At 40.1% G+C, this 269,062-nt stretch overlaps 1 protein-coding gene across 7 annotated transcripts; it reads right to left on the reverse strand.

Annotated features, from left to right (window-relative positions):
- Positions 1 to 1,388: 1,388 nt before the first annotated feature.
- Positions 1,389 to 205,805, reverse strand: cdc42bpb (CDC42 binding protein kinase beta (DMPK-like)). 7 transcript variants are annotated; one of them, XM_048537362.2, is made up of 39 exons: positions 205,006 to 205,805; positions 125,377 to 125,468; positions 88,230 to 88,313; positions 85,342 to 85,437; positions 84,979 to 85,127; positions 78,263 to 78,356; positions 76,800 to 77,000; positions 76,104 to 76,352; positions 74,013 to 74,092; positions 71,219 to 71,385; positions 69,045 to 69,164; positions 65,057 to 65,190; positions 60,654 to 60,896; positions 57,279 to 57,389; positions 56,259 to 56,503; positions 55,057 to 55,162; positions 50,083 to 50,207; positions 49,028 to 49,133; positions 47,830 to 47,978; positions 44,537 to 44,634; positions 44,302 to 44,381; positions 43,727 to 43,777; positions 42,975 to 42,998; positions 28,642 to 28,740; positions 25,089 to 25,163; positions 23,820 to 23,925; positions 23,407 to 23,543; positions 22,584 to 22,723; positions 18,606 to 18,687; positions 17,760 to 17,976; positions 17,587 to 17,649; positions 16,736 to 17,332; positions 11,766 to 11,863; positions 11,576 to 11,660; positions 10,245 to 10,365; positions 10,024 to 10,141; positions 8,493 to 8,601; positions 3,081 to 3,142; positions 1,389 to 2,928 (listed from the first exon to the last, which is right to left on the reverse strand). In XM_048537362.2, the coding sequence occupies exons 1-39, from the start codon at positions 205,178 to 205,180 to the stop codon at positions 2,797 to 2,799; spliced, it is 5,220 nt and encodes a 1,739-aa protein (XP_048393319.1). In that variant the 5' UTR covers positions 205,181 to 205,805; the 3' UTR covers positions 1,389 to 2,796. The 7 variants fall into 7 exon arrangements, with proteins under 7 accessions (XP_048393319.1, XP_048393318.1, XP_048393317.1 ...); XM_048537361.2 differs by having other exon boundaries at positions 1,389 to 2,925; positions 28,633 to 28,740; XM_048537360.2 differs by having other exon boundaries at positions 28,633 to 28,740.
- Between the last annotated feature and the right edge of the window lie 63,257 nt (positions 205,806 to 269,062).

Genomic DNA, 269,062 nt, shown 5'->3' on the forward strand with positions numbered 1-269,062 from the left:
TGATTCTCAACATCATTCTCCTGCCTTCTCCCTGTAACACTTGACAACCAGAAAAATACAAAGGTTTGGGGCTCAAAGACAAGGAAAAAGGCGATTTTTGAGGATATTAACATGGATTCACTGCATGTAAATTAGTATTTTTAGTACTGCAACTAGTGGAATTGTACAAAATTGTCTACTGTAAAAGGTTCCTAACAATGTTTGTCATGAAAACTTAGGCTCTGAAGTGGACAGAACATTATAGACTTGACTTTGATTTGTATTTTTAATCCCATATGGACAAAGGGGATACAGTTGTAATTTCACTTTTGAATTCAGTGTGGTATTGTATAGGATAGTCTGGAAGTTGTTTACATGCATTAAAGTCAGGTCTTCAGAATATGATGTTATTTTGTAAATTGTATTTTGTAAAGAGTACATTTGCAGCCTCTTATGAACTTGTTCAATGACTGACCACCATGGGAAACAAAAAATTAATATTAAACAGTCTCTTAAACTACATTTCACTGATGTGTCTAGTACTACCATCAGCTGGGATCATTATATACAGCTTTTGTTTTAATGAATTTGATAAATATAATGAATTTCATGTACAAAAATTCAAGTCTGTCTCTATTTGGGTTATTTGTTTGTAAATAAAAACTTAATAAACATACTTCTGGTTCCTTTTCCATTACTTCTGCAATTGGTGCCAGCAGAACAGTCTCCAACATAGCAGCAGTGATAGTGAGGAGATGGGACCGCGTAGATTTCAAATCTGGAAAAATGCATTCCTGCAAAAGTGAATGCCCTACTTTTGGTCTAAAAATGCAGAAAACCTTTACACATACCTAAAGATGAAGAAAAGTAGAATTCTGAATATTGATAGTATGCAGTCAGGACCCCCATGTTTCCAGCACAAAAAAATTCAACCTGTGTCTAAAACAACTATGTATCCATATTATCAGTTTATTAACATATGCTTTTTGTCCCTCAAATATATCAGATACATACTTAATCAGATGCCTTTTTACTGGATTTATTTCTTCAGTTCTTTAATCCTACAGGAAACTTTAGCTTTATGCTCTTCCTTTTCTTTTAGTATGCAATGCAATTAGTCTATACCCAGATATTTCACTACTTAAAAATCTTATTGTTTCTTCATTATTTACTCAAGTCGGTCTATCTTTTGTCACTTCGTTCTGATTCCTGTCCTGTTCCGGTTCAACTGACAACTTAGTTTCCATCTCCCCTGCTCCAGTGCGGGAATACCTCAAGAATCTGAAGATTTCCTTAGAGCATCATTCCTCCTGTTACTGTTAGCCGACTTAATAAGGCTGCTGAAGTAGTAGAGAACTTCAAAACTGTGTCAATGTTTCTTTGACACTTCAGGGTCTTTTGTTCATGTAAACAGACTATTAAACAGTTTGTTACCTCCCTCGTATGCTTTATTGACAAGTCAATATTCAATATTTTGTCAAAGCACAATTCCATAATTACAAAGAGTGGTTAGCTGATTTTTAACACTATCCACTTTCACAAAATAACATAAAAAAAACCTGTTTCACCAGTAGTGTTAGGCTCCACAGTGAGCCCTTTTAAGTAAATGAAAGAAGTTTGATTAGTTGCTTAACGTGGCACGTCACAATTATCCACTCAGTCAGGGATCTGGGTGACTAAAACATGCAAGCTCTTTGCAGTGATCTTGAATAGGGAAATCATACTGCATCTGTATGAATAGTAAGTTGTCACAAATACAGCACGGAAGGCACACAGGTGTGATGACAAATTGGATATACTGGCTGTGGTGTATAAGCCTTTAATGCAATATGGACACTTCAATGAGTAAGAATGTTATCATACACCGAACATGAGTTATATATACATTGACACACGTACACATTAATTGCATCCACCAGGAGCACATCATCTGGGTGCATATCAAAATGTACAAGACTACTGTGGATATCTTTTGATTTTCAACCAGTACAACATGTTTTGATGGTATGTATTTTCATGCAAAAACTGAATTTGAAAATGATCAAATTAATGTAGCTTTCTTGTATCCCAGAGTCCACTGCCTTATATTTATACTACCTCTTAATCAGCAATAAGGACAATCATAATTTGTCAAATCTTACAATAATTGTATATTGGAGAATGCAGCAGGTCCAAGTCTGGTGCTTCCCAGCATTAATATTTCTGCGTTGGGCCCATAGACATTGATAAACATAGATATGTTCTTTCACTACAATACAGCACAAAGAAAGGACATCTACTTCAAAAGTTAAAAACAGTAATACAAAAAGCAACTAAAATTCTTATTCACAGTATTATTTACTAGTGTCATGTATACCCTGAAGAAAACATTTTTTTCTTTTTTAATATATAAACTAAGATACAGGAACAGTACATGGACAATTTTATTTCACCATTTACCAACTATATCAGAAATTTGGAAGGAAAGTTTGGTGTGAAAGAATGTGTGGGCTTCACAATCCCAAAATCATCTGGCTGTTAAAGGCGGCAACTTAACAACAACACTGCACAAAACCGTAATCACCAAAGAATACGAGTAACACAGTCATTGTATTGGGCTGATAGTCAAAATAAGCTGGAAATGCTCATAAAGGAGCCTGAATATATAATTTAATGTGCAATCAGCAAGGATTAACAGAAGGAAGTATTCTCCATTCTTGGCACTTTCTTGGAACAATTCAGCAAAACTCCATTTTTCAAGAGGAAAAGAATCCATGAAACGGAGAATCCTATTGTTGTGTGGCTTTATGATCTGTAAAGTGTTACTGGAGGCAAAAGTCACGCATCACAAGTGGAATGGTCCAAACCATCCAGTGTAATTTGGTTCCTGTGAGGAGAGTTTGGACTCGGTGGGCTACTTGGATTAGAGCTGTTTGAAGGAGTCGAATGTCTTGTTGAATCAGAATCCTGCTGATATATGTATATAAATAAATTTAAAAACAGTAAGCATATTAGTTTGTTTGTTGCTAATCCATAAGAAAGTATAATCAGGCACTGAAATATTTTCATTAAGTTATCAATTTAAATGAACTATGCCTGAACAACTGTAACCCAATACTTACCTCTCTCTCAAAATCTTGATCAGGATCAGAAATATTACGTGCCGTCATAACACCTTCCCCACCTGAATAAAAAGAAACGTCTACATCATATGCCAAAGTACTTTTGTCGTATTTAAAGACTAGTACAAGTATTTCTAGATATCATATTTAAGCAGCATTCAAGATTCATTCCTGGCAACTGCAGAGAATTAATGGATTCAACTATTTAAAATAGAGATAGAAAATATCCAAATGGAATTACCTAATAAATAGCAGCCAACATAGCTCCAAACTTTTTCGGACTAACCAATGTCAGACGAGTATATTTCAAATTGGCAGCAATATTCTACACAATGTAGAGAGTCTAGAATTCAAAGCGCTTCGCCAAAAAGATAAGTCAGTGGATAATGAGAAGAAGATATTGGAAAGTAACAGTAACTGATGAAAAGTGGCAGAAAACATTTGAGGATAGTGAGGTTAACTGGGGCCTAATGGTATACATAGAATGTACAATGTCTGTCCTGAAATCCATTCTGCAGCTAGTATCAATAAGTGACCAACATTCTCATTGCTTCTGAGAACTTATGGTCTCACGTGTACCATTAGGAAAACCACCTTGTTTCTACATCTGCAACATCAGCTGACTTTAGCCCCAAGCAGCTCACCTGCTGCCGAAATCAAAGAACAAAGAAAATCACAGCACTGGAACAGACCCTTTGGCCCTCCAAGCCTGCGCCGATCGAGATCCTCTGTCTAAACCTGTCATCTATTTTCTAAGGGTCTGTATCTCTTTGCTCCCTGCCCATCCATGTAGCTGTCCAGATACATCTAAAAAGACACTAACGTTTCTGCGTCTACTACCTCCGCTGGCAACGCATTCCAGGCACCCACCATCCTCTGTGTAAAGAACTTTCCATGCGTATCTCCCTTAAACATTCCTCCTGTCACTTTGAACTCATGACCCCCAGTAACTGAGTCCCCCACTCTGGGGAAAAAGCTGCTTGCTATCCACCTTGTCTATACCCCTCATGATTTTGTAGACCTCAGTCAGGACCCCCTCAATCTCCGTCTTTCTAACGAAAATAATCCTAATCTACTCAATTTTTCTTCATGGCTAGCACCCTCCATACCAGGCAACATCCTGGGTGAACCTCCTCTGCACCCTCTCCAAAGCATCCACATCCTTTTTGCAATGTGGTGACCAGAACTGTATGCAGCGCTCTAACTGTGGCTGAACCAAAGTCTTACACAACTGTAATATGACCTGCCAACTCTTGTACTCAATACCCCGTCCGATGAAGGAAAGCAAGCCATATGCCTTGTTGACCACCCTATTGACCTGCGTTGCCACCTTCAGGGAACAATGAACCTGAACACCCAGATCTCTGTACATCAATTTTCCCCAGGACTTTTCCATTTACTGTATAGTTCGCTCTTGAATTAGATCTTCCAAAATGCATCACCTCACATTTGCCTGGATTGAACTCCATCTGCCATTTACTTGCCGACTCTCCAATCTATCGAGATCCTGCTGTAATCTCTGACAGTCCCCTTCACTATCTGCTACTCCACCAATCTTCGTGTCATCTGAAAACTTGCTAATCAGACCACCTGTACCTTGTTCCAGATCATTTATGTATATCCCTGTGGAACTTCACTGGTCACAAGTCTTCAATTTGAGAACCCCCTTTCCACTACTATTCTCTGTCTCCTGCTGCCTAGCCAGTTTTTCACCCATCTAGCTAGCACCCCATGAGACTTCACTTTCTCCATCAGCCTGCCATGGGAAACCTTATCAAATGCTTTACTGCAGTCCATGTATATGACATATACAGCTTTTCCCTCAATCAACTATGTCACGTCCTCAAAGAATTCTATTAAGTTGGTAAGACATGACGTTCCCTTCACAAAACCATGTTGTCTATCACTGATAAGCCCATTTTCTTCCAAATGGGAATAGATCCTATTCCTCAGTATCTTTTCCAGCAGCTTCCCTACCACTGGCGTCAGGCTCACGGGTCAATAATTACCTGGATTATCCCTGCTACCCTTCTTAAGAAAGGGGACAACATTAGCAGTTCTCCAGGCCTCCGGGACCTCACCCATGTTTAAGGATGCTGCAAAGATATCTGTTAAGACCCTGGCTATTTCCTCTCTTGCATCCCTCAACAACCTGGGATAGATCCCATCCGGTCCTGGGGACTGGTCCACCTTAATGCCGTTTAGGATACCCAACACTTCCTCCCTTCTTATGCCGACTTGACCTAACGTAATCAAAAATCTTTCCTTGACCTCAACATCCGTCATGTCTCTCTCCATGGTGAATACCGATGCAAAGTACTCGTTAAGAATGTCACCTATTTTCTCTGACTCAACGCATAACTTCCCTTCTTTGCCCTTAAGTGGGCCAATCCATTCTCTAGTTACCCTTTTGCTCTTTATATATGAATAAAAGGTTTGGGATTTTCCTTCACCATGTTTGCTAATCCTCATTCGTGCCACAGCTACCTCCAGATTCAACTATTCCAACACACTCCTGGTTGGTCTCCTACATTCTACACACTAAACTTGAGGTCATCCAAAAGTCTGCTCTCTGTCCCTCAACCTGTTTTAAATGCCTTTCTTCCCTTTGTCAGCTAACCTGCAAAGGCTTTCTGTCAAGAAGTGTTTTGACTTTAAAATTTTCACCCTGGTTTTCAAAGCTCTCCATGGCTTTGTGCTTCTCCTTCCCTGAAATCCGATATCTGCTCTTCTATAATTCTGGCCTCTTGAGCTTTCTCAGTTGCAGTAGCTCCAGTATTGGTGGCTGAGCCTTCAGTTGCCTAGCCTCCAAGGTTTAGAATTCCCTTCCTATACCACTTTGCCCCTTTAAGGTACTGCTGAAATCTACCCCCAACCAAGCTTTTGCTTATCTCCTTACCTGATCAGTGTTATACTTGGGACTTTTGCCCCACTAAAAGTTCGACATCTAAAGATGTCGTTTTGGAAATAAATGTTAATGCTAATTACTTAGATGCAGAGCTAGGTAGAGCTATCGAAGCACCCATCTTGGCAGACACTTGTATCTCGCATTTGAGAGAGATGGTGGCATTCTCTCTGTTATGGGTCCTCTCTTTTATTGACAAAGATTTGTTAAATTAACTATTTGGCTTCAAACATTAATGAATGTGTCGTCAATCTCAAATCCTTATTGTGGTAACACCTTCTAAAACTTTGACCAGATAGCCTCCAGTTGCACTCATTGGAAAGGTTTAGAGTACATAGGTGAGAAATTTGTTATTCACAGCTTTGAACACATGAGCACAACTTTGGTCAGGCCACACCTGGATACTGACTGTTTCAAACTTCATATCAAGGGAAGGATATTCTTTTATCAGAGGAATGTACTAGATGGTTCACCAAATTGATTCCAGAAATAAGAGTCAATGGAAAAGCCTGTAACTGGGAGCACTGCGAATCCTTGAATTCTTGCCCCTTGAAAGGTGTGGACATTCAGAGTCCAGGTTGATAAAAATAGGACTTTTTCCCCTCTTAAATTAAAGGGAATAATGATGAGATGGGTAAGTGGAGAGGAGGTCAACGATGAGGCATGATGTTACTCAACGGCAGAGAAGGCTCAAGGGTTATATGAACGATTGCAGCTCCTATTTTCAGTCCTTGTTTGAATTCGGTGTTCTTCTCCACAACAGATACAAACGCACTTAATCTAGTACAAACGGGTAGAATTCATTTTTAAAAAATCCAGAACAAAAAAAATTTAAAAATTGCTCTTTAACAGTCCTTTTGAGCGAATAAGCTGGAATTTATTAATATCCTACCTGCTTTCTTCAGCTGCCAAGGAAGAGGTTTCCCTATCATGGTTAACCTAGTACATTAGCAAAAGCTACAAACTATTCTCTGGTCACCAGCTCCATCTCTCTTTTCAGCATCTGTTTGAGGTTGAGCTGAAAAGCTTGCCATCTTGCTTTAAGATGACACACACATGCCATCAGATAGATCCACTTCCTGTCGTTGTCAAATTATTCTCCTGCCTTAGCTCATCTGTTGCTGAAATCCTCATCCATATCTTTATTACCTCTACACTTGATTATTTTAATGCATTGCTGGCTGACCTGCCATCATAAATCTTTCCATACACTTCAGGTCAAACAAAACACTTTGATCTAAATCCTAAAATCACACAAACAACATTCAACTATTAAGCAGCTTGTTGTCCAGCAGTGACTTCCAATTTTGTTTTCGTGGCTTTCAAATTCTCTTCCTTATTCAGAAATTCCTTCATGACCTTATCCTTGTATCCAACTCTTGTAACCTTATTTAGCTCAATAACCTTCAGAGATATCTGCACCCAGTATTTTAACTGAACTACCACTGGCAATTGTACTTTCAAATGTAAGAAGATTCACAGTTTGGAATTCTCTATGTAAACTACTTCTTCACATCTGATTGAGGGGACCTGATTGAGGTCTACAAAATCATGAGGAGTATAGACAGGGTGGATAGCAAAAAGCTTTTTCCCCAGAGTGGTGGATTCAATTACTAGGGGGTCATGAGTTCAAAGTGAGAGGAGGAAAGTTTAAGGGAGATATGCGTGGAAAGTTCTTTACACAGAGGGTGGTGGGTGCCTGGAACACATTGCCAGCGGAGGTGGTAGATGCAGACACGTTAGCGTCTTTTAAGATACATTTGGACAGATACATGGATGGGCAGGGAGCAAATGGACACAGACCATCTGAAAATAGATGACAGGTTAGGTAGAGGATCTTGATCGGCGCAGGCTTGGAGGGCCGAAGGGCCTGTTCCTGTGCTGTAGGTTTCTTTGCTCTTTGTTCTTTCTTTCTCTTCTTCTTCGAGGCTCCTTGAGACTTTGTATCTGCCCTAATTTCCTCGTGTGGCTCAAACTCTATACGATAGTGGTCCCGAAAAATGCCTTGGGATACTTGATTACATTAATGTGGAGGTGCCGGTGTCAGACTGGCGAGGACAAAGTTAGAAATCACACCACACGAGGTTTAGTCCAACAGGTTTATTTGAAAACACCAGCTGTTGGGCTATAACGTAGTGTCGTATGATTTCTGACTTAGTGCATTAAGGCAATTATATAAATACAACACTCTTGAACAACAACAAATTGTTTCCTATACATTATAATGAATACTCGTCCCCATACACAAATGAGTCAGTGGTTAAAGCTAGGCAAGTGTCTTTTTTGAAAAAGCAAAAAGGTACACAACTTACTATCTAGCTATAAACCAATAATTTGTTATTTTACTTTTATTACAAAATATATTTCCTTTTTTTAAAAATTAGCAAACCTATGAGTGATAGAGAACATTCAAGCATTAAAAAAACTTTCTTGATCACGCAACACCCATGTACAATTCAAGACTGTCAAAATAAAGGATCACAATTATAGAAGACAAGTGTTATTACCTGATGCTGTACGTGTAAGGTACTGTTTGCTTCGTTGTTGTCTTGAAGGATTAGATTGGGAAGCACGTTTCTCTCTCAACTGCTCATCCTGTGATACTGGTGACACGCTCTATCACAAGAAATGAAAGATGACATTTTAATCTGTTTTTTTTTAAAAAGTGCTCAATAAAGCTATAAACATTGAGTTGAAGATGTTCTGTTTTGAAAATATAATCAGCTGCATTTTGGGATAGGTATTCCTACCCTGGCTGAAGAGGATGGACAGGGAGAGGAAAGCACAGGAGAACTTTGCAGTGAAAAATGATCATTCTGGAGATAGATTTCAGCTGAGAGTGGGTTAATGAGATAAATGTGTTCAAAGTTAGCAGAGATGATGTCAGGACATGGAGTCAAGAGGATGAGGGGGAAGGAAACTGATTGTGCTTACGTTGACAAAAGGAAACAGACTAGTTAATTATCTCAGAAAAATATGCATCCAAGAAACTATTGTGCTATTTTCTGATGCCCACAAACATTTGAAAAAAAAACTTTTAGATTTCCGAAATTAAAATCTGACTACCAAAATATTCATAGACATTGATACCAAAGTTTAACTTTCACAGTAGCTATTTTAGAGCGATAAACATTCACAAGCAACAGATGCTTGCTTGCTGTCTGTAAAAGGTTTAACACTTCTAAATCCGTAAAATATTTTATGCAGTGAACACATTGACAGGTTGGTACAGAACTGTGAAGTAGCTCAAAAAGAACTGACAAACTATAGCATCGCTTATTGGATCTTTTAACTGTAATTGCTACTTTCTGTATGACCGCAAGAGATGTTCGCACAAGCATTTTTTTCTGCGGTTACTCTGGTAGTAAGTACTCAGCCTACACACAAAACATTTTAAATGGTGCCTGTATGTTTCTTGATTTAGAAGCTACATTTCCATTGCAGCGTGAAACTCTCATTGAAGAGATGCTCTCTAATTAAAAGGAATAAGGTACATAGGATGCAAGTTGAAAGAAAATTGTAAGTACAAACAGTATATAATTCAGTTTAAATTCTGTGATGTTGTTTATTGATAAAGTTGGAGATCATTCTGAACATTTCATATTCAACTACACTTAGAAATGTGTTTGAGGCTCAAGGCTAATCTCAACTTCTCAGTTTTTCACTTGTGTTGTAAAAGTAAGGATTAAACAAATAATTACAGTAGTTTAGCTAATTTAAAAGATAATTTGGGCACAATATTCATTGACCTTGTTACACAGATTCCTAAGATAACTTTGTATTCTAACAAAGATTATGCAGATTAGGTAGATTGGATAGGTTATACTGCCCATAGTGTCCAAGCCAGGTGGATTAGCCATGGGAGATGGTTCTGGGTGGGATGCTCTTTGGAAGGTCACTGTGGACTCAACGGGCCAAATGGCCTGCTTTAGATTATAAGGATTCTGTTTCAAAATGGAATATAACATTTCAGTCGGACAAAAATATGGAAAATTGGACAAAAATATGGCACTTTTAGTGTCCGTTTTCTATACTTACCAGTGGGAGATCCATAAGTACTTGCATGCCATCTCCTGGCCCCATGTGAGCTACATGGTTAAAGTTTGTTGGATTTGATATCAGTTTTGACCGCATCTCAGGATCTCTCAGCATTTCCCTGGTGTGAAAATATACGTTAGACAGAGGTTTTGGAATTACTCAAATATGGTTCAACACCTTTTAAATTACACATTTAACACAGCCAAATATAGGTATCCTACCGTCTTTGTTGTAACCTTTCCTCTTCTGGTATCTTAAAAGCAAAACGCTTTTTGCTGCGGGTTCTGAGCATCTGTTTTCTGCTGTTGTCTGAAGTGTCTGGCACGCTCAAATTATCTCCCTCTGCAAACAGTGTGTGAAATGAATGCATATTAGAAGGTCGATTGCATCAGATAATAAAAAGGATAAGTCAACAAGATGTTAAAAAAGGAAAATTAAGGGGACGTGCAAATTAAGTCTTGCAGTCTCTGCTTATAATGTGAATATTATAAGCTTTGCAAAAATTCTACTGTTCATAAGCACAAGAGATTGATAACTCAAATATAAGATAACTAGATGGTCTTTTGCATGAATGAAGAAATATCTGTGATCTAATCAACTGGAGAAAGTAAACCATGATGCCATTGAGATACTCATATGGATTGCATAAAGTCTTTCTCCCAGTTGTCTTCAGTTTTAAAGATAGGACATGAGGCTAGAATATTGCATCAAACGTCATTGGTACTGCCCAGAGTTTTGCCCATGTAACCTTGCAGGTGCAATCTAGTGAATACTGTCAGACTACTCTGACCTTGTCTTCACTCAATATTCTCAAACGGTTTTCCAATCAGCGATCACAGCACAGCACAGCACTTTGGAGTGGTTGCTTAATCCAGGAATATCGAATGTAACATTCCACACCCTTGTCTCACCCCAAATCAGCATAGACCATAAAGTGAACTGGAACCTTTTTGTTCTATGTAGCTTAGTGCAATTACGTTGGCTTCTTTAAGATTTCATTCACGTTTTAAAGTGTACTGTTTGAGAAAACCAGCACACCACAAAGCACAGAGTATTAAGTGCTACTTCAAATGTGACTTTTCTGACTTTCAAACTTGAGATAAACTCTCTGACAATCAATGTTGGTAATTCTCAAGTCAACAAAATTGGAATAAAAATGAACTCATGCTGGCACAATAAGTATAATGTAATGCCCTTCTTGTACAGCAATGGATTTTTTAAAAAAACAACAATTGAAATTAAAAACAAACAGGCAATACGACTTTAAATCTCCTTATACCTAAAAACACTAAGACCTCCAAGTTGAAATCTCAGACTAAAATTATTCTTTATTGAATCGTGTCTTTGGTATTAGTTAGATCTTGCTAAAGAAAATGAAATTATAGGATATATGTAGAAGTTTTTGGGACCAATTGCACTATGACATCCAAAAGTTAGAAATGAGGACAAGATGGCAAATCTTCCAAACATAGCCTCAAAGCAAATGTCTACTTCTCCAACATAATGTTTGACAAGGATTCAAATATATGCATATAAAATTAATGAAACAAACCAGAGTAGTTATTCTTGAAATATATTAACCGTGGAGGTTCCGAGTTGAGCTGGTTTAGTGAACCTTCAGCATTTAATGGTCTGATCTGGTTTAAAAAGAAAACTCAATTTGAAAACTGTATCATGTAAGATATACAATTGTTAAAAACAGATGTTTGCATCAAACAGGACTCCACGACCATCTACAGTACCTTCCGAAGTGGAATTGTTTGGACCCATTCCGTTGTGTTCACATCAAAGACGTCCACACCATACTCACTGTATACCGTTAGATATGAAGAACTGTAACCTAGCATACAAGTAAAAACAAACCAGATAGTTAAATTCAGTAAAAGTTATGGGTCTGGAGCTTTCATTAAGTTGTGTTGGTAAAACCAACGCAGTTTGCACAAACTATTGGAAAAAAAAGGAGTTACAAGTTCAAATTACGTCCAATGCCAATCCAGCTTCCTCAGCCTTCACAACACTACTCTTTAAAAAAGTGTCTGCTGGGAGCTGAAAAACTGGCTACACCCAAATTGAATAAATATATGGTAGTTTCCCAAATCCTTCAAAGGGACTCTTAAAATGAAGCTCTTTTTTGTTCTACAGACACCAGACATCAATATACACATTTAAGTTTTTCAGTCTCCTACAAAACTATCTATTGCACACAAATCACCTTGCAAACAGCTCTGTATATTTTCTTTTAAGGTCACTGTCAATTATTTAAAACTAGGCTGCTCACCATTGTGGGCCCACCTTTCTAATATTTTTTGTGATTAATCATCTTCAGTTATATTAATAAAACTGCACCAAGCCTCCACTTTTAAATTTGTCAAGGAATATTTTTAATGCAAAATTTTAAGAAGTTCTAAAACTACCCTATTGGGCTCGTTTACGGAGGATTATGCATTTTGGCCATATACAAGTATGATGAAAATGAAACTTGAGCAAAACAAGTACACTTCCCACAGTCTGGAGAACAATTTGTATCCAAACCACCAATTCAACCTAAAGTGGAAACTGTTAACTCTGATATTCAAAACTGCGTTCATCAACAGCTTCTGTAAAAAAGTCAATTCTCTTCATTCCTTTGCAATGTGCTCCCCTTCTTTCCTTATAGGGATATGGTTCTGCAGACACCATGAACTTCAGTACATAGCTTTCAATGAATGCTCTTCAAAACAGTCCACATACCAACAACAAATTGCACGTAACTACAGACACAGAGCACCTTAAATGAAAATAAAAGCACATTAAACTTCACACTAATGCAAACCGGCATTAGAAAAGCAAGTCAAGCCACATTTGAGTGGTTGAGCAAAGCTTTGTTAAGGTCATCTGTTTTGTGATATATTTTGAAGAATCATTTGAGAAAATCCTGCATTAGAAGATGCTAATTTCAGGTGATCAATGCAGAGACATTATAGGGATCAGAGTCAGAGCAATGGAAACCAGAATCAGATTTGAGATACTGTAATTGCTCATACCACCCTATGATCAATAAATGAAGACTTTCTGGGTCAATGAAATAAAAAAAAAATTCTGAAAAGAATTTGTAAAAGCATTTTCATGAGATACTGAAATACAACAAATATAGTGCCTGTGTCATAAAATTCTCAGATTAATTCAACTTTAAGTTTATTACAAAATAAATTTTCAGTATATTTCAGATATTCACAACTCTGAAAATTTTCCTCATGTGTCTTCTTAATGCTTCTTCCAATCACCTTAAATCTGTGCTTCCTGTTACAATGATTTTTATTTAATTTTAGTTTTACACCTCATCCCTCAGCCTTCTCTGAACTAAGGGAAACAAAGCCAGCCTACCTAATCAATCTTCATACCTGCAACTTGCAAGCCCTGGCAACATTCTTGCTAATCTCCTCTGAGTCATTCTACAGCAATTACATCCTCTACGTAATGTGGTAACCAGAACGGTATAGAAAACTCCGGCTGTGGCCGAACCAGTGTCTTGTATTGTGTCAGCATTACATTTCTGCTTTTGTATTCAATATCCCAGCCAATGAAAGAAAACATCCATCTACTTTCATTACCACTTTACCTATCAATTCTTCTACCTTTGGGCACCTGTGGTCACGCACCAAGGTCTCTCATGAACTTCCTTTGCAAGATCTCATCTCTCTTCCTGCCTACGTCATTAATCCAAATATGGATCACAACCTCTGGCTGCTCAACCTCTCTCTTTAAAATATCCTGCACCACCCAGCCATTCATGTATTCTGTGCCCAATGGTCTTGGTCAGGAAATCTCAGCCACAAGCACCTCAGGCTTATAGGGTATCATATGGCTAACAAAGGCCTAGATTTAGTGGCAGCATTGATAAAAGAAGTCCCAAAATTCTCAGCCATTAGTGCTCTGAAATCTGATTCACACCAACCAAACCATAAACCCTATCAGAATGAAGGGGTATGACACTGCACAAACCACTCTGACAATCAAAACTGGATCCATGGTCATTACTAGACTCTTAATTTGAGATATTTGTTGAATATAAGTTCCACAATCTGCCATGGTGGGATCCGAATCCATATCCCCAGAACATTACCTGGGTCTCTGGATTAATCGTCTAGTGATAATATCACTGGGTCATTGCCTTACCAATCTCCCGCATTCAAACACGGCCATACAGTTCCAATGCTGATTCCCTAAAATGGACAGTGATCTCTTAATTTCAGTTTAGAGATAACCCAGTATCATCCTCCTTGGCTTATAAAAATAGGACCTTTTGGTAATGAGGATAGTAGAAGATGGTTTCAAGATACCACTTTTCACAACATGCCTGTAAGCGAAATCTTAAAAATGGAACCAGGGAGGAGAACTACCCTCCCAATTTCTGGGAACATCATGAGGAAAATCTTTACAGGGCAGTCAAACTAAGTGGTAAAAAATAATCACAGACTAGAATTAGAACTTAAATTTAGAACTAAAACATTGACCAAGAAATCTGCACAGGTTTGCTAATTGCGTGGATATAGATTTAATGCTTTTGCTTGTTTGTAAGAAGGGATCCAAAGTTAACTGGATGATGTGACTCGATTCTTCCTGCTCAGTTCTTATCTTGTGAAATAAAGTAGTTCATCCAATGCATACCTGTCTTGACTCCCTAAAGTGACTTTAGTTTATCAATGAAAGCTTGAAGTTCATATGAATCCTGCACAGATCAAATGGTCCTATTCTTAAACAAAGCTGCATTATTTTATTATTAGATGGCAGTTTAGGTATAGTCACGGCAAATGTCTGGTACTGCTAAATCTGACAGCATGTCGAAGACAAGATTTCAATCTTTTTCGCCTTTCAAAATAAAAGTTTAAGAGATTTTTTTTGAAATCCTTTCCAGTTTATCTCTTATTCCAACAATGAATGCTGACGGTATCACGGGAAAATTATTTTGAAAGTGAAGAAACCAGGCTAGGTGCACAACAGTCTATCATAATTACAGAACAGGTTAATGCTTGTATTTAAAAAAAAACTTTTGAGCGGTTGAAGGCCACAACCAGGTCTGTTCTACCTAAGAAACTGGAGAAAAATGTATTTTCAATAATTTGGTGGGTAAATGTAACCTTGGTATATTCTGATGTAGGAAGATTGGGTAAACTTAAGCTCAATTTTTGGTCTAAATTAACTCATCTCACTCAGTGTGGTCACAGGGCTCAAAATGAACTTCATAGCTATCTTCCTCCCACTAAAGGGCCAGAGCAATAGGTGATATTAACCACAATTTCTACGATGTTCGTTATCCAGTGATCTTTGTTGCAAAGTATAGATGTGAGATTTTGAGGAGGACAGGATAAAACTGATCTACTAACCCACCATTCTGATTTTGAACTATATTGCTGGTCCTCCATTGTTGTCGGATCAAAATCCTGAAACAACTCCTTCACATGTGAGTGTAGCAATACCACATGATATACAATGGCCCAGGAAAGTGGCTCACTACAATGTCCTTAATAGAAATTAGTAAAAGACAATAAATGCTGACAGTGTTATTGGTATCATTGTCCATAAAGGAATAAAAATAAACTAGTTAAGTACTTATGCATTATTCTAACAATGTGGAATAAACGTACACTCCAAAGATAGATCGATAGATATATAAAAAGTATAAGCAGTAGAAATATGCATAAATGGGCATTTAACTTTATATACCCAGATATAAATTTTTCAAATGTATACTAATCTGTGAGCGGTGATAAGAATTCTTCCTTGATTATAGCTCAGATTGCTGTTTGATACTTGCATAAGTATTCCATTTCAAATAATTATTCAGCTAACTGAAAGGCTTGATTCAATTTTTTTTAAAAAACAGATCACACATTAAATATTCATTCATTGTAAAATATTTGAAAATATCACACACCTTGATCTGCAAGGCATTTAAAAATATAAACTGAAAAACTTCTTGAAATATAAATTTCACAAGTGGTAATTAATTGAATACTCAAATGTACAATCCAAGGATGGTAGATAATAAAATGTGAGGCTGGATGAACACAACAGGCCCAGCAGCATCTCAGGAGCACAAAAGCTGACGTTTCGGGCCTAGACCCTTCATCAGAGCTTCTCTTCAGGGCTTCTGTGCTCCTAAGCTGCTGCTTGGCCTGCTGTGTTCATCCAGCTCTATACTTTGTTATCTCAGATTCTCCAGCATCTGCAGTTTCCTTTATCTCTCATTCCTTGTGCACCTTCTCTGCAGCCATAACATTATCTTCCTCGCTCTACCCTATTACCCTAATGCATTTTGTATGGTATGATATGCCTGTACTGCATGCAAAACAAAACCTTTCACTGTACTTCTGTACATGTGACCATAATAAATCAAATTGAAACAAAAGCAAAGAAAAAGCTCTGATGAAGGGTCTAGGCCCGAAACGTCAGCTTTTGTGCTCCTGAGATGCTGCTGGGCCTGCTGTATTCATCCAGCCTCACATTTTATTATCTTGGATTCTCCAGCATCTGCAGTTCCCATTATCACTAATCCAAGGATGGTGAAATGTTTAGCAGCATTTTTGGAACTACTGTAGTAGTAATACTTTTAAGGGATTCTTACAATTGGCATATGAACTCGAATGAGAAAAAAAATTTTGATAAACAGAAAAATGCACATAAAACGTATCACAACTGCAGCTCATGCACAAAGCAGAAATTGTGTACATACCGCAGGCAACAGGAACTGCAGGCCACATCAGCTCTTGCATTCGTGATCTTCTCCCTTGCAAGTCCACATATACACCAACATGGCTAAAGCAGAGCAAGTACTCTTTACTGCTAAGCTGCATAGCACAGAGAGCATCAAAAGGTTGCTGTGAGAGAAATGCAAGTGATGAATCCACTGGATTTACAAGATTAACCGAAGGTCCATCTCCCTGGATGTTAAGCAGTGAAAATCCAGAAGGGTAGCCAACACAAAGTTTTTCTTCAAAGACTGCCATCCATTGCACATTCCCTAGGGCCTGAATTTCATTGACTTTCTTGTAATAAGGTTTAGTTCGGCTAATTTCATAGCACAGGATTTGCCGTTTCACTGCCACAAAAAGAGCGCTCACAATACCCTGCCGCATGGATCCAGAAGCCATGCTCTGGCAGCCTTTTGTTTCAGTGAGTTTAATATCAAAGGTGGTGTCAGGTCCATCAAAAGCAGCCCATGGATAAAAATGAACGTGTCGGTTTCGGCCACAAATAAGGACAATGAGATTTTCTTTGGGAATGAGCTCAATCTGGTAGACTTTTTTACAGTCAGCTGCTCGAACAATCACTGTAATTAGAGAAGATATAGCACGCACATTACAAACTTTCCTACACTGAAATATAAAAAGATGTAATTAAGGTAGATTTTGACCACTTATTAAATCTTCAACACTTTCGCATTGAGTAGAGTGAGCCAAGTTTATAACAAATAAGTCAGTTATAGATATTTTTCAAAATTATAATTACAGTTCAGTTGCAGCAAGTGAATTGAACACTCCCGAAAATCCAAACTAAAACAAGTAATGATATTTAGTAGCTTACTATCTCGTGTTAACTCGACTGCATATAGTCCTTCCTCTGTACCCAGAGCTATACGCTCACGATCTATGAAAATCAAAAAAATTGAGATTTGATTTTACAGAAGTAAACAGGAAAGATTAGCACAAATGTTTATATTCCCTTCATCCAACAAAGAAAACATCAGCTAGTCTTACCGATAACAACAGCAGATAAACTTGTTTTAATGAAAGGCAGTGTACTATCATATGCTTCCTGTGGAATATATACAACTCTGTTCCTAAGTTTATTTTTTTGTAGGATATTCTGCAATCCTTCTAGGATTCCAACCCATTTCCTTTTCTCACTTTCACTTTCTGTCAGGATTAGTAATGAACAGGTCTTTGAAGGTGAGGAGAGCAGCAAAGTTGTCACCTGCAGAATAGAAGTCAACATAACTGTATTTGTGATAATTATACCAATGAAGTTATCATCATTTTTGAACAAATTAAATTAGGGTGATTTTGTATTCATTCACAATTATACAAAATACTACATTTTCAGTCATGGCTTTTAATAGTTCCTATAATATTTCTTATGTATTGGAACAATGTGCTACTAAACTTCATCCAAAAATTCTCATTAACAATGGATGTTAGAAAATGGAGTCACATTTTGATCTTGCAAAAAAAAATTCCATCATTACAACAGCACAAAAATTACATTGACTAACTCAATGATACACTTCAGACATTTCTGACTGAGCTTGCCAGTTTAGGGGTAATACAGAATGAGTCACCAATCACTTGATATAGGAATCTCAGAGACACCATGTGAAAGAGATTTTCATCCCTATCATCTGGGTTGGATTTCAGCCCAAATTCCATTGCTCCTAAGTCACAATATGAAATCAGTACACAGATTAAGGGCTTACAGATATTACGGAAATGTTAATACATATTTCATGTACTCCCATTAGAGCATATTTCCATACGGACAATGGGAGGGAAGATAATCAATGACATGAATAACTAAAATTAAATTATTGTTAGGTTGATACTAACCTTGAAAATACATGGAATATCCTTCCGGGTAGCATGAATGACATCAGATGCAAACACTGAACTCACAGAAAAGGCTTCATCTCTGCAAATAAACAAGTTTAATAATGATAATCATAACATAATGAATAAAACAAAACCAAATCAAAACGAACAGGTTGACAGCATCCATTGGCATTTATTGCCCAATCCTAATTGTGGTGAAGAATGTAGTAGAAGCTCATTCTTGAACCACAGCAGCTCATGGGGTGTAGAGTCACCCAGTACTTGACCCAGTGGCAGTGGAGGAAAAATGATATTGTTCCAAGTCAGGATACTGCATAACTTGGAGAGAAACTTGCAGGTCATGGTGTTCTCATGTACTTGCTGACCTTGTCCTTCTAAGTAGTAAAGACTGAGGATTTGGAAGATAGAATCAAAGGAGGCTTGGTGAGTTACTGCATGGCATTTTGTAGACAGTACACACTGCAAGGTACATATCAAAGCCAGTGAACACTATTCCATCACACTACTCCTAAATTATGCCTTGTAGATAGTGGTCAGGTGTTTGGGTGACAGGTGGCGAGTTAGTTGCTGCAGAATTCCTAGCCTTTGACCTGGTCTTGTATGAACAGCATTTATATGGATAGTCTTGTTCAGTTTCCAGACAATGGTGCCTGATAGGATGTCAATAGTGGAGGACTCAGTGATGATAATGCAATTGAACATCAGGAGTTGATGGCTGGATTCTCTCATTTGGAGATGGTAACTGCCTTGTTCTTGTCTGGCATGATTCATCATGTTAAGGAAAAGCAGACGAGCTTTGCAAAAGGGGCACTCTTTTTCTACCAGCTTTCCAAACCTCTCCTGTTTAGTTCAATCATAAGCAGCTCTGGCTGTTTATTAGGCCTCTGACATCACAACATAGTTGGTAGAAATGCAGTAGTTGGATATCGTGTGGATCAGGAACAAATCCTTTTTATGAATAATCTTTGTATTGTCTTTGCATGATCCCATCATTATTAGTTGTAAAATACTTGAAATCTATTCCCAAAATCAAAGCTGCATCTAATTTTCTGATTCATAAAAACTATGAAATAAGAGACCACAGGAGCTCAGTAGATCATCCCTATCATACGGGTCAGATTTCAGCCCAAATTCCATTGCTCCTCAGTCACAATATGAATTCAGTACACAGGCTTCCAAATATTACCGATCTACTTTTACTTTGGTGAAAGAATTGTGAAAATCTTAAAGAACTGATGCACTTTAGGAAGGAATTCAAACTGAAAGAACTGTAGATGCTGTAAGTCGAAAGTAAAAATAAGAAACTGCTGGAAAAACTCAGCAAATCAGGCAGCATCTGTGAACAGAAATCAGAGTTAGTATTTCGGGTCCAGTGACCCTTCCTCAGAACGTTAGCTCTGATTTCTCTTCACAGATGCTACCTGACCTGCTAATCTTAATCCAGCATTTTCTGTTTTTGTTGGGCTTGAAGTTGTTTGATGAAAGATTTACAATAAATTTGACAAAAGAAAACTAAAAGAAACAGAGAAATCTGTACTGAGGTATTTATTAATTTAGATTGCACACAAGACTAAATTCATAGAATGTAGTGGGGAATGTAAATGAAGGCTATTGAGAGGAATCCTGCATACCAAGTTAAGCTTGAGACGAGACTGATTAAGACATTTGTAAATAATTTGTTGAATAACTTCAATGAAGTTACCCTTGCAAAAAAAACACAACTAAATGCCAGGAGCCAAGACCTAGAATGGCAATAGCAGGTTTCAAGAGCAATAGTTGATCATCCCCAGGCAAGGTATGTTAAACAGGGATTGCAGTGATTAGAGGTCAGCTTTAGCACAAATTATATTTCCTACCATATAAACTTTATTGCCTATATATTATAGACGAAATAGATCATTTTAGTTTGTATACAACTAGCCGATTCAACTTAAATATCCCTTATTAAAAACTGGAGAAATGAGAGAAAAACAGCTCATGTGAGATCCCAATACTCAAGTTACACAATGAGGATTTCATGGTCAGGCCATGCGAGTCACATTATTATATGTCTAGACATTGAACAGTAAAGGAAAAGCATTTGACTTACGCCTATAACATGCTTACTAGTGCAAACCTAATACTGGTGTAGATCTAAAGATTTTGGTATCCAGATTTGGAAGCAATAGAAAGCTACAACTGATGAGTCATTCTTGGATCCTTCCAATTAAAAAGGCCAGAACAAACCTTTATGGTATATTACATAACTATTCAGTAATCACACACAAATTATTGCTTGGATAAGACTCAAATGAAGCTTACTCAGAACTTCATAGAACATAGAACAGTACAGCACAGAACAGGCCCTTCAGCCCACGATGTTGTGACGACCATTGATCCTCATGTATGCACCCTCAAATTTCTGTGACCACATGCATGTCCAGCAGTCTCTTGAATGTCCCCAATGACCTTGCTTCCACAACTGCTGCTGGCAACGCATTCCATGCTCTCACAGCTCTGTGTAAAGAACCCGCCTCTGACATCCCCTCTCTATACTTTCCTCCAACCAGCTTAAAACTATGACCCCCTGTGTTAGCCTTTTCTGCCCTGGGAAATAGTCTCTGGCTGTCAACTCTATCTATGCCTCTCATTATCTTGTATACCTCAATTAGGTCCCCTCTCCTCCTCCTTTTCTCCAATGAAAAAAGTCCGAGCTCAGTCAACCTCTCTTCATAAGATAAGCCCTCCAGTCCAGGCAGCATCCTGGTAAACCTCCTCTGAACCCTCTCCAAAGCTTCCACATCGTTCCTATAATAGGGCGACCAGAACTGGACGCAGTATTCCAAGTGCGGTCTAACCAAAGTTTTATAGATCTGCAACAAGATCTCACGACTCTTAAACTCAATCCCCCTGCTAATGAAAGCCAAAACACCATATGCTTTCTTAACAACCCTGTCCACTTGGGTGGCCATTTTAAGGGATCTATGTATCTGCACACCAAGATCCCTCTGTTCCTCCACACTGCCAAGAATCCTATCCTTAATCCTGTACTCAGCTTTCAAATTCGACCTTCCAAAATGCATCACCTCGCATTTATCCAGGTTGAACTCCATCTGCCACTTCTCAGCCCATTTCTGCATCCTGTCAATGTCCCGCTGCAGCCTACAACAGCCCTCTATACTGTCAACGACACCTCCAACCTTTGTGTCGTCTGCAAACTTGCTGACCCATCCTTCAATCCCCTCATCCAAGTCATTAATAAAAATTACAAACAGTAGAGGCCCAAGGACAGAGCCCTGTGGAACACCACTCACCACTGACTTCCAGGCAGAATATTTTCCTTCTACTACCACTCGCTATCTTCTGTTGACCAGCCAATTCTGTATCCAGACAGCTAAGTTCCCCTGTATCCCATTCCTCCTGACCTTCTCAATGAGCCTACCATGGGAAACCTTATCAAATGCCTTGCTGAAGTCCACATACACCACATCCACAGCGTGACCCTCATCAACTTTTCTAGTCACATCCTCAAAGAACTCGATAAGGTTTGTGAGGCATGACCTGCCCCTCACAAAGCAGTGTTGACTGCATTTAATCAAGCCATGCTCTTCCAGATGGTCATAAATCCTATCCCTCAGAATCCTTTCTAACACCTTGCAGACGACAGATGTGAGACTTACTGGTCTGTAATTGCCAGGGATTTCCCTATTTCCTTTCTTGAAGGGAGGAATTACATTTGCCTCTCTCCAGTACTCAGGTACGACTCCAGTGGAGAGCGAGGATGCAAAGATCTTCGCAAGTGGCAAAGCAATTGCATTTCTCGTTTCCCAAAGCAGCCGAGGACAAATCTGGTCTGGGCCTGGCGACTTGTCAATCTTAATGTTTGACATTAAACTTCATTTGATCAAAAGAAGGGAGGAATTAAAATATTAATATTATGCATTTTATCAACTAACATTTGACTATTTGTATTAAATTTGAAAAAAAAAACCTTACCTCAAATCCAATACCAGGCTCGCAACAACTCCAGGCTGCATAGATTTGCCTTCAGCTACGTCATATAGAAAAAGCTTACAATCACAAACCACTGCATATGCTCTTTGCCAGCCTTTCTTCACTCCTGTGGGCTTGGGAACCTCAAGAAAGCAAATAAATAAATAGAATTGAAGATTATTTAATCATAACTAAAGTTTAACAAGAGCTTTTGCATAAGGTCCTTTGTCAATTTTATTTTTAATTTTTGCACTGTTGGGCATGTTTCCGAATTCTGTTTTATAGTTTTGCTCTTCTTAATTTGCTCTATTATTCAGGTTCAAAAACTGCAATTTTCAAAATACTCAATATTACTGTTCCAGAATTACAATCTCCCAAAGCACTTCAATGTCAGATCAAACCAGAATAATTACAACCAGGACTGGAACACATTGGTTATCTTTCACACCTAATAATCACGTGCATGATGGAGACTGACATAATGGTTGAACAATGTATAGAACATAGAACAAAACAGTGCAGAACAGGCTCTTCGGCCCTCGACGTTGCGCCGATCTGTGAACTAATCTAAGCCCACCCCCCTACACTATCCTGTCATCATCCATATGCTTATCCAAGGACTGTTTAAATGCCCCTAATGTGGCTGAGTTAACTACATTTGCAGGCAGGGCGTTCCATGCCCTTATTATCTAAATGCTTGCCACTTTCAGTGCATTGTTAATTCTATTAACGTGCTAAAACTAAACACACACTAAATGAGCATGTATAACAATACACGAAACGTTTGAATAAAATGTGGAATTTATGGCTAAGACTATTCCCATACCTTTACGTAGCCTTTGTAAGCTGTACCAATTCCCCTCTGAACATCAATTCCAAGTGGCCTCTTTGCTTGCTCAGATGGAAGTGGGCATACTTGAGGTGCACTGTCCTTGCACAATACGTGGCATATAAATGAGCATACTATGGAATAGGAAAAATTATTTTGATGGATGCATAATAAATAGATTAGGTTTTAGTTAAATACTAATTACGTTTGAAATCTAAACAGATATTCAGATATTGTAAAATAACTGCACAATTTTTCATTCAACTGCGTTATTAACATTTTGTTGACGTTAAAAATATAGGTGCAAAATTAGTTTCACAAGTTAATTTTACATATTTTTACCTCATATCAAAAGTTAAATTCCAAGAATGTCAAAGTGTTAGAATAGATAATGATGATGTGTCACTCACCATCGCAGGCATATCCCTGTCGCACTAAACCCACCATTAGAGACGTACAATGGCTACACTGTGTAGGGCTTGAGAAATTTCTGATACTGACCTGATGGGCTTTAGGCTGAGGAATTAAAGAGAAAAGTACAAAGGGTAACATGATAAATTGACATAGCGATTCCTTATAATAAACAACTTTAAAATGACTCATTCACAGAATGAAATGTCCCTGGCTAGGCCAACATTTATTGCCCATCCTTAATTGTCCAAAGGGCAGTTTAAAGTCAACCACACTGGGTCTGGAGTCTCAACTTTATCAAAGTGACTCTTGAGGCACAGTGCTAGTGCGGCATCTGAGTTCAAGTTCAACTACCCCAGAGGTGTGTAATAACATCTGAATATGTTGATTAGAAAATATATTCACATCTTTGTGTGAAATGATTAAAAAATTGAATTTTCAGTTCAATTTGCTTCAGGATCAAGATCCTCTTTGGAGCTTGATGGCCAAAGGAAAGTACATTCATAATGTGACCAAACAAGTTGAAGATGAATTTACAAATCCTTTCAAACAGGCTAGTGATGGACTGCAAAAATGGGAGAGATGTTTGGTCATCCGTGTGATGAAAATAATTGGATTTTTGACAGCACCGTGGCTCAGTGGTTAGCACTGCTGCCTCACTGCGCCAGGGACCTGGGTCAGATTCCATTCTCAGGCTACAGTCTGTGTGGAGTTTGCACATTCTTCCCACATCTGCATGGGTTTCCTTCAGGTGTTCCGGTTTCCTCTAAAGATGTGCAAGGTGGGTGGACTGGCTATGTTAAATTGCCTATAGTGCCCAGGGAAGTGTAGGTTTGGTACCTTAGCCAAGGGAAACATAGGCTCAGGGGATGGGCATGGTGGGATGCTCTTTCGAGGGTTGGTGTGGACTTGTTGAATGGCCTCTTTTCACACAGTAGCGATTCTATGGATCAACTACTATTGTTATCTAGAACTCTAGGCTACAACGTGCACGTAAAATGTAACTTGAGTTCTATGGGGTTAGAGGGGCAGTTGGCACAGATTGGTGCCAACAGCACTGGGTTCAATTCCCATTCCCAACTGGGTGGATTTGGTACGTGCCTCCTTGGCCTACGCATGGAGGTGGTTGTGGTTTGACTTTTCATTTGGGCAGAGATCTTAAGAAGTGAATTTTCACTCAAATTTCATCAACATAAACACATGGAGATGACGGCTGGACGTCTGGTCTAACACCTTTACTAACAAATGCAAAAGTAAACCAAGTATACCTTAGGCAAAGGTGTAGGCTGAACAAATATAGGAGATGTAGCAGCAGGAACAGTTTGCTGGGGTGTTAGTGGCTCCTGAAATTTATAAAACACAAACATTGAGTTTACTACAAGCCATTCTCATTACATCACAATAAAATCAACTTTCCTGAGGGGTGATCATTTTTTTACTAGTCAAATAACGCAAGATCTTATCTATCCAATGTAAAGTTATATAGAATATAGAATATAGAAGAATACAGCACAGTACAGGCCCTTCGGCCCACAATGTTGTGCTGACCTATTATCCTACTAAGATCCAACTACCCTGCACACCCTACATTATACTATCATCCATGTGCCTATCCAAGAGAAGTTTAAAAGTCCCTAATATATCTGACTCCACTACCATCACCAGCAGCGCATTCCACGCGCACACCACTGTGTAAAGAACCCACCTCTGACATCTCTCCTAACCCTTCCTCCAATCACCTTAAAATTATGTCCTCCTTTAATAGTCATTTCCACTGCTAGAATTAAGTTATGTCACTTTCATCATACAGTACACCTGTTCAAGAAAAATCTGTGCAATGTGAAATGTCCATGACAGACTTTCTAAGCATGAAAGACACATGCAATACTAAAATCTGTTTTAGTATCAAGAAATCGCAATTTCAATTCCCAATCCCTTTCATAGGTTTTCAAATTCCCTTTTGAAAATTACTTCATCTGCTTTCACTACCCTTTCAGGCAGTGCATTCTAGATCACAATTGTTATACATGATATCAGAAAATCAGTTTAGGCAGCTTTGAAAATTGCATTTTTGAAGCTGTAATCCACAGCACATTACAATACTCATACACAGTGCCAAGTAAATAGGATGTTTAATTCTCAAAGACACTGGAGGAACAATAATATTAAAATCCAATCAAGTAGCTTGTTTCAAGATTCAAATATTCTAGCACTATCCATAATATATCATATGATGTCAGGTTTCTTAAATTAAAGTTTTAACTTGTTACAAATGATAACTATTCAACCTCTCTGTTACTTAAGCCTTCTAGAGCAAAAAAAAATGCATTGCATGCCAAAAATGTGAATTGCTAGTCAAGACACATCCCAAATTTCATGTATGGAAACACTCAATAATTCTAGTAATATATTAAAAATCATATGTTTGTAATCACAGACAATTGTCCCCATCATAAACTCTGAAGTCCATAATGATATTGGAACCCATTCATGCTCCATTACTTTTACCTGCCAGGGGAGGCACTACAAGCACAATAAAAACATGACAAGTTTACAATTAAAATTAGACCCCATGGTTTGAAGAAGGAGTAAGGTTGAGTAGGGTCTAGTGGTCCAGAATCTACAGGAAGTAAGAGTAATCTATGCTGGAAGTAAGGGCACAGAGCACACATCAATTTACTTTCTTTCTACCATTCCTCAACTACTTTCCTAATATCACAGGTTCAGTGGGCAGAAACACTGCCTTGTGTAGCAACATGTTTTTTGGTTTAATTTGATTCCCAAATTGTGTTAATTTAGCCAGGTAGCATTTGGGGTGCCATACAGTCAGGAAAGAACAAATAGCAACAGGTCCTGTTTACTTCTCGATTGTCTTTGACGAAAGGTATCTTTATCCTGTTATTTGGGAAGAGTCACATACTCATATTGCCTGGAATCTGACATGTCCATGCCGACCACCTTTCCCAAAGTAACTTAGTCTCAAACCTGCCCACATTTGGCCCATATCCCTCTAAACCTTTCCCATTCGTGCACCTATCCAAATGTCTTTTAAATGTTGTAGCTGTATCTGCATCTACCACTTCCTCTGGCAGTTCATTCCACATCAGAGCCACCCTGTATGGAAAAAGGTGCCCTTCGGGCCCTTTTAAACCTGTCTCTTTAAAAATATGCCCCCTAGTTTTGAACTCCTCCACCCTAGGGAAAAGACACTTGCCACTAACCTTATCTATGCCCCTCATGATTTTATAAACTCCTAAGGTCACCCCTCAACCTCCTACACTCCAGTGAAAAAGGTCTCAGCCTATCCAGCTTCTCCTTAAGTATTATTTTCTCCATAGTAAAGCAGTCCACAAACTAAGGATCATAAATGGTAAATAGATGAAACTGAACATAAGGCTCAGAAAAGGGGGGGGGGGGGGGGGGCAGAAGAAACATTAAATTGGGGTGGGAAAGGAATGAGAAATACTATGCTTAATCTATTGCCTTATCCGAATTTTCAAAGAAAAACTCTGACAGAAAGGGTTTCTATCGCTTTGCTGAGGAGAGAGGCATGTTGCTGAAGCTTTTCATCTTACATTCACCAGTGCAAATTGTGTCTGTACTGACTGAATTTATGAACTTACCAACTCATACAGTTAAGTTCATTTCCTGTGAGATCCACCTCTAAGTGCTAACATTTCCATCAGAAACATGATTTTGAGCCATAGCCTCCTGCTCCATGAAAATTTCTAATACATTCCCACCCTTTTTACTACCTTTGAAACTATACCTGAATGAAACTACTTCTTTATCAATGTAAAAATGGTCCATCCCACACTCAAATGCACTTTTGAGATACAGCAGTCCAATGTAGTGTTAGTTGAAAATCTTCTAATGACGGCTAGTACAAATTGGCCTTTATTGGTCAGAAACAAAAGTGCAAGGCCATCCTGTAGAACAATGGCTAAACTGATTAGATCATTGTTTGCTGCACATTGTGCAAACTTGCAAATGAGACAATGGCTACAATTTTTGAACGTAAAAGTGGCCAGCTTAACTCAAATTACCCACGAAACTTCAAAATAGCCAGCAAGTTTGAACAAGTTAAGCAAGCCATTTTACATTGCTTCTAATGTTGGAAGTGATATTTCCACTAATATGTTGGTGCCATCAATCCAAAAGGACATTCTGCCTATCGCACTACCAAGCAACACTGAATTTCAGCACCAGTGTGATTTTAAAACATGTAAATCATCTGAAACAATGTTTAGTGGATCAATTCATCAATGCATTCAGCTGCTCAGAATTGTCAAGAGTACAGACCATACTTAGCTGACCCATGCTTACAAAATCCAAAGCAAAATTTCTACTGTTAAATGTGGTTCTGCGATTGGGTATCATTTGCTGAACAATCCTGAGTGCAGTAATAACTACGCTAACAAGCAATATTTGATAATCAGTCATACTCATAACAAAGCTCATTTAGGATTAATAGAAGTGAAACATATTTATATAAAACATACTTATTTTCTCTAAACAAAAACAGATGTATTCAAGCTTTGTGCCTTCATAAACTACCTAGCATAGAGAGCTTATCGTTTTTGTTGCTTTCTCCATCACAATGTCTCTGCCAGAGTCAACGTGCAACGTATCAGCACCGTTTATACCCTACAGTTCAAACTGTTATGATAATGTGAAATTTGGCATTGCAATATTTGTTCCAATTAGTGCAAAACAAGAGTTTTGGAAAAACGTGCTTTTCTTTTCCCCCAGTAGTTTCAAATTCTGTAAAACCAAGCTGCCAAAGGCACTTAAATCAGCAACATCACTTACAATACTTACGTCCCTCCGCTCTAAATTGCTAGAAACTGATGGTGATGGAGAATGGGATGATGGTTCTGGTTTTGGGCCCACCAAATCAGACTCACTAATGGAACCACTCTGTTGAAAATAAGAAACAATTTCGAATAAAAATTTGCATGAGAATCACAACAAATTAATACTTTAAACATTTTCAACTGAAATAAAAGTTTGATCCTAACAAAATTTAAGTAAGTTTCAAGTTAGATTGTTTTTCAGTCCATCAATCAGATACTTGGGTTTAAATGGCAATCAAATAATTCTTGCTTTTCAAACTATGTCAATATGACTATAATAATTTTGGTTGCTGGCAAATCATGAAGCATGTTATGAAATACTTAACATCCTTATGAGCTAAACTATTAGTACAGTATCACTACAGGAAACTTTCAAATTAAACATTGTGTAAAACACTTGAGTCCGGCATGATAGCTATCTTGTCTACTATTTAAAAAAGAGATTTACACTTCTGCTTTCACGGCCACAGAGTATCCTGTACCAATGAAGGATTTTAGAATTCTTGTAATGTGGCAAACAGATGCCAAATTGAACAAAATAATTAAATAAACGACAATATAATCTGTTTTCTATGTTGGTCAGCCAACAAAATAAACTCCCTGGCTCTGCTGCAAACAATAATGAGCAGTATTATGTCACTGCGAGGTGGTTTAATGTCTCATCAGAAAGACTAGTCAGAGAACTATCCAGCAATGCCTCAATGCTGCACAGAAATGTCAACATTTTGTATCAGTATAGAATCTTTAATGCAATAAAAAAATCCCAAGCATCTCACGTGAGCATTATAAAATAAAATAGGGCACCAAAGCCACTTAAGGCATTAATAGGACCAATAACCAACCGTTTTGTCAAAGAGGTAGCTTTAAGGAGTGTCTTGAAAAACAAAGCAAGGAAGAGGTCCAGACAGGTGACAAAGAAGAAATCCCAGAACTGAAGGCCCAGACAACTGCAGGCATGGTCACCAATTAAAGGCAGGAATGCCCAAGCGAAAAGAACTAGGTGGATGTAGATATGACAGAAGTCGTGGAACAGTATTTTAGAGATAGGAAAGTGAATGTTAAAAATCAAGACACTGCTTGACTGTGAATTAATGTTGGTTAGCAAAAACAGGGGTGACAAGTGAGCAGGACTTAGTGTAAATTACGTCACGGGTAGCAGTATTTTGGATTGCTCCAAGTTTACAGAGGAGGGAAATTGGGAGACCAGCATTGGAATAGACAAGTCTAAAGTTAGCAAAAATATGAAGTTTCAGCGGTAGTTGGGCTGAAACAAAGACACAGTCATGCAATGTTACAAAAGTAGAAACAAGTGGTCTCAGAGATGGTGTCAATGCGTGGTCAGATGTTGAACTGGAGATATAACCTTAGAATGTTGCCAGAAAGAGGGAAAGATTGGTTAGTTAGGGTTAGAAGTTTGGAGCAGGGACCTAAAATAATGTTTCCAGTCTTCTCAATATTGAAGTGAAGGAAACAACTGCACATGGAGTACTCAATGTCAAATAGCAATCCGATAATTTAGCAACAATAGATGAATCAAGAGATGTGGTGGTGAGGTAGAACTAGGTATCACAAGTTTACATGTTAGGACTAATATTGTGCTTTTAGTTGATGTCTCTGAAGGGCATTGTACATACTGGAAATAAGTTACAAAGACAAATCTTTTGGAGACAGTAAAGGTTACAGTGGGATGTTCATTTGATATGTTTCCCTGTCTATGATTAGATGGGCAAGAATGGAACCAGCTGAGAACAGTCCAATGTCGACGGACCAGAGCAGAAAGGCATTTTAGGAAAATAGTGCAATTAACCATGTCAAAAGCTGCCAACAGGATGAGGAAAATGTAGAGGGCTTGTCAACTTGTGGCAATCATGTAAGATGCCATTGGGATCTTCAACAGGAGCCACTTTAGTGTTATAAATGGGTTAGAAACACAACTGGAGGGATTCAAACATGAAGTTTGTGAAAGATGGGCATGGGTTGGCAGCAATGTGAAGATTCTAGAGAGCAAAGGGATGTTGGAAATAGGGTGATTTTTGCAAGGATGTTTCTACAAATTTTTTTTTGAAAAAGCTGACGACTGCAAATTTAAAAGGTGATCATGATGGTGAAGAAGGAAAGCTCGGTGGGCAGCAGTTCAGTAGGAAAGAGTTGAAGGAACAGAGCACATGAAAACACTGTAAAAGTGGCCCAACCACAGCTAACGCACAAAATTAAGGATAGTATCAGACCCAAAGAGGAGTCATCATAATTTGTTAGAGAAAGGTAACAAGTATGGGGGCTGAGAACCGTTTAGATTTCAGCAAAGGAGGATCAAGAGGTTGATTAAGAGAACAAAAATAGGTAATGACTTGCAAGGAGCATAAAAGTAGACTGCAAGCATTTCTGTTAGTCTGCAAATAGAAAAAGATTAGTGAAGACAAATATTGGTCCCTGTATCTTAAATGGGATAAATTATCATGAAGAATAAGAAACGACAGAACAACTAACCAGCTACTTTACTTCTGACTTCACAGAAGAATACATGAATAACTTCCCAGGAATGTTAGAGAAGTAAGGATATATTACAAAAGAGAATTTGCAGGAAATTGGTTTCAGTTTAAAATAACTAGTGCAGGAGGAATTAACAAGATTAAAATCTTATAAATCACTAGGGCTAGATAATGAAAACCCCAAGGTACTCAAAGAGGTAGCCACAAATAGTGGATGCATTAGACCATAACATATAGGAACAGAATTAGGCCATTCAGTCCCTCGAGTCTGCACCACCATTCAAAATGGCTGGTGTGTTTCTCAACCCCATTCTCTTGCCTTCTTCCTGTAATCTTTGATCCCCTTATTAAACAAGAACCTATTTCTGACTTAAATACACTCAATGTCTTGGTCTCCATAACCTTCTGTGGCAATGAGCTCACAGTGACACCATCCTCCAGGTGAAGAAATTCCTCCTTGTCTCAGTTCTAAAGGGTCATCCCTTCACCCTGAGGATCTGCCCCTGGGGGTCTAGTCTCTTCTACTAGAGGAAACATCTTCTCCACATCTACTTTATCCAAGCCTCTCAGTATTCCACAAGTTTCAACAAGAACCTCCTCGTCCTTCTAAATCATCGAGTATGAATTCAGAGTCCTCAACCGCTCCTCATATAACAAGCCCTTCATGCCCAGGGTCATCCTTATAAACCTCCACTGGCCCCCATCCAAACCAGCACATCTTCCCCTAGATAAAGGGCCCAAAACTGCTCACAATATTCCAAATGCAGTTTGACCGAAGTTTAATACAGCCTTAGCAGTACAGCTCTGTGGTTCTTTTCTAATCCTCTTGAAATGAATAACATTGCATTTACCTTCCTAACTGCCAAATGAATCTGATATGTTAAGATTAAGGGAATCCTGAAATAGGAGTCCCAAGTCCCTTTGCACTTCAGATTTCTAAAGGTTTTGCTCATTTGAAAAACAGTCTCTGCCACTATTCTCCCTCTTAAAATGTATAACCTCACACTTTGCCACATTGTATTCTAACTGCCACTTCTTTGCCCAATCGCCTAGCATGTCCAAGACAGTCTGCAGCTTCGCTGCTTTTTCAACATTACACTATCTGTCCATCCAACTATCTTTGTGTCATTAGCTATCAACTTCCGGAATTCTGTACATTCTTGAACAGTTGTGGCAGACTGGCAGGCAGCAAATGTAACCGTGATAATGGGAACTCCAGATGCTAGAGAATCCAAGATAATAAAATGTGAGGCTGGATGAACACAGCAGGCCAAGCAGCATCTTAGGAGCACAAAAACTGATGTTTCGGGCCTAGAAGGGCTTGTGAGCTTTTGTGCTCCTGAGATGCTGCTTGGCCTGCTGTGTTCATCCAGCCTCACATTTTATTATCTAGCAAATGTAACCCACTATTTAAGGAGGGGGAAATGAGAAACACAAGAATTAGACCAGTTAGCCTACATCATAGTAGGGAAAATGCTGAAGATTGTTATAAAGGACACTTAGAAAATACCAATCAAATTACATCATGTAAACCTGGATTTGTGAAATAGAAATCACGTCAGGATAAAAACTGTCTTTTTTGAGTTTATAACTAGGACAGACAAGGGAAAACCTGTATTTTTGAATTTTTATAATGCCTTTGTTAAAGTCCAGCATATGAGTCTGTGTGCAAAATTACTGTCATGGATTGAGCGCTGATCAGCAGGCAAGGAAATTAAGTAGGAAAAGATAGGTCATTTTCAGATTGAAAGACGGTGACGAGTGGGATGCCACAGCATCAGGACTTGAGCATATTATTCACAATACATACATATAAACTATTTGGACGAAGGAACCAAATGTAATATTTATATAAACCAGGAAACAAAACAGAATTTGCTGGAAAAGATCAGCAGGCCTGGCAGCATTTGTGAAGGAGAAAACAAAGTTAACATTTCGGGTCTGGTGACCCTTCCTCAGAACTGATGGTGGTTGGGAAAACATCAGTTTATATGCAGAATATAGGGAGGTGGGTGGCATCGGGAGTAAAACAATAAGGTAGAGCCCGAAGAGAAAGACAGTTGGCCAGACAAAGGAGCTGCTAACAATCAGGCTGGGAGGGTGAGTGGTTGTCATTGGGGGCCATTCGTGACTAATTACAGGTAGTGTGCAATGGCAGGCTCTGTGATAACAAGGCCTGGTTTATACGCTTGGGGGCTGAGGCATGGGAGAGTTTAAGCCCTAAAATTACTGAACTCAATTACTGAACGAGTTGCTGTGGCATGCTGTGTCACTCATCGCGTGAAAAAAAAAGCTGCCAGTTCTTTGGCAATTGTTTTATTTAAAATTAAACTAGATTTTCAGAACGCATTGTGATATTGAAAATAGTCTTAAACTCTGTGACCTTCATTTATTGCAAGGTATTACACAAAACAATTCTCCATTGTTTAGTACAGATTAGATATTATAGGAACAGGTTCAGCAAATTTTTGTACAGAATTAGTGTAGGATTTATAACATTAAACTCACTAACTTTCAAAAGGGAAAGCTGAAAGTTATAGAGCTGTAATTTGCAGTACTGCAATCAGAATTTCATAGGACTATGAGTCCAGTAGCTTCACAGAAGTAATGAGTTCGGCAGCACATGAACGATGTCTGCATGACTTTGTTTACACGTCTTGGCCTTGTGCACTACCTCTTGCACACAAGTGGAGCCTACTCCTGAAAGCCATATAATTTCGAGCTCAGAAATTATGATTTTTTTTACCCCATTCTCAATTTTATAAATAGCTTATTAAATCTCTTGTGCTTACTTTGCAGAAGTTGATGTCACAATAGGCTGAACATTTATGGAACTATACTTCCATAAACCTATCATGAAACGAAAGCAGCTGTGAACAACGTGTACACACAATCAACAATTTAACAAAATATACTAAGAATTCTGCAGACGTCTTTCCTCTTTGGTTAGTCCAACAATGTGTTATAAAACACAGACTTCACAATGTTGCTTCCTTTATTTGGCCTCAAAATTCACACATATCTGTCCTGAATTCCAAGTGCCACCAGGCACGTGCATACTCGTGTGGATTACTGCAAAGTTGCCACAGCACTGAATTTAATGTCAACTGTAAATTTAAACATGAGGTGCATTTTTTGTTAAATCGATGTTTTATAGGATGGAATAAACAAACACCATCACTAGAATATTGCCAGAACTAAATATTTAATTTTTATGTATTTCATTTTTAAATCTTCCTTTTCAATATCCATTTGGTTACAATATTGGATATTAGGAACAGGAAATTAGAGCTGCGTGTGATAAGGGAATATCACTGACCATGGGTGATTTTAATCAGCAAATAAATTGGGCAAATCAAATTACCCACAATGCTGTACAGGAGGAATTCCTGGAGTGTATATGGATAGATTTCTTGATCAATATGTAGAGGTACCAATTAGAAAACAAGCCATCTTAGGCTGAAGGGAATCACTGCCAATCTATTGGTGCAAGACTCCTCGGGAAAGAGCAACCATAGCACGATAATTTTTTTTTAAACAAGATGGACAGTGAGATTGTTGATTCGAAAAGCAGTGTGCTGAACCTTAATAAAGGAATCTACAAGGATATGAGGCAGGAGTCGGCCTTGATAGATTGGAGTGTGTTACTTAAAAAGGATGACAGTGAATAGGCAATGGTGAATATTCAAGGAACCCATGGGGGAGCTGCAACAATTATTTTCTCCTGTCTCTGGCAAAAGCAATGTTAGTAAGAGGGCTAATCTATGGCTTACAAAAGGAAAGAAGCGATGGCATTCGAACCAAGGAAGAAGCATACAGATTGGTCAAGAAAAATAATAAACATGCAGATTGGGAGCAGTTTAGAATTCAGCAAAAAAGCAAGGGATTGGTTAAGAAGGGGAAAGTAGAGTACAAAAGTAAGCTTGCCATGAACATAAAGACTGGCGCTAAGAGCTTCTACAAGTATGTGAAGTAAAAGATTGGTAAAGACAAATGTAGGTCCCCTACAGACAGAAACGGGAGAATGTATAATAAGGGACAAAGAAATGGCTGAGAAATTGAATACATGCTTTGGTTCTGTCTTCACAAAAGAGGACATAAATTAGATACCACAATTGTTGGAGGAGGCAAGATTTAGAGAGGGAAGAGCTGAGGGATAAGAGTGTTATTAGCCAAGTGGTACTGGGAAAATTGGTGGGATTGAAGGCCACGGCCTGATAATCTACATCCCAGAGTACTTAAAGAAACTGATCTAGACATAGTGAATGCATTGGTGGTCATCTTCCAGGATTCAAGAGACTCTGGAACAGTCCCGGTAGATTGGAGGGTGACTAACGTCACTCCAATTGTCAAAAAAAAAAGGGAGGTAGAGAGAAGACAGAGAATTATAGACAAGTGAGCCTAACATCAGCAGTAGGGAAAATTCTTAATCCATTGTCAAGGATTTTATAGCAAAACATTTAGACAGCAGTGGCAGGATCAGACAGAGTCAGCATGGATTTATGAAGGGGAAATCATATTCAACAAATCTGTTGGAATCCTATGAAGATGTAACTAGTTGACGAGGAGGAGTCAATTGTACAGTATATTTGGGCATTTGACAAAGTCCCACATAAGAGATTAATGTGCAAGATTAAAGCATAAGATTAAAGGGCATGGCATTGTGGCAGGTGTATTGAGATGGATAGGAAACTGGTGGGTAGAGAGGAAACAAAGGAATTAATAGGTCCTTTTCAAATTGGCAGGCAGCAACTAGTGAAGTGCTGGGCCTCCAGCTATTCACAATATTAATAATTTGATTGAGGGAACAAATGTAACACCTCCAAGTTTGCAGATGCTATCAAGTTGGATGGGAGGGCGAACTGTGACGAGGATGCAGAGATCCTTCAGCATGATCCTGACAGGTTGGGTGAGTGGGCAAATCAATGGCAGATGCAGTACAATTTAGATAAATGTGAGGTTATTCACTTCAAAAGCAAAAACAAGAAGGCAGATTACTACCTGAATGGCTGTAAATTGGGAGAGGCGAGTGTGCATTGGGGCCTGAGTGTCCTCATGCACCAGTCGCTGAAGGTAAGCAGAGATACCTAGGTGTCAAGCTGGGTGAATACAGCAGGCCAAGCAAAGTTGGAGGAGCAGGAAGGCTGATGTTTCGGGCCTGGATCCTTGTCAAGAAAAGTGCTGCTTGGCCTGCTGTGTTCATCCAGCTCTACACCTTGGTGGCTCAGATTCTCCAGCATCTACAGTTCCTACTATCGCTGAAGGTAAGCATGCGGGTGCAGCAGGCAGTGAAGAAGGCAAATGGTACATTGGCCTTCATTGCGAGAGGCTTGAGTACAGGAGCAGTTGTACAGCGCCTTGGTGAGACCACACCTGGAATATTGTACGCAGTTTTGGTCTCCTTTTCTGAGGAAGTATACCTTTGCTTGAGGGAGTGCAGCAAAGGTTTACAAGGCTGATTCTGGGGATGGTGGGTCTGACATATGAGAGATTAAGTAGGTTGGGATTGTTTTCGTTGAGTTCAGGCAAATGGGTGGGGGTTCTAGAGACTTAAAAAATTCTAACAGGGCCCGTCAAGGTAGATGCAGAGAGGATGTTCCCGATGGTGGGGGTGTCCAGAACATGCGGATCCAGGGTAGACGATTTAGGATGGAAATGGAGGAGACATTTCTTCACACAGAGTGGTGAGCCTGTGGAATTCATTACCACAGGAAGTACTGATGCAAAAACATTGATGTATTCAAGAGGCAACTAGATATAGCACAGGGCTATGGGATCAAAGGCTATGGAGAGAAAGCAGGATTAGGCTATTGAGTTGAATGATCAGCCATGATCGTGAAGAACAGTGGACCAAGCTTGAAGGACTGAATGGCCTCCTCCTGTACCTATGTTTCTATACTAAAGACTATTACAGGTCTCTGTCAATTGTCAGTTGAATTTGCAGCATTGCAGAGTTTTATAATTGTAGGCTGTAACCCTGAAGTAATTCCTTGGTGTGTCAACTGCTTTAAAGTAACAAGTAGTTAGCTTTCACAGACTTGCTGCAGATTATTCCATTTATGTATATGCCCATTGTTTTATACTGCAATGTTTCTGGTGTTTTGGGGCTTGAGAAATTCTTTGAAAAGCACCAGGATAACAAGTGCCTCTAGTGATCAGTCTGGGTAGGTGAGAAATAAGAAATAATTTCCTTTTGCAGAGAAGTCACCATAAAAGTGGTTCTGAAACATTTGAGAGAGAGTAATTCGATTGGAACTACTTTTGTTTTATGGTACTATTCAAAATGTCAGATCTACTGTACAAATAAATTCGTAAATGTTTTAAGATACTTCAGAGTCTTGGATTGGCACACGGAGGGAAGTAAAATGCAGAGTATACAGGGCAGATTGATCTTAGTAGGATAATAGGTCAGCACAACATCATGGGCTGAAGGGCCGATACTCTACTATGTTCTATCTTAGAACCTTGAAAAAAATTCATATAATCGACATGAACAAGATCTATTTAAAAAAGACATGACAAAATAGCAGTGAAGAGAAAACTACAGGTACACAACCAAATCTGGCAATGTTGGAACTGAGGCTATGTTGGATTTTAAATTCCGCCAGATTTTGGGTCAGGCACTTTCGGGTCTTGGTTGATTTGGGCCAGATTTGGAGGAATCAGGGTTGAATGGAGTATGGAATAGACTGATGGTGGAATGTGACACCTCAATAAATTGTCCAGGTAAGTTGAGTACATTTTTTTTTAAATGATGTGTAGCACATTCTAAAAATGCCCCTTTAATAGAGGGCTGATTCATACACAGCTGCTTTGATAGGGTGTATATGCGTAGCTAATGCAAAATGTCTAGCAATAATACAAACTTCCTCAAAACTGAGGAAATAGAGATTTCATTAAAAATAACTGGAAAATGTGCTTAAACAATAGCATGTTCAGCCCATGTACTGAAAATTGCCAAAGATAGAACATCGACATTATTCCTTTTTATTGGTTCTTTTGCACCACCCATCATTCCTGGGCACCGAAACTGATTGCAAAGGGGGAATAAATAATCAAAGGCAATTCTGCTTCAATCTCCAATTCTAATGCAGTTTGTTGTTAACAAGTGAGAATGTTGCACTGTCAAAGCTACTGGTTTTTGAATGAAACATGCAATCAAACAGCTGACCTCTCCAGTGGATCTAAAAGATCTCATGACACTACTTCAAGATCCTGCAGGTGAGTAGCTGGAGTCCTATCCTCAATAAGCATCACTAAGTATAGATTAGTTGGTCATGACCACATTGCTGTTTTGAGATTTTACCGTGTGCAAATTAGCGATCATATTTCCTACATAACAAGAGTGATATATTTCAAAAGGACTTGATTGGTTGTGTGCTCCTAAGATGCTGCTTGTCCTGCTGTGTTCATCCAGCTCCACACTTCGTTATCACTGGTCGTAAAGCCTTTGAAATACCCTGAGATCATGTACAGATGATATAAATGAAGGTTGCAAATTTAACTTTGGTCAATGTTGCTCTTTTGAAAAAGTCTTTTTAATAAACAACGTAACCTAACATTTAAACCAATATGAAGAGAATACTTCCAGAATTTGTTTATGTTACATTTACAATGATGCCAGAAAGAAAGAAAGGCTTGTAATTACGTAGCATTTTTTTTTACATCACGTCAAAGCATTTTTTAGCAATGGAATACTTTTGAGGTGCAAACATTGTTGTATTGATGAATATCTTACAAGTCTTAAGAGGTACTTGCACATAAGATTTAAGCTGATACTCCACAACAGCAGTGAGGGACTTGCTGCACTGATTCGGGATCAAACATTCAGAACAGACATTAAATTGAGGCCCTGGTCATTTACACTCTCTTGGTGTAGCAAAGTCACTTACTCAACTTCTTCCTACGCTTAAAATAATTAATTTCTTTCACATCAAAACACACTTACAGTTTTGGCAGTAGTACACAAACAAACAGTTTTGATACAATTTTAATTTTTCCAAATATGCAAGCAAGCTGGCAGGACAAATTACCTCACACATTCCATGTGCAGTTTGCTCTATGCAAAATTGCAGACATGTAAATGAATTCAAGATAACACTAAGAAGCAATTGTTCAACTATCAAAGAACATAATTAGATGGAGCTCATGATATCTCATCAAGTCAACTGCTCCTAGGCTGCACAATACAATCAACATTATCATTCTTCTCTTGTCTCCTTCTGAGTGTCTGATCGCCTCTCAGCATGTCCTTCACTGGCACGGTGCAAACAGGACAGCTGCTTCTAAATGCCAGACAATGCCAAACAGGTTTAAGAAATAAAAGGATAGTGCAGTTTGACTTAACCAAAATTCTGTCTCCTTACTACACAAGAGCAATTAATTTCCTTGCACAATAATTAATGCTTTATCCGGCCTGAGAAAGAGGACTGAGGGGAACCATAAGCACGTAGTAAGTCATGGCAAACTAGACCCCATTCATCGGCAGATCTTTGCTTCAGCATGTGAGACATGTTTCGTACAAACTAAATGTCACTACAGCATTACTGCCAAAAGCTACTTTCAGACTTGCTGAACATCTGATCTTGAACTATCAATGTCTCGTTTCATGAGAATTGCTATACTAAATGTATGCTACAGTGTCCAATAAAATCTACAATTCTATCTATAATGACGTTCCCATAGCATCAGCTCAGGGTTGTTATGGGATAGTTATCTACAACTGGCAGACTACTATGGAAACATACATGCATAACAATGATTTCAGAATGCTTCAGCTGCAAAGCCAACTTAGCCATGACAACATTTTAGTCAAATAGTGAGCCATATGCTGAAGCAAAGATCTGCCAATAGATACTTTTCGTCAGTTTTTGTGAAAGAAAAATGATTAGTATACTAGAACTTCAAGAGTCGGGGCCAGAGGTGAGTGTAGAGCCCATCATTTAGGAAAAGGTGCTAGGGAAGCTGAAAGGTCTGAAAAAAAAAAACAACCACGCTAGATGCACTGCACCCCAGGGTTCTGAAGGAGACAGGTGAAGAGACTGTGAAGACATTGCTGGTGATCTTTCAGGAATCACTGGAGTCAGGAAGGGTCCTGGAAAACTGGAAAATAGCTAACGTAACGCCCCACTTTAATGATGCAGGCAGGCAGATGGGAAATTATAGGCTGGTTAGTCTGACCTCAGTCATTGTTAAATTTGTAGAGTCCATTATTAAGATTGCAGACTACTTGTAAGTGCATGATAAAATAAGGTTGAGTCAGCATGGCTTCTTCAAGGTGAGGTCATACCCGACAATTCGGTTAGAATTTTGGAGGCAGTAATGAATTTTGGAGGCAGTTCGACTAAGGAAAGCCAGTGAACGTAATCAATTTGGATTTCCAGAAGGCCTCTGACAAAGTGCCACACAGGATGCTGCTAAATAAGCTAAATGCCCAAGATTTTAGGGCAAGTAACCAGCATGGACAGAAGATTGGCTGACTGGCAGAAGGCAAAGAGTAGGGAGGAAGGGGTCTTCTTGAGGATGGAAACTGCTTACGAGTGGAGTTCTCCAGGAATCAGTGTTGGGATCACAACATACGTTAATGATCTGAACAAAGGAATTCAGAGTATTACTGCTAGGTTTGCAGGTAACACAAACAAAGGTGGAGGGACTGGTAGTGTTAAAGAAATGTGGAGGCTGAAGGAGGACTTGGAGAGTACGCAAGTAGGCAAAGAAACGGCAGTTGGAATACAACACGGAAAGTGTGAGGTTATGCACCTTGGTAGAGACGTAGCCTATTTTCTAAATGGGAAAAGGCTTTGGAAATCTGATGTTAAAAGGACTGAGAAGTTCTAGCTGAAGATTCTCCTAAGATCAAGATGTAGGTTCAGTTGGCAGTTAGGGAAGCAAATGCAATGTTAATATTGATTTTGAGAGGACTACAATACAAGGGAAGAGGTGTACTGCAGGGGCTGCATAAGACTCTGATCATACCATATATGGAATATTGAGAGCAGTTTTGGCCACATATCTTGGGAAGAATGTGCTGGTCTTGGTGAGGTCTAGGGAGGTTTATAAGAATGATCCTGGGAATAAAGGGCCAATCATATGAGGAGCAGTTGAGGATTCTGCGTCTGTACATGGAGTTTAGAAGGACGAGGAGAATCACATCAGAACTTACACTGAAAACTGAGAGGCCAGGATAGAGTACATATGGAGAAACCGTTTCCACTAGGAGAGTCAAGAACCTGAGGGGGCAGCCTCAGAATAAAGGGGTAACCCTTTAAAATTGAGATAAGGAGGAATTTCTTCAGCTAGGGAGTGAATGTATGGAACACTTACTGCAGAAGGCTGTGGTGGCCAAGTCATTCAGCATATTTGAGAGAGAGACACAGGTAGGTTCTTGATTAGTATGGGGATCAAGGGTTCCAGAAAAAGATAAGAAAATGGAGTTGACAAACATTTCAGCCATGATTGAATGGCGGTGGAGACTTGATGGACTCAATGGCCTAATTCTGCTCTGAAATCCTATGGCCTTATGTCGCTTGTTGAGTCATCTACAAAATATTGAGCAATGCTGCAAGTACAGAACCACATGCAAAACTGCATATGCACAATGGCCTGACTGAGTCGACACCAGCTACAGTCAGTAAAATCATAACAGGTGATGTTCCTTATCCTTACATTATCATCTTCCCTGTTTGCATTTTGCTGCTGACTCGTACTGAGGATGATATTAAAGATGGAGGCAGCTCTGGTACAATACCTAATTAGGGTTGAAATCTAAATCTGAACATCATGCATCAAATCTTTTGCTTTATTAATCTGATGTTTACGCAGGCAAACTATCAGCAATGGTCTGTGAATTTAAGATGCTCACATGCATAAAAATCATGGAAAACAATGATCAAGAACAGAAACGTAGAATGATTTTTTTTCCTTAGCTTAGCACATGGAGACCCCGACTGCACCTTCATTTTCCATGTTTTTGAGCCACATCTATGCACAGCAGGGATGGAGCATTGTCCTTTGAGGTTTTGAATAGCTTAGGTGGCTCATTGTGGGATTTAAACACTCGGCCCATCTTTTAAACTAGCATTACTTTACTACCATGCAAATAAACGCAAGATATTATTTAATAAACTGAACAAAACTGGATTCCAGATAAGAAACAACTATCTAATGTTTAAATTCATTCACCATAATTTATTTCATTATTCATTTCACAATTTAAAATCTACACCAAATATGCCTACTTATTCTAAGCTGCTTATTGGAAATTTGCAATTTTGAAGTTAATGAAATTACAGCAAAAATACTCACTCTAAATTTTGAACATTAAAACCAATGTAATTATGTTTTCAAAATAAATGAGAGAGAAAAGATAGATACATTCAGGCAGCATAACTCTGGAGGAACACATTTCATTAAAGCCCAGCACGTAACTGTAGCATCAAACATATATCTACTTTTATTATTCACATTTTAAAACATTTTATATTTTAAATCACTCATGGCTTGTACAACATGGCCACAGATATACAACTAATTACCCATGTGAATCATTACATTATTGTTTTATCTTGCTCTATGCTGTGTCCTACTGGATTTTAGCTTTTTTAAAAATATTTTTAGACTAGTTCATTAAGAAGGACATTTTTTGATATCTCAGTCATCACTTTTGATTGAAGCAACACGTTCTAATGATACAGTAGATTCATCCTTAGGGGCTTTAACAGAAGGGAGCATTCCTTCAATCATAACTTCTTAAACTTTCACCTACAAATAAAGAATGGATGCTCCAAGGTACTGTAAAATATTTCCTTACATGTTTGTTCTTTATAAAGCAGGGCTTGATGGAAGATATCAAGTTTGAAAAAGGTAGGCAGCAAAAGAAGAATCATTGAGACAGTAGGTTAAAACAATATTTTAGACAGGATTGAACGGCACATCACCTAATTTCTGTAATTCCGAACACTCTAGGACACTGACTAAATTTCAAAATGGTTACAATTTTAAGCTTGGGAGTTCAAATAAGTACCTGTAAAGCCCTTATTGGAATCAGAAAACAAGAACTGATGGTCAAATATAAGAAAAGTCTGATGTTTTATCCAGTACAGATCAAAACACTACCTGAACCTTTGCTTAAGATAGTTAATAATTTTATTGATTCCACCAATTGAAACCATCAAGTATAATGACGAAGAAGCACTTCAGTGAATTGATCCAATTTTATTTGAACTCCGCCTGTGGTTAATTGGCATTGCAATTAAAGAAACATTTACAAAAATGCCAACCTAAATATTTAGTAGACTGTTGAATTGCATCATAATATGGACAAAGGAGGGTTATATTTTTACCAAGTACAATTGCTATCATTACTGCAGCTTGAAGTCATTGTAAAATGTGGTGATTTGAGTACTATGAAATCAAGCAATTTTCAAACATTAGCAATAGTAATAGTAGTTTCATGTAAAGCTACAGCAGAATTAGCTAACAAGGAATAAGGAAGCACAACGAGTTTAGAGGGTCAGATTATGTAAGTGATAAGTAAGGGTGACGAAGCACACACAAACTTACTTCTTCCCAAAACGCTAGGAGAGATGATGTAGACGAGGAAGAAACAGAGCCCTTTGTGCAACAGATATGAGAAAAATACACTTAGTCAATTCCCTTTTGCAAATTCAGAAGTAGAATAGGAAACAATCTCCCACAAAGAGATTGCTGCACCTGGGTATAGCCAACTTTGTTTGCAGGGACACCTTGATTTTGTTAAAAAGATCAAGATGTCTGGAATCAGAATGTCACAAGTGTACAATGAGCTATATTTTTCAGTTGTAAAGATGATTAGGGATTACCAGCTTGAAAAAAATGGAATATGGATTGAATCAACTGGTCACAAAAATGAGCATTATAGTTTGTCTGGATATCTAACTGGCATTTCCTTTTATCTTTCCAGCATCTGATTTTTATGTAAAAACCATGGCAATTTGCTTTAAAAGACTGGAAATCATATTCCATATGGATGTCAACTTTGTGTAAATCTGTTTTTCTGTCTTTTCTTACTCTAGATGGTTATAATTTCCTCCAAGCTCAAATAAAATTTACAAACATGCACATTGAAACACTTCCCGAGTTCGATAATCATCACTTACTTTAAATCCCAAGTCATGTGGAATCGGAGAGGTGTTAAAGTAATCAAAAATAGAATCCTGAAAGTCTGGAAGTTTGAGACCTAACAAACAAAAGGAGAAGCATAAGCACGAAACTTAAATTCCTTCAAAAACACAAAACCTAACCATACAGATTTTACTGATCTGTTTTGAAAAATTATTTAAACTGCAATTACAGTTCATTATAAAAATACTCCAAACTGTAGAGGTCACTAACCTTTTTCTGTTCTGGTTTTGCTTTCTTCTAATTCTTTCTTTAAATTCTGTATCTCTTCTACAAATTTTTGATTCTTGCCATCTGCCTCCTTCAGTTTACTAAAAATCAAATTTTCAGAATGGAGATGGAATGCAGAATACCAAGATGAAATAAAAAAAACATACATAGTTCAAAATTTGCCAAAGATTTTAAACACAATATTTTTAAACATTTTCCAGTTACCAAAATCAGGAGGATTCACAGGTTTTCACTTAAGTAACACCCAATTGCATTCCTGAGACATCCCTATATACTGCATGTGAAAAGAATGATTACTTTAAGGCCGTACAGTATTGTTCGATGTGACTTGCTAGAGGTGTACAAAATGCTGAGAGGGATAGAGAGAGTGGATAGTCAAAGACTTTTCCCCAGGGTGGAAATTACTATTACGAGGAGGTATAATTTTAAGGTGACTGGAGGAAGGTGTGGGGAGATGTCAGAGGTAGATTCTTTCCTCAGAGTGGTGGGCATGTGGAATGTGCTGCCTACAGCGGTAGTGGAGTCAGATACTTTAGAGACTTTTAAGTGACTCTTGGATAGGCATTTGGAGGACAGTAAAACGTAGGGTATGCATTATAGTTTGATCTTAGTCGGATAATAGGTTGGCACAACATCGTGGGCAGAAGGGCCTAGACTGTTCTAGTGCAATTGCAGCAGTCGATTTTAATACAGCAAGCATATACAAGCAGCCAGTCACGCAAATTACTCAAAGATAGTGCTGGTTCAGGGAAATCCAAGTTTCTGTTTAATATTTAATTTGAAAATGACAGTACATCTGTCAGTCCAGCCCTTGCACTGCAGCAAGCTGAAATCATAATCTCCTTTGTGGAAACAGTAGTCCAAATGTAGAACTCCCTCCTACAGTTCATTGTTCAGACAAACTGCACATATAAAATGAAAGAAGTCCAACCAACTTAACGTGTATCTTGGCTATTTACTTTCCAATTGGTCAAGTTTAATTAACTTACTTATGGGCTTGAAGTAGTCATTTGCATCTTTTAAAAGAAACACACTAAAAGTAATATATATGCCAAACTTCTCCTTGAGCGCTCACTGGCATTTATCTTAATAAGGTCTGCTTATTTAAATCATTTCCACTTTCTCACTCACTCTGTAAATCTAATACCCCCACGTTCAAAAATCCTAAAATATACTCAATTGTATAGCGAGTTTTGAGAAGATTTGTAGCTCAGGTTGAGGTTCTGGATGTGAGTTTGCTCGCATAGTATAGCATTTTCCAGACCCCAGAGTAGAAAATTGCAATAACTGATAACTTGGAAATTAATATAAAACCTCCTCCTAAATAATCAATTCATCTTGGGAATATATTTCCTCATTTTAGTCTTTGCAAGTAAGGGAAACAGCTTATCGTGATCTACCCTATGAAGTCCTCTAAGATTTGTACACAGCCTTGGTTAACTGTTAGGCGTGTTCTATGCTCTTTAAAAGAAAGGGTGTAAAATTCACGAAGTGCATGTTAGTATTCACCATGAGAAATTACCCTTGTGAACAGAGACAATGGGCTGGGCCTTTTAGAGTGATATATTTTTCACACCTCAACAGAAAAGTCAGGCGTCAGCTGCCCATCTGAAACCTGGCTGTCCCATCATGATAAACAGCCTTAAACTAGAAGCTGCCTTAACTGTTTCAGAATGAGACTTCTACCACATCCGAGAGCAAGTCCCACCCTGAAGACTGCTGAACAATCTGATTTAATAAAACAAGGAACTGTAGACGCTGGGGGTACAAAATAAAAACTGCCAATTTTGACGAAGAGTCACAGGATTCAAAATATCAATCCTGCTTTTTTCAAAAAGATGCTGCCAGACCTGCTGAGTGCCACTTGCAGTTTCTATTTTTGTTGCTGAACAATTTGACTGACCAGCTGGACAGTTGTCTCAGCAGTGCTAGGATTGAGCAATGGTCACTGATGAGATTACAGGTAGTTATTGGTTAAAGTGACTGATGGAACCCAGACTGATTAAGTAAGTTCGGAATTTTGGACCGGTCTGGCTGGGAGACCAGGATGGGAGGGTTGAAAGGGGTGGAGGTTTCAATCATGGGGCAGAACATGTCTCTGACCTGTGCAGGGGATGCCTCGAAGGAGGCCCTTTCTGTTCAACAATGGCCTGTGCATTGAAATTTGCTGAGCCAATTGCCCTGCCTCTGCTTGTCCTGATGGAAGTAAAACAGTGGTAGAGGTAGCATGAGGCACTTAAATATCCCAACAGGCTTCATGACAGGTGCAATATCTGATGTTTTTCCTTTTAAAATACTGGAGAAGGGTCAAGTTCAGCCCGTCGCGCAACACTAGGTGTGAAAGTGTGACAAACTGGCCATCGTAATTCCAAATTGGAACAGAGAATCACAAAGCCCAATCTAACCTCATCAATTTGGATGCTTCTCTTGGCCCTGCGATTCCCTCCACTTGAAAACCTTAAACATTTTTCTCTTAAAAATGCAAATCCCTGCCATAATGTTCTCAACATATCAAATGTAAAGAAGTTTATTCACGCTTCTTTTCTCAAATACAAGTGACAAATCTCCAACAAAACTATAAATTGCTGAAAAAAACTCAGGAGTGGCAGCGCGAAAGCAGATCTAACGTTTCAGGTCCAGTAACCCTTCTTCAGATCAGACAAATCTCCAACTGAATATTCCCAATTACTGATTCTTCAGCAAATTTCATTTGGCTAATTACCTCAGCAAATAGTTTCAAAATCCTAAACATCTTAGATTTTCTCTAAACACCCTGGTTTAGTGGAAAATAATTCAAGTATTTTAGTTTATTTTGATAACTAATTTCTCATATCTAGTATCATCCTGATCAAAGCCTGTTATATGCACTCTGGAACTTCAATTTCCTTTCCATAATAAGCACACAGCACTTAACCATGATCCAACCACTGCCTTGTAAAAATCTTAGAATGCTTAGGATGGATGTTGACAGTTAATTTAGAGTCTAGAACTAGGTAACAAAAGGAAATTATTGGAATGCTCTACCTCCCCATTCTAAATTACTTAATATGTAAGCATTTACCTGGAAGTCTAGTTCTAGCAAACAGTTATAGGAACTGTGCCAACTAATCCTTCAGATTTATGGAAACTAGATTACTGAATGGGCCAAAGAGGACAGCTGTGGAGGCCTATTCAATTATGAGCAATACCATATGAAATGAACAGCAAAGCAGTATTGCTGAATAGATTTAACAAAAATCCAGTACCAGTCACAAGTTTGATAATGAACATCATACCTCTCAAATGCCATATTAGTAGCTTTCACTCTGCTTAGCTCTTCTTGTACCAGTTGCTTAGCACGTATTTCTGCCTCAAGAGCTGACTGCAGCTCTAACCTCGCTGACATATCCAATTTTGCACTGCGTCTGACTTTCCACAGAGGATCCTGGAAGAATATAATCAGACACATGAAATTAACATTAACAGATTGTCTGAAAAAGTCAAAAACCTGGCAGAGTTAGCAGCCCTGAAAATATGAGGTGGCTGAATTAATGAAACTTTGAAATACTCTATGTTAATAATATCTAACATCATTAATTGCCATTAAGAGTTTGGATTCTCATACTAATAAATGCTTGGAAATACAGAGCTTAACCATTGATTGCTTAAAGACTAGAAGTTGAAACTTTTTGCCTTGCACGCATCAAAACTAGAACTAGGGTAAATGGTTAATTGTTCTTGTTGCAGTATCTTGCCAATTACAGCCCAACCAATCAGCAGCTTCTCATTTTGTCTAAAACTTCTCTTTTTTTCTAGCCTGTTCCTAGTGTCCTAGTTCTGATGAGCGCAAGATGAAAATCTTCAATTTCTAGTCTCCATTTGGCAATGCTTAAGATACTCACATTCAGTAAATTCTAAAACATGATTGTGGCACCACTACTCACTTCTCAAACACAATTAGAATGAAAGATATAGATGCACATGCACGCACACACATGACAGATTAATATACAGTGCATTAAGAGTCAGGTTGCTCAACAATTAGATGCTAATTGTAACAGTACTACAGTGGGGAGGCAGTGGCATAACAGAAATGGTACTAAACTCGTATGTATGTAGAATCAAAATGATGGTGCATTTAACTATAATAACATACTATCTTTACCAAGAACATTTAATACTACTCCGTATTTGTAGTGTTATACGAAGTTAGAGATGTTCCGGTTAAATTTACTAAGTGTAGCATATAGCTCTATACTGATGCTTCAGAAATTGCTTCGCGAATGTGTTGATTAAGCAGGCCGTGAAATTAATTGTTAATTGACATAGAAAAGTAGAGTTGTTACTTCATTGTGAGAGGTTATTCATCACCCATAAATGTAAATGAATGTTTCTAATGCAAATTACAGCCATTAATTTGTTGCAAAAAACAGAGGTGGAAATTTGTATCGGCCAAGCTGAATTAAACAATATAAATGACTATTACAATCATACCAGTGTTCTTGAACCTAGACTAGAATTCCGCAGCGATTCAAGTTCTTCTGTCATTTTGGATGCCAGAGCCTGTAGGTATCCTCTTGCATCTTTCTCATCACTCACCCTAACAACGTAAAATAAAAGTATCCTTAATTACCCATGTGTTATTTTACACTAATAGCATTACACTGGAGGGGCAGTGGCATAACACAAATGATACTAGACTCATGATTCAGGACAACGTTCTGCAGTAAGAAATCCCACGAAAATTCAACAAATTTCTCTGGAACTAAAAGGTAGTCTAATGGCAACCACACAACTGTTGATCACCATCAAAAAAAACCCCTTTGACCCCCTAACCCTGTTAGGGAAGGTAAGTTGCAGTTCTGTACTTAGGTCTGCCTATATGTGTGACTGCAGACCCACAGTACTGCGGCTGACTCTTAACTGCCCTCTGGCCAATTAGGGATGGGTAATAATAGCTGTGGCCACATCTCATGAGGAAATAAAAAAATCTTTTGCAATCTTGTATTATGGTCTTTACTACATAAATATACGCTTGTTTTGTACAGTTTTACAAATAGTCATTTGATTTAGAAGTTTCAAAATTGCTGTATATTTTATTCTGAAAAGCATCCAAACAGCAGATGATAAATTGTTTTGTTAAATATGAGAACTTTCGAAAAAACACTACTTGAAGTAATTTTAATATTTTACTTCCACAAATCATTCATACATTGGACTCAACCTCTAACACCTTCGACTTTCTTGTCCAAAATCTGACCTAGCTAGGCTTTGAAAATATTGAATGAACTGGTGGAAAATGTTCTTTGGAAATTCAAAAATAGTTAAGGATTGGCTGGGGAGCTATTTCTAAAATATTTGAAAACACAAAATGCTAATAAGCGTCAGTCTTTTGTACACAGACAGATAAATCATTCCCTGTGATATAATTCATTTGTAATAAATAGATAACACAAGATAACCTAGAGGCACTGGAGAAACCACAATCATAGAAATGACTACAACATTAGCAGTGAGACTATCCTACTTTAAGGAATCTGAAGACATACCATTGTATAATCTCTGCAATCTGAGCTTCCCAGTGAGCCACTGATTCTTTTCTAGCTGCAAGGTCCTGTAATTCATCTTCAAGTCGTCTGTTCTGTGTTGTAAGCTTATCCACAAATGTACACATCTGAAAATCAAAAGCTAAAATTTCTAAATTGGGAATAAACAAATATTTCCAAGTGGATCATTTGTGAATACTTCAAATAGAATGTTTTATTTCAATGCTAATTTATGAAAACATTCTTTAAAACCTAGTTAATGTTTAAGTAAATAGGAGCTCAAACACAATTTGATTAAACATCTAACAATACCATAAGAAGCAGGAACAGGAGTAGGCTGATCAGCCCCTCAAACCTACTCCACCATTCAGTAGGATCACAGCTGATCCAACATTCTTCATGTCCATTTTCCTGCATTTCCCCCACAACACTTGATTCTGGACTGATCAAAAATTTATCTATCTCAGCCTTAAATACACACAGGGACTCTGCCCTCAGCTCTCCGTGGCATGCGACTCCAAAGACTCTCAACACTTAGAAGAAATTCCTCCTCATCTCAGTCTTAAATTTGCAACTCTTCATTTTGAGACTACGCCCTCTGGTCCTAGACTCCCATGGAGGGGAAACATCCTCTCAGTATTTACTCTGTGAGCCCCTTCAGAATCCTACATTTCAATGAGACCACCCGTCATTCTTCTAAACACCAGTGGAGAGAGTTCAACCTGTTTAGCCTTTGCATGTAAGGCAATCCCCTCATACCAGGGGTCATACTCATGAGCCTTCTCTCAAATGTCGCCAATGAAATCACAGCCTTAGTAAAAATGAAAAAAAAAACTGCTGTAAATCAGAAACAAAAACAGAAATTGCTGGAAAAGCTCTGCAGGTCTGACAGCAACTATGGAGAGAAATCAGAGTTAACGTTTCGAGTCACATGATCCTTCCTTAAACGAGGGAACGAAAACTGCTCACTGTACTCCAGATGTGGTCTCATCAGAACTACGTATAGTTGCAATAAGATTTCCATATCTCTCATACTCCAACCTCCTTGAAATAAGGGACAATATTACATTGGCCATCCTGATGACATGCTGCACCTGTATGTTAACTTGCTTTGTTTTATGCACAAGTACCCTCAAATCCCCTCTGCAATTTTTATTCATTTAAATAATATTATTCTTTTATTATCCCTTTCAAAATGAACGACTTCACATTTTTCCACGTTATACTTCATTTGCCCACATTTTGTCAACTTACTTGACCTATCAATACCTCTTGTAAACTGTTGGTATCCGTCTTGTAACCTGCCTTTCCACCTATTTTTGTTTCGTCTACAAATTTGGTTACAGTACCTTCACTTCTTTCCTTCAAGTTATAAATATGTATTGTAAACATCTGCACAGCATTGCTCCCTGTGAAAGCCCACTAGTCACAGGCCAGCAATCTGAAAAAAAAACACCTTATCTCCACTTGCTGTTTCCTGCCCATTAGCAATCCTCTATCCATGCCCATATGCTAGCTCTAACACTGTGGGTTCTCATCTTATGGTTTAACCTTCTGTGAGGCACCTTGTTGAATGTTTTCTAGAAGCCAAAATAGAACACATCTGGAAAAGCTCAGCAGATCTGACTGCATCTGTGGAGGGAATCAGAGTTAAAATTTCGGGTCAAGTGACCCTTCCTCAGAACCGACGGTACTTAGGAAACCAATCGGTTTATATGCAGAAGACAGGGTGGGGGGAGGGGGTAAGGTCTTAAGCAATAGGTGGGGATAGAGCCCAAAGAGAGAGAAGAGCAATTCGGCAGACAAAGGAACAGATAACAATGAGGCTAGGAGGGTGAATAGCTATTAACAGAGACTGTTGGTGGTAACAACGGAGGTGTGTAATAGCAGACTGAGATATCAAGGCCTCGTTGTGGGGGTAGGAGTACCGACATTGGACAGCTCAGGACCTAAAGTTATTTAACTTGATATCAAGTTTGGAAGGCTGCAGAATCCCCAAGTAGAAAATGAGGAGTTGTTCTTCCAGCTTGTGCTGAGCTTCACTGTAACAGTGCAGCAAGCATGAGACAGAGATGCTAGCCAGGGAACACAGCCATATGTTAAAGCCGCAGGCAACTCAAAGTTCAGGGTCTTTTCTGTCTACAGAATGCAAGTGCTCTGTGAAGTGGTCACCCAGGCTGTCCTTCATTTCCCCTATGCAGAGACCACATTGTCAGAAGCAAATGCAGGAGACTAGATTGTGTGAAGTGCAACTAAACTGCTGCTTCACCTGGAAGGTGTGTTTGGGCCCTTGGATACTGAAGGAGGAAGGAGGTAAACAGGAATTACACCTTCTGCAATTGCAGTGGGAGACCCCACGAGGCTATGAGCAAGGTGATGGGAGTGAAAGAGGAGTGGACCAGGGTGTCCTGGAAGGAACGGTCCTTGCAGAAGGCTGACAACGGTGGGGAGAAGAATTATTTCTGGTGGTGGTGGAAATGACAGCTTATGATCCTCTGGATATGGTTGCTAGTGAGATCGTAGGTAAGGACATGGGGTCCCTACCACTTGTAAAAGGACAGAGTGGGTGAAGGTTGAAGTGCAGAAGATGGGTCAGACTGGTTGAGGGTCCTGTCAACAACAGTGATGTGCAATCCCCGGTTGTGGAAGAAGGTGGACTTTCCAGAGGCTCTCTAATCAAAGCTGGCATCGTCCGAACAAGTACATTGGAGATGGAAAATCTGGGAAAATGGATTAGAGTCTTTACATGAAACAGGGTGTGAGGATGTACAGTCCAGGTAAGTGTGGGTATTGGTAGGTTCACAGTGGATGTTGGTGGCCACAGTCTATCTCCAGAAATGGAAACAGAAGGGAAGGAAAGAGTCAGATGTATCAGGTGAAGGAAAGAGCAGGATGGAAATTGGAAGCAATTTTTGTAACAATTCCACTGTTTCCCTTCTATCCACTGCGGTTATTAGCTCATATGAGTTACAACAAATCAGGCAATATTTTTTGATAACACAGACAAATGTCTCATTCCATCCTTGACAAAAGTGTCAGCTTGAGCACTTACCAGCAGATAATGTGGAATAACAATCTGTGCTGTTAGGGCTCTATGTTCATCCAGCTCTACACCTGGTTATCTCTGATGTTCTTGTTGAAAGCCTATGACCATTAAGTGCTGGGCTCCGCTGTTTTCACCAAACAGCTGAAGAGTCAGCCACCTCAAATATTGGGTGCAATATAGTTCCTGGATGGGACTTCCCCTATTGGTTGCTGAGCCAGTGTAGATCCAGTGTTAACAAAGTGTGAAGCTGAATGAACACAGCAGGCCAAGCAGCATCTCAGGAGCACGGTGCTCCTGAGATGCTGCTTGGCCTGCAGTGCCCATCCAGCTTCACACTTTGTTATCTTGGATTCTCCAGCATCTGCATTTCCCATTATTTCTAGATCCAGTATTGTTGCCGCACATAGGCACAATACTATTTAAATGCAACAAGGCACCTAACTGGCTAGTTACAGTTGTTATCTCAAAATTATATTCCCAGTAGATGCAAATCCAACCTTGAGGACAGCTGGTCAACAACTCTCCATTGCTGGCAATGCCACCGGGAGCAGTGGCTACAGCACATAATGCTTTCAGGCCTTTACTAGAATATTGCTGGATCAATGGAGACAGATGAGCAGGATGGGGATTGTACGATGATGATTAGAATTGATGGAATCAAATCCAAGGTCAGGAAGATGATTTCAAACAACCAGCCACACCGCTCCTAATTTCCCGATGCCGAGTACCTTAATCAGAAACCTGCACAAATTCCCTTTTGCCCAAGTTCCACTAACTTTCCATTAAATTTCAAGTGGCTCATTGGTGAGACTAATTGACACTACACTGCCAGTGAGCAAAATTTTAATTGTCAGGGTCTTGCTTCTCAACACTAAATTAGGGACACTGTCCCTAATACCACAGGTCAGATGTGGGAATTCCTATTCAATCTTCCCTGCTCCCTCCTCCATTCATCCTCCGTCCAGTGGATTTCAATAAGCATTTTCCATTGATGCAACAGACTTGCTGAGTATTTCAGTATTTTTTTTTGTTTTTAAAAGTTCAGGTCCAATTTTTGCTGTGGCCAAGATGAAGAACCTTGTTTTTTTTAAAAATATCTAATAATTACTCTAAATAGATAATTGATAGAAACATTTTTAATCCATTACAAAAATTTTCAGCTAAACACAGCCAACACCAGAAAGTGTTAGCATATTTTGGGGCAAAGCTGCAACTATTTGTTTAATAGAATGAATCTTCCAGTTATTAAAGATAATCTATAACATAGTATATATCATATATACCATAAACAGAATAATATTTACTTTATCCAGGATTTAGGGCCTCTACCAAATGCACACAAAACAAAAATTCAACTGATCCTATTTAGATTAGATTGCCTCTTGAATAATTCATTTGCATAAACCCTATCCTTGGTGCTGCCATAACTTTTTGTTAAGCTGTAGCTACAAATCCAGATGTCATCAACTGACTCTACCAGGCAATGAAACTGAGTAAGCAACAATAGGCAAGTGTCAGAGAAATCTATGAAATCACTGCTACTTTTTGATATACTTTATTTCAAAACAACAAATTACCAGTCTTACCCAAAATGAATTCCCATCGAAATGTGGTCATAAGCATGTATACATTCAATAACACTTGACTTCAAAAATAAATTAATGGAGTATTTCATACAATTTGTATGAACGTTTGCATTAATGTTTCAAATCAGCTTGAGATAAATAAATTGAATAAACACCTTTGACTGAACCCTCTGAAGTTGTCAATAAATGCTCTATGTTTTTGCAGTAAAACACAAGGCAGAAAGCTATAGTTCACAATTTTTCTCAATATACCTCAACATTGCAAATTAATTAATGCAAATGTCAACTCCACAGAATTAATGGATGTAGAATAATATTATGTAAAATAAATATCAAGTGACTTACTCGATCATTCTCAACTGAAAATTTCTTGTTCTCTTCAATCAGCATGTTTCGCTCACATTCATATTTCTTTTTTAGTTCACCTAGAGTCTCCTCCATTTCATTGTGCCTGTAAACATAATAAATACAAATAGATTCAGAGATAGTAGGAACTGCAGATGCTGGAGAATCTGAGATAGCAAGGTGAAGAGCTGAATGAACAAATCAGGTCTAGGCCTGAAATGTCAGCCTTCGTGCTCCTCTGATGCTGCTTGGCCTGTTATGTACAAATAGATTCAGCACTTTTCTTTCAAATTCACATTGGTCATTTTTAAAAAATAAAAATCAATATCCACCTACGTCGATTATCTGTGAAAAGGTTGTTACGCCTAAAATTTAAACCAAGGGCAAAATTTTTAAGTGAAGTTTCTTATGTCTCCAAACTACATGCAGAAGTTCAGAGAAAGGATAAACAAAACATTCACAATTTGACTATCTACTCTAATGTACATTTTTATATATGCTGAGCATAACAGTTAAATAAAGCTTACAGTTAAAAATGAGGAACAAGCTGCAACGTAATCTTTTTAAAATCGTAAAAGCAGTGTCCTTAATACTTGCACTGCTATCAAATAATTGAGCTGCTCCCAAATACAAAGGATTAAAAAAGAAGTATATCTGAAGCCAGTATGGTGAGTTTAACCTAAAACATTTGCAGACCTAATGTCTACTATCTTGTATTATATTAATTTGGTTTTAGTGAAGAGTTAACAGGCTGCATTTTTTTCCCTCACTATGAATCTAACAATATAGCAGCAACCATCATGAGTAAAATGAAGTCATGATTAACCACAAAACATTTAAGCATTTATTAAGGTGAGAACATGGTTTCAGGTCAGTTCTTTTCTCATTATTGGACTTCCTTATTACGCTGAAGTCCTACCGCTCCCGAGTATGGATTTCTCTTCCTTACTGTGAGAAAGCATCTGATTTGTGCTCGTCCATCATGACATAAGACATTGAGAAAATTATTCATGACTCACCGTTTCACTGTACAACACTAAAAGATCAATGTTAATAAGGCAGTTTTCTATGTGGGCTTTTCTCCAAAAAGATATTTCTCAAACTTTACTTGCTTCGCAGTGCTCTTGAAAACAATGCATCTAAATTTAAAGTAGGTAGTTCTTAGTAATTAAGTACGATTGTGCCTTCCTTTGGTTAATTACCTGTCTCTCTTGGCTTTCTCCAATTTGTCCTTTAATATCATGACATCCTTTTGCAGGGCTAAATGCTGAGCATCTGAATCATGGAGCTCCTTTTTAAGGTTCTTAATTTCAGTGCTGTGTGCAGCTTCACATCTCACCAGTTCCTCTTCATAGAAAAGCAGTTTCTTCTCCAGCTCCGCTTTTACCTTGGAGAGTTCTTGTTGGTGCTGCAAGCTGGATCCAGCAGCCCGACCACCTTGCTTCAGCTAAGCACATACAAAGAAAATTGTGGAAACTAGTTTAAGATACAAGAAAGCCTCTCTCTTGGAGTCTAATCACTAACACAAGTCCTCTGGCCAAGGAAGTTGGAATATTAATCTCAACCCAGTATCCCAATGCTATTTTCTTGCTTAGATGTCAGCCTATTTATTTAGGCAATATGAAAACTGAATTAAGTGATGACAAATTGTCTGTAATGAAAACCGAAAGAACTGCAGATGCTGTAAATCAGGAACAAAAACAAGGTTGCTGGATAAGCCAGTAGGGCTGGCAGCATCTGTGAAGGAAAAAACAGAGTTAACGTTTTGGGTTCGGTGACCCTTCCTCAGAACTGGGGAAGGGTCATCGGACCCAAAACGTTAACTCTTTCTTCCTTCACAGATGTTGTCAGGTCTGCTGGCTTATCCAGCAAATTTGTTTTTGTTGTTGCCTTTAATGAATCTTGGGAGTGTGGCCTGTCTTACGATTGCCTTCTAATGCATCAATACTTTTCCTTTAATAGAAACACAATATATTCCTTAAATAAAAGCAAAATATTGCAGATACCGGCGATCTGAAATAAAAATAAAATGTACTGCAGAAAGTCAGCAGATCTGGCAGCTTCCATGGAAAGAAACAAAGTTAAAACTGAAGCTGATTTGGCTCTTAAGAAGATTAAAAAAAATAACTTTCTTTCTCCATAGATGCTGCCAGACCCGATGCGTTTCTCCATCACTTTACATTTTTACTTAATTGCTTAAAATTGTTTCGATGTGTTCCAACCTTCAACGTTTCCAATTCACTTTCCAGTTGTTTGGAATAAGTCTCACTGTGTTCTCGAAGCTTTCGTTCCTTTGATGCTTCAGCCATTGAGTCTTCCAACTTGGCTTCCAACTAGGGAGAAAAGAAAATACTCTGCAAACCTGTACAAGTATATGACATTTATCACCAGTGAAGAAATCATTTTGGTGCAAATTCAAATTGATTATTTGCTGCAAATGTCAGAAACAAAATCATCTTTTTGTTTGTTCAATCATGGGATATGGCCATTGCTGACTGGGTTAACATTCATTGCCCATGTATAATTGCCCTTGAGAACTTGGCAGTGAGCTTCAATAAGTGGCATATCAAATATTCAAAAATTAATCATTCATTTTAAGGAGGCCAGGTTCAACAGTTCTCAATGAGACAGCAGCAGGCAGCACAACTGGATTAAGGAAGAAAAAAGTCTGATCTGGATACCTTACCCTGCTGGATGTGGGCTAGGGAAGAATTAGGTTCAACTGTAGTTTCTTTCCACCTTCTTGTAAATTAACCCAAAAAAATCTTAAAGTGTGTCAATAAATAAGCTTAAATACATGTAAATAATCACTCTAGCGATTCATCAGGCTATTTTTTTTTTGGGGGGGGGGGCGGGGGGGGGGGAGAGTGGAGCAGGATGTGCACAAACCAGTAAGGGAGTGTCAGGAGAAATGATCCATTTGGTGAGAAGAGGGGAAAGGATAGGAAAGGAAAAGAATACGTTTGATATTGTGTTCATGTCAGCATATTCCACAGAACTGCACTGCATTTAACAACATCAAATATTGTTAGTTCATACACCCCATAAAAAGAGGATAAATTGCAAGGTGCTATGTATGTTACCAAAAGAAACACACCACTTATCTTTTACAAATACATTTGTCAAAACATCATTGCTCTAATGTATGGAAAACTAAATTTAGATCTATACTGAATAATTAAAACCACATAGCTGGTACTTCTTCCATTGGTAGCTCATTTTTTTCCTCTTTTCCTCGATAAGGTAAAATAATGGTTGCATTATTTACTATTCATAGTCTACTGCTGGCAAATACATTGCACAAGTATTCTGACTTGCACACTCCCCCAAAATAGTGCTTATAACACTAAATCTCAGATCTACCACCAAACAGGTGAAAAACATTGAGACTGAAAACTGCTGTGTCATTTTTATGCTAAGATTAGCACTGTAGAATTATGATGCAAGATTTACTTCCTCAAGCTGAAACAATTATGATGCATAGCAATTTATTAGGAAATGTTATCTTTACAGATTACGAGTGATTGATGTAAATCCATTTTCAGTGTTGAACATATGAGTATTTAAATACAGTGTCTGTAACAGCATGCTGCCACGTATATCTGGCTTACATAAAGGTTATGCTATGATCATTTTCCTTGCAAACGCAGAAAATTGTGGGGAATAATAAAACATTGAAATTATGTAAACTAGACTTATTCTTTCCTGATTCCTCCCAATGATGATGCATCAACACAAATTTTTCAGAAACCCTTTTTTTGTACTTGAGAATATTGACCTGGCGAGATGTAGGTCAAAGTTGAATTGTCGTTTAGTCAACATATGATCTGACTTTCTATTTACAATTATTATCAAAATTAGAATCTAAGGGACGGACAATGATGTGGAGGAAATCATTAAATACTAGAAGATACTTACCAACTGTTGTTCTTGACATCATAAAATTAAGATAGAAAATTGGGAAAAACAGACAAATGTGATCAAGGAACTAGAACTGGCCACTCAGCCCTTTGACCTTCCTCCACTATGTGAGAAGATCTGTTCTTAACCTAACTGTACATTCCTGCATTTCCTGACAAAAACTGCAAACTCTTGGCAATCAAGAATTTATCTATTCTGCCTTCTATTTAAAGATTCTGCAGCCAGAAGGGAATTCCAAAGAAGCACAACCTTAAAAAATGTTTCTTCCTTTGTTTCAAATAAGCAACCCCTTATTTTTAATCTATGACATCTACCTTTATCAACATCCTTTCAGCATACACCCAGTCAAGTCTCTCAGGATCTTGTGTTTTAATTAAGTCACCACTGACTCCTCCAAACCCCAAAGGGTACAGGCGTAGTCTTACTGGCCTTTCCTCATTAGGCAATCTGCTCATTCCAGGAATTAGACTGATAAATCTTGTTTGAATTGCTTCCAATGCAAGATTTCTTCAGCAAAATATTCAACATTGTCAACTGAACCGGAATTGGGAAGCCTATGATTTTTTTCCTGAAGTTTCCAACACAGACAGGTACAAATGTTGAGTTGGGCGATTCAAAGCTTTCCTCCAGCAACGTAACTAAAATAAAACTTGCTTACTATCATCTTTAGACCTTACTACTCATCAGTAGAAGTCCACATATGGAAACAGCTTAGAATTTATTTTTATATGAGTACTCTAACCTGGCAGGTACAGACAAAAGGAAGAAAAATGTAACATGGATACAGTATGGTAATTATGAAGCAACTGTTGACTAGAAAGGAAAGTTAGTAAGGAGTTGCATAAATGACTGAGAAACTGAGTAGATCTCTGCCTTTCTTTCTAATTTTACCTAGCCAAATATCTCCAGTGCATTCATATATTAGTTACACTGTTATGAGTGTTTTGATTTGACACTGAAACAATGTAGATTTCTTTCAGAATGAAGAAACTTACATTAGATGTTCTGAATATTTGGCAAAAGCCAAAAGCAAGTATTAAAATGGTCAAACACTTGAGGAAAACTCATCTGAGAAGTTGGAAGATAATAAATTTGAAATGACAATAAGTAGCATGGTCAATTCTATTGCTTTCATTATTTCTCAACTATTATTCCTTTTGCATTTTTATATCTTTTGCTGCTCTTTCCTAACACTCTAACTCAGCGCTTCCGAACATTTTCCCTCATGATCCCATTTGGAAAACCGAAGTGACTGTCCTGAAAACAAAGCAAATTGGTCATTAGCTTGTCAACCTGCACCAGATTGGCTACTCTGGGTACTTGGTCAATAAGCTCTGTCCCAATGTTTAGCACTTCTCAACCACTGTCCTAGGCCCTGCTCCACTCTCAGCCACCACTACTGGTTCAGGAGTCACAACCTCCAAATTGTGCCAGTTGACTCCACTGGGGATTCAGACCCCTCAGTTTGGAAAAAAAACCTTGCTTTAACTGTTTTGTCAATGCTTTTGTTTCTTTCTCATATTTGTTTTCGATTAAAGATCAACAAATAGTTTTAGCAAATGCTAAGTTAATTTATAAAAAATACTACTTACTATGGAACAATTAATGCTTTTCCAAACATTTAAGAATTGATGTAAAATGTGACTACGAACACCTTAAGTTAGTTGGTAACTTACCTCCTTTCTGGTCCTCTCTGCTTTTCGGATATCTTGACGCATCGTGTCAATTTTCTGCATTGCTACTTCCAACTCTTCCTCTTTGTCACGGAGATTTCGGGACAATTTCTGTTTCTGTGAGCGCAACTCTGCCATCCGTTCATTAAGTTCGGAGAACTCCTGCATTGCAATTTTCCTCTGCTGATGTGCATCCTTCAATTCCTTTGTTTGTGACTTTTGTCTTTCAAGAGTTTCAACAAGTTGCTACAAAATTTAAGGGTTAGAAAAACGTGAACACAAAAATTAAATTTGCAGAATTTAAGCATTTACTACAACTTTAGCTGTATTATACTACAAGTACCAATTTCAAATTGAACTATAATGTTACCTGCACAAAGTTCAGTGACAATGGAGCCCATCATACTTTAGTCCCAAGCGTAGTTAATTTTGAACATTAGAAGAAGGATAAGCAACACCCCTCGTGGTATTTTAAAACTTGAGAAAGTGTAAACAATGCCTTTAAAATTTGGCTTGACAAATTTAGAGCTGTACCATAGTACATCTGTGTGAAGGTTACATGGTGTGAGCCTACTTACTAGAGGTGGTCCTATACCATTGTTCTTTAGGATACGCAGAAGTCATTAAACTGAAATTGCATGACAGAAAGGAAAGACGCTAAAAACATAAACCTATTTGCATTTAAAAAATATCATCGGTTAGTATTAAAGTAAATGTGACTGGTATCTGTAGGAAACACTGGCATTCACAGAAGTGCACTATGTAATTTTCAAACATCAGGCTATCACTTGTTGCAAAAATAATGCTGAGGGACACAGACGACTAAAACTCAAAAATCCAAATGCTCTTACTGCACTGTTCCATTATCAGCTTTACCAACAAGGCAATTCACTCCTTTATCACCACTGAAACAGGAAAAAAAAACCTTCCACCTTGAATTAGCATCAAGGAATTTTATTCTGCAAGGATTAACTGGTTAAGATTGTAATAAACTAAGTATCAGTCGTCATTCATTTCTCAGGAATTATTTGACCTGAGTCATGGATGGTAGCATAAACAGAACTACAGTTTGCTTACACAGCTGAGATTAGAGAATCAGTTAAGTTTCCACTTTTGAACATAAATGTACACATGGTTGCTAGACAGTACTAAGTGGTAATTTCTCCTACAGTTGAATAAGCCAGCAATACGTCCCGGAGGCCGGGACGTTAGATGCCTTCAAGGCAGAGATCGATAAATTCTTAATCTCACAAGGAATCAAGGGCTATGGAGAGAAGTGCAGGGAAGTGGAGTTGAAATGGCTGATTTAAATGGCTGAGTGGACTCGATGGGCCGAATGGCCTTACTTCCACTCCTATGTCTTGTGGTCTAATACCATTGGTCAAATTACCACTTAGGTGAGAAACTATGATCGATTTAAGTGTAAACTGTGCCCAAAGCTAGGATTCAATCTTCAGAACGTAATAAATAACTAATAAGATGCAGCTTTAATATAAGCACTGTCTAGGTTTTTGTTTATTCTTTGTAAGAATGATACATGATAGGCTCATTTCCAGTCCAATGCAATTCGACTCAGAATCCCGGATGTCAATCTCAGTTCAACAATTTATGATCAAAATTACACAGTATGCAGGATTAGAAAGAATGCTGATCCCCAAAAATGCTTGAAGAAGGGCCTGACAGTTTTGTCCCCTCCTACGTCAGGAGGTTCAATTGAGTAGTTGAGTGTCTTTTCCATTCGAATAAATTTGGAACTTACATTATAAAGTCAATTTATGATATTGCAATGTCAGTAAAAGTAATATGCAACGAGATCACAATACTTCTAACCACACCATGCAGATTTATTAAAAATACAGTTAAAAACAAAATGAAAACCTAACTAACCTGGTAATAACAACATTTACATAGACAAGATGATACATTATATAAGCAGGAATTAGGCCCTGCTCTGCCATTCAACAGGCTCATAATTTAAATTTTATATCTTTCTGCTAAAACCTTGATTTCCTTGGAGCTCAAGTGTAGAATATTCTGAATGGAGAAGAGAATTGCAAAGATTCACCATCTGAGTAAAGAAACCCGCAAAATCTTAAATATTCCACCTCATGCTGAGGCAACAATCTCAATTTCTACACTCAACAGCCAAGGGAATTAAAACAACCTCTCTATAACCTATCAAGCCCTCCAAGTAATTTTATACATACTAATGAAATCATTTTTCATCCTTCAGAATTTTCCACTTACAGTCCATCTGCTAGCTTCTTGATCTAACACTGGAGCTTTCTCTATCTCATACCTTTTATATCCTGGTCACAGCTTAAATTCCCGATCTCCGTATTGTCAATGGACTTGGATATATTGATCTTGGTTTCCTTGGCCAATTTATATCAATGATTTGAACAACGCCCCAGTACTGATGCCTGTGATAACCCACTACTTTTGATGTTCATACTGAGTATTAAGCAGATTTATTCCTACCATTTTCTGTTCATTAACCAATCCTTAATCCATTCTAACATATCCTCAATCCCATCAGCCCTCATGTTTTCTCACATATGGTTTGCTAACTTATCAAATGCCTTCTGAAAACACAAGAGTCAGTCTCACGGTTTCCCTTTATCTATATTACTAATTAAATCATTTAAAAAAACTACTAAAGTTGTCAAATATTTTATCTTTTATAAAAGTTGCATTGATTCTGCCTATCCTTGATACAGTTCTTCCAAGTATCCTGTTTTCATGTCCTTAGAAAGAGAAATTGGCATTTGCCGTACTACATATTTCAGATTAACTGGCCAATACTTCAATGCTTTCACATTGCAAAGTTTTCTGCTTCCCTGCGATAGTATGCTGGCAATATGTCCCTGTTATTCCCCATGTCATCACAGAAGTTAAACATTTTATGAAAATATGCAAAATCCCCAGTTTAGCTGTCTTTTACGCTCAGGTTGACAGAAAACACAGACCAGCTTTCTCCATTTAAAAAGACTACGACTTGTAACAAAAACAGATTCTAGCTGCAGGTAAACAACAACTGTAACCTGGTGACATATAACTCCACTAGCTTAAATAAACTGACCTCCTTATAAACTCCCCGCTGCACACGTACAATAAAACATTAAAACACAGGGTATAATGGGTTGAGGGCAAGACGGAGCTAGGCAGGTCAGCAGTCTCTGGCCACAGAGTTTGCTGAGCAGATCCATTAGGTTTTCAGGACTTGCTGCTCCTGGAAATTTTCTCTCAAGGTACTTCCACTTCTCTACAGGAGGCACAAGGTGGCTGGTTCATACTTAAAGTCTCTAAAGTCTCTAATTTATTGGTGAAAAACCACAGCTTACAGAATCTGATGGCGGGGGGGGGGGGGGGGGGGGGGGCATGGAAGTAAATACAAATTTTTTATGCTTCAGCTTTTTCAGAAATCTGCATAGAAAACAACTCCTCTATTCTCTTCAGAAGTCTGATAGTTTCTGATGAAATATTCACACCCAAAAGGTGTTCAGCTACATGACAACCAAAGATGTCAGCAAGCAGAGACCTTTGCCATTGAAAACTGGTCACCATTTCACAAACCAATTAGCTACATGCTGCCAGCTGAATTTACCTTCATTAATACCCCTGGGTTTATCTAAAGTATCTTCTGCAATAAATAGCAGTGACAATGAGTGTTGGTAACCTGTTTTTAAAAACTGCAGCAGTCCTTGACTTTTAAAACAGAGTATTTTTCCCATTTCAGTCCACAATCAAAATTATGCAGTGTGATTGCAGTTTCTCTCCATGATACTTATCCATACCTTGAATGCTAAATTTGTGATCTAAAAACATGGATTAAGTACATGTTTCACTATTATCTTCAAAAGCAAATAAGACAGCCTAGTTTAGCATTGTGCCAGACGATGTTATTTTGCGTAAATGATGGCTTCCAATCAGAACACATCATATGCATTGTTCTCCTGCGGTTACATGTTGCATAAAACTAAACATTCCCATGTACTTCATATATACCTCCTTAAGTAGATACAGTGGGAAGCAGACGCCTTGAGAAACATTAATAAGCCTCAGATTGTTTTGTATAATGTATTTTCCAGGAACCAGCAAAGACATTAAGCAATGGCATGATATAAGGCTTTAGATTTGAAGATTATGTCTTTTACTAATCCATGCTAATTAACTAGCTGCATATTGCAAATAACTTTATTTAAAAATGATGTTTTAGGGATTTGCACTGTTTCTGTTGGATTATGGGACTATTTTAAAACATCACTAATGTTGCTTTCATGACTGTCCTTATTGAGATATTGATACACCAATAATGATTTTACAAGACACTTCAGATAATAATAGCCCCTGTTAATCAATGCCAACTAAGATTTGTTTGTAATAATCAAAATTTAATTGTGTACCTTGTGATTTTCTTCCTTTTCTTGTTTAAGTGCTTTAACCTGTTTTTCTAGTGCTTTTACTTTGTTTGTACTTTCCTCAAAATCTTGGCGGAGAGACACTGCATTTTCAAGTTGATGTTCTAACCGATCAGATTCTAAAATGAGGTATAAAAAGAAAATGGAACCATCCTCAACTATAATTTGCATTTAGATTGGCAGTTAAAACAGCATTTAAGTCTTTTGGAACATTTTTGTCTGCTTATGTCATCTTAAAACTTTCATAAGAACATATGACAAATTAACATCTTTCACTCCCAAAATATGGAACATAAATAGAAAAGCATTTTTATAAGCAACAAATAGTTTCTTTCAAACAATTACCTTATTTATATCATAATACTGTGATTTCAACCCCAAAGAATCAATGTTATTGCTGTACCAGAGTTTACCAGGATGGATGCAACTTCAAAATACTGATTATGTTTAAACAAAAAGCACCACCGCAGAATCCTATGAACTTTAATGAAGCGCATCTCAGTGCTATTTTGTTTTTTATACAGTTACAGATAAATTCAGAGACCAGTGAATGAAAAAGGAGTGCACATACAAACAATAGTGCTCAAAGAGCCAAATAACACATGTGATTCTCCTATAAAACTGGATGTCAAAGGGATAACTCAATGAACCATGATCCAAATGTGGAGAATGCTCAAATACGTTTTAAGCATCTTTAATGCACCAGCACTTTGAAGTACTCATCTGGGGACATATAACTGACAAAACATCCAAAAGCAACTTCTTGAATTTCAAATAATTCAGAAACTTAATCTAAAATATAGACTACGTTCATTCCAGAAGGTCTTGGATACACTGATGTTCCTCTCAGAGTAAGGATAAGGAATAGAATGGGAATTAGTAAGCAGACTTTTGAAATGATGGATTTATTAGGCTTTGGATATCACGTGGGACAATACAGGCGATCAAAGGCAGTGGTAAAAAGCACAGAACACAGAATTGTCTCTATGCAGACTTTGAATGAGATCACATGCCGAATCTCGACTACTCCATTTCACTATGAATTAAAGAAAGCAGTTTAAAACATGGCCATTATATATTATCCAACAAACATTAACAATTAAACAATGTCTATGATGTGAATAGGCTTATTCTCTGAAGGACATACTTCACTACCAGTTCACAAGTAAGCTATATTCATCTAGTTAAAGATCTTTTTGATAATTTTTAACTACTAATAAAACATGTGATTACTGATCTGAGCATATTTCAAGCTTCCAAGCAATGGTAAGTCAAGCTCTAGTTAATGAGAACTGTTTGGTTATATTAAGAAGTGGCTGAGGAATGTTTTATCTATAGTTTGCTGCATTAGCTGTCTCTGTTTAGACTGAGAGATAATGGAAACTGCAGATGCTAAAGAATCCGAGATAACTAAGTGTGGAGCTGGATGAGCACAGCAGGCCAAGTAGCATCTTAGGAGCACAAAAGTTTACGTTTCAGGCCTAGGCCCTTCATCAGAAAACCCGAAAGGTCAGCTTTTGTGCTCCTAAGATGCTGCTTGGCCTGCTGTGTTCATACAACTCCACACTTTGTTATCTCTGTTTAGACTGAGTTGAGTTTAGCTTGTTGGTTACAAGGAATATCTCAAAATATAGAATCATGTCACATGATCTTTATTTCATTGCAAATCAATCAAGTAAAATATACTAGCTTCAATTCATAGTAAAATATCTTTTGTCCTCTGGTACTGGTTGTTTATTCATAGGATTAACAACATTAATCATTTTCAAAACAAAATACATACTTGTTACCCAGAAAGCAGTTATTTCTATAAATGCAAAATTTGAGATCCAATGGGAATACGAGATGCAAATACATATTAACCAGGTACAACATATAAACATGTAGCAGGAGTAAGCCATATTGTCCCCGTTAAACCTTTGCCATTTAAAAATATGACAGCTGATCGGATTTTAACTTCATATCTATATTCCAACCCTCCCCAGATGTCCTTTCATATTCTTAACAAGAATCTATCCACCACTGCCTTAAAAATAATCAAATACTCTCTTTCTACTACTTTTCAAGGAACAGTTCGACAGACAGACAGACACCCCAAGACCAAAACTAAAATTACCTGTTTTAAATGGGCTACTCCTGATTTTTAAACAGAGATCCTTATTTCTAGATTTTCCCATAAGAGATACCAACCTCTCCACATAAATCCTGTGAAGATCCCTCAATCTTATATGCATCTATCATATCACCTTTCCTAAGCTAAACTAGAGGTGGTACAAGCCTAGCCTGTTCAAACACTTCCTCACAGGACAATCCATTCATTCTACATATTAGTCTGGTAAACTTTCTCTGAACTGCTTTCTTAATTAATCCTTCCTTAAATAAGTACCACAGTATTCCAAGTGTGGCTTCAACAATGCCATAAAAAATTGCAGCATTGCTCTCCACTTCAGTAATCAATGCCCCTCGCAATTAGCTTTATAAATTATTTGCTGTATCTGCATACTAGCCTTTTATGATTCCTACCAAAACCGTCTGCATTTCAGAGGTCTGCAATCTCTCACTCTTCTGTATTACATTTTTCCTTGCTAATATGGACTATCAATTTTTAAACCACAGTATACTCCCATTTTGTCAAATCCCAGCTCTATTAATTTTCTTAGCTTCCTTGCATGCTCTCAACTTACTTTCCCACCCATCTTCACATCCTCAGCAAAAGTACTAACAATGTTATTGATATAAACTGTAAACAGTTGAGTTCCCAGCACAAATTCCTTGCCACCATTTGTTGTATATTGCCAATGAGAAAAAGGACTCATTTATGCCTAATCTCTGCTTCACATGAGCCAGCCAATCTTCTATGCCAATGTATTAATCCCTACACAGCTTTTATTTTCTGTAATAATCTTTGAAGCGATATCTTATCAAATGCCCTGTGCAAATCTAAGTACAATATTTCCTCTAGTTCTCCTTTATGCACAAAATGTGCTACCTCCTCAAAGAACTCCAATAAATTTGTTAAACACATTCTCCCGTTCACAATACAACATTGCCTCTGCCTGATTATCCTCATTGTTAACAATTTCCCTACTGCAACTTCTTTCATTATAGTGTCTAATAATTTCCTGTGACAGTTTCTCCACTACTTGTTTCCACCTCCCCACCACCCCCAAATTTACATTTACTATCCATCAAGCCAAATCAAGGGAGTTCCAGAATGTTAAAACCAATGAATCACTTGCTACTTCTTTTAAGACTGTCAGATAAAATCCATCAGAACCTGACTACCTAACAGCCCCCAGTTCTAACAACTTATTCAGTCTCACTTCTCCAGTGATTGCAATGTTTGAGTTCCTCCCTCCCTTCAGATCTAATGGTATTACAACAGAGTAAAGGCAACTACCAAGACACTCCAAGAACATGTCCAACCAGAACTGGCAGCCCTCCTCTAGGGGAGGCTACATAATAATTTGCTTAGAATTGCCAGTACCTAATTGAAAACCTTTGAGAGGGTCAAGGTAATGATGGATGACTTATGGAAGTGGCTGAGACGAAAGATCAGGAGAACTGCAATTTTTCAAGAGAACCAGCAATGTTGAAAACCATGTTGATGATCAAGGACTAGAAAAGCAATAACGAATAACTTGCAGGTCACTACTATCCTCCATCAATGAAGAAACATATTGTGAAACCAAATAAAAATTGAAAGAACTGCAGGTGCTGTAAATCAGGAACAAAAATAAAGTTGCTGGAAAAGCTCAGCAGGTCTGACAGCATCTGTGAAGGAGAAAACAGAGTTAACGTTTTGGGTCCGGTGGCCTTTCCACAGAACTGATTGTGGAAAACGTCAGTTTATATTGTGAAACCTGATAGGTTAAACAAAACCACCTTTACTAGGAAGAGAGGTATAACGAATAAACCTACGAAAAATGTTCAATATGACAGACAGAAGTCAAAATATGATAAATGAATGTACCTGCTAACTTTTTTCTCAGTTTGTCCATTTCCTCATTTAACTTCTTGATTTCCTTATCTCTGCTGATAGTTCCCATTCCACGTGCTGAACTATGAAGTGACTGTGCTGCCTGAGTGGATTCTAAAGCAAAAGTATGTTAAGCTTAACTTAAGAATGATAAATGAAGGAGACCTGCAAATCAGTACAACAAAACGTTCAAATTTTATAGTACTTGAACAATTAAGTGTTCCAAGGTACTTCACAAGATCATTATAAAGCAATGTACGGACTGAGTCATATTACATTAGATGACTAGTCAAAGCTTAGTCCAAGAGAAAGGTTTAAAGGCATGTCTTAGAGGAAAGTGAGATAGATAATTGGGGTGGTGTTTGGAACCTTGACAACTGAATACATTGTTACCAATGAAGGAGCCATTAAAACCAGGGTGGCACATGAAACCAGAATTAGAGTGCAAATAACTTGGGTGGGTTGGGAAGGGAAAAGGAAACTTAGTGGTTTTGGATCTAAGGATCGGGAGCATGAAGTCACAGAGGGATTTGAAAACAAGATATTGCTTGACCAGAAGCCAATGCAGGACAGCTAAAATAGGAAAATAGAGGAATGAGACCCGGTAGAAGTTAAAGCAGAATTCTGGAATACCTCAAGTGTTTAGAAGGTAAAATATGAGAGACCACCTATGATAGAATAGTTGAGATTCGAGGCAAAAGTGATGAATAAAGGTCAAAGTAGCAGATGAGCTGAAACAAGGGCAAAGTTGGGCAATGCTATAGAGGTAGAAATAGGTAGTTTTAGTGATGGCACAAAAATGAGGTCAGAAGTTCAAGTGTGACACTGAGGTTGCAAACAGACTGTCTTAATTATAGATGTTACTAAGGTAAGAGTTGGAGTTGTAGCTAGGGAACAGAATTTAGAGCAGGGTTCGAAAACAAAGTCAGTTACTAGGAACAGAAGTAAAACAAATAAATCAGCAAAAAGTTGGATATGCCTGAGAGAAGCCAAAATATGATAAATGAATGTACCTGCTAACTTTTTCTGTTTGTCCACTTCCTCATTTAAATACTGGACTGAGATGAATCTTACCAAAAATCAGCTCATTGACATTTCTGGTAATTTTCATTAAGGTCTTTCTTCGTGAACCCTAGCAAGTTTTCTTATGCTATCTTCCCAAAGTTGCTTCATTTCCAGTGTATAGCACACCACTTGTCACATTCCCCCACTCACCACTACCAGGTCATCCCAGGATTCCTGGTGCTGGTGCCATCTTTAAAACCCAGCCATGCACTGCTTGTGTCATTTGCCCCACACATGTCAGACAGAGGGAAACTGGCACTCCACTTTTCTGATGGACATTTGGGGTTCCTGGTGAACAGGGTGGGGGGGATCTTGCCAATTGATCATGCCATGACATGTTGATGGCTGGTGGAAACCAAAGAAGCAAATGGTGAGGTGAGTCCCAAGGCTATCGCTCTAATTTTCACATCTGGAACTGTCATCAAGTCTATCCAATAGATGGGATAGTGGTAAATGCAAATCAATGAGGCGAGATGACAGTCATGAGGATAGTGGTGCATGCTAATGCAAGCAAATAGACCTCTTGCTGCTCACTAGGGAGAATACCATGTCAGCCATTCAGCACTTAATTGGGAAAAAAGGACTCTTTCCTCACTCTCCTCACCGCCAATCTCAATTTCCCAATTTTCTCACCAATTTAGGGCGGCACGGTGGCTCAGTGGTTAGCACTGCAGCCGCACAGCACCAGGGAACTGGGTTCGATTCCAGCCTTGGGCGACTGTCTGTGCGGAGTTTGCACATTCTCCCCGGTTTGTGTGGGTTTCCTCCCCCAGTCCAAAAACATGCAGGCTAGGTGGATTGGCCATGCTAAATTGCCCGTAGTATTCATGGGTGTGTGGGATATATCAAGGGGCGATGTGGACTTGTTGGGCCCAAGGGCCTGTTTCCACACTGTAGGGAATCTAATCGAATCTAATCAATGCCCACATAACTCAGTGCCTCAAAATATTCTGCCTCTAGTCTATTATAGTTTTCTATTTTTAGATCTATCATTGGTTTTGAATTCTGATGAATACCCAAAACCACTAAGTCTCCTTTTCCCTTCATAGATGTCAACTAATCTGCTGTGCACTTCTTCAGGATTTCCCCATTATTTGAATTACCTTGCAGTTTCCTGGTAAGTTCTAATTTTTCCTGTTCAAGTCTGCGGATTCGCCTCTCGTAAGCTTCTATTTGCAAACTGTTTTCCAAGTCTAGTCGTACATCTGTGTCCCCATCAATTGAATCTGATCGCATAACTTGTCGCAAAGAAGCTCTGTCTGACAAAGGACTGAAACAGCAAATCACATTACTCGCTACTGCATTCTAAACATCAGATAGCTAGCTTATAAAGCATTAATTGTTAATTCAATGAATGTAGCCATGCAATCGCAGGAGCTCATGTGAATAAATTCTTTTCCCAAACTCAGTGTCCTAAGGGTCTTTAAGTCAGAAATGCAGTCACTGTTGCCATGTAAAGAAACTTACCAGGCGATTTTTGTGCTTCAATATTCCACAAAGAGCAGTGAAATAAATTGCCAGATTACCTATTTTACTGATACTAGTTACTGAATGCATGCTACTCAAGACACTTTGCAAATGCTCCCACTCTTTTTAGAATAGTGTAAAATGACTTTTTTTAAAAACACACAACTAAGGAGGCAGACAGAACAATGGTTAATGCCTCAAATGAAGATCTCAGGTAGCACAGTGGCTCAGAGGTTGGCACCTCGGCCTCACCACGCTAGGGAGCAGGGTTTAATTTTACCCGTAGACAACTACTGGTGTGCAATTTGTCTGTCTGGGTTTCCTCTGGATGCTCCAGTTTCCTCTCACTATCAAAGAAGTGCAGGCTAGGTGGATTAGCCATGCGAAATGCAGGGTTAAAGGGATACAGTGAGGAGGTAGGCATGGGTGGGATGCTCTTCAGAGGTTTGCTTCAGACTGGATGGGCCGAATGGCCCGCTTCCACACTGTAGGGATTCTATGATTCGATGAAAAACTTAATTCCCAAAGGCAAATCACTCACTCATTGCTGCACTTAAACTGCAGCCTAGGTTACGTGCTCAAATCTCTGGGATAGAGGTTGAACAAATGACTTTTCAGAGAAAGAATGCTTTTGCCATGCCAAAGTCAACATGTTTGGTCATATCACCATACTGATCATGTGGTGAAATCGACAATTTTCAAGTCTAATGACCTGGAGAACTTAAATTTAAAAACAACATCACTTAATTATTATGCAGCTTTCTGCTAAGTCTGATAAAAATACTCAATTGCATCCAACAATATGCATTTTACATTTATTTGACAATAACAGCCCTGTAAATTATTGCATGTATTGATGGGTTGAATATAGCTGACTTTTTTAAATTTAGCCATATGGTTGGTTCTAATTTTAAGTCAAAGATTAAATATATTATGGAATTAAATTTGTGTTAAATTGTACAGGACACACACAATTTAACAGATTAAGTGAGTGAACAGCTGAACCAAGTGGATTATGACGACCCAGGTTCGATCCCTGTCCTGTGGTTATAAGCTGATCACAGCTGTGCTTTTAAGAAAATCTGCAATTGTCTTCAGAACCTTTGGGCTAAGAAGAAATCAACAAGATTTCTGCACCTAGAGTTCTAAAAGTCAGTCATACAGCATAGAATCAGATCCTTTGGTCCAACTTGTCGATGCCGATCAGATATCCTAAACTGACCTAGTCCAACTGGCCAGCATTTGATCCCTATCCCTCTAAACTGTTTCTATTCATACACCCATCCAAATGCCTATTAAATGTTACATCTGCATCCACCTCCACCATTTCCTTTGGTAACCTGTTCTATACACACATCACTTTCTGTGAAAAAGTTACCTCTCAGGTCCTTTATAAATATTTCCATTAAACTATTTTTCTTTCCTTTTCTCACCTCAAACTATGCCCTCTAGTTTTGGACTCCTCTACCCTGGATGAAAGACCTTGTTTATTCATCCTATCCACGCCAGTCATGATTTTAACCTCTATGAAGTCACCCTTCAACCTCCGTAGGACCACGGTTAAAAAGTCCTAGTCTATTCAGCCTCTCCCTATAACTCAAACCCTTGTAAAATTTTCCTGCACCCTCTCAAATTTAGTAACATCTATCCTATAGAAGGGCGACCAGAACTGCACACAGTGTTCAAAAAGCGGCCTCACCAATTTGCTGGACATCCGCAACATGACATCACACTCCTGTACTCAGTGCTCTGACCAATGAAAGCAAACTCGCCAAACATCTTTTTTGTCTTGTAATCTCAGCTCAAAATATTTCATGGATGTCACAGAAGGATAGAGTCATGCTCATAAATCATGTCCCATTTTGGACAAATAGGTCCCACATCAATTCTGACCACAAAGTAGAAATGCTTCCAATACTCAATTTGGAATCATTAAAAGATCAGTTTCGTTCAAGAGAAAATTAATTTCATCCATAGTAATCAAGGAAAACAAAATATTCCTTCCAACAAAAACATCAGCTTGTACCATTTAAAGTTAGTATCAAGCCTGTGCAATGATTTGCACAGCTTTTTTTTATTATTCAGGAGATGTGGACTTTGCTGGCTGGGACAGTATTAATTGCACATCACAAATATACCTGAGGGGGTGACGGTGAGCTGTCTTCGTGAAATTCATTTAGTATGGTGAATCTATGGAGCTGTTAGGGACTTCCAAGATTTTACACTAGGACACTTTAAATAAGTGTGGTCTGTTTTAATTAAAGAGCACACGGTGATATTTTAGATGGGGAACAAAGCAAGGATCTTTGAGTTGTTTTCTGGTTAGTAATTACAGATATGATCCACCTGTTACAATAGTAAATTTTCTTTACTATATGCACTTAAACAAAATAGAAGCAGAATTAAAATTAAGTGCTTGAATTGCTCTACCTGCTGGTGGTAAATGTGAAGCCTACAAATGGCAGATGCAGTCCAGAAAAAGCAGTATGCGTGGCTGGAGGCACCAACTCCTAAGATAAAGAAAAGCACAAGGAAAAATGAAGATTTTTAAATCAATAAATTGTAATAATGTTGTCTGAACACTGGTTATAAAAAAGTGCAATTAAAATATAAAAAAGATAAAAGAAACATATTACCAGTATTAAAATCATTACAATGGTATGAGTACTTCTTCAGGGCAGCATACTTACTCTGGGGTCAATTTAAGCATCGATTGGTCACATTACTCCAGCTACAGCAAAACAAAAATTGGCTAGATCCATTTAAATATACTCCTTATTCTCAAAGATTTGTAACCCCCGGTCTAATTTAAAGCTAGTGCCAATCAGGATTCACTTGCCGAGCCAGCAAATTACATTTAAGTTCTGAACAGATTCTCTCCCAAGACAAATCAGATTTGAAAATCCTGTTCATTAGATGCTTCTCTGGCAGAAAAGGAAAAACAGGAATTTGGGCCCATTATATTGGCAGGTTTAAAAGAAAGGCTGAATTTTCGATTACTGAAAACATGAAAACACAAAACCACTGCTGGTCCATCTCCTTTGGAAATTTTAAGAAATATTTCATTGGATTAAGGTGATTGAGGTAGAAAAGAGTGAAGCGGATCTACATCTTGCTTTATTACTAGTGACCACACAATGTGGATCTCTAACCCAGTATTTCAGTTCAATTACTTCTGGCTGTGCTTGGAAGTGCTTCCATTCCTCCTTCCAAGATCACTGACACAAATTTAAAATTGAGATCTTCCATGGGTAAAAATTTTAATGCTACCTCATGACTGAGGAATGGATAAGAGAAAAAGAAACATATGCTGTACAAATTGACAAAGATGTACGTGTACAGTTGATTTCACATGGGCGGCATGGAGGCTCAATTTGGCGGCACGATGGTTCGGTGGTTAGCACTGCTGCCTTGCAGCGTCAGGGACCCGGCTTTGATTCCACCCTCAGGCAACTGGCTGTGTGGAGTCTGCATGTTCTTCCTGAGTCTGCGTGGGTTTCCTCCGTGTGCTCCGGTCTCCGTCCACAGTCCAAAGATGTGTCGGGTAGGTGGACTGACCATACTAAACTGCCACAGTGTCCAGGGATGTTTAGGTTAGGCAGGTTAGGCATGGAAAATACTGGGCTAGGGGAATGGGTCTGGGTGGGATGCTCTTCAGAGAGTCGGTGTGGACTTATTGAGCTGAATGGCCTGTTTCCATTCTGTAGGGATTCTATGATTCTATATTGCATATATTACTTTAGATTTATACTATGCAGCTTAGAGATATAATCAAAAACCTGGAAAATGTACTTTTAAAATGAAAATGGCCTTTCAAGTAACCTTCATTTTGTAAGTCCTATTCTAAAATTAATGTTTAATGCTGTGCAAATTTGTTTCAAAGTTGTACTTTTGGCCAATTGAAAAAAGCAAGCAGAAATTATTTCAGGTAAACATTAGGTCTATGTACAATAATTATATAGCTATACCAAGATATTTAACTTTTACAGTAATCATTCTAAACTTTTGAGTTTCCACTTATTCAAATGCCATTAGTTGGATCGCGTTTTAAGTAACTGAGTGTATTAAGTGTTTTACAGCTGAATACAAATTTTTTGAGAAAAGCCAATCGAAAAACCAGATGTCTAGTAATAAAAATAGTCTATACTTCCAGATGGTGGCAGGTTTTAATAATAATGTAGCCTGACAACAACATTAACATACAATGTTTGTAGTGAATTTTGACAAGGCTTGGCTAGATCATGAAATGAAAAATCTAGCCACAGCTATATCTGTAACTTTCCAGACTCTTCCTGCTGTTTGAATTTTACAAGTAAAACAAAATTTGGAAAGTAAGAGGAAGGAGGGCAGAAATGCTGTTACAAAAAGGGATTTCTCCAAAATAACACACAAGTGCTGTAAAGAACCAAATCTAGGTTCCATCTATAGACAAAAGGTAAGAACAGCTGCTAAACTACAATTATTTTGGGCTGTTACATGTCAGAACCTATTTTAGCAATTGGTTAAAATTAAAGTACTAACTGGATTTTTGAGAACATCATCATCTACATCAAAGTTTGAAGTGTCTGTTGGACTGCTGACTTCAGGAATATAAGGTGCTTCAATATTTCTGATGTTATCCCAATCAATCCCTTTGAAAAAGGAATGTTTTTTGAAATCTGCCATTCCATTTTTTCCAATGCGATGTTCTCTACTGCAGATTAATTGCTGTATCAAATCCTTGGCTTCATCAGACACATCAGTGATGTGAGATGGAAACTGGAATCGTTCCTATCAAACAAGATGCAGAATAGATGTTATTGACAATAACACCCAAGCAAAAACAGCTTAGTAAAAGTCTTTTCCAAATACAAAATATGATGTGTTCTATCCGTACTGACAGAACACCTGAAAATGAAATTAGCTCAGATGCGAAGTTTAATATTTTCCTTGGAGTATGGACTTCTTTTTCAAAATTAGAAAACTAGCTGAATGTAATCAGAATGAGATCACAAGATCCAATGAGCAATCCCTAATGGCATGCTAAACGTTTTACAAATCAGAATTTAAATTAAAACATATTGTAACCATTTGAAAAGCTTATCATAATCCACTGCAGGATCCAATGTCAAATTGCAGAATCATTCTTCTACTGTGAATGTTGTGGTTCTGCGCAAATAGTTTATTAATTACACACAATTTTAAAAATGCCTGCCTTTAAAAAAAAATGGTTCTTACTTGGTGATTCATAATTTTCCCATACGTTTCTACCAGTGATTCTGCATAAAATGGTGTTTCGCCAACAAGCATTTCATACATGCATACACCAAGAGACCACCAATCGCATTCTGGTCCATACTTTCCCATTCCATCCTCCATTGCTTGCAAGATTTCTGGAGAGATGTAGTCAGGAGTACCAACTGCCACAGAAGATTGTACCTAAGCAACAGAAACAGGAAATCATCAGAAGCCACATAATTGGTGCACACTTTGCTCTAAAAAACAAAACACAGACAACAACATGTTATTCGTTTAAAGATGCACATCCAGGCATTTCATACAAAGAGACAACTGATGTATAAAGTTTTCTCAAACATTATAAAACGAAATGCATTGGCTCTTAGCTGTTACTGCAGAATCTTTGAGATTTCACTAGGGTTGTGAGTACAGTCAGCTAGACCAAATTTGTTATCAGCCACTAATTACCCTCAAGATGGATGTCATAAACCACATTCTCGAATGTCTTTGATTCATGGGTTTCACATATATCATCTACCATTAGTAGATGTTATTCCAAAACTTGGAACAACAACATATTTCCTAGTTAGGATGGCTAATAGCTTGGAGGGGAATGTTGCGGTGGTAGTTTCTACAAATGATGCTCCCTTTGCTCTTCTTCTAGAAGTCACTGGTGAAGGAGGCTTAAAAATTTCTTTTAAGATTGTTCTTTCAGATTGTTGCAGCAATGCATTCAGTACACTGGTGCTGGACATAATGATTCGAGTGGTGACATTTTGCGCAATTGTGAAGTAGTATTACCTAACTAAAATAAGATACGATTACAGAATCTGTCTCCCTCCTTCACCCAATTTAAAACGTCACCTTATCAAAACCTCACTTTCCACCCCTAGCATTTTCTGTTTTTAATTAAAATCTCAATCATCTTACTTTCTCCAGAGTTACTGCTTTTAATTAGAAAAAAGGAGAAACTTATTAACACTGCTGTTTGGCAGATATCAGTTACAGGAAGTTATGTTTATAACTAGACAGAACAAATTAGGTTTTAAGATGACTTCAACCGGACACCGAAAGAAATAAACAGATTATGACAAAAATATGACAAAAAATTGGTTATAAGGTTTGAGCAGATTTGTAGCTCGGGTTGTGGATGTTGTGGTGGTTTGCTCGCTGAGCTGGTTTGTTAGCTTGCAGAGTTACCAGCAGGGTAACAAAACATCTGCAAACTAATGAACCAGCTCGGCGAGCAAACCAACCACAAAATTGGGTATAACCAAAACTTTGCAGTAGTTTTCCTTGAGAATAGCAGATTATTGACTGCACTCTACACCAATAGAGTAGGCACTGTAAAACATTGCATGTTCTATAATATAAACTATTTCCTGAATGTTTCTATGATATACTGCAGACACTGTAGCTATTCAAATATACACCTAGAACATTTTTCCAGAAACAGTACTCACAGTGCCATCATTCATTAACTTCAGGCAGGAACCAAAGTCAGCAAGACGTATATGTCCATTCATGTCCAGCAAAACATTATCAGGCTTTATGTCCCTGTTTAAGAAAGAGGAACATTACCAAAATGGGGAGATTCAGGGAAACAAAGCGCAAATATTTATACTGATTATTCATCTTCATGTTGCTTCACTACTTGCATTAAAAAAAACTTGACTGATATTTAAAAGGAAAGAATATTGTTAATATTGCAGCTAAACAAAATCAGTGAACGAGGAAAGAATGAACTCCATTAATAATGTTTACATAGGTTACAAAGGACTATGTCACAGTCAAGCGAGTCTGTTGTATTACATTTTTTTAATATAAAGGGGTCCTGAAACTGATCTCTCTTCTACACAGTAATGGTCTTACGGCGACACTGTACTGAAGAGTGGACAACACTATCAAGGAAGGCTGAATTAAAGGAATGAGCTTCCTTTGTTTTCAGTTACATATTCTCCATGTAGACTTCCTTAGCCTGTATTATTGGAAGACAGTGTATCCTCAGTCGCAATGGATAAACTACAGAGGCAATATTAGACCCTAATGTTTTTACACAGCTCCAGGTTAAGAAAATCAACGATAGTTTCATGACTTGCTTTATATTCCAGATTTACTTATTGAATTTAAATTCAAACAGTTGCTGTGGTACTATTGTAACCCATGCCCCAGAGGCCTGAGGCATCAAGTATTAGTCCAGTGACATTAGCACTACAAATGCCTCCTGTTTTGCCATCAACACAACTGATGCTAAAACAATGGATTCCATCACTCATGTCAATTTCAAGTTACCGTGCCATTCTTCTCAAATCTGCTTTGAACTGTGACTCTTTGCATTGTGTGCCATTGAAATTTAGGGTATTATTCTTTGTATTTTTTAAAATATACCAGATTACTGCATGCATCTTTTAAACAGAAAATGTTTTCCTATTAGAAAACGTCATTAGAAGCAAGCAAGCATATTGGCAAATATCACTACCATCCTGTTACAGTACTTCAAAGGTCTAAGTAGCTCCACATCCAAGAGTAACCATATCTCTGGTTGGATAGCATGTTATCAATTTAACATTTCTTTTTCCGGTTTATGAAATGTGGTGTAAACTCAGCACTTGTTCAACTCCAAATCTCCTTGCTTTTCTGAACTGCTGCAATCTGTTTAGAATTGGTCAACCCCACAATATCAGTACAATCAAGGTACTTAGAAATTTAGTTAAATTCAACATTCTAAGAAATAGGACAAAAAGGCGCTGATGTAGTCTCAATCTTTACATGATTTGGCCCCTTAATGGAGTACTTGAACCAAAGTTTTACGTATTTCAGTGAATGGAACGTACAAGTTAAATATTTGCAATTTTAATAGGATTTAATTCAACATCACCCTTTTCAATATCCTGTCTACAATTTCATTATTTGTTGAAGTTCCTTGTCTATTTTTTCCTTATAACTCATGAAAAAGGAGTTGCAACAATATGGACTTTCATGGTTTTCATTTTCAAACATTACAGGCTTAAAAAAATGCAGAAAATACAGCTAACGATATATCTGCTAGCTCTATTTGGATGGTAGAGAGACAGGCCTAGATGTGTAAAGACTCAAAATACCACTTTGCAAACAGGAAATTTGTGAGCAAGTTCTAGCTTCAGAGAGAAACAGGAGAGGGAGCAAAAATTTTGAAAGGACTCTGCATAACTGACTGCTTTGTAGAAACCTCGATTCTTCAAAATTAGCATACCATCATTTTTAACTTTAAATTGTATGAAGAAATCCGGCTAAGAATTCCATGCACAGAACTCCAAATAGGCAGCTCAGAGGGGAGTTTAAACCAGGGAAGACAAGAAGACAAATGTATACAGAATCCAAATTTTGTTCTGTTTTGTGAAGTTAAGCAGTATGTAAGTGCCAAAACTATAGAAATGGTATCTGAGAGCGAGCAAGAGAGCACGAGAGCAAGAGAGAATAAAAGAGAGAGAGACAGGAGTAAGTGGGCGGGGGGGGGGGGGGGGGAGTTAAAGGTAGGTGGATGAGAAGGGAGGGATCTAGGGATTTTGTGATCTTTGACTGAGAGAAGGTCACCTTAATCAGAAAGTTTCTTATAGTCACTAGACCACCAGCAAGTACACAAATAGATCACGTCATTCACACTCCCAAAGCTGAACTATCTTTGCCATGATTAAAATGTCATAATTAGAACTATATTTCTCTCTTGTTCATGTAAAGCTACTTTATTTGAAGTAGACAAAGAAACCAAAAATGTTAACAGCTTTAAACAATGGTTCCTAATTGTGCAATAGATTGCTTTTTCAAAAACAGTAATTGAACTTTTCAAAAAATTGTAATTAGAGAGATGGAAGTGTGCAAATCATGATTCCATGGAGAAAGTTTGACAAAACTTCTAACTTCAAATTGTGTAGTTCTGAGTGCCATTAAGTATAAGGGTTACAGTACTGTTGCTATTGAAATTAAGCTGATATTTGGCGATCAAATAATGGAGCACCGTCAGGTATTGACACTGAAAATTAAATTTAATTTTAAATCTCTTCAACTCAATGTTGGAAAGTAGCTAGACAAAGTCAGAATTATAAAAACTATCAATATATGCATTGTAGGAAGTTCATGACTATACAGACACATATGTTCTTCATATCTGCAACCTTGATGTGTGGCTTTTTAGCAAAAGCGGATTGAATTGTTTCTGATCGCCTGAAATTGAAATAAAGCTCCAATTACAAATATAACATTACAAGGTGGCAATTTAAATTTACTGGAAGTTACTTTTAAAAACTACGTGCTCAAATAGTAGCAAAACAAAATATGAGAACGCTTTTCTCAATTAAAAAATGATTAATTTTCACCAGATCATTTGGCAACTTATGAAACCCATTAGCACAGTCTTCTATTAATTTTATAAACAAACATTTCATTCTTTTCTCATTCTGGCTTCTCTTTTGGAACCCCAGCTGCACATTTCACTTTTTCTGTATGGTCTGTTCAGTTCTAGCTTTATACTTGTCTTGTAAAGCATTGCCTATGTAGGTTTATACAGGGTCCAACAGCATGAGTGTTTTAAACACATACCAAAATTCTTTACACATCAATTTAAGTCCTACGGAAACCCAGCACATAACTATTGCAACTTTTATTTTATTCATCTGTGGGATTGGCTGTCCAGCACTTCTTGCCCATCCCCACTTGCCCTTGAGAAATGTCTTCTTGAACCGCTGCAGTCCACCTGCTGCAGGTTGACTCACAAAAACGTTAGGGAAGGAATTCCAGGATTGTGACCCAGGCAGTTACGGAACTGTGATATATTTCCAAGTCAGGATGGTGAGTGGCTTGGAGGGGAACTTGCAGGTGGCGGTGTTCCAATACGTCCGCTACCCTTGATGGGAGTGGTCATGGGTTTGGAAGGTGATGTCTGAGGATCTTTGGTGAATTTCTACTGTGCATCTTGTAGATCGTATACACTGCTGCTACTGGGTGTGTGGGTGCAGTGCCAAGCAAGAAGGCTGCTTTGTTCTGGATGGTGTCGGGCTTCATTAGTGTTGTTGGAGTTGCACATATGCAGGTAAGTGGAGAGCATTCAATCACACTCCTGACTGGTGCCTTGTAGATGGTGGACAGGCTTTGAGACAGGTGGTGAGTTACTCACCGCCGTATTTCTAGCTTCTGGCCTGCTCTTGTAGCCACTGTGTTTACATGATGAGTCCAGTTGGGTTTCTGGTCAATGAGAACAACCAGGATGTTTATAGTGGAGGATTCCACGATAGTAACACCATTGAATGTCAAGGGGTTGCAGTGAGATTGCCTCTTATTGGTGATGGTCATAGCCTGGCATTCGTGTAGCGTGAAAGTCACTTGACACTTGTCAGCCCAAGCCTGGATATTGTCCAGATCTTGTTGCATTTGAACAGTGACTGCTTCAGCATCTGAGGAGTCGCAAACGGGCGGCAAGTTGGCTCTGTGGTTACAGTGCTGCCTCACAATGCCAGGGCCCCCGGTTCAATTCCACCCTTGGGCAACTGTCTGTGTGGAGTTGGAACATTCTCGCTGTATCTGCGTGGGTTTCCTCCGGGTGCTCTGGTTTCCTCCCACTGTCCAAAGATGTGCAGGCTAGGTGGATCGGCCATGCTAAATTGCCCGTAGTGACCAGGGTTGCATTAATGAGATGGAGTAAACATAAGAACTGCCAGGTGAAAGGGAAAGGGTAGGAGAATGGGTCTAGGTGGGTGCTCTCGGAGGGGTGGTGTGGAATTGTTGGGCTGAATAGCCTGTTTCTATGATCATAGAGCCATAGCAATTCTATGCTTTTACGAAATGGTGCTTAACATTGCACAATCATCGGTGAACATCCCCACTTCTGACCTTATGATAGAGGGAAAGTCATCGATGAAGCAGCTGGAGACTGTTGGACTGAACACTACCCTGAGGAGCTCCTGCAGAGATGTTCTGGAGCTGAGACAATTGACCTACAACAACAACGACCATCTTTCTATGTATGAGGCATGAGTCCAATCAGCGGAAAGTTTGTCCCCTGATACCCACTGATTCCAGTGTTGCTATGGCTCCTGGATGCCACACTTAGTCGAATGTAGCCTTGATGTCAAAGGTTATCACACTCACCTCATCTCTGGAATTTAGCTCTTTTGACCATGTTTGAACCAAGGCTGTAATGAGGTCAGGAGTGACCCAGGCAGAACCCATACTGGGCGTCACTCAGCAGGTTTGTGCCAAGGTGCTTCTTGATGGCACTGTTGACGATGCCTTCCATCACTTAACTGATGATCAAGAGTAGACTAATGGGGAGGTAATTGGCCGAGTTGGATTTGTCATGTTTTGTGCACACGGCATACTTGGGCAATTTTCCAGATTGTCAGGTAGATACTAGTGTTGTAACTGTACTGGAACAGCTTGGCATCTTAGTAATGTTTTGTTTTGTTCTGTGCTCATATTCGTTCTTCCTTTTTGTTCTTTTCTCCACTCAAACTTATTACATTTCTAACTTCTCAGAATTCTGGTAAGAGGCCACACACTAGAAATTTTAACCTGCTTTTCTCACAACAGATGCTGTCAGACCTGCTGCGCATTTCCAGCATTTTCTGATTTCATGTAGGTTGTATTCAACCGTACGATGATCATTTGGATTGTTTCAAAAGCCCCAAATTTGGCTTCATAAACAGCAAAATAGCTTGGATAACAGCCTACTGTTCAAAAATATTTCAAGAGAAATATTTATGACGACCAGTGGATATGAAGGGTACAATGCAAATACAAAACTGCCCTTTGCAGGTGCCAGTCTACTATATGAGTTAAGAGTAGGAATAGGTCATTCAGTTCCTCTAGTCTGCTTTGCCTTTCAATAGAAAGCAGCTGATCTAAACGTGACCTCAATTCCACTTTTCCACCCACCCTGGATAACATTAGATTCTTGAATCTCAAGGGAGTCTTTTCACCCCTGCATTAAAAAGTATTAGACAACTCTATCTTGGGAACTCCACTTGGGAAGCATGTACCAAAAACTTGAAAAGGAACATTTCTCATCTCTAATCTTAAATGGCAGGCTCCTTTTCTTTTTCTGAAAAAAAAAAATTGTGTCAACTGGTTCTAGTCTCTCCCAAAAGGATGCTTTCAGCATCTACCCAGTCAAGTCATTGCCATATCCAGTGTCTCTAGTGGTTTCTTGATATCACATGAAGTGAACTAAATTGGTTGAAGACTGGCATTTGTGATGCTGTGAACTTCAAGTAGAGGTCGAAGTTGATCATCCACTCAGCAATTCTGGCTGAAGATGGATGCAAATGCTTCAGCATTGTTTTTTTTTAGAAACTAATGTGCTCACTTTACCCCTCCTCCTCCACTAATGAAAATGGGGATACTTGTGGAGCCTCCGCTTCCTGTTAGCGGTTTAATTGTCCACTACCACTCACTGGATGTAGCGAGATTACAGATTTTAGATCTGAGCCAGTGACTGTGGGATCATTTCATTCTGATGCTTCCACGCTGCTTCTGCTATTTGACATGCAGGGAGTCCTGTACTGTGTCTTCAACATTCGACACCTAATTTTTAAGGTATGCCTGATGTTGCTCCTGGGATGCTCACTTGCACACTTCATTTAATCAGAGTTGATTTCCTGGCTTGATGGAAATGGTGAAATGGATGATATGCCAGAGAGGCTAAGGATAACCTAGGGCCCATGTCCAAAGGTGCTCTTAAATTTCTCATATCAGTGAAACCTGGATCAAAACTAAACATTTTGATCTCCAAAGATTCAGCAGTTGCCAATAGTTCACCCAAATAGGTGGCTACTATTCATGTATGAACATTGCTATTGAGTGTGAGCATCAATTTATTACAACCACAGCAATGAAAAGGACTACGCAATTCCCTCCATTCCCACCAGTTTTGATGAGCTCCAACAAGGATGCATATGCATCCTTTGTGCATGAGCAATCTTTGGTTAGCTGAGATGCCCTGATATTAAATTGCTTGCTGACGTTCACCATTATGGCTCCAAAGTTAACAGTCAATTGGATGACTTGATGGCAAGTGCATAGCACCTGTGCTATCATACCTAGGAAGCAGGGTGGGAGAGAAAAGGCAGAAGTAGGACATAATGTGATGGCAAGAAAAAAAGACATCAGCCAATGTTATTGGATACATAGAAAAAAAATATACAAATACCTGTGCACATAATGCAGCTGGTGAATGGAGTCGATAGCTAACACCATTTCTGCGATGTAAAATTTGGACATTTCTTCTGGAAGTCGGTCTTCAAACTTGCTGAGCAACGTCAGTAGATCCCCACCCACATAGTAGTCCATGACTAAATACTAAAAATACACAAAAATGCACTTAATATGACACTATGAATACTATGTTGAGCTTTATACATATTTGGTTAAAAAGAAGACAATCAGTAAACAAAATGATTATTACTGACCAGAATCCTGCAGTTTAACAATTTAAGACAGATGTTCTTTTCAAAGGAAACTGTATGCCATCCTTATTGTTTCGTTAATGTATTTCAAGCAGAAGTAGACTTACCAAGTAGTTGTCATCTTGGAAGGCATAGTGTAAGGTAGTAATCCACTGGCAATCACCATTCACCAGAACATTCCTTTCTTCTCGAAAGCAAGCGGTCTTTACAAAAAGGAAGTCTTTTATAAGTTTGACTGTATATATTTAGTGAAGTTGCATTATTTCCTGCATTAATTCCAAGTTTAAACTTACATGCAGACAATTCAAGTGGACTACTGGTCTGACCAGGAAATCAATTCGTCTGATAACTAAAAGGAATTAATAAACTGAAGAAAAGCTAGCTCACAATTAAAGTTTCACAATTTAAAAATTATTTTGAAACTGAAACATTCCATTCCGAGTCACTGTTAAGATTTCACATAGACTGCCCTTCTTTCCATTCTGACTATAATTGAGGTTACTTGTTAGCTAATGATATGGTTTACTTAGTACTAATCACCGGCTCCTGTGGCACACTAATACTGTCCCTACTTCTGACCAAGGTTCAAGTCCCACGTGCTCCAAAGGCAAGTAATAACATGTTTAAAAGGGTTGATTAGAAAATATTTACCACGAATCATCAGTCTGGCAGCAAACATTTATTGACATTTAGGTGTGGATTCAAAACTAAAAACAATGGCTGCATTATACCACTAATATCAGGTGTCAACAGGAAATTGTTGCTTTCAGTATTAGGAGTAATGTTTTAGAATTGTAGCATACTTAAAACACTGCTACTGGTTCATTTACAAAGACTTTAATTGTAAAGAAAGACAACCACAAATCTGCCTGAAATATACTGAGCAAATAGTTTTAAGGTAGAGATGTCGTACATTTTCAAATGAAATCCAAATAAACTGAGCAAATGAAGTGAGTTTAGGGGAAAAAAATCAATTCTGTGGCATCATGTGTTTACAAGCTGTAAATCCCTCTCCAGTTCTGTTCTTTTTTCTGACTGCAAAGAGGAAAGACTGAGGGCATACAAGCAAATCAGAAAGGGAAAAAATAGTGATCAAATTAATTCAGAAAAATTAGAGTTTGGACAACAGTAAATATTTTGCTGTAGTAACGATTTTCAACATCACTGGTAAACTAAAGTTTCAACCACACTGGAAGCTTGAATGGAGGCGAACTCTACATAGTGGAATTTAAATTTGTATTAAATTATCAAACATCTGCAAATATAGAGGGGTGTTATTCAAACAGGATTGAGTAATCTTCCAGCCAGAGCAGAAAATGACTGGGACATAGTGGCACATATCCCTGATTAGCTTTTTGTCATCCTTTTCTTAGATCAGCTAAACAATCACTATGGTAGATTTGGAATTATAGGTCACTGAGTATTCATTTTAAAATATAATCCATTATAATGGCCAGAAAGGCAGGTAGGTGATTGTAGATTAAAGTATTGCACTACCTAAGTGATTTGTTCAAAGAACGGTGGCTCAGTGGTTAGCACTGCAGCCTCACAGCGCCAGGGACCCAGGTTCGATTCCAGCCTCGGGTAACTGCCTGTGTGGAGTTTGCACATTCTCCCTGTGTCTGCGTGGGTTTCCTCCGGGTGCTCCGGTTTCCTCCCACAGTCCAAAGATGTGCAGCCTAGGTGGATCGGCCATGCTAAATTTCCCTTAGTGTTCAGGGGTGTGTGGGTTATAGGGGGTCTGGGTGGGATGCTCCAAGGGGCGGTGTGGACTTGTTGGGCTGAAGGGCCTGTTCCACACTGTAGGGAATCTAATCTAATCTAAACACTGCACTTCCAACAGGTTTAATGTAAAGAACTGTGAATGCAGATCAAAAAATAATACCTTTAACCAAGCTGTTTTCACTCTGTAGTTTCTAAAACTTCTGAGTAGAAGATGCCTTGAAGTAACTGTCAAATTTCATTTCAAAAACAAGTAGGTAAATCTTTACGCTGTCAGTATTTCCTTTCCTTGAAAGGACCCCTAATGTGAATGTAACTCGATGGCAAGTCAAATCCAGTCTATCAGCAAAGTCATGATGTTTCCTTTTCAATACATCAGCACAATTGTAGTAAGAAGAAAAAAAGCAGTAAAATTTCTTCCTTACTGCCACTTATAGACATCCCTTTAATGTCAGATATCAAAATGTATACGCTGGCCCCTCACAAGCAGTGTATATAATTGATATTTTAGTTATAAAAATTCATCTTGTGAGCAAAATCCTTCTAGCTTAAATCAACCTTCTACACAAATGTTGGCTTGCAAGGATTGGGTAGTTCAGTTGGCTGGATGGCTAGTTTGTGATGCAAACAATGCATGCCCAACTTGCATACTGGTTAAGATCACCACGACAGCCAGCTTCTCAACCTCGCCACTCACCTGAGATAAAGGAACCTTGGATTAAAGTCACCACCAGTTATCTCTCTCAGGCTAGAAGTAGCCTATGGTTCTCTGGGATTACGACGAATCGCAACAACCACGTTAATTTTTTATTACGACGAATCGCAACAACCACATTAATTTTTTTTTTTACGCTGATGTTTCAGATACTCAAGGTTTATCCAATTTCAGGTGTGTTTGAAAATAATAGTTAGAATTTGCAATTACAAACCAGCTTAAGCATAAACTGTCAAAACATTTATTTTGAAAGGCCGCTACGCTGAGCAAGTGAATGTGTTGCAACAGTACTCATTTTGACAGAGTCTTGAAAATTATTTCCCAACTAAATTTCTCTTTTTAGAAAGCAAAAGAAGCTTTTTAAAAAAAAAATCAGAAAGGACACAGTTAGTTGTGGAATCATATCATGTCACGATCATAAGATTCAACCGTGAGGTCTGTGCCATGGCACATTTTCTCCGGAACTCAAAGCATCAATGCATTTGTATGGTGATCAATCCCAAAATGGAAATTTCGGATTATTAGCACACACTGAAATCTATATCAAACTGAGCTTACCTCAGCACGTTTCAGCATCTCCCACTTATTAAGTATTTTCATAGCATAAACACGTTCAGTGTTTTTCATCTTCACAACTGCCACCTGTAAGGGACAAAAATCTGAAATCTCAATCTCAGTTTATAAATCATTAGTCAAGTCAAACCTAACAAAGGACAGATTCCATATATAATTTAATTATTTGTTCTGTAAGCAAGTCATTGTCATACACTTTTCCAAAAAATTTAACACATTTTTATTAATTTTACTGAATCAAAGTGTACAGCAGAGAAGGCAGCAACCTGGGATATCATGATATTGCATCAACTCTTTCAAACAGCAAGTCAGAATTGCCTGGTTCTTTACCTAGATGACAGTAATTTTGTTTTGAGTCCTGAAGAAGGGTAATACCTGAAATGCTGATTGCTCCTTGCCTCCATATGCTGCCTGGCCTGCTGTGTTCTTCCGGCCTCCTGTCTGTCTACCTTGGATCCTGCATCTGCAGTTTTTTTTGTCTCAACATTTTTTTCCTCTCATTCAGTGTTTATCCAACAGCCTTTTGAAACTCACAGGTGAATCTATTTCCATTACTCTATCAGGCAGAGTGTTCCAAATCAAAATTATTTGTGAGAAAATATAATTCCTTGTATGGCCCTGGTTCTTCTTCCAATCTCCATAAATCTGTACCATCTGGTTGTTGACCTTTCAGCCATGAAGTCAACTCAATAATATTTGTCCAAAGTTGATATTTTATTCAATAAGTTAGATTTTGCATGAAGATGCATATTATAGCCAAGAAGCAAAATGTATTTTTCATCAGCTTAGCGCAATTTCTGCCGAGCTGCTTTTCCAAACTATATGCAGAATTTGAAAATTTGAAAAGCTTTATGCACAAATCTTCTGTGTAAAACTGGCAGGTCATAAAGACTATAAACTGGAATTCATTTAAAATTAAAATCAGCAAAGAATCAAATTGAATCTTCAGGTAATTAGAAGTTTTTAAATCATTATCAGTTCTTTGGTTGAAGTAGTAAACGTAAACATTTTAATGACTAACAACTGCAACTGAGAGGAGGAAAAAAGGCCACCTCGTTTTGCTGTACTCCAGTAACTGCACTGAAGTAATTTAAAATGCCAGAGACAGCACCAGGTGAAGCAAAATCAGAGTCCATAAATTTTAAGATAGTTATGGGTAAGGATAAAACTGGTCCTCAGGTGAAAGTGTTAAATTTGGGTAAGGCCAATTTCAGTAGCATTAGGCAGGAACTGGAAAAATTGGGTTGGGAGCAGCTGTTTGAGGGTAAATCCATATCTGGCATGTGGGAAGTCTTTTAAAAACCAGTTGATAGTAGTTCAGGACCAGCATTTTCCTGTGAGAATGGCAAAATTCAGGAACTCCGGATGATAGGAAACAGTGTAAGTTTAGAGAAATAAATAAGGAAGCATATGAAAGGTTTAGGCAACTGAAATCAGACAAAACCCTTGAGGAAAACTAAGGAAACAGGGAATAACTTAAACAAGGAATTAGGAGGACTAAAAATAGCCATGAAATGCACTTGGTAAATGAGATTTAGGATAATCCCAAGGCATTTTATATACCTATTAGGAGCAAGGAGGTAGCTAGGGAACAGTTATGTCCATTAAAGGAAGGAACTTACACATGAAGCCACAGGAAGTGAGTGAGGTCCTTAACCAGTATTTTGCACCGGTATTCACCAACATGATGATCGTGGTAATGATAGTATTTGGCAGTGGCATGTCTATATTCTACAGCATGTCGATAGTCAGGTGGTGGTGGGGCTGGGTGTTTTGAAAAAAACATTAAGGTAGTTAAGTTGTCAGGGCCTGATAGAATCTATCCTAGAATACTGAGGGAGGCAAGGAACGAGATTACTCGGGCCTTGACAGAGATCTCTGTAACCTCTTTAGCCACAGACGAGGTCCCAGAATACTGGAGAATAGCCAATATTGTTCATTTACTTAAAATGTACAACAGGGAAAATCCAGAAAATAATAGACTGACAAGCCTTACATTAGTGTTGGGGAAATTAGTGAAGATTCTTCGTGAAATGATTCACTCATTTTTGGAAAAGAATGAACTTACTAGAAATTGTCAGCATGGCTTTGTGCTGGACAGGTCTTATCTCTCAAATCTGATTTGCGTTTTCTGAGGAAATGACAAATATAATTGATATGGGTAGAGCAGTGGATATAGTTTACCTGCACCTTACTACAGCATTTGGCAAGATCCCTTATGGTAGGTTGGTCCAGAAGATTAAGTCATGTGGGATTCATGGTGAGTTAAGATGGATACAAAATTGGCTTGGTCGTAGAGGACGGAGCATTTTTGTGGAGGACTATTATTCTGACTGGAAATCTGTGACCAGTGGTGTTCTACAAGGATTAGTGCCAAGATCTCCGTTGTTTGGAATATGTGATAAACAAATGGCAGCTGAAAACGTATGTAGTCTGTTTAATTAAGTTTGCCGAATTCATGAAAATTGGTGGAGTTGAGGTTAGTGAGGAACTTTGTCAAAGGACACAGCAGAATATAGGTCAGTTGGAAAATTTGGCAGAGCAATGGCAGGTGGAGTTTAATCCAGACAAGTGTGAGGTGGTGCTTTCTGGGAAACCAATTATAGGAAGGTATGCAGTAAATGGCAGGACTCTTGATGTAGAGAAGGATCTTGGGCTGCAAGTCAATAGGTCCCTGAAAGCTGCAACATAAGTGGATAAGGTAATAAAAAAAGGCATATGGCATGTTTACCTGCATTGGTTGGGGCACTGGGTATAAAAGTTGGCAAGTTAAGCTGCAGCTGGGCCGATGGAACAAAGAGCAGCAGATGGAGTGTAATTTAGATAAATGCCATGTTTCATTTTGGTACAACAAAGATTGGCAGGGCTTTCAGAGTTGAGGTGGGGCCCTGGGGAGTGTTGTCAAACAGAGAAGCTAGGGGTACAAGTACATAATTCCTTGAAAGTGGCACCACAGATAGACAAGTTAGTGACAAAGGAAATTGGCACACTTGCCTTCAATGGTCATTGCATTGAGTATAGGAGTTAGGACATCATGTTGTAATTGTCCAAGACACTTGCGAGGCTAAGTTTACAGTACTGTATACAATTCTAATTGTCCAGCTATGGGAAGGATGCTGTTAAACTGGAAAGGGTGCAGAAAAGATTGACAAGGATGTTACCACGATCGGAGCATTTCAGTTATCAGGAGACACTGGACAGGCTTGCATTTTTTTCACTTGGAGCAGAGGAGACCAAGGAGTGACCTCACAGAGGTTTATAAAATCATTGATAAGGTGAATAGCCAAGGTCTTTTCCCCAGGTCAGGGGAGTCTAAAACTAGAGGAATAAGTTTAAAGTGCGATGAGAAAGATTTAAAACAGACCTCAGAAGCAACTTTTTCATACAAAGGGTGCTGTATATACAGAAGTGATAGAGGCAAGTACAATTACAATATTTAAAAGACATTTGGACAGCTACAAGAATAGGATACCTTCAGAGGGATATGGGCAAATGCAGGCAAATTTAACTAGTTCAGTTCAGGAAACCTGGTCAACATGGATAAGTTGGACCAAAAGGGGCTATTTTTGTGCTGTATTACTCTATGACATGTTTCCTCAGGGTGCAAGTGTTAAACACAAGGGGGCACAGGATGAAAGTTTGAGGTGAAAAGTTCAAAGGAAATATGCAAGGCAATTTATTTACACAGATGGTGGTAGGTACCTGGAGTACACTGGCTGAAGAGGTGGGAGAAGCAGATACAATAGCAATGTTTAAGAGGCACTCAGACAGACGCATGGACAGGCAGGGAATCAAGGAAGATGGACCCATGTACAAGCAAGAGCGATTAGTTTAGAATGGCATCAGGGTCAGTACTGACATGGTGTCTGAAGAGCCTATTCCTATGCTGTACTGTTTTATGTTCTAGTCATTCCGCGAGTACTGCTATATACTAGTGACAATGACCTCTCAACTACTGCATCTCATGTACCAACTTGTTTTGTGTTGTCATTTTAAAGGTTAAACAGAGATAAAAAGACCATTCCAGTCATCAGATACTAAGTTTGTTATGGAATTCAAGTTGTGTCAGTACCAGTTGAAAGAAACAGAACATGGTGAAAACATTAATTCAGTCACTAATCAATGGCCCTGATCGCACATTAAATGCATCGAGTTTTATGAAGAAGAGTATCTGTTGTCTTATTATGAGCAATGCCTCAGAAGATCTACTTAATATTTTGTAACTATTTCATAACATTGCTAAGAATTATAACAGGTCATGTTTTGGTCATTAATTCCTATTCCAATATTTCCAAATTAAACAGGGACATCTACTTTAAATGGGCTGACATTTCTCTGTAGTGTTATTATTCTCTGCAAATTATTCTCAAATCAGAATAATGTAAAAGTTAAATAATTACTATGAATTTTATTCTTCACTAAAAATGAGGCTTCTAACCCTGAACCAAAGAGCTGGAACAAACTGGTTACAGTGATAAAAGACCTGTGGCAGAGAACTGGCCAGCAAGTATCACCACACAGCATTATAAAAATCAATTTCTGCTCTCATTGTAGTGTACAGTGCTGTTCAACATCCCTCCTGCAAGTGAACTCTTCCCTAAAGGTGCTGGAAGCCCAAAATCCCACAAACACCTCCTCCATTCACTGCCTCAGAACGGTTATTATTACTCTCAACTAACTTTTTACTTTTGTTGTAATATCTTTCATTCTTCTGGTTTCAGAATACAGCTCCCAAATGAAATCTCTATCGACTTCTAAACTGCTGAATTGGTTAAATATCCAATTTATTCAACCACATTTAATTGTGGCATGATCAGGCAAATCAGAAAAAAATGAAAACCAACTACTCATGACTGTAATTTCTTTGAATATTCACTATTCTAATTCTTCCTGGGTCCCTCATATTTCACCAAGCCAGTTTCATCTGCTCACGTTCATTTGAATGTTCCAGCAATTGAGTCATGACTTGAATGATGAGGTTTATCCCGAAGAAAGAGAGGGAACAAAGCAAAAGGCAAAGGGAAGGGCAAACCATTATGGCCCAGTAAACCTCATGAATTCACCACACAAAGATAATGCCTAATCAAGAATTAAGAGTGAAGCACAACGGATCACTTGCGAGAAAGCATTTCAAGCACAATGATACTTTGGATTATAAGCCCTCAACAAATCATCTTAAGACTGATATAACAAGGTTTATAGGTGGATGAAACACAGCAGGCCAAGCAGCAGAGGCGCAGGAAAGCTGACGTTTTGGTTCGAGACCCTGCTTCAGAAAAAAATCCTTCTTCAAAAAATCTTGAGGCTGGTGATGTTATTTAGCATTGATGAACAACTGGTTAAAGGGTTGATGTAATGGGGAGGTTTCCTGATTTCTGGGCACAAAGACCAGTTCAGGGCGGGGATGGAAATGGGACCAGTACAAACTGGATGGGTTATACTTGGGGTAGGACCAGAGGTGTTGCCCTACAGGAATATTTGCTAGAGGGTCGGGGAGAATTTAAAGTTAAATTGGCAGGGGTGGGAGCTTGTGTCGGGGAAAGGGAAATCGAGTTCATGAGCAAAAGACAGAAGAGAATAGGGGAAGTGAAAGGCAAAGGAATCAGAGGCCAGAATTAAAGAAAGCCAAAAGTAAAACAAAGTGGTGGTATTGGGAGAAGGAATATTAAGACGACAACCCTTTAGGCTTTGCGCCACAGTGCAGAGTGTTATATGCACTTACATGTATAATAACCTTGACTTTAAACTACTTTACTTTCTCCCATACTCCAACTCCACATATATTTCTAAAATAGGAATACTATCTCTCCAAGTCTTTTGTGAACCCTGATTCTCCTTTACCTTATCTGCCAAAGCCACCTCATGTCCCGTTATAGTGCTCCTTATTTTTCTTTCAAAATGTACTTCGGCACCCTCTATACTCTTCAAGGAATCCACACAATTTCAGGTGTATATACATACCATATGCCTCCTTTCTCTTGACTTGATCCTCAAGAACTCCAGTCATCCAGGGTTTCCTACTCCTGCCAGCCTTACACCGAGGTGGTAGACATGCTTGCTGAGCTAATGAGTTTGGCTGCAAATGTTTTGTCAGCCTGTTAGGTAACATCGTCAGTGCGTCTCCGGTGACGCATCCGTGTTCTGTCCTGCTGCTTGTTACTTATGTGCCTCGGTTTGCTGGGTGGTTGGTAATGCTTCTGGTTCTGTTTCTCAGTAAATTAGACCCTTTGTACAAATCAAACATGTTTGTTGATGGAGTTGCGGTTGGAATTCCCTGGTGTCTCTCCGTTTGGCTTGTGCAATTATGGATGTGTTGTCTCAGTCAAATTCATGTCCCTCATTGTCCATGCGTAGTGAGACAAGCGAGAATTGGTAGAGTCTCTTGATGGCAAGTTGGTGTTAGTGTATCCATGTTGTCAATTTTCTTCCAGTTTGGCCTATGTAGCATTTCTTACAGTCCTTGCATGGTATATTGTATATTACACCGGTTTTGGGTGTGGGATCCTTTACGCTCGTCAGTAGCTGTCGTGGGGTGGTTGTTGGTTTGCTCTGATACCTAGGGGTCCGAGTAGTCTAGTGGTAATTTCTGACACGTCCTTGATGTACAGTAGGGCGATTAGGGAGCTAGTCATGTTGTGATCCTGTTGTGGTCTGTCTCGGAGGTAACAGCAGATTGCGCTTTTTGGGTATCCATTCCTTTTGAAGGCCGCTGCAATGCATTGTGGCTTATTTGAATAGTGTCCTGATGCAGCTCAGTTTGTGGGAGTTCAGGTGGTTGCCAGTGTGATGGAGTATCTGATCTGTATGCATGGTCTTTCTACATACACTAGTCCCCATTGTTTTTGCATTCTACCATTAGGTCCGGGAAGGGTAGTCAGTTGTTGGTCTCCTCTTTCATGAATTTTATCCTGGTATGGATGTTGTTTGTGTGTTGGCGCGTATCTTCTAGTTTAGTGTGTGTGTTTAATAGTCATGAAGGTGTGATCCACATATCGGATCCAAAGTTTGCTTTGTGTAGTGGGGAGCACTGTCCATTCTAACCTTTGCATTACTGCTTCTGCATTAATCTGGATACTGGGGACCCACTGGTGTTCCATTGATTTGCCTGTATATGCTGTTGTTGAAGGTGAAAGTGAAGGTGAAGTGGCACAGATCTAGTGTTTTCATGATGGTGTCTTTATTGATATTTTTGGCATCCTGGGTTGTCTGCCTATTCATCCAGTACTGTGGCAATTGTTTTTTTAGCTAGTTCGACGTTTGTGAATGTAAATAGTGCTGTTACGTCAAAAAATATCATCTCATCCTCTTCTATCCTGGTGTCCTTGACGATGTCAAGGAATTCTTGTGATGAGTGGATGGAATGGATAGTCAACACTAAGTATTTCAATTTCTGTTTAGTCCTTTGGCAAGTTGATGTGTTGTTGTGCCTGGTAGTGAGATGATGGGTCTGAGGGGGAACCCCAGTTTGTGTACCTTAGAGTCTGTGAAATCGGAGTTTGTTGAATCCAACACACTGATTATATAGCATGTCTACCACCTCATCCACAACCCTAGCTACAAATCTTCTCAAAAGACTTACCCTTCACTCTACCAGGAACGTGCTGGCCCTGAACCTTCATTAACTCACTTTTGAAAGCCTCCCACATACTAATCATCCCTTTGCCTGCCAACAGCTTTCCTTCATCAACTTTTGAAAGGTCCTGTCTAACCATCAAAATTGGTCTTGGTCCAATTTAGAACACTAACTTGTCTTCCATTGTGAAAGTTGATGACAATTACCTATATAGTTCCTGCGCCATTTCTTTGTCCCCCATTGCTACTTCTCCAGCTTTATATTCCAGCAGTCTAATAACTACTCATGCCCTTCTCTCATCTTTTAGGATTCTAAACAAACTCTTGCAACCTTACCAGCTAGCTTCCTCTCAAATTTTATCTTCTTTCCTCCTATTGCTTTAGTTATCCACTGCTGGTTTCCCGAATCCTCTGATTTCCCACTAAATCTTCATGCTTCTTATTTTGCTCTAATGTGGTCCCTAACTTCCCGCATCAGCTATGGTTGCCTCACCCTGCCGATACAATGCTGCTTCTTCCTTGGGATGAATTTTTTGCCAAGCATGCCAAATTACCCCTAGAAACTCCTGCCACTATTGCTGCTCCACCTTCTCTGCTAGTCTCCCCTTTCAATCAACTCTGGCCAGTCTTTTGTCAGATCTTTGTAGTTACCTTTACTCAATTCTAATACTATAACATCTGATTCAAGCATCTCCCTCTCAAGATTATGGTCATTGACAACTAGGGGTTCTTTCATCTTAAGTACTCTAACTAAGTCTCTTTCATTACACATCAAATTCAGTATTGCCTCTTCCCTAGTAGGATCCACCACAAGCTGCTCCAAAAAAAACATCTTGCAGACGTTTCACAAACTTCTTTGCTTGAGATCAAAGACCAATCTGATTTACCCAGTCCATTTGCATATTGATGTTTTTTATGATTATTCCAATACTGCCTTTCTTCTATGCCTTTTGTATTGCCAGATTTATTTTCTTCCCAAATACTACTAGGAAGCCTGTACATATCTCCTACCAGTCATTTTTCCATTGCAATTCCTCAAATCTACCCACACAGAGCATTCAATCACACTCTTGACTTGTACCTTGTAGATGGTGGACAGGCTTTGAAGAGTCAGGAGGTGAGTTACTCTCCATAGTATTCTTAGATTTGAGCCTGCTCTGGTAGCCACTGTGTTTATATGATGAGTCCAGTTGAGTTTCTGGTCAATGATAACACCCAGGATGTTTATAGTGGGGGATTCCGTGATGGCAACACCACTGAATGTCAAGGGGTTGTGGATAGATTGTCTCTTATTGGTGATGGTCATAGCCTGGCATTTGTGTGGCATGAATGTCACTTGCCACTTGTCAGCCCAAGCTTGGATATTGTCCAGATTTTGTTGCATTTGAACACTGACTGCTTCAGCATCTGCGGAGTCGCAAATGGTGCTAAACATTGTGCAATCATCGGTGAACATCCCCACTTCTGACCTCATGATAGATGGAAGGTCATTGATGAAGTAGTGAAGATGGTTGGGCTGAGGACACCACTCTGAGGAACCAATGCAGAGATGTCCTGGAGCTGAGACAATTGACCTCCAACAACCACGACCATCTTCCTATGTATCACGTATGATTCCAACCATCGGAGAGTTCGTCCTCTGATACCCATTGGTTCCAGTTTTGCTATGGCTCCTTGATGCCAAACTCAGTTGAATGCAGCCTTGATGTCAAGGGCTATCACACTCACCTCACCTTTGGAATTTCGCTCTTTTGTCCACAGAACATAGAGCAATACAGCGCAGAACAGGCCCTTTGGCCCTCTATGTTGCACCGACCTGTGAACTAATCTAAGCCCCTCCAACTACACTATCCCATCATTATCCATATGTTTATCCAAGGACTGTTTAAATGCCCCTAATGTGGCTGTGTTCACTATATTGGCAGGCAGGGCGTCCCACGCCCTTACCACTCTCTGAGTAAAGAACCTGCCTCTGACATCTGTCATAAATCTATCAGCCCTCAATTTGTAGCTATGCCCCCTTGTACAAGCTGAAGTCATCACCCTCGGAAAAAGACTCTCACTGTCCACCCTATCTAATCCTCTGATCATCTTGTGTGTCTCTATTAAATCCCCTCTTAGCCTCCTTCTCTCCAGTGAGAACAGACCCAAGTCCCTCAGCCCTTCTTCATATGGCCTGCGCTCCAGACCAGGCAACATCCTGGTAAATTTCCTCTGCACCTTTTCCAATGCTTCCATATCCTTCTTGAAATGGGGTGACCAGAACTGCACGCAATATTCCAAATGAGGCTGCATGTTTGAACCAAGGCTGTAATGAGATCACGAGCTGAGTGGCCCTGCCAGAACCCAAACTAGGTGTCACTGAGCAGGTTATTGCTGATCAGGTACTGCTTGATAGCACTGTTAATGACACCTTTCATCACTTTACTGATGATCGAAAGTAGACTGATGGGGCAGTAATTGGCCAGGTTGGATTGGTCCTGCTTTTTGTGTACAGGACATTCTTGAGCGATTCTCTGCATTGCCGGGCAGATACCAGTGTTGTAACTGAACTGGAACAGCTTGGCTAAGGAAGCAGAAAGTTCTGGAGCACAAGTCTTAAGCACTAGTGCCCGAATATTGTCGGGACCCATAGCCTTTGCAGTATTCAATGTCTCCAACCGTTTCTTGATATCACATGGAGTGAATCAAATTGGCTGAAGGCTAGTGTCTGTAACGCTGGGGACCACTGGAGGAGTCCAAGATGGACCATTCAGTTAGCACTTCTGGCTGAAGATTGCTGCGGATGCTTCAGCTTTATCTTTGGCACTGGTTTGCTGGGCTCTTCCATCATTGAAGATGGGGATATTTGTGGAGCCTCCTACAGTGAGTTGCTTAACCGTCCACCGCCATTGACAACTGGATGTGGCAGGACTACAGAGCTTAGATCTGATCTGTTGGCTGTGGATTTGCTTAGCTCTATCACTTGCTGCTTTCACTGTTTGAAACTCTTCCCCACCCTATTGCATTTCGTGCTATCGATTTGCAGTTGTACAGGATGTTGCTGAGGCCACACTTGGAAGTATCGTGTTCAATTTTGGTCACCTTGCTGGAGGAAGGATGTTTTAAAACCAGAAAGCGTGCAAAAGAAATTTACAAGGATCTTGTCAGGAATCAAGGAACTGAGTCATTAGGGGAGGTTGGACAAGTTAAGACTGTTTTCTTTACAGCATAGGAGATTGAGGTGGGATCTCAAAATATGTAAGATTAGAAGTGTGGATAGGGTAAATGCACTCAGTCTATTTTCCCCAATTGAAGGACTAGAGGGTATTAGTTTATGGTAAGAGGAGAAAAATACATGGAAATGTGAAGAGCAACTTTTTTTAAACACTTAATGTGGAACACATATGGAATGAGCTGCCAACGGTGTGTTGAGGCGGGTACATTAACAACATTTAAAAGGCATTTGGACGAATACATGGCAAGGAACGGTTTAGAAGGATATGGGCCAAATGCAGAGAAATGGAGTTAGCATGAACGGACAATTTGATTGGTATGGATCAGTTTGGACCAAAGAGCCTGTCTCCACGCTGGAGGACTCTGATTTAATTTAATTTTAATTTTAATAACAAGGCAATCCTGCACCTTCTGCTAATCTGCCTGTCCTTTTGCTAGGTTGCGTATCTTTAAATATTTAGTCCTCAGCCACGATCCTGCTCCCACTTGCAATGTTTGAGATTTTATTTTTCATTTGATGGATGTGGTTGTTGTTGACTGGCCAGCATTTCCTACCCATCCCTAGGTGCCCTTGAGAAGGTGGTGCTGAGCTGTCTTATTGAAACACTGCAATCCACCTGCTGTAGGTTCACCCAAAATGGCATTAGGGAGTGAATTCCAGGATTTTGGCTCAATGAAGTGGAGGAACAGCAATATATTTCCAAGTCAGTATGGTGAGTGGCTCGTTTGGGGCGGGGGGGGGGGGGGAGTTGCTTGGACGTGGTGGTGTTCCCATATGTTCACTGCCCTTGTCCTTCTAGATGGAAGCGTTGTGGGTTTGGAACGTGCTGTCTGAAGTTCTTTGGTGAATTTCTGCAGTGCATCTTGTAGATCATACACACTGCTGCTACTGAGCAGTGGTGGAGGGACTGGATGCTTGTGGATGTAGTCCCAATCAAGCAGGCTGCTTTGTCCTGGATGGTGGCAAGCTTCAGTGTTGTCGGAGCTGCACTCATCCAGGCAAGCGGGGAGTATTCCGTCACACTCCTGGCTTGTGCCTTGTAGGTGGCGAAGGCTTTCTGGAGTCAGGAGGTGAGTTACTCACAGTATTTCTAGCTTCTGGCCTGCTCTTGTAGCCAGTGTGTTTATGTGATGAGTCATAGAATGGATCATAAAATCAGAGAATCCCTACAGTGTGGAAACAGGCCCTTCAGCCCAACAAGTCCACAGCGACTCTTGGAGCATCCCACCCAGACCCATCTCCCTATAACCCACCTAATCTACACATCCCTGAACACTATGAGCAATTTCGCATGGCCAATCCACCTAGCCTACATATCTTTGGACTGTGGGAGGAAGCTGGAGCATCCGGAGGAAACCTATGCAGACACGGGGAGAATGTACAAACTCCACACAGACGATTGCCTAAGGGTGGAATCGAGCCTGGGTCCCTGGCACTGAGACACAGCAGTGCTAACCACTGAGCCACCTTGCCACCCATTTCCAACTCCTCAGATGCTGAAGCAGTCGGAGTTCAAATGCAACAAGATCTGGACAATATCCAGGCTTGGGCTGACAAGTGGGAAGTGACATTTACGCTTAACTAGTCTGTGAGACAGTTCTCCCAATTTTGGTACTAGCCCCCAGACATTAATGAGGGCGACTTCTCAGGGTCGACATGGTTGTTTCTGTTGTTGTCTTTCCCGATGCCTAGTGATCGCTCGGTTTCATTTCTGAGACTTTGTAGCATTTCAGAGGGCAATTCAAAGTCTGGAGTCATACGAGGGCTAGACCAGGTGAGGATGGCAGATTTCCTTCACTGAAGGACATTAGGTGAACCAGATGGGTTATTCAGACAATTGGCAATAATTTCATGGTGATAGGTACATTCTTAATTCCAGACATTTAAAAAAAATATTCAATTCAAATTCCACCACCTGCCGTACCGGGATTTGAACCCAGGTCCCCAGAACATTGACTATTAAACCAGAAACCTAGCCGATGATAATACCACTAGGCCAGTGCCTACCCACAATATTCTACCTGCCAATTTAAATTCTGCACACTTCAAACTCATTTAACCTGTTTCATAAACTGCTATAACTAGCAAATGAATGGTAAAAGGAGGCATAGGGTCAATTATGGACTAAAAAGGAGTTTACACCTGCAGGCTGGAGGGGTGGTGGGGGTATTAAATGAATACTTTGCAACTGTCTTTACCAAGAAGGTACATGCATGTCAGACCATTGCGATATAGGAGGAATCTAAAAGGATTCAAAACTGATGAGGAAGTACTGTTAGACAGGTGTTGGAAGTTAAAGTTTACAAGGCAATGCAAGCAGATTAAATGCATCGAAGATATCAAAGGAAGTAGGAAAATGCAGACAGGCTCACAGGATATTATCTTCCAATCATATTTCCACGCTAGAAAATGGAATAATTGCAAGCATCACAATTCCATTCAAAAGATATTGAAAGGATAAGCCCAGTAATTACAGACTCATCAGTTTAACTTTAGTGATGGGGAAGTTAATAGTAACAGTTATTTGGGATTAGACTCTCACTTGGAGAAAGGTAGGGCGATAAGGTAAGGTTGTTGATGTGATATACACGGGTGTCCAGAAGGTGTTCAATACAGTGCTACATTGAAAACGTGAGAGAACATTTACAGCCCATGGATTAAAAGGGATTGTAGCAATGTGGGTACGAAAGTGACTGAAGGATAGTAAATTCAATAGCGGTCAATGATTATTTTTCAGGCTGGAAGAAGGTCTGTAGTGCAGTTCCTGTGTGGTTTGTCTTAGGTGCCTTGCTTTTCATGATTATATATTAATGATCCGGATCTTGGTGCGTAGGGGATAATTTCAAAGTTTGGGGATAACATCGAGCTTGAAAGCATTGCAAACTGTGGGGCAGACAATGTACAACTTCTAAAAGAACTTCAAGTTGGAGGAATGAGTAGCCAAGTAGCAGATGAAGTTCAATGCAGAGAAGTGACAAATTTAAGGAAGAATGAACACGGAGAGGCAATAAAAAAGGTTATAATTCTGAAAGGATGTAGGAGCAGAGGGACTTACGAATGCACATGCATAGATCATTGAAGATGGAAAGGCAGGTGGGGAGAACAATTAAAGCATTGTGTTCTCAGCATTATTAATAGGGGAATGGAGTACAAGGGAGAAGGTGGTTATGCTGAATTTGTATAAGATAACTATTCATCAACCAGAGTGTTCTCAACAACTCTGGACGCCAGACGTAGGAAGGATACGAGCACACTCTAGTAAAAGCATAGAAGAGATTTTCAAGAATGTTTCCAGCGATGATAACCTTCAGTTATGAAGATGGATTGAAGGGCTGGATACTATTTTGTTTGGACAGAAGGGAGCTGCTTTCTTTAACTGCTACAGTCCACATGCAGTAGGTTGTCCTTCAGGGGGGAGATTCCAGGATTTTGGCCTAACCACAGAGAAGGATGCTCTTAAGGATGGCAATGTATTTCCAAGTCAGTATAGTGAGTGACTTGGAGGGGAACTGGCAGATGGTGGTGTTCCCATGCAAACAGAAGTTATGACAAATGTTTAAAATCATGAGGGCTGCATAGAATGGAAAGGAAGTAATTGTTTCTGTTTGTAAAAAAAAATCAAGAATGAGAATGCACAAATTTCAAGTGATTTACAAATGGAAGCAAATGTGGTATGAGGAAAAACACCTTTCTCACACAATGAGTAGTTCATGCTTGGAACTGCAGTGGAGGCAAATTCATTTTGGATATCAAGTGGGCTTTAGATGGTGAAAGTAAAACGTGTGTCAGGGAAAGGGAAAAAGACAAAAGAATGGCACTAAGGCACAATGCTCATTTGGAAAGCTAGTGTAAACAATGGCCTCCTTCTGCGACATAACACTTACAACTCTATTACTAACATTATTTATTTTGGTTCCCATACTAACTTCTTGTCATTTTAAAAAGGGGCAGACACTTCCACCGCACCCCCCTCCCAATAGCTAGAGCTTTAAGAAGTAGTCCAAGTTAACAGATCTGAACGTAAAATCGTCATTTTAAATTGGCTGAATTTGTTTCCAAGCCTCAAGAGTTAAAGTTAGAAATAAACGGCAATTTGCGCTGCCACAAACCATTCTTTTTCTACAGGCCGCTAGATGACACATTAATTATAATGGCAGGTAAGTAGCAGAGAATGTACAAAATGTTGGTATGGTAAAGTTATGTTATTCTGATGCTATGACACCTAACTTAGTTTTCGGTAGCTAGTTGGCAATCCAGATGAGACGATGTGCATGCTTTTTTCAGTCCATTAAAAATAGGAGGCACTAACACCAGGCATGTGATCTCCATGCTCATGCCTGCATGGGCAGTGCACAAGTACTTTAGCTGTGTTGTATGACTTTTTTTTTGAAGTTTATTTCAGGAACAATTTGCAAATCGGATTAATAATTGCATACTTCTTTGGCTACTGCTTACTGATTACCTGCTAAAACAGTTGATATTTGACACATTTATCCCCGTAACCAGTCTGGAGAAACTGTCCTTTATGGCTAATTTATTCCATGTGAGGAGGGCTCTTGTGGTGCAGTGGTAGTGTCACTGTCTCTGGGCTGGAAGGTCAGATTCGAGTCCCACCTGCTCCAAAGATCTGTCAATGTATTTGAACAAGTTCTGCCTGCTGGAGGGGTGGTGACTAGAAGTGAACACAGATGCATTTCAACCAGTACTTTGCACAACTGCAGCATGACTTTTCTACCTCTGTTTTAGAAACTGCTTGAGGTAAAGGCCAAACATTTCATTACTGTTTTATCCCCAGCTGTTGACTAGCTTTTAACATTTTCGTACATGGACCACTAAATCTTTTTGGCTCTCCATTGTCAGTTTAATTCAAGCAAAAGGTATAGAGAAATATAAAGGACCATTCCTTAGACAAGACTTAAGGACTAAACCCTTTGGTCCTTTAAGCCAGTTCTGCTATTCAATAAGATCATGGCTGACATGTTGTGGTTTCACCTACACTTCCCTGTCCACCCTAATAACCTTCAATTCTCTGGTCTATGAAAAATCTACTCAAATCAGCCTTAAACTGATTTAAACAGCCTCCACTGCAACTTAGCAAAGAGAATTCCACATACTAACAACTTTTTGAAGGAAAAGTAACCTGCCATTATAATTCATCATTAAAGGCAGATGGTGGCACAGCGGTTCGCACTGCTGCCTCACAGCGCCAGGGACCCAAGTTTGATTCGGTCTTTGGGCAATTTTGTGGAGTTTGAACTTTCACCCAGTTGGTCTGGTTTCATTCCGCAGTCACAAAAATGTGGGGATAAGGTGGATTGGCCATGTTAAGTTGTCCATTGTGTCCAGAGATATGCAAGCTAGGTGGATTAGCCATGAGAAATACAGAGGTACAGGGACAGGATGGGGAATTGGGAGGGGGATGATACTCTTTGGAAAGTCGATGTGGACTTCTTGGGCCAAATGGCCTGTTTACATGCTGGAATTCCACGATGCTAGGATTCTAAAGGGCAACCATGTATTCTTAAACTATATTCCTTAGCTTTAGTCTCCCCCTGAAAATGAAACATCCCACTGACATTCATCATATCCAGCCCCTTCAACCTTTCTCATATTTCAATAAGGTCACCTCCCATTCTTTTAAATTCCAGTGAATACAGGCCTAATCCGTTCACTCCATCTCATAACATAAGCACTTCATTCAAAGAATGAGTTGAGAAGGCCTTCTCCAAAGTGCTTCCAAAGCAATTAAACTTTTGATCCCAAATCAGGAGACCAGTGTACACCATACCCCCAGATGCAGTATCGCCAATGCCCTGGACAGCTGCAGTAAAATTTCTCAATTCATATTCCAACACTTCTGGAACAAATGACTAGATTGCACTTGCGTTTCTAAACACTTGCTGTAGGTGCATACTGATTGACTTAGATACCTGCACCAATGAGTCATACAATCTCTCAATTTAAAAAGTACTTTCTTTTCTAATATATCTCTTAATTTAAAATCCAGTGATAAATAGTTAGATGCACACTTAAATCTTTGGAAATTCATTTGTAATTCCATTATGGATTATGCATTTAATGTATTTTTATTCCAAAATCTGTGTCTTAGAGAGCTCATGTTACACAATGGCTTGCATGAAAACAGCTTCTAAAAGCTGCATTGTTGATTATGAGAGAGAGAAGTAGAGAATTACAACAGACCATAGGTAGCAGAGAACTATACTGCCATTGTGTAAAACAATATGTACACAGAAGACCTCAAGGGCAGATTCCTTAAAGCAATTTCCGCAAAGGAAGCACATGGATCTTAAAAACCATTTAATCAACTTGTGACTCAATCAGTGGTCAGTCAAGCCAATACTGCCCCAAAACTCGTTTGGTGAACAGGAAGGAACAACCAAGCAGTTTCAGACACTCAATTCCCTCTTTTGTTGACAGCAGCTGGCAGGATTTAGGAAGCCAGTCTGATAGAAAGAACTTTGTGCCCACAGGAAGTGTGCGTCTAGGGGTGTTCCTTTTGTACACAGAAACAGTCAACTGCTTGAATTATTGTAAGAACATAACCTCAGAAAGAACTACTGTACACATCATCAACATGCTTTTGCCAAAGTCAAATGTGTACACAGCTGACACATACTGGGTTACTCGTCATTCACCACTATCAGCTTAGTTCCATACACGGTCACACCTCATTAGTTAGACAAGGCATAGAGCAGTTCAATTTCCTCAACTATGTGATTTCATCCTGAGTTTCATAAATTGTGAATAGAATTCACCCTGAAGCTTGTCCAAAGTAGGAAAGAACTTGCATTTATGTCGTTTCTCTTATGCCTTCAGGACTACCCAAAAGGTTCAATTATCTTGAAAAGGTAGTCGCTCGTCATATGGGCAAACATAACACTCAATTTGTGCACAGCAATGTCTTGCAAATGGAAGCTAGATAAATGACCAATTAACCCATTTTGGTGAGATGATATTTAGGCCCTCTTGCAGTGCAGTGTTAGTGCCCCTACCTTGGACTGGGAGACCTCGGTTCAAGTCCCACATGCTCCAGAACATTAAAGTGTTTTATGTCTTATCTAGCTAACAAGGTACGACCACATATAGAACTAGGTTGATATCAGTGAATGATGAACAGATTGATTTGAAGCAAAAAAATACAAACATTTGGGCAGAACAGGTTTGAACTCCCTCGCTTCTTTTTGGATGAGTAACATGGGAGATTTTACATCTTTCTGAACAGGCAAATTGCAAATTTACCATCTTTCTGAAAACTGCGACCTCCGTCAGTGCATTTGCACTCTCCAGCCAGATGGATATTTGATATATGACTAACCTACAGAATTATAAAAGAGCAAATATTCATGACCAAACAAAGATGTACTTCAAAAACTTTTTACGTAAAAATGTTTTACTTCCATTTGAAATTTCTTCTGCGTCTATATCAACAATAATAGCTTCTACTGTTTGTTATTTATATAAATGATTTGGATGAGAATGTTGAAGGCATAGTTAGTAAGTTTGCAGATGACAAAAATTGGTGGCATAGAAAAACTTCTTCATTGATCAAATGGGTCAATGGGCTTAAAAACAGCAGGTGGAGTTCAATCCGGATAAATGTGAAATACTGCATTTTGGTAAAACAAACAAGGGACCTAGGGGTTCAGGCACATCATTCTTTGAGGCTTGTGTCACATACAGACAAGATGGTTAGAAAGTCTTTTGGCACACTTGCCTTCATTCCTCAGTCCTTTGATTTATAGGAGTTGGGACCTGATGTTAAAGTTGCATAGGACATTGGTGAGACCTTGTCTGGAATACTGTGTCCAGTTCTGCTCAACCAGATATAGGACGGGTATTATAAAACTGGAGGGGATTCAGAAGAGATTTACTAGAATATTGACGGGTATGGAAGGTTTCAGTTATAAATAAAAGCTGGATAGGCTGGGACGTTTTTTTCCACTGGAGCATAGGAGGTTGAGAGGTGACCTGATAGAAGTTTATAAAATAATGAGAGGTATAGATAGAGTTGATGGCAGTTGTCTTTTCCCCTAATATGGGAATAACAAACTAGGTGGCACACTTTTAAAAGGTGAGAGGAGAGAAGTGTTTAAAAAAAGGCTTTTTTTCCCTTCACACAAAGTGGTTCGCATATGGAATTAACTTCCTGAGAAAGTGGCAGTTGTGGGTATAGTTACAACATCTAAAAGATATTTGGATGGATATATAAATAAGAAAGGTTTGGAGGGATATGGACCGGGCGCAGGAAGGTGGGACTAGTTTATTTGGAATTATGTTCAGCATGGACTGGTTGGACCGAAGCGTCATAGAGCACAGAAATAGACCCTGTGCATTAGCTAATCATCATTTCATTACTCAAGTTAATCCAAATCTCAAACAAAAATGTACATATGTGTCTTTGCGTCCTCAGGAGGTCCCAGGGTATTTTTCAAAGGATAAATTAGTCATGAAGGCAATCGCTGTCTGTAAGCGAATATAGCACATATTTTGCATATGACAACATCCTACAAATACCAAATGACTAAATAGACCAAAAAAGTAGTTGTTGGGTAATATGTAATTTAGGTTTTGCTAAACGAAAGGGCGCATTTGTTGAAGCTTTTTATCATGCACTTATTGGGACAATTCATAAGAATACCAATTCAAGGGAAAATCAACATTTAGCGGGAGAGTACCAACTGGTTAGCAAGTGAACTCTGATCGGCAGATGTATTGTCAAAGAGAACATACACGTTACTACTGATTGACAGTTAACAGTTAGGCTTTGTTTATATTTTAAACAAACCAAGTTGTCTTGGGTTGGTCAGGGTATTGTCCCGAGAAATGAACAGTGAATAGACCGTCACCAATTTTGTTCAGCTCAAACAGGTACAACACTTGAATATGTTCTATCTACAAAGAATGTAGTTCTGGGTATTACCATATATAGCATCCAGTACACACAAGTGCAATTCTTCACGCATTCACTATTATCCAATAAATGCTGTCCAATTGCAGAATTGAATCTCATGTTACACACTGCAAGTTTTGCTTGCGGGGCAGGCCACATTGGTTTAGCACAGTAAGTGCCTTTGTTTGTTGCAAGCAGCCCAAGGGAAATTAGGTTTGATGCAGCCCAAAGACTAGTGGGTTGTAAGGCCTAATTACCTAGCATCACACTGGCACTAAAATTCATAGATCACATTACTTAATCGTTTAATAGACAGAGCCTCATTTTGGTTTGATAAAAGCATCCTGCTGGTGCTAAAAACCGCGGTGCAATAGTGCAAACTATTATTTATTACCTATTTACCCATTAGTTAACTTTGAGATAATTTACCTTTACTCTGAAGGTAGATGTGGCACTTTTCAGGAATAAGATTGACTGCCTTACAGCATTGCATGAGTTTTTACGATACATAGCAAGAAATTAAGCTGGACCTGGTGCAGAATACGATTATGAGAATTCTCCGAAGTGTTCAGTTAATTTGTATTGTATTAATGTTTTTCTTCTCCCCTGTGGGCCCCAAATTAAACAAGCTTTCAACTGGACTTACAAGATACACTTTTGTATCACACCGTGCACGCAATGCTAATCTAATTAGCTGAACATGTTAAAATTTTCATTCTGGAATAACCCGCTTTTATAGTGTCTGGAATAATTCTGGCTATTACTTTTCAGCCTACACTATAAATATTTTTGTCTTGCATACAGTACCTCACTACCCCCATCAATTTCCAACAGGTCTCTCAAAAGCTAGCTTGCCAGGTTTGAAGCTGATAAACAGTTTAAGAGACCCAGTGAACAAGGCTAGCAGAATCAGAAGCATGAGATAGCATCATCAAAGCAGTGCTAGACTCACATCAGCTTGAACGGATAGCATCCCTTCTCTGATCAACCCTCCCCTTTGCAGACTAGCTGTGTGTCAGAACAATTCGTGACAGCTCTGAATTAATCATCGTTGGGTTATTGACATGATTTCCATTACAAAATTCCAGGATCCTAAACCACAAATCTTCCTTTGAATTTGTAAAAGCAATATTACTCAGGCAACATTTCTCACTGTGCTGGTGTAAACCACAAAATGCATTTCAGGAAACCACATTTGGTTACCATTTCCCTTCACTGAAAATATCCTCTTCCTGACAGCATCCTGTAAGTATTCTCACCCTCTGCAGTGAATAATAATCTGTTTAGCCTTAAGTCCAGAGGTTCTTTAACTAACGCTGAAGACTTACACACCTAAAGGATACAAATAAAATATTAGTACATTTAGAAAAAGTTTTCTAGTGTATACCTATTCAACACAACAGTTAAGAGTTCCTAAAAACAAATTAATTAGAAATTCTAATTTCCAATTCAACAAGATTTGGGTCAATTAGATCTGCATTCACATTCTTCTAAATTTCCATGAGTAATAACACATGAAAGCAAGTTTCAATCAATCCTTCTATGATCCAAAGATTGTCAGCACAATATCAAACAGAAGTGTAGCTTTACATTGATGACTTAAATAATAGCAGATGTCATTACCCTAAACATAGGTTGATATCACCTTAATTAAGACTCAAATTAAATGCTTAAAGCAAAAACTAAAAATGTTTCAAATGGCAATGAAAAAGAAAGCATATTAATTATATGATCCAACTCTTTGGATGCAATAATCCTAAGGTGTAGGTTCAAACATTCACCTGTAATTTTCTCTCTCTTAAATGCATTTCATACATTATCACAAAAAGTTGAATGTGGACAAAGGCTTTCGCCACATGCAAATTTGGATTTTCCTGCTAAGATTATAGTTTTGTTAAAAAAGGTCAGAAAGTCATTTGGAACAATGAATTAAAGACAAATTTCAAGAAAGCATGCGATTTAAGTTAAACGCCTAGATCTGATACCAGGGAGGTTACATACTGAATGCTCATAATGCTGAGTTTTATGACAACACAGGAACAGATCAGAGACTAGAATCAGGTTTCTGTTTAGATGACCAGTTTCACATCAGCAGAAGGCCCAGTTAGTTTGTTTGAATCTCCAGTGTTTTTTAGCAGTAGAAATCTCCAAGAGATAACTAAGAGTAAGTCCAGGCTGTTTGGACTGAAAATAATTCTCTCGACCATCAAAACTGGAACGTGTCTGTTCGGTCAGGGTTCATAAAGTTAAAATAAGAATTATTTTCCACTGAGGCCGTACAGTATAAATATTTTAAAGTAGGTGTTTGCAAAAGGGGTCAATTGTTGTTGCACCCTTTATGTTAAGATCTTCCTAAATTTTTGCAGATATAGTCTTTTTTGTGGAATAAACTTGAATTCTTTTTGTTAAAAAAATTGGCAGCCACGTGAGATTATGTTCAGTAACCAAGGTACAAAAACTAAATTTATTATTTGTCAAACTAAGTTTCATTCCAGGATCCAAACTGCTTAATAATGCCATCAGCTGGGGGCATAACATTTTCTAATGTCTTCATTCTTCTCACCTAATCCCGTCTTCTATAACCTCCAACTTAAATCAGAAGTCCTTCCTTCAATAAGGCCTCTTATATCATTTCCTATCCTCCCTCCCTAACAACCTACGTTGATTCCATGTTCCAAACAGAGTTAGAGTCATATGGCATGGAAACAGACCTTTCGGTCCAGCTAGTCCACGCTGATCATGTTCCCAAACTAAACTAGTCCCAATTGCCCATACTTGGCTCAAATCCCTGTAAACCTTTCTTTTTCATGTACTTAACCAAACCTCTGTTAGAATATTCTATCTGTACCTGCATCCATCGCTTCCTCCTGCAGTTCATTTCACGTATGAACCACACTCTAAAAATGTTACTCTTGTCCTTTTTAAATCTTTTCCTCTCACCTTAAAAATATGTCCCCTATTTTTTGACTCTCCCAACCTAGGGAAAATACCTTGCTATTCACCTTATCTATGCCCCTTTTGATTTTATAAACCTCTATAAAGATCACTCCTCGACCTCCAAAGCTCCAATGAAAAGTCCCAGCCTATCCAGCCTACAATTGTAACTCCAACTCTCTAATCCTGGCAACATCCTAGTATATCTTTTCTGAGCCCTCTCCAATTTGATAACATCCTTCCTATAGCAGGGCAACCAGAACTACACATCAGACTTCGGAAGAGGCCGCATCAATACCCTGTACAACCTCAACATGACATCCCAACAATTAGACTATGGATTTGTATCCATCCATCACATTTCTGTGACTATTTGAACTTTTATGTTGGACACAAGTTTCCACTCAACTCCTCTTCCTCAAAACCAATCAGCACATCCCACGATTCCCTTCTTCAACATGTGTTTTTCTAGCTTTTCCCTACGCTAGTCATCTGAACAAATACTTATGGCAGCGAATTCTGAATTTGAGAGTGAATTTATTAAATTCACGGTCTGGGGTCTAGTCTCCCTTGAAATGAAAACATTGTTCCTATTTCTATCTATCACATGCATCATCATTGGTCTGATTCAGGTCACTTGTCAGTCTCATACTCACAAAAAAGTCCATGCCCTTTCAGCCTGTTAAAACAAAGTATTCTCGAAAATTTTTTTGAACCTTCTTCATGCCTCAAATTTCCCCTTCCTGGTAAGGGAAAATATTTGATAATAAAATGTGAGGCTGGATGAACACAGCAGGCCCAGCAGCACAAAAGCTGACGTTTCGAGCCTAGACCCTTCATCAGAGAGGGGGATGGGGTGAGGGTTCTGGAATAAATAGGGAGAGAGGGGGAGGCAGACCGAAGATGGACAGAAAAGAAGATAGGTGGAGAGGACAGTATAGGTGGGGAGGTAGGGACGGGGAATAGGTCAGTCCAGGGAAGAAGGACAGGTCAAGGAGGTGGGATGAGGTTAGTAGGTAGGAGATGGAGGTGTGGCTTGGGGTGGGAGGAAGGGATGGGTGAGAGGAAAAACAGGTTAGGGAGGCAGAGACAGGCTGGACTGGTTTTAGGATGCAGTGGGTGGAGGGGAAGAGCTGGGCTGGTTGTGTGGTGCAGTGGGGGGAGGGGACGAACTGGGCTGGTTTTGGGATGCAGTGGGGCAAGGGGAGATTTTGAAGCTGGTAAAGTCCACATTGATACCATTGGGCTGCAGGGTTCCCAAGCGGAATATGAGTTGCTGTTCCTGCAACCTTCGGGTGGCATCATTGTGGCACTGCAGGAGACACATGATGGACATGTCATCCAAAGAATGGGAGGGGGAGTGGAAATGGTTCACGACTGGGAGGTGCAGTTGTTTATTGATAATCGAGCAGAGGTGTTCTGCAAAGCGGTCCCCAAACCTCCGCTTGGTTTCCCCAATGTAGAGGAAGCCACAACGGGTACAATGGATACAGAATACCACATTGGCAGATGTGCAGGTGAACCTCTGCTTAATATGGAAAGTCATCTTGGGGCCTGGGATAGGGGTGAGGGAGGTGGTGCGGGGGCAAGTGTAGCATTTCCTGCGGTTACAGTGGAAGGTGCCGGGTGTGGTGGGGTTGGAGGGCAGTGTGGAGCGAACAAGGGAGTCACGGAGAGAGTGGTCTCTCCGGAAAGCAGACAAGGGTGGGGATGGAAAAATGTCTTGGGTGGTGGGGTTGGATTGTAGATGGCGGGAGTGTCGGAGGATGATGCGTTGTATCCGGAGGTTGGTGGGGTGGTGTGTGAGAACGAGGGGGATCCTCTTTGGGCGGTTGTGGCGGGGGCGGGGTGTGAGGGATGTATTGCGGGAGACGCGGTCAAGGGCGATCTCGGCCACTGTGGGGGCGGGGGGGGGGGGGAGTTGCGGTCCTCGAACAACTTGGACATCTGGGATGTGCGGGAGTGAACTGCCACATCGTGGGAGCAGATGCGGTGGAGGCGGAGGAATTGGGAATAGGGGATGGAATTTTTGCAGGAGGGTGGGTGGGAGGTGGTGTATTTTAGGTAGCTGTGGGAGTCGGTGAGCTTGAAATGGACATCAGTTACAAGCTGGTTGCTACACTTACCCCACACCTCCTCCCTCACCCCTATCCCAGGCCCCAAGATGACTTTCCATATTAAACAGAGGTTCACCTGCACATCTGCCAATGTGGTATACTGTATCCATTGTACCCGTTGTGGCTTCCTCTACATTGGGGAAACCAAGCGGAGGTTTGGGGGCCGCTTTGCAGAACACCTCCGCTCGATTATCAATAAACAACTGCACCTCCCAGTCGCAAACCATGTCTACTTCCCCTCCCATTCTTTAGACGACATGTCCATCATGGGCCTCCTGCAGTGCCACAATGATGCCACCCGAAGGTTGCAGGAACAGCAACTCACATTCCGCTTGGGAACCCTGCAGCCCAATGGTATCAATGTGGACTTCACCAGCTTCAAAATCTCCCCTTCCCCCACCGCATCCCAAAACCAGCCCAGTTTGTTCCCTCCCCCCACTGCACCACACAACCAGCCCAGCTCTTCCCCTCCCCCCACTGCATCCCAAAACCAGTTCAGCCTGTCTCTGCTTCCCTAACCTGTTCTTCCTCTCACCCATCCCTTCCTCCCACTTCAAGCCGCACCTCCACTTCCCACCTACTAACTTCATCGCGCCTCCTTGACCTGTCCGTCCCCCCCGGACTGACCAATCCCCTCCCCACCTATACTCTCCTTTCCACCTATCTTCTCCTCTATCCATCTTCGGTCCGCCTCCCCCTCTCTCCCCATTTATCCCAGTTCCCTCTCCCCATCCGCCTCTCTGAAGAAGGGTCTAGGCCCGAAATGTCAGCTTTTGTGCTCCTGAGATGCTGCTTGGCCTGCTGTGTTCATCCAACTTCACACTTTGTTATCTAGTATTCCATCACACTCCTGACTTGTGGATTCTAGATGGTGGACAGGTTTTGAGGAATCATGAGGAGAGTTACTCATTGTAATATTCCTAACTTCTGATCTGGTCTTGTAGCCAATGTATTTAAATGGTGAGTCCGATTGAGTTTCTAGTCAATGGTAAGCCCCAGAATGCTGACAGTGGTGGAATCCAATGATGGTAACACCAATGAATGTCAAGGGATGGTGGTTAGATTATCTGTTATTGGAGACAATCTTTGCCTGGCACTTGAGTGTTGCGACAGGCCCTTAAAGAACAAGAAAACGCAGGAAACAATTTAGTAAATAAGTATCAGTGACAATGGGAACTGCAGATGCTGGAGAATCCAAGGTAATAAAATGTGAGGCTGGATGAACACAGCAGGCCCAGCAGCATCTCAGGAGCACAAAAGCTGACCCTCTGCATCCCAAAACCAGTCCAACCTGTCTCTGCCTCCCTAACCTGTTCTTCCTCTCACCCATCCCTTCCTCCCACCCTAAGCCACACCTCCATCTCCCACCTACTAACCTCATCCCACCTCCTTGACCTGACCTTCTTCCCTGAACTGACCTATCCCCTTCCTACCTCCCCATCTATACTCTCCTCTCCACCTATCTTCTTTTCTCTCCATCTTCGGTCTGCCTCCCCCTCTCTCCCTATTTATTCCAGAACCCTCACCCCATCCCCCTCTCTGAAGGAGGGTCTAGGCCCGAAACGTCAGCTTTTGTGCTCCTGAGATGCTGCTGGGCCTGCTGTGTTCATCCAGCCTCACATTTTATTATCTTGGATTCTCCAGCATCTGCAGTTCCCATTATCACTGATACAAGGGGAAATATTTGAGCAAGTTATCACCTCATCAATGAGATGCTGGATCAGACAGTCTACTGCGGACATGCTCAAAATGGGATTATCAGCTTGACAACTCTACAGCTCTACTTACGCCAATATGGAAACAATTAGAGGAAAGGTCTGGGGGCAAGAGGATGACTCTGAAGGTCTCTTCCCTGCTACCTTCAATGTCCTACCACCACGTCCTACTGTCTCAAGAGGCAAAATAAAGAGGGCTACCTTCTTGCTGTTGCATGGCCTAGAAAGTGTGACTTGAAAAAAGTCATTTGCACCAAGAAGCTGGATGAAGCTCGCCAACCAGCTCCTAACATGCTGATTTGCTTTCTTGGCAGTGGGTTCGGCTGGTCAGTCAGTATCTATCATGCCAGCCACCACACTTAGCCTGAACAAGGGAATATCTCTAGCAACAGAAGAGATGAGTGGGCATAAACAGTGATTGGTATAATGTATTTTTAAATTACTTCAAAAGATTGTGGAGACTCAATTTGTACTGGATGTTTTTTGAATTGAATTTTTTCCGTCTTTAGCCCTGGTGTGGCAGACATACAGCAAACTGTGATATAAACATTAATGCAATCTGATTGAAACTCTAACCCAAAATGCTAAACAAGTCTCTCTGTCTGTACTCCTGGGAAGAATTCATGGAATTTTTTGCTCAAGGACAGTTAGGATGGGCAATATGGCAACTGCCATATTCCAATAATGATATTTTTAAAAAAGTTTAAAACAACTCAATGTAAAAATGTCTAAGATTAAAGGATGGTAAAATCCTACCAACCCTGGAAAATCACATTTGTAACCTGTTGTTTTCATCCAGCTCTATGCTTTGTTATCTGTAATATGTAAAAGTTGTCAGGCTAGAAATTTTCAATGATGTCAGCAAGAATATTTTTTAAAAAATCACAATTTTTTCCTACAAAACCGCTTTCCATATCCATTACAAAATGGTGGCCTCCCTCAGCTCACATTCATTGTTAAAGGAAAATTATTAACTAAATACCTAGCAATAAATTATAAACCTACACAGTAATCTCAACATTTAAATCATTTTATAAAGTCAAATTTATATTAAAATATGATTTACTCAAGATTATATGAACTCCTTGATTATCTTGCAGACATACAAATCAATACCAAGGCTCCATTAGCTTGCATATGGCTATTATTATATTACAAGGAGTAGGCAAAGGAACACTATCATTTAATCAAAATTGAAAACAAATCTTAAATTGGGTGGAAATTTCAGATGTAACTAGAAATTCAATACAATGTACTTAAATTTGTACATTATACCAGGCCAAAAGGTTATTGGAGTCAAATGAGACAGCTCAGAAGTTATTGAATAAGTTAGACGAAATAAGACTAAATTTAATGCAGTCAAATGTAAATGCTGCATGTAAAACAGAAAAACAAGGTGTCACTCAATCCATGGTGTTGAAAAGCTAAGGATTAAGCAAAGAGACATAGGAATCTGAGTAAACCTGATACTAAACATGACCATTTAATTCAGAACAGTAATAATAGAAAATACTGCAGCCAGCTTTCGTTGCTGGGTAACAAGAAAGACATTGCAGAGAACAGTTACAAGCAGATTCTTAGTGTCAGATGTCTAAGTAATTAAGAAACTTGAAAAGAAACGTGGGCTCCTGAGACAACTAGGAAGTAGTGTCAGAGTGGTGATGTTAGGTCTATAAGATTAAGAGAATGAAAACAAATATTTAAATTAGAACAGTAAAATAAGAGTAAGATGAGTAAAAGCTAATTTTAGGGCCACGAGAAAATGCTTTTTGGGACAAAGTAAGCGAATTTAGCAGCTGGCTTAATAGACAAATACAGGAAAACAAAAAGCTATAATTATTTCAGAAACAACTGGATGCTAACAAGGGGTTCACTTTAGGGTCTGTCTGGAATTATCTTCTCCATCAGTAATTGTCTAGTGATTTTAAGATCAGAGGCACAGAATGCTTTCCTTCTGTGCTTCAACCATTCTCCCACTGATGCTCTTGAGTCAATAAGGACTGCAGATGCTGGCAGCCAGGGTCTATAGGTGAGAGGCTAGAAAAGTACAGTAGATCAGACAGCATCACTGGAGGCCTTCATCTGCAATGTTGACTTTCCTGCTCCTCTGATGCTGTCTGACTTGCAGTGCTTTTCTAGCCTCTCCCCTGTAGATATGATGGCAGTGTTAAAAATTCTAGAGAAGAGGGTGAAACTGTTCTCGCTGGCAAGAACCAGAGGATGTCAATTTAAGATGATTAACCAAAGGACCAAATGTGAAAATTTTTAAAAAAAAATATATCAAGTGGTTCAGAATGCACTACTCATGGATGTGGTGGAAGAGGATACAGCTGTGGCTTTCAAAACAGAAATGGGTAAGTCCTAGAACAGAGATTTTGCAGGCTATGGGTAACAGATAGGATTGCGGAACTAGAAGAGTTATTGCCACAAAAGAGACTGCATAGGCACCAATGGGAATCTATAGGTGAGAGGCTGAAAAAACAGATCAGACAGCATCAGAGGAGCCCTTCATTCGAAATGTTGACTTTCTTGATCCTCTGACGCTGTCTGACTTGCTGTGCTTTTCCAGCCTCTCACCTATAGACTCCCATTAACAAGAACAGTTTTACCCTCTTCTCTAGAATTTTTAAACACTGCCATATCTCCCATAAACCTCCTTTTCCCTAAGGAGAGCAGCAAGGTTCACGGATCCATCCATGGACTGAAGTTCCTTATTCCTGAAAACATCCTTCTTACATTGTTTCTGCACCCGCTCCAATACCTAGACACCTTGCATACGGTGCAGTGTTATGGACCAGGCCAAATCCTTCGAAATATAGGAAGATAGCCTAAATCCTAGCTTTTGCTTATTTTAAAAGGAAAGTTCTGGGCATTGCATTCCAGATGCAAATAGTTTGGTCAAACAACCAGTCTTGAAGCGAAACATACTTTATTCATACACTTTAGTTAAAATACAACTAAGGCAAGAAATTGAAATAATTAACTCTCTTGGAAAATTTTGAATAATTGATTATTTAAATACTAAACAGTAACGGATCTAATATGGTAAGATCCAATAAACATACCCTTGGCAAAGGCAAATTCAGTAAATCGATTGTCTCGCATACAATTCTAGCAGCAGGAAAAAAATCCTCAGCTTTTAGCTTTAACATGGGGAGAGGTGGAAAATAAAAACAGCTTCCACATCCAGCTTTGAGACCCCAGCAGCAACTGCTATCGAAGGCTGAAACTAAAAAAAAAACAAGAAAATCCCCACCAATTCAGGCTGCTTCTGTTGTCCCGGCTTTAGGAAAAACCCCAAAGCCTCTCAAGCTGTTCACTTTATTGACTTTGAAGTAGACTGCTCATCACCTCTGTCGCAATCTTTCTTCATATAAAAAAAAGGACAAATATATCTCTTAAAGCCATTGTATCGAAGTAGCAGTGCCTAGTACTGAATCAGTTTTTTTAAAAATAGAAGATCCATCACAATGTCTTTGGTTTTGTCGTTTAGCCCTCTTTTAGTAAACTCCAAGTGTAGAAATACATTGAGCTAAATTCAAAAGTCAGTGTTCTTCCTTGTCAAAATTTTAAGTTTCATAAAAATGACATTTATCAATGAGCACATGCTGAACTACTTTAAGTGGATTAGTTTATCCTTCTCACATAGCATTTTGAAAATTAATTGTTTATCTACCTAAATAACCACTTTCTTAAACTAAGTTCTTATTTCTTTCCCCCCTCAGTAGTACAGTATTACTAGATCAGTGACAATTCAGGAAGAGTGCACCCAGGCTGTATTCAGCATTTTAGGTCAGGGCCTGGCTTTCTTCCCCATCTGCGTGTTTGGAAGGTTATATTACGTTTGAATCCACTGTAACCCTTGCAGCCCCTAACCCAATGCAGCAGTGAGTCACACAGCTCTTCCAGCATATCTCGTGCAAATGACATCTGTATATCCGCTTGCTGTCACTTACTCACATCCTACTCAACATAGGAAGTCTTCACCACACCCAGTTATACTGTAGAAAAGAAACTGTGTGTACATTCTCTTCCAAAAGATTCATTCCATTCTTTTCCTTCTGCTTTCCTTCACTCCAACTATAAGTTTTTTCTTTTGGATTTCCTTATTTGATATTTATATGTCACCTCATCTCTATTCTTCCTTTTTGCCTCACTTTCCTAGGTGGCTTACTTTCCTCTCAGTTTATAAAGCCTTCAGTTTTGCATCTTGAATTCTATTAAATATTATACTACATTCTCATATATAGTTATTCTATCTAGATGTTCTAGCTCTTCCTTTTACAGGTTACTAAAGTCTCTACGAAAACCATGACAAAGTCTTCAACTTAGTATCACCAACATCCTCTCATTTACTTTCAAATCAAGTCAGCTACACTTTTCCTTGTAACAAACTCTCTTAAATCCATGAGTACTCATTTACCTGCCAGTTGTTTGCCACAACTGATCCCACTTATTAATTTTTTCAGTTTTCTAAATCTGTATAATTTAGCTCTAGGATTTTTATTTTAAATTTCCTTATTCGTCCAAGAGTGTGCACTTTTGTTCTGTCACTTTATTTACATCACTAATGGGCTGATTTCATACATTCCCCTGTCTATTTTTTTTTTAAAACAATATTTGTCCACTGTTTCATCTGGAGTTTTCCTTTCAATTTATCTGGACTTGTACCATTTAAAGTGGCTGTTCCCAGTCTCTACCTTTAATTACTTCCTTTACTTTCCTAGTTTCTATACTTAGTTTTGCAATAGTGAAATTGAGATGTTTCTATCTCCATATGCCACCTACTTGGCCCACCCCTAATTGCAAATCCAGATCCAACACAAACCCCTTCTTTCCAATGACAGTATTCATTTAGAATGCAGCCCTGGCACATTATACAAATCCAATTCCTTCTGTGGAACTTTCATTACACTTAACCCAGTTAATCTCTAAATAATTGAAGTCAATGCCATATCATGGAGTTTCTCTTTTAAATTCAGAGAGTACTGTTGGTAAGGCTACCATTTGTTGCCCATTGCCAGCTGTGCTAAAGAAGGGGATGCGTACTGCCTTCTTGAATTTTTGTGGCCTGTGGGGTGTAGGTACATCCATAGTGCCATTGGTGAAGTAGTTGATACAGCAACACTAAAGGAATGGTGATATAGTTCCAAGTCAGCATGGCGTACAACTTGTGAGGGAACATGCAGATATTTTCTTCATGCATTTGCATACCAAATCCTTCTCAGTAGAGGTTAAGGATTTCATAAGTGCTTTTGAAGGAAGCTTGATGAAATGCTACGGTGCATTTTACAGAAGGTACATACTGCTGTGATGGTATGCCAATGCTGGAGGGAGTGAATGTTTAAGGTGGTGAATGGTGTGTCATGAGCATTGCTCCTTTTAAAAGGTATGCCGTTGCACTGGCAGTCCACATGCATCAATGGGCATGCCAACACGTCATCAACACATTCACAAACAGCAGCTAGAGAAATTAATTGGAACAAAGGCCATGGCCATGGTTTTCTTTCCTAGATGGAACTGAATTTCTTGAACGTTGGTGGAACAATTGAATAGAATTCCATCACATTCCTGATTTCAACAAGTATATAAAAAGGAAAAGAATAGCTAAGAAAGCCTTGTCCTCTTGGAAGATGAGACTATGAAATGAACATTGAGAAACCATGACATGGCAAGGACTTTGAACATGCATTTTCTATATCTTCATATTTGAAGATGCAAAAATCATTTCAAGAATAGTAGAACAACAGACAACAAGACAGAGTTAAATTAATCCTGACCTATAGAAAAATAGTACTGATAGGATTAAAGCCTGAAAAGTCCTGTGGATTCAAAGACCAAATACTATGGTCTTAAAAGAAGCGGTGCAGAGACACTGGGATGTATTGGTTGTAACTTTCCAAAGTTCCCTAAATTTTGGAAGAACTCCAGCTTATTGGAAGACCCCCAAATGTAACAACTCCATTCTAGAAAGGAGGGAGGCAGAAAGCATAAAATTATAGGTCCGTTAGCTTGACATCTGTCATTAGGAAAATGGTAGAAACCATTGTGATGAAGCCAGAGTCAACAAGGTTTTGAAGAAAGAGAAACAGGTTTTAAAATGCTGACTGGCATTCTCTAAGGATGCAACAAATCATTCGGCAGGTATAAAACGTTTGGATTTCTAAAGGAATATAAGGTGCCACATGAATGTTGTTGTACGACAGTCCATGCTGAACGTGTCGAGTGTGATACACCTTCATGGGTAGAAGGCTGCCTAACAAAGAATCAGGATAAATGGATCACTGTCAGACTGATAACTGTAAAGAATTCAGATCATGTTGGGGGAAATCAAATATTTATATTAAATTTGATTTTTATTAACCTGAATGAAGGAATGCCTGTATTGCAGTCAAATTTGTGACAACACAAAGATAAAAAAGCAGGGCTGTGAGAAGGATTCAAGTAGTCTGCGATGGAATATAGGTAGGTTACATAAGTGGTCAAAAAGTTAACAGATGAAATATAATGCTGAAAAAAGTCAGTTTGTCCACTTTGGCAGTAAGTTTTGAAAAGAGCAGAGTATTATTAAAATGCAGACTACAGAATGCTGCAGTACAGAGGGATGAGTATTCTTGAATGCAAATCGCAGAATTTAGAATACAGGTATAAAAAGTAATTAAGGTGGCAAATGGAACATTACAAGAGGGTTGGAGTATAGAAGTAGGAGCTTCTTGCTGCTCCTGTACAGTACATTAGTGAAAACAAACTTACAGGATCAAAATCAGTTTTGGTCTATTTATATAAGGGAGGATATACTCAGATTGAAAACAATTCAGAGATAGTTCACTAGGCTGAATCAAGGGTGAAGGAGCTTAGAATTTAGAAGAATGAGGGGTGATGGAATTGAAATATTTAATTCAGATGCAGTTTGACAAGGTAGATGCTTAATGGATGTTTCTCCTCATGGGAGAATCTAAAACTAAAACTGAGGGCACAGTTACAAAATAAGAGATCTCCCATTTAAGACATAGGGGAGGAGGAGTCTGAGGGTCACCAACCCTTGGACCTCTCTTTGACATAGTATAGAATGAGTCACTGAATATATTCAATGCTGATTACCACCTATCACAGACCACTTACGTAGAGAAATCAGTACTCTTATCTGTTGAACACCATCTGGAGGAAATGGCAAGGCTGACAACAGCACAGAATGCATCTGGTTGGGGGATCTGAATGTTCATTATATGGGCTTTGCAGCACCACTACTGACTGAGTTGGTCAAGCATTAAAGCATGTGGCTGCCAGACAGGTGGTAGGGAAGAAACCAAGAGGAAAAAAATCTACTTTATCTTGTCCTCACCAATCTACCTGTTAACCATAACAATGTTGGTGGGAGTGACATAAACACGAGATGAAATCCGGTTTTCACACTGACAATATACTCCATATTGTTGTTAGCCATTACACCATACTGCATTGCCTAAATCTGATCAGATCTAGCCTGGGTGGTGCTGAGGTTCAAGAGCAGCAGTGAAACTGTATTCATAGTATATAACTTCATGGTTTGGTGTATCTTCAATATTACCATCAGATCAGGGGATCAAGCTTGATTCAAAGAAAATAAGGAAGACATGCTAGAAACAGCACTGAGCATAACCCAAAAAGGAGGTGGAGCCACAACAGAAGACTTTGTGTATGCCAAAGCAGCATGCAAAAGGGCCGAGCAGTTCTAAAGTAAAGTTCGGATCCAAGACCTGTAGTCCTGCCAAATCAAGTGCAATGGTGGATACTTCAACTAACAGGACGATGCAGTTCCATGTATAGCTCTATCCTCAACAATGGAGGAACATAGCACATCATGCAAAACATAAAAATAAAGTGTTGGAAAAACTCAGGTCTGGCAGCATCTGGGGAGAGAAAGCAACGTTTCAGATCCAGTGACCCTTCATCAGAACATGCAACACGCATCCATCTTTAACCAAAAGTGATAATTCATTTCAGCCTTTACCTGAAGTCCCCAGAACCCCACACACAAATATTCAACCGAATCAATTCACTCCCTGTGATATCAAGAAACGGCTGAAAGCGCAGGACACACAAAGGCTATGGCCCATTACAACATGTCAGCAATAACATTGAATCACACACCAAAACGAGCAGTGCACTTAGTAAAGCTGTTCTAGTACAGCTAGCATCCACAATGCACAAAATTGCTTAGCTAAATGCTGTCTCCAAGTGGGACAAATCCAACCCTGCCAATTATCAGCCTATTGATCCACTCTTGATCATCCTCAAAAGTTAGAAGGGGTATATTTATAATAACACTGTTCCATCAGTAAACAAGATGAAACTTATTCAAATTTAGAAAGAATGTTAGTTTCGTACGTCAATTTTTTTTTTTCTGTAAACACTTTTATATAAGCAATTTTAGACCAAAGCAATTTTGATTAAGCAATAACTGGTGTTCAACAAATTTTACACCCTTAAAATATTTAATGCCTTGCAAAGATCCCGAATTAGAATTTTAGAAAAAGAATGGCCCACAATTTCAACTTAGAATGTCACCAGTCCTCTAGATTGTTGGTGAAGTACACTTGTACTTCCAACAGGATGGTATCAAGATATGCAGTTTTTTAAGGAACATTTTCAAATATAGATACAATACTTATATCAGAGATAGTAGGAACTGCAGATGCTGGAGAATCTGAGATAACAAGGCGTAGAGTTGGATGAACACAGCAGGCCAAGTAGCATCAGGGGAGCAAGAAGGCTGACGTTTCTTCAGAAGAAGGGTCTAGGCCCGAAACGTCAGCCTTCCTACTCCTCTGATGCTGCTTGGCCAGCTGTGTTCATCCAACTCTACACCTTGTTATCTACGATATTTATATAGCAGGTCCGGGGTAACCCATTCTGCCCTTCAATAAGATCATGATTGATCTGTGGCCTAACTCCACATGCTTGCCTTGGGCCCAATATCCCTTGACATCTTTGCTTAACAAAAATGTCTCAGACATGTAACAATTGAATTAGCGCTGACTGCGATTTGAGGAAGTGTGTTCCAAACCTTTTAGCCTGTGGCACTGCTTTCCAACATCTCTCCTGAATGACCTGACCTTCATTCTTAGACTATTCACCCATCTTTTTAGAATCTTCAAATACCCTGGTCTATCTTTTTAGGTCTGAAATGGATAGCTTCACACTTGTTTATAATAAAAGCCTTCTACCACAGTTTTACCCATTCATCTAATCAATAGCCTGTTGTAATTTTACACAGTCATCATTCTACAGGGTGTATCGTGAAAATCAAATATTCTTAAAACTGTTTAGTATTATGAACTAACATGTGAGTGAAGTGACTGATTTTACCATGAGACGCTTTGTATAGCGACTGCTTCTTGTCAAATTTGGTTGAGTGCCAGTGTGATCGTGATTGAATTTACCACGCACAAGTACTTGTATTAACACACTATTACTTTAAATCCTTTAAGGGTTTTTGTTGGCAAACAATCATATATTGTTTTAGTTTCTTTTTAATGAATATGCACTGATAGGCTAACATTTTTTCCACATATCCTGCCCAGCTGCTTCAAGTCCAGCACACAAAAAAAGCTTAGCATGATACATACAACCATCACACAAAAAAGTAAAGTCAATGGATTTTCTTAAAAACGTTCGAGGGATGTCAGTTTCACTGTCCTGGGCAACATTTATTGTCCATTCTAACTGCATTTAAGATGTGGTGGAGATTGAGTTTCTGAACTGCTGCACTCCATGTAGTGTAAGCATATATTAGCAAATTAAATCCATTATATTACTCACTGCAATGACAGAAAAAATATTCAGTGAAACAGTCGATCTGTCCCTTGTCATAACAATGCCTATTAAGGAAATGTCTAACAAATTGTGGAATGCAATTCTGTTGGTTGTCAGACAAGCTTTTATTTCTCCACCTCTTTTCAGGAAATGGGAATGACATTAAAAGGATGCTGAACTTAAGCCAGTTCTACTAGGAAATGGTTCTTGTCCAATTTAACAACAAATAAATTAGAAGCGAAAAGTCATACAAAGACAGACCAATCTTCCAGCTGGCTGTACGATTTCATTAAATTTTAAAATGCTGAAGTTTTAAAAACTTTGATTTTGACAATTATAACCGTAAATTAGACTTGAAAACCTATTCATTTCCTGTTTGGCCAAACTAATTTTACACGGTTAATACAACTGTCAATGGTATAAATGTAGTTCTTTTTGAAATCAATGAATGTTGGGCATATTGATCACCATGGAGGCAAGAGTAGGACACGTGTAGGTTTATTATGCAGGAAAGTAGCTTATATAGACTTCTTCAAACTGAATTTGGCCACGCAATATTGCCATCAAGTAGCTCTTGTAGATTGACAAACTTTTTGAGAATGGTGCTAAGGGCTTGCAGCTAAAGAGTGATCATGCATACCAATGAACAGTTAAATATTCAAATCAACATAGAGAGCATATTTTGACGATACAAGCCAAAATTCCTGACTGTATAAAATATTCAAATGAAAAGTTAACATTGTGGTATGTTTTACATTCAATGACATAAGTTAGTGACATATTATTGTATTAAAGGAGGTGACTTGTAAAACATACTGGAATTTCAAGAAACATTTCACTGTTGTAAGACATTAGTTGTTTGACTGCTCACCTCACCAAATGCTCCTCTACCGATGACTTTCAACATTTCAAAGTCATCTCGGTGTAGCCGCAGCTCCTTTACAGTCGAGGTGAATGGTTTTGCTGTAAAGTTCAAAAATGATGGAATTAGAAAGGTCACATGCATTGCAAATTTGTTTGAGAATATGAATTTTAGTGAAAATTTGGCAAGTTCAGAATCACTGAATTATTACAGCACAGGAAGCCTCCAATTGGTCCATTCAGAGCTAGCTTTATGAATACCATGAGACAATGACATTCTCCCACGTACTCCCTGTAAATCTGCACATTGTTTGGATTAAATCTACCTCCATCATATTTTTAAGCAGGGCATTTCAACCATTAACTGCTGGTTGCGTGGAAAAATGTTTTCCTTCATGGCACTTTAGTTTCTTTTACTAATTACTTTAAACCTATCTTCTCTTAATCTCTATCCTTTCATGAGTAACAACACTTTTTGCATACAGTGTCCACACCTCTCTTGATTTTGAATACTTCTGTCAAAGCTCCTTTCAGGCATCCCTTCTGAGGAAAACAGTTCAACTTTCTCCAATCTCGGTTCATAAATTAAATTCCCTATCCTTGGGACCAACCTCTCATATTTCTTCTGCATTCTCCAATTCCTTCACAACCTTCATAAAATGCAACACCCAGAACTGTATGCAATTGCCCAGCGAATATGAATCAGTGTTTTATACAATTTCAACATAACTTCCTTGCTCTCGTACACTCCGCATTGAAATTCATCCGCCACCTATCCACACATTCCATCAACTTGTACGTGCCCTTTCAATGTTCTATGTCATCTTCCCCTCAATTTGGGTATCTAATTTACATATCACATGCAATTTTTGAAATGGTGCAAAGCCTTAAATCATTAAAATTACATTAAATGAAAAATGTCCAGAATTGCAGCATTCCAAGTGCTATACTCTGCAAAACAAAGCTGTTTTGATATTTTGAACATCAATAGGTCAGATGATTTGTTTATAGATCACTTGTAGTTTATCCACCATGCAGCTTTTAGACCCACACATCCAGTGTTTTTTTCAACTGTGGACAGGGCTCATAATCCCTAGAATAAATGTTCACAAACTATTAATATTAATAAAAGAGCTACTAATCTGCTCATAAAACTGCCAATAAAAGAAAGCACCATCACATTCAACGCCATGTAAACAACCCTGCTAAAGTGACATACATCAGTAGAATTCACTACTCATAATAACAGTCCATTGTACAACTTTATAAGAATCACAGAATCCCTAGAGTGTGGAAACAGGCCCTTTGGCCCGAACAAGTCCACACTGACCCTCACAGCATCCCACCCATACCTATCCCTCTATAACCCACCTAATCTACACATACATGAACAGTATGGGTAATTTTGCATGGCTAAACCACCTAGCCTGCACATCTTTGGATTGTGGGAGGAAACCCGAGCACCCAAAAGGAAACCCACGCAGACTCAGGGAGAATGTACAAACTCCACACAGACAGTCACCCGAGGGTGGAATCGAACCCGAGTTCCTGGCACTGAAAGGCGACAGTGCTAACCAATGAGCCAGAGGTCAAAAATAATAGTGTCTGTGAAGGTGCATTTCTTCATTATTTTTCTCAAGGCTCAGCAAATGGACTTTAAACTAAAGCAGACAGTTAATCATCTAGTTTGAAGATTCAACAGAGGTCTGAACTTTAAAACAAAGCAAAAATGCATAGGGTCCAGTCAAAAACTATACCTTGATCTCAACACGGTTGATTTCAGAAGCATGCTTTATCTTCAGGATAAAGTTCCCTACCTCGGCAATTGCACAAATGCTGAACAACTTATTCATCACATCTTTTCTGATGCAAGTTTCATTACTAATCACTGCATGAGAAACATGTTTGACTTATCAGACAGTATCACTCTACGACATTTGAAGGTACTAAGACCTTAACTTACCTGTCAAAAGTAATTCAACCCCAGATGAGGCATTCCCAATGGCTTACAACTCCTCTGAGGTACAATCCTAACAAAAGCTCCTGAGTGGATGGTATGGGGGTGGTGTCTACAATGTCCACCCACCAATAGATGAGCCAAGGGCAGGAACCTTGTACGCAAACTTGCTACTAGCACCTTAACTGCAGGGTAGGAACTCAGAACCAGTGCCATTCATTATTTTTAAATACCCAGTGCCTCCATCCACACAAAGACACAGGCATGAAGATCTACAACAATGTTTCTTAGACTAAAAATAGGAAAGCATTTCCAGAATTTAGCATTATAAAATTTAAAATGTAATATTTATGACTGGACCAAGAGTCAACAGATACATAAAGCATAAGAAAAAGGAGAAGGCAGCCATTTGGTCCCTCAAGGTTATTTCATGATGAAATATAACCACAGCTGATCTATGTTTCACATTCCCATCTGTCCCCAATAACTTGAGCGAATGCATTAGAAGAGACTCAATTTACCTTTTTCTTAAAACTACTTCATAGCCCTACTTCTATGTGAGGTAGAGTTCCAAAGTGACAAAACTCAGATTTTACTAATCCTCATTTCCATCCCAAACAGGCAATCCCTAATTTATACACAGTTCTGGACTTGCCTGCAAAAGGAAATAGCCTTTCCACATACACCTTGTCATGACCTTTCATGATCTTATACACGACAATCAGATCACTCCTCACTCAAACTCCAGTACATACAAGCAAGGCCAACATATCTTTATAACCAAAGAACTACAATGAAAAGACAAATGATCTAATTTAAACTGGAGAAATATTCCAAATCCAATTTTGTACCAGATCTTCTATTAGGATAGAACACTGATCACAATAAGTATTCTTTATAATGAAAATGATAGACATAGCAATGGAACATGAGCTTGTGGTTAAAATTCCTCCAAATGTGTGTATCAGTAAAACTGGCCACTTTATAGACATCGTGAGTATGAGGTTCCAGCTTTCATTATGTGTGGCATTACTTTGGTGCAAAGTAAGTTATGCATTCAAACGGATTAAGCAACTCAAAACTAGGCATCCAAAACAAACTGCAGGCTTTCAGCAGGCAAAAAGTATACTCAATAAACAGCACAAATCCAAAACTGTCCAATCACTCTACTCTTTATCAGCAGAGAAGTGATGGAAAGGATTGTCAATAGTGCTCTCAAGTGGCACTTGCAGAGAACTAACCTGCTCACTCATGCTCATTGCAGGTATCATCAGGGCCACTCAGCTCCTGTCCCAGCCATTACAGAGCTGTCGCACCCTAAGTCCAAACATGGACAAAAGAGCTGAACGCCAGAAGAGATGTGACAGTAACTGCATTAATGCAGTATTCGACAGTGTGACATTAAGGAAGTTAGCAATACTGGAATCAATGAGAATCAGGCAGATAGTGAGGCTGGTTGAAGTCATACAAAGACAGACACTTGTGGATGTTGGAGGTAAATCACCTCAGCCTCACAACATCACTGCAGCATTTCCTCAGTATAGCGCCCTAGGCTCAACCTTCTTCAGCCTGCTACAAAGACCTTCCCTTTATCAAAAGGATTAGAAACAGCACTGCTTGCCGGTAACTGCAAAATGTTCAGTACTATTTGTCTTTCCTCAGACACGGAGCCAGTCCATGCCCATATTCAGCAAGATCTGGATGACATCCAAACTTAGGTTGATAAGTGGCAACTAATATTCATGCCACACAACTAGACAATGACCATGTAGGAGGCTCTCCCTGGATGCTGTGTGATCCACTGCAATTTCCACCACTTTGTTTTCAGTTGGCAATAACCATCTTCAACAACAGTGGGTATAATCATTGCTCCTTGACATTCCATAACATTTCTATCCCTGAAATCAGCCACTATTAACATTCTTGAAAAATACCATTGACGAGAAACTGAACTGGACCTGCCTGTAAATAATGTAGCTTCTAAAGCACGTCAGACACTGAAAATTCTGCAGTGACTAATTCAACTGCTGTCTCTCCAAGGCTTAACACGACACCAGGTTATAGCCCAACAGGTTTATTTGAAACCACAAACTTTCAGAGTGCAGCCCCTTCGTCAGTCAAGTGTCTTCACCTTATGAAGGGGCTGCAGTCCAAAAGTTTGTGATTTTAAATAAACTAGTTCAATTTTAAATGAACCAGTTCAATTTACCATTTTACTGTTCTATTATTGCTGTCTATTTGGAATTAAACTCTTCCGAATTATCCAGGGTAGACTATTTACTAAATGCAATTTGTTTAAAATCCTCCAAATGACATTTATTTTGTATCATACTCATTAAAATATAGCTGTGTTCGAACTAAATATGAACATACAGACAACATGAAAGGATTTAAATTTAATGCTATGAATCTGGAGTTGTGCGACTGCTGACTTTGTCCAACACCGGCTCTGGCATGGCCACATCATCTCTAAGACTTGTCCAACATCTATGCGGCACAAGTCAGGAATGTCATGGAATACTCTACCAGCCTGGTAGACTGGAGGTCCGAGAATACTCGAAGTTCTACATTTCTTCAGGACAAATTAAATCTGGTTAAATGATGCACCATCACAACTTTCAACATTCACTCTCTCCCACAGTGATGCCTGATGACAGCAGTGAATACTAGGTTAAAGCATTCAATCAACTCCTTCAATAGCATATTCCAAACCCATGATCTCTAACATCTAGAAGGACAAGAGTAGCATCTACACTGAACACCACCACCTGTGAATTCCCCTTCAAGTCACACACCATTCTGACTTTGAAGAATGATGAAATAGTTCCGTGTTAATCGGTAAAAATTCTAAAAACTCCCTTCCTCAGAACATTACAGATGCTCTTAGTGACTGTGGACTGAGATGGTTTGAGGGTGAAGCTTAACACAACCTTCTCTTGGACAAAAACAAAATTGCTGGAGAAGCTCAGCAGGTTTAGCAGCATCTGTGAAGGAAAAAACAGTTCACATTTCGGGTCTGGTGACCCTTACAAAATCCACAGTTCTTCCGGTTCTCTTAGACAAGTAGGAATGGACAATAAGTGTGTGCCTAGACAGCCCCATAAACAAACTTCTTAAAAATGTAGGGCGGGGAAAGACAGCAAGAGGAGAAACAGGAAAGGGTAAGAGAAAGATTCAGAATAGTGGCACTCTCACAAACCACACCGTAAATTGTTTCAAAGATTCATTAAGAACCATGGGAGTTTGCTCACTCTGCTGGGTCTACCCTGGATAATTAGGAAGAGTTTTAATTCCAAATAGACAGCAATAATAGAACAGTGAAATGGTAAATTTATGCTTTACGAAATTATAAGTAGGCTGTGTACGCTAAGTGTAATGATTGTTCACAAACAAACATTAATCCTCAATAAGCAGCAATACTGCAGTTTGTGCACTCCTGAGAGGCAGCATCGACTTCCGATTCCAAAGGCACTGGTACCTATTGTTTATTCGGCTATTTACTAAAATAAATTTGTTTAAAATCCTCCAACTGACATTTATTTTGTATCATACGCATTAAAATATAGCTGTGTTCCAACTAAATATGAACAAACAGGCAGCATGAAAGGATTTAAAATTAATGCTATGAAGTAGTTTGGAAGGATTGTGGGTATTTTTTTAACAAAAAAAAGAGTCAATGAAAGCAGTTTAGAACTTTGTTTTAAAAATAAAATCATTTCTTGGTAACAAGGCATGGAGCTGGATGAACCACAGTAGGCCAAGCAGCATCTCAGGTGCAGGAAAGCTGATGTTTCAGGCCTAGGCCCTTCTCCAGCATCTGCAGTTCCTATTATCTCTGATATCATTTCTTGGTACTCGCTTCTTGTGATAATTGCTTGTCTACTGAGGCTCCAAGCCTGGGTGTATGACTATTAGGTTGGGCTGCAGTACCTGTTGAAGATGGCTTGGAAAACTGTATTCAAAAATGTCTACACTTTTTAAAACATGCTAATGGAACAGGAACTGCTTTGTGTAATAAAAAAATTATATGCAAAATAGATGTATTAATGGAGTATAAAATTTATATAAGTAAATGTCAAATGCGTTTTGTAATATACATAAATGCAGTTGCTATTGCATCAATGACTAGAAAACATACAGCAAGTTGTTGTACGAAATCCTCAACATATAAACAATTGTACAACATCAAATTAATGCCTCAGTTGCTAACATTGGCAATATTAATTTATCTTCAGAGCAAACATAGCTAAAGGGGTAAGGCAGATGCAGAAATATCCATGCAATGTTTATCACAAAACTTTGCAGCAGTTGAAAATGTAAAACATTGACAAATCTTCAACACCAGTTATCCCTAAAAAAAGGTGCCCTTCTCCTGACTGTACTCCACCACAAAACAGTTCCCCGCTAGATACAACAATCTACTTCTAAAGATGGACTTAGAAGGTGCCAGAAGTATTATATAACAGCAGTGAGTCAGAGAAATGTTTGAGGGGAAGAGATTATAGCGTCTGATCCTCGAAAATTACATATATTCACCCAATTGCACTTAGCATCTTGTAAAGGTGTCAGAAAATTACTTCATAGTCAATGTTCAACTGAAATTGCAATTGTTACTCAACACTGCTAGATTAGTTATGACATTAATTGACAATGGCATCATAAAGAGATGACGTACACTCAAAAGACATGCTTCAGTAAAATTAGTATTCAGAACACAAAAGGTGAGAGCATCAAATTTAATCCTGTATTAATAAAGATTCCATGGCTACCGTTAAAGGGTCAGAATAGTTGTTCAGTACACTTAAAACTCGGATACACCTCATTCAACAAGGCTTAACATGTTCAAAGATTTTGCAGCAGAAATATCATGTAAAAGTCAAAGGTCACATCAATTCTCTGATTCCATGTTCACTACATCAATGCAAACTGCAGTGGAGGAACGTACAACTGGCAGCAGTTTTAGAATTTCTGCATTTAACTGGTCATGAGAAACTGACGTCAATTTTGCATAGTAACAAATGCTGGCATCAACAGTTTCTGAGTGATACAACAGCAAATTCAAGATCAAAGTTTTCAGCAAAACACATCTTTGCCTTTAAGTTATGGAGTAAACAACACAAATAGCTGTAACCAAACAACTACATATTTTTAAAAAAAGCTTGATGCAGGAAATGTACCAACTGCCTAGTAATTACAGAGCCAGGCCTATTTGAAGACAGGTCGTTGAGTGCCAAACCAGAATTTAAAAATGCCATATTTTGGTTGTTATTTCTGTAAGTAAACAACAGACCAACAAAAACACATTATCAATATTGTACATTTAAAACTGCCAAACAAATAAAAAAATTAAACAAGTGTCACTGCAAGAAGGGAAGAGTGAATTAATAGATGTGCAAAATGACAAATACAGGGAGGAAAGTTTGTAGGAAGTTCCATTGTGGCAAATAGCACACGTTCATGAAATTTAAACCTTTGAAACTTAAGCCTTTGAAGACACCGACTTTCTGGACGCAAGGTGATTGGTAGATCTTATTTATCTTACTGACCATTTTAATCTTAGCTGCACTCCTACCACTTTCAGGGGGATCTTAAAAATGCTGAATTATTTAATGATTTTCCACACTAACAAAATAAGTTTTTGAAGTCAAACTGTATACTTACTGGCCTTGGTGAAATATAGAACAGCTTCTAATTTCCAGTTAAAACTTTAAATATATAATTTAGTTTGATCATTCCTGACAGTTTGAACACAGCACTTGGAAGTTCAGATCACGTATAAGCTGTACTCAGATAGACATGGGGAATTTAGTAGAGTCCCTCCTTCCACTTTCAATGGTGAAAGTAATGTTTTTGCTATTTGTTTCTAGATAAACAGATTAACAATGTATCTCAAATATTAATGCACAGACGTCAAAGAAACACGGTACACGGGCATCACATCAAAGTAAGAATTTTGATACACTTCAATCTGGCGCAAATCTCTCCACGAAATCCGTATGCAGGTTTGCCAAATTGCCAATCTTGCATCTCCTCCACACTAATATGGGTAAAATAATTTGATACATCAGTTTTAAAATTTGGAACTTCAATTTAGCACATTGAAGTTCCAAAATAGTTGCAAAGAATTACCTCCTTTACAAGGAAGAAACAGCAGCAATCTGTGACTTGTTCAATTATTTTGCCCCCCTCCTGTCTTTGATGTAGATACAGGGTAATAAGTCAACAAAGTGAATCAACAGAAGTAAAATTTCATAAAATACAAACTTTATAAAATATAAATACAAAATTCATTTTATGCCAATTTTTGAGCAGTTAACACCAGGTCAGCTTCATTTAATTATGTCATTACCATGTTGGTCACTAGTCCATGTTTCCTAGTACCAGCCACATATAGATTGTTCTTATCTCATTTTTGTACCCAGAGCTAATCATCACAACCAGTTGTTTTCACATCATTAAGTCTTAGGATGCCTAAAAATGTTAAGCACTGACTTTGGAAGTGAGACAATACAAATAATCCATTTATTCTATAAAATGGCAAAGAATGTTGGTTTCAATCAAAAATGAACAAAATGTTCACTGATAATCTATGGCTAAATATTCCAGCCTGGTGTACTAACTTTCCTAAGTTATCCAGCACAACTAACGATTTCTTCTAACAGATGGAAATGTTTGACATACAGTATGGAAGCAACTCATTTTTGTGGGCCGGCAACTTGTAAGAATGTAGTTGCAATGAAACGAGTCTAAAAATTCCACACCCTTCGCAACAGAAAACAGCTTGACCTCCATTTACAGCTGTATTAAAATTGTAACCCGCTGCCTCCAATGTTTGCTTATGACGAGCTAGCCACATGCTTTCTTCAGTTCTGCTTTAGTGCAGGAGACTAAATTCATTTATTTCGATTACAGATTCTCTGTACAAGTGCAAATTCGCCCTTGTCAACAGTGATAACGACAGCAGTTTCATTTTCACAAAACGCTAATGCAAATTGTAATTTCCCTCGAAATTCACGTTCACTGTATGCTGTTAATGTAGGTGAGCAATTTGCACGCAAGCTAGCATTTACACAAGTTATGACTTTTATGATAAACCATATAGCAAATCTCACTCAAGGTCAAAACTGGCATTACATTACTCCCAGTGGAACTTGTACAGATTAAATACACTTTGAAGTAAATATACAAATAGCTCAATCCTAAAAGTCCTCAGCACCTCATCACACAACAAAATGTTTTGAGACAGAGGGCATGACCCACTTCAAAAATTTAAAAATCTGTACAATGTAAATGTAACAAAATGGGCTGTACCCTTATACCAGACAGTTGAGAACAAGATTGCATATTGCACTTCAAGCATCACACAGACACCTGTTGGACCTTGCTACAACTGGCTGCTTACACGTTTGCTGACAAAACAAGTCATTACTGTTCAAAAGTAATAAACTTTAGACTGCCATGAGGAAATGAAGTGCCAATCTTTCTAAAAAACAGACATTTCCAAATCAAATAGTTCTTAAAGAGCACATTCTGGAGTTAATTGGAGAGCAGGCTATACTTGGCCTGGTATCGTTCAAAGTGATAGGATTAATTAATAACCTCATTGTGAAGGTGACTCCAGGCAGCAGGAGCAATCCAATGACTTAGCTTTACAATCGGTTTGAGAAGAAGGCTAATGCATGACTAATATTTTAAACTTAATTAAAAGGAATAATTAGGTCATGAAAAGAGAGCTAGTTAAAGCAAACTGTCAAATTAAGTTAAAAGATGGGTCAATGGTGTTACAATGACAAGTATTTAAGAGAACATTTCAGAATACACATAGTTAAATGAGAAAGAAAGATTATAAAGGGAGGGCTGGCTATGTGCATTTACTAAAAATATTAGTATCTGATCTTTGATACCATAAGACCCTATAAAGAGTAGGTACAGAAGCAGCCTACAGCTATTCAGTCCATCAAGAATGCTTGGCCCTTCACTAAGATCTTGACTGATCTGATAACCCTCAACTCCACTTTCTTGTCTTTTCCCCACAATCCTCAACTGAAAATCTGTTTAAATCTTGAATATACTTAACAACTCAGCCTGCACAGTCCTCTATCAAGAATTCCACAGATTCACTACACTCAAGAAATTCCGCTTCATCTTAAAGGGGGGCCCAATATTCTGAGATTATGCCCTCAGGCTTCAGAATCTCCAGCATGCACCTGGTCAAGTGCATTCAGAATTTTACAAGTTTCAATGAGGTCACCTCTAATCTTTTGAAACTCCAACGAGTATAAGTTACTCAGCCTCGTAAGAAAATCCTTTCATATGCGGGATCAACCTAATGAATCTATTCTGGACTGTTTGCAATACAGGCAATCCCTGGATTGTGAACAGGTTCCATTCTACACAAGTCAGAACACAATGCAGAGTAAAAGAAAAGCGCAGTTCCTAAATTTAAGAAATGTTACATGTCAGATCTTTAAAATTACACCCTGTACAAGATCACATTTGTAAGTACAAACATTGGTAAACTGGACATTCATAAACTGAGGATCATAACTATTCACATTATCCCAGGTGCCAGTATCAAAGGTAGTATCAAATTTAAGGAAAAAACATTAAATTGCTTAAAGAAGTTTAAATTGCTTTGCATGTTAGAAGATTAAACCAAATAGAAAAACAGCAAATAATAACTAGAAAAACGACAAATTAGATAAACAAAAACAAACTAGAAATAAAAATAAACTTAGTGCAAGTTTCTGTAGATATTTTATGAAAAGAATTAATAAAATGGATATTCTTTTCTATAGAAAAGTCTGTGGAATTAATAATCCAGTAGCAACAAGAATAGAAAATAAGATGTTTTAGAGCCATGCGTTTTAGGTATTCTGGTGGACCACTTGTAAAAACATGCGTTGGATGTTAGTTCTTTCTTAGCTTTGGGAAGCAAACTGCAAGCAAATATTGTAGGGCAATAAAATGTGTTTCCTAGCACTTTGGGGCACACCTTTAGAAAGAAAAGCGTTTATAACCGTTTATGATATCAGAACCAAGTGACACATTAGAACATAATGAGGAATTAAGTTAACCAAAAATAGGTGTGTTAATTACACAAAAAGGCCAAATGTTTCTTTTGCAACTCTTGAGGAAGCACTTTGTGGTGTCAGACTGGACGTATCTGCAAAGGTACATTCATCATTTGATCCATATCAGTGCCAACTAGTACAGTAACCCCTTCATGAAGAATAGTTAGATAATTTCTGAAACATCCTTATATGGATAGAATGGAGGCGGCATTTCATGCAATAACTTCAGGTCCAATGAAAAGTAATTTTGCTGCACACTCCCAAAATAGTGCAAGTACAAAGGGAGAGTGAATAGAGTCAAGACACTTTGATTAAAAAGGATGACAGTCAGTCATGAAACTCATTACTTATGACTTGTATGAAATAAGGTAGAATTAATACCATGCAAGAGGATGAGGTTATTCAGCCCATGTAAGTGAGCGTCATGACTTAGCATTATTCTACTCCCCTTTCCCTATAACATTGCACATTATTTCTATTTAAATAACCATATAAAGCCCTTCTGAAGGCCTGCACCACATCTCCTCAGAACCATTCTTGTCAACCCCTTCTACATTTCTTCCCCCCACTGCTTCCTTCACAGCATGGTACCCAGAACTGTACACAATAATGCAGCATCTTACTGTTCAGCAATAACCTGGCTCCTCTTGTACTCTATGCCACTATTAATAAATCCTGGTCACCAAGTGCTTTATTAACCATTCACTCTTCCTGTCCTACAACCTTTAACAACTTATGCACATACACACCCAGGTATACCAACTCTTGCACACTTTTATAGAGCACTGTTTTATTCAGTCCCTCCATGCCTCTTCTACCAAAATACATTGCCTCACTCTTCTGCATCAAACTTCCATCTTAAGGATCAGCCTGCTTCACCAGCGTATCTTACATCTTTACCAAAACCTACCTGTATATGTATGCTACATAATCTAATTCACAACTTACTTTCCAATCTATATGTCATTAGGGCATTTGATCATACATTCTGGCCCAACCCCCAGGTGACTGATAACAGATTGTAAATAGGGTGCAAGACTGATCTATGGTATTCCATTCATTAGATTGAAACTGAGCCATTTATACACATTTCCCACTTTCTGCAAGCTAGCCAATCCTCTATTCATGCCGAAACGCGATCATCTTCTATCTTAAGCTCTCATTTTGTACCTTGAATTTTTCGGAATTTAAGTGATCCATTTCTATAGGTCCCTCTTTGCGTATAATGCTGTCAGTTCATCCAAGAACACTAATAAATTAGTCAAATATGATTACCCTTTCACAAAATCATGTCATAGGGTATTCATTAGAAATCTGGATTCAGAATCAAAAAGATGTTTTGGAGATAAAGTTAATTAATTTGTGTCGATATCTGGATCATCCAAGCAGGTCACGATTGGGGAATAACTTGTAGAGGTTTTTCTTTAAAAATTGGTTTTGGGCTGTGCAATTTCTCACATAGATTGAAGCTAGTTTTGATAGAAACAGAGAGAGGGGCGCAGGGAAGCAAGAGCAGATGGGATAATGGGAAGATGAGTATCGCAGGACAGAACCCATGAAACAAAGAGCAAGAACAAGAACACATGTGAGAGAGGTCACAAGTGTGCTCAAGAGCACCAGCGTGCTGGAGGGCGTAAGAGCAAGCACTAGAGACAACACAAGAGCAAGCAAGAGAGAACGAGAGCAAGAGATAGCAAGATTGAACAAAGTGAGAGCAAGAACGAAAGTGAGCGAGAGAGAACAAGGACGACAGAGGACAACCAAGGAAGAACAGTACAGCACAGGAACAGACCTTTTGGCCCACCAAGCCTGCGCCAACACATGATGCCTTGTAAATTAAAAGCCTTTTGACTCCACACAGTTTGCATTCCTCTATCCTCTATCTATTCATGTAATTTGTTAACACCCTGTGTAAAAATAATTTACCTCTCATTTCTCCTTTAAATTTTCCCCCTTTTACATTAAATCCACACCCCCAAGTGAGTGACGTTTCTATCTTGGGGAAAAATATACTCCATTTTATCCATGCCTCTCAATTTTGTAAACTCCTATTAGGTTGTCTCTCAGCTTCAGATGTCAAGTGAAAATGCACCAAATTTGCCCAAACAAAATCAGAATTGCTGTAAAAGCTCAGCAGGTCTGGGCAAATTTGTCGAGAGAAACCAGAGTTAACATGAGTCCAGTGACCCTTCCCCAGAACCCCAGTTTGACCAATCTCTCCTCATAAATAATACACTCTGAACCTGACAATGGTAAGCCTTTTCAGACGGATGATGTCTGGTTTGGAAGGTACCCATGAGTGAGAGCTGGGGACAGAGGTAGAGACTGCATGTGTGTGTGCGTGCAAACACGGAGGTTGGGGGGTGGGGGGTGGTGGTGAGAAGAGACAGGATACTGTGAAGCCTAACCTGGACCTGGAGAGTCAATAATCTTGTGGAAGCTGAAGCAAATTTGCCACCGTAAATAACAGACTGATTGTGTACGTATTTTGTGCTGTCAACACCTTGAGAGCTCAAATATCCCAAATAGGAGCTGAGGTACGCCATTTGACTTGTCACCACTGCTTCATCATTCAACAGTGTCCTCACTTCTATCTGCTTGTTGCCAACTTCATGTTCACATCTACCCCAATTATTACAGGGTTATACTACTGCTTGGCTCAACAAGATCAGTACAATTAGTTATTAGCTCATAATATACACTAACAAGCCCATTAAGAATACCTCCCTCTTAGATTTAAAAGCAAGCATTCCCAGTTCCTTTGCCTACATCGTATCTATTTAGATAATGCTACCTTCCAAAACACTGCTCCTGACACAGCCTCCTTCTTACATAACCATTGTTTCTCAGCCACTGCGGTTGACAGGGCCCTCAACAACATCCAACCTATTGTCCAGGCTTCCGCCCTTGCCACTGCCTGTCACTCTCAACAGTGAGATCCGGTCCCCCTTGTCCCCACTTCTCATCCCAGTGGCCTCTGCATTCAAAGGATCATTCTCCACCATTTCAGACAACTGCAGCAGAACATCACCACCAGACACATATTCCCCTCACTCCCCTGACTGTATTTCACAGGAATCGTTCCTTCCAGGACACACTAGTGCATTTCTTGACCACCAACACCACCCCTCCTTCCCATGGCATCTTTCTATGTAACTGCAGAAGGTGCAACACCTACCCCTGCATTTCCTCCCTGTGCACAATCCAAGGGTTTAAACAGTCTTCCCAGGTGAAGCAGTATTTCATCTGTACCTCCTCCAATCTCATGGAATATATTTTCTGCCCCCAAAGAGGCCTAGTCTACACCAGAGAAACCAGATGCAGACTGGCCGACCGCTTTACGGAAAATCTCTGGTCCTTGGGTAAGCATGATCCCAACCTTCCCATAATCGGGCATTTTAACACAGTATCCTGTTCACATGACCACTTGCCTGTCCTCAGCATGCTGCTAAGCTCCATGAATCTCAGTACCAACTGGAAGAACAGCACATCATCTTAGGACTAGGTACTTCATAATCTATTGCACTTAATATTTAGTTCAACACCTTCACTCCCATTCCTTCCCTTACTTTGAGCTTTACTTGTCACATCCTCTATCGCTATGTCCTCTCTCCCCTTCCCCTACGCCAGCGAGGCTGTCTGCTCTTTTCAGTCAGGCAGTTAGACACACCATTGCCCTGTCATTCTCACATAACACTGTCCCTCCACACTTCAGGTAGCTCTGATGAAGTCATCAAGACTCGAAATGCTAGCTTGCTTTCTCTCCATGGATGCTGCCTGACCTACTGATCTCCAGCATTTGTTGTTTTCACTAGCTGAATTCCAATTGCTAAACATGAAAAATCCACTAATTTTTGGATCTCAACTTTTTTCTCTCTCAGCATTCCCACCCAGATTGATGAATTTTATTTCCATTTCAGCCACAGCAAAAAGGTAGTCAAACATTTTTCTTCAAATTCTGCTTATTTTCACATGTAATATGGAAAATGATATCTCATGTAAGCTTTGTATAAATAGTGATTCTAAACCTTGCACAATTGAGACTCTTATCCAGGGTTAACAGGAGGTAAATGAATAAACTGACTAACACCTCTTTATAAAGGGTTCCACTTTTTCATTTTCCAAGATCCAGCTTTGCAATTCCTCAAAAGCAGCTCTGACTCAGGCTGTCCTAATAACTGCTCTCCCAAGATCAAATTCCGCAGGACTCAAGTGTCTAACTAGCAGCACAATTTCAGCTTTTATTAAATAGTAACTTCACCAAGTAACTACTGAATTTTTGTCAGCTCCAACCTTTGAGTTCCATCAAGCCAATCTGGCTTGTGGGCTTCTTTCACCACACTGTGTTGCACTGAACTATCAATGGTTTTCAGGGATTGTCCTTCCCCAAATACTTGGAAGTCCACGATCAACAGCATTGGCTTTGTGGAGCCATTTTGTCTACTTCTGCACTTTCTCAGCACCAAACTCGTCTGAGGAAATACACCGTCCCCAGGCCTCCTACCCTCCCTCGACCTCTTCATCTCCAACTGCAGTCGAGACATTAACCGTCTCAACCTCTCCACCCCTTGCACCCACTCCAATCTCTTGCCCGCAGAACGGGCAGCCCTCTGCTCCCTCCACTCCAATCCCAACCTCACCATCGAATCCGCAGGGACAAGGTGGGGGGCGCGGTTGTAGTATGGCACACTGACCTCTACATCGCTGAGGCCAAACGCCAACTCTCCAGTACCACCTCCTACTGCCCCCTGGATCACGACCCCACCCGAGCACCAAACCATCATCTCCCAAACCATTCACAACCTCATCACCTCAGGTGATCTCCCACCCACAGCCTCCAACCCTATGGCTCCCCAACCCCGCACTGCCCGCTTCCATCTCCTTCCCAAAATCCATTAACCTGCCTGCCCTGGTCGACCCATTATCTCCGCCTGCTCCTGCCCCACCAAACCTATCTCCACCTATCTGGACTCCATTTTATCCCCCTTGGTCCAGGAGCTCCCCACCCACGTCTGTGACACCACCCACGTCCTTCACATCCTCCAGAACTTCCAATTCCCTGGTCTCCAACACCACATTTTCACCATGGACGTCCAGTCCCTATACACCTGTATTCCTCATGCAAATGGCCTCAAGGCTCTCCGCTTCTTCCTGTCCCGCAGGCCCGACCAGTCCCCCTCCACCAACACCCTCCTCCACCTAGCCAAACTCGTCCTCACCCTCAACAACTTCTCTTTCGATTCCTCCCACTTCCTACAGACCAACGGGGTGGCCATGGATACCCGCATGGGCCCCAACTATGCCTGCCTCTTTGTAGGTTACGTGGAACAGTCCCTCTTCCGCACCTACACTGGCCCTAAACCCCACCTCTTCCTCCGTTACATTGATGACTGTATCGGCGCCGCCTCTTGCTCCCAAGAGGAGCTCGAACAGTTCATCCACTTCACCAACACCTTCCACCCCAACCTCAAGCTCACCGGGGCCATCTCCAACACATCCCTCACCTTCCTGGACCTCTGTCTCCATCTCAGGTAACCAGCTAGAATCTGATGTCCATTTCAAGCCCACTGACTCCCACAACTACCTACAATACACCTCCTCCCACCCCATCCTCCTGCAAAAATTCCACCCCCTATACCCAATTCCTTTGCCTCCGCCACATGTGCTCCCAGGATGAGGCATTCCACTCCCACACATTCCAGATGTCCCCCCCCCCCGCAGTGGTCAAGAACGCCGTCGACCATGTCTCCTGCATTTCCCGCAACACATCCCTCACACCCCGCCCCCCGCAATAATTGCCCTAAGAGAATCCCCCTCGTCCTCACATACCATCCCACCAAACTCCGGATGCAACACATCATCCTCCGACACTTCCGCCATCTACAGTCCAACCCTACCACGCTAGACATTTTTTCATCCCCACCCTTGTCTGCCTTCCGGAGAGACCAATCTCTCCACGGCTCCTTGTCCGCACCACACTCCCCTCCAACCCCACCACACCCGGCACCTTCCCCTGCAACCGCAGGAAGTGCTACACCTGACCCCACACCTTCTCCCTCACCCCCATCCCAGGTCCCAAGATGACTTTCCATTTCAAGCAGACGTTCACCTGCACATCTGCCAATGTGGTATACTGGATCCACTGTACCCGGTGTGGCCTCCTCTACATTGGGGAAACCAAGCGGAGGCTTGGGGACCACTTTGCAGAACACCTCCGCTCGACTGCACCTCCCAGTCGCAAACCATTTTAACTCCCCCTCCCATTCCTTAGACGACATGTCCATTCCGGGCCTCCTGCAGTGCCATAATGTTGCCACCTGAAGGTTGCAGGAACAGCAACTCATATTCCGCTTGGGAACCCTGCAGCCCAATGGTATCAATGTGGACTTCACAAGCTTCAAAAGTTCCTCTTCCCCCACTGCATCCCAAAACCAGCCCAGCTCGTCCCCTACCCCCACTGCATCCCAAAACCAGCCGAGCTCGTCCCCGCCTCCCTAGCCTGTTCTTCCTCTCACCTATCCCCTCCTCCCACCTCAAGCCGCACCTCCATTTCCTACCTACTAACCTTATCCCGCCTCCCTGACCTGTCCATCCTCCCCGGACTGACCTATCCCCTCCCTACCTCCCCACCTATGCTCTCCTCTCCATCTATCTTCTCCTCTATCCATCTTCGGTCCGCCTCCCCCTCTCTCCCTATTTATTTCAGAACCATCTCCCCATCCCCCCTCTCTGATGAAGGGTCTAGGCCCGAAATGTCAGCTTTTGTGCTCCAAAGATGCTGCTTGGCCTGCTGTGTTCATCCAGCTTCACACTTTGTTATCTATTATTGAGGAAATACATTCCCAGATAAATCAAAACCAAGAGAACCGTAAACTCCACTCATCACTAGGATATCCTTGGCTGCTTTAGGATGTCTTTAATCTGACCTTAAGCGTTAAAGGTACTGTTTTAAACTAATTTACTCCAACTCCCCCTGGATCACCAATATCGCAAACTTTGCAGACATATATCCAGAAAAGTAAGCCGCTGTTGCTTTGATAGTTCCTTCTCTATGTTGATTGTATTAAATAAACATGGGTAAGCTTCTGACTTCACCTGATGAAGGAGCAGCACTCCCAAAGTTGAGATTTCAAATAGACCTGTTGGACCATAACTTGGTGTCATATGAATTCTGACCTTGTCCCCTCCAGTCCAACACCAGTACCTCTACCTCGACATCACAATTTGTCATTTATTTTAGGTATTCTGGTAACCACTAAAGCCCAGCAATTTTAATTACATCACCTTCCTAGTTGCTAACTTCATTAAGCAGTGTGGCTATCCCTCAAAGGGCGCTGCATCTCAAGATGCAAAAATTGCATTTATGCAATTTTTAACTGTTAAATTTTAATTCCTAAAATAAAAATTAGATACTAACACATTTGAACCATGAACAAGCTATTTTGCAACAATATCTATTCAAAATGCATATGCATCAGAAAATATAGGGATACTTAAGCAGTCAGTTGGGAAATGTTATTTCAGAAAATTTGGATTTTTAAAATATCTGAAAAATATGCATACGTTTAGGCTTTGGCATGACCTTAGTGATCACCAGATATCACACTGCATGCCATCAATCATCATTGATCGATATCATTGAGGATTTATTGGACCTTATTTCTACCATATCAACACACAACAATGGCTTTTGGGCTGTTTATTTAATATTAAAATCTTTACAAAACAAATTATAACCATCTGTTTATTCCTTTAAGTAAAAATATTCTTATTCCCTGGCATTCTCAGAGTTGTACAGTTGCATGAAATTAACACAGCTGATGCCTTTGAGAGGTGGAGTTGCTGAAATACGCAAGATTGACATGCACCAACTTTACAAGCTTTGTCCTATTGTCCCTGGATAAATGGTGCGGAAAGAGGAGGCTGAGCAAGGAATGAAGGATGTGCATTAGAAATATCCAAAAGAAACAAAAACTATAGCATGATTGTTCAAAATTTGAAGTATATGCATTTTTTGAGATAAAATCCGAAAGCATTTCTCATCCTTATAGGAAAGATACAGATTGCAGTATATTTTGCGTTTACATTTACTTTGAATATTGAAACAAAAATTGGTACTTAAACTTCAAAGCACTTCAATAATGCCAGTAAATTCTTCAAAAGGGGATCAAAATAAAGCAGATGGTCAATGAATCCACAAAAGTGAATTAACATTAACAGAGAAGCTTCATAAATCTCATCAGCACTGGTCAAGTTTTCAATGCATCTTTTATTGTTAGAGAAAACTCAATAGGATTACCATTGGGAGTGGAGGAGGGGAAACGAGGGAGTGGGAAAGAGGTGGGAGTAGGTGGCCAGCAAAAAAGGAAGAGAATCAGCCTTCAGTACTAAGGTATTAATGTACTCAGAGCCTATGCAGCCAGCAGAAAAGGGGCAGTTGATGAAAATGAAAGATTTAGGACTGCCAAACCAACAACGACAGAAGATTCTGCACTTGGGCCAATTAGAGAATGAGAACAAAAAGATGAAACTCTTGGCACTTGCTTGCAATGATTTTAGTGACCTGAAAGACACCTACAAAATCTCACTGACTGACCCAAGGTGAAGTGCTGCCTACACGCATTTTGAAACCTTCAAGTAACTCTACATCTGTAGTATTTGATGGATGAGGAAATTCTGGGGTTTGATATTTAAGTAAATCTTCAAGGTTTACAGGAAGATGTGGATAAACAAGGTGGAATGATACAACCAAGAACTTCAAATGACTTAATAAAAAACCTAAAGCAAGCGGAGTGGCATTAAGTAAATACAATATTTTTGTCCCTGCCAAATTATATTCCACGTTGATGAGAAAAGGACAACATACTAAGCAACTTACATTGCTAAAGCAAATCTTCATTTTCCAGTGAAGTTGCATTGTTCCAAAAATAAGGTGGAATTATTATAAACATTGTTGTAGGCTAGAGGAGCTTACAAATAGGAAGCATGATGGAACTCATACACAAAAGGTAACAATTTTTAAGACTACAATATTAACCTTATTCTATAGATATAAACATCAGATGTTAAATCCTAAATTATTCTTGGTATAAGTCAAACCTGGAAACAAAGTAATGTAAAGCATGTCGACAGCAGCTCATCTACCACATGTAAGGCAACTAGTTTTTTCAAGTACTATTGTTAACAAGTTACCCTGTAAGTAACATTCTGTGGTTACATAAATATGTTCTATATTTGTTGTTAGATCTGCCTATAGCTCATTTGTTTCTGGTGCTCAATGGTGCATTAAAATTGAAAGACTAAATATGACAGTGTGACATGGATAAATTTGAACTAGCCATTTTTGCAAGAAGCATTGAAAAGCAATATCACATTTAGATGAAGACAGATTGCAGAACTTTGGTTTTTCTGGTCCAGAAGCCACAAAGCCACTATGCAGGTACATAAAGTGATTCGGACGACAAGTTGAATCTGACCGTTTGTTGCATGGTTAATGGAATACAAGACGGGCAAAGTATTACTGCAGCTGTATAGCATGTCGGTGGAGCCACATCTGAAGTACTGGTGCACAGCTTTGGTCACGATATTTAAAGACACAATTACTTTAGAAGCAGTTCAGAGTGGTTTGTTCAACTCATTCCTGGAATGAAGGCTGATACAACGAAGGAAGATTGAAAAGGATATGCCTATATCCATTGGGGTTTACAGAATGAGAGAAATGATCCTCTTGCAACATAAGATCTGGTGGCGACTGGACTGGGTAGATTCCAAGAGAATATTTCCTCGTATAGGGAGGCTAAAACTATGGCCATTAAGTACTATGCATTGTGTAGAGACAAAAGGTTAATTAAGAAAAATGTCATAATGGGGGGGGGGGGGGGAAAAAGAGATGGCAGGCTTATTCACTGATGTTTAGAAGAATGGGGGGGGGGCATGGAATTTCTCAGAAGAGTAAAAAATTCTAACAGAACCGGACAGTTAATACAGAAAGGACTTCCGGTGACCTGGGACAACAGAACGTGGGGGTTACAGTCTAAGAATAAGGGTAATCCATTTAGGCTGGATTTAGGGTGAGGGACTTCCGTTAAACTGAGAGATTAGAGAACCAGGGAATCCTCAACTTCAAGAAAAGCAGATGCTCCAAACAATTCAGGGAAATTGAGAGAAACACAGTTTTAACTGCTGGGGTCACAAATTTATAACTGTTGAAGAAGTTGCTGCTTCATCTCAGCATGCTGGAATTTTCTTCCACGGCCAACTCTTCCACAAGAAAGCAGGAACAAGGTACTGAGTCAGACGGTCAGGTGTGAGCAGACACAAAGGATTGAATGGCCTACTCTTTTAAAGCTGTAAACAGAATGTAAAGTCTCCTCAAAACCATCCACATCAGAAACTACTAGCATTCATTAAGCTCATACGACTCTTTTGAAACTAAAAAGTAAATTTCCTTGACACTTTGGAACTCAATGGTGTCTCACTCAACCCTTTTAAAATAAACATAACGTTCCCTCAATTGAGTCAACTTCAAACACTCCTGGGATAGTGGTTAAAATACAGAGTAAAGTTTCCTCTACAGGTTTGAACTTAAAGTTAAGACCCCTCAGTTCCGCCCCCAAAAACCCCAGGACAGGGACAACAGGAGGTTAAAATACTAGCTTCCTTAGTTCACTTAGGGAGACCAAAATGATAAATGGGAGGGGAAAAGAAAAATTGTCTTGTTGCTAGTCTCGTAACCTGTCTATATCTTTCAGCCCACATCCTTCTCTCAGCTTACTTTGTCAACATTTAAAGCTAGGTTGAAAAGGTAACATTGAATGGTGTGGTTAACATTCTACATATGGACATTCAAAGGGTATTTGATGAAGTACCAAAGATTAGATTTGTCAACACAATTAAATCCATTAATGCAAAGGAAAAATACAAAATTTGGTAAGTCAGAAAGCAAGCAATAGCAGTAACTGGAATCTTCCCCCATCCAGCTGGAAGGAAAATACAGTTACGTTCCTCAAGGGCAGATATTGAAACTACTGTTGAAGTTTAGGACATAAACTGGGGAAATGGCAAGATTTGTAGCAAATGAAATTTAAAGCAGGAAAAGGTAAAGTGAAGGAATACAAGCTAAAGAACAAAATCAAAATGATGAAAAGACCAGGAGGTGCAAGTACACAAATCTTTTAAGGGGTAAGGTCAAATCTATAAAGGATGTTTAGAAAAAGCACATGGGATCATGGACTTTATCAAAATAGAGGCATCAAGTGCAAAAATAAACAAGTTATCAAAATGTTAAAAAATTGTTGACTGGACTTTGGCTACGCATACGCTGACCACAATGCTTTAGGAAGGAATTTGGACAGAATACAGAAAGGATCTGGTACAATAGTACCGGGGTGAGGGACTTCCATTAAACTGAGAGATTAGAGAACCAGGGAATCCTCAACTTCAAGAAAAGCAGATGCTCCAAACAATTCAGGGAAATTGAGAGAAACACAGTTTTAACTGCTGGGGTCACAAATTTATAACTGTTGAAAGAAAACAGGGGATAGGGACAGGAGTTCCAAAGAGTCAAGGAAATTTACTTTTTAGTTTCAAAAGAGTCGTATGAGCTTAATGACACACACGAGAATTCCTAGAAGCATGGCATTTCAACCGGAGCTCCATCAACAAACACATGGGCTCCAAATCAATCTACCATCCTCTGAGAAAAAGAACAGGAAATGACATCACCAACACAGGAAATGACATCACCAACCCAAGGAAACCTAAACAGATAAATAGAAAGCGGGACATAACACCAGCGCTTCATCGGAGGCTCACTGATGTTACCTAGCGTGGTGACGAAACGTCTGAAAACTAACCTTCCAATTCAGCGAGTAAACTCACATTCATAATGCATAACTGTCTGAACAGAATTGATCAGAAGGGAGTCTTATAGTTCAGTAATACAGTTTGAGGAAAAGACAAAGGTTCAACAATTAAGCTGTATTTAAAACGATTGATATTAACTTATCACTACACAGCATATTATAAAGACTCAAGTTGAAAGTAAAGTTTTCAGACAACAATCTAAGGAGAGACATTACTAACTTTTGTTGGTGCAGGATGGATCGAAGTGCTTTTTCTCTACACTATGATTCTACAACATTTGTGCATTAAATTGTTTGATTTCTTTAGTACATAATATTCTGAATGACAGGTTTAGTCATGAGTCTTTTACAAGCCCAGGCATCACACTTTTGAAACGCAACGATCCAAAGTAGTTTTTTTTTAAATGAATAGAAAAGGCCAAAGTGTTTTTTTTTAAATTTTCATATTAACCATGCATTTCAAAACATTCTTATTAAAAGATTGTAGGGAATTTCACTGTGTCTTGACTTGTTTACATATTTTAACCATTTTCTTCAACATTGGTTTGTACACCAGAATCGTGAACATTGAATGGATTACATTTTGAGCAATTAATTGTATTCTATATGAGCAAACTAAAAAAAGAGGCACAGCTGGGATTTATTCTTTCAAGGTGTGTTTAAAAAGTAACATTTGAAGCAACAGTCTGAGAGAAACTTTAATTTCAGGGTGTGTCTTGTAAAGGGAATCCAACAAGGAAAATAACTGCAACATAAGAATTGAATGTGGATAAAGAATCAACAATCCATTCCAGTGTTACTTACAAATGATAAAGAGAGAGAGAGAAATGTGAAAATGTCTTTAGGACTATAAAAACTCCAATGATGACAATACTTAAGACAACTTCTACTGCTTTCTTCTTCATAGGTTGACAAAGTTCACAGACTTAAAAAAAAATTGACACTAATCACATTAGGACGACGATCAGGTATGCCTTAAAGAAGGGGAGGGAGATAGACAGACGGAGACCCTAAGACGGAATGATTTGAGTTTGAAGGCCAAGACAGCTGATAGCAATGGTGGAGCAACTAAAGCCGAACACGTGGAGAGCAAAGATCTTTGAGGGCGGTATAGATAGATAAATCTGAAATCAGAGGGGTGGGACCATTGTATGACTTAAAAACAAGGGTTAAAATAAAAAGAATTGAGGCATTGCAAGATTAAGAATCCATGTAAATTAGTGAGTCCAGGAGTGATAGGTGAATGGAACACTGTGCAAGTCAGTGGCAAAGGGTCATGACTAGGAGGTAATAAAGGCATAGATAAGAGCTACAACAGATAATATTGCAAGCTTGAAGTAGGTGGTCTTGGTGGAATGCTTATTGACTTGGAAGCTCAGCTCAGGATTGAATTTTTTGTTTAAATTCATTCACAAGATGTAGCAGTTGGCCCATTTCTAACTGCTCGTAAGGGAGTTAAGAGTCAACCACATTACTGTGGGTCCACAGTCACATATAAGCCAGACTAAGGATGGAAGTTTCCTTCCCTATGGGCAGTGAACTAGATGGTTGATTCCTACAACTGACAATGGATTCATAATCATTAGACTCTCAATTCCAGTTTTTATTGAATTCAAATTCCATTATCTGCTGTGGTAGGATTCAAACTTCGGTCCCCAGAACATTACCTGGGTCTCTGCATTAACAGTCCAGCAATAAACCAACAGGCCCAATGTAGAAGCAAATTACTGCAGATGCTGGAATCTGTATTCAAAACAAGAAAATGCTAGAGATCACAGCGGTCAAGCAGCATCCATAGAGAGACAGACATTCTCACACTCTGATCACTTAATCCAAACCATCAATATCTTTTCCCCCTTCAGCACTCCAAGACCTCTCCCCTGATTGCATAAATGCTGTCCTCTTCACACTTCACTTCAGCCCTAATGAAGAGTCATCTAGACCCGAAACTTTAGCTTGCTTTCTCTCCCTGAATGCTGCCTGACACAGTGATCTCCAGCATTTTTTTTTGTTTTCAATACCACTTGGCCATCACCTACCACAACATACGACACAAAAGGGTGTACTCATCCAGAGTACGCCTCAGACAATTGCTGAGAAGCAGAATGGAGATGCTGGCTAGGGAGCATGGTTTGCAGCAGGCATCTAAGACCATGGCTTCAAATATTTTAAAATGTTTATTTCAAAGAAATTTCAACTTATCCAGTACTGGATGTTGCATTGACAGTGTGGCAATGTTCTGAGATTAAATCAGTCTACTTGTAACCTTGGTGTTACCTCAGATGCTACCCTTCGCTTCAGCTGCCTTTCAAATTTGACTACTTTTCTTCCTAGCATTGCCAGTTTTGTTTTTCCCATGGATTCTTTTTCAGATCTTCATCTGCTTCGAAGCTAACTTAAACTCTCTCTGACCACACCAGCAAGCCTCCCTAGAAGGATACTGATCCCTGTCCTGCTAAGATGTAACCCATTCTCCTTGCACAGGTCTCATCTATGCCAAATCCATTGCTAATGTGTCTGAAACTTAAATCCCTCCCTCCTGAGCCATTTCTCCAGTTCACCACTCATTTGCTCTGTTCTCTTATTTCTGTACTCACTTTCATGTGGCAGTCAGAGACCTAGAAAATCCTACATTTTAACCTCAAACCTAGTTCTCCAAAATCTTTTATGGACTTCATCCCATTTTCTAATTATATTATTAGTATGATGTTTGCCACAAGTTCTTGCTATTCACAGCCACGATATGAGCATCCTGCAGCAACTTATCCTGGACCCTGGCACGGCCAATCCTGGAATCATGTCTATGGCCACAGAAATGTCTGTCTATTTCTCAAACTAGTAAATCCTGTATCATTATTGGACTAGCACTCTCTTCCTCCCTCCTTTGCAGCTAAACCCCCATGTGGTGTCAAAGACTTGGTTCTAAGTGCAATCCCTTGAGGAAACCCAAGCCCATACCAAAACAGAAAATCCATGAGCTGGGTGAATTTATGCAACTCTTGCTTAGCTGCCCGGTCCTCTCACATTGGATGTCAGACAATGAATTGCCCTTCTGCCTGCAGTCTCTTCACTAGAAATATGAAGACCTCCCTGTTGCATTATTCATCTAAAATTTCCGACTTGTGGATATGCAATCGAGGCTCCAACTATCACTGGAGTTCCAAAACCTGCGGCTCAAATTTTTGGAACTTGTGGAATTTCCTGCACATGTAGTCATTTAGCAGGAAACGTCTACAACTTCCCATGCCATGGGTTGCACATTCCACAAAGCTAAGGTTTCCTGCCATGCTTTTAATATACATATTGTTGAATATAAAATGGAAGTTAGAAAATAGAACCACTTACCAAACAGCTCCTTCATCTGTGCTAGTCGCTTTTTATTCCTGACACCCTGTACTCAACTCTGTCACTTCTCCGTTCCGGCTGGATGCTTTTAATGCCCCGTTCAGCACTCTCTCCTTCCTGCTGCTCTCCAATTAGCTAATTACATATGCACTTTCTCCCACTTTTTTTAAAGAAATCTTCAAACTCCATTCTGTTTTACCAGCTCTTACTGCTTTCACTAACTTTGTTCTGCTTTATGGATGTTCGCTCCCATTTTAAAAAGAGAAACCATACCAGTTTGCACCAAAGTTTTAAAAGAGTACTGTAGATGCACGAAATCCGAAACAGAGAAAAAGTAGTGGAAAAACTAGTCGATATGGCAGTATGTGCAGGGAATGAAAACAGAATTAACATAGCAAGTTTTGAGAAGATTTGTAGCTCAGGTTGAGGTTCTGGAAGTGAGTTTGCTCACTGAGCTGGAAGGTTCGTTTTCAGACATTTCGTCACTATTCTAGGTATCATCAGGTGAGCCTCCAGTGAAGCGCTTGTGTTATGTCCCACTTTCTATTTATCTGTTTAGGTTTCCTTGGGTTGGTGATGCCATTTCCTGTTCTTTTTCTCAGAGGGTGGTAGATGGGCTCCAAATCAATGTGTTTGTTGATGATTGGAATGCCATGCTTGTCAGACAGACAGTCGCACCAACATTAAGCAAGAAAAAGGAAGGAAACACACTCAATACACAAGAAAGGAAAGCACTAAAAGGACTCAAAAAAGATAAAAACATCATTATCCTACCTGCAGACAAAGGACGCTTGACAGTCATTTTAAACCGAACAGACTACATTGAGAAAGCAAACGCACTGCTTGCAGATACCAACACTTACCAACAGGTGGCAATAGACCCGAACCCACAACTGGAGAACTGAATCACAGCCTTATTCAAAAACTTCAAAAATCTGGGAGAACTAAACAAGAGAGACTTCCAAAAAAATGAAACCAGATGAATCCAACACACCACGCTTCTACAGACTACCGAAAATTCACAAACCAGGAGCCCCCGTCAGACCCATAGTCTCACTATCTGGAACACTAACATACAGATTAGCCAAGGAACTACACCAAAGACTAAAACACCTAGTAGAAGACTCACGCCACTCCATTCACTCCACCCAAGAATTCCTGAACACCAAAGACACAAAGATAGAAGTGGGTGAAATAATGGGCTCCTTTGACATAACAGCCCTGTTCACATCCATCAACATCAACCTGGCCAAAGAAACACTGACTACACTATTAGAAGAACCAAAGACACATACACCATACACCACCAACCTCATCAGCAAGGACAACATCATCAAGCTAGTGGACCTATGCCTCACCACCCACTTCACTTTCAATAATAAAACCTACAGACAAACCAACGGTACACCCATGGGATCTCCGATATCAGGGTTCTTAGCAGAGGTAGTAATGTAGAGACTCGAACAAACAGCTCTGCCAATCATCCAAACTTTGGGTCCGCTACGTGGATGACACCTTTGTCATCACTAAACAAAACAAATTAGACAAAACCTTCAAGACCATCAATAATACCCTTACTGGCATAACATTCACAAAAGAGGAGGAAAAGAACAAACTGCCATTCCTAGATGTCACAGTAGAGCGAACAGTCAGTGGGGAACTTCAAACCAGCATCTACAGGAAAACAACACATACGGACCACATATTGAACTACAGGAGCAACCATCCCAACACCCACAAATGAAGCTGCATTAGAACATTATTTCAATGAGCCACCACACACTGCAGCACAGAGGAACTATGAAGAGCAGAAGAAAATCACCTATACAGCATATTCAAAAAAAACGGGTACCCAATGAACACAGTCCGCCGATTTCTCAGCAACGAACCCAAACAAACAGGCAAACCAGGCCCAGAAACCATAACCACTCTCCCCTACATCAAAGACATTTCAGAAATGACTGCCAAACTACTCAGACCTCTTGGCATCACGGTAGCCCACAAACCCACCAACACACTAAAACAGCAACTAATGAACTTAAAAGACCCTATACAGACAACGAGCAAAACGAAGATCATTTACAAAATACCTTGCAAGAACTGTGACAAACACTACATTGGACAGACAGGCAGAAAGCTAGCCACCAGGATACATGAACATCAACTAGCCACAAAAAGACATGACCCACTATCACTAGTATCCTTACATACAGATGAGGAAGGGACACCACTTTGATTGGGACAACACATCCATCCTAGGACAAGCCAAACAGAGACATGCACAAGAATTCCTAGAAGCATGGCATTCCAACCAGAACTCCATCAACAAACACATTGATTTGGAGCCCAACTACCACCCTCTGAGAAAAAGAACAGCAAGTGACATCACCAACTCAAGGAAACCTAAACAGGTAAATAGAAAGCGGGACATAACACCAGCGCTTCACCAAAGGCTCACTGATGATGTTACCTAGAATGGTGACGAAACGTCTGAGAACGAACCTTCCAGCTCAGCGAGCAAACTCACAGAATTAACATTTCAGATTAGTCTCTGATGAAAGGTTAGAGCTGAAATGCTCACTATGTTTCTCTCCACAATTGCTGACAGGTCTTTTCAGGGTTTCCAACATTTTCTCCTTTAATTGAATCAAAGTCAAATAAATGCAGTTTCGGAGACTCAAACGAACTTCAAACTAAAACAACACAAAGTATCCCTGTATAATAAAATGTGAGGCTGGATGAACACAGCAGGCCAAGCAGCATCTCAGGAGCACAAAAGCTGACGTTTCGGGCCAAAGTATCCCTGTACCCAGTTTTAACAAATCACATCCTAGCACAATACCATTCAGTGCATCAAGTTCACAGCAGCTCTTTCAAACAATAATCCACTTGGTTCATTCAATTGAATTGTTTTCTCTGTCCACTTATCCAATTCCACTTTGAAACTGACTACTGCATCACAATGAACTGTCCAGCTGAAATCTGAAAACCTCGCTCCTTTAAAAAGTTTTTCCATTTGTCATACCTGAAAAGCACAGGATGTTAGGTCCAGGAAACTAAGAAAAATAATCTTCCATGTTCTAGACTGTGCAATTTCAGTCTCTGTGACAATACCCCATTCAAGGTACACTTATAAAACTTTGCAGGGAGGCTATCGATACAAAAATTCAAAGTCGGTCAGTGCATCAAAGCAGCAGCCTTCTACGTTTCATCCTTAAAGTCACTAAATTCTTTATGCTTGGAATTGTGATAATTTTGAAATTCTTCAAATAACTAACACCAGGGGAACAGTAATCAAGTCAATTTCTAATATTTCTCATACCCTTCTGTTTACATTAGTAATGATTTGGGTATGAAAGTGAAGGTGTTATGTTTGAAGAACCAATCAACACAATGAATACCAAGACTGTAGAACGGAGATGCCTAGGGGCTCAGTTACTAGTTCAATGAAAGCTATGTCACAGGTAGATGAAGTGATAAAGGCAGCATCTGGCACCCTTGCTTTCATTACTCAAAACACAGAGGATAGGAATAGGAACATCATGTTGCTGCTGTAGAGGACATTGGTGAGACTAGTTTGGAGTAGAGAGTACAGTTCTGGTCACCCTGCGATGAAAAGGGCATTATTAAATCTGAGGGGGTGCAGAAAAGTTTTACAGGGAAGTTGCTGGCACAGGGGGGTTTGGGTTACGAGGAAGGTGGTGGATAAACTGGGACTTTTTCCACTGGACCATAGGAGTTTGAGGGGTCACCTTGTTGAGATTTATAAAATCATGACAGGTATGGAAAAGGCAAATAGCAAAAGGTCTTTTCACCAGGGCTGGGAAGTTCAAAACTAGAGGGCATAAATCTTCAAGGTGAGAAGAAGATTTAAAAGGGACCTGAAGGGCACCGTTTTTCCACACAGAGGATAGTTCACATGTGGAAAGAACTGCCAGATGAAGTGGCATATGCAGGTACAGTTACAACAGTTGAACAGATACACTATTAGGACAGGTTTAGAGGGATATGGGCCAAATACAGGCAAGTTGGACTAGTTTAGTTTGGGAAATATGGTTGGCATGGACAGGTTGGACCAAAGGGTCTGTTTTCCATGCTGTATGGTCAGTTACAGGTTGCAGTTCCAGAACATTTGTTTCCTCTCAAAATTTAAATCAGCCATGAATTCAATCAAATTCCTATCTTAGAAAACTAGAATGGACTCTAGATCCTTTTGAAACTGGAAATAGTGACTCATTGAAATCAAACAAGAATAATGAAATAAGAATTAATAAGAATTAATAAATCTTGATCTTACACACACACACACACACACACACACCACAAACTATGCTTTAACTATTTAATGAGTTTCAACTCATTTTGTTAAATTATTAAACAAACTAAGCTATTTCCAGAACCTCATTTGAATCTAACTAAAACTTTGAGCTAGGCTAAACAATTCAAACCTGGCAGTGGAAGCACCAAGCCACGCCTACATTGCAAACTTTATCCATTTCACAATGCATGGTTTATTTTGTACTGAGTCACACAGTACACAACTGCCTTCATTTTTGAGTGTAATAAAGACAACAGTATTTAGTATAGTGAACACTGCACATAGACTAGCAGTTAATTTTCCTTTACAAATAGTTTTATGTTAGCCAACAGACCCTGTGTCTTTCATGCAAATAATCATAATTTATGATCAAAGTACCTAAAAGATTAAACAAATAAAAGTTCAAAGCTTTGATGTTGCTTAGGATTTATATGCATGCTGGCACAGCATCAAATTACACAGCTGTCAGCTTTGGTCTTGTTTATTACAGGACAATAATAAAGTGTCATACAACTTGGCAACAGATAAGTATTACTTGCATTCCAAATTAAAATTGCACTTGTGAAAAATTATTCTAATTTGAGTTACAGCAACAAAGAATCTTGAATCTTTGAAAATACCATACATTCTGAATGCTGTAATCACAATGAGCTGAGATGCTTTTAACAGGAGGATCGAAAGCAGCAACTTTTAATAAGGACAGTGTAAATTGTCTTGCATATGGATCTCAAAAGGATAATTACTGATGGCAACATAAGCACCATTCACCGGATATCACGTGAACCTGGGCTGAGAGCAACTAAAGATTTTGAAGAACAGACCCAAGACCAGGTCCTCCCAATAATCTCTGTAATAATGTACACACTATCCTTGCAACAACTATTCTTTGTTTATTTCAACAGACTCTTCTAGTTAGACCAGAAGCTGGCCTCATCCACAATAGGCCAATCTTGCCCTGAAGAAACATATCTTTAGAACATATTGGTGCCTACCATAAATTGGACTGGCAATACAAGTACAGCCTTCTTCATAAAGTCAACACATGCACTTAAAATGAAATTATCTACTTACAATTGAAGCATGTGACAATGTGAGCAAAGACTTAGTAAAATAATTTCACATTGCAATTAAAATAGGTTTTACACACTATTGTATCGTACAGTTGTAAAAAAAAGACACAAACATGTCAAAGATTTGTTTTAAAGTGGAGATCCCATTGCAGCTGAATTTTAAAGGCATCCAAAATATAATTTCAGAAGAGGCACCCAATGTGAAAATCTCATGAATTTTAACAAATAGGTTAACATTTCATTCGAGAACTACATTAATGCTTCTTACATGAAAACCAATGTGAAACCAACTAAGCTAGAATATCTGAATTTTACCAAAAGGCAAAGATGTAAAAAAGATATATAAAAAAGCATAAAAAATGTGGAGATGCTGGTGTTAGACTGGGGTGGACAGTCAGAAGTCACAGGACACCAGGTTATAGGCCAACAGGTTTATTGAAAATCACGCAAGCTTTTGGAACGCGACCTCTAACACCAAGTCCATCAGACAAAGTGGCTGCACTCCAAAAGCTTGAGATTTCAGATAAACTGGTTGGACTATAACCTGGTATCATGTGACGTTTGACTTGGGGGTGAAAAAAAAGGGAGCCGTTCACAATGTTATTCTGAATGGCTTTCCTCATCTGTAACAAATCATTCCAGCTGTCACATTCACAGCAGCAAACTGTTTACTAACTGCATCCAATACATACACCACTCTATTGACAAATCCTTTCCAAATGCTGATCACTCAAGCAGACAACTTCTTGATGATATTCCTAAAATCAGTAGTGAAGCATTTGATTTTGATTGCACAACTCCTTATCCTACTTACAATTTTAAGTAAAATTCAGGATTTACCCTTTTACTATCTTGAATGACACTTCTTTCTAGGATGAAATATACAACCCTCTCTCGTCCTTCCTTGTGAGTCACAGCCCTGTCAGCAATGAGCAACCTTGCAATGCCCAGCCAGGAGCTGCTTTTCAGACATCAATTAGGCAATGCTGCAGGTGCAGCAAAAGTGAAACTAAAAATGGCAAATTCAGACAAAAACAAGAACATTCATTCCTTGGATTAGTCCCTTTAAAGCAAAGCTGATCTTCCTAACTCTGGGTATCCTTTGATAAAAATCTATCCATCTTCATCTTTGATCCAGATTCCACAGTCTTTAAGAAACAAGTCCCAGGTTTGCAGTAGCATTTGCACGGGAGGAGAAAAAGCTTCTGAAATTGACTCCCAAAGTTTCAGCACTAATTTTAAGGTTATGCCACCATTGGCCTGTTAGGAGCAACAGTTTCTGTATCTGTAGAGGGTAGGGTGTGTATGGAATGAGCTACCAGAGGAGGTAGTGGAGGCTGGTACAATCTTTAAGGCTCTACATCTCTATTACCTTATAACCCTTATCAATTTAAACACCTTTGATAGGTATCTCTCAACCTTCTAAATTAAACGGAGTACAAATTATGCTTGTGTATCTTCTGATTTTAACCTTTTAAAATTTACTTATTCTGTTCTATCCTGTTCAAGGCTATTTTTCTGTAGATTCAGCATCAAACTGAGTAAGAATTCCAGACGGAATCTGACCACAACTCTATACAACTGAAGCATCACTTCCTTGCTCAGGTATTCCAACCCCACTGGAAATTAGAGTTCAATATTCCACTAACGTTACTGAAACACAATTTTAATGATTAGTACACACCTGCAACTACACCCCTTGCTCGTCCACTGATTAGTATTTACACTGGGCTATGTGGAAACTGTCTTAAACTTCCTGCCCGAATAGGATTGGGTGGGAAACATTTGTAAATGTGTAAGAATTCTGTAATTCTGTAAAGGGGTGAAACCTCTGTAAAGGTATGAAACTTCTGTTTCTACTGAAGTGGCCAGGTCAGTGACCTTTGTTCAAGCCAGACACTTCGGCGGCTTGAAATCGCATCCTGTCATTATCAGACACTTTGTGAACGATCAATGCTGTATCCTGTTCTCTTTATGTTCCAAATGTAATAATTGTTTTATGCATCAGCCAATTCATAGAGTATAAAAAGCGGGGACTGTCTGTCGTTCGGGGAGAATCGCTTATGGAACTCAGCGTTCTGTGCCGGGTTGAGTACTGCGATCTTCCACAGCTTGTACTTGCCTAATACTAAAGGATTGTGTTTTTGCAGCCAGGTCAGTGTCTTGCTATTGCATCAGAGGGCCTCCAAAAAATGAACTTAACAATTAGTACCCACCTGCAACTACAGCCCTTGCTCGTCCACAGATCAGTATTTTGCCAGCAATGATAAGAACAGAAAAATCATAGATCCACACCACACAGCACATTAAAGACGACCAATAATCCACCATTGCTTCCTCAAAATATACAGACTGTCCCCACATTGCAAGTATCCACAACTGTGAAGAAATAGATTTGGCTACAATCTAAAGTTACCAAAGCCCACTTTCAAAGTCAAAGATTTCAGTGGATCCACCAAAATCGCAACACTGCTTCTGAATCCTACACGGAATCCTCAACTACAGTGAATCGCGGAGTGAAAATAAGATTGGAGATAAAAGAACAACTAGCAAGTTGGGCACAGTTAAAAAGGGATGGGAGAAAATTGCAAATACTAGACAAAATTAGAAACAGAAAAAATAAAAATATATAGGTGTTCACACCTGAAACAGAAAAGTTGTGCTAATACTTCTGGTGAAACTTTAGTCAATAGAATTTAATAGAAAAACAAGCTCTCTAACGGAGCTCAATAAAACAAAGAGGCAAGTTTCTACATGTTTTTCATTCATAATGTGCACATAGCTTGCTGGGCCATCTATTCGTGCCCATTTCTAGATGCCACTGAGGTGGTGGTGAGCTGTCTTCTTGAATCAATGCAGTCCATTTGCTGTAAGTAAACCCACAACTTTGACAGGAAGGGAGTGCAGGATTTTGACACAAACAAACACTGAAGGAACAGAATGTATATCTATGTCAGAAAGGTGAGTGCTTAGATGGGAACTTGGCATATGGTGCTGTTTCCACAGATATGCTGCCGTTGTTCTTTTAAAATTGGTAGTGGTGGTTCGTATGGAAAGTGCTAAGAAGCCTTGGGGAATTTCTGCAGTGCATCCTGTAAAAAGAGTGCACACTGCTGTGACTGAGTCGTGCTGGTAGAGGGTGTTAATCTTCAGGATAAGGTGCCAACCAAACAGGCTTTGTCCTGCATGATACAAGTTCCAACTGTTGTTGGAACAGCATTCATCCAGGCAAGTGGGGAGCACTTCATCACATTCTGACTCGTTCCTTGTAGATGGTGGACAGGCTTTGGAAGTCAGGTGGTGAGCTACTCACAAACCTCTGACTAGTTCATGCAGCCACAGTTTTCATATGTGGCTACTCCAGTTCAGTTCTGATCAATCATAATAGCCAAAATGTGGACTAAAAATGATGCCATTGAAATGTTAAGGAACAACAGTTAGATTCTCTCTTGTTAGAGATATTTATTGCCCATCTCAAGTGGAGCAGATGTCATTAGCGACTCATCAGTCCAGATCTTGCTGCAGTCATACACAGGCTGCTTCAGTATCTGAGTTGTCATCAGTGGTGTTGAATATTCAGCAAATATCTTCACTTCTAATCTATTGATGGAGAAAAGGTCACTGATACAGCAGCTGAAGATTACTGCATCCAAGACACTACAGAAACATCGCTGCTGCCTATAGGCCTCTTGCGGCACTCTGATCAAATTCAAGTCCCTCCTGTTTCAGGTGGTGTGTAATTACATCTCTGAAGAAGTTGATTAGAATACAATCGACCCTGAGGAGTTCATGCAGAGATGACATGAAGCCAAGTTGACTGATCGTCATCAACTCCACGATCACCTTCCTTTGACACAGGCATGGCTCCAACCAACAAAGATCATCCACCACCAATGTGCATTGACCCCAGTTTTACTAGGGTCCTTGATGCCATATTTGTTCAAATGTAGCCTTGATGCCAAGAGCAGTCACTCCTAGCCTTCCTCAAGATTTCTGATCCTTTGGCCATGTCTGAACCAAGCCTACAACAAGGTCAGGATCCAAGTGGCCCGGGTGGAACCCAAGCATAATGTCAGTTAACAGATTTACTTTACTGATGATCAAGAGTAGAATGATGGAGCGGTAATTGGCTGGGTTGAATTTGTCCTGCTTTGCACAGAGCAATTGTTAGGTAGATGCCAGTATTGCAGCTGGCTCTGAAGCATGTCTCCAGTACTATTGCTGGTATGTTGGCATGGCCCATAGCCTTTACATTATACAGTACCAGACATTTTTTGAAAGCATTTGGAGAGAATCAAATTAGCTGGCAACTGGCATCTGTGATTCTGAAAACCTCTGAGTCAGATCTTCTAAATTTCTGGCCAAAGATAGCTACAAATTCTTCAGCCTCATGATTTGCACTCACGTGATGGGCTCTTCCATCGTTGAGAATGGGAATATCTGTGGACCCTCCTTTTCCAGCAAGTTAAATTATCCATCACAATTCATGACTAAATTTGGCAGGGCCATAGAGTTTAGATCTGATCTGTGGAATTACTGAGCTCTAATCAGTTGCTACTTGTGTTGTTTGCATGCAAGCAGTCCTGTTTAGCAGCTTCACCAGGTTGACACCTCACTTTTAGGTGTGCCTGGTGCTTGTACCGTACAAAGTAGTCTGTGCCAGCACAGAAATTTCCATGCAATGAAAGCCAGCCCTGTTCAGCCAGGAGAAAACATAATGAGTTGCTTCTTACACTTCTTTCACTGAAAATATGCAGAACCGACGCTTGATACAAGTTGCTGCTTGCCACAGTTCACTTAAATAAAAACTGATTGCACCTCCATATTTTGAACAGTGTGGTTTAAATTTCTGTAACAGTTTAGAGCTGTAGCCACATCATAGGAGTAGTTTTCCAAATCCATAGCCGGTGAGGAACCACTCCTGTAGGCAATATAAACCAAGCAAGTCATGGCTTCAGTGTAAGTTTCCCATTTGCACTGTCTGGGTCCACCAACGTCTGAACTAAAACAGACGTTGCTGGAAAAGCTCAGCAGGGCAGCATGTGTAAAGAAAGAATGTTAATGTTAATGAAAGAGTTAATGTTTTGGGTCCGGTGACCCTTCCTCAGACCCGAAACGTTAACTCTGATTTTCTTTCTTCACAAATGCTGCTGGACCTGCTGAGCTTTTCCAGCAACTTCCGTTCTTGCTCCTGATTTACAACATCCGCAGTTCTCACAGGTTTTATTTAGCTACTCACCAACAACCGAGACGTGTGTCTGGGTTGAAACACCTAGGTTTAAAAAGTTTATTATAAAATACAGTTTTCACATTGCCCGAGATACACCAACAGGCTGCAATCATTCAGATACCACACTTGCAGCTTTGGCATAAACAGCATGAATAATATTTCCAGGAGCAGTAATCACAATCTATTCTTCCTTCCACATTTGTACTGTGCTTCACAATTCTTGGCAGGAATTCTGACACTGGCTCCTTCAGAAATGCACAGCATTCCTGAAATCACAGTTCCCTGCAATGCAGGGCAGTCAGGCATGGGGGTAATGACATCAAACTACGCACCATTTCAGAGTCGCTCTTTCCTGCGTTCCGAAAATCAACTACCCAGCAGCACAGCTAGTCCGACAGCCGCTGCAAGAGGGTAACTATGTTCACCAAGTGTTGCGACAGTGTACCAGGTGGTTAGAATGTCTGCTCAGTGATGGAGTGCTCAGGATGCAGATGTCAGATCAAGACCTCTGGTCAATCCAATGAATATGGGTCAGATCTGGAATGGACTTAATTTGGGCTGCAGATCTGTAAGCAAACCTGCAATGCTTTTCCAAATGCAATCTGTATCATGCTAGGCAGTTAACATTAATTTGAGGTCCTGGCATTGCCAAATACTGTATGCCTCTGCTAATTCAAATCTCAAAGGCTTAAAATGATTCCACTTTTAGGTGAAGTTTAATTTAGACTTTCACTCAAATTTTGCAAACTTGAATACAATATATGTTATAAACTGAAAAAAATACACAGACCATTAAGTACCAAATGAATAATGTTCAGCATTTTAAATATAATTTATTAGTAAGCATATCCAAGCGCTAAAACCACATTAAATCAGGCATAAAAGAGAGTACTGGAACACTTCAGTAAATTCAGAGGCACCTACCAAGAGAGAACAGTTAATGTTGAGCTGAACGTGACTCCGTCAGAACTAAAAGGAGGTGGAAATGTACTATTGTGGGATTGGGTAAATGAAAGGGAAGTTAGGGGATGGATTAGAGTGCATAAAGAATAAATGACAATGCTGTGCAACAAAAGGCAAAAGGAGCGGGTCATTGTTGTCACAAAGCAGCAAAACGCATGCCCAGAGTGAGCATGAATGGCAGAATAGAACACCTCTACCCAAAAGCAAAAAAGATGAAACACAAGATTCAGACAGGAAACTGGCAAAAGAGAAGAAACAAAAAATTGGAAACAGTTCATGCTCCATAACAGTTGATTTTAAATGTTATTTGGTTAGTCTGAAATACTGCAAATTACCTTAACTGAGGATGGTGGTGCTGTTTCTCAAGCTTGCTCAAGCTGCTGTTTTATGACTTTAGTAACCCCGCAACCTCTGAAACTGAAGGTTACGGGAAACCTCACTCATGCTTAAGATGTAGGGCAAAGCAAATTTATGAGGTGAGCAAGCATTCCTTAAAAATAAATTATCAGCTTGTCTTAACTTGAACAAGACAACAAGAATCTTTCATGCTTTTAGAATTTGTATTGTGACAATTTAACTAGAAATGTTTTTGAACTGTGCAACTGTTATAAGTAAACATATAAACAAGAACTCAGTAATTTAGTCCCCAAAGAACAAACTACCATAAGAAAGTGGCAAACTACAGTTTCGCCCTGTAATTCATTATTCAGCAGCAAGACCAATCACAACGTGAAGACAGTCAAATTGAGTTGTGAAGTGGATGTTGGTTATTTCCTTTGAAAACCTATCGACAATTAAGTAGTATGAATGAACACCAACCCTCACCTCTGGCAGAGACTTTGCTCACGCTACTGTATGTAGCACTGGTGAGTGCAAGTACCCAATAAATAAATCAGTTTAAACATGACCCCATGCTCATTATAGAAAGCTGCCACACACTAAACAACCATTTTTCTATCCTAGCTGAGCTTATGTAACGATTAACCAAATCAAAATGAGCAACATTAAGCTATTATTTTATAGAATTTCATGTTAGTTTGGCTAATTTAAAGCCATTTTGCTTAAATATGTTTTTCTTGATATGTTTGAAGCCCAACACAAAACTAATTTCGCCTGTGAATCAATGATCACTTTTACCATTATTCTTCTGATCAAAAGGAAAAAAAACATACGCACTCTTTAGATATCTGAAAAATAAAAAACTCTTAAAGAAGCTGGAAGAAATTCCTGAGCTTGTGAACTAAATTCTGCTAACCAGCGCAGGCATTATTTTGGAAGTATTCATAAATTCTAATCCAAGTCTCATTAAATTTGCTTGCAACTTAGCAAATGTATCCAATATGAATTAAGTGAAAGAGAGGCATAACTAAGATAGATAACATGGAATTAATGTTAGAAGTAATCTGGACAAGATCCAGATCTTGTCTGGGGCCAGAGACAAAAAGATCACCAGCACTTCGGATGACTCTCGGGCTGAAGCAACCTCAGCAGAACGGTCTACAGTCTAGGCTGTAGTTTCCAGTACAATTATTTTAAGAAAGATGGAGCTCAGATTAGTTTTTTAATCTGACACTTGGGTCAAATATCTGCCTGTGAACAGTTCTAGCAGTTTATAAAATATGTTTTCATCATATCTGTATCAGGCTTTCTCCTACAAGCTCTGTCAGGTACCTGGGCCTCCACATTGGAATTTGACTTGTTTATCTGGATTTGTTTCACTCACCTAGTTCCTTTACGTTCAACTTTACAAACCTTCCTTCAGTAGCCACAGTCAGCTTCACACTAAGCTGTACACACGACACCAGTCAATGATTACAACATGGAATAAGGCCATTTGGCACCTTCAGTCACTCCAGTGTCTGCAAGATCAATTTAGCCAGCCCCATTACTCTACTTTTTCTTAACAGCTCTGTGAATGTTTCTTCTTTAGGTGCTTATCCAATTGCTTCCATCACAGTGCATAGTGAAATTCTAGCCATTTGCTAGACTGAAAATATATTTTCCTCATACTACATTTGGTTCATTTATAAATAACTTTAAATTGGTACATTCTGGTTTTTCACCCCTTAACTGCTCCCTCAATGAACACATTTTTTTCTTCAAGGAGAAAATCCCCAAGCTTCTCTAATCTACACATATAAATAGAGCCCATTATTTCTGGAATGATTCTCATTCATTATTTCTGCATTTTCCAAACCCTTTGTATCTTGGCTGAAGTGTGGTGCCCAGAATTCGACACTGTACTGCATCTATGGTAGAACCAGAGTTTTATAAAGGGTCGTAACTTCCTCACTTTTATACTCCGTGTCTGTACTTATAAACTGAACAGGAACAAAACTAAGATAACAAAAAGTGTGAAGCTGGATGAACACAGCAGGCCAAGCAGCATCTTAGGAGCACAAAAGCTGTCGTTTGGGTCTAGGCCTGAAACGTCAGCTTTTGTGGTCTTAAGATGCTGCCTGGCCTGCTGTGTTCATCCAGCTTCACATTTTGTTATCTCAGATTCTCCAGCATCTGCAGTTCCCAATATCTCAGCAACAAAACTAAGGCCTGCAATACGGTGTGAGACTAACACTTGTCATTTAATCTGTCCTGACTTAAACCCCAAAGACCTTACTTTGGCCCTTGCTCCACCTATCTGTTGCTCAAAATCTGATACATCTAAATTCCCCCAGTTCTGACGTAAGGTTATCAACCTAAAATGGTGATTCTGTTTCAATCTCCACTGATTCTTTCTGGCCTTAGTATTTTCAACATTTTCTGTATTTAATTCCAGATTTCCAATTTCTACAGAATTTTGCTCTTCAGGAAGAAAAATCTGGCTCAAGCAAATTAATAGGGTCCAATGGATCATGTTTCAGTTAAAGAGGAGATTAGCTCCGGAAAAGGACAAAGAGCAATCTAGAACAAAAATATTTAAGGGGTCAATTTCATGAGGTATCAAATAAATATATTATGGACAAGTTGTTATGAAAGATAAGTAAGCAAAACTGAAACAGATCAACCTTTTGCTTTTAAAGATTTGTATTGAGTACAGTCCAGGTAAATTCTCACTCAGATGAAGAGAGGGCAAAGAAAGCCAGAGTTCCCTGGATGATTAAATATATTGACAGCAAGACAAAGACATAATCAGGTTGATCACACAAATTAGGGGCAAGTTGAATATTAAAAAATTAGGAGGGGAAATGAAAAAGGAAAAGGGAAAGGGAAAACAAGATTAAAAAGAAGAGATAACACAGTGTGAAGCTGGATGAACACAGCGGGCCAAGCAGCATCAGAAGAGCAGGAAAGCTTGACGTTTCGGGTCGGGACCCTTCTTCAGAAATGGGGGAGGGGAAGGGGATTCTGAAATAAATAGGGAGACGGGGGGGGGCAGACAGAAGATTGATAAAAGGAGAAAATGGGGTGAGAGGAGGCATACAGGTCAAAGAGGCAGGGTTAGAGCTAGTGAAGGTAAATGTTGGTGGGGAGTTGCGGGGAGAAATAGGTCAGTCCAGGGAGAATGGACAGGTCAGGGGGGCAGGATGAGGTTAGTGGGTAGGGGATGGAGGTGGGAGGAATGGTTCGGGAGGCAGGGACTAGCTGGGCTGGTTTTGGCATGTGATTGGGGGAGGGGAGATTTTGAAGCTGGTAAAATCCACACTGCAGCCCAAGGGTATCAGAGTTCCCAAGCGAAATATGAGATGCTGTTCTTGCATCTTTCGGATGGCGTCATTGTGGCAATGCAGGAGGCCCAGGATGGACATGTCGTCCGAAGAGTTGAGGGGGGTCGATTTGAAATGGTTTGCGACTGGGAGGTGTAGTTGTTTGTTGAAAACTGAGCATAGGTGTTCCTCAAAGCAGTCCCCAAGCCTCCGTTTGGTTTCCCCGATGTAAAAGGAGACCACAACAGGAACAGCGAATACAGTATATAACATTGACAGATGTGCAGGTGAACATCTGTTTGATGTGAAAGGTCTGTCTAGGGCCTGGGATCGGGGCTAGGTGGGGAGGTACAGGGGAAAGTGTAGCACTTGCTTCGGTTGCAGGGAAAAGTGCCGGGGGTGGTGGGGCTGGAGGGGAGTGCGGAGCGGACAAGGGAGTCCCGGAGAGAGTGGTCCCTCCGGAAAGCAGATAAAGGGTGGGGAGGGAAAAATGTCTTTGGTGGTAGGGTCAGATTGCAGATGCTGGAAATGTCGTAGGGTGATGCACTGGACTTGGAAGTTGGTCCTCTTCGTCCTCATTTACCACCCGACCAACCTCGAAATCCAACACATCATCCTCTGATATTTCCACCATCTGCTATCCAAAACCACCAAAGACATTTTTCCCTCGCCGCCCTTACATGCTTTCCGAAGGGACTACTCTCTCAGTGACTCCCTTGTCCACTCCACGTTCTCCTCCAGCCCCACCACCCCCGGCACTTTTCCCTGCAACCGAAGAAAATGCTACACCTGCCCCTATACCTCCCCGCCTAGCCCCGATCCAAGGCCCGAGGAAGACTTTTCACATCAATCAGATCTTTATCTGCACATCTGTCAATGTTATATACCTTATCCGTTGTTCCTGTTGTGGCCTCCTCTACATCGGGGAAACCAAACAGAGGCTTGGGGACTGCTTTGAGGAACACCTACGCTCTGTTCGCAACAAACAACTACACCTCCCAGTCACAAACCATTTCAAATCCACGCCCCCCAACTCTTCGGACGATATGTCCATCCTGGGCCTCCTGCATTGCTACAATGACGCCACCCAGAAGACGCAGGAACAGCATCTCATATTTCGCTTGGGAACTCTGCAGCCCAAAGGAATCAATGTGGATTTTACAAGCTTCAATATCTCCCCTCCCCGACCAATGCCAAAACCAGCCCAGCTAGTCCCCGCCTACCTAACCGTTCCTCCCACCTCAAGCCCCACCCCCCATCCCCTACCCACTAACCTCATCTTGCCCCCTGACCCATCCGTCCTCCCTGGACTGACCTATCCCCCCCAGTTCCCCACCTACATTCACCTTCACTGGCTCTAACCCCGCCTCTTTGACCTGTCTGTCTCTTCTCAACCTACCTTTTCTCCGCCACTCCCCCCCACCTCCATATCCCTATTCATTTCAGAATCCCCTTCCCCGCCCCCATTTCTGAAGAAGGGTCCTGACCCGAAATGTCAAGCTTTCCTGCTCCTCTGATGCTGCTTGGCCTGCTGTGTTCATCCAGCTTCACACTGTGTATCGCAGATTCTCCAACACCGGCAGTTCTTACTATCTGTTACAAGAAAAGAATTTTGGTTTAATTTCCTAAGGGGGAGTTTTGTATGGGGAGGAAATAGATGGACTTTAAGTCATCCAATAATGTTCCACAATCTATAATTATTGATACACAATGTAATCTTTGCAGACGTTTAGACAAATCTTCAGGAGGAAGGTGTGTATTAATTTCAGAACATTGCAGTATTTAGATGGCATTCATTTAGAACCTCATTTTCTGTACCTCAGCCTACAACAAGGGATAGAATTTTATGGTAGTCTGTTACTCCAGACACACGACAAAGAGCATACTATGTTGTTGCTTTCATTATATTGGATGTTAACTTGGCAAGTCAAAAGATAGTAATTGAGTGTACAAAAATGAGTACCATGCTATCCAGTTGGATATCATTATCATATGCATGCCTAAAATTATGCCATTTGAATGAAGACTGAAAAAAGTTTGATTTTATACTTGTTAGTTCACTTACTAAACAAAATCAAGATTAAAGATTGCAGAGTACAATATACAACACTTGGCAGGTGGGACAGTTATAAACTGAAATTCACTGCAATGACTCAACATGAAAATTCCTATTTTGATTACACCAGATTTCGTAAGAAAAGACCATATCAACTATGCTCATTTACTGAAAACAAACCTTCAGCTTTACATTAAAAATAAAAATATTAGATAATATTCCATGCAATGTGCTGTACAATAAATTACTGAATGGTGAAGTCTGCAAAATCAAATTTATTGAAAAAGAATTAAAGTCTGAAGCAAATTATTTCCTGCACGCCTCTGAGGAATCCACAAATAGACAGAAAATTTCCTCAAAAGTACTTCGGTTGAGACTAATTTCAATACCAAGACATCCAACACACAGACCCTCCTTTTACAGAGTACCCAATGTCCCATCTTTAATCACTGCCTCTTTTTAAAATGTTGCCTCCCAATCACATCATTAGACACTGAAAATGTTTCAAATAACACACACACAAAGACAAAAATAAAAAAGTACAAACAGGAGCATAAAAATACATACTCGAAGAAATAAGCCAAATTTATGCACTTGCATGTGGCACTACTTAATAGCATGAGTCTTTATCCCAGGTCATAACCATTTATCACAGGTGTGCTTAATTTTAAGTATTAAGCAGTGAAATTTACAAAACATTTCCAAAAATACCTACAGAATTCAACAAACCTGATCATAATCTGATGCAGAAGACAACATCCCTAAGGTCAGTCATCTCGGTACCCAACAACACCAAGTCAACATGGACTGGCATATTAGTTTAAAGGCAAATTAAAATTGGCCAGTAAACGCTCACATCCCAGATACAATAAAGAGCCAACGTGGTGGAGAAACATGGGACCACATATACACTTATCAGCAACAGCCACATTCTATAGACAAAGCCAACAGATCTAACAATCAATGGATCCAAACAAAGTTCTGCAGCACTGCTACATCAGTCGTGATGAGTGGAGAACAATTTAACAATTAATCAGAGGAAGAAGTTCCACGAACATACCCATTGTAATAATGACAGACCAAACAGATAAATGTTACAAAACAAGACTGAAGCTTACACAGCCAGCTTCAGCCAGAAGTGCTGAGTCGATAATCCATCTGACCCACCACCTGAACTCCCCACAAGGACTTGCCAATTCAGTTTACTCCACATCTTGTCAAGAAACAGTTAATTGCCCTGGCTAAAGTACTGAAAGGCTTGTGCTCCGGAACTAGACAGCCCTTCAATCAAGTTACTCCAGTACAATTATAAAACTGATGCTTATCCACCCTTTATTGTGAAAAGCTGTTCAATAAATGTGATTTACAAAAAAAGCAAAATAAATTCAATCCAGTTAATTGTTATTACATCATGCCAGCCTTAATAATCAAGTGATGCGAAACTGCTGTCAAAACTGTATTTGCTCAACAACAATCCACTACGCAATGCCCAGTTTGGATTCTTCCAGGGCCAGACCTCAAATTATCCATGTTTGGAACATGACTAAGTTGAATTCCAGAGATGAGGCACAAGTAACTGCTCTTAGTTCCAATCTGACAGAGTGTGGCGCAAAGAAGCCCTAGCAACATTGAAGTGCATGGGAATCAGGGGGAATTCTCCACTGTTTGGAAGACACATTTAGCATAAATGTTAATGGTAACTAAGTCCAATTATCTCAACTTGGGGATATCAACTGCAGAAGTTCTTCATGGTTGCATCTTTGGCCCAACAAATGTAGCTTCAATGATTTTCCACTATACTAAGATTGTAAGTGTGAATATTCGCTGATAAAACATGGCCTTGCCTTGGGGGTAATACAGCAAAGATTCACCCAAATAGGTTCCTGGGAATGACAACATTGTCTTATGATAACAGACTGAGTAAACTGGGTCTGTACTCTCTGCAGATTAACAAAATGAGAAAAGATCTCATCAAAACAAAGAAGGACACTGAGGAGCTTGACACGACAAGTAGTTCCTTATAGCGGTTTCCCCTTTTATGGGCTGAGCCAGAAGTTAAGTGTTGAAGATTTTAACTACTGACTGATAGGCCAGGCTTAAGGGTCCATCTAATCTGCTCCAGATCCTCCTACTTATGTTCTTCTTGCACATTGTTGACGTGCATGATTCCGCAGATAATGAAGCAATTTGTGTTCATACACAAGATCTAGACAACATTCAGACTTGGTTGAAAAGTAACAAGAAGCATTCACTCAAGACAAGTACCAGGTAGTGACCATTTTAGCAAGACAGACTCGAGTCACTGACAGTAGACATTTAAAGGCACCAGCAGTGTCGGATTCGCCACCACGGGCATCTTGGTAGCCACGACTGACCAGAAGAAGTGGATCAGCCATAAAAATAATATGGCCTGTGAGAGGAATTTTACATAGGCTAATTCAACTCCACACTGTCCAAAGCCTGTGCACTATCTACAAAATACAAGTGAAGAACTTGACAGCAGGAGTGTGTTCCATACACAAGATGAATTACAGCAACTTGCTAATGCTTCTTCCACCCATGATTATGAGATATAGAAGAACGAGGGCAAGAGCTGCATTGGAACATGGTCAACTGCAAATTCCCCTGCAAGTCGCACATTTGGGATTTGGGAATATACTGTAATGCACTGCCAAAAGCCTGAAGCTGCCCTACAGAATGTATATCTGCTTATTGGGAAATTTTTGCAGTTTAGTCTCTTTGGTAAAAATAAGGTGAAAAATAAATTCACTTTTCTTCTCCTACATTTTACCGTATGGTACTTATTGTTCAAGGATTAAAATTAAGGTCAGTGAGTAGCAACCAAGTGATACCAAACTTCAGAATCTCATTTTTCAAAGATCGCTGCTCAAAAATATCTACCTGGATGGTCAACCAGGACATAATGATTCTTAAATAAAACCAAAAGAACTGCAGATGCTGTAAATCAGGAACAAAAAGAAATTTCCTGGAAAAGATCAGCAGGTCTGGCAGCATCCATGAAGGAAAAAGACAGAGTCAATGTTTTGGGTCAGGTGACCCTTCCTCTGAACTGATGGGGGCTGGGAAAATGTCAGCTTATATACAGAAAATACTTGGTGAAACACCAGGAGTGACAGTGAAATTAAAGCCAGTAGGCAAGAGAGATTGGAATGAAAATCCCAGACAGAGGGGCAGAACTTCAAGGTGGGCATGCCTGAAAGAGATGTGGCAATGAGTTAAATACTAAATGTGATCATCAGATACCATTTCCACCACCTCCAGTGAGATGTCACCACTAGACATATTCCCCTCCCCTCCCCTCCCTTGTTTGCCTTCCACAGGGGCCGTTTCCTCCGGGACACCCTGGTCCACACTTCCTTCACCCGCAACACCTCCCCACAGCCCTACAGCACCTTCCCTTGTAACCAGCAAAGGTGCAACACCTGCCCATTTACCTCCTCCTTCCCCAGTATCCAAGGGCCCAAATATACTTTCCAGATGAAGCAACACTTCACCAGCACTTCCCAGAATCTAGTCTACTGCATTCGCTGCTCACAATGTGGCCTCCTCTACATTGGGGAAATGAAGTGCAGACTTGGTGACCGCTTCACACAACACCTACGTTCTGCTCACAAAAAGACACCCTGAGCTACCCTGTTGCATGCCCCTTCAATGCACCTCCCTGCTCCTAGGCCAACACCTGTCTCTGGCCTGCTGAGGTTCGAGTAAAGCCCTACGCAGGCTGGAGAAACAACACCTCATTTTCCATTTGGGGACCCTACAGCCCTCCGTACTCAATATGGAGTCCAATAATTTTAGGGCCTAAACTCTCCCATGTCCCAGCCCCTCACCCCACACACCAGGCCTTGTTACCACAGAGCCTGCCATTACAAACCCCCTGTTACTGGTCACCAACAGTCCCCATTAAAAACTGTTCACCCTCTCAGCCTGATCGTTAGCAATTCCTTTGTCTGCCCTTCTGTCTCTCTCTCTTTGGACTCTACCCTCTTGTTTACTCCCTAGCCCACCTACCTCCCCATTTTTTTGCATATAAACTGATGTCTTCCCAGCCACCATTAGTTCTGAGGAAGCGTTACCAGACCCAAAACATTAACTGTTTTCTTTCACAGATGCTACCAGAACTGAACTTTTCCAGCATATTTGTTTTTGTTCACAGTAATTCGTAGTTGTGTTTACCAGTGTCAAACTATCCGTGCACAGCTACTAGCTTCATCAAACTCACATGATTAAAATAGCATTTGGGCAAGGTACTGGAAGCTTATCTGGCATGCCTTACTGAATTGGAAAGACTCTTATTTTGTTAGCCATTCTTCATCACACAGCTTAAATCACCAAACTGACCTTTGTTCTGAATCTTCTGGATTAACAAAATGGAGAAAGTGAATCCACCTGTAGCACATTGACTTTAATGGTTAATGAATTATACAAGGTTTCAAATGAACAGCATAAAAATAATTTTAATAGGCCAACATTGATCCATTCTCAGGAACTGCCAATGCATGCTAGAATCTACGTGGCACTGGATAAAACTGGTGCTAAACAAGTTATCTAGTTCTCAAACAATATGCAGTTCTATTGATCGGTCAATTGAGCTAGGATATTATATCAGAACACTACAGAAAATTGTATTGCTACTTCACGTTCATTCAACAGGTTTCTCAACCTATTATAAATCTGAAGGAATGAGATACTAAAGTTAAGATACAAAACTCTGCCTTACATCTCCCTCCTTCCACCTTTCTCTCACCAAAATAAAGCTTAAAATAAAAGATAAACCAAAATGCTAAAATGAAAAGGAGAATGATTAATACCAGAAACAGTTATTGCTTTGAAGGATTGCTCAGGTTCCACAAAAAATGTTCACCTCCACCCTTTCTTGGGGGTCAGCAAACAAACAATTCAAGCAACTGTCTCTAAACTTTTCATAGATTTCCACTACAGAACAAATTTCTCTTCTTGTAATTTTCAATTGCCACAGTTGATCCCCAAAAGAAATCAATCTGAAATGGAAATAACTTCAGTACCATTTGTAACTCAATATTACTATTGCTCAATTTGCTTGTGAATACTAAGTACATAAATGTCAAGACTCAAATAATGAAAAACAACCAAAATGGAACACAATCTCACCCTATTGTTGCAATGTACTGGTACTACAGTACTGGCAACATCTGAACAGTAAGCCTCATCTACTGCCACTCACTCACTCGCTTTGGAGTCAGGGTAGAGGAAGTTATGATTAAGAACTCTGGACATACACATTTAATCCTAGCGTGACACTGCCTTCCAGCTTTGATTGCTACAATACTTATATCACCTAAAAAAGTTCAGTCATTTTATTGTCTTCTCAGTTTGTAATAGAAAATCAGTTTAAAATAAAGCACTAAAAGATGACTTCACAAAATTAACAAAGCAAAACTAACAAAGCATGACCAAATTGCATACTGATGAGGCATTAGAACGGTTGCTGCATTACACTGAACTATTGTATCTTTTTAACATAATTCTAAAGTAATAGAGCCGTTAATTCCAGGTTTCCCATCTAACGACTGCAGTGCAGCATTACCTTTGACATAATTTTCTATGGAGTCAAATTGCACTGTTTTTCTACTTCGTTCCTTGTACATGACAAAGCAGTGTGTTTTTGGGCTTCTTTTAGGAACTTTGACACTTCCAGGAAATTTGACAAATATTCTGACACAAAAACACTCACTCACTTGAAAAACAATTTGCTTCATTTGAAAAGAAACTATTCACTAATGAGCAGAGTTGATTTTCAAATTTTTATCATAACTGTTCACCCATTAATTTTTGAAACAGCTTCAAAGGGAAGATTAAATAACTGTTCATTAATGTATCTATTAATTTATACTATAATACACAAAAAATCCAGAAAATCCACATGCCAGCAATCCTTTAATTATATATGCTATATTCATAAATCTATCACCAAGTATGCAAAGCAAGACTTAAACATAGCAAACAAGGGTGAAAGTAGATATTAAAGCTAAAATTTAAGGAGTTACTTTTCACATGGCACTCCCTTCCTTTAAAAATTCCCACTCCTACTTTAAAAATAGGATTCCAAGTCTATGACAAGCTTATTTACAATACTGCAACTGAATATTTTACAATATTTATTTGAAAGGTAAAGTCAAAATAAAAAAAGCAAAGCAAATGCATTTTTAAAATTGATTGGAGGAACGAAAAGTTTACCAATTCTAGATGAGATTAACTCAAATCTGCAACGTTTTGCCTGATCTCAAAAACCCACAGCTGACCCAAATCCATAAGGTGATGTATACTGACCCGCATCAGAAATGACAAATCAAAGTAAGTGTACGAGTTAAGATGGAACCATGATTCTTGCCAACTTAAAACAGGGACTTAAAATGGAGTCAGATTCATAGTCAAACAATCCCAAACTAAACTAGTCCAACCTGCCTGCTCCTGGCCCATAGCCCACCAAAAACTTTTCCTATTCATATATCCATCCAAATGTCTTTTAAATGTTATAATTTTACCCACACCCACCACTTCCTCAGGAAATTCATTCCACACATGAACCACCTTCTAAAAAAAATTTGCCTTGTGTTTTTTTAAACCTCTCTCTTCTCACCTTAAAAATGTGCTCCCTAGTCTTGAAATTCCTCACCTTAGGGAAAGGCAACTACCATCAACTCTGTCTATGCATCCCATTATTTTATGAACTTCTATCAATTCACCTCTCAACCTCCTATGCTCCAGAAAGAAAAAAGTCCCAGCCTTTCCTTATAACTCAAACTTTTTATACCCAGCAACATCCTGGCCAATCTCTTCTGAACCCCCAACTTGATCATATCCTTCTTATAGCTGGGGAACGAGAACTGGACATGGTATTCCAGAAGAGGCCTCACCAATATCCTGTACAACCTCAACATAATGTCCCAATTCCTATGCTCAAAAGACTAAGCAATGAAAGAGAGCTGTGCCAAATGACTTTTTAAACCATCCTGTCCACGTGTGATAGATACTTTAGAGAATTATATAGCTGCACCCCTAGGTACCACTGTTCTGCTAAACACTACCCAGGCCCTACCATTAATTGTATAAGCCCTACCCTTGTTTATTGTACCAAAATGCAATACCTTGCATTTATCCAGTTTCAACTCCATCTGCCAGTTTTCAGCCCCAATGGCCTATTTCATCAAAATCTCTTTCTAATCTCAGGATACCTTCTTCACTGTCTACAATGCCAATGCTGGTGTTGTCTGCAAAATTAACCATACCTTCTATATTCTCATAGAAATCATTTACATAAATGACAAACAAAAATAAGGACACAAAACCTATACCTGTGGAACACCAATGGTCACAGGTCTCCAGTCCAAAAAGCAACCCTCCACCACTACTCTGACTCCTACTATGAAGCCAATTATGTATCCAAATGGCGAGCTCACTCTGAATCCCACAGAACCTAACTTTACTAAATAGTCTACCATGCGGAACTTATGAAAAGGCTTTACCAGAAGTCCAAATAAACAACTACTCTGCCATCAACCACCTTTATAGTAAATTCCTCAAAAAAACGCAAATTTGAGAGAGAGACTTTAAAGCCAAGACTCACAATAAAATCATTGTTGGTAAGTTCCCATTCCATATGTGGATCAAATACAGGCTGAAACAACTATTTTACTCAAGTGTGGTTATATAAATGAATTATCTTTTGTGTATAATTTAAGGTTTTTTTTGCTTAGTTTGTATTTGCTTTCTTAAAAAAAAAGCAGTCAACTTAGCTGTCAAGACAGGCAGTGACATGAATGCAGGCAAACAGAACTGGACATTTTATCTTTGGCACAAAGAATAATCATTGAAAAAGATCAATTTAGTTGCTATTACTTTTACTCTGCAGAAAAAAAAAGAAACTTTTTGCAATTATAAATATTTAGCTTTTTGTTTTACAGTTACATAAACACGATCCTCAAACTCTATCAACTAAAGAAATGATAAGGCTGGCTTACTGACCTTATTTTGAAATTGTGTCCTCTAGTTCTAGACTGCCCAACCAGAGGAAACATCATCTAGGAGATACCAAGAACTGCAGATGCTAGAGTCAGAATCACAGTATGGAGTTGGAGGAACACAGATCAGGCAGCAGAGGAGGAGAGTCAATCAGACCCTTCATCAGACTCTCCTGCTCTCCTGATGCTGTCTGACTTGCTGCGTTCTTCCAGCTCCACACTGGACTGATACTTGCATCTATCTTGTCCATCCCGATTAGATCACCTCCCATTCTTTAAAACTCTAGACAGCACAAGGCCCAGTTTCCCCATTTCTCTTCACAGGATTGCCTCATCTTCCCTGTCAGAAGTCGAAGGAAACGCATTGTGCTCCTTCTATTGCAATAATATTCTTTCCAGTGTGAGGAGACCAAAACTGCAAACATTACTCCAGTGCAGGCTAACTAAGCTCCTGTATAATGGAAGCAAGTCTTCACTACTCCAGTACTTAAATCCTGCGATAAAAGCTAACATGTGTTGAGCCTTCCTCCCACCTGCATGCTAGCCTTCAGTGAGAAGAACACCAAGATCCATTTGTCCATCTACATCTTCTAATTTATCACTGTAAAAAATGATACTACATGCTTTTTCTTTTAAGTGTACAAGGGTGGAGATAGCAGCTAGAGAAGTGGTATGCTCCTCCTGTCAAATGTGGGATATCAAGTAGCAGTTCTGGTGTCCCCTACAACTACATCTGCAGGAAGTGTGACCAGCTGTAGCTCCTCACAGACCACGTGGTTCAGTTGGAGATGCAGTTGGTCACACTGCGGTGCATGCAAGGGGCAGAGAGCGTAATAGACACTGGCTTTAGGGAGGTGGCTATACCATAGGGCCAAGCAGATAGATGGGTGACTGCCACGAGGGGCAGGCAGGCAGTGCAGGGGTCTCCTGTGGATATTACCCTCAAACAGGTATATCGTTTTGGATAATGTTGGAGGAGATGGTACAAGCCAGGCATCACAGCTAGTTCTGCTGTAGAGCAGGGTCGGGCAAAGTTCAGGCAAGCGATAGTACTAGGTAACTTGATAGTCAAGGGCACAGACAGGCGTTTCTGTGATTGTGAGCAAGGCTGCGTGATGGTGTATTGCTTCCCTGGTGCCAGGGTCCCGGATGTCTGAGAGAATCAACAACATCCTGAAACGGGAGGAGAAAAACAGACAGAAGACATTGTCATGGGTAGGAAGATGGATGAGGTCCCATGAGGATAATCTAGGGATTTGGGTAGCGAGCTTAAAAAAAAAGGACTAACAGAGTAGTAATCTCAGAATTACTACCCATGCCACAGGCAAGTGAGTCTAAGAACAAAGACAGAGTGCATCTGAACATGTGGCTACACAGTTGATGTAAGAGGGGAGGCTTTAGATAAATGTATCTTTGGAATGTCTAGGAACATGGGACCTGTACAAAGAAGGATTCCTTAAGATTTCAAGTAGTCATGGACAGGGACAAGAGTGGCCCTTGGGTGAGTGTGTGTAATTAGGCAAGAACTGGGAAAATGGATTGGGAGCAGTTATTTCAGGGTAAATCTATGTCTGGCATGCGGGAGGTTGATTAAAGTGCACAACATGAATATCCCTGCAAAACTAAAAGTTAGGAATGGCAGAATCCAGGAGCCATGGATGACAAGGGAAATTGTAAACCTAGTCAAAAGGAAAAAGGAAGCATATGATAGGTCTAAACAGCCACAAACTGACAAAGCCTTTGGGGAGTATAGAGAAGTTAGGAAGGAACTCAAACGCAGGATTAGGAAGGCTAAAAGGGGCCATGATAATGTCTTTAGCAAACAGGGTCAAGGAGAATCCCAAGGCATTTTATGCTTATATTAAAAGAAAGAGGGTAGCAAGAGAAAGAGCAGGCCCCTTCAAAGACAAAGGAGGGAAATTATGCAGGCAGTCACAGGAAGTGGGAGAGATCCCGAACAAGTACTTTGTATCAGTATTCACCGAGGAAAAGGACATGACTATGTGGAGGTCAGGAACCAGTGTATGAATACTCTAGGGAATGTCAATGTATTAAGAGAGGAAGTTTTGGGTATCCTAAATTGCATTAAGGTAGACATGTCCGCAGGGCCAGATGGGACCTATCCCAGGTTACTGCATTAGGTAACGGAAGAAATAGTTGGGGCATTAGCAGATAACTTCATATCCTCTTTAAACTCAGGCAAGGTTCCAGAGGACTGGAGATTAGCCAATGTTGTTCCCTTGTTTAAGAAAGGAAGCAGGGATAATCTAGGAAGTTATAGACCAGAAGTCTGACATCTGTGGTGGGGAAGCTCTTGGAGAAGATACTGAGGGACAGAACATATGCACATCTGGAAGAAAATGGACTAGTTAACCACAGGCAGCATAGTTTTGTACAGGGAAGGTCATTTTAACTAATTGGAGTGAATTTTTTGAAGAGGTGACAATTGATGAGGGAAGAGCAGTATGCAGTTTATATAAGCTTCAGTCAGGCATCTGACAAAATCCCACATGACAGATTAGTACAAAAACTAAAATCACGTGGGGTTTGGGGTCAGCTGGCGAGATGGATACAAAACTTGGCTTGGTCAGAGAAGACAGAGGCATCGGAAGGGTGTTTTTCAGAATAGAGACCAATAATTAATGGCATTCCACAAGGATCAGTCTTGGGTCCTCTGTTGTTTGTAGTATATACAAGTGATCTGGAAGAAATTGTGGGTGGTCTGACTAGCAAGTTTGCAGATGATGCAAAGATTAGAGGAGTTGCTGACAGTGTCAATAATTGCGAAAGGATATAACAGGAGACAGACTGGCAACTTGGACACAGAAATGGAGGATGGAGTTTAATCCAGACAAATGTGAGGTGATGCATTTTAGAGGATCAAATTTAGGTGTGAATTATTTTGTAAATGGCAGAACCTTTAGGAACATTAACATACAGATGGATCTGGATGTGCAGGTCCAGTTTCCTAAAAGTGGCAACACAGTTGGCCAACGTCATTAAGGCACTTGGCATGTTTGCTTTCAGTCAAGGTATGGTATACAAGAATTAGCAAACTATGCTGCAGCTATATAAAACCCTTTTTAAGCCACAGTTGGAGTACTGTGTGTAGCTTTGGTCACCACATTCCCAGAAGAACATGAAAGCTTTGGAGAGAGTGCACAGAAGGTTGACTAGGACGGTGTCTGGTCTTAGAGTACAAAAGCTAGCATTTCGGGCCTAGACCCTTCATCAGAGAGGGGGATGGGGAGAAGGAACAGGAATAAATAGGGAGAGAGGGGGAGGCGGACCAAAGATGGAGAGAAAAGAGATAGGTAGAGAGGACAGTGTAGGTGAGGAGGTAGGGAGGGGATAGGTCAGTTCAGGGAAGACGGACAGGTCGGGGGGGGGGAGGGGAGGAGATGAGGTGGTAGGTAGGAAATGGAGGTGCAGCTTGAGGTGGGAGGAAGGGATGGGTGAGAGGAAGAACAGGTTAGGGAAGTGGAGAAAGGCTGGGCTGGTTTTGGGATGCAGTGGGGAGGGGACGAGCTGGGCTGGTTTTGTGATGCAGTAGGGGGAGGGGAAGAGGCTTGGGGACCGCTTTGCAGAACACATCCGCTCGGTTCGCAACAAGCCACCTCCCAGTCACGAACCATTTTAACTCCCCCACCCATTCCTCAGACAACATGTCCATCATGGGCCTCCTGCAGTGCCACAATGATGCCACCCAAAGATTGCAGGAACAACTCATATTCCGCTTGGGAACCCTGCAGCCCAATGGTATCAATGTGGACTTCACAAGCTTCAAAATCTCCCCTTCCACCACTGCATCCCAAAACCAGCCCAGCCTGTGTCCATTTCCCTAACCTGTTCTTCCTCTCACCCATCCCTTCCTCCCACCTCAAGCCGCACCTCCATTTCCTACCTACCACCTCATCCCGCCTCCTTGACCTGTCCGTCTTCCCTGGACTGACCTATCCCCTCCCTACCTCCTCACCTATACTCTCCTCTCTACCTATCTTCTTTTCTCTCCATCTTCGGTCCGCCTCCCCCTCTCTCCCCCTATTTATTCCAGTTCCCTCTCCGATGAATGGTCTAGGCCCGAAACGTCAGCTTTTGTGCTCCTAAGATGTTGCTTGGCCTGCTGTGTTCATCCAGCTCCACACTTTGTTATCTTGGATTCTCCAGCATCTACAGTTCCCATTATCGCTGTCTGGTCTTGACAGCATTGGCTATGATGAAGGTTAAAAAAGTTAGGACTGTATTCACTGGTAAGACAGCAGCTGAGAGGAGACCTAATAGAGGTCTACAAAATTATGAGGGGCATTGATAGGGTGGATAATCAGAGGCTTTTTCCCCCCAGAGTTGAAGTTTCCATTACAAGAGGGTGCAAGTTCAATGTGAGAGGGGAAAAGTTTAAGAGATGTGTAAGGAAAATTTTTCACACAGAGAGCAGCAAGAGCTTGGAATGCACTGCCAGTGGTGGTGGTGGAAGCAAGCACATTGTTGACATTTAAGAGGCATCTGGGTGGTTACATGAATAGGGAGGGAAATAAGGGATACAGCCTGAATAAGGGCAGAATGTTTATTTTTCTTTAAGTTTAGTCAGGCATGATGATTGGCACTGGCTTGGAAGGCTAAAGGGCCTGTTCCTGTGCTGTAGTTCCCTTTTGTTCTTTACTTGTTCTTATACCTGTACCTCTTACCAAAGTAGATAACTTCACATTTTCTGAAGTTCAGAAGACAAGTCACATCAGGCTTGAAAAATTAACTATTTCTCTCCCTACAAATGCTGCAAGACGTATGGAGTTTTTCTGGCTTTATTTTCAGATTTCAGCATCCAAAGTATTTTGCATTCATCCTAACTTCATATTTTCCACACTATATTCTATCTGCATGTCCTTGCCTATTCATCAGTCTTTCAAATCTTTGAAACTGGTTTACGTCTTCCTTACAACGTGCACTTCCATCTTGCTCTGTGTCATCCATAAACTTTGAATGATGCAATGATTTGAATTGGGACCAAATGTAATATATTGTGAACGGCTAAAAGTTGTTTACTCCTATTCTTTTCTGCCAATTCCATGTGCTTTACCAAAAGCGTTCTGAAAATCCAACTGTACCGATCCCAATGTCAATTTTTAGTAATATCCTCAAAAAACTCCACTGATGACATCAAATTGCAATTATTACCCAAGTCTGCATTTATTAAATCCTTTATAAGAAATTCCAACATTTTTCCTCAACTAATGCAAGGCTTACATGTCTGTAGTTTCCGTGTTTGCTCTGTTCTTCTCTTCTTAAATAGGGCGTCACTTGCTACTTTCCAATCTTTAGAAACCATTTCACATTCCATAGAATTTTGGAAGATCATCATTAACAAATCTACCAACCTTTCCAACAATCGAGGATGTTGAACATCAGGTCCAAGAAACTTGTGAACTTTCAGTCCCATTAATATCTCTAACACACCTTCTTATAAAGACTAATTTTCTTAAATCTGTATATGGGCTGGGTAAACCTAACTGGTGCAAATGCTGGGCTGGATGAATTTGGTTGTTAGTGACCAGTCAGGGAATGAAAGATTACAGGAGAAACGTGGGACCAGCCATGATCTGATTGAACGATAGGGCAAGCTTAAGGGCCCAAACAACCTAATCACCTACTTTATTGTGAATGTAACATATGCTCTGATAAAGTGTCCCTGAACCATCTTTCTGACGTTATTCTGCATTCATTTAAACTTTTTCTTTCAAACATCAAATTAACAAATAATTAAACAGCCCCGATGGGGTACTGCAACAAAAATTTAAAATAGTTAATGGAACCTAATAAAAGGTAAACACAAACCTACTGAATAAAAATAACTACCCAGATGCATCCCAGCCACCATAGCACTCACTTGTCTCAAGTCCTCTATCAGCAAATGGATATCACACAAGGAGCCCAATGGACAGCCAAGTACACGTGTAAACACAAAAGCAGGGCAGACAAATTAAGACCCCTTGCATGGTCCACTGCCTGGATTTGTTAACTGCCACTTGGGTTATGTCCAGGAGCAGGCCAACAAGATGCTTAGTTGATGATCACTTTCATTTCAAATGCCTTTTACTTTTGCTTTCCACTTTTCTTCTTCTTGTTACCAGCTTTACTTCTTTCCAATTTGAGCTAACATTCAGGTACCAATCACCAATTAGCTAGTTTCAAACCCTCCCAACACCATTTGCAATTCTCCTTGTGAGGATATTTGCCCCGACTCTCACTGAAGTACAATCGTGTCAAGCCTTTACAGGTGTTGCCAGCCCCAGAACTCATCCCAATGCTTCAAATCTGATACTGTCCATCCTACACGAAGTCCCAGTTATGATTCCAGTCAATTAATCCTAAACTCACTGGTCCATAGGATTGGGAGTAATTACTGTTTTAAGATTACTGCTCTTTTCAGGTCCTGCTTTTCAATCTTGGTCCGAATTCCCTAAAATATGCATTCATGATCTCATCCCTCTTCCTATCTATTTTCATCGTACCCACATGCACCATTAACTCTAGCTGTTTACTTTCCTTCAAGCACTCTATGACATCCATAACAGTAGCACCGGGAAGCCAACACACCATCCTGGAATCTTGCTTATTGTCACAAAAAAAATCCACTGGATCAGCTAAGGAAACCCCAGTTACTATTGCACTTCCACTCTTAGGCCTCTCCTCTTCTATACTGGAGTATCCATAAGACCATAAAAAGGTCATTAAACTCATCAAATCTACTCCAAAACGGTTGATCTAATGATTCTCAACCTTCTTACCTTTTCCCCATAACCCGGAATTCTCCTACTGATTAAAAATCTGTCTACCTCTGTCTTGAATATAATAAAACCATCTGCGGTAAAGCATTCCACAAATTTACAACCTTCTGAGAAGAGAGAGATTGTGCCCTCTGGTTCTAGATTGTGTCACAAGAGAAAACAAGTACTCCAATTCTAAGCTGTACCCATCATGGCCTCCTCTACATTGGGGAAACCAAGCGGAGGCTTGGGGGCCGCTTTGCACAACACCTACGCTCGGTTTTCAATAAACAACTGCAACTCCCAGTTACGAACCATTTCAACTCCCCCTCCCATTCCTTAGACGACATGTCCATCCTGGGCCTCCTGCATTGCCACAACTATGCCACCCGAAGGTTGCAGGAACAGCAACTCATTCCGCTTGGGAACCCTGCAGCCCAATGGTATCAATGTGGATTTCACAAGCTTCAAAATCTCCCCTCCCCCCTGCTGCCACCCAAAACCAGCCCAGCTCAACCCCACCTCCCTAACCTGTTCTTCCTCTCACATATCCCCCTCCTCCCAACTCAAGCTGCACCTCCATTTCCTTCCTACTAACGTCATCCTGACCCCTTGACCTGTCCGTCCTCCCCGGACTGACCTCTAATTGGCTCCATCCCCACCCCTAACTTGCCTGTCTCCTCTCCACCTCTCTTTTCCTCTACCCGTCTTCGATCTGCCTCCCCATCTCTCCCTATTTATTTCAGAACCCTCTCTCCCTCCCCCTTTTCTGATGAAGGGTCTCGGCCCGAAACATCAGCTTTTGTGCTCCTGAGATGCTGTTTGGCCTGCTGTGTTCATCCAGCCCCACACTTTGTTATTCCACATCTAAAGCTGACAGGATACCCAATAATCTTGTACTTTGATAGGGAAGCCTCTCATTCTTATAAACTCCCACAGGTTGGCCCAAGCTACTCAACCTATTCTCCCCATATGACAGGCACTCCATAGCCGAGACCAGCCTGGTGAAGCTTCACTGGGCTGCCTCCAATTCTAGCATACGTCTCTTTAGATACTGTGAACAATATTCCATCTTTGGTCTGACTAAAGCCACGTATTGGCCACAAAAATAAAAAGTCTTGCCAAAACAATTTCCTTTAAAAGGAAGGCCACAATTCCATTGGCCTCCCCATCACCTGCTGAGCCAGGATGCTCATTCGTGATTAATCAATTATTTTGTGATTAATGCAAGGGGACTCAAATCCCTCCGTGCTGTGGCTTTCCACAGTCTTTCTCCATTTAAATAATATTCATCGCCTCTATTCTTCAAGCTAAGGAACATAACATGGAGCAGCACGGTGGCTCAGTAGTTATCACTGCTTCCTCACAGGACCAGGGTCCTGGGTTCGATTCCACCCTTGGGCGACTGTGTGTGGAGCTTGCACATTCTCACCACGTCTGCATGGGTTTCCTCCAGGTGTTCCGGTTTCCTCCCACAATCCAACGAGGTGCAGGGTTAGTGGTTTGGCCATAAATTGCCCAGAGTGTTCAGGGACGAGTGGGTTATAGGGGGATGGGTCTGGGTGGGATGCTGTGATGGTCAACGTGGACTTGTTGGGCCGAAGCTCCTGATTCCACACTAAGGATTCTATGAAATAACCTCATATTTTAAACATGTTATATTCCATCTCCCAAGTTTTTGCCACTCACTTAACCTGCCTGGTTACCCTCTGTAAACTGTGCCATCTCACCACTTATTTCCTTTTGTCATCTGCAAATTTGGCTGTGGCACATTCACTTTTCTCATCCGAGTCATCAATATAATGTTGTCAATAGCCGTGATACAGGCACTGATCCTCGTGGCACTCTGTTAGTTACACCGTCATCTTGAAAATGCCGGCTGCCTTCTATTAGTTAGTCAATCAAATGCCTTCTGAGAATCCAAATATATTTTACCCACTGCTTCCTCTTCATCTATTCTATTTGGTACTTCTTCAAAGAATTCTACTCAATCTGTTCAGCATAATTTCCCCTTTGTGAAGCCAAGGTGACTCTACTTGATCACAATGTATTTCTAAATGCTCTGCTATTAGATCTTTCACAATTCAGCTTAACATTTTTCCAATAACAGATGTCAAGCGAACTGGCCTACAGTTCTGTTTGTCTCCTTTCCTTTGTAAATAAAGATATTTCATTGGCAGTTTTTCAACCCTCCAGGACTTTTCCAGAATCCAAGGATTCTTACAAAATTAATACTAATGCATTTATTGCCTCTGTAGCAATTTTTAAACATCCGAGATGCAGCCTATTAGATTAAGGATTCTTAAGTCTTAGGCCCTATTAGTTTCCCAGCACATTTTCTCTCGTGATCATTATTGTATTTATTTCCCCTCCTCCTTTTGTCACTTGATTATTCAGTAATTTTCAAATGTTAGCGGCATCTTCCACTGTCAAGGCTGATGCAAAGTATTTATTCAACTCCTCTGCCATTTCCTCATTCCCATTATTATTTCTGCACCATAAAAGGGGCCTACATTAACTTTGGCTGGTCTCTTCCTTTTCATATATTTAAAATTCTTGCTGTCCATTTTGATATTACTTGCAAGTTTACGTTCAAAACTTTTCTCCAAATTATTTTTTGCTGGTCTTTTGTTGGTTTTTGGATCTTTCCCAATCCTCTGGCTCACCACTAAGATCCCCAACTCAAACAGCAACTACAGTGAGTGTTACGCATGGGTGAGAGAGAGAGAGCTAGGTGGTTAACATATTTAGGGAGATTGGTGTAAAACAGAAAACTGATCATCATGCAAGTTAGATTCCAGTCATGTCTGCACTACATGCCTGGTTTTCAAGCCTGCCTGGCAATCATACATTCCATTCCTGCCTGTATGTTCCTACCTGTAGTATGACCACCCCACCTAAATGAGTTATACACCCTGTTCTCAGTCTCATGGATTCACAGAACTCATTTTAGCCATCACTCAACTTCTGTAACTTACAGCCCAAGCGTCTGCAGTGACACTTCCTGCACCGTGAATTTGCACATCTCACAGGATGTGCTTTCCACTTGGCCAAGCTGACATTCTAAACATTAACTTTAAAAACTACTATAATTAGAGTCCATAGAATAAATTTCTTGTAACCAGCTTCTTCCCCTGCAGCAAACTAAGTGCCAATTACTGGCGGGAGCTCCTGCCCCTCATCATTGAACTCCTCCACTTACCAAACTCCTACTTACATTCATCGTACTGAACGCTGCTTTTGGCACAAAAAAAAAGCAGGCAAGACAACATAATTTTGATTTTTTTTGTCGTAATGAACTTGTTTGGACATGTTGAGGTGTGGTTTGTAATTTATATAGTGATTCCAGTGTGGTCCAGAAACATTTAATAATAATCAGATTCTAACAAAAGACCCCACAGTGAAACCCTTTGCATAGAAAAACCATACAACTTTCAATGCTTGTGTTTTTTTTAAAAAAGGCTCATTCCAGAAAAAAAAGTACAGAAAAACAATATACACACCCTTATCCTTGCTTAGACTTTTCCCAAAGAGGTGTGGTGTTTGTGGGTAGTAAATTATATTTATTGTCAAATGCCAGTAAACTAACATTGTTTTTTTGCCAATACACACCCAGTTCACAGAAAACTTCCTTAGCAGTTAAGTTTCAAATTAAAAGGTCAGTGAAAGTCAAGTTCCTGCTTCGGGCAATGTTCAGATAGATGATGTTTTTCACAAAGCACGTGACTTTCACCCAGCCAATCTCAAATTACTTAGCTGTAGGATGTTTATTCTAAGACAGCTGTTTCTGCTGTAATAAATGTGAAACCATATTCTGCGATCAAGAATAAACTTAGCCAAGCTTTAAATATATGCTTAACTTATAAAGAAAATTAGTACATTACTGATTTAATGCATAAGAGATTCAACCTATACTGATTAGTAGCTTCCTAGTCACTGAACATGAACCCATTCTTGAGTTATCAAGTAAATGTTTTCCTGTTTAGGTAATGCACAGTTAGACTACAAATTAGTAATGGTTAAATTACACTTTAAAATGTATTGCTACTCACAGAAAACTGAAGGCAAGTCACCTAGTTTTTGTCAGATCTTGACTGAGGTGAAAACAACACCTGACCGATACCTAGCACAATTAAGTTACAAGATAGAAGATGTTGCTAAAGAATATAATCATCACCTGAAAAACATATCACAGTATTAAGCAATTCAGAAGTGTGAAATAATTTAAATCTTCATCCAATTTTCTGAATTTATCTTATTCTTTTAGTACCTTACATAAATAAGCGATTCAAAACAACAAATGGTTATCAAGTCTGATATCATCATATTTGGAACGAATATACCCAAACTAATTCTGCAGCAATTTGAAAAGGAAAGGGTCAGCTATAAGCAGTTTCCTAAAGGCTTCATGAACAAACTGGTGTTAAGTAAAAAGGGACTCCGAAGAAGAGGCCTATTTCTTAAATTTCTTTGCAAACACTTAAGAACAGCAACAATTTTATCATTGCAAAGCCATTAACTACTAGTTGGGTAATCACAGCTTCCTTTACATTGGAACTTTAAAACAAACAAAACCTTAATTCAATTTGAAATTTATACCCTCAATATTTCACTGTAATTATTAATAAAAATTGATGGGATTAACTATTCAAGAGAATAAGCTTAACATTTCACAAGAAAACTTTCAGGAATACATTACCTGGAGTCGTAATGTCACCAAAACGTTCACATTTGAAGGTTTCACAAAAGCTTCAAAGTTGTGAACAAAGAACTCAGATCACAAGCAAGCTGTTATAAGCGGAGAGGGGGGGAAACAAAGGGTCATGGAGTTGCACAGCACAGATCTGACCCTTCAGTCCAGACAATCTGGATATCCTAAACTAATCTAGTGCCATTTGCCAGCATTTGGCCCATACCCCTCTAAATCCTTCCTATTCACATACCTATCCAGATGTCTTTGCAATACTACAATTGTTCCAGCTTCCACCACCTCGTCTGCTGTTTAGTCCATACGCGCATCACTATCTCCATGAAAAGGTTGCCCTGAGGTTGCTTTTAAATCTTACCCCTCTCACCTTCAACCTATGCTATCTAGTTTTGGACTCCCGCATTCCAGGGAAAAGATCTTGCCTATTCACCCTTTCCATGCCCCTCATGACTTTATAAACCTCTGCAAGGTCACCCCTCAGCCTATTTTCCCCTGATGTTCCATGGAAAATAGCCTGACAGCCTTTCCCCACAGTTCAAACCTATCAACTCTGGAAACGTCCTTGTAAATCTTTTCTGAACCGTTTCAACATCTTTCCTACAGCAGGGAGACCAGAAATGAACGCAATATTCCAACTGTGGCCTAACCAATGTCCTGTACAGCCACAACCCCTCTGCCCAATGTACTGATGCATTAAGACAAGGGTATCAAATGCCTTATTCACTATCCTGTCTACCTGCAACAACTATTTCTAGGAACTATGAACCTGTACTCCAAGGTCTCTTTGTTCAGCAACACTGTCCAGGGCCTACTATTAGATGTATAAGTCCTGCCTTGATTTATCTTACCAAAATACAACACCTGATATTTATCCAAATTAAAATCCATCTTCCACTCCTCGGCCCATCAGATCAAGGCCCCTTTCTACTCGAGATGGAAAAATGGTGTTGAAAACTCCAATATTCTGTAGAGATAACCTTCAAAACTATTACTAAATATGAAAAGTGACTTCATGAAATATCGATCTGACAACATTAATGCAAAAGTAACATACTACAGATGCTGGAAATTTGATGTAAAATAAATTGATAGTAATGTTCAGGTCAGTCAGCAGCTCTGGAAAATAAACAGTTGTCACAAATCAATGGCCTTAGATCAATGCTGATATAAAGTTTACAAAAATGTTAAATCAGTTGCTCTCTCCACAAACGCTGCCTGACCTAAATATCTCCAGCGTTTTCTGCTCTTATTCTGAAGTAGGAAAGTAGATAACTCTTGGCATTATTAGATTCTCAAGTCATGGAAACAAAGAGAGACTGAAGAAGTACTTAAAAATAGACCAAATTCGCTGATGCCTTGAGATATCTAAACTAATAGTTTGTAGTATGTTATCATGTAAACTAATCACTGGAATGTAATAAAATTTGTTAGGATGGTTACTCATAGCTTGAGGCAATTCTGTACAGCAAAAAAACTACTAAACTCACTAATTACTACATAGGAGAAGCATTATAAATTAACACAAAATAAGTCGGTGACGCACGTTTTCTTGACTTTTGGTTTGTTTTCAAATTCACTGATAAACATAAGTGACAACTTACTGCATTGAATCCACTTTATTATTACTGTATACAAGCAACATGAACAAAACTGAGTGAGAGTTTAAGAGAAGATTCTTGTTGTCAGATGTCAAACATCACTGCAGATGCTCCTCGGTGATAGCTTCAAGTACTGTCAAACATCCCTCAAATCAGAAGGTCAGGCTTGGAGCTATTCATTGTTCAGCTTCTCCAATAACAAACTTCGAACAGTTTACATCAGGGACTGGAAAACATCCAGGCTTCAGCTGGCAAGTGGCAGATACCCTATAACAGCGATACAAGGCTCCATTTTGGATCCTTAGGCCCTCGACACAAAGCTTCAAGGCCCAATTCAGCCATGAAATACTCACCAGTCACCTGGATGGGAGCAGCCACGACACAGTCTAACATGCTGAACTCAATGTCCACCTTCTCAATTACTGGCTACAGGATGCAATATAGTGAATTCACCAAAGTTACTTTGAATGCCTCAGTCTCCTTTCTCACCTTAACTGTGAAAGGCAATAGCAAGGTTATGTAAAAATTGTTGCATCAATGCTCTCCAAATCACAGAGGAGACATGGGTTTTACTGATTAGGCCAGCATTTACTGCCCTGTCATAATGTGCCAGACAGCAGTTGAGAGTCAACCATAAATCTGTGGGTTTGAAGACACATGACACAGACCGGGGAGGATAAACCTGGGCCAGGCAGGATATACCCAAGGTTACTATGGGAAGCGAGGGAAGAGATTGCTGCCCTTTGGCAATGATCTTTGGGTTCTCACTGTCCAATGGAGTAGTACCAGATGACTGGAGGGTGGCAAGTGCCATTCCCTTGTTCAAGAAAGGGAATAGGGGTAATCCTGGAAATTACAGACTGGTCAGTCTTACCTCTGTGGTGAGTAAATTATTGGAGAGGATTCCAAGAGATAATATTTATGATTATTTGTAAAAGCACAGTTTGATTAGAAATAGACAGCATGGCTTTGAGGGGGGCAGGTCATGCCTCACAAGCCTTATGGAATTCTTTGAGGATGTGAAAAAAAACACATGCTGAAGGTAGAGCAGTGGATGTGATGTATATAGATTTTAGCAGAGCATTTGATAAGGTTCCCCACGGTAAGCTCATTCAGAAAGTAAGGAGGCATGGGGTTCAGGGTAATTTGGCTGTCTGGATACAAACTGGCTGTCTAATAGAAGACAGGGGGTGGAGTAGATGGAAAGTTCTCAGCCTGAAGCTCGGAGACCAGTGGTGTTCCGAAGGGATCTGTTCTGGGATCTCTGCTCTTTGTGATTTTTATAAGTGACTTGCATGAGGAAGTGGAAGGGTGGGTTAGTAAGTTTTCTGATAACACGAAGGTCAGTGGAGTTGTAAATAGTTTGGAGGGCTGTTATAGGTTGCAACCAGACATTGACAGGATGCAGAGGTGGGCAAAGAAATGGTTGATGGAAATCAACCCAGAAAAGTGTGAAATGATTCATTTGGAAAGTCAAATTTGAAAGTAGAATACAGGGTTAATGGCAGGATTCTCAGCAGTATGGAGAAACAGTCCACATCCATAGATTCCTCAAGTTGCCACCTAAGTTGATAGGGTTGTTAAGTTGGTCTGTTGGCTTCATTGGCAGGGGGATGGAGTTTAAGAGCCATGAGGTTATGCTGCAGCTCTAAAAAATCCTGGTTAGACCACACTTGGAATACTGCATTCATTTCAGGTCATCTCATTAAAGGAAGGATGTGGAAGCCTTACAAAGGGTGCAGAGGGGATTTACCAGCATGCTGCTTGGAGTGGAGGGCAGGTCTTATGAGGAAAGGTTGAGCACGCTAGGGCTTTTGTCACTGGAGCGAAGAAGAATGAGAGGTAACTTGATAGAGGTGTACAAGATAACGAGAGGCACAGATAGAGTGGATAGTCAGAGACTTTTTCCCAGGGTGGAAAAGACTGTTTCAAGGGGGCATAATTTGAAGGTGATTGGAGGAAGGTATAGGGGAGTTGTCAGAGGTAGGTTCTTCAGAGTGTGGTGGGTGTGTGGAATGTGCTGCCAGCAGTTGAAGTGGAGTAAGATACTTTAGAGACTTTTAAGGGACTCTTGGATAGACACATGGAGAATGGTAATGTAGGGTATGCAGGGTAGATTGGTCTTAGAAGGATAACAGGTCGGCACGACAGCGTGGACCAAAGGCCCGTGTCTGTGCTGTACTGTTCTATGTTGTTCCATAGTAGTTACTATTTTTTTTAAAAAATGCATTAGTGGCTTAAAATGAGTGATGGTTACTAGGTCGCCTTAACACTAGTTTTTTATTAAATTCCAGAACTTTTATCAACAATAAATGATTTGTGAACATAGGACGTATAGTTAGGAAGTTTGCAGATGACACCAAAATTCGTGGTGTAATGGATAGCAAAGGTTCTCTCAGAGTACAAAGGGACCTTGATCAGATGGGCCAAGTAGTGGCAGATGGAGTTTAATTTAGATAAATGTGAGGTGCTGCATTTTTCAAAGGCAAATCGGGGCAGACCTTATACACTTAATGATAAAAGGTCCCAGGGAGCGCAGCTGAACAAAGAGACCTTGGAGTGCAGGCTCATAGTTCCTTGCAAGTGGAGTCACAGATAGACAAGATAGTGAGGTGGTGGTTGGTACGCTTGCCTTTATTCATCACTGCATTGAACATAGGAGTTGGGAGGTCATATTGCATCTATACAAGACATTGGTTAGACCAATTTTGGAATACAGCGTTCAATTCTGGTCTCCCCTGCTATAAAGGAGAATGTTGTGAAACTTGAAAGGCTTCAGAAAAGATTTACAAGAATGTTGTCAGGGTTGGAGGTTTGAGCCATAGGGGGATGCCGAATAAGCTAGGCTATTTTTTTCCCTGGAGCACTGAAGGGTGAGCAGTGACCTTATAGAAGTTGAGAAAATCAGGAGGGGCATGGAAAGGGTGAATAGCCAAGATCTTTTACCCAGGGCAGGGGAGTCTAAAACTAGGGGACATAGGTTTAAGGTGAGAAGGGAAAGATTTTAAAAAAAGGGACCCAAGGGGCAATCATTTTCACAAACAGTGCTGTGTGCATGGAACAAGCTGACAGAGAAGGTGGTGTAGGCGGTGAAGGTGGTGTAATTACAACATTTAAAAGGCATCTGGATGGATACATGAATAGGAAGATTTTAAGAGCAATAGACTAAAAGCTAGCAAATGGGGCTCGATTAATTTAGGATATCTGATTAAAGCAGAAGAGTTTGACCTAAGCAATTGTTTCCATGCTGTACAGCTCTATGACCCTTAGACTTGAAATTTCTCCAAGTGCCCTGGAAGGATTGAACTTAGCCTAGGGTTCGGGATTCCTATTGCAGTGATATTACCACTATACCACCACATACATTCACTCGTTGTATCACTAATTTGTAAATACTCTAGAATCCTCTACCTGAAACCATTTCCAGCCAAGCAGTAGAAGGGCTATAGTAGATAAATTAGAAGGTTCACAATCAATACATGCAGTCAGCCCCGCCACAAGAACAATGTTAATCTATAAAATTAGTAAAAGATGCAAAACAATTTGACCCATCTTCACCAATCTCAGGTCACAGATAGATCTACTCATGACAATATTAGAGAGAGTACCTACCAAAAAGCCCGAATCAAAATCCAGGTCTTCACACAGAAAACAGCCTCCATCATTTCCTATCACTGAAACAGATCTACCAGTTCAAAATTGGGCATGTGACTTTGTAGGTCATCAGCAGGAGAACTGTACTCAAGTCCCACCATAGCCCTCATGTCATCACTACCATCAAACAAAGGGAGCAAACTGTTTAATAAGGGGTACAGGAGAATATGACAGGTGCATCATTAGACACAAAAATGATGTGCTAACCTAATGAAGTTCAGTACAGGTCCATACCCAAGCTAAGCATCAGAAGCAACACAGGCAGAGCAAAATAATTAATCAGATCCAAGTTTAGCAGTTTGACCATATTGGGTGATCAGTGGTACAGGGCAATTAAATAACTATCCAGAAGTAGCAGCTCCAGAAATACCCCCATCCTAGACGGTGAGGAGGCCTGACAAGTCAGTGCAAATAAATAAGACATGAAGCATTCATAGCCACCCTCAGCCAGATGTTCTCAGTGAATAATTCATCTTGGCCTCAAATTGGAGATCTCTGAAATTAAAGGTACCAGTTATGATTGTCAAATTGCCTAAGGCATCGAACACAGCTAAGACAATGACCCTTGGGTCTAGGCCTGAAACACCAGCTTTTGTGCTCCTAAGATGCTGCTTGGTCTGCTGTGTTCATCCAGCTCCACACTTTGTTATCTCGGATTCTCCAGCATCTGCAGTTCCCGTTATTTCTGACCCTTACAATATACTAGCGACAGGATGGAAGACTTGAGATCCAGAACTCATCATACAATTGACTAAGCCACTTCAGCCGCTATTAGACTAGAATCTGAGAGATAGTATGGAATTCTATACGTTCTGCCCACAGAAAAACAAAAAAAAATCCAATGAATGATAACTGGCCCACCAGTTTACTCAATCAAATTAATGAAAGATGTCATTCCGGTCAAAAAATGGTAATCTACTCACTGAAGTTCAGTCTGTGCTCTAACAAGACCTTTTCACTTTTTGATGTGTTTTTTTCCTCCAAGTACATTTTGATGTTTCATTTGGAGCTGGTGGTTTTGGTCACAGCCTTTGCTCCTTCTGTAAGGACACAGTTGGCCAGCTTCTCAGGTGGTAACAGCAAGCACACAGCAGCCTGGATCTTCAGGGAGCTGACGGTGCTGCGTTTGTTGTAATGGGCCAAATGAGAATTTCCTCTACAATGCGTTCAAAAATACCACTGATGAATGAATTCATGATGCCATTTGGAGAGCATGCCGGTTTCAGGATAAACCTGCTTCATCACTTTAAAGATGTAAATGGTGTAACTTTCTCCTCCTCCTACCACTTATTGGTGATGCCTTCTTCATTGTTTTCTTACTACTCTTTGTCCTTTCTTTACGTCTTTTACCTACAGGACCGTTAAATTCCAGAACCAGCATAAGAGTGATTACACTTGATATCAAGGCAGCATTTGACTGAATCATGGCATCAAAGTGGCCTAGCAAAATCCAAGATGATGGAAATAAAGGAAAAACTCCATAAGATCATAGGGAACGGGAACGGGAAGGTCTGCTTTCCTGCCCTTTCCCATAACTATTGATTCCCCTACACAAGCAGCACAGGAGTTCTGCCTTGCTAAATTAAGACTAACTCGAATTCAGAGAAACAGGGAGATGGCAAAAGAGGTGATCAGTCCCTCCGTTTCTCTCACTGGTGAGTACTTCTGCTGTTTAATATATAACATCTTAGGAAATTTCAGTCATAAGGTGAAAGAACAATATTAAGGTACTCTTACAGCATACAGAACTAGAAGTCAGGCAGCATGCAAATCTAACAAGCATCAGCTGAGCAGAGCAACGGACAAAACTTTCACTGGAGCAGCCCAGCAGTACTTTCACTCAACTCACCACCATGTCATAAACAACACAAAAAAGAAAGATTACTGTAATTAGTAGAAACTAATCATCTCAGCTACAGATCAGCAACGCAGGAGTTCAAGGTCTTAGGTGCAACCATCTTCAGCTGTTTCAATGTCTCACCTTCTTCCTAAAGGAGAAAAGTGGAGATGTTTGCTGATGATTCCAGTGTTTGGAACTTACATAATTACACGCCACATAAGTGGCGATGATCATCTCAGACAAGAGATATTCAAAAAATCTTTTCTTGACATTCAATGGCATTATTCACCATAAATCCTCCATTAATGTCCTGAGGATTACCCGAGTGATCAGAAATTGAACTGGACCAGCCACATAAATATTGCAAGAGAAGGACAGAGCCTGGGAAGTCTGGGGCAAGCAACACATCTCAGACTAACTTTTCCTAAGTATATCCACAATGTACACGTACTGTGGAAGACTCCTTACAGCAGTTCCAATGATATACAAAGCAACCTGTTTGATTGGCTACCCAAACATTTTAACTGTTCGCTTTGTGTACCAACACGATGCACTGCAGCTATGCAGCGAATCTTTCAAACGTACCTTTGAAATCTGTGACCTACAGTAGACGCGTGGGACTGCCACCAAGTTCTCTCCAGTCACATCATCCTGACTTGAAATTGTACAGAACATTACTTCACTGAGTCTGGGTCTAAATCTCCATCAGCAGCATACTACATGGGCTGCATAAAATCAAGAAACCACCTCATCCTCTCAACAGCAATTGCAGAGGGATAATAAATGCTAACCTTGCCAATGGCACTCACATCATAAGAATGACTAAACAAAAACTAGAGCAGAAATCATACATGTACTCACAGCCAATGCCACAGTGATAAAATGCCAAAGATGTGTTTGTGCTCTTAACAGCGTAAATTTGATGCAATTTAGCAGCCTTTGATCTTTAGGAATAATGTGTAATCTTTCTTTTCAATGATACGAAATAAACATTAATGGCTTTAAATGCTAAAGCAAGTATGATGCTGGATTGCCTACAGACTTCCTACTTTGAGTAGATAGAGTGCAAATTTTAACTAAAAACAGAAATTCGGATGCAGTAAATCAGCAACAAAAACAGAAGTTGCTGGAAAAGCTCAGCAGGTCTGGCTGCAGCTATGAGAAAAAACAAAGTTAATCCTTCCTCAGAACTCAGCTGCTGCCAGACCTGCTGAGCTTTTGCAACAACTTCTGTTTTTGTGCAAATTTTAACTGACAGTTCAGTAGTTTTATACAAGACTGTCAACCATAAACAAAATAACACTTTCTGCAACATATTATAAAATGCAATTAAGTTATTTTCTAAGTATTTGAAGGCACAGCAACTTTAAAATTAAATATTCATCATACCAATTCCTTCCAGAAAAGCTGGGCCCAAGTGAAAACCGAATATTTAATCTAACAATTATCTTTTACCAACAGCCATTCACTTCATAGTTTCACTGAAGTCCTATAAAGGTAAACTACAGTTATAAAGCAACATGCATTTCTTACTTTCTGCACATTTCTTCAAAAACTGAACCACTGTGCATTGCAAAATAAAATCTAATTAGTTATTGGCTCAATTACAAATAGAACCATTAGACTTGGTATAATTTGACAGGTCAATGGAACTGAACCATTTCATGTGAATTTATTTATAAAAATTGCATGTTGTAACAATGGGTTTCAGTTACAATTGAAAAACAAACAATTGGTCACAATCGTGTGGAGGCAAAGGCCTAATTGTGCCAACTCATTTAAAAGGTGCTTGAAGCAGTATGAAGTGACTACAGAAAGGCAAACGCACTTTGAATTTCATTGAGACCATGGAATATGAAAGAAACTACATGTGTAATATTTTTCTCATCTGACTTTGACATATTGTGTCTCCTTCTGTTCCCTACAGATTGGGAACTAATATCAATATGCTGGAAAAACTTCCAAAATTACATTGCACCTCGAATCTTGGTTCAGCAGGAAGTTATTTACAGCAGACTATGAAAATCTGAAAACCAAAGGAGAAACTTCTGACACATCAACCAGAGCTGTTCATGCTTGGCCTTTCTCCAAAGGTAGAATATTTCATTTTCAAAATACAGATTAGAGGGAATATATTTTATACTTTAAAAAAGAAATTATTTACATTTAGTTTGAACAGGTTATCTGATTATGAATAGCAACAAAGGGCCTACTGGCTAACCATAAAAACACATGCTATACACAAGGTGTAGAGCTGGATGAAGACAACAGGCCAAGCAGCAAAGCTGACATTTCGGGCCTCGACCCTTCTTCAGAAAATGAATGGTCTCTTTTCTGAAGAAGGGTCTAGGCCCAAAATGTCAGCTTTCCTGCTCCTCTGATGCTGCTTGGCCTGCTGTGTTCATCCAGCCCTACACCTTGTTATCTCAGATTCTCCAGCATCTGCAGTTCCTACTATCTCTGCTATACACAATTCAGGATTTATTTTTGCATGGAAAGTACTGCCCTCCAATTGCCAAAACATGCCATAGGTATGGATTCTTCCCTATCTTAAAATAAGAAATGTCAAATCCCTGAGCAAACACAGCATTCTAGTTACAGCACGTAACTTGCTAGTTGGCTGGGATTAATTGGAGTAACAGACTGACACGGTCTCCAGGAGCCTCGCTTCATTACCTCAGGGAATCACAAAAAGGAGGTTTTTTACCTCTGAAATTAGCCTCAGGTTTTCCTGTTTTATTTGTTTCTCTCAGGCTTTTGCATGGTTGGAGTGGGGGGGGGGGGGAGAAATAATGTATGTGACTGCACATGTCTGGATAAGTGACTTCTTAGTCTTTTCCCTTCTTTTTCATATGTTGCTCATTGGCTGCTGCAAATCGAAAATTTAGGTAAAAGAGAACCATTTAGCTGTAATTAAAAGACATGAGAAGATTTTCAAATCAAAAGTTGTTCATAACTTCCAAATGTAAATAAATCTCTGGTTTTGTTAATGTTCAGGCCAAATAACAAGGAGCAGCACATTTAACAACTGTGTTTTGATTGTCACCATCTCATGTACTCTTCAGGCCCCAATCGTGCTGTGATGCAATTCCTTAAAAATATTCCTTGAGAGAGATAAAGAAATAAAAACATGAACATATCTATATTTAGGGTTAAGGGACCTCACTGTGGTCATTTTTTGAGCTGGAAATAGACAGTAAAGGGACCTACTCCAGAGTTTATGACAGAAATTTCACTATGTACTCATTCAGGTACAGATTTACCAAATTAGGTGATCTGTATTACAAAAACAAATTTGAAAATTGAGACAGCAAATGCACTGCAGACATGCATGCACATATAACGGTGCTCAAAGAAAATCAAAAGTAAACAAGTCTCAATATCAGATCCTATTTTAAAATATCCTTAAAAATACAAATATTTGCATTAAACATGGTACACCTCCTCTCCAATATGTCCAATACCAAGACTATTTTACATAAATTTATACACCATTTCACAATGTTTGCAGTTCTGCTATTATCGAATTTTTAAAAATCCTTTTAACAAGTAGCAGCTGCATTTTTCCATGACTTTGTAATAATGGCAACTAAATAGTCTAATCAATTCTGAAGCCAAATTTTCAACCATCACTAATCTAAGGCACATAGCACTCATCTAATATTTCAAAACTATGCTGGTGGGTGTCATATTAAAAGATTAATTTGAAATTATGTTTGTTGCGAGTTCTGTTTAACTCAAGAATTGCTGTGACTATTTTTTTAAAAAAGTTAGATTGTGTTTATTTTGCGAAACAATTACAACATAAAATTGAGAACAATGGAACAGATGAGAGCCAGACAAAACCCCATTAGTGTCACAAAAACATTTTAACGATAAATAACTCCATTACTTAATTTCAGAACTTCATCAGTTGGTGTTCTAGTAAGAAAACCAAAATAAACAACTGATGAATAACTATTCCACTCCAAATAAGATCAAGATCAAGATCACTAGCACTGTACAAAAGTGTAAGTGATCTACAATGTAAATAGCACTGATATTAAACAGTAACTGTTGGCAATAAAAAGATCTTCATTCACTTATCATTTGAAACAGACTCTTTGCCAAAAAGAAATTCAGCAAACTCTCGTCTTTGACTGCAAACAATCTGCATATAAAACTACAGAAATTAACAGTATAGAAGACCATACAGTTCATTATGATTGTGGTGACTCTTTATTAGATCTATTCAGAAGTAATCCGATTGAGTTGGGCTCAATCTTCCACTACTTCAAATATGTAGCCAGTTTTACCTTGCAGCATTTGATACTGTAAAATCTCTTCATAAAGAAATTGCTCCTAAATGCCATCATTATTTAATGTGATAATTGTAATTCATTTACAACACATTGCTAAATCCCTATCCAAGGAGATAATGTGTTACTCATAAGAGCATAAGAAATAGGTGAGGCACATTGTATTGACTGAAGCAGGTTCAAGTACCATGTAATCATGGTGATCATCAGCTTTTAGGCACGGAAACTGCTAACGACAGTACAAAGCCGCTACAAAACCTCGAAGCGTTTTTAAAACAATATCATAAAATCTCATACGAGCTGCCTCAGTGAAGAGAGCTCCAGCATCTCAAATGCTTCTTCATTGTTTATGAAACCTCCCAGCTTTTGTTTTCAGTAAACGTCAATGTTGCAGCTAGACTGTACTAAAGTTCAAATCACCTACGTGTATCAAAAAGAAAAACGTGGACTCTGTTTGCTCGTGAAGGTACAACGCTTCCTAACCTGGTCTAGTCAAGCAATTCATTGTCAACAAATCTTCAATGGTAAATCTCTTTGCATCCTCCCCATTCACACTATCAAGTTAGAAATCCCACACATGCACACAGTACTTCCGTTGAAGTTACAGTAGTGCTCCAGGAGGCGCCCTGGGGGATTCCACTATATTTCTTGTCCAAACAACTTGCACAAACACTCTTAAGAAGCACGTTTCTGAAGGGATTCTGAAAATAAATACAGTGCATCCAACATATTTCCTTTATTAGACATAGTAACTTACTTTAAAACATTTATCTTCAAGTAAACATTAAGAATATCTTAATTGAATTGTAAAGCATAATGGATAAATAAGTCTTGGTGTATGGGGGGGGCAGTAACTCATGACCTTTTTTCTTTCACTCATGGGACATGGGCATCACTGGTTGGCCAGCATTTGTTACCGCTCCACAGTTGCCCTGAAGGCGATATTCTTGAACTGCTGCATTCTACATACTGTAGGTTAACCCACCACACCATCAGGAAGGGAATTCCAGGAATTTGACCCAGCGACATTGGAGGAACAGTGATACATTTCCAAGTCAGAGGGGTACGAGGAGATTGGCCACGTGGCCTATATCGCCTTTAGCCCACACACTGGTAAACTGGTGGCCTGGAGAACTTGCAGGTGTTGGTGCTCCCATGTACCTATTGCCTTTGTCCTTTAAGATGAAAGTGGTCAGAAGTTTGGAAGGTGTTGTCTAAATGGTTTTTGGTGAAGCTCTGCAGTGCATCTAGCAGACAACAGCAGCGTTGTGTACAAAGCATCAATAGTGGCTAGGGATTATCACTAGCCTACTGATCGAGAAATTTGGCTAATATTAAGGGCCTGGGTCCAAATCCCACCAGGGCAGATGGTGGGATTCAAATTCAATTTTTTTTAAAAATCTGGATTAAGAATCGACAGATGACCACAATTGCCAGAAAAACACATCTGATTCATTAATATATAATAAAATGTGAAGCTGGATGAACACAGCAGGCCAAGCAGCATCTCAGGAGCACAAAAGCTGACGTTATAGGCCTAGACCCTTCATCAGAGAGGGGGATGGGGAGAGGGAACTGGAATAAATAGGGAGAGAGCGGGAGGCGGACCGAAGATGGAGAGTAAAGAAGATAGGTGGAGACGGGGATAGGTGGGGAGGTAGGGAGGGGATAGGTCAGTCCAGGGAAGACGGTCAGGTCAAGGAGGTGGGATGAGGTTAGTAGGTAGATGGGGGTGCGGCTTGGGGTGGAGGAAGGGATGAGTGAGAGGAAGAACCGGTTAGGGAGGCAGAGACAGGTTGGACTGGTTTTGGGATGCAGTGGGTGGGTGGAAGAGCTGGGCTGGTTGTGTGGTGCAGTGGGGGGAGGGGACGAACTGGGCTGGTTTAGGGATGCAGTAGGGGAAGGGGAGATTTTGAAACTGGTGAAGTCCACATTGATACCATTAGGCTGCAGGGTTCCCAGGCGGAATATGAGTTGCTGTTCCTGCAAACTTCGGGTGGCATCATTGTGGCACTGCAGGAGGCCTATGATGGACATGTCATCTAAAGAATGGGAGGGGGAGTGGAAATGGGTTGCGGAAATGGGTTGCGACTGGGAGGTGCAGTTGTTTGTTGCGAACTGAGCGGTGGTGTTCTGCAAAGCGGTCTCCAAGCCTCCGCTTGGTTTCCCCAATGTAGAGGAAGCCGCACCGGGTACAATGGATGCAGTATACCACATTGGCAGATGTGCAGGTGAACCTCTGCTTAATGTGGAATGTCATCTTGGGGCCTGGGACAGGGGTGAGGGAGGAGGTGTGGGGGCAAGTGTAGCATTTCCTGCGGTTGCAGGGGAAGGTGCCGGGTGTGGTGGGGTTAGAGGGCAGTGTGGAGCGAACAAGGGAGTCACGGAGAGAGTGGTCTCTCCGGAAAGCAGACAGGGGTCGGGATGGAAAAATGTCTTGGGTGGTGGGGTCGGATTGTAAATGGCGAAAGTGTCGGAGGATGATGCGTTGTATCCGGAGGTTGGTAGGGTGGTGTGTGAGAACGAGGGGGATCCTCTTAGGGCGGTTGTGGCGGGGGCGGGGTGTGAGGGATGTGTTACGGGAGATGCGGTCAAGGGCGGAAGCCCAGTTCGTCCCCTCCCCCCACTGCACCACACAACCAGCCCAGCTCTTCGCCCCCATCCACTGCATCCCAAAACCAGTCCAACCTGTCTCTGCCTCCCCAACCGGTTCTTCCTCTCACCCATCCCTTCCTCCCACCCCAAGCCACACCCCCATCTACCTACTAACCTCATCCCACCTCCTTGACCAGTCCATCTTCCCTGGACTGACCCATCCCCTCCCTACCTCCCCACCTATACTCTCTCCACCTATCTTCTTTACTCTCCATCTTCGGTCCGCCTCCCCCTCTCTCCTTATTTATTCCAGTTCCCTCTCCCCATCCCCCTCTCTGATGAAGGGTCCAGGCCCGAAACGTCAGTTTTTGTGCTCCTGAGATGCTGCTTGGCCTGCTGTGTTCATCCAGCCTCACATTTTATTATCTTGGAATTCTCCAGCATCTGCAGTTGCCATTATCTCTGATTCATTAATGTTCTTCAGGGAAGAAATTCTGCTATCCTCACCTGGTCTGGCAGATGTGTGACTCTCAGCTGCCCTCTGAAATGACTTAGTAAGCCAGCTGTATCAATCACTACAAAACTACTCATGGTCCATACTATAACATTTCATACCAAATGAAATGAAAAAAATTCAAAAATCACATTCACTCCTCATAAATCAGTGTATACAGTTACATAAAATAAAACAAAGAACTGCAGGTGCTGGAGGTATGAAAGTGCTGGGAATACTCAGCAGGACTGCCAGTCACTGGGCTCAAAATGTTAACTCTGTTTTCTTCCAGATGCTGCCAAACCCACTGAGTTCTGCCATCAATTTCTGATTCTCTTGTATAAAATTATGTTTTGACAAATTCTCATCCCTATAAAACAACTGACAAATGATGTATTTCATGCACACAATCAAGTAGGAACCCCCCAAAAGACAGACTTTGAAAAGGTCCATAAAGAGGCATGTAGTCAGATACGAGGCTTGTCCCAACATTGTTTTGTCAGTGAGTTATAAATGAAAGGGTAAGACCCTTTCTGCAGTCCCTGCAAGATTTTGTACAAGTACCTGTAAAAGGTATTCAGATAGGATTGGTGAGATCATTCTAGCTTTTTGTCTAAATTTGCTTTTTGACAAAAAAACTTATTCTATTAAGTAGTAATGTTTTATGCTCAAGCACATACAAATGTTCAATTTTAGTTGGTTCATACTCCTTTGATTTATTTTATAAAAAGGCATAAATACTCAAAAGTCTAGTTTTTAAAAAGGTGCAGCTTGGAGTCTGGTAGATTTTGTAGTTGTAAACAATATAAACAAATATTTTAAATAATTAAGACATGGTGAGAGGGGGCTATTTTGGCACAGTGATTGTGCCCCTACCCCAGGGAACAAAGGCCTGGGCTCCCACCTGCTCCAGAATATGTCATAACATGTCTAAATTGGTTGACTGAAAGAGGTGGCGAAGGTTCCTTACAAGCAAAACAATCTGCATGATTAATTAATAACATAGGAAAACAGATAAAGCACAAGGAAAAAAAAAGTCCAGAAATTAAGTATTATGTACCAAAACTGTTGTCACTGTCAAAATCTTGACTACCTTCAAGTTCAATAAAATCTCATACTGTAAATACATTGGAAAATTCGTGGACTTCTCAGAGATCACATCCCTATGACGACTAAAATACAAAGTTTCATTCACAATAAAAAATTAACTGATTCACACATGCACACACACACAGTGTATTTCGGATTATTGAAATTTAAAACTGTTCAGAAATTCTTCATTGAACATAGTCCAGTTACGTTAAAGCAGTGTGCACGAAATTAGCAGCATAGATTGCAATAAGACTCCAAACAATCATATATTGCTAGCACCACCCAATGATGTCAGATATCAAATACTATAGATACCTTCCTAGAAAAGGAACTGTGCAAGCTGCCAATCTGTTACCTTTTACCATGTGCCTCTTTTTAAGCTTTGTTAAAAGTGAACTTCAACAGATGCAATGGCTCACCATTCAGTTGTGAATTTTATTAATGACAAAGTAGACTGGGAATTGAGTCCTCTTAGCTTGTGAGCATAAGAGTGGTTATTTAATTATCAACTATTACCACTTCCCTGCAAACATATCATGCATGATCAAATATCTATAAGTTACATAATAAAATTTATTAGCTGTAGAGACGTGCGTCTTTTATTCCAATCACATGCTCACTTACTGACAGGATCGTGAAACCTGCATACAATGAAGTACTCGTAAATAAAAGGTCAAACAGACTGCAACAGCAGCAATGGACTAAACTGGTACTAACCCTTTTAGGTTATAAAAAAGCTATTCAGAAAGTGAAGCAGATGTGTGCCTGAACATGTGGAATCATTAAAACGTATTTTATTTGTCTCCTTTTTAAAAAGCTTTTTTTAAGACGTATTCAAAACATACAAACAAAACATTAAAATCGGAGTTATTCATTTAGAATTTTGATTAAACCCTACACATTCATTGTAACTGTTCATCTTTTGATTTTAAGGAGCAATATCAGCGAGATTTCGCTCAGCCAGTTCCACAGAAGTAAACAAACAGCTGTTTCTTGAATCTAGACTCAGCTCCAAGCACGATACCAATGCAAACAAGATCATTTAAGGATATGCTTACCCCATTCCAGGAATTCTGCAATGTATTTTTCCCGTCGTATAGGCGAGCTGCAACATTCGTTGTAAAGGCATATTAAAATATCCAACAAAGTCTCCACACTCATTGAACTTGCATTCATCTGAGGTCCGTTCAGGAGCAACTGCTCCAACTTCTTCAGGCGAACCTTCGCTGACATTTTATTCTCTCAAGTTTTGTTTTAACTCTCAAAATTATCGTCCTCAAACGGCGGCCGGTGAGCAGCGTCCAGTTACCCAAAAGAGATCAAAGCAGTGATTTATTTCACATTTAAAAAGGCAGGAACTGACATTTTCACGGTTTAAGTTAAAAGGGAAAAAAAACGAATACTGCGCTCAGGCCCAGCTGGTCATAATATTTTCTTCTTTATCGGCGACCACCTCCCTATAACAGAACAAGAAAGAGATCTCTCCTTCCCTCTGTAAAATCCAAGTAAAGCCTTTAGTTGAGCTGAAGCCCAGCCCCAGAAAGAGGGCTCGTCTCCTCAAGTGCGTTGTTCATCTCCCGTTTTTCCTGGCTCCGCCGAAGCTCCTGCGCGTCTTGTCGTCAGTGTGGAGCCGGCGGCGCTCATCCCGGGCTCCTACCCGGCTGTTGGCCCCGCTCTCCGGCTCGCCGCCGCTAGCCCGCTCGTATACCCGAGCTGGAGGAATATGGCCGAGAAACGGTTCGTCTCGTCTCTTACTCGGCCCGGTCACAGCTCAACCTTAAACGGCCCGGTCCGGCCCGACCACACTCACTGATCCCGACACCACAAAGCCGCCCACCGGAAACGCGGCGACGTCACCTGATTGACAGCCCCACCCCATAGCAACCGGGAGGAATCCGGAGCGCGAGTTTCAGGGCCGGGAATGGGGGAACGTATCCCTGGAGATCTGGAGATGGGAATGAGAATAAACTCCTGGATATCTGGGAATAGCAATGTATCCTCGGAGATCCAGAGCTGGGAATAAGAATAAACTGCTGTACATTTGGGAAAAACAATGTATCCTTGGAGATGCAGAGCTGAGAATGAGAATAAACTCCTGGATATCTGGGAATAGAAATGTATCCTTCGAGATCCGGAGCTGGGAATAAAAATAAACTCTAGGATACCTAGGAATAGGAATGTATCCTTGGAGATCCAGAGCTGGGAATGAGAATAACTTCTGGGGTCCTGGCAAAATGAATGTATCCTTGGAGATCCGCAGCTGGAAATGAGAATAACTCCTGGATATCTGGGAATAAAAATGTTTCCTTGGAGATCCAGATCTGGGAGTGAAAATAACTCTTGGATATCAGGGAATAGGAATGTATTTTTGGAGATCCGAAGCTGGGAAAGAAAATAAACTCCTGGAGATCCGGGAACAGGATTTTTTTTCTGGAGATTTAAAGCTAGGAATAAAAATGTCACCGAAGATTTGGAGATGTGTAACTGGGGAACTGGGAATGTGTGAGAGAGACCCGGAGCTGGAAATTGCTTCGGGAGATCTTGGACAAGGAAAGTGTCCCTGGAAACCTAAGAATGGAAAACACAAACAGAAGTTGCTGGAAAAGCTCAGCAAGTCGGGCAGCATACGTGGAAAGAAATTAGAGTTAATCTTTCGACACCACTGACCCTTCCTCGGAATGAGAATATATAGCCGGAGATCAGGGTATGTGTCCCGAGCTGGGCATGTGAATATGCCCCTGGAAATCCGGGAATGTGAATGTCTCCCTGGAGATCCGAGAATAGGATTGTGTTCTGGCGATCCAGAGCAGGGAATTCTCTAGGAAGATCTAGGACCGGGAATGTGTCTCTGGAGATTTACGAATGAAAATGGAAATATGTCCCTGGAATCTGAGAATGGGAATGTGTCCGGGATATCGGAAAATGGGAAGGTGTCTTGGAACCGGGAATAACAATGTCTCCCTGAAGATCCGGAGCCGGGGATGAGAATGTGCCCCGGGATATGTGGGAATAGGATCAGGAATATGTCCCGGGAGATCCGGAGCCAGGAATGGGACGGGTTCACGGGCGATCTGGGGACGCAAATAGGAATGTGACCCTGGAGATCCAGGAATGGGAGTGTCCCGTGAGATCCGGGAATGGAAATATGCGCCGAGAGATCCGGGAATAGGGCTGGGAATGTGTCCGGGAGATCCAGAGCCGAGAATGGGAATGCTTCACGGGGTTTTGGGGCCGCGAGTGGGAATATGTCCAGAAATGGGAGTGTCCCGGGACATCCGGGCTGAGAATGAGATTGTGCCATGGGAGGCCTGGGAATAGGATGTGTCCCGGAAGATCCGGGGCCGGGAATATTTTCTGAGAGATGGAGCGCTTCAGTCTCTGGAGTGATTACTGCACGTTGAGGACAAGGAAACAACGCTCGACAAATACGAACTTGCCTGTTCCGAAATGAGTGTACTTTGCTTTTCTGCCCCGCCCTCAGTATCTGCGCGGAATTATCCAAATACCTGTAATTTAGGAAAATCGCTTCCTTCTTTAAATGTTTACGCCTATATAAAGTCATCAACTTCAAATGTTAACTGTTGCTCTCTCTATCGATACTCTCTAATGTGTAGAGTATTCCCAGCATTATGACTGTAAATTATAAACACGATACATCCTAATAAATGTATGTGATCTAGAGCCATTACTCAGTTCTTACAGTAATTACAACATTGTTCATCGAAACACATTTTCTTGGAAACATGCACCTGAGGCTCTGTGCTAAACCTCCTTGTCTGAAAGGATAAACAGTTTGCTACAAATCTATTCCTTCATTAATCTCTAGAAAGGGAATAGTGGCAAATTGGATCCAAGGTTAGAACAGTGGTTTGAAGTGAATGGTCAGAGCATGTGTTTTGACTAGAATGCTGATTTCAGTGGAGCTCCACTAGTACTTGGTCTTTGGCTTTTCAGGTGACAGTGAGTAAGAGAGCTGTGACATGGAAGCTATCAACGGACTGGTCAAGTGAATAGAAACATGGCAAATTAAACAAATCCAAAGTGTGAGCTCTTGCATTAATAAAAGGGAAGCGTAGATGATTACCTTCCAATCACAGTCTCCTCTCAAAATTTCTAATATTAGAACACCTCCTCCCAACTACTGTCCTTGTTCCCAAGGATTCCAAGATATTTTCTCCTGCCACTTGTAGCTCCTGTTGCTTATTGGTCCAAACATCCACTTAGCCACTAAATTTAAAACAATGAAAGAGCTGCGGATGCTGTAAATCAGAAACAGAAACAGAAATTGCTGGAAAACTTTAACAGAAATCTGAGGAAGGATCACTCAACCCGAAACGTGAGCTCTGATTTCTCTCCACAGATGCTGCCAGAGCAGCTGAGCTTTTCCAGCAATTTCTGTTTTTGTAATCATTTAGCAAGCTGCTGGGCAGGGAACAACAGAAAAATGTCAACAAGATAATTGCTTAGCAGGTCTGGTAGGATCTGTGAAGTGAAATCAGAGGTAATGTTTTGGGTTGAGTGACCCTTCAGAAATCTGAGGAAGGGTCACTTGACCTGAAACATGAACACTGATTTCTCTCCACAGTTGCTGCCAGAGCTGCTGAGCTTTTCCTGCAGTTTTTGTAACCATTTAGCCAACTGCCAGGTAGGGAACAACAGAAAAATGTTAACAAGATAATTGGCATGCTTGCCTTCATTACTCAGTCCTTTGAGTATAAGAGTTGGGAAGTCATGTGGTATTTGCGTAGGACATTGGTGAGGCATCTTCTGGAGTCTTGTGCCCAGTTCAGGTCACCCAGTTATATGAAGGATAATATTAGGCCGAGAGGATTCAGAAGAGATATACCAGGATATTGCTGGGTTTGGATGGTTTGAGTTATGAAGAAAGGCTGGATAGGCTGGGCCTTTATTAGTTGAAGTGCAGAAGGAGGTTGAGAGGTGACCTTACAGAAGTCAATAAAATAATGAGGGGTATAAATAGAGTCAGTTTCAAGACTAGCGGGCACACTTTTAAAGGTGAGAGGAGAGACATTTAAAAAATACTTAAGGGGCAATTTTTTTACATAGAGGATAGTTCGCTTGTGGAATGAACCTCTTGAAGAAGTAGTGAATGTGGGTACGATTGCAACATTTAAAAGACATTTGAATAAGTACGTGAGTAAGAAAGGTTTGGAGAGATGTGAGCCAGGAACAGGCAGGTGGAACTAGTTTAGCTTGGGATTATGTTCAGCATGAACTGGTTGGACAAAATTGTCTGTTTCCATGCTGAATGACTCTGTGACTCTTGAAGTTCAACCAGATATGGGGTCTTCAGCTTTACCTGTCAATCAGTACATATTTCCAGCTAAATTGTCCCAGTTCATGACTTTGCTTATACTATCAAGCCATACTAATATTTAAACCAATACTTACAAATCATGTGCACTAATACATTGTGTCATGGGAAGATGGTGAAATTATTTACTAATTATTTACTAAACAAAATCAACCACAGAAATTCATTTCACTCATCCCTTGCACCCTACTAATGTCAACCACAAAACATACATACATCATGCCATTTTATAATTCCATGAGGTTTGGTCCAGAAGGAATTTGAGGAAGTGGTATGAGATGTATGTGTTAAAATTTCTGACTATACAAAAGATATGCAGGAAAGTAAACTGTGTATAGGACACAGGAAGGTTACAGAAAGCTACTGATAGGTTAAGTGAGTGGACAAAGATATGGTAAATGGAGTATAATGTGGGAGATTGTGATAATGTCCATTTTGATAGGAGGAAAAAAAAACATTTGATTTAAATGATGAGAGATTTCAAAGCTCCGAGCTACGGAGCAATCTGAGTGTCTTCATGATGAAATTGCAAAATGTTAGCATGCAAGTACAGCAAGTAATTACGAAAACTAACGTTATCATTAATTCCTGGGAGAATTGACTACAAAGTCTGGAACATACGAACCACTGTCTGTGTAAAATCATTGCCCGTGTCTTTTTAAAATCTTTCTCCTCTGACCTTAAGAATATGCTCCCTAGTCATGAAATCCCCAATCCCCAGGCAAAAACATCTGCCATTCACCTTACCTAAAGCCCTCATAATTTTATAAAATTCTACAAGGTCACCACTCAATCTCCTATGCTCCGGTGACAAAAGTCCCAGCATATCCAGTCTGTCCGTATAATGCAAACCCTCCATTCACTGCAACATAATAAAGTGTGAAGCTGGATGAACACAGCAGGCCAAGCAGCATCTCAGGAGCACAACATTCACTGCAACATCCTGGTAAATCTTTTCTGAACCTTCAATAGCTTAATAATATCCTTCTTATAACAGGGCGAGCAGGACTGTGGTCCAGAAGACGCCTCACCAATGTCTTGTACAACCTCAATATGACGTCCCATCTCCTATACTCAAAGATCTGAGCAATGAAGGCAAGCATTCTAAATGTCTTATTCACCACCCCGTCAACATCTGATGTAAACTTCAATGAGTTATGTACATGATCCCCGAGGTTTTTCTCTTCTACAGCACTATCCAAGGCCCAATTCTTAATTATATAAATCCTACCCTTGTTTGTTTTACCAAAATGCAATACATCGCATTTATCCAAATTAAACTCCATCTGCCACTCCTCAGCCCATTGACCCAATTGATCAAGATTCCTTTGTAATCTTATATATCTGTCTTCACTGTCCACTATACCACCAATTTTGGTGGTGTATGCAATCTTACCTTCCGTATTCTCATCTAAATAATTTACATAAATGACAAATAAAAGTGGACCTCGCACCAATCTTGTGGAATACCATTGGCATCAGGCCTCCGGTTCGAAAACCAACCCTTCACCACCTAACTGCTGTCCATTTCAAGCCCACCGACTCACACAGCTACCTAGAATACACCTCCTCCCACCCACCCTCCTGCAAAAATTCCATCCCCTATTCCCAATTCCTCCGCCTCCGCCGCATCTGCTCCCACGATAAGACATTCCACTCCCGCACATCCCAGATGTCCAAGTTCTTTAAGGACCGCAACTTTCCGCCCACAGTGATCGAGAACGCCCTTGACCGCGTCTCCCGTATTTCCCGCAACACATCCTTCACACCCCGCCCCCGCCACAACCGCCCTAAGAGGATCCCCCTCGTTCTCACACACCACCCTACCAACCTCCGGATACAACGCATCATCCTCCGACACTTCCGCCATTTACAATCCGACCCCACCACCCAAGACATTTTTCCATCCCCTCCCCGTCTGCTTTCCGGAGAGACCACTCTCTCCGTGACTCCATTGTTCGCTCCACACTGCCCTCCAACCCCACCACACCCGGCACCTTCCCCTGCAACCGCAGGAAATGCTACACTTGTCCCCACACCTCCTCCCTCACCCCTATCCCAGGCCCCAAGATGACATTCCACATTAAGCAGAGGTTCACCTGCGCATCTGCCAATGTGGTATACTGCATCCATTGTACCTGGTGCGGCTTCCTCTACATTGGGGAAACCAAGCGGAGGCTTGGAGACCGCTTTGCAGAACACCTCCGCTCAGTTCGCAACAAACAACTGCACCTCCCAGTCGCAAACCATTTCCACTCCCCCTCCCATTCTCTAGATGACATGTCCACCATGGGCCTCCTGCACTGCCACAATGATGCCACCCGAAGGTTGCAGGAACAGCAACTCATATTCCGCCTGGGAACCCTGCAGCCATATGGTATCAATGTGGACTTCACCAGTTTCAAAATCTCCCCTTCCCCTACTGCATCCCTAAACCAGCCTAGTTCGTCCCCTCCCACCACCACACCACACAACCAGCCCAGCTCTTCCCCCCCATCCACTGCATCCCAAAACCAGTCCAACCTGTCTCTGCCTCCCTAACCGGTTCTTCCTCTCACCCATCCCTTCCTCCCACACCAAGCCGCACCCCCAGCTACCTACTAACCTCATCCCACCTCCTTGACCTGTCCGTCTTCCCTGGACTGACCTATCCCCTCCCTACCTCCCCACCTATACTCTCTCCACCTATCTTCTTTACTCTCCATCTTCGGTCCGCCTCCCCCTCTCTCCCTATTTATTCCAGCTCCCTCTCCCCATCCCCCTCTCTGATGAAGGGTCTAGGCCCAAAACGTCAGCTTTTGTGCTCCTGAGATGCTGCTTGGCCTGCTGTGTTCAACCAGCCTCTCATTTTATTATCTTGGAATTTTCCAGCATCTGCAGTTCCCATTATCTCTCCCCTTCACCACCACCCTCTCTTTCTGTGAAGTCAATTTTGTACACAGTTGGCAAGCTCTCCCTGATTCCCATGTGATCTTACTTTATGATTGAGTCTACCATAGGCAATCTTGTCAAAGGCTTTACTAAAGTCCAAGTAAACAATGTCTACAGTTATGCCCTCATCAGTCTTCTTGGTTTCTTCCTCAAAAAACTCAATCAAGTTTGTGAGACACGATTTCCCTCACACAAAACCATCGTCACTATCCCTAATCAATCCTTACCTCTCCACATGCATATAAATCCTATCCTTCAGAATCACCTCCAACAACTTTCCCACCACCGAAATCAGACTCACAGGTCTATAGCGCATAGGCTTCTCCTTACATTCCTTCTTAACAAAGGCACGAGATTAGCAACCTCAAGTCATTCAACACCTCAGTTGTCGTTGTAGATGACACAAGTATTTCTGCAAGGGGCCCTCAACTTCTTCCCTAATTTCCCAAAATCTACTGGGATATGCCAGATCAGGTCCCACAGATTTATCCACCTTTATATTTTCTAAGACTTCCAGCACTTCCTCTTGTATAATATGAGCGGTTTTCAAAACATTAATATTTGTTTCCTTGAGTTCTCTATTCTCCATTTCTTTTTCCACAGTAAAAACTGATGCAAAATATTCATTTAATATCTTTCACATATATATATCGGCCAAGGCTATCTCATATCCTTTCTTTGCCTTCCTGAAATCCCTCTTAAGAATGCTTCTACACTCTTTATACTGTTAATGAAATTAATTTGAACCCAGTTGCCTATATCTAATATATGATTCATTTTTATTCTTGCCTACAGCCTCAATATCTTTTTTCTTCCATTGTTCCCTAATTTGACCAACTTTACCTTTCACTCTAATTGGAATGTATTGAGTCTGAACTCCATTTTCACACCTTTGAAAGCCTCCCACTTATCAGAAATCCCTTTACCTGTGATGGTCTGCCTCTGCTCCAATTTCTTGTGTTTGGATGAATCATGAGCAGCAAAGTCACTAATGATGTCATCAAAAAATATGCTATGAAGTTTATCATTCTCTGAGCACATAATACTTAGTGCAGACAGCTTTTCTTGAGGCATTGTTGTCTGTAGTTGGTGGACTTAAGTTACAAAAACTACTATTCTTCTGAGCACTTTGTCATCATTAGACTCAAAATGAGCTTCAATATTACTTTCACATTATTGATTCGTATCTTGTGTGATAACCCGATACAGATCTTGATAACTGTCCTTGATTTAAATCATTTTCCTTGACATTAGCTTGGAAGTGCTTTATTTCTCCAATGAGGATAGCATCAACAGCATCAACAGCATCAGGATAATTTTTCAACAGAAGATTTATACTTTCATGTAACTGTTTTACCAAGGCATCTTTACTGAAAATTTAATAAAATTGTAACATTTTCACATTATCACTCATTCTTCTTGCTGATTTCATTTCAAAAATAAACAATTTCACTCTAAATTTGTCTCTTACAGAAAGGATGCCATCAGCACAAAGCAAATTTACAGATTTGATAGGGAAGGAGTTTCTTCAGATCTTCAAGTAACTGTAAAGTAACAATGTTGGGAATTGGTGTGTTTTGTTTTACAAAGAACAAAGAACAAGGAAAATTACAGCACAGGAACAGGCGCTTTGGCCCTCCAAGCTTGCACTGATCCAGATCTTCTATTTAAATCTGTTGCCTATTTTCCAAGGATCTGTATCCCTCTGCTTCCTGTCCATTAACGTATCTGTCTAGATACATCTTAAATGATGCTATTGTGCCTGCCGCTACCACCTCCGCTGGCAATGCATTCCAGGTACCCACTGCCCTCTGCGTAAAGAACTTTCCACTCATATCACACTTAAACTTTTTCCCTCTCACCTTGAAATCATGACCCCTAGTAATTAAGTCCCCCACTCTGGGAAAAAGCTTCTTGCTATCCATCCTGTCTATACCTCTCATGATTTTGTAGACCTCAATCAGATCCACCCTCAACCACCGTCTTTCTAATGTAAATAATCCTAATCTACTCAACCTCACTTCATAGCTAGCACCCTCCATTCCAGGCAACATCCTGGTGAACCTCCTCTGCACCCTCTACAAAGCATCCACATCCTTTTGGTAATGTGGCGACCAGAACTGTATGTAGTATTCCAAATGTGGTCGAACCAAAGTCTTATACAACTGTAACATGGCCTGCCAACTCTTGTACTCAATACCCCATCTGATGAATGAAAGCTTGACCACTCTATCCACCTGCGTTGCCACCTTTAGGGTACTATGGACTTGAACACCCAGATCTCTCTGTACATTAATTTTCCCCAGGGCTTTCCATTTACCACGTAGTTCGCCCTTAAATTGGATCTTCAAAAACGCACCACCTCGCATTTGCCTGGTTTGAACTCCATTTGCCATTTCTCTGTCCAACTCTCCAATCTATCTATATTCTACTACATTCTCCAACAGTCCCCTTCACTATCTGTTACTCCACCAACCTTAGCGTCATCTGCAATCTTGCTATTCATACCATCTATACTTTTCTCCAGATCATTTATGTAGATCATAAACAACAGTGGTCCCAACACAGATCCCTGTGGAACACCACTGGTCACAGTTCTCCATTTTGAGAAACTCTCTTCCACTACAACTCTCTGTCTCCTGTTACATAGCCAGTTTTCTAAACATTTAGCTAGTATACGCTGGACCCCATGCGACTTCACTTGCTCCATCAGCCTACCCTGGGGAACCTTATCAAACATGTTTTTATATCTTTCAAGCTGCATTATGTAGATAGCATGCTTTATTATATGTTTACTTATTTTGTCATAACTTCAGTTTCATTTTTAAAACAAAGTAAGTACTTAAGTTTCAGCACAAACTATTATGAGAAATTATAAAACACAGAAGCGAAAGACCATAAGAATTAGGAGCAGAAATTAGGCCATTTGGTTCATTGGGTCTTCTCTGCTTTCAGTTGTGGTTGATAAGTTTCTCAACCCTATTCTCCTGCTTTCTCCCTGTAACCTTTGATCCCCTTGACAATCAAGAACCTACCCATCTCTGTCTTAAATATCAGGCAAGATTTCATTCTGGGATCTGACTTATCCATTAGTAACAAAGCTGAAATCATAACAAATTCCAATCATAATAAAAAATAGCGTACCATTAGTTTTCTTTATTACACTCTATACCATCATACAAATATTTTGTGATTCATGCACCAGAACACCTAAACCCTGCAGCTCAGAATTCTGCACTTGTTCTCCATTTAAGTAGTGCTCTGCTTTTCCATTCTTATCACCAAAGTGAACAACTTCACATTTATCCAAATTTATTCTCCGTGTGCCAGATTTTTTCCCACCCACTCAATCTATCCATACTCATCTGCAACTTCCTAATGCCTTCTTCTCTGATGCTGCCTGGCCCCCTGTGCTCCTCCAGCTCCAATCTGTGTTATCTCTACTTTTATACTCCATTGCCTTTGAAATAAAGACCACCATTCCATTTGTCTTCTTTATTACCCGCTGAACTTGGATGCTAGCTTTATGTGTCTTATGGATGAGGATGTTTTATTCTATTCTATGGCTTTCTGTAGTCTTCCTTCATTTAAATAATAATAAATCCACTTAAATTTTCTGCATCCCTCTGCAAAGTCTTTGTGTCATGCTCACCATTTGCCTTCCCATCTACTTTTGTATCATCCACAAACTTAGCTATAGTACATTCATTTTTTTTCATCCAAATCATCAGGATATATTGCCAGTAATCATAAACCCAATACTAACCCTGATTGCACACTACTAATCACAGGTTGACATCCTGATCCTTTGGTCAACTCCTGTCATCTATTAATCAGCCAACTTTCTATTCATGCTAATATACTGCTGTGAACTCTTGTTAGTGGACTGATGTGTGGTATCTCATCAAATGCTTCCTGAAATCCAAATACTGTACAAAAACTGCTTCTTGTTTATCTGCCCAGCTTGAGACCACACCAAATAATTCAATTCAATTTGTCAATTTCTCCTTTGTGAAGCCATACTGACTCTGCTCATATTATGTATCCCTAAATGCTTTGCTGCTACATCCTTTATAATAGAGACACTAATATTTTTCCAGTAGTAGACATTAAGCTAACCAGCCCATGTTTCCTGTTTTTTTGTCTCCTTCCCTTTTTACATAAAGTTATTACATGAGCAGTTTTCAATTCCTTTAAGACTTTTCGAAAATCTAAATTTACAAAGCCATGTTGAGGTTTTACGGGACATTAGTGAGGCCTCTTCTGGAATACTGTGTCCAATTATAGGAAGGATATTACTAAGCAGGAGTGGGTTCAGAAGAAATTTACCAGGATGTTGCCAGGAAGGTATAAGTTATAAACAAAGGCTGGGTAGACTGGGACTATGTCCACTGGTGCGTAGGAGATTGAGAGGTGACCTTAAAGAAGTTTATAAAATCATGAGGAGTACAGATAGGGTTAATGGTAGGTGTCTTCTCCCTAGGACAGGGGATTTCAAAACTAGGGGGCACATTTTTAAGATGAGAGGAGAGAGATTTAAAAAAGATGTGGGAGTAATTTTTTTACACAGAGTTGTTCGTGCATGGAATGAACTTCCTGAGCAAATGGTGGATGTAGGCACAATTACACCATTTAAAAGAAACTTTGGTGAGTACATGATGAATAGGAACAATTTGGAGGGATATGGGCCAAGAGCAGGCAGATGGAACTAGATTAGTTTGGGTGAATGTCAGCATGGGCTGGTTGGACCAAAGTGTCTGCTTTTGTGCTGCATGACTCTACGATTCCTGAAAGATTGTAGTGCACCCACTATCTTTGTAACAACTTCCTTCAATATCCCATGCTGCATTCCATCAGGTCTAGGGGACCTATTAGTTTTCAGCTCTTGCACATTTTTCTCTAGTGATAGTTATTGTGTTTCTTCCCTCGCCTCCATTTACCCCTTGATTATTTCATAATTTTGAAATATTATTAACGACTTCTACTGTGAAGAGTAATGCAAAGTATTTATTCAACTCCTCTGCCATTTCCTGTTTCCACATTATTAATTCTCCAGCCTCCTTCTCTAAGGGGTTTATGTTTGACTTTGATTTAAATATACATTTGTACATATTTAAATTCCTATACATTGAAGGAAGTTCTTGCATCCATCTTAATATTACTAACAAGTTTACTCTCAAATGAGAGCTTACTCTCAGGGTTCTTCCATTTGTTTGGATGTCTTCTGTTGATTCTTAGAACTTTTCCAGTCTTCTGGATTACAACTAACCTTTGTCATGTGCACTTTTTTCTTTCAATGTGATGCTATCCTTAACTTTCCCAGATAACTGTGGTTGAGTTCTCCCCTTCCTAGATTCCTTCTTCCTCACTAGAATATATCTTTGCCATGAGCCATGAGCTATTTTCTTCAACATCTACATTGTTTCTCAACTGTCTTTGCTGCCAAATTCCTTTCTGTGTCTTCTCCAGCCAGGCTCTGCACTCATTTCTTTGTAATTGTCCTTGTTTCAGCTTAGCACATTTGCTCCTGACCTAAATTCCTTCCTCCAAAAGAATGCTAAATTCTAATATATTACCGTCACAGTTTCCAAGGGCATCTTTTACTCTGACATCATTTATTAAACAAGCTGCATTACACATCACCAGAAACAAAATAGCCTGGTCCCTGATTGGATCCAAAAAAATACTGCTCTGGAAAACTGTCCCAAATACACTGAATGAATTCTTCCTAATGGCTACCTCTGCCGATCTATTTCAATCTACATGAAGATTACAGTTACCCATGATTGAGGTACTGCCTTTGTTACAAACCCTCAATGTCTTCTGATTTATTCTTTGTCCCAATACATAGCTACTGTTAGGAAGCTATATACTATTGCTACCAATATCATCTTTCTCTTTTTCTTTCTTTCCTCCACCCATACGGATTATGTATTTTCTTATTCAATATCATTTCTTGCTACTTATTCCATCCTGCACCAACATTTCTCCACCACCATCCCCACCTTCCGGTCTGTCCTTTCTGAAAGACACATACCTTGAATATTTAGTTCCCTGATTTGTAACCTTGTCACCATGTTGTAATCTATGGCTATAAGATAATACCTGTATATATGCCATTAATTCATTTATTTTGTTTTGTCTATAATGTGCAATTCCTGACTTTAGGGAGTTTTGAAAAATCGACACCAGTGCATCTATTAGCTCATCAGCAACTTCTTTTAAAACTCAAGGATGAAAGTTCTTAGGACCCAAAGATTTGGCAGCCCCCAAAATTAGTTTCATTATTCATTTTAGCATCACTTCCCTCATGATTGTAATTTCACTAATTTCCTCTCTCTTTCTTTGACCTTGCAATTTACAGCTATTACTGCCATGAGTTTTTTGTATCCTCCATAATGGAGATAGACAAAGTATGTGTTCATGTCATCTAGCATTTCCCTCTTACTTACTATTACCCCGCTATTCTCACTCTCAAAAAGACTAACCCTCAAGTTATTTTCTCTTTTCTTTTGAAATATCTATAAAAACTTCAGTTGTCTGTTCTTATATAAAGAGCTACCTTCCTCTAGTTCTCTAATTTCTTCCTCCTGATTGACCTTTCTCTTATTCTCTGCTGTTTATTATATTCTGTCCAATTATCTGAGCTGTCACTCATCTTTGTGCAATTATACGTTTTTTAATTTAAGTTTGATGCTTTGCCCAACTTCTTTAGTTAACCTCAAGTTGTGAATCCTTCCTTTAGAATTTTTCCCTAGTTGTTTTGAGTATTCTGAAGTATCTTCTTACATTTCTACCACTGTGTTTCTGTTGATCTATTCCTTATTTGAGTTCACTTAAGCTAGCTCATCTCTCATACAAACATGATTGTTCTCATTTAGATTTAAAATACTAGTCTTATTATCAGTCTTCCCCTTTCAAACTAGCTTATAAAATTCAATCATTTTCTATTTGCTGCTACCTGGGAGTGCAAGTCAAATATAACCTGATGTCTGGTTCCAGATTGTGCTGCTTGAAGAAACTATCACAAAAGCACTCTATGAACTCTTCATCCAGGCTCCTCCTATCAAACTGATTTCTCAACTCTATACATAAATGAAAGTCACCCATGGTTATCACCACCACTTTAGCACATATTTCTTCTTGAATACTTATTTCCAGATTGTGGTCATTGTTAGTGAGCCTTTAGACCATGAGCACCAGTGACTTAATTTCTGTCATGTCCATTCAAAATGATTCTGCGTCCTGATTTCCTGAGCCGAGGTATTCTCTAACTCTTGCTCAAGGTTCAGAGGAGATGTGAAGAAAAATCTTTTCACACAGAGGGCAGTGGGAATCTCATAGACGCACAGAGTCATACAGCATAGAAACAGGCTCTTCAGTTCATCATGTCTATGCTGACCAACAAACACCAACCTACACTAATTCCATTTACCTGCTCTTGCTCCATAGACTACTATACCCTGGTATTTTAAGTGCTCATCCAGAGGTTCTTAAATCTTGCTGGAGTATCTGCCTCCACCACCCTCTTAGGCAACATATGCCATATTTCTATCGACCTCTGGGTGAAAAGCGTCTTTTTCAGATCTCCTCTAAACCACATGCTCCTCACCTTAAGCTTGTGCTTTCTAATCTTATTTTTTCACTTTCATTTTCTTTATTCATTCGCAGGATGGGGGCATTGCTGGCTGGGCAACATTTATTACCCATCCCTAGTTGCCCAGAGGGCATTTAAGAGTCAACCACATTGTTGTGGGACTGGAGTCACATGTAGGCCAGACCAGGTAAGGATGGTAGTTTCCTTCCCTAAAGGACATTAGTGAACCAGATGGGCTTTTCTGGCAATCGACAATGGATTCATGGTCATTATTAGGCTGTTAATTCCAGGTATTTAATGAATTCAAATTCCACCATCCGCCATGGCAGGATTCAAACCCAGGTCCCCAGGGCACTATCTGGATCTCTGGATTAACAGCCCAACAATAATACCACTAGGACATTGCCTCCGCCACATCTGCCACGGGGAAATATTCCCACGATCTGCTCTGTCTATTCCTCTCACAATTTTGTATACTTCAATCAAAGGAACCCCACAGACTCCTCTGCTCCAAGGAAAACAAATCCAGCCTAGCCAGTCGCTTCCCATAACTGTAACTTTTCATCCCAGGCAACATTCTGGCAAATTTCCTCTGCACCCTCTCAGTACAATCACATCCTTCCAAAAGTGTGGAACCCATTGGATCTGGAACTTACTGTCTGTAAGACAGTCTGTAAGAGTAATCAAGACAGAAACCTCATAACATTTATGAAGTATTTACCTGAGCACTTGCAATGAAAAGGCAATCACGGCCATGCGCCAAGTGCTGGAAAATGGGATTAGGTGGTTGTTTTTGACAGGTGCTGACGCAATTTGCTGAAGGGCTTTTTTCTGTACCATAGATCTCTGTCATTTTATTACTCCAAATGCTGCCCTTGAATACAGAGCATCTAATTCACCATACCTAGCTTTTAATTTTTCTCAAATGTCATACACCCCTCAATATTCGTGTTCCAATCCTTATCATATTACAGCAATGTCTCTGTTGTGGCTATCAGATCACATTTATTCACTTTATCTAAGCAAAGATGTTCCGGCATTGGAGGGAACCCAGAGAAGGTTCACTAGGTTGTGCCTGGGTATGGACGGATTTTTATTTTGGAGAGCCTGAGTAGGTTGGGTTAGTATGCATTTGAGCTTAGAAGCAGGAGGCCTGATTGAAAAAGCAAGATATGTAGGAGCTTGATGAAGTAGATGTGGAGAAGTTGTTTCCTTTTGTGGAAAAATCTAGGGCAAAAGGCCAAATCCCAGATTTAGGGGGAGCCCAGTTAAGACAGAGTTGACGAGGAATTTCTTCTTTCACCGGGTGTTGAATCTGTGAAGTTCTGAATCTGTGAACAGAGGGTTGTCAAGATTAAGATATTGAGTATATTCAAGCTTGAGATAAACAGATTTTAAATGGTAAGGGAATCAGGTTTTGTGAAAAGTGGAATTGAGGATTTTGGGGCACTGTGTACCATTCTGGTCAAATTGCTATAATGAAATTGGAAAGGGTTCAGAAAAGATTCAGAGAAGAAAAGACCTTGCTGGGACTGGAGGGTTCGAATTATAGGGAGAGGCTGAATAGGCTGGGAATTTTTTTCACTGGAGCATAGACAATTGAGGAGTGACCTTATAGAGGTTTATAAAATCATCAGGGGATGAGATGAATAGCAAAGGTCTTTCCCCTGGTCAGGCAGGGCGTGGAGGGGGGCGAAGGAGAAGAGGGGAGCTCTAAACCAGGGGGTATATTTTTAAGGTGAGTGGAGAAAGATTTAAAAGCAACCTGAGGAGCAAACTTTTCCGCTCAGAGGATGATTTGTCTGTGGAATGAAATGCCGGAAGAAGTTGTAGATGCAGATACAGTTACAATTTTTAAGAGATATTTGGAAAAGCACATGAATAGGAAAGGTTTACGGGGATGTGGGGTAAATGCAGGCAGGTGGAACTAGTTTAGTTTGGGAAACTTGGTCAGAATAGGCAATTTAGACCTAAGGGTCTCTATCCATGATGTATGATTTTGTGACTCAATGACTCTATAATCAGATCAGCCTTGATCCCATTGAATAATGGAGCAGACGCATAAAGCTGATTGGCTTATTTCTGCACCTATGTGCTATGGTCTTATGTCTTATTTACTTCAATCTCAAGGGCAACTAGAGATGGGCAATAATTGCTGGTCCAGCCAGCAACACCCACATTCTCTGAATAAATCAAAAAAATCTGTACGATCAATGTGTTTACTTTGAAATGCAAAGCAGTTCAGAATAAGATCTTTAGTTTTGTACTTTTGCTGTCTTTGTGACATTGCATCTTTATTGTTGGTATATTCCTAGGATTTCTTTTATCTATGCCCTTTCCTGCCATTCTCATACATGTGTGTCCCATATTCCTATTTTCCACCCTTATCTTTGTCTTTACAGTTTGAAATACCACATCTTTTCACACTTGACCCCTAGCTACCATAATTAAGGTTGAAACCTTGTTACCTCGCCAATTGTGTAGCTCGCAAGACAATTGGTCCTAACATGGTTCAGGTGTAGACTGACCCAATGGTACAGCCCTCACATTCCACAGTACTGGTTCCACCGGCCCATGAATTAGAATCAGTTTTTCCCACACTAGTCTTGAGCCACATACTTGTCTAATTTTATGTAGCCTATATCAATCTGCAAGTGGTTTGGGAAATAATACAGAATCTATAATTTTGAGGTAATGGGAACTGCGGATGCTGGAGAATCCAAGATAACAAAGTGTGGGGCTGGATGAACACAGCAGGTCAAGCAGCATCTTAGGAACACAAAAGCTGACGTTTCGGGCCTACTGCTTGGCCTGCTGTGTTCATCCAGCCCCACACTTTGCTATCTATAATTTTGAGGTTCTTCTTTTTAATTTTTGCCTAGCTCCTCATACACGCTTTGCAGAACCTCTTTCCAAGCTCTGCCTATATTGTTGGTACTTACATGGACCACAACCATTGGATCCTGCCCCTTGCACTGCAAGTTCCTTTCCACCCAGCACCTGCTGGGAACATGGCTACTTGGATACCTGTTCTTTGCTGCAGAGAACAAGGAAGGAAAATGTATAAATTTAAATGCTTCTTCCATTTCGTAAACACTGATCTGCGCAATTGCTCATCTATTGTAAAAGTTTTCAAATATGATGATGTGGGAGGCGATGACCTAGTGGTATTATTGCTGGACTGTTAATCCAGAGACCCAGATAACATTCTGGGGACCTGGGTTCAAATCCTGCCATGGCAAATGGTGGAATTTGAATTCAACAAAAATGTATGAAATTAAAAATCTAATGATGACCAAGAATCCATTGGTGATTGTCATTAAAAAAAACCCCACCTGGTTCACTAATGTCCTTTAGGGAAGGAAACTGCCATCCTTACCTGGTCTCAGCTACATGTGGCTCTAATCCCACAGCAATGTGGTTGACTCTTAACTGCCCTCCAGGAAATTGGGAATGGGCAATAAATTTCTGCCTGGTCAGCAACACCCTCATCCCATTAATGAATAAAAACAAATCATAAACTTCTTTAATTTGAACATATTTCATAAAGCAATACAAACATTCAAGATATATGTTTTAGTTATATTAATTTCATTGTTCAGACTTTGTCTCCATGTGTGTGAAAATATGAACTGTTTGTATTTCTTTTCTCATTGTCTTTTCTGTTAGAATGATCCACATTTTTCCTGGTAAAGCTGTGGGCTATTTATAGTTAAACATAACTTAGGGCCTCTGCATGCCATACTGTGCTAACAATGCTGTTCTATTAATTCAAACCAAGGAATACCTCCAACAGCAAATAGACAGATTCCTTCTTGCTTGGAAAAGGTTTGGTTTGACAATCAGCATCAGGAAAATAAATGCCATGTCTCAGGATTTTGTCATGCCACCATCCAATAGCATTGACAATGTGTTGATGGAGGATGTTGATAGTTTCATGTGTCCAGGTTCTATATATGCATCGCAAAAAACTGCAGCTATTATAGTCAAGAGGAAGATAGTGTCGAACAACCTGGCTGAGAATACGAAGTTGTGAGTCAACCAAGACTGCATTATTGGTGCATACCTGTAGAATTGGGAGATTTGGACAATATGCCTTAAGCAAAAGAAAATACTAAGCAGTTGTCATCTTCTCTTTTCAGACGTATCCTCTGCATTTCTTGGCAGGACTAGGGGATCAGCTCAGAGGTCTTGAGTATTTTAGTTCCAGCAGTATACACTCACGATGTTTGTGCTGGTTTGACCACATTGACCAATTGGATGGCAGATGTATGTATCAAAAGGCCTTCTTTATGGTGAAGAGGTTACTGGGCCATTACTTTTTGGGCGTCTATGCATCTGCTGCAAGGGCACTTACAAGGAAGATATGAAAATGACAGATATTGATCCTGACAACTGTGACAGAATGATATAAACTATGGAATATTGATCTTTGAGTATCATTGGCTGATTTAATGATGGTGGGTTAACAATGACTGACTTGGCCTCAGAATAAGGGGCAGACCACTTACGACTGAGGTGAGAAAGAATTTCTTCACTCAGATGGTGCCGAAATGTTCGATTTCTCTATCTCTCAGCCTCCATCTTTGATTATGTTCAAGTCAAAAAGTGAGAGATTTCAAAATATTAAAGATTCCATGATGGGATAGTGTTGGAAAATGATGTTGAGACAGAAGGATTTCCATGGACTGAAATGGTTTTAAAAGGGACATTATATGTGACTTAAAATGGCCATAAGAGTTACCTGACCCACAAAGGTTGGCCAGGTTTCATAAAAGCAGTGTGAATTAGATCAAAGATAATCTGAGAAAAAATTAATATCTTACCCAAGGGCAACAATTCCTCTAGCCATCAACTTGCCACTTCTTCAAGAGGGATAGAAAGATCCTCATGAGAATCTTTATATGTTGGAGATGGAACATTGCCTGCAATTATCAAGCCTGACAAAATATAACATCAGGAAACATTGAATACACAGCCCAGCAGCTATTTAAAGAAGCAGAGTGGAGGAAATGGAACTCAGGATGCAGAACTGAACATTAGCAATGTCCACGTGATTATGGACTTACTCACAGAATAATTATTTCTACAACCTTCTCACCATAATTGTTAAACTGACTGAACTCTAATTGGCAGCTGAACAATCTCACTCTTTCTCTCTAGCAGGAGCAAAAGTGCCAGTGACAGTGCAGGGTGGAAAAAAAAATCAAAGAGACAATAAGTTAAAGACAACTGCAAATTCACTCCTGATTATTATCCAAGAAGCCAACTAACCAACCATGGTTTCAGGTTAAAACCTTCCACCACAAGAGGGCATGATGGTAACTTCAAAGTCCCAGGCTAATATTTTGGGGACGTGGGTTTGAATCACTCCATGGCAGACGGTGATATGGTTAGGGTTAAATATTTACCATGTAACCATTGTTGTGAAAACCCATCCAGTTCACTAACACCCTTCAGAGACGAAGTCACCCTTATCTGGTCTGGTCTACATGTGACTCCAGACCTGCAGAAATAATGATAACACAATTGCCCTCTCGATAGCCTAACCAGTTCAGGGGCAATTACGTTTGCCAAGCTAATGCTGGCCTCATCCCAGTTAAAGAGAAAGAAATTAAGGACATCTAGAAGGTTCTAAACTGTATCAGAGATAATGGGAACTGCAGATGCTGGAGAATTCCAAGATAATAATATGTGAGGCTGGATGAACACAGCAGGCCAAGCAGCATCTCAGGAGCACAAAAGCTGACATTATAGGCCTAGACCCTTCATCAGAGAGGGGGATGGGGAGAGGGAACTGGAATAAATAGGGAGAGAGGGGGAGGCGGACCGAAGATGGAGAGTAAAGAAGATAGGTGGAGACGGGGATAGGTGGGGAGGTAGGGAGGGGATAGGTCAGTCCAGGGAAGACGGACAGGTCAAGGAGGTGAGATGAGATTAGTAGGTAGATGGGGGTGCGGCTTGGGGTGGGAGGAAGGGATGGGTGAGAGGAAGAACCGGTTAGGGAGGCAGAGACAGGTTGGACTGGTATTGGGATGCAGTGGGTGGGGGGAAAGAGCTGGGCTGGTTGTGTGGTGCAGTGGGGGGAGGGGACGACCTGGGCTGGTTTAGGGATGCAGTAGGGGAAAGGGAGATTTTGAAACTGGTGAAGTCCACATTGATACCATTAGGCTGCAGGGTTCCCAGGCGGAATATGAGTTGCTGTTCCTGCAACCTTCGGGTGGCATCATTGTGGCAGTGCAGGAGGCCCATGATGGACATGTCTAAACTGTACATTGTTTGACCTTCCTTTGCATATGTGTGTGTCCACAGAGGACATATGCTTGATGTTGCATGTTACTTATTTTTCTCAGAGTTAGCAAGTTAATTGCACTTACTTTCACTCATGAGGATTTTGTAATTGGCTCCTTATTGGCTGAAGTGAAACCAGATAATTTAATTGGAGCAAGGTATTGTTGAATGCTTCGAATTAAGCTAACCCTTTTGTTGTGACCAATTGAGATGGTTGAAGAGAGGGGAACTGGTTCACCTCTCCTTACCTGGTTGTATGAAATGGCAGGTGGTTATTGATTGTCCTGACTTCTGGCGATACATTGAAAGTCATTGACAGAAACAAAAACTATACATTTGAGAAAATGGATCAGAAAAAAAGATAATTAGTCCTGCCCTTTCTCAGCTCACTTTCTTTGCCTGTGGCAAATGCAGCAGAGAATGTCATACCAGCGTGAGGTTCCTGAGTCATACCAGGCAATGCCTAACACAGAGTTGACTACCACTTGACAAACTGACTTCTTACAAGAAGGAAGGTCACCATCACTTGTCCGAGTCACTATAGCTTTGCTCACGGATTATTATTTCTACAATCTTCTCCACCATAAATGTTAAACTGACTGAACTCTAATTGCCAGCTTTATAAAAACATAGAACAGCAACTGGTGATTTGGTGCTCCAGCTTGGTCTGCTATTCACGACCAAGGCTGATCTTCTAGCTCACTGCCATCTCATAGAGTCATAGGTGTAGAGTTATACAACATGGAAACAGACACCGGCCCAACGCATCCACACTGACCAGACATCTCAATCTGACATAGCCCCCTTTGCAAGCATTTGGCCCATATCTCTCTAAACCCTCCCTTTTCATGTACACATCCCGATGCCTTTTAAATGTTGTAATTGTACCAGCCCCCACCACTTCCCCTAGCAGCTTATTCCATGCACATACCACTCTCTGTATGAAAAAGTTACTCCTCAGGGCCTTTTTAAATCTCTCCCTTCTCACCTTGAATCTGTTCCCTCCAGGAAAAAAATTCTTTGGATATTCACCCTACCCATGCCCCACATGATTTAATAAATCTCTATGAAGACACCCTTCAGCCTCTGACACTCCAGGGAGAAAAGCCCCAGCCTACTCAGCCTCTCCCTAAAGCTCAAACCCTTCAATCCTGGCAACATCCTTATAAATCTTTTCTGCACCCTCTCAAATTTAACATCTTTACTCTAGAAGGATGACCAGAATTGTCCACAGTATTTGAAAATCATTAGCAACAAATGCTGGCATTGCCAACAATAATCACATCTCATAAACAAGTAAAGGAAAAGAACATTTTTGGACAAAGGGAGATTGATAAACAAAGTAGTTACAGGCTAATCAGTTTAATGCTCATGCACTTGAAGATTTTAGAAACAATCAAACCACATCACAATGTTAAATGAAATAGTGTTTTTGAGTAAGAAGTTGATCATTATACTGCAAACAGAAGTGCTTAGATAGCAAATTTTGGAACCCTTTTCAGCTCTCATTTCCCAATCTGTTGTCTAGTTAAAAATAATCTAATTTAGTGATCATATCAAAATAGATACAGAAACTTTGGTGCTAGATAAGATGGGAGGAAACTTGGGTTCTGTGGCAATGTTTTGTAACAAGATCTACTGCACCAGTTATACAATAAAATGTCACTAACTTTAAAAATGTAATCTAGAGCAGGACCCACTTTGTAGACCAAAAGTTAACAGTAGCACTATTTTTAAATTGCTTAAGTGTTCTCAAACATTTTGAGGCTAACAAAGTGCAGACTCTATACAGTAAAAATTTAGAAGCTTTGAATATATCTTCTGCTGAGACAATGACAATATCCACTTTGATGTAACCATGTCCTAATTTGACATGTCAAACTTAACATCTTTGGGCAATTCTTTAACATTGCACTGTATCAAATGAAGCAAACTAATTCACGTGAATCATTACTTATCAAGGATCTTATTCCACATAATGTTATTTTGAAATGCATATCACATTCCAAAAGTACAGGTTTCCAAATGTAAAATTTCTTATTTGTATTACATATGTAGTATCATCACTTACTAGGCTCTGAAATTCAAACTTATGGAATATTTTTAAAATGGCCACTAAAGCAGCAAATGGCCACTGTGGGTCATCCGACTTCTCTTGTGGATTCAAAGTACTCCACTGTGTCAAGAGGGAGTGAAGGGAATGTTCCAACTGATGTCAGTCAGATGGGCATTAACATCAAATTGAGTGGGTTACAGTCATCCAAACACTATGGCCTGAATGGTCTCAAACTTTGAATGTGTTAAGTACCAAGTCTAGATGTGTAATCAATAGAATTACCTGTCTCATTTGGAAAATGACTTTAAATTTCTAAAATGCTACGTATTGAGACTGGTGTAATTTCTGTTTGCTTTTGAAATCATCAGAAACCATTTGCAGATCGAATTCCACCAGAAAGCCAGTGATCTAACTGCAAATAATTTAACAGCTACAATAATTAACAAGGTGGACAAGGATTCTCCTAATTTGTTTCAAGCATCAAATTCAATAAGGGGATTCAGCTTGTAATGTGCGAGACAAGGAGTATAAATCAGAATCTAAATTAATAAGAATTTATACCAGTTTGCTGCCATTACATGTAATTAGACTTTGCAAAAAATCTTGATTGTGGGAACACTGCATGTAATATGATGGTTTAAATTTAGGTTAAGCATGTGAGAATAAATAACATTCTTGTGTTATACTCATAGAAGCTTCCTACTTAAGTTATTCAATTTGAATTTACACTCAAGTGTAAGAAATGATATAACTTTTACATTACCAAATGTCCTACTCATGGGAAAGGGCGCACATGTCTGTGACAGTTGGGAAGCATAACAAAGAACAAAACATAGAAACAGGCCCTTTGGCCTACCAAGCCTGCATCAACACATAATGCTTTCTTAACTAAGAATCTTTTGCCTCTACATGATTCATATCCCTCTATTTCCTACCTAGTCATGTACCTGTCGAGATGCCTCTTTAACATTGCTATTGTATCTGTTTCTACCATCTCCTCTGGCAGCACATTCCAGGCACTTCTCGCATCTCCTTTAAACTTTCCCCTTTTCACGTTAAACCTGTCTCCCCTAGTCATGATGTGCAGGTTCCAGTGTTGGACTGGGGTGGAGAAAGTCTGAAGTCACAAGGTACCAGGGTAAAATCCAACAGGTTTATTTGAAATTGCAAGCTTTCGGAGTGCTGTTCCTTCATCAGGCAACTTCACATCCTTCTGGTAGTGGGGACACCAGAAAAGTACTGATCCTTATTCCTAAATGGCTTAAAACTTACAGAATTATGGCCACTGTTCTCGAAATACTCCCCAAGGAAATTTTGATCACTTGGAAGAGCTCTTTCTCCAAAACCTGGTATAATATGGTGCTTTCCCGAGTTGGACTATTTACATAGTGCTTCAACAACCCCTTCTAGAGGCACTGAACAAATTTCCGACCATCCAAGCCTCTGGTACTAAGGGGATCCCAATCAATAAAGGGGAAGTTAAGATCACCCAGCACAATAACCCTACCATTTCTACATTCTTCCATAATCTATCCATGTATCTGTTCCTCAGTCACCTCTTGGCTGTTGAGAGGCCTGTAGTACAATCCCATTGCAGTGATTGCACCCTTCCTGTTCTGGAAGTCTACCCATAATGCCTTGTTGGATGAGCCCTCGAAGGTGTCCTCCTTTAGTACAGCTGTGATATTCTCGCCTATTAGTAATGCATCTCCCCTACCTCTTTTACTTCCTTCTCTATCTCACCTGAAATATCTACATTTTACAAGATGATGAGAGGCATAGATAGATTGGATAGTCAGAGACTCTTGCCCAGGGCAGAAATGACTATTACGATGGGGCATAACTTTAAGGTGATTAGAGGAAGATATAAGGGAGATGTCAGAGGTAGGTTCTTCACACAGAAATAGATGAGCATGTGGAATGCACTGCCAGCAGTGGTATTGGAGTCAGACACTTTAGAGACTTTTAAGCAACTCTTGGATAGGCACATGAAGGATGGTGAAATGTAGGGTATGCAGGGTAGTTTGACCTTAGTAGGATAATAGGTCAGCACAACATCGTGGACTGAAGGGCCTGCACTGTGCTGTACTGGTCTATGTTTTATGTTCTACGTAAATCCTGGAACGTTAAGCTGCTGTTCTTGTCCCTCTCTCAACCAAGTGACTGGCATTTCTATAACATCTTAACTATATGTATTAATCCAGCTCTCAGTTCATCTGCTTTACCTGCTTACTCCTCACATTAAAACATGCACACTTCAGACTGATAGTTCTTCAGCGTTCAATAACCTCTCCTGGTCTGTTCTTCCTCTTAGTCCTACTGGCTTTAGTTTCTAACTCCTCAGAGGTTTACTTGCTGATCTACTGCCACACTAGTTTAAACGCTCTGAGTGGCACTAACCATCTTGCCTGCTAGGGTATTCGTGCCCCTCCAGTTTAGGTGCAACTTGTCATTCTTGTATAGGTCCTATCTGCATTGGAAGATGACACATGATCCACGTACCTGAAGCCCTCCTTCCCACAGTCCTTTCATATACACCATATACACTCAAGACTGTGTGGCCAAATTCAGCTCTAACTCCATTTACAAATTTGCTGATGACACCAATGTAGTGGGTCGGATCACAAACAACAATGGGGCATAGTAAGGAAGGAGATAGACAGCTTAGCAGCATGGTGTAAAGACAACAATCTCCCTCAATGTCAGCAAATGAAGAAGCTGGTCATTGACTTCAGGAAGGGGAATGGAGTAGCACCACTGCCAGTATCAACGGTGCTGAGGTAGACGTTCAAGTTCCTAGGAATAAACATCACAAACAGTCTATCGTGGTCCATTCACAGTTGACGTTACAGTCAAGAAAGCACACCAATGCCTCTATTTTCTCAGAAGGTTAAGGGGATCCTTACCAAATTTTATAGTTGCACCTTAGAAAGCTTCCCGTCCAGATGCATCAACTGCTCTCCCAAGACTGCAAGAAATGACAGAGAGTTGTGAATGCAGCCCAGTTCGTCACAAAAACTAGTCTTCCTTCCATCGACTCCATCTTTACTTCCCGTTGCCTTGAGAAAGCAGCCAACATAATCAAACACCTCTCCCACCCTGGCTATACTCTCTTCCACCCTCTTCCATCGGGCAGGATAGATAAAAGTTAGAAAACACATACCAACAGATTTAAGAGCAGCTTCTTCCCCGACTTATGAATGAATGCCCCATATGATTGAGTTGATCATTCTCTTCATCTTCTCTGCAGCTGTAACACTGTACTGCATAACACTGCATTCTGTTCTCTTACCTTGGTGTACCTATGTAAGATACGATTTGTCCGGTTAGCATGCAATACAATGCTTTTCACTGTATCTCAGTACCTGAGACAATAGTAAATCAAAGCAAATCAAAACAAGAATCAGTTCTTTAGCTATGTATGTAACGGTGCTATCTTCAATTCCTAGCCTCACTGACACATGGAACAGGAAGTAATCCCAAGATTACAAAATTATAGATCCTACTTTTCAACTTACTCTTCAGGGCTGCATCTCTATTCCTGCCTATGCTGTAAGTGCTAATATGTACCATAACCTCTGGCTGCTTGGCCTCCTTTGTGAAAATGCCCCGCGCCTACTCAGAGATGTCCTTGGCTCTGGCAGGGGGCCAAGAGAAACAATACATTACCCTGGCGCCTTTTCTGTGGCCAAAGAAATATCTGTCTGTGCCCCTGACTATAGAATCCCCTGTTACTACCTGCTTTACTGTCCTCTTTGCCAATACACCAACTGTGGTGCCACTGCATTGGCCACTGCTGTGCCAATCCCCAATAGGCAATCATCCCTACCAGTATCCAAAATGGGATAGAAATGTAGAAACATAGAAAATAGGTGCGGTCCATTTGGCCTTTCGAGCCTGCCCCGTGACTCAGTATGATTGTGGCTGATCATACAATTTCAATATCTCATTCCTGCTTTCTCTCCATACCCCTCGATCCCTTTAGCCACAAGGGCCATGTCCAGTTCCCTCTTGAATATATCTAACAAACTGGCCCCCAACAGCTTTTTGTGGTAGAGAATTTCACTGGTTCACAACTCTCCGAGTGAAGAAATTCTTCCTAATCTCAGTCCTGAAAGGTTTACCCCTTATTCTTTAATTGTGAAACTTTGTTCTGGACTTCCTCCCACATTGGGAACAATATTGCATCTAGCTGTCCAGTCCCATCAGGATACTATATGTTTCTCTAAGATCCCCCTCCACATTCTCTAAATTCCAGTCAATTCAGTCTTTCTTCAAATGTCAGTCCTGCCACCCCAGGAATCAGTCTCGTGAACCTTTGCTGGGCTCCTATATCACAAGAATTTCCCTCTTCAGACTGGGAGCCCAAAACTGCACACAATACTCAAGGTGCTGCCTCACCAAAGCCCTGTGTAACTACAACAAGAAATCCCTACTCCGGTACTGAAACCCTCTTGTTATGAAGGCAAAGATGCCATTAGCTTACCTCACGGACTGAAGCACTGGTATGCCAACCTTCAGTAACTGTTCCCCCATGTTAAAGAGAGGGAATAGGCACAGGGGGTCCTGCACTGTCTGCCTGTCTCATCTAGTAGTTACCCACCTATCTGCCTGAGCTTTGGGTGTGCCCACATCTCTAAAACTCACGTCAATGATGCTTTTTGCTTTCTGCACGCTTCTAGGTGTGTCTCACTACCAAACTGATCCATGTGGTCTGACAGATGCTAAAACTGGACTCATTTCCTGCAGGTGTAGTCATCAGGGACTGATGTTCAGACTGTCTCTAATTTCCCACAATTTGGAATGTACTACCTTGCTCAAGGCCATTTTTACCCTCTAGCTATATACGATTTAATTAAAAATAAATTTCTTTGAAATTAATTTACAGCTAACTAGATGGCCACTACTGTCAAATTTTCACTAAAAAACACAAAACATGTTAATCTTTTAAAAATAGCTTAGGCATTATTCAGAACCCCAGTACAGTACTATCTGTAATGAGGGCAAGAGGAAAGAAAATTAAACAGTAAAAGAAAGTTTTCCTGATCATTTTACTTTGGGTGACAGTATACAATGCTCACTTTCAATTCAACTACTATTTGAAAACAGAAGTTACAGAAGATGTATAAAAGGTGGTGACGTCAATATTACTGTCAGCCAAATTACTCATCATCCCCTCAATGACCTTTGTCCACATCTGCGATGTCTCTCCGTGACTGTTATCTTCCCACACCTTCCCAACCTTGTTCCTCCCACAGTCTCAAGCTCCTCCGTGCCATGCTGCAAGTCACTTCCCTCCACCAACCAACCGCCATCTCCCCACTCCCCTGACCTCCCATAGACGTTGAACTAATACCACAAACTAAACAAGCAAACTAAAGAACTGTGGATGCCAGCAATCACAAAACAAAAAATAAATACAGAGATTGCTGGGCCAAATTCAGCAGATCTGGCAGCAGCTGTGGAGAGAAAACAGAGTTAATGCTTCAGGTCCAGTGACCCTTCCTCAGAACTGATTGCAGTTAGGAAAAGGTTGGGATGGGGGTTTAGGAGATAGGTGGAGATGGAGCTGAGGGAAGGAACAGATAAAGAAGTGGATAAAGGTCAGCCTGTGAGAATCAATAGCTCCTGATGGGGACCATTAAGGAGCTAACAATGGATTGGCTGTGGTAGTAGTCCATCTGATGACAAAGTCTGGTGTGTGGGTATTGGAATAAGGGTGTGGGAGAAGATGCTTAGGCCCTAAAATGATTGAACTTGATATTAATGGTTGTAGCGTTTCCAGGCGGAAAAAGAAATAATAATGGTTCCCTTTAGCAGCTGCTGATAACCGCAGGCTGACCTTTACCCATTTATTGTCTATTCTCTCTCTCTCTCTGTGGACCCTACCTTCACCTATCATTTACTCCTCCCATGTCCTGCACCCCATCTTCGGCACATAAACCGACTGTTTCCGAGTTACCAAGAGTTCTGAAGAAAGGTCACTGGACCCAAAACATTAAGTCTGCTTTCTCTCCACACATGCTGCCAGACCTGCTGAGATTTTCTAGCAATTTCTGTCTTTGCCAGCAGATTCCAGTTGTCGTCTTGCACCAACGCCATCCCTAACCCCAGCAGGGGAGCCTCTCAATCTGACCAGCTAGAGATGATAAAACTTTAGGAAATGCTTGATCCACTGAAGATATTCCAATTTTCCAGCAGCACCTCCTTAATTCCCCTTCCCCACCCTCCAAGCCACTTTCATTCCCCGGGACTGACATCTCGAAACTTGGAATAAACTCCAGACTGATTCATGCTGAAGTTCGTTAGCCGAGTAGCATTGTCCCAAAAACTAACATCTGAAACATTACAGTTAAAAAGAGGTACAATACAGTTGTTCGACTATTTAAGTAATGTTTATGAATATATTGTCCCCTTGTTCTGGTTTCCAGATTGCCAAAGACTGGATGTGCACTGAGGGATGCATGTCTGGGCCCTGCAGAAATCTGACATGCTGCTCTATGCGTGAATTGACTGGGAAGTTTAAACATTCCGATGGGCTGCTCCCCTGCATGGATATTACTGACGCTGAGTAAGTCAGAGACTTTCAACAATTGGATAATTGTTAAGAAAATGTTAGGCAGACGAAAACCTAACAAAATACACAGGTAACTGCAGAGCTGACATCCCAGACACCTCCCTCCCAATGATCTGAATACTATCCCCTGTTGAAAATATTCAACATTTTGAATACTGACAACTCTTGCAACCAGACTACCTTCAACCTAATGAATCTACCGCTCCCCTGCACCCACCCTCCCCCGCCCAACTACAGGACTACTGTGGGAGGAGTCTGTTAGCTATAACAAAACACAGGCTTCTCTTCTGATGGCCTTCAAGTGGTGACTACATCAATCATGCACTTGCAAAGTGTGAATTTAAGTCATTCATAATCATATCAGAATGTATGTGGAATGCATGAAGCGTACATCTATCTGGAATGTGAGGCCAGAATATCGCAATATCACTGCAGGAGTCCCTCAGATTCAACCACCTTCAGTTGCTTCATCAATGTCCTTCCTTCCAGTACAAGATCAGGAGTGGGAATGCTCACTGTTGATTGCACAATGTTCAATGCCATTCATGACTCCTCAGATATTGAAGCAGTTGATACTTATATTAGTAAGACCCAGGTAAAACACTTCTTTGGGTTGTAAGTGGCAAATAGCTTTCATGCAGAAGGTACTAGGCAATGACCATTTCCAAAAAGAGAGAACCTAACCATTTCCATTTGATTTTCAGTGTCATTAGCATCGCTGAAACCCCATTATCAGTAGCCAGTTATGTACGATTGAGCAGAAACTGAACTGGGCTAGCCATTTAAATGCAAGAGCAGATCAGAGCCAAAGAATCTTGTAAAAACCAACTCATCTCTTGACTCCCTCATGTCTATTCATCTTCTATAAAGCACAAGGCATAAATATTATGGAATATTCCCACTTGCCTGGATGAATGCAGCTCCAACAACACCCAAGAAGCTTGACACCGTCCAGGACAAAGCATTCTAATTGATTGGCAGCTAACAGGGAATCAAAATAAATCTATTGTATAAATGTGGAAAAGGAGAAGTGTGATTAATTATGGACCAAAATGGAGATTTACATGTGGAAGCACGAGGTAATAAATGTGGTGTGAAATGAGCAATTTGCAACTACAAAGACCAACATAAACTATATGAATGATTTGGAGGAAGGAAATAAATATACTGTAGCCAAATTTGCAGACAACATTAAAATAGATGGAAAGGCAGGTATCAGAGGGGTACAAACCGTTTGCAGAGAAATATTGATCGGTTGATTAAGTGAGCAAAAAGTTGGCAAACAGAGTATAATGTGGGAAAATGTGAAGTTGTTCATTTTGGATGGGAGAAAAAAGAACGAAATACTACATAAATGGAGTGAAACCGCAGAAAGCTGCAACACAAAGGGACTTGAAAGTAGTTGTGCATGAAATACAGAAAGCTAGTATACAGCTGCAGCAGGTAATCAGGAAGGCTAGTGGAATGTTGGCCCTTATTTCAGGGTATTTAGAGTATAAGAGCAGCGAAGTCTTATTAAAGCTGTACAAGGTGCTGGTGACACTATGTCTGGAGTACTGCGAGCAGTTTTGGTCTACTTATTTAAGAAAACATTTGTTTCATTGGAGGTGATTCAGAGAAGATTTACTAGAAATGTCTCTGGTATGGAGGGATTATCTTATGAGTAAAGATTGAACAGATTGGGACTTTGCTAAATGGAGTTTAGAAGGATGAGAAGTATTTTCATTGAAACATGTATGGTCTAAGGTGCCACCAAAGTCATAGTTAAAGAGGAGGTAGTTGAGACAGTGGGCCTAAAAATTACTAAAGAGGAGAAACTGGTATGGTTGGCAGTTCTTAACTATGGCAAGTCACCAGAACCAGATCAAATGTATCCAGGGATATTAAGAAAGAGAGGGAAGTACAGATGCACTAGCTATAATATTAATCCTCCTTACGTATAATATAGAATCCCTACACTGTGGAAACAGGCCCTTAAACCCAACAAGTCCACACTGACTCTCAGAGCACCCACCCAATCCCATCCCCTTATAACCCACACAACAGGCAATTTAGCATGGTCAATCCACCTAGCCCACACATCTTTGGACTGTGGGAGGAAACCAGTGCACCTAAAGGATACCCATACAGATACAGGGAGAATGTGCAAATTCCACACAGACAGGTGTCTAAGGTGGAATTGAACCCAGGTCCCTGGCTCTATGAAGCAGCAATGTTAACCACTGTGCCACCATGCCACCCTTAGCAGCACTTTTGTCTTTTGATAGACTGGTGGAGCCAGAATCCAGGAGATTTTCACCCTTGTATAAAAGAGCAATAAAGGATAAGCCAAGTAACTATCAGCCTGAGTGGGATGGAAATGCTTTTAGAAACAATAATCTGGGACTCATTTAACAGCCACTCAGGCAAATGTGAATTAAGGGAAACCAGCATAAATTTGTGAAAAGCAAACAGTGATTAACTAATTTCATTGTGTTTTTAGTGAGGTAACTTGGAGGATTGATGACGGTAATGAAGCTGACATAGTTGACTTCAAAAGACGTCAATGATGTGTCTTTGAGTATACTATCAGCAAAGCTAAAGCCTATAGAATAGAAAGGGCAGTGGCAGTGTGATTACAAACTGGCTGAGTGACTGGAAACAGAGTAGTAATCAATGTTTGGTTTTTGGGCTAAAGGAAAATGTCTATTGGAGTTTCCCAGGGGTCAAAATTAATTTGGCTGTTTTTCTTTATCTATATTAGTGACATGGGAATGGGTGTATCAGGGAAAACATCAAAATCTGTGTGCGGTGCAAAATCTGTCAGCTTTGTCAGCTAATAGAAGAATTGTAATAAACATCAAGAGACATAGACGGGCTGGTGGAATGGGTGCACTGGGACAGATAAAATTTGATGCAGTGATTCATTTTGGTAGGAAGCATGAGAAGAGAAAATTTTAAGAAATAACTGATACAATTCTAAATGAAGCGGGAGACCTGCGGTTATGTACACACAAAGTATTGAAGGTAGCAGGGCAGCTGGAGAACATTTTTCAGAGACATTTTGCATTGCTTTTGCACCCCTTCAAGGATTTGAAACCAGGTGAGATCAATATGTAATTGTGTTAGCTTTTAATATAAAACTACACACTAAGTGGCATATATTGACAATCTGACTGAAAGTGTACATAGGAATCATTTATGTTAGAAGTAGCAAAATACAGGACACAGAAGTGGATGCTTTCCTGAACTTGAAGTTAGTCAATTTTAGGCAGATACTGATTGTGCTTTACCTGAAATAGGAATACCTTTGTAGCATACCTCCTACAGGAATGAAATGCATTCTTTTCTAGCATTGACCTACTTTGACAGTCCCTGGAGCTTGCGTGTTAACAGTAGGTATCCCTACACCAGATGACAAGCACAATGCCCTTCCCTGTGAAGACACTGTCCACAGCAGCTGTTGCCAGACAGATGAAGCAATGGATTCAAACATGGTGGTGACATCTTTATATGTGCAGCCAGCCATTCTTTACAGATTTAGCCGAAATTATTGCTCAGAGTGTCTAAAAGCTGGTGTGATGCACAGGATATATGACTATTAACAATTTCTCACTGTCCTAGCCTGAAGAGCAGAACCCTGAAATGTATTGTGCATTTTTTCAGCTGGTTGCTGCTGACTATACCCAAACTGGTTTGAGTAATATAAATAACTAATTGTGCACCATCATTCCTCACATCCACGGTCACTTGCCCTTTATTTTTGTTTCGTGCTTGGATTAACTATCTCTTTATAAACTGCCACCGAGATTGACTGTATACTGCTTAATATGTTGCTGTCATTACAATTATGATTTAGTAGCACAAACTTATTGCGATTAATAGCCTCTGGTAGGCATACATTAATATACACACTTGCTGATGTTACGTGGTTTTCTATATGTTAGCCCACTCAACTGAAACCACATGACTTGGTTAAAATTGAGAAATATATCAAAGTTTAGCAACTGTACACTCAGACTTGCATATAATCTGGGTTATGAGCTTACGTATATAACTGTTAATTACATAGTTGGCTGAACTAACAGACTGATTATTTGTCAGGCCGAGTTGCTACGGCTATTTAGAGAATAAGCTGGAGATCTTTTATACATCATGTGCTGTGGTGACATCTGGCCATTTTGAAGATAGGGCCTATTTCTGAAATCTGTACCATAATAAAGCAAGTATATATTAAAATAAAAATCCTGTTCCACTAGCTGGAAAAGTCAAAGTTCTTTTGAATCTCTCATACGTGTTCTACTTTTTCGGTTTTGCACTGCTGTTACATTTAAGTCTGTGGCATGCTCAGGCTTTTTCTCCCTGTAAACAGTTCCCTCCTACCTCTATGTAACTCCTATTGCTGCCCTTTACATGAATTAAAAGTAATATGGAGATTGAATTCTAAAGCCATTTTCCCGACAGATCACATTGATATACTTTATATAATACACATTCTTATATGTATTTTAAAGTTACATTTTTCTTAGCTACGTCCATTGGCTATCTTCCTTAAAAATTTCAGTTGATTTTCTCTCATTTTGCAAATTCCTTGGATTCTGTGGTCTTTCATAGTTTTTTTTTGCAATTATACATTTTGCATTCTGCAGTAAAGCCTTGTGAAAATTTAGCATTTTTAAATATTGTGCTCACACATTTCACTCAAAACTATTGCCCATTTACAAAAAGTTTAAGTACCTTTCACCCATTAACCACAGCATACTTTCCATTAACTGCATTTCTAACTGCAAATTTAAAAGAAACTTTGACAGCCTCCAGACCATCTGTCCACTCCCCCAGTCTGACTGAGCAATTTGAAAATGAATTCTTCAATGATGCTCTGTCTGCAAGAACAGCAAGAAATCTCTACCATCATATAGCAAAGAATTAATCCTCAGGCAAATTCTTTGTTTACTTTAACTGTCACATCCAAATTGAAGACTGCAAGTCTCGACAAGTCTGTGCTTAAAACCAACAATGAAGTATCATGGCTTGGTTTTACAGGTAAGCGAAGCAACAAGAAAAAGTGATAGAAAATAGAACATAAAGCATAGAACAATACAGTGCAGACAGGCCCTTCGGCCCTCGATGTTGCGCCGACGTGTGAACTAATCTAAGCCCACCTCCCTACACTATCCCATCATCATCCATATGCTTATCCAAGGACTGTTTAAATGCCCCTAATGTGGCTGAGTTCACTACATTGGCAGGCAGGGCGTTCCATGCCCTTACCACTCTCTGAGTAAAGAACCTGCCTCTGACATTTGTCTCAAATCTATCACCCCTTAATTTGTAGCTATGCTCCCTTGTACAAGCTGAAGTCATCATCCTCAGAAAAAGACTCTCACTGTCCACCCTATCTAATTCTCTGATCATCTTGAATGTCTCTATTAAATCCCCTCTTAGCCTTCTTCTCTCCAATAAGAACAGACCCAAGTCCCTCAGCCTTTCTTCATAGGGCCTTCGCTCCAGACAAGGCAACATCTGGTAAATCCCCCCTGCACCTTTTCCCATGCTTCCACATCCTTCCTGTAATGGGGTGACCAGAACTGCACACAATATTCCAAGTGAGGCTGCACTAGCGTTTTGTACAGTTGCAGCTGACATCACGGATTCCAGAATTCAATCCCTCTACCAATAAAACCTAACACACCGTAAGTCTTTTTAACAGCACTATCAATCTGGGTGGCAACTATCAGGGATCTATGTACATGGACACCAAGGTCCCTCCGCACATCTACACTACGAAGAATCTTTCCATTGACCCAATATTCTGCCTTCCTATTAATCTTCCCAAAGTGAATCACCTTACATGTGATGGTTATTACTATTTGAATTTGTCCATAATTTTCGTATACGCAATGGGAAAAGGATCAAAAACGTTATCAGGATTTTGTATTGAAATTCTTGAACTACAAAGGATATGCAAAGGATATGTAGGGTAATATATAATTTGAAATCTTGATCCATGCCTGCAAACATGATGCTGGTGAGAAACCTAAGGATTAGAATATACAACACATATGACAGAGAACATAAACACTGGACCTCTTCCTAAAAAGCCTGAATATGGGAGATGAGAACATTAGGAAACAATGGCGCCTGGCATTCAATAGAGGACAGAAGTTCAACTGGTCACAATGATGTGAGGCTGAGCTACACAACCAAAGGAAGCTATAGATCTAATCCCTGAGAAGATGCTGAGTTAACTAATCACATCTAGGCTGACTGTAGATATTGTCAATCAAAATGTTCAGATGTGTGATGATTCACCTCTGGGCCATGAACTTGGGCTCAAAGGTAGGGGCACTCCAAATATGCCTTAAGAGCCCCAAGGATGGCTATCAGCTTGCGACGGTTAGCCTAAGCAATCCAAGGTTGAAACAGAGAAAATCATTCCAAATACTTTTCTCATTTAGGGAGAAACATACTCAGCATGCTGAAAGATATTGAAAGATGCCCTGGGTAGTTCACTCATTACTCACTCTGCTATGAGGTGGTAATAGATAAAGTGATAAATTGTACTCAATATTAGTTAAATTCTAATCCTCAGATATCATTACATTACACCTGGATTACGATATGAGGTCTTGGTCAATAAAACATATAGGAGACATTTACATCTTATGTGGAATGTAGGGAAGCATAATGAGGTTGATTCCTTGTGTTAATTAGAAAGCCTGTTAAGAATAATTTGGTATACTAATGATTTACTGCCCTGAATATATGAAAATCCTGCAAGGGGTTTAACGAGGCTGACAAATTAAACTCAATGTTTGTAGTTCTGGTTGCCCTGCTACAGTGGTGTGGAAGGTTGGAGAGGGAAACAGTGAGTAAGAGAAGGTGCTTCACACAATAGTGTGCATGGTGGAGCATGAGATGGGTCCCATGGCAAAGGTAGAGTGAGTGGGAGTTAGCAGATACGAGTGTGTAACACTTACGTTGATGGAGTGGGAAAGGTAACTGACCATTTTTTGTGCTGCTGGCTGTTCCTCCACAACCTGGAGATGGCACTGCCATGAGTGGCACCCTCAGGGTTTGATGGTGCAGCACCCTTCGGGAAGACGATGTCACTCCTTTGCACCACTCACCAGGGCCACCAGCTTCACATTGGAGAACTGAAGTGCCATCTTCCCTTTCTCCAACAGGTTCAGACTCTATCCATGGCTGAGCACAGGAGCTTTAGGATGCTAGTGTTTGCCGAGGTGCACAACTTTTAAAGCTGGTGCAAGCAATGTCAGCATTTTTGTGGATATCTGCTGAGTGGTGAGTTTTCTGGGATTAGCGCGTAGTAAGATGAGGCGACAATTCGATGTAAGGGCCATCATAAGGACATGGTAGTTAATTAATGAGAATGTTTAATTAGACAGGGCAAGAAATCTTACCAGGCCTCGTGGTGCACATTCCTCCAAAATAAACAATGTAACTAGCCCTTAGCCAAAAGAAAAATCATAAGATACTGTCCCATGATTTCAAAATCCCTGATATGCAATGTTGCAATTTTGTGTTTAGCAAATTGAGGTCAATACATTTCAGGAATTCAGAGTGAAGATAAAAAGGGATCTGCACTAGGACGTTTAACATAGCTGCTTAGTTGGGTGAATATTGCAATGTTATTTTTAGCAACAACGTAGAGAAGCAATTGAACAGAGCTAACTTTTTTCTCATCCTGAGAGTCAGTCTAATTAAAAATTCTGTCTCGTCAAGTTACATAGAGAAGCCAGTATTGTGCTCCCATTGAGACTCGCCCATCTCACGAGGAAAAAATTCCCCATTTATTCTACTCTACACTTAAGCTATTTCCATATTTGATTTCTATTTCTTCTCCTTCTGTAGTCATGTACAAGTATTGATTGTGGCTTTGTATTTTGTACCAAGTACTGAACAATTATTTAAGTGGAAGCAGCTACGTCCTTCGAGATACCAAATTTTATCCCTCCTGGAGCAGAAAAGTCGATTGCCTTTTATATGAGAAACCGGATCTTGGATGTGAGACATAAGTACAGCAATCTCCTGAGTTGTATGACACTCTTCCTGTGTAACAGCGAAAAAATGTTTTCCAAGGGATGCACCTGCTAAACAGTAGCTGTGGCTGTGCTGATGACATGAGATAGACTGCATTGGCCAGCCTGTGAAGATTACAGTGTTGATGAGGCAGCTCTTTACTGAATATAATTAGACCCATGGCAACAGTTAAGATGAAGCAAAGAATGATTCTTGTTGGCTGCTGTTCCTCCTTTTGATTAATTGCCACCCATGGAATGTCATTACACACCTCTAGGGCAGATGGGACTTGAACCTTAGCCTCTGGGCTCAGAAGCAGGGATACCACCATTCCCCTAGAGGAGCCAGCTGAGGGCTACTTGGACTATAAAAACTAACAACTGAAGTTACTTTTTTCTCATTATTCTTGTATGAGATGTGGGTGTCGCTGGCAAGGCCAGTATTTAGTGATCTTGAATTAAAAGCCTTGCTAAGTCATTTCAGAGAGCAGTTAAGATTCAAACACATTTCTGCGAATCTAGAGTCACATGTGGGCCAGACCAGGTAAGGATAGCAGGTTTCCTTCAACAAGAGGCTTCAATGAACCAGATGGCTCCTTCTTTCCAACAAGTGACAATGGTTATCATTGGATTCATTTTAAATTTTTATTGAATTCAAATTTCTGCCATGGTGGGATTTAAATTCATGACCATGGACCATGTCCTATGGTTCTGGAATACCACGTCTAACCAGTGCACTACAGTTCAATGTCAAACTGACAAAACTTTTCTTAGACAATGGTCTAACTATGGCTAGTAAAAATTATTCTGGCAACAGTTCCAGCGCGGGCAGGACAGGACCAGGAAAATGGATCTGGAGTCAGTGACTTCATCCAAAAGCATAGGGAGGAGAAGCAGCAGTGGCAGTCAGACAAATATGGTGTAATGGCCCTCACAAATCAGAATCTGCATCACTGCAGGGAGTTGTACAACCATCTGGCTACCTGCTTGGACAGACAGGCCCAGTAGCCTTTAGGGGCTGCTGGAGATGTGCACACATCTGTACTGTATTGTCCCAGCCACTGGTACCTTTGGCCAAAAGCTTGGAGACAGGTAACCTCGATCCCAGCCCAGGTGCCCCTTCCTCGCAAGGAGGTGGGGCAGCGCCAAGGGGCTAGAGTTGAAAGCACACACAAGGCGCTCTATACATCACATTCAGGACAATGCAGAAGTGCAGGCTACTCCATCTCCACTCTCTGAAACCCTCTTTGACCCTTGTAAGTTCAAGCTGAGGAGCGTTCACTTGCTCTCTGGCATGCCTGGCCAGACAAGGCACAAACACCTCAGGGGGTTGCCTCACCAAACCTTTAGGGAGCATAAAGCCAAGCAGGCTCCATTTACCCAGCTGCAAAACCAGGGAGTACACTAACACATAGCGGGAGCAAGAGAAAGAAAAATATCTGTTGAAAAATATCTAACAATTGGGTGGCAGGGGTGAAAAACACTGGACAATTATATATAAATGTTCCTGATGTTAAATCTCATGTGTTTATGTAGGTGCTGAACCTGTTTTCACATCATCCAGTAGCATTTCATAACCATAAATGAGGCTCCATGGATGGAGGGTTGCACTGAGAGCCTACAGCACTATCTGGAAGCAGGCGAAAACAATGCGTACAGATAGCATTGGTGCAAGGTGACACCTTTGTTCTTCTTTGTTCAACATCCCTAAAATTTGTCTCCCTCTGCACACAAAGGTATATGTTGTCTCTGACTCCAGCATCTGCAGTTCTTGCTATCACCTAATGTCCAGTCGTGGCTGTGCCAGGGAGATGCAACACACAGAGAGGGTCAATGTCGTGAGATGGCCTGGGAGTAGGCAGCCTGTGTGCTGTACCTTTCCCAAGCTCATAACCAATGTTCTTTCCCATCAAAAGCCCAATCACCAGTATCTACTTCAGTCCAGTTCCTCAAAGGTTGAGTCACTTTGCCTGGCCACTCCAAATGAAGGAGACAGTGAGTCTTCCTCTGCCAATGACTTCCAGTCTCAGCCTAACTTACCAGTGAGTGCCAAAATATCCATATCTCCTTCCTAGTAGCTCATCCTATAAACCCACAGGGTTCACACTTGCCCAAGCCCCTACCCACTCCACTTACATTCACTTATGCCTGATCAACTTTTCCATCCAGACCCTGGTATATGAGATGATCATGTCTGGTGTGGACATTCTCTGCCCTTGCTCCACCCCCATGAAGCCAGGGACCTCCTAACTTTGGATGACACCCTATTCCCCAGCTCTGTCATTATATCCCTCTAAGCCATCTTTACTATATTAAGTTCAAGATGACACTGGGACATGGTGACATTTTGTGAGCTGTCTTCAGCAGATCTTATTCTTACAAATCTTATAGACATTCTGTTCTTCTAAAACTGAATTCTAAGTCTATCTGAATAAACAACAATGTTCTCCAAATCTACTTTCAGGCTTAGCGATTCTACAACCAATGAGAACCAACTACCAATGCTGGAAAGGCAATCCCAAAGGAACTAAGGGCCTACTATCTCCCTACTAGCCTAACCTCCTTGCAGAAGCCCAGAATCAAGGCCTGACCAGTATGAGAACAAGACCTGACCCCAGCGTGGCCCAACATTGAGGAGGCCCAACCAGACCGACTACAAGACCCCCAGAGTGCTTGTGAACGAGACTAGTGCCCACTGGATGTGCCTACCTACCTTGCCAATGCTGGAACCACAAGCCCAGAGGCCTTCCTGTCTCTCACAAGCCTGACTTTGTGGAAATCTGGAACCAAAGTCCAACGAATGGTAGAACAAAGAGCACGGTGACCTGACATCTAGTAGGCTCAGCTGAACTGGCCACAAAACTCCTTGAAATGCTCAAGGCTGCAACTGGGGTCCAGAATCTCATCAGGAGCACACATTTACATTCTGGAGCAGAAGACCTCCCTTACTTATTAGGAGCAGCCACAATCTGGGAAATGTGAGAGACGGGCTACACTTCAGGTGAGACTGAAACTATGAGGTTTCAAGATCCCCCCTCCCCAGAATACTCCTTGCAAACATCCAAGCCATCGAAAACAAGACTTTAAAGCTAGACATACCTTAAAGGAATTAAGAGACTACCGTGTGCTCTGAGCCCTCATTTTTAAAATGCCTCTATTGAACTAATTTGCTTTTGCTCAGAACTCCGTTATAGAGTAGAAAATTTTGCTATAAAAATTTCCTTAGTTATCCATTTTATGTCCTTTATGAAATAATTAAACATGTCAAATGATGATTAATCACACTTGAGAATTTTGACAAACTGGGATCTTGGAACTTTAATTAAGTATTATTTGAAAAGAGATGTGTTTTTCTTGGTTAAGCATATCTTCCACTCTCCTCAGCTCCTATTAAATTAATGAGCAGATGGTTACCCATTCAACAGTGGAATTGTATGACGCCTCTAATAGGATAATAACACACTGTATTGATCATGCCTACTGGGATTCAGCTCTAATAATTAGATGTGAAAATATATGGTATGATTTCTTTTGAATACAGTATGTTTATAACTATTGCTCTTCATTGAAAATAACTGCTCTTAAGCACCACTCATGATGCTACTTGGGAAAGTAAGAGAGTCAGAAAAAATCTTTTGATTTAGTATTGCAATTCAGATGGCGTAATTTTTAGATGAAGTTGGAACAGAAATTTCATAAATAGAGTGTAATGATAAATGGTATAAACATAACTGTCTAACAAAGTGTTCCTTTTCTATTAACTGCCACAAACGCTCACGTGAAGATGATTTCATTTTTTTAACGTTAGAAAGGATGTCACTAGGCTGTTTCAGTTGAATGTCTGTAATTTTACTGTCAATATATTATCATATATGTATATACACTAATTCTATTTTTGGAAAGAAGAATGATAGCATCAATGCAATATAATTCTCAAAAGGATTGTAATTTATCATTTGATATACAGACTAAAACAATATTACATGTATTGTTTACAAATCAAAAGCCAGAAATATTTTCATCTTCTGAAGCCTGACTACAGTAGATTACTGTACTTCTGCTGCACAAATGTTGAGCTATATCATCATGGTGAGGATGGAGGCCATGCCGTGGAGAAAGGAAAGGAGATTAATCCCCCTTGGGCCTACAAGAGTGAAGGACTAAATGAAATGGTTCTTTCTTCCTGGTCCCATAAAAACTCTCCCCCAAAAATATCTCCTTAGGATTAACCTGTGGTGCTTTTTAAGATTAGGCCACTCACTAACTGAAACGCATGTCCCTGAACACCCAGGTCATCCATGATTTTATTTCTCTGCTCCACGCACCCTCTGACCTTTTTGTCCTGTGCTGTTCTAATGAAAATCAATGGAAGTTTGAGGAACAGCATTTCATCTTCCAAAAAAGCTTTTTGTAGTCTTCTGCAGACTCAACATTGAGTTCAACAATTTCAGAGCATGATCTCGACCTCCAGTTTGTCCTGAATTTTTTGGTTTACTCATTTGACAACACCTAATCGTCTGCTTCACCATTTAGAATGTGTCCTCTAAAGCACATGTTTCTTTTCATGTATGTACTTATTCCATCATCACACCCACTGCCCTGCACCGTCACTTCTTTGCCATAAGACTCTCACCTTATCTGATATGCTTATTTGTTCTTCTTCTTCATTTTTCCATGTCCTGCTTTAAACTTGTTACATTTCTAACATTTTCAAGTTCTGTCAGGTCATTGATCTGAAACGCTAGTGTGAATTTTCCCAGTCCTGTTGACAGAGGGTTCAAAAGCAGTGCTGCAAAATAGCATATTGTCTCAACTACCTGATAAGTGATCTTGCTGGAGGTAGTGTCAATATAGCAGAGGCTGTAGTGGTTCTTTGCTGAACAGTAAACTTACCATTCTCACACCAGGACTACTGAATCAGATATGGAACCTGTTTATTTTAAAAATTTATTACAAGATTGCTCTGCAGTCAGGTTAGCTCGTTTGTTCAGCAACTATAGCTATAGGAAGGCACAACAGTAATCCCCTCAATGTGCAGTGGCTGTTCAACAGGTTCTTCTCCATCCTGATTACATGATCGTTAACATCTTCCTTTCTTCCTGACAGCAGCTGATAGCCACTTCAACTCATGAACGGGCTGTTTAGCATAACATTCATAGGATCGCTAAAATCTCTCCTACTGTTTCAGAACCAAGAGCCACAGTTTAAGGATACGAGGTAGACAATTTAGGACTGAGATGTGGAGAGAGTTATGACCCTGTGGAATTCTCTGCCATACAAAGTGATTGACGTTAAAAAAGATTTGCAAAAAGGAGTTAGATTTAGTTCTTGGGAAAGTAAGTGGGAACAGGGTACTGAGTTGGATGATCAGTAGTGATTATATTGAATAGTGCAGCAGACTTGAAGGGTCTGCAGAAGACTAAAAATAGCCTTGTTACAAGGTGAAATGCTGTTCCTCAAACTTCCTTTGATCTTCATTAGAACAGTACAGGAGGCTGAGAACAAAAAGGTCAGAGGGTGCGTGGAGCAGAGAATTAAAATAACGGATGACCTTGGTGTTCAGGGACATGCGATTCAATTAGTGAGTGGCTTAATCTTGAAAAAAGCACCACAGGTTGGTGCCTGAGAAGATATTTTTGGGGCAGAGTTTCTACATGAATGAGCCCTGCTTTGAGGGTGGAATCTGATGGAAAACCAGGGTCAATGTCCAACAAATGGCTGGGAGCTATCAATGTTACAATTAACCTGCAGCACTAAGCCACTGGGAGTGAGAGTGTATCCATGAGTCACAGAGTCATGGAGCAGGGAAACAAACCCTTCGGTCCGACTCATCCATGCTGACCAGGCATCCCAGACCGATCCATTCCCATCTGTCAGCATTTGGCCCATATCCCTCTAAACCCCTCCTGCTCATATTCACGTATATTCATATAGCACCAACAGCCACAGCTTCTGCTGCAGATGTTAGATCAGCCTTCTTGAGAGTGAACCCACAGAAAGCAACTGACCCCCATGTGTTTCCCAGCCATACACTCAGATTCTGGTGGACCAGCTGGCAGGAGTATTCATTGAAATCTTTAATCTCCCTCTACTTCAATCTGAATTCCCTACCTGCTTCAAGAAGACCACCATCATCCCTGTACTGAAGAACAAGCATGTTCCAACAGTTACCACCTGGAAGCTCAGACATTTATCTTTAAGAAGGGCTTTGAGAGGCTAGTCATGACTCACATCAAATCCATTCCACCAAATTGCCTTGAACCTTTGCAATCATCCTGCTGATGCAACAGCAAATGCCGTCTCTCTGTCCCCTACATGCATCCCTGGAACATCCGGACAACAAGGATACCTACATCAGGCTCATACTTATTGACCACAGCTCTGCCTTCAAAACCATCTTTTGCAAAAAACTAGTCTCCAAACTCCAAACCTAGGTCTTGGCTCCATAACTGATCTTTGATTTCCTGACCCGTAGACTGCAATCGGCAAGTTAGACTACCACATAACCACCACTTTAATCTTTATCACCAGTGCCCCACAAGGCTGCCTACTCAGCCCTCTACTGTACTCCTTGTACATGCACAACAGTGTGGCCAAATTCCGCCCAAACTCCATTCGCATGTTTGCTGACAACACCACTATTGTAGGTCGGATCTCAAACAATAACAAGACAGAATACAGGAAAAAGATTGAGTGCTTAGCGATATGGTGTAAAATCTCTCTATCAACATCAGCAAAAGAAAGAAGCCTGACTTCAGGAAACAGAGCAGAGGACACGCTCCCATCTGCATCAATGGTGCTGGTCTGGAAATGATTGAAAGCATTAATTTCTTGGGAGTAGTGATCACCAACAATCTGTCCTCCACCTACATCCTTGCAATGGTCAAGAAAGGACAACACTGCCTCTACTTTTGCAGGAAGCCATGGAAATTTGGCACGTCCACAAAGACTCTTTACACTTGTTGTAGATGCACCGTGGAAAGCATCCTATCTTGATGCATCACAGCATGTTATGTCAACTGCTCCTCCCAAGACCATATGAAACTACAGAGAGTTGTGAATTTGCCCAGTCCACCCCACAAATACGAATTCCATCCATTGACCCCATCTCTACTTCTCACTGCCTTGGGAAAGCAACTAACATAATCAAAGACCTCTCCCACCACAGCTATACCCTCTTCCACCATCTTCTGTCAGGCAGAAAGTATAAAATTTTGAATACATGTAAGAACAGATTCAACAATGGCTTCTTCCCCACTTTTGAATGGAACTCTCAAAATATTAATGCCGAGCTCTGTCTTTGAACCTTCTCTGGAGCTGCAATGCTGTATTCTGCACTCTGTTCTGCTACAGTGATGCACTTTGTATGGTACGAACTGCCTGTAGAGCATGCAAAACAACACTGTTCACTGTATCTCGGTAACTGTGACAACAATAAACCAAACCAAACCAGATCAATTCAAATCAAATCATGTACCCATCCAGGTGCCTTTTAAATGCTGTGATAACACCAGCCTCCACCACTTGCGCTAGTAGCTTGGTCCATACATGCAGCACACTCCAAATGAAAATGTTGTTCCTCAATGCCTTTTAAATATTTCTCCTCTCACCTTCAACAATGCCCTCTAGTTTTGGACATCCCAACTCTGGGAAAAAGACCATGGCTATTCATCCCATCCATGCCCATCATTGTTTTATAACCCTCTATAATATCACCCCTCAGCCTCCGACACTCCAGAGCAAAATCCCCCAGACTTTTCAGCCTCTCCCTATAGGTCAACCCTCCAATCCTTGTAAATCTTTTCTGAACCCTGTCAAGTTCAACACATCTTTCTATAGTAGTTCCACCCATATAACTTCACTAGACATTCTCCTCACTAAGTACAATCTTACTGTTACCCTTAACCAAAGCCAACCCCCGCCCCTGTTTCTCTCCTTCCTTTAGTGTCTATACCCTGGAACATTAAGCTGCCAGTCCATCGCCTCCCTGAACCATGTTTTTGTAATAGCCATGATATCCCAGTCCCATGTTCCAAACCATATCCTCAGTTCATCAGCTTTTCCTCTTCCATTGAAATAAATGCAATTTAGCTTATTAGTTTTACCTCATTCTCTGCGTGCTTTTGCCTGCTTTGACTATTTAACTGGCTCTCTTTATCTATTGTACCAGCCTCAGACTTATCTTTTTTTCTCACTATCTCTTTAGATCCCATCGCCTTACAAGTTTAAAAGCTCCTGAGTAGGGTAGGGTATCACCCTGATATCACCCTGGTATCCTGCCAGGGTATTAGTCCCCTTCCAATTCCCTTCAGTCCAAACCATCCATGCTAGCCATAATCCCAAACTACGTTAGACCCATGTGCCTGTGCTTGGCCCACATCCCTCCAAACATTTCTTATTTATGTGCTTACCTAAATATTTTTTAAAGTGTTGTAACTATATCCACAGCTACATTTTCATCTGGAAATTCGCTCCAGGCATGAACCACTCTCTGCATAAAAAAATTGCCCATCATGTCTTTTTTAAATCTTTCTTCTCTTCTTAAAAATATGCCCATAGTCTTTAAATTCTCCACCTTAGGGGAAAGAACTTGGTTATTCATCTAATCTATACGCCTAATACATTTATAAACAGCTAAAGATCTCCCCCCCACCTCCAATGTTTCCTATATTGTCTCTGCAGGACCTTGTTTCTTTCTCTACCACAGGAATCACCTGTGCAGAATTTTTAATTATTCCAATGTTGTAGACAGCTGTTTCATTTTAGGGTATTTTCCCAGTCTTCTTCGTGTCTCAGTGGGGCTATTTCCAGGTGTTGCTGTGGATCCACCTACTGGGCCTTCTGTTTCCATGCTCTGTTTACTGACCTGAAGTGGCTCAGATTCCCAGAGGCAGCTTCTTAATTGTCTGCCTTCAGGAAGATCACAGCTGCAATCCTGACCCAGAACTGAGACTGGTGGCTACTGGGGGAGTGCGGGTAAGTGGAGTTGAAATGCCCATCAGCCATGATTAAGTAGAGATGTGGACTTGATGGGCCAAATGGCCTTACTTCCACTCCTATGACTTATGGTCTTATGGACTTTGGAATCATACTCCAACTGAAAACATCCAGTCCATTTCACTCTCCTCACAGATGTACCAAACTTGCTGAATATTTAGAGATAACAAGGTGTAGAGCTGGATGAACACAAGGAGCAAGAAGGCTGACGTTTTGGGCCTAGACCCTCATTCAGAAATTTCTGAAGAAGGGTCTAGGCCCGAAACATCAGCCTTCCTTCTCCTCTGATGCAGCTTGGCCTGCTGTGTTCATTCAGCTCTGTACCTTGTTATTTCAGATTCTCCAGTATTGGCAGTTCCTATTATCTCTGCTGAATATTTATTTGACTTTAAGCTTTTAGCTCTGTCCATTTACACATTAAAAAAAATCCAACTGGTATTATCTGTTGAGAAAAATAATATCCAATCTGAAATTAGAGCAAAGTTCAGAAACTGCTGGAGAACAGGAGATCTGGCAGCACCAGCGGAGACCGTAGGCTCTGATTTACATCCATACCCTAGGCAAGTATGCTTTTGCACGTTTACAGGCCCAGCTGAAAAATTACTTGAGCCAGGCCATGAGCATCAATCGAATAAGATAATTTGCCCCTCCCCTAATTTACAACTAGTAGCTCATATTTCTTAAATAAGATACAAGTGCAACAGTTATACATTGTTCAATAAGTATATCTATTTTTAACTTGCTAATTTCCTGTGACATTGCCTGCAAGTAATATGCAATCTGAGCTGCATTCATGACAATCAGAGAGGTCTTATTCAAGCTTGAGAGGGGAACTCAGTTCTGGCCCAGGGGGCAGGGTAGAAAATCTTAAGGTCAGTACTTTGCAATAGAAAACTGTTACAGTTTCCCTTCATCGATCAATACAATTTAAAGCAAGTAACTCAAGAAATGTAACATAAATATTTATTCGTACAATGACACATAAATCACACATAAATTTCATTAAAGGTTCCACTTAGAATAATCAAAAAGGTGCCCCACCAGGCTAATTGTTGACTGTTTGTGTCTTAATAACCCTGACTTCACATCCTGGTGAGAATACAGCAACTTGCAGTAGATGTTTTAACCTTAGGACTGATTTTCAATCAGTCGGTATTATATGGTGCGAGAAATAATGCCTAGTCTGAAATGAGAGTAAAATTCAGGAACTGCTGGAGAACAGGAGATCTGGCAGCTCCAGTGGAGAAAGAGGGAAGTTAACATTTTGACTCCAATGACTGTCCTTCCAAACAAACGTTATTTGTAATTGCCAGCAAGGCTATTCTTTCTAGGTACAGTCCATTTGTAAGTCACGTCATTATTTTGTGGACAATTCTGGGAGTGGTATTCTACTGGAATGCAATGCACATGACATGGAGCCAGTTTTGGGAATAATAGTTCCTGAATGTGACATGCAGAAAATGACACTCGAGAGTTCTAGGATTTGTATTCTACTATCTGGTTGGACCTCAGAAGGAACGGTGATGACAACTACATACTGCAAATAGTAGAGATTTCCTGTGCACCTAATTTACCCTGTACTTGACTACAGAATTGCTGCAGACAATAAAAATGTACAAAAACTTTCCACTTTGTAGAACTGACAAATACGAAGAAGTTTTCCAATAAAGCTTTTTATTTCACTTTCATTTTGCAAATCACACACGTACATATACTTGAGCTTTTTTTTCTCTATGGGCATAAATTAGCTGGATTGCAATTTATTTTGAAAATTGACAGCCAAGGGAGGTTGAGATACTAGTGCCTGAGGGTGGAATAATTATCTAAAAAAATGAAGCAATTGATATATTCTTAAGTTAGAGCAGTCTCTATTATATCTGCAGTGGCTTGCTTTGATAGTTTTCTGCTCCCAATGATTTTTTTGAAATGACTAATTCATTTTCCATGACAACTTGGTCTGTTCACCTTAATTGCAGTTTCAGTAACTCTTTCTATTTTGATCATCAGCTTTGTTTCAAAACCAGCAAAGAGGAAACAGTGAAATAAGCACAATAATATGTACATATGCATAGACAGTCAGGTGAAAGTCTTCAGTCCTTCTGCTCCCATTTTAGCCTGGGCAAGAAAGTTATGGAAGGGCCAGACATTAGGCTACTGAATAAAATAAGAGCTCATGGTCTTGGTGTTAGTATGTTAGCACGGATACAGGATTTGATAACTAGTTGGGAATAAGGAGGGCATTCTCAGGATGGTGATCTGTAAATAGTGGTATGCCACTAAGATCAGTGATGGGGGCCACATTATTAACAATGTATATTAGTCAATTGGATGAAGAAAGTGAATGTGCTGTAGCCAGGTTTGCAAATGACACAAGGATGGGGGGGGGAGGCAAATGTTGAGGATGACACAAAGAGTCAATGGAAGAATATAGACAGGTTGGTTGAATGGACAAAAACTTGGCAGATAGAATATAATGTGGGGAAATATAAGATGATGCACTTTGATAGGAGGAATAGAGGAGCTGAATATTACTTAAATAGAAAAAGCTTTCAGAAATCTAGAGAACAGAGGTATTTGTGAGTTTCTGGTGCATGAATCTCAAAAATCTAGCATTCAGTTCAGTGGGTAATAAGGAAGGCATTTAGAATGTTGGTCTTTATTTCAAAGAGAATGGAAAATAAAACAAAAGGGGTGGTTTTGCTAAACGGTACAAGTCATTAGTCAGACTACAGCTGGAATATTGTAAACTGTTTGGGTTCCTTAACCAAGGAAAGTGAGAATGGCATCAGAAACTGTCCAAATAAGGATCACTAGGCTGATCCTTGATATGGAGATTCTGCCTTATGAGGAAAGTTTGAGAAGATTGGGCCAGTAGTCACTGGAATATACAAGAATGAGAGATGACCTAATTGAAACATATAAGACTCTTGAAGGAATTGACAAGATAGATTCAAAAAAGTTGTTTCAACTTGTGGGAGAGTCTAGGATTAGACGATCAAAGAATAAGTGATTGTACATTCAAGGTAAAGATGAAGAAAAGCTTCCTCTGTCAGGGGATCATGAATTTGCAGGATCCTTTACCACAGAGAGCTGTTGAGGCTGGTCATTAAGTATATTCAAGGCTGAAGTTGACAGATTTATAATCAGTAAGGGAATTGAGAGTTATGGGGAAAAGGCAGGAAAGTGGAGTTGAGGATCATGAAATCATCCATGACCTCATTGAATGGTGGAACAGACTCAATGGGCTGAATGGGCAACTTCTGCTCCTATGTCTTAATGTTCTATAGTTCATACTGGAATCTAATAGAGCTATAATGAAATATTGAGAGGATATGCTGTCAATTTGCGAAGGTGAAGCAACAAAATCTATTTAAAAGGAGGCATTCCATAAAAAGAGCCAGTCAGACTATCTCAGTGTCATTTCAGGAAAAGGTCACAACTTCTTGTTCAAACTCACAAGTTCCATTTTAATTTGCATCCCATGAGACTAGGCAAGTACCGAACCACAGTCCTGGCACAAATAAAGGGCTATGGTCGATTCTGTCAACTCTACCCATGTTACTAGTGTAGGCACTGGGGGGGACAGATCCAAATTGTGATGTTCCTCTTTCGTAGGTGATCTCCCACTAGCTTGTGTTGTTCTCACTCACATGAATATGTTTACCCACATTACTTCAACCTCCCTCATCGATCTCCTCAGCACAGAGAAGTGACTAAAAGAATGGGCTTGACTTTTCATAACCCCATGGTTTCCTCCTGCTCTGTCTTCTAACACATACCCGATTGTTGCCAAGACATTGACCAATCGTTACCACCTCCCACCCCAACTGTGAAACTCCTCACTGCTTATTCACCTTCCTGCCTGATTTCAAAAGTTAAATCATTTTTCTTTTTAATGCCATCTTTTAATATATTTCCTGTTTTGTCTTCCTGCTATCCACCATATTGTAAGAATCTGTCAGTCCTGCAGGTCCCGTGCAAACAATAAGGGGTTCAAGTATTACTATTCAGAGACCATAGCGATGAACTGTCTAGGGAATGCCTGAAAGAAAAGGACATAAAGGTTCAGGGGCCGTCTTGATTACCAGTTTGAGATTGTGCCAAATGTGACTTGAGTTGCTTTCAATTTTCAATGGACTGCTAAATGTTGACTGCAAATGTGAAATGGTTGTGGTCACAACCTGAGTGGGTGGAGTCAACTTTTTTTCAGGACACGTGGTCTCCACTTCTGAGTGACAGGCGGTCTTTCAAGGAGCAGTTACACCACTTGCAGAGTATAGGTTGAAGTCAACTGTATTGATGGCATTGTACATGTGAAATGCATTGTATGCACATGGTGTGTAACTGTGTACAACTAGGGTACAGATGCTGTTCACAAGCAGTCTTGACCATACCATTTGTCTTTACAGAGTGGAAAAAGTTATTTTTCCCAAGCAGAATTAATCAAAGATGACCTTAAAATCTGCAGGCTATGGAGTACACAGCTAATAAAGATCTCTTGGGAAGAACTGGGGCATGGAACTGATTTCCTTTCATCTTGAACTGTGAGTATTCTGCAACATGCCATTATACATAATGATGCTGTTCTTGGGTAATATGGGCTCGGAACACGTGGCCTCAGTAGTCATTCAGCACTTACAATCTCCTACTGCCTTTCTGTGGCAAGACTGGTGCTACAGTGATTGGAAGAAGGTCCAAGTTCAAAGTACCATGTGGAGGCATTGCATGGCACTCCTTATCCCACTGTGTGGAAGATTATGTCAAACTGTCATTTGTGATGCAAATAGTGGCTGCTTGCAATACTAAGTTGTACACTGTTCCTCTTGCAGGGTCATTGCAAGTGTAACTAGTGGATCCAGCTTCAGCAGACAATACCGTTGCTGTTGCTGCAATACAATGAAGATGCAGAGAAATTGAGAAGGAACAAATGTCTTAACAAGCCCAAGAGCAGCAGCAATCTCCAGCAGACACCTAAACAGCCCCCACATGAAGAGTTCACAGCAGAAGGGCACCTTCACATGTCAGAGAAATGCATGGGATATACGGGAGGGCCAGAGTCTCTCATCTTCGATGGCATTTCCTCCATATGAGTGAGGCTCAGCTGTACAGGCAGAGGATTCCCTGGCAGACAATGGCTGATGGAGCAAGACACTTAACCTGAAGAAGTAACTGGCCATCCTACCCAAGAGACTGTTAAATTTGACTGCTAAATGTTGAATTTTCATGCTTCTCAGTCCTGCTAAAGGAATCACTAACCACTGTGCATGATTTCTCAGTTGTCCACCCACTAGAATATCAAGGCTGATAACGACGCTCCATCTCATTTCCCTGTGACGAGGTCAGTGCCGAAGCCTTGGTGGTCACTTTTAGGAACATAGGTGGCTTCTTCCGGGTACCAGAAGCAGTAAATTGTCTCCATATCACATTAATGCTGCCAAGTTTATCAACAGAGAAAAGTTTCATTTCATTGTTGTGCTAATCACCTGAGATCATCAGCACTGCACCTTAGAAATCTGCACACAGAATGTAAATGAAATGAACACCTGCGTTTTTCATCCCTGTGAGCTGCCAAGACGAATATATCCCTGAGGCTGCCTATGTTTGTCCTTTGTTTGAGAGGCCAGATACCTGACAAGAACAGCTACTGGGGGACATCCTGTGAGTAAGGCTGATGACTCCAATATGCAAACTTCTGACTTGAGCGGAGCGTAGATACAATGCTATTCTTTGACCATGGCCGTTGTGGAACAGACTAATAGTCCTCCTGAAGATAAGTTCTGATGCTTGGGTCAGTCTGAGTGTGATTTATAATAGTGCAAACAGAGAGTGCTGCATCATGCTTTGCACAATGGGAGCAGACAAAAACAGGATATGATGGAGGCTGAAAAACTAGGAGAGTGGGAGCAGTCATACAAGGAGAAAGATGAGGATATTGAGCAGGAAGATTATCGCCTTCTGTATGAGACCGTAGCAGCATTGGCTGCTACAGGCCAACAGGGCTCGATTAACACTCAGTTTTAGTTGAAAGCTAGGGTCAGTAATCATTTATTCTCTGGTGCTTGAAAGGCAAACAATTTCTTTGTGTTTTCAGAGGCATGTGCTTCTTCTTTACATTCGATTTTTGTTCACGTTTACCGTTGATGAATAAAAGTGACTGGTTTAATGCATCTGAAGGCTTTACAGTTTGCAATGGGTGTACATTGGGCAGTTATAAAATGCTGGATTAAACTGGGCATTTGGAAAGGGCTAGCAGTGACTTCGACAGGGTTGTAAGATAGCAGCTGGCTAAGTACAGGTAAGCTGTGGGGCCTGGTGCTCAAATAGTCATTCATGCCACTTGTGTGCTGTGAGAAACATTGGCTTGTGGTTGTTACTCCATTACAAAGATAGCGAAGGGCTACTATGTACTGCCAATGCTTGAGGGGTACACAGCTGGGTTCAAAGATGATGCCAGTGCCAGGCATCCCAGGATATCCTGGCAGGAGCGAGTATTTTTGCCTGTGCCAAATGGGTGAATCAGAGAAGTGGAATGCACTAGGGACGTGGTTAATAGAGTGAGTTTGTGACAATAGAATGAGGAAACCACTTGGCTTCCTGGAGAGAAATCCTCCATGAAACCCACAAAGGTGATACTTGGCTAATTTCTGATAAGATTCAGCTCAATGTTTTTCTCAATGTATCAAATTGAATACTTAAACTGTATCTGTAGGAATTGAATTCAACTTATGAATGGGAAATGGACAGATGTATGAGTACATCTGTAAGTCAGTAATTACCTTTGATTTTCTGCCTATCAAAACTAGAAACCCTGGCTAGTTGGATGATATATTTAGATCTAATTTAGGACATTGTGGTAATGTCTGAAAAAAAATCTCTGCATTAACAAAACGTAACCAAACAGCACTTTGCAGAAAATTCCTGAAAAGTATAAATCCTACTGAAAACAAACACTATTTTCTGTACAAAAATGCACACTGACATTGCTTAGAATGCCAACTGGGTTAGCTTGTTTTGTTACTTGTTACTTGGTTGGCAGCCAACCATATAAAGCAAACAAATCTCTGAGAATAAAGATAGTAGGAACTGCAGATGCTGGAGGATCTGAGATAACACGGTGTGAAGCTGGATGAACACAGCAGGCCAAGCAGCATCAGGGGAGCAGGAAAGCTGATGTTTCTGAAGAAGGGCCTCGACCCGAAACGTCAGCTTTTCCTGCTCCTCTGATGCTGCTTGTGCTGCTGTGTTCATCCAGCTTCAAACCTCTGAGAATAAATGGGATTTAAGTCAGAAAGATACTGGGAAGTAGCATTTTGAAGAGTGACTGGATACTGGGAAGCTATATTTATAATACATGCATTGGTATTAAAGAGATTGGTGCACAGTCAGCATTGGATGATAAAACATAATAATTTTGTTGTAAATATCAAAAAGAACTCACACGTTCCTGAAGGCTCCTGACATCACATGAAAGAGTCCCTCGGTAAATTTAACAGCATTTTCTGCATCTTTCTGATGCAGTGACACATTCCAGTCTACTTGCCAGAGGGCTGATCTGAACTTGGTTGAAGCCTATTAGAGTCACTGAGAAAAAAATGAATAAATGCTGGGATTCAAATTCTGTTCCTGCTGTTACTCCTTGATCAATTAACTACTTGGAGTATTCTAACTGCATTATCTTCTTTTTTAATCTATAATTTAAACAGACACAGAATGAGCGAGCATGATCAGCATATTATTGTTAATCAGAAACACGCTGCCCAAAATAATATTTACCAGTTGTAAGTAGCAGCTTTATAATTGATGCCAATGATACAGGCAAACGGTTAGCAATTTTTTGCCTGATACAGGTGACTGCCCATTTTAAGAATGGACAGTGGATGCAGTAGAGACTGCTATTAAATTGAAAGCAGGTAAATGTAGAATTGACATGCAAAGATAGAGACAAAACAGATACAATTCTATTTCAAGCTCATATCAAATGATGGCATCAAAAATCAAGAATAAACTGTATTAATATTATGAGCAGGTTCTGGGAGTCTCTGATAGAAAAGGACCAGACACATGATCATGCAAACTGATATGAATGTTTATTAATTACTTACACTATATTGAGAAAGATTTCATTAGAATTTTCTTCAATCAAGTCCTAGTTCCATGTCATCTGACATTATCTGACCTAGTTCATGATGCAGAATAGCAAATAGCATGTAGCTATTAATCATATATAATACATCTCCTCCAAAATTGCTATTCCTCTTAAACTATTTAGATTAATGTCATCCAGCTCCACCTCACCTCCATAGTCACTGACACCATCATTGAGCCAGAGATATACACTGAGATAATTTGATTAGCTGTTTCGATTGTGCTCTCATTTCCTTTTGGAGGAGGCTTAGGATTCATGTCTTCCTGTAGAAGAGTGTATGAACTATCTAATGAACTATCTAATGTGTTGGTCAGGCTGTCTTCCTAGTTGTTTGGGTAATTGGCCCAGTCCTATAAAGGCAAACTGTTGGTGGATCTGTTTGTCCTGAGAACTCTTGAGCAGCATGCATAAGGTAAGACCATGGATGAATTGTCTGGTTCAAAATGTGTCCTTTCTGATTCTGGTCATAGATCCACGCAGACCACTCTGCTTGGCGATCTGGTACATATGCCTTAGAGTGGCAATGGCAATTTATAGTCTGGTTGGCTTGGTGGTGGCCTTCTTTTACCTGGTTATAGAGGATCTGAAAGAGCTAGAAGCAGTTTCTCCACTTTTACTATTGATGAGTAAAATTGTCAGTCTGTTATGAGTTCTGGTGGGGTGAGACCAGTGACTGTACAGAGCAAACACAAGGTCATGAGCTGGGGTAACACAGGGTCATCATTTCTCTTCAATAATGGTTTGATGGTGTAGATGTCTCCCTCAGCTTCCTTGTTGGACTGTGGATATCTGGTCAATCTGGTAAAGTGGAGAAAAACTAGGTGTTGATGAAGCATTTAAAGCAGTCATTGGCAAACTGCAGACTACTGTCAGCGAAAACTAAATCAACACGTAAGTAGTATTTATATTAATAAGGATTATGATAAACAGTATTGAAGTGGGGCCATGCAGTTATTTGACATTGATTCATCAAGAGCAATACGTATAAGCAGGAATGTTTTGCCCTTGAACATAAAAAAAAGCTGAGAGCAAAGATGTCACCAGTGATTCCTCATGGCCTTGTCTCCAAATGGCATAAGTACTACAAAAAACAATTGTGTTCAATAACCTTGAAGATTTGTGGGTACCAAACTGAATTGTGAGCCCTGGCCCTGCTCTTGAATATGCCCAGGCACCCCTGGTGTAACCACTGTGGTGTGTTTAGCTTGAAGGCTCCAGGAATTATGGCTCTTTCATTGGAGACTAACAAGGCATCCAAAAGGCTGATGTGCATACAGAACCGTGTGCCCACTGCCACCCCATTTTGAATTGTTTTCAACATTCCGGCGGCCCTCCTATCTCCACATTTAGCTGATGGCTGATAGAGATCATTAGCAAAGAAATTAAAATTTGCCGCAGATCTGTGCTGAATTTGTACTGATCTCTTATAGGAAAATACCATAAACTAAAATCTGAATCAATGGCCTTAATAATGCTTTCATATTTGGCAGTCTCTTTTGGTCTCCTGCCAACTGCATACAACATACTCTAAACTAATCCTCATCGATCTTCCAATTTAGCCCAGTGGTGGACTCCTACCTGTTGATGTGATGCAGTACCCAACCAGGTTGGGCTCACCACATTGCCTAAGTGCTTGGGAAGAGGTAAGGCATGCTGAACTGCTCCTCTAAATCATTGTCAGGCTTCTGTAATGGTGAGCTGCTTTGATTACTGAATTTTTGCAGGCAAACACTTTTCACTTTCCCACCCTTTATTAACATTGAGTGGGATTCCTCGTAAATGGCTGTCAGCCTGCACATCACAACTGTCACCATGTAGAGATCTCGCAAACAGCTTGTGGGAGCCTCTGACGGACGAGGGCTGGACACGACACTTGGGCAAACTGATGTCCATGTGATCACTGACAGTGCAGTCTAGCTATTAGCATACAGCACATACTACCTAAATATTTGTATTGTAACAATGCAGTTGGCATGGAGTCACGACATAGATGATAGGAATGAAATGTTAACTAACTTAAATCCAATCCACTTCCACACACAGTTAAAGTCAGGAACAGAAACAGAAATTGTTGGAAAATCTCAGCAGGTTTGACAGGAGTCAGCTAGAAAAAAGCTTTTTATGTTAAAGTCAGACCCTCATAAACATTTGGGCTGTGCATTTCCAGTATGATCTGCTGAAAGAATTTGAGAAGCTCTGACCAGTGGTTTATACAACTACCTCTTTCTATAATAGCTCTGCTGGCTGCCAAAGCCTTTTCTGCTTAACCTGAATATAATGCAAGGGTCATTTTCCCTGAAGAACTGATATACTGTCCGATGGGACTCTTCACCAATGAATTTTTGTTTCTGTTTTGCTGTCATCTCTGTTAGATATGAATGTACTCGACTGGTGCTGTTTGAAGAATAAGCTGTAGAATTCATCTTCAAATCAAGGTATGAAACTATGATTGAACAAATTGCAAAAGAATGATGACTGCACTTCAAGCTTATGATGCAGCAGTCAACAGCACCACCTGCTGAAATCGTAGAGGACCATGCAGGACCTTGATCTCATTAACATTGAAAATTTGATTGGAGAGCAATTAATTGAATTAGGTTTGTAGTCACATGTACTCACATGAGGACAGTGAAAAGTTTACAATTCACCACTAACAGTGCCATCTTAGTTAGAAAGATGCCTAGGCACAGAATCTTAGTTACAAAGCAGAAAATAAGGGAAACAAAGTTAAAAAATTAAATGTTACAGTCCTTCCTACTGAAAAGTAGAAAAACAAAGAGATATGGTTAACAGTCAACATCACAGTCTATAAGTGCCTGCCCATACCACGCTCACACTCCTCACAAGGGCTCAACCTTCTCTGCTTCAGGCCCAAGGCTTTCCCCTTGCTGTCTCTGTTAGGCTGTATTATTGAGCGGCATTGCAGGGAAACAGAACAAGGAGATGTAGTTTGTTTGTCATCTCTGTAGGTAACCAAGGCAACTAAGGATGGGCAATAAATGCTAAAGTTTCTGGATTTGTTTTGTATCGGGAAAAAAGTACTCAGAGCCACAGGAATGTACAGATCAAATTGATGGAGAAAACTGCACAAACAACATGGCTAGTAACATTATTGAAGATCAGGGCAATTGTTCCTGATATTTTGGGTGCTAAAGAACCAATGTGACCAAGGTGGGAAGATACCAGTTAAGCACATGCTTAACACAAGGCACCATCAAGAACAGCCTTCAGCAGGATTGTTAAAAAAAGTACTTGCTTCTTAAAATGCCTGCTAACATTAAAGAGGCTGCTTGGCACTCTGTTGACTAAGATGGTTTTAATCAACCCATTTAGACATGTTCCCTGCACCTCTGGAACATGAGGGAATTGAACACAAGTCTTTGTGAATCACAGTTTGGAATGCTACTGTGAGCTGCAAAAGCTCTTATTTTGGTGGCTTGCGCTTAAACAAACTGAATGGAAGTAAACGAATTGTTGCTGAGGATTGTGAGTGTTACTTCAAAGTATATTACTTTTTACAGTTCACTCGTTGCCAGAGGTTTGTGGATGGAATACCCTTTATAAATACATTAGAAGACATCCTGAAAGACTTTGAGAAAACTTAATCAGTATTAACATTTAGTTTGGATATTCACTGAAGCCTTTACCCAAAAGTAATGCTGTGCCATTCTTCTTGACTGGACACTTTATAGTCACTAACAGAAAGGGAGTGCAGGTGCGTCAACACTTTACTCGGGATGGGCAATAAACGCTAGCCCAGCCAGCAACGCCCATTTCACATGAATGAATAAAAAAACCTTGTCACTAAAATTTTGGTTTTGCTTCAAAATACTGATTCTTTTCTGTATCACCTTCTGTTTACGGGAGGAGTGGGAGGAGAAAATGCAACCAGGTAGAACAACATCAGCTGCTATGGGATAGAGAGAGACACCCCACAAGTATACATCATCTCTATTCCTCACCAAAGACCTCCAGTGTCTTGAATGAGAATCTTTGTGTCCTTTCCGTCAGTCCCTGAATTATTTTAAAACGTGCTGCTATCAGACAGCAAATTTCACACTTCCAGTGGAATCGGATGGACCTGCACTTCTCTACAAAAAAATTATCTAATCAATGCTTCAGTGTAAAATATGCAGATGGTTACTTAGAACCTCAAGGCAAGCTCACATGATGGCCATAAGCACCTGAATTAGATGCTAAAACCAGATTTTCAGACAGGTGTGTTTTACTAATGCAGCATTAATTTGACTACTGTTCTCACTATTTCATCTAAGTAAACCCCCAGAATTTTGTTTAGAGAACTAGGCTACTGGCTACAATCACACACTGAAAGTGGATGTGAATCATATACTTGCAAATGCCAGGTAATGCAAACAAACAAGTTATATGTCAGTCTTCTCTCAAAGCTATCATCACAGTTCGCATCTTTTTTGAAGCAAAGTTTGCACATGCTAGTTCTGGCATCACTTGTTAAATACAAACGTTGGCATCTATCCAATGATTACTGAAACAACACAGTTTTGAGTGTTTCTTGTATTACATTTGTATATCTTATATCTTCCTACCAATAATGCCATTTTAAAGCCATTGCAGTTTTGTGTGCATTTGTTTGTTATTGGGATGTGAGTGTTGCAGGAAAGGCCAAGATTAATGAAGGCCCACCTCTGACTGCCCTTGAGAAACTGGCGTAGTTGAACTGTTGAACAGTTACAGTTTTTCTGGTGTAGCTACAATTTTGACCCAACAAGTGGGAAGCAATGGGAATAGCTCCAAGTCAGAATGTTGTGTGGCTGGAGGGGCATTTTGAGCTATTGGTGTTCCATTGTCTGCGGCCTTTTTTGTTCTAGGGGGTAGTTTTGTGGATTTGGAGGGTGCTAGTGAAGGAGTATGGTGAGTTATTGCAGTGAAGCTTGTAGATCCCACTGCTACTGTGTGCTAGTGGGGAGGGAGTGTTTAAAGTGAGTATGGACTCATCAAGTGCACCACTTTGTCCTGGTTGGTTACAGTTGCTTGTCTCAATCCCTCTAATTTCCATTTGAACTTATCGCGTCCCCATCCAAACACCCTGAATTTGCTATTTTTCTTTCTTCTCTTAATCTCTCCTGTATTACAAACTGTTCCACCTATAATTGCTGCCATCCTTTTGATCATGCTCTCTCAAGTTACGACTCTATCCTCTGATCATTTCCTGTTGACCTTTAACATTTACATAACTTTTGTTCTTTCAAACCCATTTCTTCCTCTGTCAGCCTCTGGATAAACTAAGCTCCATGTCACTGGCAATAGTGATTTAAAATTCACAATTCTGGCTCATCATTTGCCAAATACTTCTGCAACTATAGATTTGTCCGATATGTTCAACTTCCCATGCTCTTATTCCCATTCTGTCCATCCCTGATCATTCCCATTGATATAACCTCATCTTCATTCCCTTAAGATCAAAGAGTGCAGACTGAAAGCCAATGTAAGATGCAATGAGTTGACCAATTAATTCTGCTGGACCTTTCTGGACCACATCAGACAATATGTAACCCTCTTTGTTCCCATCAACTGTGGCCTCTTCCTTACTCATTTTACTCCAAAACTAATGGCTGTGCATTCATTCTTAGGCCCCAAGGAGGAATTCTCTCTTTTTAACACGGTCTCTTTTTTCATTTTTAAGGTTCTTTAAAGAATGTCTGACAAAATACTAAAATTATTTGGTTCTGTGTTGATATCTGTCTATTTACCCTCCTGTGAAGTGCATTGGGATGTTTAATAATGCTGAAGACATCGTACAAGAGCAAGTTGTGTTTATCAATCTACCCTTTTTGTTACCTTCTTAAATGGGTTTCATAAATAGTGAAATTATGGTCCAAACATTTTCATATGATGCATTTGTGACTGGGATAATGTTTCTTGCCTATTAGGTATTTTTAGAATACAGCTTTGTTACATGAATTTCTGCTATGGTGGAGTGGACAGTAGAGCACATCTTGAATTGTCAACCAATTGCTTATTCCCAATCCATGAGCATGACTGAAGATCCAATTTAACCACCTGTGTACTTTGGCCAGGTGTGAGGGTGAGATCCTTGGATCTCAGCAGCAGGAATCCTAGGAGATCTTACTTCCAGGTCCATTTCCTGATCATTGTTTAATTATGCAACCAGAATAAAATGCTAGGCAGCAGGAGGTTTCTGGCAAGTATAATTACCAGAAATGAGGTTAATTACAGCATGAGGGTTTTGGGAATGTTTAAGAAGAGGGTGAAGTCAGGGAAAGAGAATTATAAACATTTTATGTGAGGCTTCAAGGAAAACATCTGCATCTCTCGTACCTACAAGGACAATAAAAACACTGGCTAAAGAAAACTGATTAGCTTGAGCCTTTCTAGGACTAGACCTTCTTCAGCTGGTGAGAAATCCAAAATAATTTTCATTTATAAACCTAGGAGATAAGAAAAGTTAATTTAAAATCTAGAAGGTTAAAATAAAAATTTTAATCCATCCAGTCTCTGTAACATGCTGACTCAGATCATTAAACAATTTGTACCAATGTTTCCAATTATTCCACTGATTTCGCACAATACAATGAATAGTTTAGATGGCTCATAACCAAAATCAGTTTTTATTATGCTTGGTTATTGGCATTTTCATGAAACACAACTTATGGCAATTAGCTCTCATTTCAGAAGTAGTTTTCTGTGCCTCTGTTCAATAATTATGTCTTAGAATATTTAATTTTTGAACGCATATTAATGATTTTCTTGGAAGTGATAACTATTTCTGTTCACTATGTTATTCAGCTAAAACAGACTATCCTAAATCAACCTCTACACTTCCTGTATTATCAAGAGAGAGAATAAAAAATTGCTTTCACATATCTAAATCCCTGTGAACAGATCATTCTTACATTTAAGCTAAAACAGAAATACAACAAATATTCATTGTTATTCATTGGATTTGTGTTACCTAAAGGTATCAGGGAATCTGGAGTAATGGCACCAAATGTTGTCAGCGAGGATACCAAAGTATTGATAGGGTGCAGTGAAGGTTTATTAAATTCTGCAGGATAACAGGGATGAAACAAGCAGTGTCAGGATGTGAGAAAACTTGGTACTATTCAGCAAGGAATGGGATTTCTAAAGTATTTCATATATCTTTGGTCCAAGGACCATTTTAGCACAACCGCCCAGGAGCACGCGGTCACAGCTGCTGTAACACTAATATTGGTCCACAGCAGGGTTTGTGGATGCATTTTAGTTTTCACAGAGGTGAAGAGATCAGAGTCTCAACTGAAGTGAAGCATCAAGATTCTATTGCGAAGATCAATCAGATGGACAACCAACTCAATCCTTGTGAACCTGGCATACAGCAAGTAGACGGCCACTTGCACAAATGGAAAGATAACATGAACAGAAAATTATTCTGCCCAACAGAGTTATCCTGGAAACACACGTTGTCTCTGGGTTCTCTGGCTCAGTGGGGTCTTCCTTTTTCTTACTCTCTTTGAGAACCTTCTTGCCCCACCTCAGGATCTTCACCCTCATTTTCCCCCTCCGATGTTTGCTGTCGCTCCTGCATCTCCTCAGCCACTCATTCCCCCTTTGGTGCCGAAGATTGTGGAGTGTGCAGCAGACCACTATGATTTGGGACAGTCCATCTGAGTCGGCTGCATGGCCCTGCCTGACCAGTTCAGGTATCAGGATTCATCTTCAGGACGCCTATAGCTTATTATCTAATGGGTTTGATTGAAGTGTGGACAATATTTTAGACAATATTCTCATTGGTATCATTCTGAAGGTCGCCTGGAGGAGTTATTATCCAGGGGTACAGCGGGCATCCGTTGTCACCAATAACCTTCTTATATGTGCCATGCTCCTTTGAAAAAGTGTGGCACTTGTGAGTTGTCCAAGGTACATGAGTCATGGCAACTCCCTGGATATCTAGCACAAACCTGCATTAACTGGCCGTTGTTCTGGTTAAAGATTTTGACATTAAGAGATTGAAATCCTTTCCTATTGATGAAAACAGAGGTTCATAACAGGTCTTTCTGATTGTCGTGTGGGGCAATCCTGAACTTGACTGAGCAACGGCTGCAAGTCCTAATGCCCCAGCCTTCTCAATCTCCAAGCTGATGGGGGAGGGATGAATTAGTACACCCTAGTAAAGAGAGGATCAGTGACATCCCAGATACACTTATGAGTTGTCAACTGTGAAATGCCATAGGAATCCCCACTGGCTCCCTGAAATGAGCTGCTGTCATACAAACTAAGGGTAGCTGTTACCTTTAAAGGCACCAGGATGGAAATCACAGACTCCATGTTTTTTTTTCTTTATTCATTCATGAGATGAGGGTGTCACTGGCCAGGCAGCATTTATTGCCCATCCCTAATTACCCAGAGGACAGTTACGAGTCAACCACTTTGCTGTCAGTCTGGAGTCACGTGTTGGCCAGACCTGTTAAGGATGGCAGCTTCCTTCCCTAAAGGACATTAGTGAACCAAATGGGTTTTTCTCCAGTAATCAACAATGGATTCACATTCATCATTAGATTTTTAATTCCAGATATTTATTGAATTCATATTCCACCATCCGCTGTGGCCAGATTTCAACCTGGGTCCCCAGAATGTTATCTGCGCCTCTGGATTAACAGTCCAGCGATAATACCACTAGGCCACAAGGCTACCACCTCTCCCTGGTCTTTGTCCATCAGCTGGAAGAGGCATGAAACAATGCCCTGGGATGTCCAATAGTACTATGAGCACTGGCTGTCACTCATCTGCAGATAGCGGCACCAAAAGCCATTCAACTGGTTTTGGATGAGAGCTCTCTATAGATGTTGTGGCTTTTGTTCTGCTCCTTCTCAGGCTGTACTGCAGCCAGTAGCAGCTGCTGCTTTTGTTTACTCAGCAAACCTTGGCAGCTATTTCTTCACAGCTGGAGAAGCCCACATCGAACGGCAGAGTTGATCTGTACCATGATCCTCCTGCTTTCAGGAGACAAATGAGAACAATCTGATCATGGACCAGATGACCAAATTTATGTTACAATACAACCAGAGTCTAGTAACCTTTTGTTAAAAGTAGACACTGCATGAAATTTCACTTACTTACTAAGAGAGTACAGTTTTGAATAAACAGCAATAAACATCATTACACAGTATTGGAATTCATGAACTAAT

The sequence above is a fragment of the Stegostoma tigrinum genome, chromosome 10 (assembly GCF_030684315.1).
Source record: "Stegostoma tigrinum isolate sSteTig4 chromosome 10, sSteTig4.hap1, whole genome shotgun sequence".
NCBI classification, from domain to species: Eukaryota; Metazoa; Chordata; class Chondrichthyes; order Orectolobiformes; family Stegostomatidae; genus Stegostoma; species Stegostoma tigrinum.

Excerpts from the sequence above, each read along its gene's own strand:
- cdc42bpb (XM_048537360.2), bottom strand. The coding sequence starts at position 205,180 with ATGTCAGCGAAGGTTCGCCTGAAGAAGTTGGAGCAGTTGCTCCTGAAC. Across the intron at positions 125,469-205,005 it reads TGCAGAATTCCTGGAATGGG|CAAAACCATTCACCTCGACT; the intron begins GTAAGCATATCC and ends TGAACTTTACAG. Across the intron at positions 2,929-3,080 it reads ATCAAGATTTTGAGAGAGAG|CAGGATTCTGATTCAACAAG; the intron begins GTAAGTATTGGG and ends TACATATATCAG.